The sequence below is a fragment of the Amblyraja radiata genome, chromosome 18 (assembly GCF_010909765.2).
Source record: "Amblyraja radiata isolate CabotCenter1 chromosome 18, sAmbRad1.1.pri, whole genome shotgun sequence".
Taxonomy (NCBI): Eukaryota; Metazoa; Chordata; class Chondrichthyes; order Rajiformes; family Rajidae; genus Amblyraja; species Amblyraja radiata.
The window spans coordinates 35147567-35435924 of record NC_045973.1 but is presented as its reverse complement, the minus strand read 5'-3'; the positions used below and the strand labels follow the sequence as shown (position 1 = coordinate 35435924).

The window sequence follows — 288358 nt, the reverse complement described above, 5'->3', positions numbered from 1 at the left end:
CGTTGAGGCTGTCTGCCACTGATGTTCTGAGAACCATTCAAAATGTGCAGCTCAAATAATATTCATATACTCCTCCTTAACAGTGGCCATTCTTCACAGGCTAGTTGCAATGCTTCCTATTAATTATCGTGGATTGGAATGTATCAGGATCAGGCTGGAGATTAGTTTGGGAAGAATGGGTAACTAAGGAGTTACATTGCACACTTGACAAAAGAGACCTGTGTGGATGAGTCGGAGGACTTGTTGATGAAGATGATCTCAGTGGTGTGTAATGGTGAAGATTGATATGTTAAACTCACAGTCATTTCCTGATTCCACAACCACAACTTGTGAATTCTCTATGATAGGATAAGATCTAGGAGCAGGAGCAGGACGGGTGGCCCCACAAATCTGCTCTGCAGATCAAGGAGCCACAGGGAACTGCAGATGCTGATATATTGTGTAGAACACAAAGTGCTGGAGTAACTCAGAGGGTCAGGCAGCATCTCTGGAGGATATGGATAGACGACATTTCAGGTTGGGTTGAGTTGAGTCTGAAGAAGGGTCCCAATCCAAAATGTTGCCTTTCCATGTCCTATTGAATAAGATCATGGAACATAGCACAAGGAACAGTACACCACAGGAACAAGCCCCTCGACCCACAATGTTTGTGCCAAACATGATGTCCTGATCTCATCTGCCTGTACGATCTAAATCCCTCTATTCCCTGCACTTCCAAGTGCCTATCTAAAAGCCTATTAAACTCCACTGTCGTATATTGCTTCAACCATCACCCCTGGCAGTGCGTTCCAGGCCCCCACCACTCACCGTGTTAAAAAAAACCCAGCACACCTCTATTAAACATTCGCCCTGATATGTTGTTAGTCTCAGCTCCACTCCCAGTCATAAACCTTGACTCCTTTGCAGCCCAAAATCAGTGTCTTAAATGTATTCTGAATCAGTCTCAACAGCACCCGGAGGTTCAAAATCCTAAAGGTTCACAACTCTGGCAAAGGAAGTGCCATCTCCACTGTATGTAGGTGACCTCTTACTCTGACACCATGTTAGATTATACCACGAGGACAAACTACTTCTCGGCATTTCCATTGTCAGAGTTATGTCCATAGGATCCCCATATCTTCCAAATTCTAATGAGTATGAGCACAATCTGCTCAACCTATCATTGTGCAATGATCTCTCCATTTCAGAAAACAACCCGGTGAACTTTTGTGAACTGTCTCCTTAAATAACGAGACCCGGCCTTTCTCATCCCTCTTCTCCCCGCTCGCATCAGGCAGAAGATACGAAAGTTCAGAAGCTTGTACCACCAGAACGAGGAACAGCTTCTTCCCCTCTGTTATCAGACTTTTGCGGCACAGTGGAGCGGCGGTAGAGTCGCTGCCTTACGGCGCCAGAGACCCAGGTTCGATCCTGACCGCGGGTGCTGTTTGTACGGAGATTGTACGTTCTCCCTGTGACCGCATGTATTTTCTCTGAGTGCTCCGGTTTCCTCCCACACTCCAAAGACGTGCAGGTTTGTAGGTTAATTGGCTTCAGTAAAAATGGTAAATTGTTCCTGGTGTGTTGGATTGTGCTAGTGTACGGGGATCACTGGGCAGTGCTGACTCGGTGGGCCGAAGGGCCTGTTTCCGTGCTGTATCTCTAAAACAAACAAAACTAATTTCTAATTGAAATCCAAGTACTCAATGTTTACTAGTTCCCTCTATCCATTTTGCTCGTTGTACTCTCGATCCTCATAAACTTGTAAAATGCAATTTCACTTTCATAAACCACACTGGGCAGCACAGTTGTGTAGCAGTAGAGCTGCTGCTTCACCGCGCCAGAGATCCGGGTTCCATCCTGACTAGATTAGTTTATTATTGTCATGTTGTTGTGTGCTATACAGTCAGCAAAAAGACAATACACAATTACAATCAAGCCGTCCACAGCGTACAGATACAGGAGAAAGGGAATAATGTTCAGTGCAAGATTAAGTCCAGTAAAATTTATGACAGTCCGAAGGTCTGTAAAGAGGTAGATGGCAGGTCAGGACCGCTCTCTAGTTGATGATAGTTCCCTGATACCAGCTTGAAAGAAATTGTACCTGAATTTGGAGGTATGTGTTTTCACACTTCTGTAACTCTTGTCTGATGGGCGGGGAGACCAGGGTGAGACTCGTCCTTGATTAGTGTCCTTGCTGAGGCAGTGTGAAGTGTTGATGGAGTCAATAGAAGGGAGGTCTGTTTGCATGATGGTCTGGGCTATGCCCACACTCGCTGCAATTTCATACGCTCTTGGGTGGAGCTGTCTGTGCGGAGTTTGCACATTCTCCCTGTGTCCGCATGGGTTTACTCCGGGTGCACCGATTTCCTCCCACATTCCAAAGACGTGCAGGTTTGTAGATTAATTGTCCCTAATGTGTATGTATTATGCAAAAAGTGGAATGGCATAGAATTGGTGAACGTGCGATCGATGGTCGGTGTGGACTCGATGGACCTGTTTCCTTGCTGCATCCTGAAACTAAACTAAACACTGACTTTACACAATTGTATTGTGATGTTCCAACTGATGTGATGCTATTTCCTTTTGATTGAACTGCACCATTTCCAATTGATAGATGTCAAGCCATCTGACCTATAGCTTCCTTGCTTGAATCAGGACATTATAGTTGCAGTTTTCCAATCCACTGGGACCTTACCAGAACCTCAAGAATTTTGGATGATCACAACCAACACACCCATCAGCTTTGAAGCTCTTTTTATACACCCTGGGATGCAGGCCATCGGTTTAGGGCAACCCGCCAGTCGTTATTCCCCATTATTTTGACTAGTTTTTCAGAGCGATCATGATTCCTCGCTCGTGTTTTCCCTCAGACTTTCTACTATTATTGGGATGTTTTTAATGTTATCATTGCACACACCGCCACAAAATATTTGTTCAATGTCTTTGCCATTTCCTCGTTTCCCATTATTAATTCCCCAATCTCATCCTCTCAGGCACTAATGTTTACCTTGGCCATTCTCTTCCTAGTAGAAGCTCTTACTTACTACGTGTTTTTATATTTCTTGCTTGCTTCCTCCCATAATCTATTTTTGCTCTTTTTTTTCAGTCACCTTTTGCAAGGTTTCTAAATGTTTCACTTTCTTTCAGCTCACCGCTAATCTTTGAGGCCTTGTGTGATTTTACTGCCAACTTGTCAATGCCCTGAGCTGACTTTCTGGGCCACAGATGGATCGTCCTGGTTTATTACCTAGAAGCATGTATGTAGAGCATTACCGCAAACGCAGAATGATACAGCAAGATTGCAACTGAAAATCCTGATGTAAGTGCATCAAACTGAAATGCTAGCTCTGCTTCTTTGTGCACAGTTGTAGCCTGGTCTGCTGAGTATTTCTGGCCTTTTCTGTTTTTATTTCAGGTTTTCAGCTTCTGCAGGTTTTTATTTGTTAATGTAAACATATCCTGTTGTGATCCCTCTTCCACGGATGATCTTTTAATGTGAGATCATGAATTAATCCTGTCTCGTTGCACATGACTAGATCTAAAATAATGTTCTCCCTATTTACTTTAGTTTAGTATTTAGTTTAGAGATACACTGTGGAAACAGGCCCTTCGGCCCACCGGGTGTAACGCCGACCAGCGATCACCCGTACTAACCTAGCTCTATCCTATACTCAAGGGACAAGTTACAGAACCCAATTCACCTACAAATCTACATGTCTTTGGAATATGGGAGGAAACCGGAGCACCCAGGGAAAACCCACGCAGTGATGGGGAGAACGTATAAACTCAGTACATATTGCAGCCATAGTCAGGATCGAACCTAGGTCTCTGGCACTGTAAGACAGCAACTCTACCTCTGTGCCACAGTGCTGCCCTCTGTTCTAAGAAAGATTCCTGAATACATTCTATGAGCTTGTCTCGAAGGCCATCTTTGCTAATTTGATTTGCCAATTTTGTGAAACTTAAAATTCATGTATGGTCTTTTCTCTGACTGGATAGCGTGCAAACAAAAGATTTACACTGTACTTTGGTGCACATGACAATAAACTAAACTATACGAAACTAAACTAAACAATTATTGCGGTACATTTCCTCTAGGAACCCACTATTTCTTGATATAGATTCTGTCCTTCAATGTAGCGACTAGTTGGGAGACTATAACACTCCCACAACTAATTTCTGCACTTAATTTTCCTTTTTGTCTATCCTTATGAAATGTCTAGTCATCTGCAAAATTTAGTTCCCATCCTTAGTTAGAATTAGAATTAGATCCTTTATTTGTCATTCAGACCTTACGGTCTGAACGAAATGTAGTTGCCTGCAGCCATACATACAATAATAAACAACAGAACAGACAGTAAACACAAATTAACATCCACCACAGTGAGTCCACCAAACACCTCCTCACTGTGATGGAGGCAAAAATCTTAGGGCTGCTGTCTCTTCCCTCCTCTTCTCCCTCTGCACTGAGGCGATACCCCACCGGGCGATGGTAAGTCAATCCCGCGGCTCACCGAGCTCCGCGAACGGGCCGGTTCAAATTCCGCGGCCCGGGGGTGGTCGAAGCTACCTCCCTCCAGTCCAGCGGACGCAGCTGTTGACGATGTCGTCCACTGGCCCGCGACCGAACCCCGGACTCAGGCCGCCGCCGCCAGAACACCGTCTCAGCCACCGGAGCACCATTCCAGCCCCGAGCCGGGTCGCCCTCACGTGAGCGCCGTTCCACCCTCGAGCCAGGCCGCCCTCACGGGAGCGTCTCAGCCCCGCGCCAGGCCGCCCTCACGGGAGCGCCGTTACCCTCGAGCCAGGCCGCCCTCACGGGAGCGTCTCAGCCCCTCACGGGAGCGCCGTTACCCTCGAGCTGGGCCGCCCACACAGGAGCGCCGTTACCCTCGAGCCAGGCCGCCCTCACGGGAGCGCCGTTACCCTCGAGCTGGGCCGCCCTCACGGGAGCGCCGTTACCCTTGAGCCGGGCCGCCCTCACGGGAGCGCTGTTACCCTCGAGCCGGGCCGCCCTCACAGGAGCGTCTCAGCCCCTCACGGGAGCGCCGTTCCAGCCCCGAGCCGGGCCGCCCTCACGGGAGCGAGCCCAGGGCGAGTCCTGACAGGCTCTGCCTCCGGAGCCTCGAGGTCGCCAGCTCCGCCATTAGGCCTCAGCGCAGACGGAGGCAGAGAAGGTGGATACGACAAGAAAGTCGCATTCCCCCGAAGGGAGAGACAGAGAGCCCTGTTTAAACCCCCCCCCCCCCCCCATACATAACACAAACCTAAAAACCAAAAACTTAACTAAACAAGACAAAAAAAACAACACAAAAAAGTAAAAACAAACGGACTGCAGGCGAGCCGCAGCCGTTCACCAGCGCCACCACTTCCGGAAGGATGCAGTAATAGTAATAGTAATACTATTAATACTATACTGCTAGTAATAGTAATTAGACCATATACATTTATTTACAATTGCCTTTATCTTGTGAATGCGTTGTGCATTCAAAACAGCCAATCATTTTCCTCTTGACTTAGAACATACATAGCCCAGTTCACCACAGAAACAGGCCCTTCGGCCCACAATGCCTATGCCAAACATAATGCCAAAATAAACTAATCTCGTCTGCCTGCACATGATCCATATCCCTCCATTCTCTGCATATCCATGTGCCTGCCACTTTAGTATCTGCCTCCACCCCTGGCAGTGTGTTCCAGGCATCTACCACTTTTGAGAAATATAAAAGTGGATAAGTCTCCAGGTCCGGACAGGATATTCCCAAGGACATTGAGGGAAGTTAGTGTAGAAATAGCAGGGGCTATGACAGAAATATTTCAAATGTCATTAGAAACGGGAATAGTGCCGGAGGATTGGCGTACTGCGCATGTTGTTCCATTGTTTAAAAAGGGGTCTAAGAGTAAACCTAGCAATTATAGACCTGTTAGTTTGACGTCAGTGGTGGGCAAATTAATGGAAAGGATACTTAGAGATAATATATATAAGCATCTGGATAAACAGGGTCTGATTAGGAACAGTCAACATGGATTTGTGCCTGGAAGGTCATGTTTGACTAATCTTCTTGAATTTTTTGAAGAGATTACTCGGGAAATTGATGAGGGTAAAGCAGTGGATGTTGTATATATGGACTGCAGTAAGGCCTTTGACAAGGTTCCTCATGGAAGGTTGGTTAAGAAGGTTCAATGGTTGGGTATTAATGGTGGAGTAGCAAGATGGATTCAACGGTGGCTGAATGGGAGATGCCAGAGAGTAATGGTGGATGGTTGTTTGTCAGGTTGGAGGCCAGTGACTAGTGGGGTGCCACAGGGATCTGTGTTGGGTCCACTGTTGTTTGTCATGTATATCAATGATCTGGATGATGGTGTGGTAAATTGGATTAGTAAGTATGCAGATGATACTAAGATAGGTGGGGTTGTGGATAATGAAGTAGATTTTCAAAGTCTACAGAGAGATTTATGCCAGTTGGAAGAGTGGGCTGAAAGATGGCAGATGGAGTTTAATGCTGATAAGTGTGAGGTGCTACATCTTGGCAGGACAAATCAAAATAGGACATACATGGTAAATGGTAGGGAATTGAAGAATGCAGGTGAACAGAGGGATCTGGGAATAACTGTGCACAGTTCCCTGAAAGTGGAATCTCATGTAGATAGGGTGGTAAAGAAAGCTTTTGGTGTGCTGGCCTTTATAAATCAGAGCATTGAGTATAGAAGTTGGGATGTAATGTTAAAATTGTACAAGGCATTGGTGAGGCCAATTCGGGAGTATGAGGTACAATTTTGGTCGCCTAATTATAGGAAGGATGTCAACAAAATAGAGAGTACAGAGGAGATTTACTAGAATGTTGCCTGGGTTTCAGCAACTAAGTTACAGAGAAAGGTTGAACAAGTTAGGGCTTTATTCTTTGGAGCGCAGAAGGTTAAGGGGGGACTTGATAGAGGTCTTTAAAATGATGAGAGGAATAGACAGAGTTGACGTGGATAAGCTTTTCCCACTGAGAGTAGGGAAGATTCAAACAAGGGGACATGACTTGAGAATTAAGGGACAGAAGTTTAGGGGTAACATGAGGGGGAACTTCTTTACTCAGAGAGTGGTGGCTGTGTGGAATGAGCTTCCAGTGAAGGTGGTGGAGGCAGGTTCGTTTTTATCATTTAAAAATAAATTGGATAGTTATATGGACGGGAAAGGAATGGAGGGTTATGGTCTGAATGCAGGTGTATGGGACTAGGGGAGAATACGTGTTCGGCACGGACTAGAAGGGTCGAGATGGCCTGTTTCCGTGCTGTAATTGTTATATGGTTATATGGTTATATGGTTATATCCATGTGCCTGCCACTTTAGTATCTGCCTCCACCCCTGGCAGTGTGTTCCAGGCATCTACTAACCTCTGTGGGGGAAAAAAATTGCCTCACACATCTTTAAACTTTGTCCATCTCACTTCTAGTTATTGACATTTCCACTCTGGGCATAAGGTTCTGACTGCCTTCTCTATCTATGCCACTCATCATTTTATATTCTTCTATCAAGTCTTCCCTCAACCTTTGGTGCTCCAGAGAAAGCAATCCAAGTTTGTCCAACACCCCTGGGTAGCTAATATTCCCTAATAAAGTCAACATTCAGGTAAACCTCTTCTGCACCCTGTCCAGAGTCCCAAGATTCTTCCTGTAATGGGGTGACCAGAACTGCATGCAATATTCCAAATGCAGCCTAACCAGTTTTATAAAGCTGCAAGATGATGTTCTCCCTCTGATAACTCAATGGCCTGACAGATGAAAGCCTTAGGGTCTCGACTTGAAACGTTACCTATTCCTTCACTCCAGAGATGTTGCCTGTCCCGCTGAGTCACTCCAGCATTTTGTATCTATCTTGGCTTTTTTACTACTCCGTCTAATGATTTTTGACTTTCAAGGAGCTATGGACTTGGACTCCAGGGGCGGCACAGTGGTGCAGCGACACAGTTGTTGCCTTACAGCGCCAGAGACCCGGGTTCGATCCTGACTCTGGGTGCTGTCTGTATGGAGCTTGCACATTCTCCCTCTGACCGCGTGGGTTTTCTCCGGGTGCTCCGGTTTCCTCTCGCATCCCAAAGACGTGCCGGTTTGTAGGTTAAATGGCTCCTGGAAATTGTAAATTGTCCCTAGTGTGTAGGATAGCGCCAGTGTACAATGTGATCGCTAGTTCTCGTGGCTCGTTTACACCCTGTATCTCTAAAGTCTAAAAAGATAACCTTCAATACAATTGTTCCAGAATTATGCATGTTCAAATGTAGTAAGTGTTATCCTGTGGTGGACAATGAATGAAGAGCACAAACAGGTAAGTGTTAAAAATGGCCAGCATTCCTCTGCAGTGCAAACTGGTGAAAAGCATGTCTTAATTCTTGATGGAAGCTCTCAGACATCCTCCTACCGGCCACAGGATGAGAGAACTGGAACAGTCTGTGCTGTTTCACACACAGACAAAACAAACAGGAGCAGAGAAAAAGCGGTGCCACAGAAATCCCAACTATTTCTCCCTGCAGAGGTCATCTCACTTTCCAAGAAGTTGTTTTGCAAAGGTATAAATCTCCAAACCTTTCCATTGGTTCCAGTCAGCTGACTTACATAGGGCCGATTCTTCCTACTAAGAGACGATCTGTCAATGGGAATAGCCAAGTCTGTGTTAGGGTGGTGCGTTTGGCCGGGTCCCGTGTGAAGCTTTTTATTCCAGCATACTGCCGTTGCAGTCACTGTGCGTCAGGGAGAGGGGACAGCGGGGAAGATTGCGGGACGCTGTGAATCACACTCCTGAGTCAGATTTCCAAAACACCTTTGTCATTTTGCCCTGCAGCTTGTGAGCTCGGGAAGAAATGTGGCTTCTCGCACTGACGTGAGTTAAAAGGGCGGCTGCCAACCAAGATGATCTCACAGCTGATGTGATGGACAAATCGGGGGAGAATCTCTATGTATTTCCACCAGCAACAGAATATAAAGGGAGCATTCAACAAACATTGTGAAAGAAAAAAGTACCATGCAGGAGTATGTATCAGCAATTGTACAGAGAGAATGTTGGAACAGGTCTAACTCAAAAAATTCAACTTAAATAGTCAAACCCAAGGGATTAATCAAAAGAGTGACTTCTCTTTGATTTATGTTCATAAATGATAGGAGCAGAATTAGACCATTCGGCCCATCGAGTCTACACCGCCATTCAATCATGGCTGATTTAACTTTCCTTCTCATCCCCATTCTCCTGCCTTCTCCCCATAACCCATGACACCCGTACTAATCAACAATCTGTCAATCTCCGCTTTAAAAATACCCAATGACTTGGACTCCACAGCCGTCCGTGGCAATAAATTCCACAGATTCACCACCCTCTGACCGGAGAAATTCCTCCTTGTCTCCTTTCTAAAGGTACACCCTTTTATTCTGAGGCTATGGTCGCTGGTCCTACACTCTCCCACTAGTGGAAACATCCTCTCCACATCCACTATCCAGGCCTTTTCACCATTCAGTAAATTTCAATCTCCCCCTCATCCTTCTAAACTCAGCGAGTACAGGCCCAGAGCCTTCAAACGATCATCAAATGTTAACCCAATCATCCCTGGAATAATTCTCGTAAACCTCCTCTGGACCCTCTCCAATGCCAGCACATCCTCATATACGGGGCACAAAATGCCTTTCACTATTCTGTGAGTTTCTATGAGGTCCTCCCTCATCCTTCTAACCTCCAGCGAGCACAGGTCCAGTGCCAGCATTCATAAAGTGTGTTCATTTGCGTCCCATAGTTGCCTAGTTTAGACATATCTGGTTACTTGGTATTATTTTTATTCACAAAGTATCACGGAGGAGATTTTCACATGCTTTCTTAGTGTTAAATAATGTGCATTGCCCACTATACTAACATGACAAGTAATACAAATACTTGCATTTGTCCAGAAGATAGCAGTAAATGTTAAAAATATATAGTTTTTGCAAAATTGACTATACCATAAAGACAACCTGATTAATGAGAGAAGTATATTCTGCACTCTGTATATTTTCCTTTCCTCTACCTATTTTATTTGAATTGTATTTATGTATAGCATTACCCGACTGATTGAATAGTGTGTAAAACAAAGCTATTCGCTGTACCTCAGTGCATGTGACAATGATAAACCTAAACCTAAGTGTGCCAGAGCTGCTGCCTCACAGCGCTAGAGACCCGGATCCTGTCTTTGGGTTTATCCATATGGAGTTTGTATGTTCTCCCTGTGACCGCATGGGTTTTCTCCGGGTGTTTTGGTTTGTTCCCCTATTCGAAAGATTGCAGATTTGTTGGTTAATTGGTTTCTGTAAATTGCCCCTAGTGTCTAGGTTGTGCAAGTGGGATAACATAGAAACATAGAAAATAGGTGCAGGAGTAGGCCATTCGGCCCTTCGAGCCTGCACCACCATTCAATATGATCATGGCTGATTATCCAACTCAGTATCCTGTACCTGCCTTCTCTCCATACCCACTGATACCTTTAGCCACAAGGGCCACATCTAACTCCCTCTTAAATATAGCCAATGAACTGGCCTCAACTACCTTCTGTGGCAGAGAATTGCAGAGATTCACCACTCTCTGTGTGAAAAATGTTTTCTCATCTCGGTCCTAAAAGATTTCCCCCTTATCCTTAAACTGTGACCCCTTGTTCTGGACTTCCCCAACATCGGGAACAATCTTCCTGCATCTAGCCTGTCCAACCCCTACTAGCATACAGGTGATCGATGGTCGGCATGGACTCAGTGGGCTGAAGGGCCCGTTTCCACATTGCATCTCTAAACTAAGCTAAATAGCTAGTAAATCTGATCAAAACGTATTTTTTTCTCCGTACAAGTACTTTCTTTTATGACTTCAAATGTACTTCACACACGTACACTTTCACTTCCTGTCATCTGACCAGAAACCACCCACAGGTTGAAAAGCAGCTTTGTGTTTGCTGGACAAAAATGGCTGAGGGTATTCATAATGTCCAGGCTGCCGTGACCGCAGAACATACCAGACTTTTCAATGATGTCTCAGTGGAAAGCTATGTTGCATTGCTGAGAGTTCAGGGAATGTGCAGTCATTACAGCTCGGTCATGTTGACTAAGGGGAGCCATCGCTGTCTGCAGTCTGCAACACCAGTACACAACAACTGACGCAATGCTGATGAGGGTGTCCTCTTGACCAGATGTGAAGACAAAGTTCTACCTGCCTTACCACCAGTGAGACAGACAGCAGATTACAGGGGACAAAGTGAGGCCATGAGATTGATGAGAGTGTCTGAAGAAGGGTCCCGACCCAACACGTCACCTATCCATGTTCCCCACAGATGCTGGAGGAACAAAGAACTGTAGATGCTGGTTTATACCAGTGGTGCTCAAAGATCCTACAGCGAGCAAGATAGATCACGCGACGAAAAAGACGTAGTACGGTCATGGGCAGATTCATGGGTCATTTTCGGCCCCATTTCCGTAACCAGCTTCCGTCTCCGCACCAAAGATCCCATAGGATACTAGTGCGGAGACGGAAGCCGGTTACAGAAACATTCTCGTAAAAATAAAAGTTATTTGGTAAAACTGGTCCCCCAGAACGTTGATTACACTGCGGGTCGGGTCGTGTTACGGAAATGGATGAGAAAAAGGCCCACGTTCCGCTCCGTTGCATACTACACGTCAGCCCATTGCATTTAGCAGGAGTGGTCTATCTTGCTCCACTATAGGATCTTTGGTGGTGCTGGTGTAACTCAGCGGGCCAGGCAGCATCTCTGGAGAAAATTTGAGCGTGCCCATCCTGACCCGCTGAGTTACTCCAGCGCTTTGTGTCCCTTTGTGTAAACCAGCATCTGCAGTTCCTAGTTTCTGCTTACCACCAGTGTTAGTTAACATTAAAGATCAACGGTGTGTTTTTATTAATTTAAATTCAGTATTGGGCTTCCATGGTTCTGAGTGATTCATATTTCATTGCTGTGCAATAAGCCATTTGGTCCATCGAGTCTATGTTAGCTTTCACAGCATTCTCATCAATCTCATTCCCCCGCTTGTTTCATTGTACACTGCTCTCTCTCACAAGCCCACTAACTCCTTACTGATTCTCATACCTTTTAAGGTTTAGGTTTATTATTGTCACATGTACCGAGAGACAGTGGAAAGCTTTGTTTTGCTTGCCATCAGAACAGGTCAGTTAATACTATACATAAATACAATCAAGTCCAACTCAGTACAATAGATAGAGCAAGGTGCAAGGTACAGAGTGCAGAATACAGTTCCCAGCCCTGTAGCACTTCAATTGCATAGACAAAGCCCAATGTCTACAATGGGGTAGATGTGAATTGGACAATGGAAGCTTATGGAAGGACCCTTCAGAAGCCTGATAACAGAGTGGAAGAAGCTGTTCCTGAGTCTGGTGGTGCGCGCTTTCAAGCTTCTGTACCTTCTGTCAGATGGGAGCAGGGAGAAGAAGGAATGACCGGGGTGGGACAAGTCTTTGACAATGCTGCCTGCATTTTCAAGGCAGCGTGAAGTGTAGATGGAGTGGGAATTCTGGCCGGTGTGATGGATTGGGCGACAGCTGCAACCCTCAACTGCCAGTTTTGAGGGCAATTTACCAAGTAACCAACCAACCTATCAAGCAGCATGGGATGTGGGAGGAAGCTAGGATGCTGGGGGAAGCCCGTGAGGTCACAGGGAGGATGTGTAAATCCAACACAGACAGTAGTTGGGGGTCAGGATCAAACCTGGGCCATTGGAATGGTACAGCTGCAACATCACAAGTCCATGCATATCACTGCGTCATTCAACTTATTCATATGCTGAGAGAATGGAGCGGCTCGGCTTGTACACTCTGAAGTTTAGAAGGATGAGGGGAGGTCTTATTGAAATATATAAAATTATTAAGGGTTTGTACATACTAGAGGCATGAAACATGTTCCCGATGTTGGGGGAGTCCAGAACCAGGGGCCACTGTTTAAGAATAAAGGGTAAGCCATTTAGAACGGAGATGAGGAAACACTTTTTCACACAGAGCGTTGTGAGTGCGGAATTCTCTGGACACTTTCAAGGGAGAGTTAGATAGGGCTCTTAAAGATAACAGAATCAGGGGATATGGGGAGAAGGCAGGAACGGGGTACTGATTATGGATGATCAGCCATGACCACATTGATTGGCGGTGCTGGCCGATGGGCCGAATGGCCTACTCCTGCACCTATTGTCTATTATTTGATGGGACTGAAGAAATTCTGAAATAGAATTGAAAAGCTTTGAAATGTTTCCACCTGAGAATAAATTGAGAATAAGGGTCCATAGAAATACCGTACTAGAATGCCTGGGAGATTACCGGCCCCATGCAAGATTCCTTCAACTTACTGCTACAATGAATTCAAGATCATGTTATTATACAGCACAGAAACAGGCCCTTCAGCCCACCAACCCTTGCTGAACATCGAGGGCCCATTTACTCTAATTCCATTTGTTTCTCACCATGTTCTCATCAACTCTCCCAGTATCTACTATCCACCTGTACACTCGGGCCAATTTGAAGTGGCCAATTTATGGATCAACCTGCATGTTCTTGAACCAGTCAAAAAGTGGGTTTGGAACTGCAGATGCCTGTTAATACTGAAGATAGACACAAAATGCTCGATGTGTATAACTCGGCGGGTCAGGCAGCATCTCTGGAAAAATGATATAGGTGACATTTCAGGTTGGAACCCTTCTTCAGACTGAAAGATAGAGAAGGCCAGAACAAAACAAGGCTGGTATCAGATGACCTCAGGAAGGGTGGAGTCCATAATGGTTGTTGTCGACTGTGGCATTAGTATTCCTCTTTAATTTCAAGTATCTCCTGCATTCCTTCCTTCACCCCCTCGCCCCTCCGCCCCTAACCTGGTCATCCTGCTAGTTCCACTGCTCGCATCTTGTATCCCTGTCTATAGCACATCTTCCCCAACCAACACAGGGTTATTCTGCATGTCCATGGGGTGTAGGAAGAAAGTGGAGCTCCTGAAGGAAACTCATACGGTCGATAGAGACGATGTTCAAACTCCACCACAGAGAGCACTGGAGACCAGGATCACGCTGAGCTGAGGAAGCAGCTCCACCAGTTGCTCCAACTAGCTGCTCGTCTCATCCATTACATTAATGTAAGAGATTTAAGAGGGCCCTCATGAGCAACTTTTTTCACTCAGAGTGTAGTCCATATGTAGAACAAGCCACCAGAGGAAGCTATCGAAGCAGATAACATTACCACTTTCAAATAGCATTTGGCCAGATATATAGGTAGGAAGGGCTTAGAGAGAAATGGGCCAAATTGCAAACATATGGGACATGGCCAGAATGCCAACTGGACAAGTCGGGCTGAAGGGCCTGTTTCCGCGCTGTATAGCTCTGACTCTGAGAGAGGATTTAGGTTGTTTTAATTTAAAGCCTGTTCTTCCAATCAGTGAAACACTTTATAACCCTGCAGCCTAACGCAATGCCCTCAAAGGTGTCTGGCTGATCTGTACGGCCCGCAATGCTCTGAGCAATAAATGCTGTTGCTTTTACAAAGTTAAGTGTTATTAGAAACAATGTCATCTCGAACTGCAGGATAATGATTTGACCACTAGAGGTCATGCGGGGACCATCTGTGAATGAATGTGGAACGTTACCCAGTCAGGCTGCAGATCGAGAGACTATAGACACAAAGTGCTGGAGTAATTCAGTGGGTCAGGCAGCATCTCTGGTGAAAAGGACAGGTGATGTTTCGGGTGGGGACCTTTCTTCAGACCGAAAGTAAAGGGGAGAGAACTGGAGGTAAGGAAAGGCCAAAACAAGGCAGGGTCGGCAACAGATGACCAAGGAAGGATGGAGCCCAGAATTGCCCAATGTTGGCTTGGGAAGAGGTGATAACGAAGGGATACAAGGATGTGAACTGTGGAATGGGTAGGATGACTAGTGTTGTGGGTGGGGGTGGGGGGGGGGGGGGGGGGGGGGGGGCGTGAGAGGGAATGCAGTGGTTACTTGAAATTAGAGAAATTAACGTTCATAGCGCTGGGTTGAGCCCTGTGGTCACCGCACTGTGATGGCAATGAAGAGGTGCAAACGAGATTCACCAGATATTGCTTGAGATGGGGTGTTTCAGTTATGAGGAGAGACTGTTGTCCTTGGAGTTGGAGTTGAGACTGACAATAACTAGCTCAATACAAAGTTCTGAGGGACATTGGTAGGGTAGGTAGAAACTCTTCCCCATGGCTAAGGGTCTGACATCTGATGGTTCAAGTAGGGTGTACGAGGTTTAGAGAGGATCCACGGAAGAATCTGGAACCTGCTGACTGAGGGGTACTGGAGGCAGAGGCACCCACACATTTAAAACACATCTGGACAAGCAGCTGAATCACTGTGCCAAAGACCAAGTGCTGGAAAAATAGTGTTAATACAGAGAGGTACTTGATGGTTAGCATGGACCTGGTGGGCCAAAGGGCCTGTCTCTGTGCAGCAGCACTGTGCGGTAATACCTCTGTTTTATGCCAGGAATGTCCCTTCTGGACCATTGACCACTGGGGTAAGATTCCTCTCACCTGAGCTCTTGTTTTGATTAAACGATACGGTCAGAAATAGTTTGAATAAGTACTTGTGTAGAAAGGAACCGCAGATGCATATATGCTTGGATAAATATTAATTCATACTTTATATATACACACACACACACACACACACACACACACACACACACACACACATACTATTATATATATAATTAAATTTTATTAAATTATATACCTATTATATTATAAATATACTATTATACTTGGATAACTATAAATACTTGCATAGGTGACGTTTTGGGTCAGGTCCCTTCTTCTGCCTGAGCCGAAATGTCTCCTATCCATGTTCTCCAGAGATGCTGCCTGACCTGCTGAGTTACTCCAGCACTTTTTATTTGTATAAAGCAGCATCTGCAATTCCTTATGTCTGATTAAATGCGTGTGGCCAGTGCGATCTAATGGAAGCTAGTTTTTATTTATTCACACACTAGCCTAACTCCTAACTCCAACTCCTACTACAATCCTGAGATGACGGAAGCGGGTTGCCACCTTGACCCTTGGTGCTCTTCAGCATGAAGGGTCTCCCACAGAGCTGTTGGGAAGGGATTTCCAGGATTCAGACCCAATGATTACAATAACAAAAACAACGTGTTCACCAAAGCATTCTTGGCTACCGATGATCTGACTACATTTTGGCTTTGGAGTTTACTGTTGAATTACCAGTGGTCAAATCCTGGGACCACACACTTGCTTCTGCTGTTCTCCTGAATAGGGACGTGAGTTGCAGCTTTACACCTGCTCATTCCGTTCCTCATTTTACTGTGATGTGAGGACAGGAATAGGAGGAAGCCGTGAAAATAAAAATAAATCCCTGCAGATGCTGGAAATCTAAAAGAACACAAGTCGCTGGAAGCAGTGAGCAGGTCGGACCGAACCACGGGCGGAGAAACAGCTGATCGCCAAAAACTGCTTATTACAACTTGTTAAATGAGGATGTGTCTGCACTATGACCGAACTCCACTTACTCACACTTCCCTGTTATCTCTTATTTCAATAGTTACTATATTGTCACGTACCTAGATACAAGGGTGTTTCGTTGTCATATGTCCCATAATGGAACAATGAAATTCTTACTTGCAGCAGCACAACTGATATGTAAATATAGTGCACTGTGCAACCCATAATCTAAAAGTCCATTTACTGGACTTCATCTTGCACTAAACGTTATACATGTTATTCCCTTTGTCTTGTATCTGTACACTGGATGGCTAGATTACAATCATGTAGCAATGTTACAAAATTTTGAGATAAAAAAAATCAAGTCTTTAATTTATCCCATCAGATAAAGCATAAAAAGAAGTTTAATTTGACACCTAATTCACTTTCATATCTTCAGTATTAAAAAAGCTATGGCCATTTTCATACTCGGAAATTGGCATCTTGTTCCCTATTGCTTTTTCATTGACTTAACACAAAAGCTGTCATCGAGAACATTTAAAAGCCGATAACTTTCTTGTAGCCAATTACAAATTCAATTACTAGATCTAAACATCTATCCATTTCTTAAGAATAGATTAACATTTTTAAATAGCCTAAGTGTCCAAATAACATTCACACAAGAATTCAGAATAAAACATAATTTTTAAATCTCATTGTCATGGGTTTATAGGCCAAATGGAAGGAATTTAATGTTTAATACCTGTAAATTAATGGCCATTTAAATCAGCTTGCGAGTGGGATTTTCTGGAACGGGACCATTTGGAACGTTCAGGTTACGGTGAATTTAGTCCCCCATATCGGCAGCAAATACACTGCCGGTTCTTCGGGGGAAAAAATCACCGTTTCGCAACTTAAAATGTGAATTAAATACATCTTAAGAAACACTTTTATACATAAAAATAAACTACTTTCTTTTACCTGGTCCTCCATAAAATCCGTCCCAGTTGTCGGCATTGACGGCTTCAGAAGCTGATTTTAAAATCATTCCAGCGATTAACTTGTCGGGTGAATTATTTTGTAAAACACACAGAACGGCCGTAGGAACGATTCTTTAGCAACATCTTGCACTCCAACAAATATAATTCAGGACCAGGTCGGGAAAACCCCCCCCCCACCAAACGCGCCAAAATCGCGCACACGGCCAGTGGTAGAATTGCAGCGCCGCTGAAAGTACGTTTTATAACATACCTAAATCATGTACTGTCTTTCCGCTGACAATGTGCACTTTAACCACATGTGATTTTTTCTATTACAAATCTCAAATTGTGGAGTACAGAGGCAAATAAATAAATGATGGGTCTTTGTCCCAAACATTATGGAGGGCACTGTAGTTCTCAGCATTGTAGCGCATCAGTTTCATTGACAAAGTCCTATATCCACAATGGGTTAGAGGTGAACCTGACTGCACCCTAGCTAATGGAAGGACTGTTTAGAAACAGTCAAAGTTAATTAAGATATTTAAAATATATTGGATAAGTATATGGACAGGAAATGTGTGGGAGAGATACGAGTCAGGAACAGGTAAGGGGGATTAGCTTGGATAGGCAACTTGGTCAGTATGGATGCGGTGGGCTGTTTGGGGAGAAGGCAGGAGAATAGGTTTTGAGTGAGAGCACTTGATCAGCCATGATCGAATGGCGGAGCAGACTTGATGGGCCAAATGGCCTAATACAGTTCCTAAGTGTTATGAACTTAGTAGGCCATTTAGAATTGAGACAATGAAACATTTTTTCACACAGAGAGTTGTGAGTGTGGAATTCTCTGCCTCAGAGGGCAGTGGAGACTGGTTCTCTGGATACTTTCACGAGAGAGCTAGATAGGGCTCTTAAAGATAGCGGAGTCAGGGGATATGGGGAGAAGGCAAGAACGGGGTACTGATTGGGGATGATCAGCTATGATCACATTGAATGGCGGTGCTGGCTTGAAGGGCCGAATGGCCTACTCCTGCACCTATTGTCTGTTGTCTAGTGTCTACTCTCAAATATCAACGACTCTACAATTCTACCTGTGTCTACGTCTGTGACAATAAACCCTAACCCTGTAAAGTAACTAGTTCAACTTCTGTCACATTGCGTATCTATATTGAATTAGGTGTGAAAGACTTAAAGAGTGATAAATACTAAATGAAAGTATTGTGAACAACTAAGGGACTTCGGTGTGATTGTGGAATATGTCCATATTCAATTCCTGGCTTGAATCGAGGTTTCTCAAACTGGTAAAAAAAAACATTACATTTCTTAGCCGCAGGTCTTAAGAAGTTAAAAGGGATTTGAAACAATCCTTTTTTGTGTGTAAAATGTGAATTATGACAGACTCAAACATTTTTCATATGAAAGTATATTTTAGACAGAGAAAAAGATGAAGATACAGAGGATTGAGCCAAACCTGTATAAGACTTCCCTCTGGTTACATGTATTATTCATACATTGGAAGCAGTGTTGAGGTGTAGGAGATTGATTTTCTCTACCACTGTTTTGAAACTATATTTTATCAAAGGAAGACTTTTTTTTGCCAGCTCTGCATGTTTTTGTTTGTAAAGACATTGTTTTACCCAGTAGCCTGTTATCTATCACCAAAGCGACCATCTGGTGTCTGATTTTCACACATAAGGTAAAGGATCGAATGTCACTATTAAAACTGGAGAAGACCACCCTCTAGTGGGCAACCTGTTCCTTCTCTTCTCTTAGGTTAGTTTAGTTTAGTTTAGTTTAGAGATACAGCGTGGAAACAGGCCCTTCAGCCCACTGAGTTTGTGCCGACCAGCGATCACCCGTACACTAGTCCGATCCTACTCACTGGGGATAATTTACATAAACCGATTAACCTACAAACCTGAAAATAGACACAAAACGCTGGAGTAACTCAGCGGGACAGGCAGCATCTCTGGAGAGAATGAATGGGTGACATTTCGGGTCGAGACCCTTCTTCAACCTGCATGTCTTTGGAATACGGGGGGAAGCCAGAGCACCTGGAGGAAACCCACGCGGTCTCAGGTACAATCTGGATTAAACCTGCCTCAAATCTCCTGTAAACGTTTCTCCTCTCGCTTTAAAGCTTGGGGCGGCACGGTGGTGCGGCACGGTGGTGCAGCGGTAGAGTTGCTGGCTTACAGCGCCAGAGACCCAGGTTCGATCCTGTCTACGGGTGCCGTCTGTACGGAGTTTTCACATGCTCCCCAGGACCTGTGTGGGTTTGCTCCAGGTGCACCAGTTTCCTCCCACACTCCATAGACGTACAAGTTTATGGGTGAATTGGCTTCGGTAAAATTGTACATTGTCCCTAGTGCATGTTGCATAGTGCTAATGTGCGGTGATCACTGGTCAGCGCGGACTCGGTGGGGCGAAGGGCCTGGTTCCACACTGTATCTCTAGACTGTGTCTCTAAACTAAACTAAAACTAAGATGTGTTGGCATTCATCCATCTGCGAGAGATGATGGTGCGGCTTTGACCACGTCCTGCTTGGAGAGGGGAATGTATCATCTGTGGTTGCATCTCCGGCTGTGGCTGACTAGGCCTATCCTTGACAGGCCGACCCTCCCACAGATGAAGTTGTCTCTGGACGTTGGATTGGGGAGTGTGCTGCTGCCGACATCGACCATTTTGTGGCTGTGGCACTTGGTTTCCAGGGTCATGAACCATATGCTGCCATAGTGCTTCATACCTGCCTGGACGTCCTTTCTCCACCTCCCTGGTTCCTCAGCAACCATTTCCCAGTGATGCTTAGAGACGCAGCATAGAAATAGACACTTCAGTTGCACACCGACCACTGATCGCCCATTCACATGAGTTCTATATTATCCCACTGTCTCATCAACTCCCTCCACACTCAGGAACATTTTACAGCCGCTAATTAACCTACAAACCTTCACATCTTTGGAACGTGTGATGGAACCGGAGCACCCGTGGCAAACCCACACGTTACTCTGCACAGACGGCACTGGAGGTCAAGATCGAACCAGAGTCTCTGGCGCTGTGCAACAGCTCCACCAGCTTTGGGTAAATACTCTGTAATAGGACAGTTTTAAATGAGATTCCTGCAACAAACCTTCATCACAAAGTATATGTTCATTGAAAATTTTTTGAGTTTGTCATAATTCCAGCTTTGCACACAAAAAATGACCACGTTTCATATCCCTTTTACTTCTTATGACCTGCAACTACGAATTTTAATGTTTTTTTTTCCAGTTTGAGAAACCTCTATTCCAGCCAGAAATTGTACAGATATATTTTCATATTTTGCCATATTTTTTAAGAGTAATTCCTCTACATCATGAGTTCAGCATGTTAGTTTTTATGGGACAAGGCGTTTCTTTACATAGAGAAGGTTCATTAAATGTGGGTTTTCTTGAAATGTTTTTGTCTTTTGGCATTGATGGAGAGGTACAAATTTTCCAACACGTGTGACTGTTAAACAAGAGTGCAATAATAGGATTCTGTAGAGGCGGCAAGCAAATATTTTTATGTGTATTGTGACTTTCAAATGCATTTTGCATGATGGCAATTGGTAAAGGGGTCGGCAGCTGAAATTTGCCAATGGTTAAATAACATATGGGAAAGGACATAGAGCATGGAAATAGGCCCTTCGGCCCAACTTGCCCATGGCGACCAAGATGCCCCATCTACGCTAGTCCCTAGCCCTTGTTTGATCCACATCTCTCTAAACCTTTCCTGTGTATGTACTTGTCTTTTAAATGTTGTTATAATGTTATTTAATACAATTGAATGCATTGCACAACAAAGCCACAGGATTAATGTTAACTGAAGGGAAATGTGCCTCTATCACTGAAATGTGGTAAAATGGTGTTCTTGCCGATATGCAGTAAGTCAGTAGTTAATAGCAGCCTTACAGCTTACCCTGCAATGCAGTGCAATGGTGAACAAAGAGCTCTGAAACACCCAGTCAGTGATACTTGTGGCACAGGCAATCTTATTTGTATGTGAGCAATGTTAGTGTAGTTCAGTTTAGATTATTATTGTCACATGTACCCAGGTACTGTGATCAGCTTTTGTGGCGTGCTATCCGGATAAATAAAAGGCTATACATGATTACAATCAAGCCATCCACAGTGTACACATGCAGGATAAAAGGTATAATATTTCGTGCAAGATAAAGTCTGATTAAAGATTATTCAAAAGTTTCCAATGAGATAGATGGGATGTCATAGAAACATAGAAACATAGAAATTAGGTGCTGGAGTAGGCCATTCGGCCCTTCGAGCCTGCACCGCCATTCAATATGATCATGGCTGATCATCCAACTCAGTATCCCGTACCTGCCTTCTCTCCATACCCTCTGATCCCCTTAGCCACAAGGGCCACATCTAACTCCCTCTTAAATATAGCCAATGAACTGGCCTCGACTACCCTCTGTGGCAGAGAGTTCCAGAGATTCACCACTCTCTGTGTGAAAAAAGTTCTTCTCATCTCGGTTTTAAAGGATTTCCCCCTTATCCTTAAGCTGTGATCCCGTGTCCTGGACTTCCCCAACATCGGGAGCAATCTTCCTGCATCTAGCCTGTCCAACCCCTTAAGAATTTTGTAAGTTTCTATAAGATCCCCTCTCAATCTCCTAAATTCTAGAGAGTATAAACCAAGTCTATCCAGTCTTTCTTCATAAGACAGTCCTGACATCCCAGGAATCAGTCTGGTGAACCTTCTCTGCACTCCCTCTATGGCAATAATGTCCTTCCTCAGATTTGGAGACCAAAACTGTACGCAATACTCCAGGTGTGGTCTCACCAAGACCCTGTACAACTGCAGTAGAACCTCCCTGCTCCTATTCTCAAATCCTTTTGCTATGAAAGCTAACATACCATTCGCTTTCTTCACTGCCTGCTGCACCTGCATGCCTACTTTCAATGACTGGTGTACCATGACACCCAGGTCTTGCTGCACCTCCCCTTTTCCTAGTCGGCCACCATTTAGATAATAGTCTGCTTTCCTGTTTTTGCCACCAAAATGGATAACCTCACATTTATCCACATTATACTGCATCTGCCAAACATTTGCCCACTCACCCAGCCTATCCAAGTCACCTTGCAGTCTCCTAGCATCCTCCTCACAGCTAACACTGCCCCCCAGCTTAGTGTCATCCGCAAACTTGGAGATATTGCCTTCAATTCCCTCATCCAGATCATTAATATATATTGTAAATAGCTGGGGTCCCAGCACTGAGCCTTGCAGTACCCCACTAGTCACTGCCTGCCATTGTGAAAAGGACCCGTTTACTCCTACTCTTTGCTTCCTGTTTGCCAGCCAGTTCTCTATCCACATTAATACTGAACCTCCAATGCCGTTTGCTTTAAGTTTGTATACTAATCTCTTATGTCAGGACCGCACTCTAGATGGTGAGAGGACAGTTCAGGGAAGAAACTGATCCTGAATCTGGAGGTGTGAGTTTTCAAACTTCTGTACCACATCCCCGATGGGAGAGGCGAGATGAGGGAGTGACCAGGGTTAGACTGGTCCTTGACTATGCTGGTGGCCTTGCCGAGGCAGCGTGAAATTGTTGATGGAGTCAATGGAAGGGAGGTTAGTTTGCTTGATGGTCTGGGCTACGTCCTCAACTCTGCAATTCCTTGCGGTCTTGGATGGAGCTGTTCTCAAAATATACTGTGATGCATCCTGATAAAATACCTTCTACAACACATCTGTAGAAGTTGGTGAGGGTCGTTGGAGACAAGCCACATTTCCTAAGCTTTCTAAGGAAGTAGAGGTGTTGGTGTATTTTCTTGGTCATGCTTCGATGTGGCTGGTCCACGACGAGTTGCTGGTGATATTTCTTCTTAAGAACTTGAAGCTTTCAACTATCTCTACTTCGGCGCCATCAGTGTAGACTGGGGTGTGTGTATCGCTTCACTTCCTGAAGTTGATCACAATCTCCTTTGTCGTGCTGACATTGTGAGAGGTTGTTGCCTTGGCACCAGGTTAAGAGCTTTTCCATCTCCTTCCTGTACATATGATATCATATGACCTCATATGATATCCAGCCCACTACAGTGGTGTCATCTGCGCATTTGTAAATTGAGTTGAATTGGTACTGTATTTGGCTGCACAGTCATTAGTGTCCAAGGAATATAATAGATGGCACCAGTGTTGAGGATGATATGTCACACTTGCTCACTGATTGTGGCCTGTTGGTCAGGAAGTCTAGGATCCATTTATAGAGGGGAGTGCTGACTTCAAATTCCACGAGTTTGGAGATGAACTTGGATGGGAGAATGGTATTGAGAGCATAGTTGTAGTCGATGAATAGGAGTCTGCCCTCTCTTATTCAGTTGTTCCCAGGATGAGTGTAGGGCCAAGGAGATGCATCAGCCTTGGACCTGTTGGGTCGTTTGTGTTCCATAACCAGCCTCTTGAAGCGCATCAAGTTTGTGGATGCCAAGGCCACTGAATGGTAGCCATTAAGGTATAACATCTTGCTTTTCTTTGGCACCGGGATTATAAGTGGTCTTCTTGAAGCAGGTAGGTACCTCAGAACAGAGTAGATTAATGATGCCCGTTAACACACATCTAGATCAATGTTCAACTCCTCCTGATTATCTCGCTGAAGCTACGACTGTTCCCAATGATGCACTGTTTCTGAATGTTCCATGTATGCACCCTTCTCTCTCCCCCATGGCTCCTTGCTAGGATGGGTCCGCAGGCATCAGTCATCCTTGCCTACGTCACCCAGTCAAACAGTGTTCATTTGTCAGAGGGTGTTGCGATCTCACTGTACTTCAGTGAACATGTCCACCTTTAATCATCAAGAGATCTTCAATCACTAAAGACTGAGCAAAGAACTTGTAGGAACAGAAGAAGCGTTAATTTCACATGCCTTTCAGGAATGGTTCAATGAAAGCTCTGAAATTTTTAGAAGATTTTTCTTTTTCTTAAGAAATATATTAGGAACAAACATTGGGCAGAGATAATGCTCTTCAAGATAGTGTCGTGCGATGGTGCACCCGAGTCAGTTTGTTCAGTTTAGTTTATTGTCATGGTACTGAGGTGCTGTCGGCAGAAAGACAATACATTGACAATACAATACAAAGACAATGCATTGCAATCGAGCCATTTACAGTGTATAGATACATGAGAAGGGAATAATGGGCTCAAGGCTGAATGGGGACGGGTGAGGTGAGGGATGATGGATCACGGGACGATCCGAATGGAGGCGATGGCTGCAAAGGGCCTTTATGGCCAGCTGATGAAAATGGTGCCAAAACCCTGGCGACTCTTGCAAATGGACTCTGTGGGCTGTCTCTGGGCATCATATATATATACTGTAGGATGGAACTGCAGGTTTGAACTGGAGATAGACACAAAACGCTGGAGTAACTCAGCTGGACAGGCAGCATCTCTGGAGAGAAGGAATGGGTGATGACGTTTCAGGTGACAGTGCTGGAAGTTATGGCTACGTGCCGTACAGAGTGCATACTTTGTCATGACTTTAGATGTGTGAAATGGGGTTTGGCACAAGCTTAGACAAAGGTTTCCTGGGCACAAGGCACCAGTTTCCACTCACAGGTATCTGCAGGTGCTGGAATCTGGAGCAAGAAACAATCTGCTGGAGAAACTCAAGATAAAAGATCAACACTTGATGCCGGGCTTCGACCCGAAACGTTGACCATTCTGTGGGAATAATTTACACGTGATATGAGTGACAGTAAACTTCTCCTTTATTCGCAATAACTTGTCAGACAAGGAGAACAATTCAAGTAAGAGACTGTTTCAAGCTCCTCGTATATGTATACAAAGCCCTTAACGGGCTTGCCCCCACCTACATCCAAAATATGCTAACCCACTATTCTACCTCCAGGTGCCTCAGGTCGGCCGACTTGGGGCTACTGACTATCCCGCGGTCCAGGTGTAAGCTCAGGGGCGGCCGCGCTTTTGCAGTTACAGCACCTAGACTGTGGAACAGTATCCCTCTTCTCATCAGAACTGCCCCCTCCATCGACTCCTTTAAGTCTAGACTTAAAACTTAATTCTACTCACAAGCATTTCTTGAGGTCCTCTGTGGGAGCGCTGTATGTATGTATTTATGTATGTATTGTTAGATCTATGTACCATTGTATGTAAAGCACGTCAGTACCTGCACTGATGTAAAGCACTTTGGTCAACAAGAGTTGTTTTTAAATGTGCTATAGAAATAAAATTGACTTGACTTGACGACTTGTTCTGCGCATCTACAGCAGGCAGCATTTGTATATCATTTTTATTTTAATTTTTTTATTTTAATTTTTTTTATTAGAAGTACGGTAAATTACAATACTACACAACACATATGTCTTAATACATTTTTTGTACCGCTTCATTTTTTGAGCTTTAAGAAAAAGATAGAAGTAAAGAAAGTAAAGAAAGTGCGCAAGAGTCGTGAAGGTGCAAGAGAGTGTTGAGAAAAGAAAGCCCCTTAGAAAAGAAGTTAGAGAAGGAAGTAAAGAAAGAAAGAAGACCCTAGAAAAGAAGGAAAAAGAAAGGAGAAACAATCGCTCTATTATAACATTAAACTCCGCAGAAAGGGGATTACCAACCAAGTCTGTTTTTGTTATTTTGTTGTTTTTTTTTGTTTTTTTTTTGTTTTTTTTACACCCCGTTACCAGATCCTGGTACCTTTTATTTATTTATTTATTTATTTTAAATTACTATTGCACCTTATGCTTATAATAGTTCCAAAAACGTAGACCACGTCTTTTGGAAATGGTCTGCTTTGCCTGCTAAGAGGAATCTCATCTTTTTTCCCATTATTAGCCCGTAATTGAGTAAATTCTTCTGAAACACGTTTAGTTCAGGGTTACCTTCCGATATTCCAAAAATAATCCATTCTGGTTTTGGTACCAGTTTTATTTAATTTAATTTTGTAAAGATGTCAAATATTTCATTCCAGAATTTTTGTATTTTTGTACAAAAAACGAAAGAATGCGCTATGGTAGCTTCTTGACACAGACATTTATCACAGATGGGTGAGACATTTTTTATCATTTATCATTATCATTTTTGATAGCATAAATGTAAGGTCGTAACATACATTTATTTACAAGGTTTACTATTGTGATCCAGCGTTCTGTAATTTCCCCCTCAAAAACAAAGGTTGAAGGTGTTCAATTTGTTGACTTTGTGGGCCACTTGAACCAGACATGTTTAGCCTGGAGCAGAAAGGCAACTTCTCTGTTCAATTCACACAGAGTGAAATGCTGCCCACCTTTAAGATACAATGGAAGAACAGCTCAGCTCTCCCACAACTCCCTTTCTGTTTGCTGCAGTTGTAGTTACAGTTTCCTGCAAAATTCAAGGGGTGGCGCCGTGGTAAATTTGCTGCCTTACAGCGCCAGAGATCCGGGTTCGATCCTGACTACGGGTGCTGTCCCTACAGAGTTTGTACGTTCTGCCCGTGATCGTGTGGGTTTTCTCTGGGTGCTCCAGTTTCCTCCCACTCTCCAAAGACGTACAGGCTTATAGGTTAATTGGCTTCTGTAAAAAATTGGTTTTGGTAAAAATTGGGAATTGTCCCTTGTGTGTGGGGTAGTGCGTGTGTATGGGGATCGTTGGTCGGCGTGGACTCACTGGGCGTGGAAAAGGTCTGTTTCTCTAAATTAAAACTAAAAATAAATTCCTTTCCATCATCGATACTGCTCACCCCGCTGAGCTCCTCCAGGAGATTGGTTGCTGCAACAGTTCAGGGGCATCTGGACAGAAACGTGAATGAACGAGGCATCAAGAAATATGGAACTAATGTAAGCATGAGTGATTAGTATAGATATGCATGATGTTCAGCATAGGCATGGTGATCTGAAGGGCCTGTTTCTATGCTGCATCACTCTGTCCTAGAGTTACAGTACTTACATAAAACAGTAAAACCTAAAAACTTAATATAAAATGAAAAGAGGTATTGATAGGGTAGACAATCATGGATATCATTCAACCTTTTCTCCCCAGGGTGGAAATGTCCAACACTAGGGGGCGTAGCTATAATGTGAGCGGGAGAAGGTTTAATGGAGATGTGCAGGGCAAGTTTTTTACACGGAATGGTGGGCACCTGGAATGCATTGCCAGGGGCGGTGGTGGAGGAAAAATTCGATAGTAGTGTTTAAGATGCTTTTAGATAGGCACCTGGAAGTGCAGGGAATAGAGGGATATGGATCATGTACAGGCAGATGAGATCAGTTTAATTTGGCATCATGTGCGACACCAACATGATTCCTGTGCTGTACTGTTCTATGTTCTACGTTCTGTGTTCTGTGTTCTGTGTTCTGTTCTATGTTCTGTGTTCTGTGTATTCTGTTCTCTGTTCTCTGTTCTCTGTTCGAATCATTGCTTGGGATTCTCTCCTGATTCACGCAGCATCTTTCTCTGTTAAATCTCAGAGCAGCTTCTCCCTGTCTGATAACAAGAGATGAGTTACTGAATGAACCTCAGGAAACAGAAGTCACTGCAGATAGTTCTGTGAATGTAATTTTTGGAGTAATGCCGGATGAAAGATTGCAAGACCACAATGCACAACGAGATGCATTGCCGCAACAGCGCAGTGAATGTCGGTCGAGTGGTGCTAAGTGAAGACAAAGTGAAACTTTGGAGGCAAGGTGTTCCTATGATTGTACTTTTTTTTGAGAAAGGAATTAGTTTCATAGAATCATACAAAGTGGAAAAGAGGTCCTTCAGCACAACAAAAAGTATACTCTGATAAAGTATAATTCATTCATTCAACTTGCCAACGTCTATACTAGTCCCACCTGCCTGCTTTTGGTCCATATCCCCCCAAACCTATCCTATTTATGTACCGGTCTAAATGTTTATTAAACGTCGTGATAGTACCTGCCTCAACTTCCTCCTCCGGCAGCTCGTTCCATATACCTACCACCCTTTGTATAAAAAATGTGCCCCTCAGGATCCAATTAGATTTGTCCCCCTCCCTCACCTTAAACCAAGGTCTGCATCACAGGGTACTTAAGGAAATGGCTCTCGAAATTGTGGACGCATTGGTGATCATTTTCCAATGTTCTATATATTCAGGATCAGTTCCTGTGGATTAGAGGGTAGCTAATGTTATCCCACTTTTTAAGAAAGGCGGGAGAGAGGAAACAGGAATTTATAGACCAGTTAGCCTAACATTGGTGGTGGGGAAGATGCTGGAGTCAATTATAAAAGATGAAATAGCGGCACATTTGGATAGCAGTAACCGGATCGGTCCGAGTCAGCATGGATTTATGAAGGGGAAATCATGCTTGACTAATCTTCTGGATTTTTTTGAGGATGTAACTAGGAAAATGGACAAGGGAGAGCCAGTGGATGTGGTGTACCTGGACTTTCAGAAAGCATTTGATAAGGTCTAACATAGGAGATTAGTGGGCAAAATTAGGGCACATGGTATTGCTGGTAGGGTACTGATATGGATAGAAAATTGGTTGGCAGACAGGAAACAAAGAGTAGGGATTAACGGGTCCCTTTCAGAATGGCAGGCAGTGTCTAGTGGGGTACCGCAAGGCCCGGTGCTGAGACTGCAGCTATTTACAATATACATTAATGATTTAGATGAAGGGATTAAAAGTAACGTTAGCAAATTTGCAGATGACACAAAGCTGGGTGGCAGTGTGAACTGTGAGGAGGATGCTATGAGAATGCAGGGTGGCCAGGTTGGGTGAGTGGGCAGATGCATGGCAGATGCAGTTTAATGTAGATAAATGTGAGGTTAGACACTTTGGTAGCAAAAACAGGAGGGAAGGTTATTATCTAAATGGTGTCAAGTTGGGAAAAGGGGAAGTACAACGGGATCTGGGGGTCCTTGTACATCAGTCTATGAAAGTAAACATGCCGGTACAGCAGGCAGTGAAGAAAGCGAATGGCATGTTGGTCTTCATAACAAGAAGAGTCGAGTATAGGAGCAAAGAGGTCCTTCTGCAGTTGTACAGGGCCCTTGTGAGACAACACCTGGAGTATTGTGGGCAGTTTTGGTTGAGGAAGGACATTCTTGCTATTGAGGGAGTGCAGCGTAGGTTCACAAGGTTAATTCCCGGGCAGGCGGGACTGTCATATGCTGAGAGAATGGAGCAGCTGGGCTTGTATACTCTGGAGTTTAGAAGGATGAGAGGGAATCTTATTGAAACAAATGTGATTATTAAGGGTTTGGACACGCTAGAGGCAGGAAACATGTTCCCAATGTTGGGGGAGTCCAGAACCAGGGGCCACAGTTTAAGAATAAGGGGTAAGCAATTTAGAACGGAGACGAGGAAACACTTTTTCACACAGAGAGTTGTGAGTCTGTGGAATTCTCTGCCTCAGAGGGCGATGGAGGCCGGTTCTCTGGATGCTTTCAAGCGAGAACTAGATAGGGCTCTTGAAGATAGCGGAGTCAGGGGATATGGGGAGAAGGCAGGATTGTGGATGATCAGCCATGATAACATTGAATGACGGTGCTGGCTTGAAGGGCCGAATGGCCTACTCCTGCACCTATTGTCTATTGTCTATTGTCCATCCACACGTTGATTCTTGGTTGAAATAAGGTTGTTTGCTTGAGTGCAGGCCTGATTCTATTGACCTGGGATGACATCTGAGATAAAACATTGCATTAAGATCTTTGGTTTATTGAAGTTCGGCAAGAATGCCCATTTCCACACGCCACTATGGCTAGGGCGTGGGTGAAAGCTGGTGTATTGTGTGAGTTTCATGGCTAGAGGAATAGGAATACTTTATTGTCACATGTGAATAGGCTCAGTGCAATTCTTTGCTTGCATACCCAATGTATACAAATATATTAATTATTTATTAATCATTAATCATGTATACAAATTATTAATGTGGTTAGACTTATTTCATGTATTATTAATGGTATTTTGAAAGAACTTCAGATAATGTTTACCATATTTGAAATGCCAGATCTGTTACTTACTGATAATGGACACAGAGTCCATCCACAGAGTTTGCACTGTTTACTAACCCATGCTTTGTATGGCCCATGACACCACTACATTTTCAGTACTAAATCACTTCTCGAAATTGCCACTGGTTTAACTTTGAGTTTCAGTTTAAATTTAGTTGAAGCAATAAAGATACAGGCCCTTCAGCCCACCGAGTCCACGCTGACCATCAATCCCCCATTCACACTAGTTCGATGTTATCCCCACACACTGGGGGCAATTACAGAGGCCAATTAACCCACAAACCTGCACATCTTTGGAGTGTGTGAGGAAACCGGAGCATCTGGAGGAAGCCCACACGATCACAGGGAGAACGTGCAAACTCCACACCGACAGCATCTAAGGTCAGGATCGAATCTCTGCCTCTGGCATTGTGAGATGGCAGCTGCGCCATTGTGCTGCCCAATAATGGCACTGGCGATGGAGTTGAACCTTCCGGCCAGAAAACTTGTAAAACTTGAAAACCAGATGTACGGGGAAGCTCTGAAATGAGGTTAGAGGCTGATCATGGAATAGGCATTAGTTGATTCATCTTGATGCACTGCCCATGAATGAAGTGCCTGAGATTGAACTCTGTTCTGAAAATGACCAGTGATTCTTTGGAAGTCCCCAATCTCCGAAGACGCAACAACTAAAGCAGCTGCAGATGCCATCAATGGTCTGATACTAATCTGAGGTGCTATGCATAATGCCAGTGAGATGAAGGGTAATCCTGTATTCAATCTCAACCTTGGGTGCTGTCTGTGCAGAGTTTGTATATTTTGTACAAAGGTACATATCTGTGACCTTGTGGGTTTCCTCCAGATGCTCTGGTTTCCTCCCACATTCCAAAGACGTGCAGGGGGCAAGGATTTTTTACAGAGAGAGTGTTGGTGCTTTGAATGAGCTGCCAAAGGTGATGGTGGAATTGAGAAGGTAAGTTAATTGGCCTCTGTAATTTGCCCTGAGTATGTAGCGAGTGGATGAGATAGTTAGATAACATAAAACTAGTGTGAACGGGTGCGGACTCGTGGGGCTTAGGGTCGGTTTTCATTCTGTATCTTTCAATCATTTGTTGGGAGATTATATGAGGCTGGGAAGGCTGCTGCCGAAAAAATATTGTCCCGACCACATTTATCAGCAAGAAGACATATGGCTTGGCATGGTGGTTCGATCCTGACTATGGGTGCTGTCTGTATGGAGTTTGCATGTTCTTCCCGTGTCCTTCGTGGGTTTTCTCCGGGAGCTCTGGTTTCCTCCCACACTCCAAAGGCATACCAGTTTGTAGGTTAACTGGCTTGGGAAAATTGTAAACTTGTTCCTAGTGTGTGTAGGATAGTCCTAGCGTGCGGGGATTGCTGGTATTCACAGACTTGGTGGGCCGAAGGGCCTGTTTCTGTGCTGGATCTCTGCGCTGTAGTTTAGTTTAAAATACACTAAAACTGATTGAAATGGTGTTTGTGCTGGAAGTTCATCATAACTGACAATTAAAATACTAGATAATCCAATTGCCATCCCAACTGCTTCTTACCACATGATTTGCTTTTACAATAATGTTATTTTTAATCTTTTTTAAACCTGATTTAGATTTCTTTACAGATAACATTGGTCTCTTCATTTCAATCACCACTGATTGCTCTGGGTAGGAAAGTATTAACAGGGTATCGCAGCAACAAAGAGAGCCATTATTCACACCGAGTGCTGAAGGAACCATTTGTGATTCCTGCACAATTTGAATGCAAGCATGGTGACCATGTGCAACCCTGAGCTGGTGGGATTAATTCACTGTCGCTGGTAATTGCAGTGAATGAAATGATGTGCAAAAATTATGTTCAAAATTGCAATGCCAGTTAAATTAGTGAGGCTTGAAATCAACTGAACTTGAGTTAAATGTTGTGTATCTCAATAAAATCTATAGTCAACAAGTTACTTTCCAAATTCATTGTTTGCTTAATTAGTCTTCAGCACCCTCATTTTATTTATCTTATGGCTTTGAGGTTTTATTTTTTATTTGGTGTACGTTTTATTTGGTTCTTAATTGATCTTTGTTGCTTATCCAAACATGATTATTCTAGGATATATTGATATGGTTTCTTAGACTATTACAGCATGAAGGTTCAACTGCATGGACTTCGTTTCAATCCTCCACCTTTCTTTGGTCTGTTTCTCATAGAGAACAGAGTGCCTGTGACCTGCTGTGTAGAAGCTCGCTGTGTTCAACGTGGAATCATTGTCATACAGCAGAGAAACAGGCCCTTTGGCCCATCATGTCCGTGCTGGCTATGTTTATCCTGTTCCCCATGAAGGAGGATGTGCACCCCCCCATTGTATATATTTATTCATTCAAGGAGTGTGGGCTTCACAGTATTAAGCAGTGTTTAATTGTCCATAAAATGGCACAAAGTGCACGGATGCCTCAACAGATCAGGCTCAGGAGAACAAGGATAGGTAACATTTCCAATCGGATTCTTCTTCAGACCGAGTGTAGTCGGTGGAAGAAAGCTGGAAGAGAGGAGGGGCAGGACAAAGCCTGGCAGGTGATACAGGTGAGGGGGTGGGGGGGGGGGGGGGGGGGGGGGGGGGGGGGTTGTGGCTAAAGTTGGAGAATTCAATGTTTCATATCTTTGGGTTGTAAGCTGCCCAAGCAGAATATGAGATGTTGTTCCTCCAGTTTGCATTTGGCCTCACTCTAGCAAAGGAGGAGGCCCAGGACAGAACGGTCAGTGTGGGAATGGGAGTTAAAATGGTTGGCAACTGGGAGATCCAGTAGGTCTTAGCGGGCCCAGCACTGGTGTTGCACGAAATAGTCGCCGAGTCGAGGCTTGGCCATGCCGATTTATAGCAACTCCTAGGATATTGACCACGGTGGCAGTCCTATTGCATGTCAGGGGGTAATAGTTGGATTTTCACTTCTTGGAGAACGTCATCACCTGGCACTTGTGTGACACAAATGTTGCTTGCCACCTATCAACCCAGGCCTGGATATTGTCCAGGTCTTACTGGATATGTTCTGCTTCTTCAGCTGAGGAGTTGCAAATAGTGCTGAACATTGTTGGCATCCTTCCCAAATTCTGACCTTTGACAGTTACTATGATTGGGCCAAGAACACCACCGTGAGGACCTCCTCCAGAGATGTCCTGTCGCTGAGGCGATTGTCACCCCTCCCCCACCCTAGTCGCCCTCCTAGTACTGCCCCTCCCCCACCCTAGTCGTCCTCCTAGTACTGCCCCTCCCCCACCCTAGTCGTCCTCCTAGTACTGCCCCTCCCCCACCCTAGTCGTCCTCCTAGTACCGCCCCTCCCCCACTCCAGACATCCTCCTAGTACCGCCCCTCCCCCACTCCAGACATCCTCCTAGTACCGCCCCTCCCCCACCTTGCTAGTTTCTGCTGGTTCCGCTTCTTGCATCTCTCTCTCTGCCCCTCACCCACCCTAGTCGTCCTGCTAATTCCACTGTTTGTTATCACCTCTTCCACAGCCAACAATGGGCCATTGTGGGAAACAGGTGTAGACTGGGCGATCGTTTCGCTGAACACATACGCTCAGTCCGCCTTGGTTACGCCATCTCCCGGTTGCCAAACATTTAAACTCTCCTTCCCATTCGCACACTAACCTTTCTGTCCTGGGCCTCCTCCACTGTCACAGTGAGGCCCCAAGCAAATTGGAGGAACAGCACCTCATATTTCTCTTGGGCAGTTTACAACCCAGTGGTATGAATGTTGTTTTCTCAGTCTGAAGAAGGGTCTCGACCTGAAACGTCACCTATTCCTTATTCCCAGCGATGTTGCCTGACCCTCTGAGTTACTCCAGCATTTTCATAGACCATAAGATCATAAGTGATCAGAGTAGAATTTGGCCATTCGGCCCATCAAGTCTACTCTGCCATTCAATCATGGCTAATCTATCTCTCCCTCCTAACCCCATTCTCCTGCCTTCTCCCCATAACCTCTGACACCCGTACTAATCATTTTGTGTCTATCTTCGGTGTAAACCATCAACTGCAGTTCCTTCCTACTCTACTAATTTACCAATACTAATTTCTTTAAGTTTATCATTCTCATTTTAACAGATTATTCTTAGACAACCTTTAGTTCCTAAACTGAAAAAATGCTAATGTTTTCTTTAAATTAAATCTTAATGCTTCAAAAATCTGATCATTTTCCAAGCCAGGCAAATTTGAACAGCCATCTGTGTTAAACAAATTAAATTAACCTTTGGAATCTAATTAGTTTTCATGCTTGATAGAGAGCTTTACTAAGAGTGCATCAGGTTGCAAAAAGAAAACTGCAAACTGACTGGGAGCCAATGAATGTTTCTTTAACGAGGGAAGACCTGTGGTGAATTTTGATACCCGTTGAAGCAGGAGGAAGAAGTAATCACTATATTCAAGCATTGGAATATCACTGTGTTGTCCAAAGACCAATTTTAGTTTGTGGATGAGACAGTTCAGACAGGGAGATAAGGAGAGCAGAATGAATATTGACTTCTCTAACTTCAAGTAACCCTTGCTTTCCCTCTCTCTCCAACCCTCCCCCATCCTAGTTCACCGACCAGTCTGACTGTCCTGTTTAAATGTTATCTTTGTATGCTTCATTGTCATCTTCCCCTAGCTAACAATGATCTATTCCTTGAACCCCGTCCCTTTGATGTCTCGTTCTCGCACCATACCCTTCCATATCTCTGTGTCTCCCTCTCCCCTGACTCTCAGTCTGACGAAGGGTCTCGACCCGAAACGTCACCCATTCCTTCTCTCCAGAGATGCTGCCTGTCCCGCTGAGTTACTCCAGCATTTTGTGTTTATCTTCGGTTTGAACCAGCATCTGCAGTCCCTTCCTTCACAAAGATGGAATGAGCGAACCGATGTTCCTCTTGTCGCTCTGCCACCTTTGTGCTCTGGGGGCTCCTCCCGCAGCCGGCCTTGAGGGCGTGGGAGGTATGTCCTCGGTTCATTTCCTACTGGCCTCGTTCCTCTCGACCTTGGCGCTGACTCCCTCCTCTTCGGTATTCCGGTCTTCAGGCTACGGGCAGAGACCGGGCACCGCAGCTGTAGGAATGATTACCTCGACCCGAAACATCACCCATTCCTTCTCTCCAGAGTTGTTGCCTGTCCTGCTGAGTTACTCCAGCGTTTTGTGTTTATTCCCATCGACACTAGTTCCACCCGCCTGCGTTTGGCCCATATCCCTCTAAACCTATCCTATCCATGTACCTGTCTAAATGTTTCTTAAATGTTGCACTAATACCTGCTTCAACTATCCTCTCAGGGAGCTTGTTCCATACACCCACCACCCTTTGTAAAAAAAAAGTTATCCCTCAGGCTCCCATTAATTTAAAGGGGATCTGAGGGGTGAGTTCTTCTACACAGAGAGTGTTTGATATTTTTACCTTGCTGCCGGTGCTGGTGGTAGAATCAAATACAATAACTACATTAAAGAGATGGCAGTGTGGTGCAGTGGTAGAGTTGCTGCCTTACAGCGCTAGGTACCCTGCTGATCCCGAATACGGGTGCTGTCTGTACGGAGTTTGCATGTTCTCCCTGTGACGGTGGGTTTTCTCCAGGTTTCCTCCCACACTCCAACGACGTGCAGGTTTGTAGGTTAATTGGCTTCTGTAAACTATAAATTAAATTGTCCTGAGTGCGTTGGATAGTGCTAGGTTATGGGACGATCGCTGGTAGGCCGAAGGGCCTGTTGCTATGCTAAAATGTAAAGTCTAAAGCCAATAGGTATGTATGCAGACACTTCAAAGGACAAAGCTTAGAAGAATATGGTCCTATTGCAGGCAAATGGGATTAGTTGGAAAGCTAGGCATGGATGCGATGGGCTGAAGGGCCTGTTTCTGCGCTGTACAGCTCTATGAATCTATGATACCTCCTGCTGGCCCACACCCCAGTGCTGGTGAGTGTTTGGATTCTGCAAACACAGCATGGCAACAGCAGCGGCCTTCATGTTAATTTAAATAAACAGTTACCTGGGGACTGGGTGGATGGCAGAAGGGCCAAACTAAGGTAGATTGCGTTTGAAGGAGAAAAAATTACTTCCAGACAAATTTCCATAACAGGCAATTATATTTGCTTCAATTGAAAGTTACACCTATGCTGAATGTGGCAAAGGGTTTTGGAGCTCCAGTGTAGAGATTCAGTCTGTTGTGTGCAATGTTGTAAGTTATGCATGCCACACTCTTAGCTGGTAGCTCTGGGCCAGGAGCAGGTATAGAAACATTCAATGTGTAAATTTGCTGGTGAATGTGGAATTAAAATGTAACAATTAGCCTTTAGGCTTTACTTTAGACTTTAGAGATACAGCATGGAAACAGACCCTTCGGCCCACTGAGTACGTGCAAACCAATGATCACCCCGTACACTAGCATTATCCTACACAATAGTGACAATTTACAATTTTTAACCAAAGCTAATTAACCTACAAACCTGTACATCTTTGGACTGTGGGAGGAAACTGAAGCACCCGGAGAAAACCCACGCGGTCACAGGGAGAACGTATAAACTCCGTATAGACAGCACCCATGGTCAGGATTGAACCTGGATTGCTGGCGCTGTAATGCCCTTGTCCCACTTAGGAAACCTGAACAGAAACCTCTGGAGACTTTGCGCTCCACCCAAGGTTTCCGTGCGGTTCCCGGAGGTTGCAGGTGGTTGCCGGAGGCTGCAGGTAGTGGAAGCAGGTAGGGAGACTGACAAATACCTCCGGGAACTGCACGGAAACCTTGGGTGGGGCACAAAGCCTCCAGAAGTTTCCGTTCAGGTTTCCTGAGTGGGACAGGGGCATAAGGCAGTAACTCTACCGCTGTACCCCAGCATTTGAAAGCCCGAGAGAGATAGCCGGTGAGAATTGCAGAAGGTAAAAATGAGAATGGCAAACAATTTTCTTGCTTAAATCTGATTTATTTTTCCCCCCATCCTATTTGACCTCATTGGGATACAACGTTAATGGTACAACTTCATGAATTTCCTTTTTAACTCATTTTACTTAGCAGTTTGAGAAGCCCGTGAGTCTCTATTTCGACTGTCAAACGATTAAAGAAATGATCATGATTAATCCCTCAATTAAAATGTTTGAACTCAGTTCAATTTTGTTTAATTGCATATGTAATGTTTGCAATTGCTGCAGCCTTCCCATCCAGCTTATTAATAATGAGATTAATATTGCGGAGAAGTATGTAGGAAGCTCGTAAAATGGCCATAAACCAAATCTCGCCGTAGCAGAGTATTTCACAGCTGATGACTTTGCTTAGGCTTCCACGGAGCATTTAAAGTTTTATGTGGAGGAAGGAACTGCAGATGCTGGTTTAAACTGAAGATAGACACCAAAAGCTGTTGTTAAGAGGCTGTCCCACTGCGGCGACCTAATCCGCGAGTTCTGGTGAGTTTGCCCTCGACTCATACTCGCAGTATGGTCGACACGAGGTCCTAGGAGGTCTTTGTAACTCTCCTTCATGCTCGAGAGTGGTCCCCGCGTACTCGAGGCCTCAGCTAGGTACATGTTGAAAAACACGCAGCGAGTAAAAAAAGGTCGCCATGGAAAAAATCGATACTTTTCTTACTCGTAGGTTTAGTCGAAGTAGGTCATAGTAGGTCAGCATGTTAGTCGTAGGTAATCGAGGGTAGTTGAAAGTAATCAAAGGTAGTCGTAGATAGTCTTCAACATAGTCGAAGGAGGTCTTCAACATGACATTTTTTCAAACTCTCCTAACCTCTTCTAAACTCGCCAATTAGGTTGTCGCAGTGGGACAGCCCCTTAACTCAGCGAGACAGGCAGCATCTCTGGAGAGAAGGAATGAGTGACGTTTCGGGTCGAGACGCTTCTTCAGACATGCATATACAGTGGGTTGTTCATTTAAGAAATTGCTGGAGCTTGGAGCTGTTGACACATGTGAAGGACATTAGGATCTGGGAGAATGAGAAACCAGTGACACTGGCAACATCCCATCACACCATAGGGGACCTGCCCTTAGGGGGGCCAGTACTTCGTATTGAACATACACTGCTCCACTACCTTCAGCGTGTGCACCGACCGGACTTTGGGCTTGGAATAATGGCGGCAAAAATGGCCGTGCCCGCATGTGTAATATTTGTAGCAAGAATTTCAAGGGTCAAGGTTTGTTTATTGTCACATGTACCAATCAAGGTACAGTGAAATTCAGATTGCCAAACATTCAAACCACTAAAGAGCAACAAGACACCCAAACAAATGTTTAACATGAACATCCACCACAGCGACTCCACCACATTCCTCACTGTGATGGAAGGCAAAAAAAGTTTCATCTCTTCCCTTCTTCAAAGTCAAACACAGGCAGGTGGGGCTAGTGTAGATGGGACATGTTGGTCAGTGTGGGCAAGTAGGGCCGAAGGGCCTGTTTCCACACTGTATCACTCTATGACTCTAGATAAGGATCGAGGCATTTCCTCCTTTAACCTATGATGAGCATTTGTCGGCACTGGGCCTGTACGCGCTGGAGCTATGATTTTATTGAACGATTGAACAATTCTAAGGGCGGAGAGTCCTAATCCTGACCCTATTTGCATGGTTGTATGTAAATTTACAATCACCTTTAAAGATGGTCAACATAAATTTTAGCTTTTAAATATATATTGCTAATAACTTCAATTTATTATCTTTTAAATTAAATTAATTGTTTTATGTAAAATAAAATACCGATGAAGAGTCCCGCCCTGAAAAATCACTGTACATTGGCTATTTCATACTAGCCAATTATAATGTTTGTTAGTAGTGACTCTGCCTATTATGTGCTTCATATTATCAAGAGCCTGCTTATGCTAGTTAGAATGAGCAGCAGCTCAGAGATCTGATGTCTGCAGATCCATGCTGAATGTAGATTTAATAAACGTGTTGTATCTTGATTCTGCCTGACCTGCTGAATTATTCCAGCACATTGTATCTATCTTTGATTTAATTACTTCTATGGTTTTGATTCTGTCACCTTTCTACAAGTGTATTCGCAAGAATTCACTAGTTTACAACAATTATCCCAGGAATGAGTAGGTTAACCTATGATGAGCGTTTGTCGGCACTGGGCCTGTACTCGCTGGAGTTTAGAAGAATGAGGGGGGGAAGGCTTGGATAGATTGGATGTGGAAAGGATGTTTCCACTAGTGGGAGCATCTAGGTCACAGCCTCAGATTTAAAGGACGTTCTTTTCGGAGGGAGATTAGGAGAAATTTCTTTAGTCAGAGGGTGGTCTTCTTCTTAAACCCTTTGCTTCTCTAGGAGCGTAGGCCATTGACAAATGTTCTCCACCTCACACGGTTGTTGGCAGTTCAGAGGGAGGTGATTCTGTGGAATTCTTTGCCACAGAAGTCTGTAGAGGGCAAATCTCTGCCTTAAAAATATCTTTATTTTTTAAGCAGAGATAGATAGATTCTTGATTAGTACAGGTGTCAGAGGTTATGGGAATAAGGCAGGAGAATGGGGTTAGCAGGGAGAGATAGATCAGCCATGATTGAATGGTGGAGTAGACTTGATGGGCCGAATGGCCTAATTCTACTCCTACTCCTTATGACCTTTAAGCTCGAGGAGCAAAGGGTTTAAGGAGAAGACCACCCTCTGGCTAAAGAAATTTCTCCTAATCTCCCTCCTAAAAGAACGTCCTTTAAATCTGAGGCTATGACCTCTAGTCCTAGATGCTCCCACTAGTGGAAACATCCTCTCCACATCCACTCTATCCAAGCCTTTCACTATTCTGTATGTTTCAATGAGATCCCCCCCTCATTCTTCTAAACTCCAGCGAGTACAGGCCCAGTGCCGACAAACGCTCATCACAGGATAACCTACTCATTCCTGGGATCATTGTTGTAAACTAGCGAATTCTTGCGAGCTTTTTGGCTTCTGTTAATTCTGGCTCGGAAGGGACAACGTAACTCCTTCTTCAGAAAGTGAAGAACAAACATGAAGATTATGTGGGATATTTGAGAAATAGTGTAACTTTCTTGGCTGAATGAGTACACAATGCCCCTGTGTGAAGAAATAAGTCGGAGAGAGACAGAAACGAGGAGAGATCATTGGAAGAGTAAAATCAACGATACAAATAATCATACACTCTTAGTCTTCTCTTGGTATGAAGTGGTATCTTTATTTTAACATCATTCCAACTACACAGAAGCTAAAAATTGCATCGCTTATATTTAACATTATTTAGTTTAACTAATATACCTAAAAGATGAAAATTCGCTTGAAGTAATGACACAATATTTCTCCTGAAATGATCAAAAACTGTTGCACATTTAGATTTGTTTTTAAACTACAGACTTATTTCCAGATACAGCACAGTAACTGTGGTTAAAAAAAAACTAAAAGATTTACAGCTTTACCCAATATCAAGAGGAAATTGTAATAAACACTTAGTCAAATGACCATTCCGAGGGCCAATGGTTCCTGATGTTGGAGTCACAGATTCCTTGATATTATAAATGTGTGAATGTTCTCACATTAAGAGAATTGATTGGTCCTAATCAATTACTGGTTTGAATATTTACAATCAACTTTATGCTACAAAAAGGGGCCCAAAAGGAAGGCAGAATATAACTGGGCCACTAGAGCAATGAACTGACCCAGTCAGAAAACCGGGTTCTGCCTAGTTGTTGGGACAATGAATGGAAATAAGTTTATGGAACTATCTATTACATTAAAAAAAAGAACTCCTGGATCATATGCTGCCACTCTCTATCACTTGTGATGAAATGTTTCACTTACACAGACTGTCTTGCCTACTTTTGTTTTCCACTTCATTTGAACCTTGCGATTGTACCTTGCAATGGGCTCTGGGCACCAAAGTCCCTACCGCTCCTTCATCAGGATGAGCAAGATGGGTCCAGGCACTGTGACTGAGACTCTTTGAGTTACCAAAGGTTGAATAACCAGGGCAACAAGGCTTCTATTCTCCCTACTTGCTTCTTGAGTTTAGAGGTCCAAGATGAGATGATTAAAAATATTGTTTCCTCTTCTAGTGTAGCTGAGAGATCTAGAGATTAGGCCTGTCAGCCACCATCTAGTTTGAATGCACATGTACACCTGGTAGGTAAAGCTCCTAACAGGAGGGGAAGCCATGGTGGATTACAAGAAGACTTTCCTTACGTCAGGCTCGAGCCTGGAGAACAGGAGGCCCATTCCCTACCACTTAGTCCGAAGAGTCAGAAGAAGAGTCCTGACCTGAAACGTTATCTATCCATGTTCTCCAGAGATGCTGCCTGATCCACTGAGTTACTCCAACACCTTGTGCCCTTTTAAGCCCAGATCAGTCAGCTTCAGTCTTACAATAGGCCAGGAGTTGCCATAGATAGGTCTGTTCATGACTGATGTCTTGACTGCTCCAACTGAGGCTTTCAATTGGCCAATTTAGCTCAGTGAAAGTAACAATTAAAATCTGGAAATGTTGCAATGGTGATGAACACCTCAAATGACACTGAATGCTGAGAGCTTTAGGGTTTACTTTAGACAGTGGACTTATAGCGCAGAAACAGGCCCTTTAGCCCACCGAGCCTGTGACGGCCAGCAATCACCCCTTATACTAGCACCATCCTACACACTAGGGACAATATACAATCTTACCAAAGCCAGTTAATCTAAAATTCTGTCCATCTTTGGAGTGTGGGAGGAAACCTGGAGCACCTGGAGAAACCCCACGCGGTCACGGGGAGACCGTACAAACTCCGTACAGACAGCACCCATAGTCAGGATCGAACCCGGGTTTCAGGAGCTGTAAGGCAGCAACTCTACCACTGCGCCACCCAGCTGTGGGAACCCACCCAACAAAGGGATGAAAGCTAGAATATGTATATAACTGGAATTTTGTGTCTCTGCTGGCCAGATTTCACATACTATTTTCTAGGTGTGATAATAATTATTATTAATGTTCCAAGTTCCAGCTGCAAAATAGTAATTGGAAAAATATATAAATTGACCTCAAAGATGCACAACTAAGGGGTAAAACTTGATTTTACTTTTCAAGTTAAATTGCATTTAACTCTTCAGTCTCTGCATAGTATTGAATGAAGAGTAAAGGGCCTGTCCCACTTTCACCACAATTCTTTCACCCCGACCATTTTTTTACTCGTGGACATTTTTTATCGGGCTGGAAAAAAACGTCCCGACTTACCTGATGCCACGGGTACCTACGGCTAGCATAACGAGCCGCTGCGATATATCTACGAACTCCTACGGACTCGTTACGAACATTCTGCAAGTTTGAATCAGGGGAAAACTCGGGAGAATTTGTGAATTACCTCATGAAAGTGGGACAGGCCCTTAACTTGACTTTCAGGCTTGGCTGGTGTAGATATCCAGATTATGACTTTTAGTATTATGCATGAAATTTAAAAGGATAGATTAATTGTTTTGTGTTATCAGAAGGCAAACCTGTCTGCTCATTGCATCTTTATTACAATTAGTGCTCAGATGTTCAATTGAGATGATTGAATGCACGTTTTCACTTCTGAACCAAGACGTTGATCACTCTGAGGTTGGTAATTAAGACTTTCATAAGACTTTTAGAAGTTGACTGGCGGGCTGACATCGATGGTGCTCAAACTTTTTGGTCCATTTACAAAAAAAGTCAAAACTATCTGTGTATTCTCTGATGATTAAGAAGGATCATGGATATTGCCAAAAAATAGTGCAAACGCAGTCCAAATGCCTCCAATCCAAATGCACGCAGAAAAGGAAATAAACATGAGTTTGGAGGTATATGGGCCAAGTGCAGGTAGTTGGGACTAGTGTAGATGGGGCTTTTGGTCAGCATGGGCAAAGTGGGCCAAATGGACTGTTTCTGTGCTGTATGACTATGATTATTAATGAGTCTATGAATCAAAATGCTCCAAAGCTACAACGTGACATACACTGAGTCTCGATCGATGAAGGCAAGCATACCAAAGTTGCCTTTACCACTCTAAATACATGTGTTGCCACTTTCAGGGACCTATGGAGTTGGAATCCTAGTCCGTCTGTGTATAAATGCTGTTAAGGGTCTTACCATTAATTGGATCTTCCAAAGTACAACATCTTACACTTTGGATTAAACTCCATCTGCCATTTCTCTACCCAATATCCGTAGTTGATCTATAATATTCTGGCGTATTCTTTGATAGCCTTCCTCACGGTCTGCAACTCCACCAATTTTGGTGTAATCTGCAAACTTACTAAGCATCCCATTTATATTTACATCCATGCTGCTTATATATAAAAACAAAAGACGTCTCACCACAGATCTCTGTGGAATTTCACTAGTCACAGATTTCCAGTCGGAGTAAAATCCCTTCCATCACAACCCTCTATCGACTTTGAGAAAGTCAGTTCTGAATCCAAATGACCGAGTTACCAAGGATTTTATGCGTCAATCTTCTTGATCAGCCCACCATGAGGATCTTTATCAAATGCCTTACTAAAATCCACGTGGACATCATCCTCTACCCTACTCTCATTGTTCATCTTTGTCACCTCCTCAAAAACTCAATCAAGTTCGTAGGACATGATCTGCCATGGACAATGCCATGTTGACTTTTCCTAATCACTCAGTTAATTTCTAAACAAGAGTGAATTTTGGTGCTGAGGAATCTCTCCAATGGCTTCCCTACCACTGACCTGAAACTCACCCGTTTATAATTCTCTGGATTATCTCGACTTCCCTTTTTAAACAAAGGGACAACATCAGTCATCCTCTTGTCCTTTGGGATATCGCCTGTGGCTAGAGAAGATACAAAAATCAAGGCCCCTGCAATCTCCTCTCTTGCCTCTCTCAATAACCTGGGATAGATTCCATCATGCCCTTTCCGTTTATCCACCTTAATGCTCTTCAAGAGACCCAACATCACCTCCTTCTTGATCTCAAACTGCTCCACACAGATCTCACTGTGTCTTTCTCCTTGGTGAATGCAGATGCAAAGTACTCATTCAGTACCTCGCCCACACCCCCGACTCCAAGCACAAATTCCCAACATTATGCTTGAGTTGTCCCACCTTCTCACTGGTTAGCCTCTTGTTTTTCAGTAACTCCAGTTCATTTTGTCAGGCAGACTTTATAGACTCAGAATTGTTCAGAACAGGATGGTGAAACACTGGTGTTGTACTGCCCTCTGTCTCTTTGGGTAATAAATGAAACCAGAATACGGAGTCAGTCCATGAAAATACCATGGCTCAGTTAGTATTGTGACGGTGGTGGGAGGTAGTTGGGCTGAGAGGGGATCAGCTTGATGGCTGTGAGAGAGCAACTTAAATTCCAGAGCGAAACTTGTCGGACGAAAATAAGCTAGCGGGTGATCCAGACACGTCTCAGCTTGTGTCATAGGTCTTGAGTACTCAGAGTTCAGAGGTGAGTAGGTTTTAAGTGCTGTTAGTTTCACAAGCTATTCTTCCACTTAACTAAATTCTGCTTCAAAAGAACCTCTTGTCTATAAAAACCTATCCATCCTTTAACGTACATTTAGTGTGTACAATTATGTGGACGACATATGGAGCTGCATATTGTCATTTTTGGAACATAATTCCTATTATGAGACATCTATTGGCGGTAATCTGGCCTCCACATTCAATGCTTTCAATGCCATTTCATTGGGGTAAATAAATGTTTGTCCACTGCCTGTTTCCAACTGTCAGATGTTTATGATATGTCCTTATCCACATTTTACAAAGCATGTTAATTCCTTTTTGGCCATCAGAAACGTGGAACTATATATTTGTCATTTACGGGAATGTCATTGTTAAAATCAAATTCCATTTAAGTTCAAGGCTCACTCTTCTGATAAAGCAGATTCATCTTATGAGATCTCAAGTGCAGCTATGAAATGTTCTTGGTTTGTTCTCTAATGCCGGTATAAATCTTTACCTGAATGGTAAATCCAAATTTATGGCATCTGATGGAATTAATTTCTATTTATGAACGGGAAGCGATTTTAGCTTGGCAACTGTTGGTCACGATATTCAGTTTTTAGAAAACTACCACTGCGATACAGTGAAATGGTCAAAGCAGCCTGAAATTATGGTTTCAGAAGCCTCAAGATACAAAGATAAGGTCTCATGTACAGTAGAGCATTCCATTGTCATATTAGGTAGCAGACTCCTGCCGTCACACTCAGTGAAGAGCCAAAGACTCAATCCTGGCCCAAGTTGCTCTGAAGCAAAGTCCTTGACTTAAAATAATCTTACATGGGTTTTGTAAACAATCGATGTCTACCAAGTCTCACTGCTGGTTAAATATCCCTGTTTTGCTATAGTGAGTTACACTGTGTAGGTGTGCTGGGGTCACAAGTTAATGGGAGAAAAAGCCCACAGTCATCACTGTGCTGACCTTACGTAACTTTAAAAAATACTGTATAATTACCAAATACAAGTTCTTTCTGAACAAGGGTAATAGTTAAAAAAAGTCCTTCACACATGTGAAGATATCACTCATCTCTAACAAGGCAATATGAAGTTTGGCCAGTGTCTGTAAATTAACAGTTTAGAAAGATAAACTGAAGCGTTTGTGATCCATCATTCTATTTAAAACCGTTATACTAACTTGTCATGCATCTTCAGATCCTTGTTTTAATACAGGCAGGCAAAGTGAAAGGAAAATGCTTGGAGGTGTACATCTTGCTGTTATGAAAATATAATTTGTTTCCACTGGCATTTTCCACCATTGTATAAGGATCGTATAAAATAGGGTTGCTTGCTGAATTTTGTTAATAAGTGCATGGATATTATTCTGAGGGGCTATAACACACACTGATTCTATAAGTGAATAGGTGCATGGGTTTGAAATTATGTGTGCTTTCCCTGCACCATTGTACACACTCAAAGATGTGAGCATCGCACAGTGTTAAGACCTAGTAGCTGGCATCTCTTTCATCTGTAAACAAGTGTCATCACAGGGGGCAAAGATACCAAATTTAGAGTTTAGAGATAGCATGGAAACAGACCCTTCAGCCCACTGAGTCCACACCGACCATCAGCAACCCATTCTCACTAGTTCTAGGTTATCCCACTTACGCATCCACTCCCTACACACTCGAGGCAATTTTACACAGGTCAATTAACCTACAATCCCGTATGTTTTGGGATGTGTGAGGAATCCAGAGGAAAACCAACGCGAGCACATGCAAACTCCACACAGATAGCACCCGAGGTCGGGATCGAACCTGAGTCTGTGGCGCTGGGAGGCAGTGCCTCCTTGCCGCTCCTGTGGACTTGTCCCACTCCTCATATCTAGGTAGTCTTGACGTATATACACAGAAACCGTTGTAAAGATATCCTCACTCCCTCAGTTAATAGTCCGCTCTTATACGATCAACATATGAATATTTTGGTAAAATACCAGCTGACACAGTCGCAAACTCACTTCAGGGTTGGAGTGCGATAATCAGCAAAGTTGAAGCCCATTTAGTCGTCATCATTTCTAGGGCAGTTCTGAGAAAGCTGTTTAAAGTAGGGCATGGATTAATTAAAGTTTGCCTTGCCACCTTACTCCCTTTTATGATTTATAGTTAATCACAAGCTACTTTGTGCCAAATATCTTCCTCGCTATGGATGCAAGTGCAGGTGGCAATTATCCAGAATGGCATTGAGACTTCCTGTTGAAGTACAGAAATATCTCTTCTTAATTTGTGATACAATCTGTCAAAAAGACGTCTTAAAATAAATGAATGCTCAATTTCTGGCGATAGGTTTACAGGGAATGATGAAGTTGCACTAGTTGATTGGGCCTGCCCAGCTTGGCGTAGCCTATCTGCATCGCCACTTGGGTTAGAGGACGTCTATAAATGAAGTAAACTGGAGTTACGAGTAAAATAATAGTTATTTCTACAGTTTAGTATTCACCATTTTCACTGTTTACAGAAACACTGGGAGTGTGGGACAGAGTGTCATCTTCAGTTGCTATCATTAAATACAAGAGAGTGGTGAATTACATCTATGGTCACTTCTATGCATTTTCTTCATTGATGACTGAGTTCCACCCTTGGCAGATATACTGTGCCAGCGACTTAATACAAATTTCCTTCCAATCACTTTTGTACTCACTAAATGTAAAACATGATTAATATGTGAAGCCTCCGATTCTTAAATGTTCCAAACTACATTTCAAATACCTGTTCATTTTTTACCTCATCTACTAACGTTATTTACTATTATATCAGAACTGGAACTCAATCAGTTACAATTTTCACTGCGATCACCCTGGTTCAGAAGTTCCTTCTTAACTGGGTGAACAAGATCACTCATGTGCGCTCCACAATGAACTTTCCATGTCTGCCACTGGATGGGCGAGCCATTAGCATCAACAAACGTAAGTAGAAGCTACGAAGCATACATTATTGTTAGTTGTCTTCTCCTTGTTTAAGCAGCAGCCAAAGTATTGTTTCATGCTCATTGCCGGGCACCTCGACAATCTGCTGCAAGGCAAGGTATTTGGCGTGGAAATGGTGGCCATCCGCAAGCTCTGGCCAGGCCCACCTATATTCTCTGCTCAACTGGAACCCTCGAAAGGCATCTCCACGGTACTCAACTCAAGTTTCCTCTCTGCTCACTTTGCTTCCGAGTCTGTGGAATTCACGGGACTCTGACGGCCCACAGATCTGGTTCATGGTGGGCTTGGAGTCAGTTCTTGTAACCTGAAGATATTAAATGAATTCAAGTTCATTTGCCTCCGGCTTGTTATTCAGCGTGAGGAGAACGAAAGGGAGATATAGTCCAGGTCAAATAGGAAGGGTGAGTGAAGAGGGAGCCGCAACGTGCCATCCGACTCTGCACAGTGGATTATTTTTGCCTAAATAAAATCTTTTTTTTTAAACAAAGCAATTACAAACACATTTTAAATCATCGAATGCCAACCCAGTCCCACCACTCTCACATGGCCTGGATCCAAGGACACATTTGACCTTCAGAATCAACCCCCCTCCTTCTGATTGCCAATACTGTGGCACCAAACGCCAGGGCCCAAGTGTGGGCCATTTACCTTTTCACCATCACAGCAGGTGAGCTGACCCATGGTTGTGGGGAACGATGCATCCTCGGTATCAGTACAGAGGGGTCAGCACCAGCGGTTGGCCTTAGGGTCAAAGGCCATGAACTCAGGGTCTCAGTCAGTAATTAAATTTCAGACTTACTAAAATTCATTTTTGGATTTTCAAAATTTGGACCTGGGTCTTAATAGGATGGAGATGGGCATTGCCTGGCAGTACATTCTAATGGAGGAGGGCCTTCAGATGAAGTGGAGGATGGAAAGCTCTCTCTCCTGTTATTCACATGCACACATCTTAGTGACCAGTGTTCCCGGCACAAGGTGCAAATTGAAGCAATTGCACTGGAGAGCAAACACCAAGGATCCCAACCCAGACCAAATCAGCTCTTTTGAGCGCTAGGCCAAACTGGACTAACCTTGCTATGAACAGCAATTTGGACCAGGAGCTGAGGGAGGTTAATAAAGCAGCATATTTTTTTAAACTGAAGAGTTTGCATAATATACCCTCTGTCACCCCCAGTATAACAAATGATCGATGGGAAAGCCTGCCGGCACGTAGCAACATCTTGTGAAAATTCTTTATACATGTGCCACTATATCCTATCTTACCCTGTATTTAGTAGAATTTACACTATATAGTTCATCATTTTTGTTTGTACAGAAAAATATCAAATCAACTTTACAGTCTTGTCGTGAAAGTACAGAACGAAGTACAGAATCAAATACCAACGCTGCTGTACACAAAGGTTGTGTGCACCTGATGTCTGCAAAGTCAATCCTGTTTGGTGAATACATACTGTTTGATCCAGACTCCTTGCAGTGAAGTACTGTGCCTAACTTGTCGTTCTGCAGAGAATACTGCTGGAAGTATATCTCTGGAGCAGCAATTTCCTATAACCTGTGGAGCAGAGGACATGGCAGCCTTTGCAGATGTATTATTATTCTTTTTGTGGTTGCTTTTCCCTTGTGACATTCTTTATTTTTTCCCATTTTTTTCTTCAGTTAAAAAGGTCAGTATCGTTGTGTTGGTGGAGTGATTAAAGGCGTTTTTAATCTCAGTGATGTTGGCAAGTTATGAGGTGGCTGCAGCATTGGACTTCGATCTGCAGGTGGGAGAGAAAAAAAAAGATTTGTTATGAGATTTCATAAACATCCCCACTAACCATCTCTCCAAATTCAATCATTTCATGCCAATGCCTCGTCACATTGCCAGTATTACCAGAGCTTAAATCAAAAGCCGACTCAGTCATGCAAACCTCCTATTGTCGGTGCCAAAGGAAAGCAGGATCTCATGCCTAAGCGACTACTGTCCAGTGGCCTAGACATCCACTACCATGACATGATTTGAGAGGCTACTTATGGAACGCATTTTATCCAGTCTGCCAAGCAGATTTGACCCACTGCAGTTTGCCCACTGCCACAACAGCTCTACGGATGATGCCATCTCCCTGGCCCGATACTCACCCCTGGAATATCTGGATAAGAGAGACACCTATGTTCAGCATGTCCCCAACAACCCTCGTCAACATCTATAGATGCGCTGGAGAAAGCATTTTATCAGGATTCATCACAGCATGTTTTGGGAACAGCTTCATCCAAGACTGCACAAAATGGATAGTATTATGGACACAGCCCAGACCATCACACAAACAAACCTCCCTTCCATTGACTCCATTTACACCTCATGCAGCCTCGGCCAAGCCACCAGCATAATCAAGGATGAGTCTCACCCTGGCCACTCTGTCTTCTCCTCTCTCCCATCGGGCAAAAGGTACAGAAGTGTGAAAACGCACACCTCCAGATTTAGGGACAGTTTCTTCCAAGCTGTTATTAGACAACTGAATCATCTTACTAACAACTAGAGAGCAGTCCTTAACTACCTCATTGGAGACCCTTGGACTCTCTTTCATCAGACGTTACTGGCTTTATCTTGGATTAAACGTTATTCACATTATTCCCTTTATCATGTATCTGTACACTGTGGATGCCTCGATTGTAATCATGTATTGTTTTTCCGATGACTGGTTAGCATGCAACAAAAGCTTTTGGCTGTACCTCGGTACATGTGACAATAAACTAAATTAATTTCCCAATTGCTAAGATTCCTGGAACTCATTTGGTGTTGAGAAGCTATCCAGTTCCTTCTTGAATCTGACAGGAATGTATTCTCCCATTTATGCAGATATTAAGTTTCCGAGCACCATTTAAAATTTGAAACAGTTTCTCCTTCTTCTCTTATTTTATTTAGTTGTCCTTAACTTGGGGTAGGCAAGTCTTTGTTCACTGGCACTGTGGAACACTATAATATAAAAAGACACAAAGTGCTGGAGTAACTCAGCGTGTTCAGGCAGCATCTCTTGAGGCCCAGGACAGAAAGGTCGGATTCGGAATGGGAGTGGGGAGTTGAAGTGCTGAGCCAAAAATCTGCAGCCCCCTTTTGCTCTGGTATTTTATTTAATTCACATGTTTAATCAATAACGTTTTATTATTCATGTTTAATGTTCTATGTGCCATTCCTAACTGTCACTGTATGTCGTTGTCACTTGCGGGCGGAGCACCAAGGCAAATTCCGTGTATGTGAATACTTGGCCAATAAACTTATTCTTATTCTATTTCCTGCGGTTGCAAGGGAAAGTATCAGGGGAGGGGGTGGTTTAGGTGGGAAGGGACCAATTGACCAGGGAGTTACGGTGGGAGCGGTCTCTGCGGAAAGCCGAAAGGGGAGTAGATGGGAAGATGTGGACAGTGGTGGGATCCCGTTGGAGGTGGTGAAAATGTCGAAGGATTGTCTGGTGTTTGTGACGGCTGGTGGGGTGGAAGGTGTGGACAAGGGTGACTCTGTCCTTGTTACGAGTGGGGGGGGGGGGGGTGGTGAGTGAGAGTGGAGCTACGGGATATAGAGGAGACCCTGGTGAGAGCCTCATCTATAGTCGAAGAGGGGAACTCCTATTCCCTAAAGAATGAGGACATTGATGCCCTGGCTTGGAACATCTCATCCTTGGTGCAGATGCAGCGTAGATGGAGGAATTGGGAGTAGGGGATAGAGTTCTTACAGGAAGCAGGGTGGGAAGAAGTGTAGTTCAGATAGCAATGGGAGTCAGTGGGTTTGTAGTAGATGTCGGTCAGTAGTCAGTTACCTGCGATGGAGATAGTGAGGTCTAGAAACATAGGGAGATGTCAGAAATGGTCCAAGTGAATTTGAGTGCCGGATGGAAGTTAGTGGTGAAATGGATGGTCAGTGAGTTCTGCATGGGTAGCACCAATGCAGTCGTCAATGTAGCGGAGGTAGAGTTCGGGGATAGGGCCACGGTACGCCTTGAACAAGGATTGTTTGACGTACCCTACAAAGAGGCAGGTTTAGCTGAGGCCCATGTGCGTGCCCATAGCTACACCTTGGATTTGGAGGAAATGGGAGGAGTCAAAGGAAAAGTTGTTGATGTAAGAACCAGCTCTGTAAGGCAGAGGAGAGTATTTGTAGACAGGGATTGGTTGGTTCTGCGGTCGAGGAAGAAACGGAGGGCTTTAAGACCCTCCTGGTGGAGGATGGAGATGTAGAGTGACTGGAATCATGGTGAAGATGAGGGAGTGGGGGGCTGGAAAACGGAAGTCATGTAGGAGGTGAAGAGCATGTGAGGTGTCTTGGACATAGGTTGGGGTGGGGAGCTGGGGCGGGACAAAGTCTGGCAAGTAAAAGGTGGATGCAGGTGGGGACAATGGTTTGATTATCAGTTGGTTAGACAGAGGCCAGAGTTGAAAAATAAAAAACATGAGATAAGGAGATAAGAAGAAAAGAGGCCAAAATGTGAAGACAGAGGAAGGAATGTAAGTGGAAGGGGATCTGTTTTCCCATCATTCCTTCTCCTCATCATGAAGGCTCACAGATATTTAGTTTTGTTTAAGTCAACGGAGTCAATGAGGTGGCACAGTGGTGCAGCGGTAGAGTTGCTGCCTTACGATGCCAGTGACCCGGGTTTGGTCCTGACAATGGGTGCTGTCTGTACAGAGTTTGTATGTTCTCCCTTTCAACACGTGGGTTTTCTCAAGAGTGTTATGGTTTCCTCCCACACTCCAAAGATGTGCCGGTTTGTAGGTTAATTGGCTTCTGTAAATTGCCCCTAGTGTGTAGGATCTGAGAGGGGGATAACTTAAAACTAGTGTGTGGGTGATCATTGGTCCACATGGACTCGATGGGCCAAAGGGCCCATTTGCACACTGTGTCTCTAAACTAAATATTGAGGGGACAGTAAAATAAATGCTCGATCATTAAGACTGACCAAAGACATACATCTACCCCAATGTGTTTTAATCCTGAAACTGGCAGAAAAGCATGAATTCAATTTTTTTCATTCTCATCATCATCTTTAATAAATAACTTGTCAGGTTTCATTCCTGAATGCAGGAGAGACCTGCGGCATCTAATCTTTTCCTACATGTTATTTCCTCGTGTCTTGGGTTTAACAATGTTGCCCTTCGTTCTCTCTAATAATCTTTTATGAGATGTCTTTTCAACCATTTTCCTTTCCTTCTTTAGGCAAGTTATTCCAAGACTTTATCTCGCAATGCCTCATTGTTACACTTAAAAACTAAGAACAATTTATATTTATACAGGGCCATTGATGTAGAAGGCTTCTTAACATGATATAAATGGAAAACATATCTATCTATTATATTAAAACTCTCATCTTGTTTGTTTCTATGCGTCAAATTACGCCAAAACGGTACAGGATAGCGCTTCAATTTTTGGACTATCTTACTCACAATTGTCATGTGGTGGTTTGTATCAAGTTTCGTTCAGGTTGATGTTATATTTCACAAGTTATTCACGTATTTAAATTTACAAAACCCCAATTTGATAAAAATGTTCTTCCCTCTGCACTGGCACTTACAATTATGATGTCACAATGGAATTGTAGCCCTGCTCGCTACAATGTTGCTATCCCAGGACACTGAGTGCTGCCAGCCCTAGCAAGTGCAATTGCAAGCTACAATGTTGCAGTCCATTTTTTAAAATATTCCTGGCGGCAAGGATTTTTTAAAAGTTTAATGAGGGAGGGTGAATATGGGCAAATGAGCCACCCCTGTGCAGTTGGGGGCTATGGGTGAGTGCTGGAATATTATGTTGGGAACATGGCTTGCGTTGGGGGTACGGGTGGAATATTGGGTTGGGGAACAGGCTGCGTTGGGGGACCTGGCCTCCCGTGGGGGCTTTGGGGCTATGGTTGAGTGGTGGAATATTGCGTCGGGAGACCAGGCCTCCCGTGTGACAGGGACTCAACTGGTCCCATTTGGTCTAGTATATTATGAAAACTCTCATCTTGTTTGTGATTCTGTCTGTGTGTGTGCGTATCTGGTGCATATGTGCTCCTGGAACTACGCCAAAACGGTACACGATAACGCTACAATATTTGGACCACCTTACTCACAAATGTCTTGTGGTGTGTGTTTATCAAGTATCGTTCAGATTGATATCATAATTTACAAGTTATTCACATTTTTAACTTTACAAAATCATTTGAAAAAAATCACTTGAGGTTGCAGTGGCAGTTAGCAACTACGACGTCACAATGGGATCTCATTTACATAAACTGTCCATCAGCAGTGTTCCAATGTTACAATGTTAACAAAGTCAGGACTCCCAGTGCAATGAGAGACTTGTTACATTGTTGTAAGGAGAGGGAGGGAGTGGGGGAGGGGATGAGGAGAGGATTATTGTTTAATGTTATTTAAACAGATAGAGGGAGAGGGGTAGGGAGGGGAGAGGGGTTATGGAGGTAGGGAGGGAGGGAGTGATTGAGGGTAGGGAAAAGGAGAGGTGAGGGAGGGAGTGGAGGAGGGGAGGAGGAGAGGGGAAAGAAGAGGAGGTTGAAGAGGAGGGGGAGGTAGTGCTGGGGGATGAGGGGAAATGAACCGCACCTGCGTAGTTGGGGGCAATGGGTGACTGATAGAATATTGCGTTGGGGGAACGGGTCGCGTTAGTGAACCAGGCTTCCCGTGTGACAGGGACACTTGGTCTGGTAAAACATAAAGATCAACTTGATTTTAAGAAGCTGAATGTGGGAGCTTGCAGAGAAATGATGAGATTAGTTTTAGAGATACAGCACGGAAACAGGCCCTTCGGCCCACCAGGTCCGAGCTGACCAGCGATCCCCGCACATTAACACTATCATACACCCACTAGAGACAATTTCTACTTTTACCAGGCCAATCAGCCTACAAACCTGGACGTGCTCCGGTTTCCTCCCACATCCTAAAGATTATCCCCAGTGTGTAGGATAGTGCTGGTTTACAGGGGACCGCCGGTCAATTGGACTTGGTGGGCCGAAGAGCCAGTTTCCACGCTGATCTCTAAATTAAACTAAACTAATCTGCAGATATGTTAATGCTTTGCTCTAATGCAATGTAACTATTGTACTTGGATGAAAAGTTTTAAACACTGCAGCAGTACTCGACAAATCATTGAGAAGTCAAGGATCCTATACTGGATTTTTAGAAGACTCTTAAACACAAAGAGGTGGAGAGATCTTTGAATACCACACCACCAAATTCACAGCATGGCTCCCTGAACACTTATCACAACGTTGCTGTTTCAATTTTAAAGTCACATTTGGAATTACTGGCACAGACTACAAGAGATAATTTACGTCTAATATATTCAGACTTACCTCACATCAGATCCTCTGAATAGCAGAAAAGAGAGTGAAAAAAAGATTTAATCGGGAAACAGAAGTACATAATGCATTGCAGTATTCACATTGATAAATCAATGACTTTTAGATCACAGAGGTCTTCTGCAATTCAGTAATAGAACGGGAAGGTTAATGCATACTTTAGTGCTTGCAGAGGTTCTGTTTAAGTGTATTTTGATTTATTTTCATCGTCCAGTAAAGTTAGTAATGCTCAGATTCAGTGTTCGCAAAGTCACAGAATATTTGAATCGGTGGAATTATCCTTTCCTCCCTTTATTGATTTGTTGCAGCATCTAAGCTTGCCTTTCCCTTCTCATCAACTGACTAGGTCTGCCCCAACCTCCACCAAGCTAGCTCGGTATGGACTTCCAGAAAAATGGAGCACCTTCCTTTCAATGTTTTTTTTCCTCTCCCTATACCTTACACACATTTAGAATCACGGAGTTAAAGAGCTGCACAGCACAGAAACAGGCCCTTCGGCCCGGTTTGTCCATGCCGACCTATTGGGCTAGTTCCATTTACCTGCATTTGGCCCACAGCCCTCTAAACCATACCTTTCCACACATCTGTCCAAATGCTTTTTAAAACTCATAATTATATCTGCTTCTACAGCTTCCTCTGACAGCTCATTCCAGGTGAAGTCTTCTTTTAATTGGCCACCTCAACATAAAGTTGGTTAACATTGCAAATCTTGCAGGAATTTGTAACCATCAAGGTACGTGAAGCACATTATAAGTCCCTACCAGACCTTTTTTCATTAAAAGAGTGCTCCAGGAAATTGCTTTGTCTTTCACCCACCTGACCCTATTAGTGCTGAAGCCTGTGCTGAACTCCTGCCTTGTCAACCTCAGCTCATTAAAAAACAAACCGTGATTGTGTGAAATCCACAATATTAATTCATACAGACAATGCTCTTGGCTGAGCACATCTAAAAAAACAGTTTGCGCAGTAGGTTGAAACTAGCGAAGTTTAGTTTAGAGACACAGCATGAAAACAGGCCCTTCGGCCCATCGAGTTCACGTTGATCACTCGTTCACACTAGTTCCATGTTATTCCACTTTCGCTTCCATTCCCTACCCAGGGAAAATTTACAGAGGCCAAATAACCTACAAACCCGCATATCTTTGGGATGTGGGCGGACTGTTCCGGTACCTTTTGACTCCTCATGGCACCTCTCATGGTCTGGCAAAACGGATAATCCAGAAAGGCTCTGGAACCTTTTTGGATTCTACATTGAATGCAATGTAGAATTCAATGTAGTTCCTTGTTTCTACATTGCTAAACTCTTAACTATTTTCAGAATGTTTCCAGTGCACAGCAGCGGAACAAAGGGTGGAGAGGGGGAGGGAGGCAGCTGGAGCAGTGGAGCAGGGGTGGTTGAGGAAATGTGGCAATGGGCTCAGCACAATGCTGGGGTGTGTCAGGTGGGCTCCATGGTCAAGAAGTAGATACCTCCAACCATTTGTAGGTTTGAGCACCACTTATAATTATCCCGAGATTTGCATCTGCCACAGAGCTGGGCACCGGTTTCTGGACAGAGAAGTATTGCCCTACTTCCACTCTAACCCGTACTAACCCTGTTGATTGGTGGGGGATTAATCTCTCTCAGTTGGCCTCGATAGAGTGGATGTGGAGAGGATGTTTCCACTAGTGGGAGAGTCTAGGATCTGAGGGCACAGCCCCAGAATCAAAGGACAACACCTTTAGAATGGAGATGAGGAGGAATTTCTTTAGCCAGAGGGTGGTGAATCTATGGAATTTATTGCCACTGGTGGCTGTGGAGGCCAAGTGATTGGGTATTTTTAAAGTGGAATTTGATAGGTTCTTGAGTAGTAAAGGCGTCAAAGGTTTCAGGGAGAAGGCGGGAGAATGGGATTGAAAGGGAAAAAATAGATCAACCATGATTGAATGGTGGAGCAGATTCGATGGGCAAATGGCCTAATTCTGCTTCTAAGTGTTATGGTCTAACTAGCGAATCAGCAATGGGCTGATATGTTTTTGAAAGCCTTGTAAAAGCATTTTAAAAACTCAAAAGATTTTCAGCGTGACTTATTGAAGAAACTTTCTGTGGACAACCTGGAAAAACTGAAATATGAAGCTGGGGTGAAACCTCCCTTTGCATATCTGAACTATTTTCTTCCTTGGAAGTATTTTTGAGGAATGAGGGAAGATCTTATTGAAACATATAAGAAACATATATAAGAAATATATAAACATACACAATGGTGTAATGTAAAGGTTAATCAGACTATGCATATATTTTGTAGCAAATGGTATAGCAAGGTAGATGTCAAAATATTTCTACTGGAACAATCTTAGTTTAGTTTGGTTTAATGGGTCCTTCAATGACCTGTACATCCGCCAAAATTACCGGCACCTCCAACGGGATCCCACCACTAGCCACATTTTCCCATCTCAACCCCTTTCTGCCTTCCGCAGAGACTATTCCCCCCCGCAACTGCCTGGTTAACTCATCCCTTCCCGCCCAAACAACCCCCTCCCCAGGTACCTTCCCCAGCAACCGCAGAAGATGCAATACCTGTAGCTATACCTTCTCCCTCGACTCTGTTCAGGGACCCCGACAGTCCTTTCAGGTTAGGCAGAGGTTCACTTGCACCTCCTCCAATCTCATCTACTGTATCTGTTGTTCAAGATGTGGACTGTTATACATTGATAAGACCAAACGTAGACTGGGTGATCGTTTCGCGGAACATCTTCGCTCAGCCCACCTGAACCAACCTGATCTCCCAGTTGCTGGACACTTTAATTCCCCTTCCCATTCCCACACTGACCTTTCTGTCCTAGGCCTCCTCCATCGTTAAAGTGAGGCTAAACGCAAGTTGGAGGAACAGCATCTCATATCTCACTTGTCAGCTTACAGCCCAGTGGTATGAATATTCATTGCTCTCACTTCCAGTAGCCCCGGCTGAGTTACTTCAGCTTTTTGTGTCTATCTTTGGTTTAAAAAACAGCATCTGCAGTCCCTTCCTCCACGTGTACACTAGTTCTATGTTGGACTACTTTCACATCCTACACTCTAGGGGCAATGTACTGAAGTCAATTAACCTACAAACCCACATGTCTTTAGAACGTGGGAAGAAACTGGAGCACCCAGGAAAAGGCCACATGGTCCTGGGGAGAATGTGCAAACTCTGCACAGAGGAGCACCCTAGGTCTTGATCAAACCCAGGTCCCTGGCGCTGTGAGGTAGCAGCTCTACCAGTGCTCCTCTATGCCGCCAAATCTTGAAACAGGGTAAATATTTACAAGATAAGGGGTGGTCATTTAAACAAAGGAATGTAGGACTTTGGCTTGCAGAGTATTGTGAGTCTCTGGAATTCTCTCCCCCAGAGTTTAGGAAGCTGGATATTTGGAGGTATCTACTGAGGTGGTAGATAGGTGCTTGATGCTTGAGGACTATGGGGAGCTGGCACAGAAGAGGAGCTGAGGCCAGAGTAGATCAGCCATAATCATATTGAATTGTGTGGTAGGCTCCAGGGGCCAAGGGATATGGGGAGAAAGCAGGGACAATGTACTGATTCTGGATGATAAGCCATGATTAATTGAATGGCGGTGCTGGCTCGAATGGCCTACTCCTGCACCTATTGTCTATGTTTCTATTCTCTTCAGCCTTTGAGTGTTTTCCATTCAGTGTTGGTTGCCCATTAAAATGATTACATGAAGAGTAACTTATTTGGTCCTGTATTCCCACACTTTCTTGGCAATAATAGGCAGTCAGTATTTCAAAATCACTTCCTGGAATTAATTTTCAGAGCAACACCTAATAACTCTAATTATAGAACCCTGTTGCCCTTCGTTAGCCACGGTGGTCAATACTAAATTAGATACCAGTGGGCAAGTTGATCTGGAGAGCTGATATCCTGTGATTTTGACAAAGAATATGCATCTAACAAAGACAGTAATAACACTGTTGTAAGATCCTTTCTATCACCCTTATCATCTGATGTTTCCTTATGTTAAAATCAGCAAGAAATTAAATAGCTTTTACCCTGTAGCTATGAATGATTGTATTAAAGATATCACCTGCTAATCTAATGATTTAGATGAAGCTGGGATGTCTTAATCTATTAATTTTATACAACGTGCAAGGCGCAAGTCACAGGTCTTCTACTCGCTGGGATAAATGCAGCACCAAGAAAATCTGACAGGATCAAAGCCTCCAAGATCAAGAAGGGTCTCGACCCGAAACGTCACCCATTCCTTCTCTCCAGAGATGCTGCCTGTCCCGCTGAGTTACTCCAGCATTTTGTGTCTACCTTCAAGGGGTCATTGACAGACATCACGTCAACCAACCTCAACATTTACTTCTTACACACTGGCACATGGTAGATAGCCCACAGTCAAAAAGGCGCAACAGAGGATGGACTTCCTGCGGCAGCTGAGGAAGCACAATCTGCCACAGGCAATGATGGTCCAATTCTATACGGCCATCATAGAGTCTGTCCTCACCTCCTCCATCTTGGTCTGGTTTGGCTCAGCCACCAAGCACGACATCCGGAGGCTGCAGCGAATTGTCCGATCAGCTGAAAAGGTCATTGGCTGCAACCCTCCCTCCATTGACGAACTGTACACTGCAAGGGCCAGGAAGCGAGCAGGTAAGATCATCTCTGACCCCTCTCACCCTGGCCACAAACTCTTTGAATCATTTCCCTCTGGAAGGCAACTCCGGATTGTCAAAGCTGCCACAGCCAGACATAAAAACAGTAGTAGCTCCACTCAATAACAAAAAATCTGTAGCCTCCTTTTGCTCTGGTATTTTATTTAATTCATATGTTTAATCAATAAAGTTTTTTTATTAATGTTTAATGTTTTATGTATCATTCCAACTGTCACTGTATGTCAAATTGTTCCTTGCGGGCGGAGCACCAGCGCAAATTCCTTGTATGTGAATACTTGACCAATAAACGTATTCATTCATTCATTCGTAGCTATTTTTTGTTTGCTCTGCTTCTGCTTGCTACTGCACATCCTTGTGATTGAGGCAGTGCAGTGTAGGTTCACGAGATTGATCCCTGGTATGGCGGGACTGTCATATGAGGAAAGATTGAAAAGACTAGGCTTGTATTCACTGGAGTTTAGAAGGATCAGGGGTTTTCTTATAGAAACATATAGAATTATAAAAGGACTGGACAAGCTAGATGCAGGAAAAATGTTCCCAAAGTTGGGCGAGTCCAGAGCCAGGGGCCACAGTCTTAGAATAAAGGGGAGGTCATTTAAGACTGAGGTGAGAAAAAACTTTTTCACCCAGAGAGTTGTGAATTTATGGAATTCCCTGCCATAGAGGGCAGTGGAGGCCAAATCACTGGATGGATTTAAGAGAGTTAGATAGAGCTCTTGGGGCTAGTGGAGTCAAGGGATATGGGGAGAAGGCAGGCACGGGTTATTGATAGGGGATGATCCGCCATGATCACAATGGATGGCGGTGCTGGCTCAAAGGGCCGAATGGCCTCCTCCTGCACCTATTTTCTGTGTTTCTATGTAACTGTTGGGCTATCTCGTGCAGGTTACGCTCGCATGAGGACTGGTTGCAAAAGGGTTATTTAGATTTTTATGCGGGCATGTTTGGTGAGATGATCCATGTCCAAGTTGTCGAGCTGTGACTTGAAGAGTGACAAGGTTGGTGCACATCTGGTGGTGTCGGGAAGGATGTTCCACTCTGAGATAGTCCATGGATATAGTGACTGCAGTGACTTTAGCTGCAGCGGGCACCAATATGTCTGTATTATGTTGGGGTGGCATGGTGGCGTAGCGGTAGAGTTGCTGCCCTCCAGGCCAGAGTGCCAGGTTCAATCCTGACTACGGGTGCTGGCTGTATGGAGTTTGCACGTTCTCCCCATGACCTGCGTGGGTTTTCTCCTGGAGCTCCGGTTTCCTCCCGCACTCCAAAGACGTACAGGTTTGTAGGATAATTGGCTTTGGTAAAATTGTAAATTGTCCCTAGTGTGTAGGATAGTGCTAGTGTACAGGGATCATTGGACGGCGCAGACTTGGTGGGCCGAAGGGCCTGTTTCTGCACTGTATCTCTAAACTAAAACTTAATCACCAAGAAGGATAAGGACTGTGGTCGCACGGGAACATCAACACATTTACCTTTATCTCCATCCTGACATGGAAATATATTGCTTGTCCTTCATTGTTGCTGGGTCAATATACCTCTGCATTACTTACATCCAGGCAGTGCAGAGACTGAACAAGGAGAATCACCACTGTCTTCTCAAGGACAATTAGTATAGGTATTACATGCCAACCTAGTGACCACATCACAGTGTACGGATTAAGTACAATTACATTATTTTGTTTGCAACAATAGGCGGCACAGTGGCACAGCAGTAGACTAGCTGCCATACAGCGCCAGAGACCCAGGTTCGATCCTCACTATGGGTGCTGTCTGCATGGTTTTTGTTATGTTCTCCATGTGACCGCGTGGGTTTTCTCCGGGTGCTCTGGTTTCCTCCCACACTCCAAAGACATACAGATTTGTAGGTTAATTGGCTTCAGTAAATTTGTAAATTGTTCTTAGTGGGTAGGATAGAGCTAGTGTACGGGGTGATTGGCATGGACTCGGTGGGCCAATTCCATGCTGCATCTCTAAAATCTAATATCAATTGACTTTTCCAATATACTCTGGAGCTCTGAGAACTGGATCTGTACTTGCTGGAGTTTAGAAGGATGAGGGGGCTCTCATTGAAATTTAAAAAGGCCTAGATAAGGTGGATGTGGAAAGGATATTTCCAGTAATGGGATATTCTAGAACAAGAGGGTACAACATCAGAATAAAAGGACATACCGTTAGAATGGAGATGAGGAGAAATTTAGTGAATCTGTGGAATTCATTGCCACAGAAGGCTGCGGAGGCCAAGAAATTGGTTAATTTTAAAGCAGAGATTGATAAGTGTGCTAAAAATAGACACAAAGTGCTGGAATAATTCAGTGTGTCAGACAGCATCAGTGGAGAAAAAGAATGGGTGACGTTTCAGGTCGGGACCCTTCTTCAGACTAATCCTTCAGTATTGACCCTTCTTCATGTCCAAAGATGTGTCTCGACCAAAAATGTCATCCATCCTTTTTCTCCAGAGATGCTGCCTGACCTGCTGAGCACTTTGTGTCTATCTTTGCTATAAACAAGCATCTGCAGATCTTGATTCTACTTGATAAGCTCTTGATTACAAAGGGTGCCAAAGGTGAAGGGGAGAACACAGAAGAATGAGGTTGAGAGGAAAAAACAAATCAGCATGATTGAATGGCGGAGAAGACGTGATGGGCTGAATGGCCTAATTCTGCTGCCATGTCTTATGGTCTTAATTCAAAAGCAATGTACCGCTCATGAAACATGAGGACTAGAAGTTAAACTTAAAGGCTTGCCTGATTTATGTGAAAGCATGCATAATTTCTACTAGGCTGAGATGAACACTTGACTTACATAACCTTCTCAGAGGAAGCCGTAATTGAACATACATTTCACAATCTCTCTGCCAGACAGGGTTTGAGTATTATCTTGCCCACACTTTTGCTCTTGGTGACCCCCGATAGGCATTAGTTTTATGTTACAAATTACATGAAGAGAATAATAAAAAGGAAATGGTTCTGTTGGCTGTGCCTGATTCCATAAAAATATCATGAGTAAATATGCGTAAAGATAATCTCAGTTTACATCTGTGTGCCTTGGGCCGGTAATTGGATTTATGCATCTGTGTGTAAATGTCATGTGTGGGGAGGCCAGCGGTATTTCTCTTCACCTTGATCCAAGACTAAGAATGTTAAGCCATATGTAATGCTGTGTAAGTCCCTGATGCTTTGCTGATGGGGATTAGCACAGCACTAGGATATAACAGGCACAAATATCCCTATTTGTAATATCAGGAAACAGATGGTTCTGAAATAAGTCCGACACAGAGTGTCTTGCAGAACAACGGTTCTTTAAACCAGCCTTGACTTCCACTAAGGAAGTACAGGAAGGAGATTGAGGGCTTAGTAACACGGCGTTAAGGCACCAACTCTCCCCAATGTCAGCAAAACAAAGGAGCTTATTATTGACTTCAGGAAGCAGGATGAAGTACACTCTCCAGTCTGTATCAATGGTACTGAAGTTCAGATGGTTGGCGATTTAAGTTCATGGATGTAAATATCACCAACAATTGCAACCACATTGACACGATGGCCAAAAAAACCATACCAGCCCACCTCTACTTCCTCAGAAGACTAAGGAAATTCAGCCTGTCTCCGTCACTCATTTCACTCCTGCCATCGGGATGAAGATATCGGAGCCTGAAAACTGTAATTTCTAGGTTCAGGAACAGCTTCCCTACAGCCAGCAGGCTACTACAAATAATATACACTACAATAAAATACACTACAAATAAGCTCTGAACTGCATAGAGTGGGGGTTTCGGTTTTGCCTTTTTGCACTATTATTGTTTGTTTTTTTATGTGTATGTGTATATATCTATATATCTATGTATATATATATATATATATATATATATATATATATATATATATATATATATATATAGGTGTAACTATGTTTATGTATCTGTTGTGTTGCTGCAAGTAAGAATTTCATTATTCTGTTTGGGACATATGACAATGAAACACTCTTGACTCTTGACCCTAACCAATTTCTACAGATTCACCATAGAAAGCATCTTATCGGGCTGTATCACAAAAGGGGCAGAACGGTGGCACAGCGGTAGAGTTGCTGCCTTACAGCGCTTGCAGCGCCAGAGATGAGGGTTTGATCCCAACCACGGGTACTACCTGTACGGAGTTTGTATATTCTCCCCGTGACCACGTGGGTTTTCTCCAAGATCTTCGGTTTCTTCCCACACGCCAAAGACGTACAGGTTTGTAGGTTAATTGGCTTGGTTAAAGTGTAAATTGTTCCCAGGATAGTGTTAATGTGCGGGGATCGCTGGTCGGCACCTACTCGGTGGGCTGAAGGGCGTGTTTCCGCACTGTATCTCTAAACTAAACTAAACTAAACTAAACTAAACTAAACTAAACTTGGTGTGGCAACTGCTCTGCTCAGGAATGCACGAAATTTCAGAGAGTTGTGAACATCGATCGGTCCATTACACAAACCAGCCTCCCCCACATGACTCCATCTACACTACACTCTGTCTCAGGAAAGCAGCCAACAAAATCAAGGACAATTCACACCCTAGCCATTCTCTCTTCTCCCCTCTTCCATTAGGCAGAAGATAACAAAAGTTTGATAGTACCTACTACCAATTTCAAGACACTTTCTCCCTGGTATTATCAAACTCTTGACAGACCTCTCATATGCTAGATGTGAATTACCCGATCTTCCAATCTACTTTGTTACAGCACTTGCACTTCTTTTTAATATTCACTTCCATTTCTGCAACATTATATTCCACACTCTGTTTATTTTCTGTCTTGCACTACCTGATGTACTCATGCACAGTATGAATTTCCTGCATAATATTCAAAGCAAATATTTTCATTGTATCTCGGTATAACTGACAATAATAAAACCAATAGCAATACATAACTGGCTATAAAATAGAAATTTCACACAAAGAATGTTCCTCCTTGTTACTCCATCTCAAGAGATGATACATACATTGAGGAGGATTTTCTCACAGCAAATATTGTACAACTGCCTTTTTAACAATGAAGCATCATGTCCAGCTATTTCAGCTAAGAATTAATGATATTGTTTTGAGTCTTGAGTTAGCTACAAGTGAGACTGAGTGAGGACAATGGATCTCCATCTGAAAGATGCACAGGAACACATTTGGTTTTAACAATTTGGACGTTTCATGCTCACAGTTCAAGATCTAAAAGTTAAAAAGGAAATTGTAAGATTCACAAACTATGATGATTGGATTTGAAAGCATCTTTGGGTTAGTAGTCCAGGTCCACTGGATTATTAATCCAATAATTTAACCACTGCACTTCCACTTGCAGGAAGTGTGGACAGATCATGATACAGTGTGGGCTTTTGAAGAAAATAAGTCCAACCCACTTTCCCCAAACAATAAGACCAAGGAAGGGCCCTGGCGGCCGACGAGAACAAAGATCCATCGGCTGCCGAGAATGAAGACCCAACGGCCATGAACAGCTGAAGCTTGGAAGCTCCGAAGACCGCTGAGTCGAGGAGGGGGGCTGCACGTGGTGACGGATGTGAGGGAGTGGACCGGTAAGAGAGGACGCCTCCTCAGCGCCTTTAATGTCAGCTGCAGGAGACGTCCCCGGGACATGGGGGCGGACAGCAGAAGAGAGGGACGTTGGGGCTCTCTTCCTGCAGGATCTGCAGGCTTCCTGGATCGTGGGGCACTCCAGGACCACCAACATGTGGACTGGACTTTGGATTTTGGGCTGTTTGTATTTTCTGTTTTTTTTTAAATCTTAAACCAAAATTCTGTCAAAATTCTTGTGGTTGTGCAAAAGAATTGCACTGTGCTGTGCATACGTGCCAATGAAGAACTGCCGACCTACTCAACAAATATGATCGAGGGTTTGTGAAAGAAGCATGGGTACAAGAGGGAACGAATCAAATCAAGTGTAGAAAGAAATAACAAGTAAAGGAACAATGGATTAAGAGAAAGAGAGAAAAGAAGTGACAAAAGAACACTGAGGAAATAAAAACACAAACCAGAGTAAAATTTGACATTTCTAAAATCTTTGACATTTGATTATATGCAGCAAAGATATTCTGCAAATTAAACAATTTCCTTCATGGGTCAGAGAGGATGATCCGCATTGAGTTAACCACAAGCAAATAGGCATTGCTAATTATGGGCAGAAAATGTCTGCATAATTTGATGGGAAATTAATTTGCAGACTCCAAAGGTTCTAACAGGATGGGTGAGTGCTGACAGAAGATAAGTAACAGATGGCATAAATTGACTGACAGGATTTAGAGAACCCCTCAACACACACTGTCTCTCCTTCCTTGAATCTTCCGACTGGCTCACATGATGTACTACATGGCATCATCGGGATTTTTGAGGAAGATTCAGCTCAATATTTACATCAACCAAGCAGAGTAACAAGCAGCTAGAATCATGCAGCATGGAAACAGGCTCTTCATCCCAACTTGCCCACGCCGACCAACATGTCCCATCTACTCTAGTCCAACCTGCCGGTGTTTGGCCCATATCCCTCCAAACCTAAACTATCCATGTACTAGTCTAGATGTATATTGAACGTTGCGATAGTACTTGCCTCAACTACTTCCTCCGACAGCTCATTCCATGCACCCCCCACCCTTTGCGTACAAAAGTTACCCATCAGGTTGCTATTAAATCTTTCCCCCCTCACCTTAAACCAATGTTCTCTGGTTCTCGATTCCTACTCTGGGCAAGAGATGCTGTGCGTTTACCTGATCTATTCCACTCACGATTATGTACACTTCTATGAGGTCGCCCCTTCATCCTCCTACGCTCCAAGGAATAGAGTCCTAGCCTGCTTAATCATTCCCTATAGCTCATGTCCTTGAGTCCTGGCAACATCCTGGTAAATCTTCTTTGCACCCTTTCCAGTTTGACAACATCTTTCCTATAACATGGTGCCCAAAACAGTTGCTATGAACAGCTGAATAAAAATTGCTACTTAAATGTGGAGATAAAGCCCCAAAGGGTTCCTCAATGGCCAAGCATTAAGGAAACACAATCAGATTGAAAGTGAGAGCTGGAATTTGCTTTAAGATAAAGAGTGATGTGATCCCTTAACAGTGGATTCCTTAAAAGGGTTGGATCTTTGGCCTCTGCTCAGTGCCCTTGTCTTTTATGAGTGTGTATAGGTTGGGGGTGAAGGCAGCAGATGCAGGGTACCAGCCCCCACTTTCTCCTTAGTCATTAAACCTATCTACTTAGACATATGTGTATTGTATGTGTTTGTTTAATGTGCCCCTCCAAAAAGTCATAGTCATAGAGTCATTCAGCACAGAAACAGGCCCTTCGGCCCAACTCATCATGTCAATCAAGATGTCCCATCTGCTTGTGTCAAGCCTCCAATGTCATCCCTCCAAAACCTTCCTCTCCATGGATCTGAACCAATTTATTTTGAATGTCATGGTTGAACCTGCCTCATTTGCTTTCTCTGGCAGGTCTTCTCATATAAGCACCATCCTCTGTGTGATGAAGTTACCCCTCAGGAACCCTTTTAAATCTTTCTCAAATGAAGTCAAATATAGATTCCTCCAATGCCCTTGTTCCTCTAGTGCAGTTCCCCTAGGGAAACGTTTAATACCTCTGTATACATGTTTCATTTCTGAGACCCAAACTGTGTGCTGGCCCTGCCATGTTGAATGTCTTAATCAGCTGTCCTACTCCTATGGCCCATGTGGAGACAAATCTTTTACAATATCTGAAGTTCAGACCGTGGAGAATTCAAGCTAAACACTCAAATGTAACAATCTTGGGTTGGGAAGTTAATTTTTACACATGTTTAAAAAAATAAGCATGTAAATAAAAAATGATGCATACACAGAAGAAAGCAATGTACCTCTGGAATATTTCATGAGTGTCTTTGTAACATAGACTTAGATGTGTGTTCCAAGCAGCTCAGTAATAAAGATCCAAATGCATTTTTTATAAATGTGTTTACAGTTTGGTTCAATATTTCTCCACCGCAGATTTGTCTAATATCAGCAGAATTCCCAGGGTGAAATAGCACACAGGATCTGCAGCTAAGACATTAACATAATGGCAGATAAACAAAGGGGGCCCAGAGACTAAACCTCTTATTAGCAACAATATGGGATCTTGAGAATGATAAGCAATGCTCTGCCAAACATCATTCCTCTTAGGTAAGTAGTAATTTGAATGGTTATATTAAATAAAGAAGAAATATTGTTCAGATCATTTTACACAAAACTAGATGAAAGAAAATGTGGCACAGTGGCACAGTGGTAGAGTTGCTGCCTTACAGCTCCAGAAATCCGGCTTCGATCCTGACCGCGGCTGCTGTCTGTACGTAGTTTGAACCTTCTCCCTGTGACCACAAGGGTTTTCTCCAGGTGCTCTGGTTTCCACCCACACTCCAAAGACATACAGGTTTGTAGGTTAATTGGCTTTCTGTAAAAAGTATAAATTGTCCCTGCTTTGCAGGATGTGTTATAGGTCGCTAGTGAGCACAGACTCGGTTGGCTAAACGGCGTGTTGTCACGCTGTACCTCGAAAGTCTAAAGTAAAGTAAATCAAGAGGATATGGCACAAAACCAAGGGCTTTATGCTACTTCTTTGAACTGAGTTGTGTTGGATTTGATTGCCCACCTTGAATAATAGGATCCTCACCTCTCCACATGTACCCAGGCTGGATGCAGAGGTCAAACTAGCTAACCATCAAATGTGAGCAGCTGAATGACATCCAGAGAGGTGTAGCAGGGTCTTGTATCAGGTGGTATAATGCTGAGGCTCTGACCCTGGAGCACCTTTCTCAACTTTAGCAAGAGGCAGGCCCTCTCATCAGCAATGTGCTCTGCTTAGTATAACTTAGTTTCGAGATACAGCACGGAAACAGGCCCTCCAGACCACCGGGGCTGCGCCGGCCAGCGATCCCCGCACATTAACCCTATCCGATAAACAATAGGGACAATTTACTATTTCACCAAGCCAATTAGCCTATAAACCTCCACATCTTTGGAGTGTGGGAGGAAACCGTAGTACCCGGAGAAAACCCACACAGGTCATGGTAGAATGTACAGACTCCGTACAGACAACACCTGTAGTCAGGATCGAACCCGGGTCTCTGCCGCTGTAAAGCAGCAACTCTACCGCTGCTCCACGGTGCCGCCCTGTTGGCAAAGGCGTGCCACACACCTACTTGACTCGACTGTGCCATACAACCCGAGGGCTTCTCGGTTCACTAGATGAACCCTACACCGTCCACAGGTAAGGTAAGAGGCCGAGGGGTATGTATCTAGGCAACACCTGGTGGTACCTGGGCTTGGTGGTCCTGTCTAGCACTTGGTCCCTACACCTGGAATATCTAATGGTGAAGTGCTGGCCTACTACCTGCTATAGGAATTCACTTTGGCTTTCTTCACAGTAGTTTACATCCTATCCCATGTGGATTGAAGTTTACACTTGATGAACTATACACCACAACCAAGAGCCTTGATGTAGACCACCCTGCGGCTTTGTGTATTATAGTTAAGGACTTCAATCAGACCAACTTCAAGAGTGTGCTATCAAAATAATATCAATACTTCTCTTGTCCCACCAAAGACCCACAAACACCCTTGACTACACAGCCATCACAGAAGCCTGCTGCTCCACTCCTCACCCGCATTTATGGAAACCAGGCCATCAGCCTGAGCTCCTTCACCCTGGTCACAAGCAGAAATGGAAGCAGGAGGATCTGGTGCAGAAAGATGGACAGAGCTGGTGAGGGGTCCGATGTGACTGCTTTGAGCTAGTGGACTGGCCCACATTCAAGGACTCAGCTCAGTGTGTACACCACTGTCGTCACTGACTACCTTCTTCAGTAAGTGTGTAGAGGATTGTTTGCCAAAGAGAGCAATCTGAGCGTTCCCTGCTCAGAGACCATGAATGAACCAGGAGATGGTTCAAAGGTTCAACGGTACTTTATTGTCACATGTACTGAGGTACAGTGAAATTCATTTTTGTATACAGTTCAGTATGTATCACTGTATACAAGCACTTAGATACCTCTTGGATAGGCACCTCAGATACAGTACAAATGTATAGTAGTACTACACAATGACAGTACCGAATCGCCAGATTTGTCATCATTTTCAGGTCCCAGTTTGTAAGTGCAGGGTTCTTGGTATGACCATGAAGGCCCCTTGTTGTGGCGGCGTTGCAGGATCGGCCTGGCCAAGAGTAGCCATGGTGTCCTCCACTATTGCTCCACCACTGTAGGCCGCATCCGGTCCACACGCTTAGCTTCTTGGAGCGGTGCCCGGCCCAATCGAGCCCCAGGCCGTTGCAGGACCTCCAGCGGCCTACTCCACCGTCGAGGCAGTGTATTCCCTCCCACAGCCGATCTGCTTACCGGCCTTCCATCCAACTCCTCCCTCTCGGGGCGGGCGAGCCGGGCCTACTGGGTGGGTTCCTGGTGCGCAGCGCTGGGTCCTCAGTCTGTCGTGTGTGAGCCAAAATCTGAGTCTGAGGTTGAGTTGAGTTTCAATTTGATTGAATTCAATTAAATTGTGTTGAGTGTTCAACTTGAGTGACCCTGACCTGCACAGGCAATCTGGGTGAAGGAATCCACCATTCAGCATGGCTGGGTTTCACAGAGAATTACAGTAAATTTAGCATGTAATCATCTGGGAATGGTTGTTCCACTAATCCAACACAGTTATGTACTATTGGGCTGCCCAACATTAAAAGGTGGCTGCAGATTCATAAATCAATTGGTTGATATTATGAGAGGGATAAGGTAAATAAATGCACAGTCTTTAACCCAGAGTGGGGAAATCAAGAATCAGGGGACATAAGTTTAAGGTCAGAGGGGAAAGATTTAATAGGAACCTGAGGGACACCCCTTTTACACAAAAGGTGGTAGCTATATGGAACGAGCTGCCAGAAGAGATAGTGGAGGCAGGTATTATTACAACGTTTAAGAAACATTTAGACAGGTGCATAGATATATGTTAGATATATGTAATAGTCTATTTTTAGTTGTGGATATTATGTGGGGGGTGGTGGGGGGGAACTTAAAAAAAATCTCTTTCTTCAACTGAGATGCGACTTTTTTCCTGTGTCGTACCGCCGTTTGCAGCCTAACATCGAGGAGCTGGGCGACCTCTAGTTGGGATCAACCTTGAGGGCTCCAGTTGCAGAGCATGTGGACACGCGGAGCTGGCTGATTTTCATAGGCTATGGTGGCGCTGCGATTGCAGCTGCGACTCGACTTTCGGAGGCTTCGGCCGCGGGCCCTGTGGTCTGTAACATCGGATGCTCGCAGGTCCCTGATTGGCGACCGACTTTTCAGGAGCTCCAGCCACAGCAGCTTCGTCCGCCCCGAATCGCAAGGCTTGTTCGCAGCACCTTTCACATATTCACTAGCGATGTTACAAAACTTACCTTCAGCGGCACTGCAGTTCTGCCACTGGCCGTGTGCGCGACTTTGGCGCCTTTAAGGGGGGGCGGGATTAAAATCCAGTTTTCTACCGCCTGTCCAAGGCGGATTTCCTCGAGCTGCTAGCTGATGCAGACAAATCGTTCCATTCCCGATTTTTTTTTCTAATCGCGAGACAATTTCATAATTATATTAAGATATAAAGCGATATGTAAGTCGTTTATTTTACATATAAACTTGCTTCTTGGGATGACTTTAATCAATCCTCTATAAGCGAAAATGTGATTTGGGGTTCAAATTCACCGCAAATTGTTCCAATCGATCGCGTTCCAGAAGCAAGATGATTAAAATGCCCCTTTTTTTTTTTGAAGATAAGCCGTCTAAATTGTCTATATTTTGTCATTTTCTCTCTCTCCATGATCACTATTTTTAAACTAAATATTCACAACAGTTTGAGTCACATGTATTGTGCAAAAAACAATAATTTGATTATATTTTGGGTGGATATTTCTAGATTAATTTATGGAAATTAAACATTAAATTCCTTCCATCTGGGATATAAATTCATGACAGTGAGATTTAAATATCATGTTATATTGTGAATTCTTGTGCGAATGGGATTAGTTTGTTATTTGGATACTTAGGCTATTTAAAAAATATATCCTTTTCTTAAGAAATTGAATCTGCAGGACATTCTTAATGGGAAAGTAGTGGGCAGAAAGGCATGTCATGTGTGGTTTGAAGAGCAAAAACTTGTAGTTTACAATGCCAACATTGAAAAGTTGAGGAAAAACAAGGTGTACAGAGTTGCTTATTGGTTACAATCTGAGGAGTATGATGATGCTACATTATGATATGCCAATGTACCAGCTAGCAACTGATCTTCTCCATAAAGACTTGGTCTATTGCTAGAAATTGTAATTTATTTACCTATCTGTTAAGGATTTACAGCATATAATACAATAATATTAAAGTTCTGATCTTGAGAATATCACATTTTTGAATTTCCAAGGCAGTCTGGGTGTTCATTACTATTTCCGTCACAACGGTCAATTTTGTAATTAACTGCAATTAGGTAATTAACTAATTATATGTTTTAATTTCAGGTCACCCAAGTAAGATGTTTAATATTTGTTTCAGAATGCTTCAATCTATAATAACAGAAAATTTCATTCAGTTCTCTTGATTTTTAAGAAAGTTATGGGCTTTTGACTGTCCTCGATCACAGCTTTTGTGTTAAGTCAATGGAAAAGCAATAGGGAACAAGATGCTAATTTCCGAGTATGAAAATGGCCATAACATTTTTAATACTGAAGATATGAAAGTGAATTTGGTGTCAAATTAAACTTCTTTTTATGCTTTATCTGATGGGATAAATTGCAGACTTGATTTTTAAAGTCTCAAAATTTTGTAACATTGCTATATTCACGTGCTTATTTGAAAGGAGCAGGTGTAATATGATGGAAAAAAGTAGTTAAACCTAATCCTCTGCAGAATTTACATTTGAAAATTAGTCAATAAAAAGAAAACATTCGGCTTTACCCGCCTGGCACCATGGCAGACTTGAGCAATAGGTCCTAGCCAAGCTCCTTACTGAAATGCTCATGCCTCTCAGCAGCTGAAGTGAATGAAGCAGGGATGAAAGCAGGGATGAAAAAAACATCCCTGGGATCGGGTATTCATTATTCTTCATCGTATGGGGCTCCTTGGACAATTCTTGGAGGCGATACAGGTGACGTGAAGGGAAGCAGCAATAAAAACGTATGGCGCGCATTTGACAGCTCTGGGCATGTACTCGCGTGGAGTTTGGAAGGATAAGGGGTGATCTCAGAGAAACATCATATAATAAAAGGCGTAGATAGAGTGGATGTAAGAGGATGTTTCCATTAGTGAGAGAGTCTTGGAGCATTTCCACAGCCTCAGAATCGAAGGACGTACCTTTAGAAAAGAAATGAGGTAGAATTTCTTTAACCAGAGGGTGGTGATTCTGTGGAATTCAATTGCCACAGATGACTGTGGAGGCCAAGTCTTTGGGAATTTTTAATGCAGAGATTAGCAGGTACTTGATTAGTAAGGGTGTCAAAGGTTCAGATGAGAAAATGGGAAAATGGGGTTGAGAGGGATAGATAGAACAGCCACGATTGAATGGCGTAGACTCGAAGGGCCAAATGGACTACTTCTGCTCCTATGACATGAACTAGTGAAAAGGGTAAAATAAGATTTTAAGCTTAAATTGCCTCATAGTTTTACAATATTTAGATTAAAGCGCAGACAGAATATAATTCTCAGGTCAGTATTAGTGAATAAACTACCCACTGGACCACCTTGTTGGGTGATGTTGTGAGCAGATCAGCACAGAACATAAAGATTAGTTTATTTTAAACAAACCATTAAATATTTAAGTCTCAATTCCAATGTTGGCACTTTATTTTCATCAAATATTTAACGGTTGGCAGTTGTTGCGTATTAATAGATAGTCCTTTAGCTAATTATAAGCCCCCGAGTTGTGTAAATGATATAGAAATATTTACATTATATAAGCGGAGAGAGATCAAATATATGACTTCCCCAACATGAAATGTAATACTGCACTTTGCTGTGAGTTCCATCATTTGGCAACTATAATAATAATAATAATAATAATAATAATATCTTTTATTGTCATTGCACATCAGTGCAACGAGATTTAGTATGCAGCTTCCAACCGATGTAAAAAGAATAAAATAAATACATTTTTGTGCTACAGTATTGGGCTAATAATTCTGCCTATTCAACTTTTCTGTTTAGTTATGATACCAAAGCTTGATGTTCACAAAAGTAAGAGATTCTTACCAAAACTAAAATACTTCAAGATGCTGCAAACTGAAAGTCTGAAATTAATGTGGAAATTCCAAACCAACTTTGGATTTTGCTTAATCTGTCCCAAAGTGCACTCTCATCACACTGCATTCTTTCATCAGTAGCTCAGACCACTTGAGGCCCTGCGGCACTGAGCTGACTTAAATACTGGCTGCCTTGGCCATTCTGTGTCCAGTGATGAGAGCTGAAGAGGCCGATCTCACTATGGACCAGCTTCCTCAGATTATGGTGCCCAAAACTGCTCACAATACTCCAAATGCGGTCTGACCAGTGCCTTATAAAACCTCATCGTTACATCCCTGTTTTTATATCCTAGTCTTCTCGAAATAAATGCTAGTGTTTGATTAGTACAGGTGTCAGGGGTTAGGGGGAGAAGGCAGGAGATTGGGGTTGAGAGGGAAAGATAGATCAGCCAAGATTGAATGGCGGAGTAGGCTTGGTGGGCCAAATGGCCTAATTCTGCTCCTATCACTTGTGGACATGAACGTGATGGCGATGAGAGTTGCTGCTCTCTAAGACCTTTGAGCGGATTTCAAATGTCTCCCGTGTTCAGGGACTTTTAAAGACAGTTCAAATAGTTTTGAACTTAAATTTCAAAATTGCTCAAAGTTAACAAATTTACTGAAACACATTTAAACGCTCCAAACCAGTTTAAAAAAAACTAAGAGGAAACCAAACCAGTTATCCACACATAATCTTTTCAGTCCAGGGTAGTGATGGTACTGGCTACGTCCCGTGATCCACAGCACAGCAGCAGGTCAGATATAGACACATAGTGCCGGAGTAACTCAATGGGTCAAGCAGCACTTCTGGAGAACATGGATAGGTGATGTTTTGGGGTCGGGACCCTTCTTCAGTCAGATATGTCGGCATCTGATGTCCAGCTGATCTCTGGCCTCCATGCTGCAATGCGCCAGTGAGTGGACCCATAAAGTGGACCAGAGCAGCATTTCCCTGCAGAACTGTCAGCGAGTGAGAAGCACTATTGATACTGGAAATGTGACACTTTCCCACCTTTGGAACCAGGCATTCACAGTTGTGTTTAAGACGGACAGATGCAGACTAAAAATGGCACACATTTGGATCAGTAGCAACGGTAGGTGCTACAAGCGCCCTCCACAATGGCATCTGAGGCTGCCAGTGTACATTGGTGGGCTGAATGGCATGGTGGTGAGGGTGTCTGTGTGCAGGCAGCCAACACAGTGTAGGTCCGCAGAACCCGTGGTTTACAACATGAGCTGTGGGCTACATTGACAATGCAATCACTTACAGTTTGGAGTTCAACGCTCTGGCTAATACCCTCTTCTACATTTGCACAGCTGAAAGACACACAGCAGCAGTAACAAAAACCCCACCACTCCCTGCCAATGTTATTTAACGGCATCATTAACCAGATACTATTTCACGGTTGTCTGGTTACTTCTGGCTCTTGCCATGACTCTATAAGTGATCAGTGTTTTCTATAGCCGGACACAAAAAGCTGGAGCAACTCGGCAGATCAGGCAGCATCTCTGGAGAAAAGGAATAGGCGACGTTTTGGATCGAGACCCTTCTTCAGACTGCCTTCAGTGTGTTTTCTAAAGTTGCCTCATCAATGTGGGAGATGTTGACAGAGCCCAACACAAACCACCTGTTCCCAGACATTGATGCATCAGCTTGGTAATTCAGCTTGACTGGGAGAATGTGTGGAGGGCATGCACGTCATAACAAACAGCTGGAAGAGAGAAAGCAAGGAGAACTCACCATCCCCACATCTTCCTGAGATGCAAATGTTTTATCCTGAGCTTCACCATTATGTAAGATGATTTAGACCTTAGAGATACTGTGCAGAAATAGGCCCTTTGGCCCATCGAATCCCCGCCGACCAGCAATCACCCCTTACACTAACCTACACACACTCGGGGCAATTTTACAACTTACAATTAACCTACAAACCTGCGCGTCTTTAAAGTGTGGGAGGAAACCGGAGCACCCGGAGAAAAGTCACGTGGTCACAGAGAGAACGTACAAACTCCATCTAGACAGCACCTGTAGTCAGGATCAAACCCTGGTCTCTAGCTCTGAAAGGCAGCAACTCTACCGCTGTGCCATGGTGCTGCCCTGATTGTGCATTAATGAATGTGCATTAATAAGAATACATCCACTGAAACCTGCACTCTCAGAGCAAGGTCGGCATTGCATCGCAAGTAACTATCAAGGTGACAATGGCGATTAATTTCAATGCAACAGACTCATTCTTGGTTACAGCCAATGTGACATGCAACAACACATCCACTGTTGAGTAAGGGAAGTCTCCATTGAAAGACAGCTAACTAACTACGGTTAATTTTCAATTCAATTCAATTCAATTCAACTTTATTGTCATTGCACAAATACAAGTATAGGTACAACGAAATGCAGTTTAGTGTCTGGTCATAGTCATAGTGCAAGATAGTAGAAGTAAAAATAAAAATACAAAATAAGCATACAATAAAAATAAAAAATACTGGTTAACAATGTGTGGATTGTGGATGAATTAAAACTGGTACATAGGCAAATAACTATATACAAATGGGATAAATGGGATAAATGGCTACTAATTCTATTTCAGTAGCATTTGCAGAGAGCATAGTTAAGTGAAATCCCACACTCAAATCCCACAATGAAAGAGTATCATTTAGCAATTACATTTAAATTCAGTGAATTAAATAAAAAATAAACCAGCTTCAGCAATTTCCATCGTAAATTTACTGCATTATCATCTGGTCACTAATGCTTCTTGGGAGATTATTTCTGTTATCCTTACCAAACCCAGCCTACATGTAATTCCAGAGGTACTGAAAGTTGAGTCTTAACTGACCTCTGGAAAGATCTAACTAAGCACCCAGTTGCATCAAAACTGTCTTCTTATAAGAATGAAGTAGTACCAACTATCTAACACTGACCTCGTCTTTCAATATGGGCACATAATATACTCATAGTCACAGAGTCACGCAGCCTGGAACCAGGCCCCTTGGCCATCTACACTAGTCCCACCTTCCTATGTTTGGACCATATCCCTCTAAACTGTCCTATCCATGTACCTATCGAAATGATTTTAAAAATTGCAACAGTGCCGGCCTCAACTACCTCCTCCAGCAGTTCATTCCACACACCCACCACACTTTGCCTGAAAAAAATGACCCCCCAGGTTGCTGATTCCCCTACTTAGGGCAAGAGACTCTGTGTGTCTACCCGATCTATTCGGCTCATTATTTTGTACACCTCTATATGATCGCCCCTCATCATCCTGCGCTCCAAGGAATATAGTCCTAGCCTGCTCAACCTCTCCCTAAAGCTCAGGCCATTGAGTCCTGGTAACATCCACGTAAATATTCTCTGTACCCTTTCCTGTTTGACAATGTCTTTCCTATAACATACTCCTCAAGAACAGGAGACATACAGAATAGAAACAGGTCCTTTGGCCCAATAAGTCTACACCAAGCATCAAGCACCCTTTCACACTAATTTCATCTTTTTATCTCATTCAGCTTCTCCAACTCCATGCACAATTACATGCTGGAGGAAATGTGCAAAGACCAATTAACTTACCCACCATCACATCTCTGGATATGGGAAGAAGCCTTGTGCAGGGAGAATGTGTAATCTCCAGGAAGGCAACAGTGGAGATTGAATGAATTAAAACAGACAACATGGAAAGATGCCCTTCGGCCCACCGAGTCCACGCCGACCATCCATCACCCACTCATACTATTTCTAGTTCCATGTTATCATCCATTCCCTACACACTAGGGGCAACTAACAGAGGCCAATTAACCTCCAGACCTGCACGTCCAGGCCCGTACGAAGCTTTTCAAAAAGGGGGGTGGCATGACAGGTTTACAAAAAACTTAATGTGAAATAACGTGCGCGCAGCGCACATCACGAGGGCGAAGCGTGAAGTCCCTCGATGCCGGGGTCGAGGGCCCGCTGGAAGCTCTGGGGTTTTAGATGCTCTCTGGTCCATTCTGAGCCTTGTTTTGGAGCATTTTTGCACCAAATCTATGACCAATATTTCAGAAATTAACAGAAATCTGAGGTAGCTTTTTCACTCAAAGAGTGCTGGGTGTATGGAACGAGCTGCCAGAGGAGGTAGTTAAGGCTGGGACTATCCTAATGTTTAAGAGACATTTGGACACGTACATGGATAGAAACAGGTCCTTTGGCCCAATAAGTCTACACCAAGCATCAAGCACCCTTTCACACTAATTTCATCTTTTTATCTCATTCAGCTTCTCCAACTCCATGCACAATTACATGCTGGAGGAAATGTGCAAAGACCAATTAACTTACCCACCATCACATCTCTGGATATGGGAAGAAGCCTTGTGCAGGGAGAATGTGTAATCTCCAGGAAGGCAACAGTGGAGATTGAATGAATTAAAACAGACAACATGGAAAGAGGCCCTTCGGCCCACCGAGTCCACGCCGGGGTCCAGGGCCCACTGGAATCTCTGGGGTTTTAGATGCTCTCTGATCCATTCTGAGCCTTGTTTTGGAGCATTTTTGCACCAAATTTATGACCAATATTTCAGAAATTAACAGAAATCTGAGGTAGCTTTTTCACTCAAAGAGTGCTGGGTGTATGGAACGAGCTGCCAGAGGAGGTAGTTAAGGCTGGGACTATCCTAATGTTTAAGTAAACTAGTCCCACTCACACAAACGCGTGTGAGTGGGACTAGTTTAGATGGGACATGTCGGTCGGTGTAGGCAAGTTGGGCTGAAGGGCCTGTTTCCACACTGCATCATTCTATGACTAAAAAGTGAAGAAGAAAAATGCATGTCGATAAGTAGAGCAGATTTGAAAGAGGAGTGAAATGTAAAGGCAGAGAGAGGTTTGTGGGTGGAAAGGAACATAGGAAAGGAGGGGGAGAGTGGGCTTGGGCAGATGGGTGAAGGGAAAATAGTCTCAAAGTGCTGGAGTAACTCAGTGGGTTAGGCAGCATCTGCGAAGAATATGAATAAGCGACGTTTCACAGAATGCTGGAGTAACTCAGTGGGTCAGGCAGTATCTGTGGAGAACATGGATAGGTGACATATCACAGAGTGCTGGAGTAACTCAGTGAGTCAGGCAGCATCTGTGGAGAACATGGATAGATGACATGTCACAGAGTGCTGGAGTAACTCAGTGGGTCAGGCAGCATCTCTGGAGAAAATGTATATATTATATTTCGGGTCAAGACCGTTCTTCAGTAATATTCATGATGTGACATGCATAGACATTCCTGAATGTTCCCAAACCATCGTGAGCTACTTTGTTACGGTGCTTGCCCTCTCCTATAACATCTCTGCTGCCTTGGGTGATGCAGGACAGGACACAAGCTTTGGGACACGGTGTGAAGCTGTTGCTGTCTGTCCCAGCCTGGTAAAAATCTGGATGGAGTGGATTTGGAGAGGATGTTTCCACTAGTGGGAGAGTCTAGGACAAGTGGCCACAGCCTCAGAATTAAAAGACATTCCTTTAGGAAGGAGATGAGCAGGTATTTCTTAAGTCAGAGGGTGGTGAACTGTGGAATTCATTGCCACAGACAGCTGTGGAGGTCAAGTCAATGGACATTTTTCAGGAGGAGATTGATAGATTCTTGATTGATACGGGTGTCAGAGGTAATTGGGAGAAGGCAGGAGAATGGGTTTGAGAGGGAAAGATAGTCAGAGAGTGATACTGTGTGGAAACAGGCCCTTCGGCCCAGCATGTCCCATCTGCACTAGTCCCACCTGCCCACGTTTGATCCATATAGCTCCGAACCTGTCCTATCCATGTACCTCTCTAACTGTTTCTTAAATGTTGTAATAGTCCCTGCCTCAACTACCTCCTCTGGCAGCTTGTTCCATACACCTACCACCCTTTGTGTGAAAAACATACCCCACAGATCCCTATTAAATCTTTTGCCCTTCAACTTAAACTTATGTCCTCTGCTCCTCGATTCACTTACTCTGGGCAAAAGGCTCAACCATATCTATTCAAATCATGATTTTATACACCTCTATTAGATCATCCCTCATCCTCCTGTGCTCCATGAAATAGAGTCCCAGCCTACTCAACCTCTCCCTATAGCTCTGGCCCTCTAGTCCAGGCAACATCCTCATAAATCTTCACTGTACCCAGTTTGATTACATATTTCCTATAACATGGTGCCCAGAACTGAACACAATACTCTGAATGCGGCCTCACCAACTTCTTATGCAACTGCATTATGACCTCCCAACTTCTATACTCAGCCTGACCCGCTGAGTTACTCCAGCACTCTGTGAAACGTCACAGAACAGGGCAAGATTAGCAAGTTTGCTGATGATACAGAAGTGAGTGGTTTTGCAGATAGTGAAGATAGTTGTGAAAGATTACAGCAGGATCTGGATCAATGCCAGGTGGGCAGAGGAATGGTTGATGGTTGCATGGTTCCTTGAAGGTCGTGTCGCAGGTATATCAGGTGGTCAAAAAGTATTTTGGCACTTTGGCCCTCATCAGTCAGAGTATTGAGTATAGAAGTTGGGGGGTCATGTTGCAGTTGTATAAGACGTTGGTGAGACCGCATTTAGAATCTTGTGTTCAGTTCTGAGCACCTTGTCATAGGAAAGATGTCAAACTGAAAAGAGTATAGATATCCCCATCCTGGATCAGTCCAATCAGGGTTGTGTCATCCGCAAACTTGAGAAGCTTGACAGAGGTGTCTGTGGAGGTGCAGTCATTGGGTGTGAAGTGGTGATTGGAATGGGATGGGTGTAGAAGGGCCTAGTCTTTGCAGACTGAGGTCAGGCTGTGAGTGGGTGTGAAGTGTTTGTTGGGGTGGGAAAGGGTCCACTCTTTTCATACTGGAGTAGGGTAAGGGTCCAGCGGGGGTGGCGTGGGCCCAGCAGGGGTGGCGTGGGCCCAGCGGGGGTGGCGTGGGCCCAGTGGGGGTGGCGTAGACCCAGCTGGTGTCAGTCGGGGTGGCGTGTGCCCAGCGGGGGTGACGTGTGCCCAGCGGGGGTCAGCGAGGGTTGCATGGACCCAGCTGGGGTGGTGTGGGCCCAGCAGGGGTGGCGTGGGCCCAGCTGGGGTGGCGTGGGCCCAGCGGGGGTCAGCGAGGGTGGCGTGGACCCAGCGGGGGTGGTGTGGGCCCTGCAGGGGTCAGCGAGGGTGGCATGGACCCAGCGGGGGTCAGCGGGGGTGGCGTGGACCCAGCGGGGGTGGCGTGGGCCCTGCAGGGGTCTGCGAGGGTGGCGTGGACCCAGTAGGGGTCAGCAAGGGTGGTGTGGGCCCAGCGGGGCTGGCATGGGCCCAGCAGGGGTGGCGTGGGCCCAGCGGAGGTGGCGTGGGCCCAGCGGGGGTGGCGTAGGCCCAGCGGGGGTGGCGTGGGCCCAGTGGGGGTGGCGTGGGCCCAGCGGGGGTGGCGTGAGCCCAGCGGAGGTGGCGTGAGCCCAGCGGGGGTGGCGTAGGCCCAGTGGGGGTTGCGTGGGCCCAGCGGGGGTGGCGTGGGCCCAGCAGGGGTGGCGTGTGCTCAGCGGGGGTCAGCGAGGGTGGCGTGGACCCAGCGGGGGTGGTGTGGGCCCAGCAGGGGTGGCGTGGGCCCAGTGGGGGTGGCGTAGACCCCGCTGGTGTCAGTCGGGGTGGCGTGTGCCCAGCGGGGGTGGCGTGTGCCCAGCGGGGGTCAGCGAGGGTTGCGTGGACCCAGCGGGGGTGGTGTGGGCCCTGCAGGGGTCAGCGAGGGTGGCGGGGGTCAGCGGGGGTTGCGTGGACCCAGCGGGGTCAGCGGGGGTGGCGTGGACCCAGCGGGAGTGGTGTGGGCCCTGCAGGGGTCAGCGAGGGTGGCGTGGACCCAGCGGGGTCAGCGGGGGTGGCGTGGACCCAGCGGGGGTGGCGTGGGCCCAGCGGGGGTGGCATGGGCCCAGCGGGGGTTGCGTGGGCCCAGCGGAGGTGGCGTGGGCCCAGCGGGGGTGGCGTAGGCCCAGCGGGGGTGGCGTGGGCCCAGCGAGGGTGGCGTGGGCCCAGCGGGGGTGGCGTGGGCCCAGCGGAGGTGGCGTGGGCCCAATGGGGGTGGCGTAGGCCCAGCGGGGGTTGCGTGGGCCCAGCGGGGGTGGCGTGGGCCCAGCGGGGGTGCCGTGAGCCCAGAGGGGGTGGCGTGAGCCCAGCGGGGGTGGCGTGAGCCCAGCGGAGGTCAGCGGGGGTGGTGTGGGGGGAAGATGGCTTGGGCCCCGGCGGCGGGGGGAGGTGAGGGGAGCGGGCTCCGCCGCAGCGGCGTCTGGTGTTGGGGTTACAGCCGTTGGGTTCAGATTCAGCCACTCCCGCCCGGGGACGGGAGAACAGAGAACTGGCCATTTCCAAAGTGGAAATGTAGCTTTATTTTTTTCCGAAATTTATTTTTTTCCGATTTTTTTTTTTCTTTTTTTTTCGGTGACCTTTTCTTAGGGGGAAAAAAAGGGGGGTGCGGTCGCACCCAACGCACCCCCTCTTTGGACGGCCATGACGTCTTTGAGATGTGGGAGGAAACTGGAGCAGCTGGATGAAACCCACATGGTCGCAGGGAGAAAGTGCAAACTCCACACGGACAGCACCCGAGAACCGCCAGGACTAAACATGGGTTGCAGGAGCTGTGAGCTAGCAGCTCAGAGGCCAAGTCAGTGGATATTTCTTTCTAAATGAGATAGATAGATTCGTGATTAGTACAGGTGTCAGAGGTTATGGGGAGAGGGCAGGAGAATTAGGTTAGGAAGGAGAGATAGATCAGCCATGATTGAATGGCGGAGTAGACTTAATGGGCCGAATAGCCTCATTCTACTCCTATTCCTTATGACCTTATGACCACCTGCTGCTCACAGGTGTCTAAATTCTTGACGCAAATCTTCCCAATTAATTAGATCAAATCTCTTCTCTTTTCCATGTGGATCGATACTCATTATCAGTACTTGCCATTTTTAGGGAGATTATGAGATGCTATTCTTCCTTTGACACAAAGTGCACTGTGGTCCAAGGGGGAAAGTTGAGTTGGAACCAATGCATTTAGATTGACTGTATTATTGAGCAAAGGATACAAATTCATTGTAGAGATTGCTGAGGTTCACATGAACAGAGGGGCAACATAGAGTCGTGTGATTTAGTGCTTGACGTTGGAACTCTGTTCCTTCATTTCCAAAACTCTACCTGTGGCTTTCACAGTTACACCTACCTCGAATATCCTTTATTCACAATGTACCACCAAAACTCTGGTGCAAGTGGTTCATCAGGCAAAATGCAGTTTGCTCGAGGCTTTCAAGATACAATCTTCTTTCTTCTTTCATTTCTCTACTGGAGAACGATTCCAAAGGCTGACAAAATATTGCACTGTTTTAAGGTTTTCCTTTTAAGTTCCAGCAGTGTTTGACCTTGCACAACCTCAGTGCCCCTGAAGATCATCTTGCCATCTGTGAGGAATTTGATTCCCTAAGTGTGAAGATGCGCGGCGTAGCACCGCGTCCCGTCATGGACATTGCCGTGAAAGTCCCTGAATCAATACTCAATTCCTTTCATTTACTTGACTCCTGTTGTAGCAGCATCTTTCGAGGAGGGCGGCCGTGTGCAAGTTTGACTCTCGGTTGGCCGAGATTCTGCTTTGAATCAGTGGCTGAAGACACTAGAGTAAAACATATGGAATAAAGCAGATTGCGGCGTCTGCGTTGCAGAGAGATATCCCACAACTGATGTGCTTGACTGAAGGCAGGGTGGACGTGTCTCATTCTTCCAGCCAGGGAGGTGAATCTTTGCTGTGTACAGTGTGTTATACAAACTGGCAGTATGATGAAGGCGTTCAAATTGATGGGGGGAGGGTGGGTGCTGTGCAAGCAGAGGTCAAGAATGGAGGAGTGTCCGTCCCAAAGGGTGATTGTCTTGGCACCGAGCTTTAGGATGACTTCACCTGAAGAAGTGACAAACTGCCTATGTTTTTTGTGCTGTTCACAGAAACATTATCGATCCGTACAAAACGCTCGCCTATATTTATCTTGAATTATATGGAATAAAGTGACGGTAAAAATATGAAGTCAAAGACCCTCATGAAAGACAAATGCTTTCATGTAATTCATTCACGATAAGTGTGGACAAGTTAAAATTTTTGAGACGTTACAAATAACGGAAGCAAATACAAGGGTGAAATGGCATTTTTTTTGTTTTATTTACATATTGATGAAGTGTGCATGCCTAATGCTTGTACTGTGGTAGTTTCTCCAGTGTGACCTTACAGCATCTTTTCAGTGAGTGGCCACTGGTGGCAGACTGTGATCTTGTCATTGTGATATCAGTCGATGAGAGAGACATATCAATCTGTGGGCTGTGGATAATGGAGAGAGCTGCGGCACTAGCTGATGTATGTGCGTCATGGCATGAGATCTGTTGACACATCTGAATGGAAGGCCCAATGTCCACCTGATAGGTTTCTGTGGTTATTGTACTCGAGCTGGTCACCAACAGAGACAGATTGCTGGCGTGAGTGCCATCCTCCAACTGTTGGTGGCCCAAGGCTTCTTCCAGTGTGTTTTCCATGTGCTCAAGTCGGCCATCCAGCTGGTTAAAACCAGCTTTCATGGATTCCCTAAGCTCTGAGAAACCTTCCCTGATCGCTGTCTGCAGTCCTTCCTTGAGATCTATCAGCCCTTCCTTCAGGACTGACACCAAGTCACTGACTCCATGGGCCACCAGGCAGGTCTGCACGGCGCCCATTCTAGTGTCCAACACCTCATTCAGGTCAAAGAGAGAACCTTGGATTTCTTCCAATCTTTGGTCCATGGATCTGTGGAAGTGCTTCACCGCCTGGTGAATATCCTGTTGATGCACTAACACTTTCGCCTTGAAGGCCTGCCCCTCAATATCCGCGCCCTCGTTATCGTGCTCAGGCGACCCCACATTGGGACTGCCGCTGTCCGCAGCGGGTCTGTCCGATTCGCCCTCCTCCACCGGCACTGCTAATTCCTCCATGCCGTTCTCCTGTTGGGGAGATCGAACCAAAGTTTGTAAGGAAGGGGAAATGGGAGTTACGCTAGTGAGCACGATCTGGGTGGGGGACGAAACGGACGCGCTTGTAGAGTCGGATGTTGTCAGGTGGCCAGCTGCCTCTGATGATGGTGGCGAGGTCTGACTTGTGGCTGAGGCAGAGAGTCCCGATATGTCTGCGAAGAGAATAGAAAGAAATTAGTGTCCCTGTGCCTTCAGAATGTGAAGTCCTTGTCAATGAACATATTTGTAAATCTCTCAAAAAAATATCCAAACTATGAATGTAAATTATCTGTTTATCTCCAGTACTGGATTAATTGCACTTGTTATTATAACTCGTTTATCGTTAAATGTACGGAACACAACAACAATCACTTACCGGAAAGTGTGGAGGCAAATCCTGGCTCAGGGTTCCAATATCATGCAGAGTTTCAGTAGGCAAGAATTGGAGGAGTTTCTCTTTTCATTGTTAATACTTTATGGCTGTAGTCCTCCACTAGTTCCATTGCAAATTAATCTGTTGAAGATCAGATCTTCCCTTTGCTATACTTTTGATTGTGGTGAAACATTTTCAGCTAAGCTGGCCGGGTGTTTTTAATGACACATTTTAATCGACATGTTATTGCATTCCTTCTGAAATTTAGGATTACACTGCCCTTTGTTGGAGGTGCCAAGCGTTGAATGACCATCCACTAACTCTTCCACCATAACATCATATCTGGCTGTAAACTTTGATTTACTTGCTGCTTGTTTGTTTTGGACCCAGTCACGATGTACACATCAATTGGATACAGGAGTCGGCTCCTCAGCACCTCAAGTGTCCTCCGTCATTTAAAATAGGTCATGTTCATAAGCTCCAGGAGCAGAATTAGGACATTCATCCCATCAAGTTTACTCTGCCATTCAATCATGGCTGACCTATCTTTCCCTCCTAACCCCATTCTCCTGCCTTCTCCCCCAAACCCCTGACACCCGTACTAATCAAGAATCTGTCAATCTCTGCCTTAAAATATCCATTCTTGGCCTCTACAGCCATCTGTGGCAATGAATTCAACTGATTCGTCAACCTCTGACTAAATCAATTCCTCCTCATCTCCTTTCTAAAGGTATGTCCTTTTATTCTGAGGCTGTGACCACTGATCCTAGACTCTCACACTGTTAGAATCATCTTCTCCACATTCACTCTATCCAGGCCTTTCACTATTCGGTAAGTTTCAATGAGGTCCCCCCCATCCTAAACTCCAGCGAGTACAGGCCCAGTGCCGTCAAATGTGATAAAATCCGGGCTTATCTGATGTCTACTGATGGCAGTACACCTTTGCTCAGCTTTGTTTAGCAAGTATTTGTCTATCACTGCCTTAAAAATATTCAACTTTACATCCAACACACAATGAGGAGGAGAGTTCCAAAGAACTACATCTCTCAGAGAAAATTTCCCCTAAGAATAGGTGGAATTCTTTAATGAGAGGGTGAAGAATCTGTGGAATTGATTGCCACAGAAGGCTGTGGGTGGGCTGAAATTCTGGGGAGGGGGGGATGAGGTGGATGGGGGGGGGGGGGGGCTGTCCCCCCCATGTGTTGAGAGGTGGGTGACAATCTCCCCCCCCCATGTTTTGTGAAACATGTTGCAGCAAAACCGAAGCCTCCGAAGTCGAGTCGCAGCTGCAATGCCACCACAGCCTCGAAGTCAGCCAGCTCCGTGATGGTAAGTGCACAGGCTCTGCGACCGGAGCCCTCAAGGTCGATTCCAGTTGGAGGCCGCCAGCTCCTAGAATCTCACAGCCCGGGACTAGAATCTCACAGCCTGGGACTGACTGCAGTTCCCAGGTTGCAAAAGTGAATTGAAAAAAAATATGCCTGTGGTTTCGGGTTACGGGCCGGATTCGGCCCGTGGGCCGTAGGTTGCCGACCCCTGTCCTAGATGTTAGGCCTCGTTGTGTCCCCTCCCCCCCCCCCCATGTTTTAAAAGCGATTTCCGTCCCTGGCGCCAAGTCACGGGGTATTCTTATGACGGAGATTGATAGATTATTGGTTAGGACGGGTGTCAGGGATTATGGGGAGATGCCAGGAGAATGGGGTTGAGAGGGAAAGATAGATCAGCCATGATTGAATGGCGGAGTAGACAATGGGCCAAATGGCCTAATTCTGATCCTATAACCTTTGAAATTATAAACTGATATTTGTTTTAGATCGATGACTCTTTGTTTTACAAACAGTGACGTTGCTTCCAGATACAGTACAGTACACCCACTGGTGGAATCATACTTTCCTCATTCTCTCTCTTAAGGCCTTATATGTATCAATCAAATCCTTTCTTGCTCTTCTAAACTTCAGTAGATACAAGGCCAGCCGGACCAATATTTCCTAATAATACAATCAGCACCGCACAGTGGCTCAGCGGCAGAGCTGCTGTCTTGAGTGACCGAGGTTCGATCCCGACCTCAGGTGCTGTCTGCGTGGAGTTTGTATGTTCTCCCTGTGACCATGTGGGTTTTCTCCGGGTGCTCGGGTTTTCTCCCACATCCCAAAGACGTGTGGGATTGTAGGTTAATTAGCTTCTGCAAATTACCCCGAGTGTATAGGATGCGAAAGTGGGATAATATTAAACTATTGTACGGGTAATAAATGGTCAGAGTACACTCAGTTGGCCGAAGGGCCTGTTTCAACACTGTATCTCCAAACTAAACTAAAATCCCTCTGTTCCCGGTTTGGTTGGGCATATCTTCTCTGAACTTCCAAACATGAGCATCCTTCTTTAAGTAAGCAGATCAATACTGCACGTAGTTCATCAGAAGCAACCACACCAATGCCTGACTTAACTTAAATACAACCTTCCTACTTTTCCATTCCATTCACTCACAATAAGCAAAAACATGCTGTTAACTTTTCTACTTATTTATAAAACCCGCTTCATAGCCCTGCGAGGATCTTGTACGAGGGTGAAAGATGTGTATTTCTGAGTCTACAATCTCATTAATTAATTGTTAATTCTTTCTGTCAAAACAGACCATTTTTTCCACATAATATTCCATTGCCAGATCTTTGTCCACTTAATTAATCGTAATATTCTATTGTGGCCTCTTTATGTCCTTTCACAGTTTACTCTCCTCCCTATCTTGGTGTCATCAGCAAATGTAACAACCATACATTTGATGCATTCATTCCATGTTATAGTTTCCATGTTCAAGAGTCCTACAGCATGGAAGCAGGCCCGTCGTCCATGCCGACACACATACCCCATCTAAAGTGGTTCCATTTGCCCACGTTTGGCCTATATCCCTCTAAACAACAATCACCATCTCAGACGGGCAATTTTAAAGCAGTGTTACAAGATCAAGGCTCAGCCAAGTGTCAAAGGAAAAAATCAGAGACATTAACCCTACGCTGAGTGTTCTCTACTAAAGGATGGCACGGTGGTGCAGCGGTAGAGTTACTGCCTTACAGCACCAGAGACCCAGGTTCTATCCCGACTATGGGTGCTGTCCGTACGGAGTTTGTACATTCTCCCAGTGACTGCGTGGGTTTTCTCCAGGTGCTCCGGTTTCCTCCCACTTTCCAAAGAAATACAGGTTTGTAGGTTAATTGGCTTTGGTAAAGATTGTAAATTGTCCCCAGTGTGTAGGATAGTGCTAGTGTACAGGGATCACTGGTCACCGCGGACAAGGTGAGCCGAAGCGCCTCTTTCCACACTGTATTTCTGATCGTAACTGAACTGAACTCATCAAAATCCAGCATATGCATTGAACAACCTTAATAACAGTTCTAAAATGTTCCCTTTAGCAGATGTTAGCTAACTGGCCAGCAGTCTCCCGATTTCTGTTGCCTTCCCTTTTTCAATACAGAAGGTGCATTTACTATTTTCCAATCGATGGTTGTAAATTTTCCTAAGCTCCCCCTTCCTTTCCAGTTCCCAATTACAGCAATTTCTCGGATGTTATTTATATTATTGACAAGCCAAAGGCTTCATGTTCTGCTATTACACTAGTTTGCAGACGCCATGATGTTGGTGACTACTTATCTTCTCTGCTAATGGAAAACGCCAGTGTTGGAAATTGGAACTGGCTGGTTTATTGGAAGTGAGCGATGGCTTATTTTCCTCAATATTTATGAAAAACCACCTTAATGTCCAAATAAGAGTTTTATTCATCAGTAATTCTTGCATTTTTGAGGAAAACTGCAAAGCGATTTTATTTGACCTGCATCCCTGGTGATGTATTTTGCACATTTACTGGTGGGGTTATTCATGGAAGGAGGAAAGACCTTTATTTTCATGGAATTTGGCATTTTCTGCAGATTATTCTGATTTAGAAACTCTCTCTGGTTTGGGGATAGGTTGCCTTACATGATAAGGACAAATGAATGGCATTTCCAGGAACATCATTGAATCCTAACTGATCGTCCGATCAGCAGAGAAGATTATTGGCTGCAACCTTCCCTCCATTGATGAACTGCACACTGCAAGGGCCAAGAAGCGAGCGGGCAAGATCATCTCTGACCCCTCTCACCCTGCCCACAAATTCTTTGAATCACTTCCCTCTGTAAGGCGACTCCGGACTGTCAAAGCTGCCACAGCCAGACATAAAAACAGTTTTTATCCACAAGTAGTTGCTCTACTCAACAGCCAAAAATCTGTAGCCTCCCTTCGATCTGGTATTTTGTTGGTTCACATGCTTGATCAATGGTGTTTTATCATTAATGTTTTATTATTATTAATGTTTAGTGTTTTCTGAGTTATTCGTAACTGTCATTGTATGTCATGTTGTTACTTGTGGGTGGAGCACCAAGGCAAATTCCTTGTATGTGAATACTTGGCCAATAAACGTACTTACTTACTTACTTACTTACTTAACTCGTTGGGGTTAAGATGTTTTGGTTGGGAGCACTGTTCACCTACAGTATTTCATGCCCCTGTCTAAATAATACAAGTGACTGGAAAGTTAGGTGGGGTTGTTGCTGGGAGAAGTCATTCCTTAACGACAGTGTGACACAGTGGGGCAATAGAGCTGCTGCCTCACAGCGCCCGAAATACCAGGTTCGATCCTGACCTCGAATGCTGTCTGTGTAGAGTTTGTACGTTCTCCCTGTGATCACATGGGTTTTCTCCAGTTTCTTCCCACATTCCAAACATGTGCAAGTTTGTAGGTTAATTGGCCTCTGTAAATTGCCCCTAGTGTGTAGGATGTGATGTGGGATTGCATAGAACTAGTGTATGGGTAGACAAAACAGCTGGAGAAACTCAGCGGGTGCAGCAGCATCTAAGGAGTGAAGGAAATAGGCAACGTTTCGGCCCAAGTTTGCAAACAAGTTTTCTTTAGTCTGTAGAAGGGTAGAAAGATATCGAAGGTACACAAAATTGCTGGAGGAACTCAGCGGGTGCAGCAGCATCTATGGAGCGAAGGAAATAGGCGACGTTTCGGGCCGAAACCCTTCTTCAGACTGATGGGGGGTGGGGAAAGAAAGAAGGAAAAAGGGGAAGAGGAGGAGCCCGAGGGCGGGCGGATGGGAGGGTGGGAGGAGACAGCTAGAGGGTGAAGGAAGGGGAGGGGACAGCACAGGCTAGCCAAATTGGGGGAATTCAATGTTGATGCCATAGGGGCGCAAGGACCCCAGACGGAATATGAGGTGCTGTTCCTCCAATTAAAGATATCTCCAACACTTTACTGTTGGATCTCTGTTTAAATCTAACCATGATGAATGGGAAGAGTAGTGTATATTGATCTCTATCGATATAAAGCAAGGTCAGGGCGGCACGGTGGCGCAGCAGTAGAGTTACTGCCTTACAACGAATGCATCGCCGGAGACCCGGGTTCGATCCCGACTACGGGTGCTGTCTGTACGGGGTTTGTAGGTTCTCCCTGTGACCTGTGAGGGTTTTCTCCGAGATCTTCGGTTTCCTCCCACACTCTAAAGACATACAGGTATGTAGGTTAATTGGCTTGGTAAATGTAAAAATTGTCCCTGGTGGGTGTAGGATAGTGTTAATGTGCAGGGATCGCTAGTCGGCGCGGACACGGTGGGCCGAAGGACCTGTTTCCGCGCTGTACCTCTAAACTAAACTCAAACAAGTTTCTAAGAAGCATGAGGTCAACTTAATAAAACTGCAATTTATGCAACAAAAGCACTAAATTAATAATCTATATTATAACAAATGTAACCATGCAAATAGAATAGTCATACATGAAATAAGTGCTAGAGCAACCATAACCTGCAGGGCTGAATGTAAAGTCCATGAACACAATGGGCTGAATGGCCTCATTCTATGCCATGACTTTCCATGATTTTCTGAGTGCTTTTCTGAAACACAAGGGAGTGTGAGTACGCTAAGGTTGGTGCTAGCTAAAACTGCCGGGACTGCACTTTCTCCCAGTGTGGTTGCATGGAGCTAAATTGCACAAAATGTATAATTAACCCAGGGCCCACTACTTGCATGAGTTGTTGTGAATGTCAGGCATGTGCGTCAGAACCACTTGGCAATAATCTCACCATGAGCTGTTTGTCATGCCGATGCAGAGAGCAGAGAAGGGGAATATCTTGGCTCATTGTTTGCTTGCATAAACAGTGCAAATGGGATTTTGCTTCAACAGAGGTTAGAGGAGAGAGTCACAAAATATGAATGCAGTCAATTGGCGAACATTCCCAACCTGCTTTATGGCTTCATGTGTGGAGTTAATGGCCGCATCGTAATTGCTCACCAGTTGAGATTTGATTTAGGTAAATCTCAATTCAAATCAAGTAATAACATTAAAATTCTTCAATCATTAACTACAGCTCGATAAACCTCGACTGATGGCACCACAGGATGTACAGTCCGTGTGTGAATGTCATCATGCATCAGTGAAGTGGAACGTGTAGTGGGTTGATGTTAATGCCGGGAATCACTTCTGATGGACACAAAATGCTGGAGTAAGACTGCAGGACAGGCCGGCATCTCTGGAGAGAAGGAATGGGTGACGTTTCGGGTCGAGACCCTTCTTCAGAGTCAGGGGAGAGGGAGACGTAGAGATATGGAAGCGTAAGGTGTGAAAACAAGAGATCAAAGGGGACAAAGAACAAGGAACATGTAGAATGGGTCATTGTTAACTGTGGGGAAGTTGACAACGAGGCATAAAATTGCTACTGATATCTGTATTGTCATGGAAAGAACTGCAGATGCTGGTTTAAATTGAAGATAGACACAAAATGCTGGAGTAACTCAGCGGGACAGGCAGGATCTCGACCTGAAATGTCATCCATTCCTTCTCTGCAGAGATGCTGCCTGTCCCACTGAGTTACTCCAGCATTTTGTGTCTACCTTCTGTATTGTCATAATATGTTTAGAATTCCCTGGTAACCAAATGTCACTAACAAAGGCATAATAGTGCCGAAGATCGACATAAAAAGTCTCAGCGGGTCAGACGGCATTTCTGGAGAAAAGGAATTAGGTGACGTTCGGGTCGAGACCCTTATTCACACCTCAGCATAATAGAGTCAATTGGTTTGCTTTGCTCATTTGGTATCATTATCAATATACACCAATGATTGGTTCCTTAAATCACATTTTAGCATGTCATGAAGTGCATGCAATTGATTTGCCTCTACGGTTATGAAGGGTGAGAGAGAAACACCCTTAGGGGTTAAATCCTATATTTGTATATTGGGAAGTTGAGAGGATATCTATACAGCTTATGAGAGAATGTGACACAAGGCCAAGAGTCAACAAAAATACAAATGAACAAATAAATTATAATGAAGTGATCTGTGCATAAAAGATGTTTTAGTGTAATAAAAAGGAACAGCAGATGCTGGTTTATACCACAGAGACAAATTGCTGGAGTAATTCAGCGGGTCAAGCAGCATCTCTGGAGAACATGGATAGGTGACGTTTCGGGTCGGGACTGAAGAATGGTGCCGACACAAAAAGTCACCTATCCATTTGTCCAGAGATGCTGCCTGACCCCTGAGTTACTCCAGCATTTTGTATCTATCTAAGATATTTTAAAATGACACCGAGCATGCTTGCACTTGCAATCTGATATGGCAGATTTTTGTGTCGGTTATGGGAGTAAGAGTTATAAAAGTATAATGCCTGTGGTCTGTGGTATAATTTAAGTTTAGATTACTGACATTTTGGGGAGTCCGAGTTTATCCATTATTCTCAGCACTTAGCCACAAAACTACTCAGCTAATAATTTGTTAAAATTAAACTTCGGTACAGGTTTACGTGGTGAGCTGAATCTGTCCTCTTCCAATCGTAGCTCCCTTCCCAACATCACACTGACAGATGGAAAATGGCTTTTAAAGCCAGAATATTAGGTATCCCATGAATAGAGTCAGACACTGCTCTAGTCATGAAACTCATTCTACCTCACTAACTTAGCCACAAAACTACTCAGCTAATAATTTTGTACAAAGGGTTTTAACAATAAATGTTGAAAGAAGCTGCATCAACTGCAGGAAGTTATTTATTTAAAAAAATCATTCCTAGTCAGACTCTTATGACACTGACAAGAGGGGTGTTGATATGTGGGGTTACACTTGAACTGACACAGATTCCAGCACAGTAAGACTGTAAGACATGGGAGCAGAACTAGATCATTTGGTCCATCGAGTCTCTCCACTCTTCAAGAGAAAACAGTTAAATAACCAGTTTATTAACTGAGTAAGATCGTAATTTTAAAGTTAGAAGAAATATAATGATGTAATACGTAAAATGTTCCTACTAAACGGGCTAAATAAACAAGTGGATTCTGTGTTGTGCACCACATACTGTCGCCTTTTTCATTGTATACACATCTCTACACTAAATACATGAACGTCAAGCTATACAAATGTGATACATACAAAACACTGCGTTGCTTATATTTATATACAAGCAACAGCATTCTGTATAGTATATAAAATAGTATATATATATATTCTTAATATGTAGACCAGACTTTGCTGTTACTTTTTATAAGCATGGTATTGTTTTCTTGTCTTTAAACAATATGCTAAAGGTATTGTGTACTTGTGTAAAGGTTCCAAAAGATATTCAAGTTAGAATCCCTGTACATTCAAAATGCTGCATTTTATTCCCTTTGCCGTCAGTGAATTTCCAGCCTTATATATTATCGCCTATTATCTACCCTCTTTTGTTTACGGAGTACCCAGTGTAGTAGGCTTTTTGTGTTGCTGGACAGTGAAAATAGTGCTTGCTGTGGATTCCCACAGCGAGTTCTTGATCTTTTCTGTGCTAAGAGATGGAAAGGCAAGAGAAGGGGAAATGCCTGAAGTAAATAAGCTGGTAGTTCACCCAAATCATCTATCACGCAGAGAGCTACTTTTGGCATGATAGGGAAGGTGTTCACCTGCCTACTGACTCTTTGAGAAACAATACCAAATATGGAGAGACAAAGATTGTTCAAAAGCAAACCAAAAATATACACAATGAATCTTGGGCCTATACTTGCTATAACAAAAAAAAACTTTGTAGCGATCATTCTAAAACTTGGTCCTTTCAAAAGACACTGATTTTTATATTTTAGCAACAGTTGTTCCCATTTTCAAAACCTGCTTGCATTAAACACAAAAGCCAGTTTTGTTCTTAACACGGTCATTTGGTGTTAAGTTGGTAGCCTGTATCTCACTGCTCTGTTCTCCAGACGAAATTACATGAAATAACATGGTTTCCACTTACCGCGGGACCGGTGAAATCTGAAAAACAACAGAAATTAAAAAAAGCAATAAATGTAATGTCCTCATAGAAACACAAAATAGAGCATCCCGACTTAACCCGACTCCCCTCTGCCCATCTCAGTCTTTTCAGTTGTGACTGAAATTGCAACCTTCCAGTTTCACTTCCATCACTGAAATGTATGAGAGGATGGGCCCAGTGTTAAATGGGACTGATGACTGCAGTCAGTCCAGATATCATTCCCTGGGCTGGATTAGACAACGTGATGGGCCAATTCATTTGCATCAGATCATTCAATCGTTCCTTTGGCCGCTCCAGTAGGCTTTAGAATTTAGAGTTCAGAGATACAGGCTCAGATTCAGAGAACAGGCCCTTCGGCCCACCAAGTACGTGCCGACCAGCGATCACCCCGTACTCTAGCACTATCCTACACGTTAGGGACAATTTACAATTTTACCGAAGCCAATTATCCTACAAACCTGTACATCTTTGAAGTGTGGGAGGAAACCGGAACATCACGGAAAGAAAACCCACGCGGTCACGGGAGGAACGTACAAACTCTGTAAAGATAGACCCGTTGACAGGATCGTTCCAATACTACCCCTTAGTGCAATCCCTGGGCCTGACCAGTGCAGTATTTCTGTCAATGAGTCAGTTCAGTTTGTGGTCTGGGAGAGGGGGTGGGAGAGGGAGGGGTGTGGGGGGGAGGGGGGAGGTGGGTGGGGGGGGGAGGGGGGGTGATAGTGGCAGACATAGTTGGCCCAGCAATGAAAAATAATTGGGCATATGTGAAGATTCGGACGGTATTGTAGGTTACAAATTAATTTTACAATCTATAAAAGATGACTTCCGATGTTTTTGCTCACTGGGTAGTAGGAATATGGGCAAACAATTGAAAGCCAGGATTATTTTTAAAAACTAGACTGTCAAAATAAAAATTTGTAACGATTTCTATTAATTGGGTTCAATATGGAAATTCAAAATCTGCAGCAAATTGTTTTCACTCCTGCAATCTGACACATTCGAGCTGTAAGGTGAAATGCTTTGTTTGTTCGGTCACGTCGACACTGTTAACACCATTTGTTATTTACAGCTAGCTCCTGTACCATTGGTCTTCTTTTAGTATTGTATTGCTAAGTTACATGTAATTGAAAAACTCAGTAAGCTGTCTGCCACAACTCGCTTTTGTTTATCTTCTAACAAAACCCCTCCATCTCCATCCATCTCTGGGATAACTCGTCAAAAATCAGTTGTACAAAGAAATAAGCGCACTGCTAGAAATCTGGGGAGAAGTTAGTGAAAGGTCAGCTGCTGGTTAATTCTGGTAAAGATTTCCACCCAACACTGTATTTACTGTATTAGTACAGGTGTCTGAGGTTATGGGGAGAAGGCCGGAGAATGTGGTTAAGTGGGGAAGATAGATCAGCCATGATTGAATGTTGGCGTAGACTTGATGGGCCAAATGACCTAATTCTACTCCTACCACTTATGGCTTATAACTACTTTCAAAAGGTTAATATATTATTCGAAGGTTACTTGTTTCTTGTTTTTTTCTGTCTTCAATGCTGCACAGAACCAGGTAGATTTGGGAAAAATACTACCATGATTAAACATTTGCACAAAATTGGGCGGTAGGAAATCCTGGAGATAATTCTAGAAACGTGAGATTTGTGACAAAACAATTCTCATGGGAAGAAGTTGCTGGAAGTAGTTTAAAATAAAGAGATTTGGCAATATGTTTCTCTTCACATCATTCAGTAATAAATGGATCATTCATACTTAGTTTATTACCTTTATTGACATCATGGTGAATCATATTGCAATAATATCACTGTAAAATAAGTGTGGGGGGCTGCAACTTGCTGGCAATTGTGATTACTATGTTCATTTGAAGTGCAGGTATTTGACAGGGGCAATAGTTCGATAAAATATGCGTCAATGGCAGAAAATGACAATTAAAATGTATTCAAGGAAAATCAGGGAATATGAAAAACGGGATATTCTAAAGATAGGAGGGAACAAAAAAGAGTCTATAATGAGAACTTTTTGAGGCAGCTCTCCTCTTCAAGTGGCTGTATTCAAGTAGAAATTAAATCCATTGATAGGATAATGATTCCATTGCCCAGATCAGGCTCTGTTCACTAGAAGGAACCGAGGAAAGACAAAAGAAACTTACTAAAAGCCCTGTACCGCTGTACATGATCAGCCATGATCATATTGAATGGCAGTGCAGGCTCGAAGAGCAGAATGGCCTACTCCTGCACCTATTTTCTATGTTTCTATGTACGAGTTCATTCAAGAGTTCTCCCGAGTTTGCCCTGATTCGAACTCAGAGATTTACGGTAATGGCCGCTCGCAGGTACTCTGGGCTCACGTGGACATTTTTCAACATGTTGAAAAATCTTCACGAGTCTTCCCGAGCTTACCGCGATTCCCGAGTACCTGCCATTAGCGTTACGAGCCGCTATGCGAAGTCCCCAAGCTCTGACATACCCGCTACGTTAATTCTACGTGCTTACCATGAGTTTGATTTATTTTAAAATTCGGGAGAGCTCTTGAATGAACTCGTACAGTGGGACAGGGCTCTAAAGTAAGTTGACTGCCCTTTGTTACTGCCAGACATCGCATTGGCAACCTCACCCGGCCTAGGCGCCACATTTTCGGGGGGAACTTCAGGGGGAATTTCAAGTGCGCTCTCGTAATTTTGTCCGGACCAAAGGATGGTGCCGGACTACCCGTTGCTGGAAAGTCAGTCGTGGACTTTGGGTTTTATTAGTGAAAGAGATATTAATATTCAGAGAAAGAAGGAAATGATCAGAACAAATTTACCAATGGCTCACGCATCCTTTGCAGCAAGATGGACAGAAAATCATGGATAAAATGTCTAAATGTTCCTTTAGAAACACAGCAGTTTTATTGTGAGATATCAGCAAAATTGCCAACATTTTGTGCCTTGTAAAGTTCTTTTTTGTGGCTTTCCATTTTATGTGACAAAGCTATGTCCAGGAGATTTGTAAAAGAACAACCAATATTCTTATCTAAGGAGGCCTATTGATTAATCACTGGCTTTATTTAGTCTTTGGAATGGAACTAGATAATGCTGGAATAAATATTGCAGCAGAAGAGGTGGTGGCACATTGGAAGAATATGTCCATGTGATATAAGAAAATGAACATGCAAAATCACCAATACAGAAAGCTGAAGACGCCTTTTCATATTATCCAACGACACCAGTCACCTGAAGGATAGACACAAAATGCTGGAGTAAATCAACGGGCCAGGCAGCATCTTTGGAGAAAAGAAATAGGTAATGTTTTGGGTCGAGGCCCTTCTTCAGACCGAGTCAGGGGAAAGGAAATTGAGAGATATAGGTGGTGATATAGAGAGATATACCTGTTGAACAAATGAATGATCTGCAAAAAGGTAACGATGATCAAGAAACGTCTATATCTCTCGTTTCCTTTTCTCCTGACTCTCAGTCTGAAGAAGGGTCTTGACTCAAAACATCACCTATTCCTTTTCTCCAGTGATTCTGCCTGACCCGCTGAGTTACTCCAGGTTTTTGTGTCTAGCTTCAGTTTAAACCAGCATCTGCAGTTTCTTCCTACGCATTTTGTCAGCTACCTGAAAGAGATCACTTGAGATCATCACCTCTTCTAGCTGCTCCCAATGTCCATCCTACACGTTGCAAAGAAGATCCCAATATCTAGTCCTTGCCTTTGCTTCATTAACTGCTCCTCCTGCACTTTAGTGCCCACGCTTTATTTAGAGTGGTGCTTTCCTTTCCTACAAAACCTCCTCTCAGCTAATTCCTGCCAAGGCTGAAAACCATTAAACAAATCATGGATCCCAGATGAATGTGTGACTCAGAAGCAAGCCCATTCAGCCCATCCTATCCATACTATCTGAAATAGAGCCATCTAATCTAATCCAACTTCCCAGTACTCCGTCGATAGCGATACAGGTCACAGTTCCACAAGTACACAATGAGTACTTGTAAAACTAGGCATCAACTTGGAAAGATGCTCTTTGGTCGGCCCAAAGCTTGTTGGCCTTCCAGCAGAGCGAGATATCTGTCTGGGAATGTCCCAACTGGCCCGTTCAAGACTGCAGGAGCATGTTTTGAGGGATTCGTTGAAGCTTGGTGCAGCCAATGCCAAGACTCTGTGAGGGAGGACCACAGTCTAGGGTCCTTCCGCTGCTGGACATTGAGGCGCAGAGTCCAGTGGGGGACACCCCTCAAATAAGGTAAAGGATATCACACCAGGGGCCACAAGGATACCAAGGATGTTTTGCTTAAATATACGTGAACAATACTGACTTTAGACCTTACTTTAGAGATACAGTGCGGAAACAGGCCTGTCGGCCCAAGTCCGCTCCGACCAGCGATCGCCACATACTCTACGTCTACCCTACACACTAGGGACAATTTACAGATGCCAATTAACCTACAAAACTGTACGTCCGTGGAATGTGGGAGGAAATTATAGCACCCGGAGAAAACCCACGTTGTCACAGGGAAAACATACATATTCCATACAGACAGCGCCCGGAGTCAGGATCGAACCTGGGTCTGCGACCCTGTAAGGCAGCAACTCTACCACTGTGCTGCCCTGTGTATGACTGAGTCTGACACTAATTAATGTATCGACACTGAGAATGTTTGAAGAGTTTTTGCACCGTTTTTGTTTTGTATATTTTTTAAAATCTAAATAAAGTTTATTTTTGGAAATAAAACAAATTGTTAATTTAGGCATGGGTTTCAGACTCTACTGATTTTTCAGGCAGTGAGCTCCAGACCCTAAACATTGTCTAGATGATAAAATATTTCCTTGTCTCCCCTCTGATCTTATACCGATTACTTTAAACCAAATGCCACTTTGTTTTTAAACCTTCTGCTAAGTCCTTCACTCAGCCCTCGCTCCCACACCACGACCAGTCCACTACTCCATAGTAAACTGCCACAATCTATCCAATGTTTCCCAGTGCTAACATTTTCCCCATCTGTCAACAAGTTTCTCCATACTTTCCCCATACTTCAGTTTTCGAGTCAGAGTCATCGAGTCAAACAGCATGGAAACAGGCCCTTCACCCCAACTTGCCCAAACCGACCAACATGTCCCATCTGCACTAGTCCCACCTACCTGTGTTTGGCCCATATCCCTCTAAACCTACCCTATCCATGTACCTGTCTAAATTTTTCATAAACGTTGCGATGGTCCCTACCTCAACTACCTCCTTCGTCAGCTTGTTCCATACACCCACCAACATTTGTGTAAAAAAGTTACCCCTTAGGTTCCCATTAAATCTTCCCCCCCCCCCCTCGCCATAAACCTATGTAGCCTGGGACATTTGTGGTTTGGTCATTGGACATCAACCTCATTCATCTCAAAAGCTGAGAGTCAAGAGACAGTGTCATATGTACCAAGATTGGAACAAAATTCTTACTGCGTATAAATGTTATCTCATGCATCCCCAATGCTGCATACATCATCTCCACATAAAGCAACTTATAACCATATATAACCATATAACAATTACAGCACAGAAACAGGCCATCTCGGCCCTTCTAGTCCGTGCCGAACACTTACTCTCACCTAGTCCCATCTACCTGCACTCAGACCATAACCCTCCATTCCTTTCCCATCCATATACCTATCCAATTTATTTTTAAATGATAAAATCGAACCTGCCTCCACCACTTCCACTGGAAGCTCATTCCACACAGCTACCACTCTCTGAGTAAAGAAGTTCCCCCTCATGTTACCCCTAAACTTCTCCTTAGTTTAAACCCCTTAATTCTCAAGTCATGTCCTCTTTTTTGAATCTTCCCTACTCTCAATGGGAAAAGCTTATCCACGTCAACTCTGTCTATCCCTCTCATCATTTTAAAGACCTCTATCAAGTCCCCCCTTAACCTTCTGCGCTCCAAAGAATAAAGCCCTAACTTGTTCAACCTTTCCCTGTAACTTAGTTGCTGAAACCCAGGCAACATTCTAGTAAATCTCCCCTGTACTCTCTCTATTTTGTTGACATCCTTCCTATAATTAGGCGACCAAAATTGTACACCATACTCCAAAATTGGCCTCACCCATGCCTTGTACAATTTTAACATTACATCCCAACTTCTACACTCAATGCTCTGATTTATAAAGGCCAGCACACCAAAAGCTTTCTTTACCACCCTATCTACATGAGATTCCACCTTCAGGGAACTGTGCACAGTTATTCCTAGATCCCTCTGTTCAACTGCATTCCTCAATTCCCTACCATTTACCATGGACGTCCTATTTTGATTTGTCCTGCCAAGATGTAGCACCTCACACTTATCAGCATTAAACTCCATCTGCCATCTTTCAGCCCACTCTTCAAATGGCCTAATTCTCTCTGTAGACTTTGAAAATCTACTTCATTATCCACAACACCACCTATCTTAGTATCATCTGCATACTTACTAATCCAATTTACCACACCATCATCCAGATCATTGATGTACATGACAAACAACAGTGGACCCAACACAGATTCCTGTGGCACCCCACTAGTCACCGGCCTCCAACCTGACAAACAGCCATCCACCATTACTCTCTGGCGTCTCCCATTCAGCCACTGTTGAATCCATCTTGCTACTCCATCATTAATACCCAACAATTGAACCTTCTTAACCAACCTTCCATGAGGAACCTTGTCAAAGGCCTTACTGAAGTCCATATAGACAACATCCACTGCTTTACCCTCATCAATTTCCCGAGTAACCTCTTAAAAAAATTCAAGAAGGTTAGTCAAACATGACCTTCCAGGCACAAATCCATGTTGACTGTTCCTAATCAGACCCTGTTTATCCAGATGCTTATATATATTATCTCTAAGTATCCTTTCCATTAATTTGCCCACCACTGACGTCAAACTAACAGGTCTATAATTGCTAGGTTTACTCTTAGAACCCTTTTTAAACAATGAAACAACATGCACTTTGTGGATTGCAATTGAGATGGGTTGTGAATAAAGTTAATGCTTCGGAGGGAGTTCCTTTATTTTGACACTGAAAATCTTTTGTTTAGTTTAGTTTAGTTTAGAGATACAGCGTGGAAACAGGCCCTTTGGCCCACCAAGTCCGCACCGACCAGCAATCACCCATATACTAGCACTATCCTACACACACTAAGGACAAATTACAATTTTATCAAACCAATTAACCTACAAACCAATATGTGTGTGGAGTGTGGGTGGAAACCAGAGCTCCCGGAGAAAACCCATGCAGTCAGAGGGAGAACATGATGCATTGAAATTAAAGTTGGGACCTGGTGATGGCACAGCACAGGAACAGGTCCTTCAGCTCAAAATATCCATGCCGAACATGATGCCAAGTTAAACTAATCTCATCTGCTTGCACATAATCCATATGCCTCCATTCCCTATGTGTCTATCTAAAAGCCTCATAAATGCCTTGATTGTAGCTGCCTCCACCACCATCCCTGGCAGTGCGTTCCAGGTACCCACCACTCTCAGTATAAAAAACTTGCCATGCACATCTCCTTTAAACCTTGCCCCTTCCACCTTAACGCTATGCCCGCCGAGTCTTTGACATTTCTATCCTGGAGAAAAACTGACTGTCTACCCTATCTACATCTCATAATTTTATATACATATATATACTTCAGTAGGGTCTGATGTCATAAGATCTGACATGTTTGCAACAGAAAGACTTGGGAGGATAATCTAGTCATCTATCTGTGTGAGGATAAATAATTGATCCTTCCATTCCCAGCTGCTCCAACATATAAGTAATTTGTGAAATGTAAAGTGCAAATGTTCGATTGATCAAATTAAAATGCCCCCCCTCCCCTCCCCGTTTTAAAGCTAAGCAGTGTGTTTTGTAATGTTACGTAGCTGAAGGATACAGCAGCCTAATCTCTCCTCCCATTATATTCACACGATTCAACACAAAGCCAATGTCACGTGTAATTTATCTAACGATTTTAATGTTACACTGACATTGAGCCCTTCAATGCACTTGAAATGATCATTAACATATCAGCAGATTTGAAGCATTTGTGTTGAAGCAGTTTGCGTAATCTAATAGCACTGATGTTTCCACTGAGTTCCCTCAGATAAGGGAATGAAAGTATAGTTGGAATAATTCTGGGGAATGCAATTTCTCTTGAATTCTCACTGGATTTATTAGTGTTGATCTTACATGATGTGCTTGGAAATGTTTCTATATTTAGTTGATTAGACATTTGATTTATTTTTCTTTTCTCCAACCAACTGCATGCAGCCTTTAATCATTGGCCGGATGAGTAATTTAGTTGGGATTAAACCGGAGATCTTCGCTGGCCCGTACGACTTGTTTTCTCACTGAATGAAAAACACCAGGTTTCTGAGGAAGTCCTAATGAACGTTTCCATGACAACACTCACACCTTCCTGTTTGTTCAGCTAACATTTTTTAAAATGTGTAACACATTACAATGTGCTGAGTTCACCTCTGATGCCCAGATTAATGACGCATGTAATTTTTACAAATATTAAACTATCAATATTGTCCCAGTCTTTTAAAAATTAAAATCAATGAAATTAAAATAGATATAAATATGAAGATAGATATAAAAAGCTGGAGTTACTCAGCGGGTCAGGCAGCATCTCTGGAGAGAAGGAATGGGTGAAGTTTCGGGTGGAGACCCTTCTTCAGACTGGTTAGGGATATGGGAAACGAGAGATATAGATGGAAACCTATGTAAGGCAAGATGACAATCAACGATTTTTCACGTTTTGGAGAGGACAGCAGTTTCATTCAAATTCACAGGCTAAGGTGAAAGGAGTCTCTATTTTTTATTGACTCCTCAATTCCGTTTGTTCATTATGAAACAATTTCTCAAGTCAAGTCAAGTTTATTTGTCACATACACATACGAGATGTGCAGTGAAATGAAAGTGGCAATGCTCGCGGACTTTTGTGCAAAAGACAAACAACCAAACAAACTATAAACACAATCATAACACACATATTCTTTTACATAATAAATAATGGAAGGAAAAACGTTCAGTAGAGTTAGTCCCTGGTGAGATAGGCGTTTACAGTCCGAATGGCCTCTGGGAAGAAACTCCTTCTCAACCTCTCCGTTCTCACCGCATGGCAACGGAAGCGTTTGCCTGACCGTAGCAGCTGGAACAGTCCATTGCAGGGGTGGAAGGGGTCTCTCATGATATTGTTGGCTCTGGAGTTGCACCTCCTGATGTATAGTTCCTGCAGGGGGGCAAGTGAAGTTCCCATAGTGCGTTCGGCCAAACGCACTACTCTCTGCAGAGCCTTCTTGTCCTTGGCAGAGCAATTCCCAAACCAGATGGTAATGTTCCCGGACAAGATGCTTTCCACCGCCGCCACGTAGAAGCACTGGAGGATCCTCGGAGACACTCTGAATTTCCTCAATTGCCTGAGGTGGTAAAGGCGCTGCCTTGCCTTACTCACGAGTGCTGAGGCGTGTGATGCCCATGTCATATCCTCGGAGATGTGGACTCCCAGATATTTAAAACAGTTCACCCTATCCACAGGATCCCCATTTATCCTCAATGGAGTGTACGTCCTCGGATGATGTGCCCTCCTAAAGTCCATGATCAGCTCCTTCATTTTTTTGATGTTCAAGAGGAGGCTGTTATCCTGGCACCAGAGTGCTAGACCAGCCACCTCCTCCCGGTAGGCCTTCTCGTCGTTGTCTGAGATCAGGCCCACCACCACAGTGTCATCAGCAAACTTAATTATTGAGTTGGAGCTGAACCTAGCCACACAGTCATGTGTGTACAGGGAGTACAATAGGGGGCTGAGGACGCAACCCTGAGGCGATCCTGTGCTCAGGGTGAGGGACTTCGATGTATTCCCTCCCATCTTGACTACCTGGGGCCTGGCGGTGAGAAAGTCCAGGACCCAGGCACACAGGGAGGTGTTGAGCCCCAATTCCATTAGCTTCCCGGCCAGTCTGGTGGGGACTATCGTGTTGAAGGCTGAACTGTAGTCTATGAACAGCATCCTCACGTAGCCCCCCCTTCTGGCTGTCCAGATGGGAGAGAGCGGTGTGCAAGACCTGGGAGACCGCATCGTCCGTGGATCTGTTCGGACGGTATGCGAACTGCAACGGGTCCATGTTCCGAGGGAGGAAGGCGCAGATGTGTTTCTTCACCAGCCTCTCAAAGCATTTCATGACTACCGAGGTAAGGGCCACCGGACGGTAGTCATTCAGACAGGCTGGGGAGGCATTTTTTGGTACCGGTACAATGATGGATTTTTTGAAGCAGGCAGGGTTGCTATGCTGAATGTTTATGCACCTAATATCGATCACCCTGAGTTTTTTAAACAGTTAATCGCATCCTTTCCTAATTTAAATGAACATTTTTAAATAATGGGTGGAGATTTTAACTGCTGTTTGAACCCCTCGATGGACAGATCTGCATCTGATCATGTGCTTCCAAATAAATCAGCTAGTTTTATCAATTCTTTTTTACTTGACTCTGGAATGTTAGAAGTCTGGAGATTCTTACACCCAAATGACAAATATTTTCTTTTTTCCTCTCATGAATATCATAGATACTCTAGGATTGACTACTTTATAATAGATTTTCAGCTAGTTTCATCAGTCACTGCGTGTGAGTATGATGCAATTGCTATTTCTGATCACGCACCATTGAAACTATCAACCAAACTATCTGATTCCAAGTTTAGTGCTAAACAATGGCGATATAATGCTACTTTGCTTCAAGATCTAAATTTTGTTAATTTTATTAAAGATCAGATTGCTTTTTTCTTCTTAACAAATTCTACTGAAGAAATATCCAATGGTGTAGTCTGGGATGCTTTTAAGGCATATATTTGTGGACAAATTATTTCATACTCCGCGGGATTAATAAAACAAACTCAAAATGAAATACTCAAAATTGGCTGATGATATTAAAGAAATTGATAAAAAATATTTAAAAGCTCCTAGTTTAGAGCTTTATAAGAATAGAGTTGAACTTCAATTGAGACATGATTTGTTATTAGTATCACCAATTGAGAATTAGCTACTTAAAACCAAAAGTAAATTTTATATACATGGCGAGAATTCTGGTAAATTACTCACTAATCAGTTGAAAGCGGTGTCGGCCAAATGTCAGATTACTAAAGTGAATAAAGGGGATGGTACACTAACTGTAGACCATGATGAAATTAATAAATCCTTTCAGGAATTCTATACCTCCCTATACCAATCAGAATTTCCTACTGATTCCAATATAATGCATGAGTTCTTAAAGAAACTGAACTTGCCAAATTTACCACATAATGAGTCTCTGTTGTTAGATGAACCCATCACGGAGGAAGAAATACAGAAAGCAATCCTTTTGATGAATTCTGGTAAAGTTCCTGGTTTAGATGGGTTTACAGTGGAATTTTTAAAGTATTTCTCAAGTTTATTGTCTCCCTGGCTATGCAAGGTTTTTAAAGAAGCCTTTTTAATGAATAGATTACCACAAACTTTTTATGAACCATCTATTTCTTTAATTCTTAAAAAATACAAAGATCCTATAGAAGTGACATCATATAGACCTATATCATTGTTAAATGTAGATTACAAAATTCTTTCCAAAATATTAGCTATGAGATTGGAAAATATTTTACCGCAAATTATTTCTGAAGATCAGAAAGGTTTTATTAAAAATCGTTACTCATACTTTAACGTTAGGAGATTAATGAATATTGTATATGCAGTGTCAAATAAAACTTCAGGATGTGTCATTTCACTTGATGCTGAGAAGGCGTTTGATAGAGTAGCATGGGAATACTTATTCAATGCACTTGAAAATTTTTAGATTGGTCCAAAATGTATTTCTTGGATCAAGCTGATATATCATATACCTCAGGCTTCTGTACTTACCAATAATCAGAGATCCCCTTTTTTCAGGCTCTTTCGAGGTACTCAACAGGGCTGTCCTTTAAGTCCTTTACTATTTGATATCGCTTTGGAACCTCTGGCCAGCGCTATTAGGGAATCCCCTAATATTTCTGGTATTGTCCGTGGGAATAAGACACATAAGCTATCTCTTTATGCAGATGATCTGTTATTATTAATTTCTAACCCTGAGAAATCTATTCCGGCAATAGTAGCTTTACTTAATCAATTTAATAGTATTTCTGGTTATAAACTAAATCTTAGTAAGAGTGAGCTCTTTCCATTAAACAATCTAGTTTCGAATTATGGACAGTTTCCATTTAGATTGGCTACCAAATGTTTTAATTATTTAGGCATTAAGATTACCAAGAAACACAAGGAGTTTTTTTAAGTCAATTTTACGCCTCTAATTGACCACATTAAACAACAGTTCACTAAACGGTCACCAATGTCCTTTTCTCTAATAGGCCGAATCAATGATATTAAAATGTTTATCTTACCTACATTTTTATATTTCAGACGATACCAATTTTTATTTCTAAATCTTTCTTTGATATTATTGACTCCAAAATGTCCTTATATATTATATATATATATATATGGCAGAATAAAAATTCCAGACTAAGTAAAAAATACTTACAGAAATCAAAAAAAGATGGTGGTTTGTCACTGCCGAACCTTAGATTTTACTATTGGGCAGAATGCTCGCTATTTAACGTTTTGGACAAAAGATTTAGAAGATACCCAATGCCCAGGATGGATAAATCTTGAACGTGATTCTATGCAAGGGCTATCATTGGTTTCTATTCTAGGGGCCTCGCTACCTTTTACAATTACGAGATTGAATAAATATGCAACTAACCCAATATTAAGACATACACTTCGAATATGGTTTCAATTTCGTAAGTTTTTTGGATTGAATTATTTTATTTTATCGAGTCGTATCATATCTAATTTTTTCTTCCAACCTTCTAGCACTGATCAAGCCTTTCTGTTATGGAAGAGGAAGGGATTAGTAGCTTTTTGTGATTTGTTTTTGGATGGTCTTTTGAACAACTCTCCAATAAATATAATCTACCTAACTCACATTTTTTTAGATATTTACAAATTAGACTACTCTAAGGCTACTCTACCCTTTTTCCCGTTACCACATCAAACCGATATCTTGGAATTTTTTAAATATTTGAACCCTTATCAGAAGGGTTTAATAACGACTATTTATGAGTTGATTTTGAAATTAAAAAAAGATACATTTGATAAAATTAAGAATGAGGAAATGGGAGAGGATTCTTCAATTAGTTAATACTTCCTCAATGTGTGCAAGACACGCTTTGATACAATTAAAGGTGGTTCACAGAGCTCATATGTCAAAAGATAAGTTAGCTCGTTTTTATCGTCAAATATATCCTACCTGTGACAGATGTAATTCTGAAGTGGCCTCATTGACTCATATGTTTAGGTCCTGCCCACTTTTGGAAAAATATTGGAAATAATTTTTTAATACTATCTATGTAGTTACAACCTCATCCTATTACTGCAATTTTTGGGCTACCAATGTTAGATTCTAACCATCTGTCCCATTCCACCCATCGGCTGATTGCTTTTACCACATTACTTGCCAGAAGATTTATTTTATTTAAATGGTAAGATTCCAATCCTCCGACCACACTCCATTGGTACCCTGAAACGATATCATGTTTAAATTCAGAAAAGATTAGGAGTGACATTGTCGAACCCTTGGTTAAATTTGATAGGACTTGGGGAAGATTTATTCAACATTTTCATACAATATGAACTGTCCCCTCTCCAACTGTTATAATAAAATTTTTTACTGGTATACGATGGAACAGACTTGACGACAAACAAGGACTTAAATTGTTGAAACTCTTTGCAGCCCAGATTCTGTATTGCTTTTTTTTTCTTTGTCTTCTTTAGCTTAGGGGTTTTTTTGGGTTTTTCTTTTGTTTTTTCTCTTTTTTTTTCTCTTTTAATCTTTTTGTTTTCTACATATAAGTTCTCTTTTAAATACTTAATTATATTTACATTGAGACTGGGAGGTCTATATTCAATGTGTATGTTGACACTGGACTCATATTTAGGTTATACCTGCCATTAATGTAACCATGATCCCTATGTATCAATATCACTGTTATGTTTATTATTACTTTTTTGTTCTTTTGTTTTTGCTTTAAAAAAAAAACCGAATAAAAAGATTTAAAAAAAGAAAAGAAAAGAAAAGACGATGATGTGGGGAGATAAAGAACAATGAATGAAAGATATGCAAAAAACGATGATAAAGGAAACAGGCCATTGTAAGCTGTTTGTAGGGAGTAAATGAGAAGCTAGTGCGACTTGGGTGGGGGAGGGATAGAGAGAGAGGGAATGCCGGGGCTACCTGAAGTGAGAGAAATGAATATTCATACCACTGGGCTGTAAGTTGCCCAAGCGAAATATGGGATGCTGTTCCTCCAATTTGTGTTTAGCCTCACTCTGACAATGGAAGAGACCGAGGACAGAAAGGTCTGTGTAGGAATGGGAAGGAGAATTAAAGTGTTTGGCTACCGGGTGATCAGCTAGGTCCACACGGGCTGAGCGAAGATGTTCTGCAAAACGATCGCCCAGTCTGCGTTACGTCTCGCTGATGTCCACATCTTGAACAACGGATACAGTAGATGAGGTTGGAGAACGTGCAAGATAGCCTCTGCCTAATCTGTTAAGGACTGTCGGGGTCCCAGGACAGAGTTGAGGGAAGAGGTATAGCGACAGGTATTGCATCTTCTGCAGTTGCAGAGCAAGGTACCTGGGGAGGGGGTGGTTTGGGTAGGAAGGGATGAGTTAACCAGGGAGTTGCAGAGGGAATGGTCTCTGCGGAAGGCGGAAAGGGGTGGAGATGGGAAAATGTGGCTAGTGGTGGGATCCCGTTGGAGCTGGTGGAAATTTTGGAGGATTATGTGTTGTATGCGATGACTGATGGGGTGGAAGGTACGGACTAGGGGAACTTTGTTGCGACTAGGGGGAGAGGGAGCAAGAACGGAGCTGCAGGGTACCATGGAGACACGAGTGAGGGCCTCATCTATGATGGGAGAGGGGAACCCCTGTTCCCGAATGAATTAGGACAACTCGGATGTCCTGGTATGGAATACCTCATCTTGGGCACAGATGCGGCATTGACGGAGGAATGGGAGTAGGGGATAGAGTCTTTGTAGGAAGCAGGGCGGGAAGAAGTGTAGTTGAGATAGTTGTGGGAATCAGTGGGTTTGTAATGGACATCAGTCAATAGTCTATTTCTTGTGATAGAAACTGTGGGATCAAGAAAGGGGAGGAAGGTGTCAGAGATGGTCCAAGTAAATTTGAGTGCAGGATGAAAATTGGTGATGAAGTTGATGAAGTGCATGATTTCTGCATGGGTGCAGGAGGTAGCACCGATGCAGTCATCAATGTAGCGGAGACAGAGTTCAGGGATTGGGCCAGTGTACGCCTGGACCAGGGATTGTTCAACGTACCCTACAAAGAGGCAGGCATAGCTGGGGCCCATGCGGGTGCCCATAGCTATGCCTTGGACTTGAAGGAAGTGGGAGGAGACAAAGGAGAAGTTGTTGAGTGTGAGGTCCAGCTCCGCTAGGCGGCGTAGAGTGTTAGTAGAGGGAAATTGGATGGTTCTGCGGTCAAGGAAGAAACGGAGGGCTTTAAGGCCTTCGTGGTGGGGGATGGATGCGTAGAGTGACTGAATGTCCATAGTAAAGATGAGGGAGTGGGGGGGTCAGCAAGCGGAAGTCATTAAAGAGACGGAGGGCATGTGAGGTATCTTGGACATAGGTCGGGAGAGATTGGACCAGGGGGGCGGGATACGGTGGAGTCGAGGTACGTGGAAATCATTTCCGTGGGACAGGAGCAGGCAGAAACAATGGGTCTGTCAGGGCAGTTGTATTTGTGGATTTTGGGGAGAAGGGGCTGGGAAACGATAAGGTTGGAGGCTGTGGAAGGCAGACAGACAGAAGTGATGAAATCAGTAATGGTGTTTGAGATTAAGGCCTGATGCTGATCTGTGGGATCATGGTCTAAGGATAAGTAGGAGGAGGTGTCTGAGAGTTGTTGCCTGGCCCCAGTCCGGTAGAGGTCAGCACGCCAGTCTACCACGTCACCTCCCTTGTCAGCGGGTGTGATTATAATGTCAGGGTTGCTGCAGAGTGGAGCGGAGAGCTGTACGTTCAGAGGGGGTGAGGTTGGAGTAGGTGAGGGGAGTGGAAAAGTTGAGGTGGTTGATGTCACGCTGGCGGTTAGAAATAAAAAGGTCTAGAGAGGGTAGAAGGCAGTTCAGGGGAGACCAAGAGGAGGGGGATCGGTGGAGATGGGAGAAGGGGTCATCACAGGGTGCTGAGGACTTCCCATAGAAAAAGGCACGTAAGCGGAGTCGAAAAGCTCTATGTCGTGGCGGACCCGGAACTCGTTGAGGTGGGGACGGAGGGGAACGAAGGTGAAGGCTCTGGTGAGCACAGATGTTTCCGTATCAGAAAGGGGGAGGTCAGGGGTGATGGTGAAGATGTGACAAGGGTAGGGGTTGGGGTCAGAGGAGGGAAGGTGAGTGAACAAAGGCCGAGGCGAGATCTGGTAAGGGGGTGGTGGGTGTTCAGAGAGGAGGGGGGTCGTGAGGACTATTGTATGGGTGGGATGTGGTCGGGGTAACCTGGTTAAAAGAGGGGGAGGGGAAGACCCATCACAACTGAGGCTCCCTATAGGGTGATTTCACGAAAGGTCACTGGAGCGTAAATTCCCACTCACGTGACCGAAAATTTTAACTGGGGGACAAGCGTCACTTCCGGTACATGTTAGTGGATGGGAAAACACGCACTTTCACACCCGTTAAAAACATCGAAAACGGCCAGGTTTTGAGCTGCAATTTACGGGGCCAGTCGGGGTGACCGTGAGGCACAGCTACCTAAATTTACAGTCCAAAAAAAAGATAGAAACTAAGGTAAATACAAGAGGGAGCTGAAGGTGTAAAAAAGGCGGAAGTTGATAGCGGACATTTTTCTTGGAGATTTAAAGATCCAAAATATCGGGAATTATCGCGTTTGCTTGCTGCATTTCATCAAAAGTGGCATTATTGACTTTGTTATCTTTATTCATTTGTTAGATGAAAAGTATTAAAAGTTAGAAACCCGTCAGTAAAATTGCAAAATCGCCCATGGTTCTCGGGTGGGTTTTAACATGCAAAATGAAAACGCTTCTGATGCTCCATTTACCATTTAAATAATCGTAAGCTTGCATCTCAGTAAAATTGATTTCCAAACGCATTGAGAGTTTACGATTATTTAAATGGTAAATGGAGCTTCAGAAGCGTTTTCATTTTGCATGTTAAAACCACCCGAGAACCATGGGCGATTTTGCAATTTTACTGACGGGTTTCTAACTTTTAATACTTTTCATCTAACAAATGAATAAAGATAACAAAGCCAATAATGCCACTTTTGATGAAATGCAGCGAGCAAACGCGATAATTCCCGATATTTTGGATCTTTAAATCTCCAAGAAAAATCAACTTCCGCCTTTTTTACACCTTCAGCTCCCTCTTGCATTTACCTTAGTTTCTATCTTTTTTTTGGACTGTAAATTTAGGTAGCTGTGCCTCACGGTCACCCCGACTGGCTCCGTAAATTGCAGCTCAAAAACGGGCCGTTTTCGATGTTTTTAACGGGTGTGAAAGTGCGTGTTTTCCCATTCACTAACATGTACCGGAAGTGACGCTTGTCCCCCAGTTAAAATTTTCGGTCACGTGAGTGGGGATTTACGCTCCAGTGACCTTTCGTGAAATCACCCTATAGGATGGGAGGGGGTGGAGGGGGGGGGGGGCAGTAGGACCCAGCAGAGTCAGGCCACGTGGTGCGAGAGTCTGCATCGTGGAGGTTATGGGCCTGGTGCTGAGCCTGGAACTCAGGTGAGGTGACCGCTCCGGCCTGCTGGTGGGCGGTGGAAAGGCGAGGGTCGGCGGAGTCGCTGGTGGAGGCCTGTGGGGGGCAGGAGTAGAGATATGGGTCAGCGGCAGCAGCATCAGTGGCCCCGGGGAGACAGTGAAGATATAAATACGGTTGTTACTGGACTATTGTTGCTGGGGAATGCTGGAGTAACTCAGCGGGGCAGGCAGCATTTCTAGAGAGAAGGAATAGGTGACATTCAGGGTCGAGACCTACAACCTACAAATTCTGTGGCAACCACCCCCTGGCTCAAGAAATTCCTCCGCATCTCCATTCTAACGGTACGTCCTTTTCTGAGGCTGCGCTCTCTGGTCATAGACTCTCCCACTACTGGAACCATCTTCTCCACATCCACTCAATCTAGGCTCTTTCATTAACACACACATCCTCTAACCGCTTTGTCTCCAAGGTATTGATGTGACTGGTCCAGATTTCTGGTCGATGAAGACGTGCAGGTTTGTTGGTTAATTGGCTTTAGTAAAATTGTCCCTAGTGTGCAGGATGTGAATCAGGGATAATGCAGAACTAGTGTAAGTGTGATCAATGATCGGTGTGGACTCAGTGGGCTGAATGGCTTGTCTCCACTCTGTACACCCAGAGAGCAGTGCTGAACTACTATCTACCTCTTTGGTGACCCTCTGACTATCCTTGCTTGGACTTTGCTGGCTTTACCTTGCACAAAACGTTCTTCCCTTACCACTATACATGGCTGAATTATAATCATGTATCGTCTTTCTGCTGACTGGATAGCACACCACAAAAGCTTTTCACTGTACCTTGGTACATTTGACAATAAACTAAACTAATCTGTGAACTAAATTAAAACTAATTCAGCTCCTTGATTCATGTTTGGACTGAGGCTGCGATGAGATCTGAAGACAAATCCAAATTGGACTCTGCTGCGTCGGCTATTGGTTGCTTCTTCTTTCTCCTAATGAAAAGTTATCAACTGGAAACGTTAACACTGCTTCTCTCACCTCAGATGCTGCCCAACCAGATGCAACTAAATTTAAAGTAGCTCTTTCTTCCCAATAACCCTTTCTGCCTTAAGCCCTCCCTTCACCACCTCCAGTTTAAATTCCATTTGGAATATTTTGGAAGACCAAGAACCAAGAACCTGCAGGCAAGTTCCAGCCTGGAGCTCTCTTCTTCCATCTTAAACTTACTCCAGTGTACGTATGTGCTGGGGCAGAGACCGAGCTGTTTCAGTGCAGAATCTAATCCAGGAAAATGCATTCATCATGGGGAAAATCTTACTGTTATTGCTCCCCACTGAGTATAGTGACTGCAAGGAGGGTATGGTAGTAAAGTAGTTTAGTGCAGTTTAGTTTAGTTTGGTCAATTTTTGCCACATACACAGAGGTGCAGTGAAAAGTTTTTTGTTGCATGCTAGCCAGTCTGTGATAAAGACTATGTGAGGCTTCAAAATCATGCCGCCCACAGATGCAGGATAAAGGGTATAACATTCAGTGCAAGATTCCAATAAAGTCCGATTAAAGATAGTTTGAAGGCCTCCTATGAGGTCGATGGGAGTTGAGGACCACTCTCTAGCTGGTGAGGAGGTTGGTTCAGTCGCCTGGTAACAGCTGGAAATAAACCGTCCTTGAATGTGAAGGTATGTGTTTCCAAACTTCTGTTCCTCTTGCCTGATAGGAGCGGGGAGCAGAGCAACTGACTGGAGTGAAACTCGTCCTTGATTGTGCTGGCGGCCTTGCCGAGGCAGTGTAAAGTATAGAAGGAGTCAGAGGAAGAGAGGTTGGTTTATGCACTGGCCTGGGCGGAGTCCACAGCTCTCTTGGATGGAGCTGTTCCCAAACCATGCTGTGATGCGTGTCGATAAAATGCTTTCTACAGGGCATTTGTAGAAGAGTAAGTTACTGGAATAATATCCAGAGGCCTGCATTACTGATTTGCAGTCATGAGTTCAGAGGCCTCTAAACCAGCTGGGGCATTTAATTTTACATATATAAGTTCATAAGTGATAGGAGTAGAATCAGGCCATTCGGCCCATCAAGTATACTCTGCAATTCAATTATGGCTGATCTATCTCTCCCTCTTAACCCCATTTTCCTGCCTTCTCCCCATAACCTCTGACACCAGTACTAGTCAGTACCCGTATCAGCCATATAACAGCCTGTATCAACACTGGTTGGTAGATGTAAATGTCCATTGGGCTCAGTAATGCCCGTCAGGCAAGGACATGTGTTATTCTTCTGTTCTCTTGTCTACACTTAACGCCACCCCGACCAATGTGATCTAATCCTGGTGTTAACTGAAGAGGGTAACTTGGGATGAATAAAAATCACGGACACTGTCAGAGACACTCACAGCCTGTGAATTAATCATCAAAAACATATCAATCCTGTTTCTCCTCAATGTGTAATTTTAAACCTCTATTCATTCTGCTGTTTATCATCAAATTCCAAAATTGCCTTATTGAATATCATCTTTGAAGATCAATAGACAATAGACAAAAGGTGCAGTAGGCCATTCGGCCCTTCGAGCCAGCATCGCCATTCAATGTGATCATGGCTGATCATCCACAATCAGTACCACGTTCCTGCCTTCTCTCCATATACTCTTAACTCCGCTATCCCTATGAGCTATTGCCTTAATGAATGTGGCACAGCGGCCATGCATCGCCAGAGATCCATGTTTAATCCTGACTACAAGTGCTGTCAGTGCGGAGTTTGTACGTTCACTCTGTGACCACGTAGGTTTTCTCCGGGTACTCCGGTTTCCTTCCACATTCCAAAGGTGCGCAGGTTTGTAGATTAATTGGCTTCTGTAAATTGCCCTGAGTGTGTAGGATGCGAAAGTGAGATATCATAGTGAGATAGTGAACGGGTGATCGATGGTCGGCATGGACTTGGTGGGCCGAAGGGCCTGTTTCATGAAGTATCTTTCAACCAAGATAAAAATTAAACTCTGCTCCATCTGTTCACTACAGGAAAGACACAAAAAGCTGGAGTAATTCAGCAGATCAGGTAGTATCCCTGGAGGAAGTGGATAGGTGGCATTTTGGGCCAAGACCTTTCTTCAGACTTCTTTACGACAGGGACTTGGTGTAGTAGGTTAAGATATTTGCAGCAGCCCCAATGAAGATGTAAGGCCCTACAGGGAACTGAGTATTCCCACTGAGCTGTGCACACACAGTGGTCTAATTATAAAATACAATTATAGGGACAGCAAACACTGGGGTCAAGTTGTGGCTGTAACACAGCACAGAGCCTTGCCTGCTGGGAATGCAAATCAAATATTGCCCCATGTGCTGTCCACAATCCTCCAAACACACAGAGATGAACCCAAATGCAGGCAGAATGTTTGAAAATTACTTCCACTATTTTTCCTTAGCATTTGTTGATGCATAGAACATATGTAAAATGGATTGCAGTTAATTCTGACTGCTTGTGATGATGTAATATTCAAAAACAAATTTGCGGTCTATTTTATATCATTCCAAAATAGAGTCAATAAAACTATTAGTTCACCACCCAGGTTTTAATGATTTTCACACTCTGTAATTAACATCTGGGTAAAACGATTTTTCATCATTCCAGAATAGCTTATTTTGAGCTGAATTGCTGTGGAGGTTCCCTGGTTGCCATGGTAACTTTGGGGGAATGATACACAGAAGATCATTGCTGGAACTCCGAGTAAAAGCTATTGGGAGAAACTGGATGGAAATTCAACCCCACTTCTACCTAACTTCACCATAAATGACATCAGAAGGATTGGTACCCATGCTTTCTGAGTGGGTAGGGTAGTGGTACAGCAGTATGTTACCAAACAAACCCACCATACCAGCTATGGTGTTAATGATCTGGACTCAAAGAGTCTTATTATGCCCCTGTCCCACTTAGGAAACCTGAACGGAAACCTCTGGAGACTTTGCGCCCCACCCAAGGTTTCCGTGCGGTTCCCGGAGGTTGCAGGTGGTTGCCGGAGGTTGCAGGTAGTGGAAGCAGGTCGGGAGACTGACAAAAACCTCCGGGAACCTCCGGGAACCGCACGGAAACCTTGGGTGGGGCGCAAAGTCTCCAGAGGTTTCCGTTCAGGTTTCCTAAGCGGGACAGGGGCATTACAGCATGGAAGCAGGCCCTTCGGCTCATCTTGCCCACACCGACCAACATGTCCCATCTACACTGGTCCCATCTGCCTGTGTTTAGCCCATATTCCTCAAAACCTGTCCTATCCATGATCCTGTCTAAATGTTTCTTAAATGTTGTGATAGTCCCTGCCTCAACTACCTCTGGCACTTGTTCCATGCACTCACCACCCTTTGTGTGAAAATGTTACCCCTCAGGTAACTATTAAATCTTTTCCCCTTCACCTTAAGCCTATGTCCTCTGATTCTCGATTCCCCTACTCTGGGCAAGAGGCTCTGTGCGTTTACCCAATCTATTCCTCTCATGAATTTGTACACCCCTATAAGATCACCCCTCATACTCCTGCGCTCCAAGAAATCGAGTCCCAGCCTGCTCAAACTCTCCCTATAGCTCAGGCCCTCGAGTCCTGACAATATCCTCGTTAATCTTCTCTGCACCCTGGAGTTTGGAAAAAAAACCTAGTTTTAGCAACAATTTCTGTAAAACTCATTTGTATTGATGTCTTTTGGGGGAAGAAATCTGCCAACCTTACCTGGTCTGGTCCCTGTGCCTCTCTAGACTATCCTTCCCAAGTGGGTGATTCGGAAATGCCATCGGAAATGGCCTGGCAAGTCATTCAGCTACAGGTGACAAACTGCCACCTTCCAAGGGCAGATATGGATAGGCAATAAATGCTGGCCTTGATTAGATCGTGAAAAACGTACATAAGATAACTAACAAACTGGGTATATCATGCCTTACTCAGATAGAACCCATAAAATCACCTTAATGAAACATGACATTACATTTCACTACTTTGGGACATTTCAAGGTACTTTACACACTATTATGTACTTTTGTAATATCGTTACTGTTGGACAGCATAAGGAAGTTTCAGTGTTGCAGGATCCCACAAGGGCCAATGATTTGCATGTGTGATGTTGAACTTATCAAAGATTAGAGCGCTCTTAGATCTTTGGTACTGATCCAGTTCTACAGCGGCAATTTCTAGGGCTGAATCACTCCACTCTGGAAATTGTTTGGCATTTCTGGTCACAAATCACACTTGTGTCAATAGAACATCATCCGCATCAGACTCGATGGAATAACGTAACTGCCCAAGTAACGCTCCTTCAGTGCATTGCCAAGGAAACCAGGTCACTTAGAAACATAGAAATATAGAACATAGGTGCAGGAGGAGGCCATTCGGCCCCTCGAGCTAGCACCGCCATTTATTGTGATCATGGCTGATCGTCCCCAATCAATAACCCGTGCCTGCCTTCTCCCCATATCCCTTGATTCCACTAGCCCCTAGAGCTCTATCTAACTCTCTCTTAAATCCATCCAGTGATTTGGCCCCCACTGCCCTCTGTGGCAGGGAATTCCACAAATTCACAACTCTCTGGGTGAAAAAGTTTTTTTTCACCTCAGTCTTAAATGGCCTCCCCTTTATTCTAGGACTGTGGCCCCTGGTTCTGGAATCACCCAACATAGAAACATAGAAAATAGGTGCAGGAGTAGGCCATTCGGCCCTTCGAGCCTGCACCGCCATTCAATATGATCATGGCTGATCATCCAACTCAGTATCCTTTACCTGCCTTCTCTCCATACCCCCTGATCCCTTTAGCTACAAGGGCCACATCTAACTCCCTCTTGAATATAGCCAATGAACTGGCCTCAACTACATTCTGTGGCAGAGAATTCCAGAACATTGGGAACATTTTTCCTGCATCTAGCTTGTCCAGTCCTTTTATAATTTTATAATATGTATTATCAGAACAGACTTTAGACTTTAGAGATACAGGCAGTAACAGGCCCTTTTGGCCCACCGGGTCCGCGCCAACCAACGATCACCCCGTACACTAGCACTATCCTACACACTAGAGACAATTTACAATTTTACTGAAGCCAATTAACCCACAAACCTGGATGTCTTTGGAGTGTGGGAGGAAACCAGGCACCCGGAGAAAACCCACGTGGCCACAGGGAGAACACACAAATTCCGTACAGACGGCACCCGTGGTCAGGATTGAACCCAGGTCACTGGCGCTGTAAGGCAGCAAATCTACCACTGTGCCACTGTAGAACTCTAGAACTTCCTGAGCAGGTCCAAACACAGGACTGGGAACCACATTCAGAAGAGTTCCTTCATTTACCTCCTCTCCTTTAAGATTGGACTGCCTACCGACCCCTCTAACATCCACCCCACCCTCTAGAGTTCATTAACCTCTGCTACAATTATTCAAATGTCCTCCCCCCTCCCATCCAACTCTGTCTCCCCAACTCCTCCCTGCCTCCTACTGAGGCTCCGATCTGACTCCTGACTCTTGAAGGCGCTGGTGAGGACACATTTGGAACATTGTGAGCAGTTGTGGGCCCCACACCTGAGGAGGGATGTGCTGGCATTGGAGGGTGTCCAGTGGAGATTTACGAGAATTATCCCAGGGACGATGGGATCAATGTATGAGGAGTGTTTGAAGGCTCAGGGCCTGTACTCACTGCCATTTAGAGGAATAGGGGGCATCTCATTGAAACGTACTGGATCATGAAAGGCTTGGATAGAGTGCATGTGGAGAGTCTGGAATCAGAGGGTACAGCCTATGAATAAAAGGACATACCTTTAGAATGGAGCTAAGGAGGATCTTCTTTAGTCAGAGGGTGGTGAATTTGTGGAATTCATTGCCACAGCCCCCAGACACTGTGGAGTCCAAGACATTGAGTATTTTTAAAGTGGAGGTTGATGACATCTTCATTAGAAAGGTCATCCAAGATTACGGGGAGAAGGCAGGAGAAAGGGGTTGAGAGAGAAAAATAGATCAGCCATGATTGAATGGCGGAGTAGACACGGTGGGTTGAATGGTCTAATTTAGCTCCTATTTAGAGTCATCGATTGCAGAAACAGGCCCTTCAACCCAACTTGCCCATGGCGACCAAAATGCCCCATCTACACTTGTGCCGCCTGCCTGCGTTTGGCCCATATCTCTCTAAAATCTACCCTATCCATGTACCTGTCTAAATGTTTCTCAAGTGTTGCAATAGTATCTTTCTCAATGACCTCCTCCGGCAGCTCATTCCATACACCCACCCACCTTTGTGTAAAAACATTACCCCTCAGGGTCCTATTAATTTTTTTCCACCTCACCTTAAACCTATGTCCTATGGTTCCTCGATTCCTCTACTCTGGGCAAAAGACTGTGCATTTACCAAATCTATTCCTCTCATGATTTTGTACACATTTCTTTTGGTCCTGTGATCGCGTGACCCTGATTGACCGGTACCTTAATCATATTCCTAACCCTAGTTTGAAGAAGGGTCTTGACTCGAAACGCCGCCAATTCATTCTCTCCAAAGATGTTGCTTGTCCAGCAGTTACTCCAGCATTTTGTGTCTTCGATACCTCAAGCATATTCATAACCATGGCCATGATAGTGTGGCATTGGAATGCAGAAAAGAAATGCTACATTTCCTTTAAACTCCTCTCTCCATTATTTCAGTGCAGACATTAATCTGTTCATTTTAAAGGCATCATTGGCCGACTAAAATAGCAGAAGGAAAATCCCCAGACAGACACATGCCAAATGTTGAAGCCCATGCATTGCATTGTGTTCTATCAGGACCAGTGAGTGCACTTTAGATACGTGGTAATCATTATCCATCAGTTGTAATCACAAGCATCATCGGCTGCTCATTGTGTCCCCATCTTGTTACCACTGTCCACTCCCACATTTAACAGAGCTGAAAACAATTTGTTCTGGGGGGGGAGTGAAAGGATGTTAATCACTCTCCACCAGAGCAACAACTCGTGCCCGGGACATCAATGGATAATGGAATCAATGGAGTCAACTACCAGTCGTGGATTCAACTTTTTCCTCACGTGAAAGAAAAACACCCAATGAATCCGGTTCGTATTCCTCCACCTTTACACAAGGGAATAATGGATAACCTGGGAGTATAGCTCATGTCTGTAATCTAAGCAAGGAATTACGATGATTTATATGAAAGTATAATGGATACCTGAGATGAAAGTTCATGTCTGTAATCTAAAGGAAGGAGTTGCAATGATTTATATGAAAGAATAATGGATAACCTGGGAGGAAAGTCCATGTCTGTAATCTAAAGCAAGGAGTTGTGATGATTCATATACTGTAAATGTAAATGAAGAGAGCTGTGGCTGCAGTTTACTGAGGAGGCTCGCATTGTTTATCAGCAGATTGATGTTCAGGCTGTATTAGAATGGATGGGTTCAGAATCTCACCTACTTATGGGCATTACATAGTGTGAGTATCTGATATACCATCTAATACATGGCATCAGATTGTCTCACAGATCATAGGTGCAGCGTGAACTGTTGACGTTGAGATGAGACGACAGTCTGGAACTTACTCCCTGTCACATTTAACTGTACGATACGTACTGGTGCCCTTTCGAGAGGGCATTTTGTTTCTGGGCCCGCTGTGCGGATGGTTGTTGTGTCAAATTACCCAGCTCGGCCTCACGTCAAAGTGGACACCCTCATTCCTGTATAAATGCTCGCAATTTGATTTTGAGAGTAACTCATACGCTGACATCGTTACTTTGCTCAATGATATGATTTGGATCAGATTGTATGAGCAGGGGGATCAGTGACCGGGTGGAGAATGAGGCAGCACCTTGCATCTTCTGCAAGCTTTCACCCTCTTGCTGTCTGTCTTGGGTCTGCCGCTGTTGAAATGCCTGCCACACGATGATATTCACACTGGATAATGAACCACGGTGACGCTGTCAGTGTAGGTTTAGCAGGAAAAGAACGCAGTACCAAGTTACAGATAATTCTATAGCATTGCAGCATACTTTGAATAGTTGGGGGTTGGGTGATATGTCGAAAAAGTGGCTACGTTTGCTAATCCTGGACTCTGAACTGATGTGTGCGGCCTTGTCAGTTTTGTGTATGTAAAACACCAGTTCTAACTCAGAATGCAGAAAATGTGACCCACCTTTGTTCTCGACCTTGAGATCTTCCTGAAGGAGCTCGTTCTGCCGGTTGCCAAGTACAAATGCCAGGAAGGAGAGGATTAATGCATCCAGGATTCCGATAATGGCCAGGATGTACGCCCAGCGCACGGAACAGTTTCCCAGTATGTACTTCCCCGTTTTATCCCCGCACATGTGTCTCACGGCTTCTGAGTCCCATCCGTCGGGGAATACCATACATCCCAGCACAAGGCAAACAGCTGGGGAGAGAATGGAGGGGGGAGAGGGAAATATGGGGAAAAAAAACAAGATATCAGGGAAATACTGAAGAAATCAGCTCTTAACTAATTGCATGCATCTGTATCAAAAGAGATTCTTGCAGCAGAAAACATTTTGTCCATTATTACCAAAATCAACTTTATGGGAGGATCACGGGCATTTGAACAGATATGTATTTCATGACGAGAATTGTTTTAGGTTAGTAAAGATCAGATAACACAAAAAGTTCCCACATTAGTTTAGTTTAGTTTAGAGATACAGCATTGAAACAGGCCTTTCAGTCCATCGAAACCACAGAGAGAGGAGGAGATCTTCTTCAAAGTGCCTGACCCCTGAGTTACCCCATCTTTTTGTGTCTATCTTTGGTTTAGATCAGCATCTGCAGCGCCTTCCTACAAATTTTGTCTGCTCCACTGCGAAATCTCAAGGTATGTCTACTTTGAAGACATTTTCCTCCTCTCTCTTATGAAAGTTCTGCAACACCATCTCTCACTGCCTTTCTGCCTATGTACCTTTTATATCTCGTTTCCCTTTCCCCTGACTCTCAGTCTGAAGAAGAGTCTCGACCCAAAACATCACCCATTCTTTCTCTCCAGAGATGCTGCCTGTCCCCCTGAGTTACTCCAGCATTTTGTGTCTATTATCGAGTATAGTAGTTGGTGGGCCATGTTGCAATTATATAAGACGTTGGCGAGGCCACATTTAGAGCATTGTGTTAAGTTCTAGGCAGCATGTTAAAGGAAAGATGTTGTCAAGCTGGAAAGGATGCTGGGAAGATTTACAAGAATGTTTCCAGGGTTCAAGGGCCTGAGCTATAGGGAGTGGGTGAACTAAGTCTCTATTCCTTGGAGCGCAGGAGGATGAGGGGCGATCTTATAGAATCGTGAAAGGAATAGATCGGGTAAATGCAAAGCGTCTCTTGCCCAGAGTAGGGGAATCGAGAACCAATAGACATAGGTTTAAGGTGATGGGGGAATGATTTAATAGGAACCTTCGGGGTAACATTTTTACACAAATGGAGGTAGGTATATGGAACGAGCTGCCGGGGGAGGCAGTTGAAGCAAGTACTATCGTAACGTTCAAGAAACATTTAGACAGGTACACGGATAGGATAACTTTAGGGAAATATGGGCCAAATGCAGGCAGGTGGGAATAGTGTAGATGGGACATGTTGGTCGGTGTGGGCAAGTTGGGCTGATGGGCCTGTTTCCATGCTGTATAACTCTATGACTCTATGGCAGGCCTCTTGGGGCACAGGGAGGTGAGGGGAGGGGGAACGTGGTGGGGGAGATTGGAGGAAAATTCATTGTTCATACCATTGGCTTGTAAGTTACCCAAGTGGAACATGAACTCTATTAAGACAGTGTGCAGGATATAAACACCTTTCAGGCTATGTTGGTGATAGGAGACTTGTTAAGACATTCCTGCACCATGGTTCAACAATACAACCTGCACCTGGTGTGCCTACTTTAGCTGTCAGTTCCCAAGCAACAGAAGTAACACAGGCAAGCAGCACACAGCAGGCACAGCCAGCAGACAGCACAGATTATGTTGGGGAAACTCCTACCAACTCCAATCTGTTCTCACTAAAGCATGGAAATCCTCCATGCTGTCATTTTCTCAGATGTTGATTCACACGTTTTCGAAGATGCAAGCTGTCTGCCACAACTTCCTTTGGCACAGCCTGGATATGCAAACACACTGCCAGTCTTAGTCCTGGTTTCTCCCTGCTGTGTCCCTGCTTGCAGTTCCAGCAAAAAAAAATAATTCCTTCTATCGGCTGGTGGCAATCTCTCCCCTGAGTCAGAAGGGTTGAGGGTTCAAATCCCACTCCAGGGACAAACATCCAATGTAGTTGTGAGGGAAAACTACACAGTCCATTATATCCGTCTCGTTAGCACATCTTCCACAGCAAACAATGGGCCATTATGGACTCCACACTTCCTGAGGTCATTAGTTACCAGCTCTGTTTTATTCAGGCCTTCTCTATCTTTCAGTCTGAAGAAGGGTTCCAACCCAAAACGTCATCTATTCCTTTTCTCCAGAGATGCTGCCTGTCCCACAGAGTTACTCCAGCATTTTGTGTCTATCTTTGGTTTAAACCAGCATCTGCAGTTCCTTCTTGCATATTTCTCAAATAAATGTTTAGGATTCCCGAAGCATCGTTGTAAAGGGTAGGACTGTTATCCCTGATGTTTTAGTTCATAAGTTCATGTCATAGATTCATAGAATCATAGAGTGATACAGTGTGGAAACTGGCCCTTCGACACAACCTGCCAACATGTCCCAGCTACAGTAGTCCTGCCTGCCTGCATTTGGTCCATATCCCTCCAAATCTGTCCTATCCATCAAGTCATAGGGGCAGAATTAGGCCATTCGGCCCATTGGGTCAACTCCACCATTCAATCAGGGATGATCTATCTTTCCCTCTCAACCCCATTCTCCTGCCTTCTTCCCATAACCCCTAACACCCTTATCTGTGACAGATCAAGAATCTGTCAATCTCCTCTTTAAAAATAGCCAATGACGGCCTCTGTTATAATGAATTCCACAGATTCCTCACCCTCTGGCTAAATAAATTCCTTGTTATCCCCTTTCTAAAGGTACATCCTTTAATTCAGAGGCTGTGCCCTCTGGTCCTCGACTCGCCTACTAGTGGAAACATCCTCTCTCCATCCACTTTATTCAGGCCTTTCACTGTTCAACAAATTCAAATGAAATTCCCCTTATCCTTCTAAACTCCAGTGAGTACAGGAGCAGTGCTGTCAAATGCTCATCATACGTTAACCCAGTCCTGCCCAGGATCGTTCTCGTAAACCTCCTTTGGACCCTCTCCAATGCCAGCACATTGATCTTCAAATATGGGGCCCAAAACTGCTCACAATAGTCAATTGTTCTTCCTCAAGCATTTTGATTAATAATTGGTTAACCTGCCATTGCTGTGCAGAAATTGGCAGCGGTATCATTTACATTACATTAACGACTGCACTTGAAAAATCACCTCACTGGCTGCAAATTACTTAGGGGCAAGCTGAGAGGCATTCTGTATACATGCAAGTATTCACTAATTGTTACCTCAACACTAGTTGATAGCTTTTCCCTCTGCTCTTATCTCAAGGAATAAATTAACTCTACTGCACAAAGTAGGTCATTCAGCCCATTAGTCTGTGTCAGTTCAGCAATGCTGGATACACAACTGACCGTATAGCTATAAGATCTTTGCTCATTAGTTCATATATTTTAGGAGCAGAATTAGGCCGTTTGGCCAATTAAGTCTACTCCGCCATTTAATCATGGCTGATCTATCTTTCCCTCTCAACCCCATTCTCCTGCTTTCTCCCCATAACCCCTGACACCCGTACTAATCACAAATCTGTCAATCTGCACCTTAAAAATATCCAATTACCTGGCTTCCACAGCCACCTGTGGCAATGATTTCAATAGACAATAGACAATAGACAATAGGTGCAGGAGTAGGCCATTCGGCCCTTCGAGCCAGCACTGCCATTCAATGTGATCATGGCTGATCATCCCCAATCAGTACCCAGTTTCTGCCTTCTCCCCATATCGTCTGACTCCGCTATTTTTGAGAGCCCTATCTATCTCTCTCTCTCTTGAAAGCATCCAGAGAACCTGCCTCCACTGCCCTCTGAGGCATAGTATTCCACAGACTCGCCACTTAGTGAAAAGTGTTTCCACAGATTCACTAACCTTTGACTAAATTATTCCCTCCTCATCTTTAAAGGAATGTCCTTTTATTTTGAGGCTATAACCTCTGGTCCTAGACTCTCCCTCTAGTGGAAACATCTTATCCGCATCCACTCTTCCCCAGGCCTTTCACTATTCGGTATGTTTCAATGAGGCCCCCTATCATCCTTCTAAACTCCAGCGAGTACTGGCCCAGAGCCTTCAAACACTCATCATTCCTTGGATCATCCTTGTAAGAATTAGAAATCATATCTATTTTGGGGCAACTATTAGTGTTCATATTGTATATTGTACTGGGTCTAACATAGCAGGATGCAAAATATAGAAGTTATCAAGTATTAATATCTCACAATGAAAGCACCTTCAACATAGCAAAATGTTCAGAGCTGTTTCGCAAGAACAGTTGTCAAACATAAGTGATGCAGAGCAACAGAAGGAGATACTAAAACATGTAGGCGGCACTGTGGTAGAGCTGCTGCCTCACAGTGCCAGAGACCCAGGTTTGATCCTGGCCTCCGGTGCTGTCCGTGTGGAGTTTGTGCGCTCTCCCTGTGACTGTGTGAGGAAACCAGAGCACCCGGAGAAAACCCACGCGGTTGAAGGGAGAACGTACAAACTCCCCGTACTGACGGCACCCGAGGTCAGGATCAAACCCATGTCTCTGGAGCTGTGAGGCAGCAACTCTACCGCTGCACTACGGTGCCATATCAAAAGTGGACAGTGAATGGGGAAGATTAGAGGTGCCCAAATGGTCAAAAATACAAACGTGATCATAAGTGATCAGAGTAGAATTAGGCCATTCGGCCCATCAAGTCTACTCCTCCATCCAATCACGGCTGACTATCTCTCCCTCCCTCCATCAGTGGTCAAAGGTCAAGGTCAAAAACTTTATTTGCCATTTGTGCTTACACACATAGGAACTCTTGTGCGGTTGTTCAGAGAGTCAAGTCAAGTCAAATTAAAAAGACACACAGAAAGACACATAATCTATATAAACACATACTGGTTGATGAGTTGGGGTATTACAATGGATTTCCACTCATACCTTATATTCTCCTATTATGTAGAAAGAACTCATTCGGTCCATCGATTCTACATTGTCCTTCTGACTAATTCCATCAATCCCACTCTATTCACTGTGACATATTCCCTTCCACATGCCCCACCCTGATTCCCCTACCAAGGGGAATTTACTGCAGCCAACCAACCAACACGCCTTTGGGATGTGGGTGTAAATGAGAGCACTTGGGGGAAACCTAGTATGGTCACAGGGAGAACTTGCAAACTCCACAAGGAAGGCAGTGTAAGTCAGGATCAAACATGCATCTCTGGAGCTGTGAGGCTGCCAACTCTAGTGTCACTGAAGATCCTATATCGGAGCAAGATGGACCACTCCTGCTAAATGCAATGGGCTGACGTGTAGTACGGAACGTAACGTGGGCCTTTTTTTCATCCATTTCAGTAACCGGACCCGACCCGACCCGACTCGCAATGTAATCAACGTTGCGGGGGAACAGTTTGTGTTAATAAATTTAAATTCTGAAAATGAGGAGAAGGTTTTTACCAAATAACTTTTATTTTTACGAGGATGGTTCCGTAACCGGCTTCCGTCTCCGCACCAGTATCTTTGGGATCTTTGGGATCTTTGGTGCTGAGACGGAAGCCGGTTACGGAAATGGGGCCTTAAATTACCCATGAATCTGCCCATGACCGTACTACGTCTTTTTCGTCGAGTGGACTATCTTGCTCGCTATAGGATCTTTGGGTGCCACTGCCACCATTTCACCTCTTGAACTATCTTTACCTCGTTTTTCCTCTCCCAGTACTCATCTTTGTCTCCTTCTCTGTCTAACCCAGACATCACTATCCCAATTACTCTCCACAAATAATCTAAATGTTGATTCTTATGCATAAGCCACCAAGAGAAAGAATATTCAGCAGCCGATAACAATCACCATCTACTAAAATCCTGAAAGGGATGAACACAGAATATATGTAGGAAGGAACTGCAGATGCTGGTTTAAACCGAAGATAGACACAAAAAGCTGGAGTAACTTAACGAGATTGGCAGCATCTCTGGAGAATGGGAATGGATGACGTTTCAGGTCAAGACCCTTATTCAGACTAGTCAGGGGATAAGGGAAACTAGAGATATAGACGGTGATGTGGAGAGATAAGAACAGCGAATGAAAGATATACAAAAAAGATACGATGATAAAGGAAACAGGCTATTGTAAGCTGTTTGTCGGGTGAAAATGAGAAGTTAATGCGACTTGGGTGGGGGAGAGATAGAGAGAGAGGGAATGCCGGGGCTACCTGAAGTGAGAGAAATGAATATTCATACCACTGGGCTGTAAGCTTCCCAAGCCTCAGTACGACAATGAGACCGAGGACAGAAAGGTCTGTGTGGGAATGGGAAGGAGAATTAAAGTGTTTAGCAACCGGGAGATCAGGTTGGTTCACGCGGGCAGAACAAAGATGTTCCGCGAGATGATCACCCAGTCTGCGTTTGGTCTCGCCGATGTATAGGAGTCTACATCTTGATCAACGGATACAGTAGATGAGGTTGGAGGAGGTGCAAGTGAACCACTGCCTAACCTGAAAGGACTGTCGGGGTCCCTGGACAGAGTCGAGGGAGGAGGTATAGGGACAGGTGTTGCATCTTCTGCAGTTGCTGGGGAAGGTACCTGGGGAGGGGGTGGTTTGGGTGGGAAGGGATGAGTTAACCAGGGAGTTGCGGAGGGAACGGTCTGCGGAAGGCGGAAAGGGGTGGAGATGGGAAAATGTGGCGAGTGGTGGCATCCCGTTGGAGGTGGCGGAAATTTTGAAGGATCATGTGTTGTATGCGATGGGTGGGGGTGGAAGGTTTCTGTACTCTCTCTCTCACGCTGACAAACATTCTCTCGGGATAGTTACTTGTTGCATATCTTTCATTCATTGTTCTTTATCTCTGCACATCACCGTCTATATCTCTCATTTCCCTTATCCCTAACCAGTCTGAAGAAGGGTCTCGACCCAAAACATCACCCAATCCTTCTCCCCAGAGCTGCTGCCTGTCCCGCTGAGTTACTCCAGCATTTTGTGTCTAACGCAGAATATATTAATGTCACATTGCCTGTGCATGGGGGTATTTCTCATATTTCCCTAAGACACTGAAACAGACCATTTGGCCCATTGAATCTTTGCTAACAGCTTTAGAAGACTTTGGTTAGGCCGCGTTTGTATGTAGTTTTGGTCACCCCATCATAGGAAGGATGAGGGTGCAGAGGAGATTTACAAGTGTGATGCTTGGATTAGGGGGCATTATCCTAGGGAGAGGTTGGTACAAGTAGAGTGATAAAGAAGGCATAACATATGCTTGCTTCCATCGGTCGGGCCATTGAGTGTAAGAGTCACGAAGTTACAGTCTTTAATCAGGTCACAGTTGGAGGATTGCATGCAATTCTGGTTGCCCATTTACAGGAAGGATGCGGAGGCTTTGGAATGGTTCATCGGAATGATGCCTGGATTAGTGGGTATTAGCTACAGGGAGCAGTTGGACAGACTTGGATTGTTTTCTCTGGAACGCTGGAGGCTGCAGGGGGGGCCTGATAGAAGTATATAGCGTTATGAGATGCATAGATCGGGTAGACAGCCAGAATATTTTTCCAAGAATGGAGACATCTAATACCAGAGGGCATGGCTTTAAGGCGAGAGGGGCAAGATTTAAAGAAGATGGGTGAAGGATTGTGCAACTTTTTTTTACACCGAGTGTGGTGAGGGTCTGGAACTCGTTGCCAGGGGTGCTGGTTGAAGATTTTTGGATATGGATATGCGGGAATGGAGGGATATGAGTTCTGTGCAGGTAGATAAGTGATGGTCTTGGCATTATGTGTGGCACAGACATTGTGGGCTGAAGGGCCTGTTCTCGTGCTGTACTGTTCCATGTTCCATGTTCTAAGTCTCAAAGCAAGCCTATCAACCACAATCCCACTTGTTTCTCTGTACTCTCTCCCTCACGCTGACAAACATTCTCTCGGGATAGTTAACAGTGGCCATTTATCCTACCAACCAGCATGCCTTTGGGATGTGGGTGGAAACTGGAGCACCCAGGGAATGTCTCAGAAGTCACAGGGAGAATATATAAACTGCATTCTTGTGTTGTAAGGAAATATGATTAATGCCAGCATTTACTTATCCCTAATTGTCTCCATGTGCAGGCCAGTAGGTTTAAACCACATTGGGTGGTCGGGAGTCATATTTATGACAGACTGGCGGATTTACTTCCCTTAACAACACGTGAATCCAAAAGGTCTATAAACAGCAATCTGTTTTAAGACTTTATTTTAGACTTTGGAGAGACAGTGCAGAACAAGATACGTCAGACCACCAAGTCCGTGCTGACCAGCGATCATGCCGTACATTAACATACACACTAGGGACATTTTACGATTTTACTGTAGATAATTAACCTACACACCTGCATGTTTTTGGAGTGTGGGAGGAAACCAGAGCACCCGGAGAAAATCCACGTAGTCACAGGGAGAATGTACAAAATCTGTACAGACAGCACCCGTAGTCAGGATTGAACCTAGGTCTCTGGCGCTGTAAGGCAGCAGCTCTACCGCTGTGCCACTGTGTCACATTGGCAGTCATTGCAGAGAGTGGGTTATTTTTTATTTAAATTGCAGATTTATAGAATTACTCGTATTGAAATTCCCTGGCTAGCACCTTAGGATTTAAAATTCATTGTTCCGGTTCACACCCGGTGCATATAACAAAGTCTTGACTCGATATCACCAGATCAGTGATTCAGAACCTTGGTTGCTAGCTCAGTAACTTAACCACCGCACTGTCAATCAATCTGTTGAAGGGCTAAGCAACAATCTGCCTGCCCTCGATTATGAATCCCAAGCATCATGGCATGGCTTGAAGAGCAGTGTAGACATCAGTGAGGCAGCAGCCCCACCTGCTCTACCCTAGGGCCACCCACCCATATTCATATTCCTTGAATAAATAGATAAACAATGACCACCACAATGCTGCACTTTCACTACAATGCAGCACTCTCACTACAATGCAGCACTCTCACTATAATGCATTGCTCATGACAGTGCAGCAGTCTCTCACTTCATTGTAACTATAGAAACATAAACATAGAAAATAGGGGCAGGAGTAGGCCATTCGGCCCTTTGAGCCAGCACCACCATTCAATATGATCATGGCTGATCTAAAATCAGTACCTCGTTCCTGCTTTCTCCCCATATTCCTTGATTCCGTTAGCCCGAAGAGCTAAATGTAAATGTAAATCTATATCTCTCTGCAATGCACCACTCTCACTACAGTGCATCACTCGCTTCAATGTAGCACTTTCACTGTGGTGCAGCACTCTGTTCCTACAGTGCTGCACTCTCTCACTACAATGCACTACGCATGACAGTGCAGCTCTCTCTCACTACAATGCAGCACTTTTACTACAATGAAGCACTCCCTGGCTTCTCTCGGTACAATGCAGCACTCCATCACTGCGATGCAACATTCTTCACTACAGCGTAGCATTCTCTCACCACAATGCATTACTCTCATGACAGTGCATCACTCACTCACTGCAACTCAGCTCTCTCTTACTATAATACATCATTCTCTCAACACAATGCATAGCTCTCACTCCAATGCAGCACCCTCTCAATACACCGCAGTATTATTTTACTACAATGCTTTATGCCCCTGTCCCACTTAAGGAAACCTGAACGGAAACCTCTGGAGACTTTGCGCCCCGCCCAAGGTTTCCATGCGGTTCCCGGAGGTTGCAGGTGGTTGCCGGAGGTTGCAGGTAGTGAAAGCAGGTAGTGAAACTGACAAAAACCTCCGGGAACCACACGGAAACCTTGGGTGGGGCGCAAAGTCTCCAGAGGTTTCCGTTCAGGTTTCCTAAGTGGGACAGGGGCATAATAACTCTCACTACGGAGCATCACTCTCTCACTACAGTACATCACTCTCACTAAAATGCATCATGCTCTCAATTCAATGCATTCCTCTCTTATTACAATACACTAGTCACTAAAATGCATCTCTCTCACTACTGCACAAGTGTCAGGCTAGGTTATGTGGTCAACGGTGAACCAGCAAGCACTTGACCCAGAGGGCATCATTATCTAAGGCTAAGCAGGCTGGCCCTCTTTGCCCTGAAGTGACTGCAATACACTGATTACAATAATGGCTGATAATAATGAGCCCTGCTCCTTGTGATCTTTGGATGAACGAAATGTCACGCTGGCATCCTTCTAAAGGTGACCAAGCTGATGGTCTTTGGCACTCGCATGCCGTTTCGTGACAAGTCTGGCGGGTTGAGACAGAAACCCTAACGGAGGCAGCAGAATGCCAACAAACAAAAACACATGGCTTTGTTGAGCAGGGAGCAAGGACTCCTGCCAGACCTCATCTGTAAAGCGCATTCTGGCGGACTACAGGCATCCATCACGGATTTAAAGAGCCGTCTGACGGGCCTTGAGTGAGCTTTGACTGACTTGACGTGCTTTGCCTTTACAGATGCCGGATGCCACTCGCTGAAGATAGAACAGAAATAACCCGACTTCACAACAAAGCTATAAATTAAAAGCTGCTAATTAGTTTCAGGCCTTCACACGAGTGGTCCTGTGATTGACGTGAATTTTCCATTAGCTCATTCACTTCACTTGAACTGGAATGCAGCAAATGGAATGTGCAATGGACCATACATCTTATTTAAATGCTTTCAATTGATAACATGCTGACAACTCCACCGGAGAAGAATTGCCCCAGTTGCAGCAATGCAGCAGGAGAGTAAACACCATTAGTTTTTAATGCATTTATAATGTTTCCACAAACAGACATCAGGACAACACTGACCCGCCCCCCTACCTCTTCCTCCTACCTACCCTCAAATAGAGTCCTGGAGTCACATAGCATGGAAAATGGCCCTTCAGCCCAACTCGTCCGTGCCGACCAAAATGCTCCATTAAGCCAGCCCCATTTGCCCGCATTGGGCTACACCTCTCTAAACCTGTCATATATCCATTTACCTGTCCAAGTGTCTTTTCAATGCTGTTATCATACTTGCCTCACATACCTCCTCTGGCAGCTCACTCCATATACACCACCCTCTGAGGTAGAAAGTTGCCCCTCAGCTCCCTATTAAATCTTTCCCCTCTCACCCTAAACCTAGGTCCTCTGGTTCTTGATTTCCCCTACCCTGGGAAATCGATTGTGCATTCATTCTATCTATAAATTTGGATGAAACCAAGCTACTGAGGCATATTGCAATCAGAAAATTATAAAGGATTAATTGATTCCTCTCCAAAGAATTGTGCTTACTTTCACCATGGTAAAAACAAAACAGATTATTTATGTCCCAGCCTTATTCCATTGTCCCAAAGTGCTTCCCCTACAATGACTTTCTTTTAATTGAAATGAAGGGTGTCAGGGAAAGCAACAGACATTAACAATACATCTCACCATTCCCTTATTTATGAGCTTCATAGATAGGTGTAACAGTGAGCGAAATGATACGTGGGTGGGAGTGAGAATGAGTTGGAAGACGGAGATACATGCTAAGGGACAAACTTAGCAACAGGAGAGAAGGGAAACTGCTTGCAAAATATATTGCTGGCAGGAATGAACCCCACCAGTATTATGCGGCATTATTTTTCTGGTCCTATCAATAATATACTAGGCCGTGTGAACAATGGGCTTGGCGCTGAAGGATGGCATGAATGCAGTTATCACCGTCATCTGGGATCACACTCCTCAACTGTTGTGGACCCACTCAAATGGAATTCTACCCGCTAACTAATTTATCATTCTGCTTTAAGCAGAAAGATGCTGGACTGTTTCAGGCTTCCTTTCAACTTACAATGCTGCACAAAAAGCCCATGAAAAGTCTTCGGGCTGATGTAAGTTTAATGAATGGCAAAGGCTGTTCAATTGTCGGTGTTACAAGAAGCAGGAGCAACAATATGTCGTGCAGTCCTTTCAATCTGATCCCGAGTGAAAGCAATGTGGGTTTCTTACACGCACAGTTGAACTGCCAACATTTTAACTCATTTTTTCTGCCTTACCAGCAAAATTAGGATAACATGGGACTAGTGTGAATGGGTTATCGATGTTCGGAGTGCACGCGGTGTGCTGAAGGGCCTATTGCCATCCTATTTCTTCCAATTAACTGTAACATCCAGGTTCAGGAGTAGCTGCTTCCCTACATCATCAGCCATCAGGCTATGAAATACTACAACCTCCAAATAAACTGAATTACATAGATTTGGGTGCATTAATTTTGTCTTTGCACATTTATTGTTTGTCTTTATATATATATTTCTCTCTCTCTCTCTCTCTCTCTCTCTCTCCCTCTCTCTCTCTCTCTCTCTCTCTCTCTCTCTCTCCCCCTCACTCTCTCTTGTTTTCTCTCTCTTTTTCTCGCTCTCTTTCTACTTATATATACATAGAGAGAAATATACATACACATACACACACACACACATACATACATTTACATGTTTTTAAATATGTATATACACACACACACACACACTCACACACACAGACTCACACACACACACAGACTCACACACACACACACACACACACACACACACACACACACACACATATATTTCTGGGGTAATTCACTGCTCAATCAGATTATGGCCGATGTATTGCAGAGAGTTGTGAACACAGCCCAGTCCATTACACAAAGCAGCCTCTCCCTCGTGGACTCCATCTATACTTCACGCTGTCTCGTCAAATCAGCCAACATAATCAAGGACATCTCACACTCTGCTCATTCTTTCTTCTCCCCTTACAATTGGGCAGAAGATACATAAACCTGAAAGCACCCACCACCAGATTCAAGTACAGCTTTCTCTCCACCATCACCAATCTCTTGAGTGGATCTCTCATAAGCTAAGGATGTATTCCTAATCTTTCAATGTACCTCGTTGTGGCATTTGCAATTTTTTTATCTGCACTTTCTCTGCAGCTGAAACATTTCAGTATATTCAGTATATTTAATTCCTCTTTTGTGCACTCTATGGTACTCATGATTATATGATTGTACTCATATGTGGTATGATTTGCCGTGATAATACACAAAATATAGTTTTTCACCGTATCCCAGTAGTCATGAGAATTATAAACCAATACCAATGCTCAAAAGGACGTGAAATTGGCTACATATGCTGTTTGAAGGACTCCAATCAGAGCACCCATTGGAGATGGCAAGATAGTGTCAGCTACGGACACCATCCCTAAGCTATGGAGCATGGCCGGAAGAAACGTCATCACCTTACTGTCAATCAATTCAATCAATCACTTTTTGTTTATATAGCACATTTAAATCAACTCGCGTTGAACCAAAGTGCTGTACATAGAAGAATTTGGGTTGCCATACATCCATAGGGATAAAATGAAAAAAAGCGCAGCACACTATAGAATTTAACATGAATGTCCCCCCACAGCGGAAGCAATGTTTTCTATTGAGAGGTAAGGCCGTAAAAGTTCAGTCTAGATGTGTCAAGGTAAACTGTGGATGAACATAACCACTGCTGTTTCAAACTGTCTCACTTTCTCCCCCTCTCTCTCCCCTTCTCTCTCCCCCTCTCTCTCTCCCCCTCTCTCTCCCTCTCTCTCTCTCTCCCTCGCTCTCCCTCGCTCTCCCTCTCTCTCCCCCTCTCCCCCCCCCCCTCTCTCTCTCTCTCTCTCTCTCTCTCTCTCTCTCTCTCTCTCTCATACAAACATGCAGACAAACACATAAATATGTGCACACACACACACAAATGCATGCGTACATACCTGCATGCACACATACATACACTTTCACACAACTCGTGCATGCAGGCATATCCAAACTTATTACAAATACACAAAACACACATGGTTAAACATGTATGTGTAGGAAAGAACTGCAGATGCTGGCTTAAATCAAAGGTAGACACAAAATGCCGGAGTAACTCAGCGGGACAGGCAGCATCTCTGGAGAGAAGGAATGGGTGACGTTTCGGGTTGAGACCCTTCTGAAGAAGAAGAAACCGAGACAGTCTGAAGAAGGGTCTCGACCCGAAACATCACCCATTCCTTCCCTCCAGAGATGGTGCCTGCCTGAGTTACTCCAGCATTTTGTGTCAATCTTCATCATTAGTAATGTACAGTACAGTATCTGAAACCGGAAAGACAGCAACTATATACCAGGAAGTGGCCAGTCCAACTTTGAGATTGGCATGGTAGCACAGGGAAGTCTTGGCCTTATTGCCATTTGGAGACATTTGTTAGCATGAATTACTCCAGATTTAAGTTAAATCAATTTTTATGCTGTTCATGCATCAATAAAGGTTAACTAATCCAATATTCAGGCCAGCTTTTGGGAAAGGTTGGAACTGGACTTGCTGTCCATCAGGTTCAGGTCCGAGACCCTAACACACACCAGAGACATAGGTTGTGAGCAATTAAAGTCCATGCATCAGAGAACACCAAAAAAGGGACCTTTTGGGCAATAATTCCTGTGTTCTTCTAAGCCCCCACGCTTCAGATCAATATATTGCTTGACAGTTTCCTCCAATAATCAGTTTCAGCAATGCAGTTCAACGTCCTCCAGCATATAGAGTCATAGATTCATACAGCGGGGAACACAGGGCCTTCACAGTTCAACTTTCCCACACCGACCAACATGCCCCATCTACACTGGTCCCACCTGCCTGCATTTGGACCATATCCCTCTAAACCTATCTTATCCATGTACCTGTCGAAATGTTTTTTAAACATTATGATATTATCTGTCTCAACTACCTCCTCTTGCAGCTCGTTCCAAACACCAACCACCCTTTGTGTAAAACAGTTGCCCCTCGGGTTCCTATGAAATCTTTCCCCCCCTCACCTTAAACTTATGTCCTCTGGTTCTTGATTCCCTGCTCTGGGTAAAAGACTGTGTGTTTACTGTATATATTCCTCTCATTATTTGTTGCGTACTGCACAGTACAGGTAGAGCATGTCAAATATAACAAGATTCCCAGTTTTCCCTCTGTGCTGACAATGTTTTCCTTTGCTGTGTGTAGCACATTACAATTATCAGCAGCAAAGTTAAACCTTCCATTTTGCTGCCTGGTCACTCAGCTCTTGCACAGTTTCTGAGCCACAGGTCCATCAACTGTTCTGACCCGAAACGTCACCCAAACAGATTGTCCCAACCCAGCAACACAGTGGCACAGCGGTAGAGTTGCTGCCTTATTGCCCCTTGTCCCACTTAGGAAACCTGAACGGAAACCTCTGGAGACTTTGCGCCCCACCCAAGGTTTCCGTGCGGTTCCCGAAGGTTTTTGTCAGTCTCCCTACCTGCTTCCACTACCTGCAACCTCCGGCAACCACTTGCAACCTCCAGGAACTGCACGGAAGCCTTGGGTGGGGCGCAAAGTCTCTAGAGGTTTCCGTTCAGGTTTCCTAAGTGGGACAGGGGCATTACAGTGCCAGAGACCCAGATTCAATCCTGACTCTGGGTGTTGTCTGTACGGAGTTTGTATGTTCTCTCTGCGACGCATGTGTTTTCTCTGGGTCCTCCGGTTTCCTCCCACATCCCTAAGTCGTACAGGTTTGTAGGTTAATTGGCTTAGGTAAAATTGTCCTCAGAGCGTAGGATAGTGCTAGTGTGCAGGGTGATCGCTGGTCGGCACGGACCCGGTGGGCCGAAGGGCCTCTTCCACGCTGTATCTCTAAAGTCTAAAGTCACTAAGCCATGTTCTCCAGAGAGGCTGCCTGACCCTCTGAGTTATTTTTTGCTCTCCTCATGTTTCCAGCAACGGCAGTTCCCTGCGTATCTAGCTATCACCGATGGTTCCCATCAATTTGCGTTCAGTTTCTATCTGCAGATCTCATTGTGTATTAATAGTCCCAGAAAAAAGCCCTGACATCACAATTAATATCTCTCCCCCATTCTGTCAGAGCTCCTGTAATGAGGGACTGCTTTATCAGTGAATGTACTGGCCTAAATGTGACGGACCTCAGGAGGCTAAGGCAGCCATGGGATGGAACCAAACCGCTATCAAAATATCTACTGTAACTGCAAACCTATTGCAGCTAAAATGTGTAGGAAGGAACTGCAGATGGTTGTTTACATCGAAGATAGACATAAAAAAGCTGGAGTAACTTAGTGGGTCAGGTAGCATCTCTGGAGAAACGGAATAGGTGACGTTTCGGGTCAAGACCCTTCTTCAGACTGAGAGTCAGGGGAAGGGAAACATGAGGCATGAAAAGATACATAGAACTTTCTCTCCGACGAGAGTCCTGCAGCACCCCCTCTGCGATTCCTCCACCTCTCCGGCTCTACCACCACTTTTAACCCTGACTCGCTATTTATTTGTTCTATGAACCTTTTCGTATCTCTCGATTTCCCTCTGGGTCAGGTTTGGCTGTCAGACCCAGCTGAAACTGGGATCCCAAGAGGCCCCTTTAAAAGATTGTTCTTACCCAAACAAACATGACATACCTTCTCCGAGGGCGAACGCATGGCACTAGTCTATGATACATTGAATTCTGACAGCCTGTGGCATCGTTTCCACAGACAATTGTTTATACTCTCTGTGGGTTAATTATGAGATAAATAGCCTCACTGTTTTCTTTGTTCTGTTCAGAGTCAAGGGGTTCACTACTCAGTTCGCCTTCAGTTTAATTCATATTACCTGCTGTAAGGATTTCTCTCCATTAAACTGCTAATCCAGGAAACACTGTAATAAATATTTATCAGCCTGCTGCAGAATTACAACGTACGCAGTGGGAACATTGTTGCCCAAATCTTTTGTGGTTTGCTGTTCTTACTCTGTTCCTGATCTTCAAAATAAAATGCAGCACAATTTTTCAAGGAGAAACATGGCCCTTTTGTCGAATGTGTGGCTGTAATACAATGTGGTGCATTAGAGAGGGAGATCACGTATTACTGGAAGAACACACACACAGGGACAGAAGCAATTTGCAGCTTTCTTTCCCTCATCCACTGAGTAATTTCAGCCCTATTAAATGCTCTTATGTAGTGGTGCTCTTAGATGAAAACGCTGGTATTTTATATGGAAATAGAAATGGTATCACACACCCCACCATCGCTGATCTTCGTTACAGTGCCGTAGCCTTGTCACAGTACATCTGGCAGCAATGTACACAGGGCAACACAGTCGCACAGCGGTAGAGTTGCTGCCTTTTTATTAAGCCCCTGTCCCACTTAGGAGACCTAAACAGCATCCTCTGGTGACCTTGCCCGCCACCCCAAAAAAAAAATCAAGGTCAAGGTGACCTGCAACCTCCTACCACCTCCCACGCATATGTTGAAAACCTTCCTCGACCATGAAGAAAACCGACTTCGGCTAGATCTGCGACTAAAAAATTATCGATTTTTAAAACGGCAACCTATTTTCAGTCGAGGCCGGTTTTAAACATGATGAAAAAATAGCAGCAACCTAGTTGAAGCCTCGACCACGCGGAAACCACTTTCGACCACTAGGGAGAGTGACCAAAACCTCCGGTGACCTCATGGAAACCTTGGGTGGCGGGCAAGGTCACCAGAGGTTGCTGTTTAGGTCTCCTAAGTGGGACATGGGCTTTACAGCGCCAGGGACCCGGGTTCGATCCTGACTGTGGGTTTGTACACAAAGAGTTCTCCTTGTGACCCGTGTGGGTTTTCTCCCGATTTCTTCCCACACTCCAAAGCTGTACGTGTTTGTAGGTTCATTGGTTTGATATAATAGTAAATTGTCCCCAGTGTGTGTAGGATAGTGCGAGTGTGTGGGGATCGCTAGGCGGCACTGACTTGGTGTCCCGAAGGGCCTGTTTCCGTGCTGTATCTCTAAAGTATATCTTGAGAAAGAGGCCCAATATTTCCATTCACATAATGAGTGATTAGTCAGGAAATGCAACTGTTGACCATGCTGAAAGCTCAGATCCACTGGCCTTTCATTGTACATTCTTGATCTGCCTTTAATGGGATACATTTCCTCAGAGTCTGGTCTGCTGAATAATTTATTGAAGCAAAGTGAGATACTACAACAACACGGCTGTCATGACATTGCCTCCAGTGTCACAACAGAGTCAGTTTACAACGGTCAGATTGAACAGTTAGCCAACTGGGGAAGGAAGAAAGACCTAAACTAGCGGGAGCTTGTTGCCTCCTACGTCTTCATGTCGACTGCAGGAGGCGCCCCCTGGACACAGTAGCGGTCGGGCGAGGAGAGGGACGTCGGCTGGTGGGTGACGTAGGAGGCCCTGCGAAGGCCTGGGGCTTACCTGGGGGCACTCCAGTACATCCAGCGTGCGGACCAGAATTTGGATTTTGACATTTTTCTTTATCTTTAGTAAATGGTGCTTAAAATATGGAGGGAGACGTGTGCAAGAATTTCACTGTGTAGTGCAGATGTGACAATAATGAACCATTGAACCATTAATGCTTCACAAAGCAAAAGATCAATGTATGTTCCACAATTTTTCAGTCAGTAGCACCATCACTGTTCCACCCTGCCACCCTCGTTTCTATGGGCAGTTAAGAGTTGATCTTGCCATCATGTTGGTCACAGACCTTGTGGGCCTGTTTCTGTGCAGTTCTTTTTGATGTTCTATGCTAGATTTGCCTTCACTTTCTTTGGAGAAGCTTTAGAAATTCTTGTACGCATCACTTTTTGATCAATTTATATTTCTGCCTATTTCATTCCTTGTAACTGCAATATGATGTCCCAGACCCAGAGGGGAACTAGAGAACACAAAGGCAATGGCAAGAGGTGGAGATGGCAGTGGTAACTGATGCAGTCTCATTCTTAGTATCAGATACCTTTTTTAGTTTAGTTTAGAGATACAGCGCGGAAACTGGCCCTTCAGCCCTGACCAGCGACCTCGCACACTAACGCTGACCTACACACACTAGGGACAGTATACAATTATACCAAGCCAATTAACCTACAAACCTGAATGGCTTTGGAGTGTGGGAGTGTGCGTTGTATCTCTAAACTAAAATAAACTCACATTCACCATTCTCTGGATTTCCTCTGAACCCTTTTCCATGTTTGTCCCTGCGATTCATGTTCTGATCCCTGCATCCTATTTCTACTACAATGAGTATATAACTTCCCCTCCACGATAGCTGGCATTGTTAATGCCCCTGCCCCCTTTGACGATTTTTTAGGCGACTACAGGCAACTAGGCTGTCGCCACATAGTCGCCTGGGTGTCGCCTGTATGGTCGTGAGTAGTCTCCTCAGTTGCCCAAAGCAGTTTTGTCATTTGTCAGCAGGGACCAAATAGTGCTTTAAGTGGTCTTACCACTTGGTGGGGTCTTACATGGCTAAACCAGTCGCCTGCCATAGCTGTTCACAGCTCAGCTTCTTGGATATGGCAGATGACTGGTTTAGCCGTGCACTGCCATTTCTGGCAGGAGCACATAAAGCACAACCGGCAAGACTGCTTTTACCCCAGGACCACCCTGGTATAACCTTGATACTGTATATTGTCCTCTCAAGTCTCCAAACCTCTATGGACGTATCTGACCCTAATGATGAGGCCATCCATCATTTGCTTCTACCATTTCTGCTTCTTTAGGTTGAGGTTTAGGTTCATTATTGTCATGCTTTGTTTTGCATGCTATCCAAACATATCAGATAAGCCATGCATACATACTATCAAGTCAAACTCAAGAACAATATTTAGAGTAAAGGGGCAGATACAGAGCGCAGTGTATAGTTCTCAGCATTGAGGCGCATCAGTTCCATAGACAAAGTCCAATGTCTTCAATGGGGTAGATGTGAATTGGACAGTCTCCTGGCTAATGGAAGGACCATTCAGAAGCCTGGTAACAGAGGGGAAGAAGCTGAGTCTGGTGGTGCGCACTTTCAAGCTTCACTACCTTCTGCCAGACGGGAGCAGAAGGAAGACGGAATGACCGGGGTGGGACAAGTCTCTGATTATGTTGGCTGATTTTCAGAGGCAGCATGAAGTACAGATGGAGTCAATGGTGGGAAGTCTGGTGTGTGTGATGGACTAGGCTACATCTCCAGCTCTGCAATTTTGTGTGGTCTTGGGCAGAACTGTTGCCAAACCAAACTGCGACACGACCTGACAGTGTGCTTTCCGTGATGCATCTGTAAATGTTTGTAAGAGTCGTCGGTGAGCTGCTGCAAGTAAGAATTTCATTGTTCCGTTTTGATCCAAATAACAATAAAACACTCTTGACTCTGCATGGTTTAGTTTATTGTCACGTGTACCGAGCTGACTACTTGTTGCGTGCTAACAATCAGCAATTATTATGATTATACAGATGATTACATGATTACATGATTATGTATGATTACAATGGACCAATCCACAATGTACTGAAAGTTTAAAAGAGTGGAGTGATTGTATTATGTGAATGCAGATTCATTTCAGGGAGCAGCACACAAAGATTCGCCTGGCTTGAGCGCCATCTTAGATCAGGTCTTGACTCTCGACCAAATTTCCTCAGTCTTCCCATTGCCTTTGGCTTCACAACTTTGTGGTCACGGTGGCGCAGCGGTAGAGTTGCTGCCTTACAGCGAATGCAGCGCCGGAGACCTGGGTTCGATCTCAACTACGGGTGCTGTCTGTACAGAGTTTGTACGTTCTCCCCGTGACCTGCGTGGGTTTTCTCCGAGATCTTCGGTTTCCTCCCACACTCCAAAGACGTACAGGTTTCAGGGCTCTCGCTTAACTTTTTTTCCCTGTTGCCAGCTGGGCAACCTTGGCAGCTTTTTAGGTTGCCAAATGACAGTTTAGGAGGTCATTTAAGACGGCTTGCAGGACGCGTGCGATAATGTGTCAGACGAAGTGCGTAGTTACCAGTCGGAATTATACTCAATGAAGCATTCACATATTATTTCTGCTTCAAATAAAGTCACAAACTAAACATATTCACCAATCAAGACGTGATATATCCCACCATGACATGCAGCAAAATTATAAGACAGTATCTCAACTCTTTCTACACATTGCAATTAATGCAATTTCTATTAGTTCTTTCCATTCCAAACTAAAATGTGGTTGGATTATTCAGCGTATGATCAACCTGTGTCAATAAATCCTGGACCATGGTAACATATATGCGTAGTATAGTTGTGAATGTTGCTCATTAAATAACTACAGTACTGATACTCCATATTAAGAGCATTGATTTGCCGTTAAAATGAATTCTGTAATAATGTGTCAATGGCAGCAGTGACAATCGAACACTGCGGTTTTAATGTTTCACGTGTTCACAATTTAATTTATTCATCTTTATGGATTAAAACAAATAATAACATTGGGAATTAAAACACATTTGATTGCATTCCATTATCAAACAGTCAATGTTCGCTCTGAAGAAATTTCCAGCACAATTGGGTCAGGGAGGGGTGTGTGTGTGAATCAGGGAGGGGTGGATAGATGGCGGGGGGGGGGGGGGGGGGGGGGGGTTAGAAGGCAGTCGGTGCAGAATGGATGGATTGAGGCAGGTGAATTAGTACGTGTTGGTTGGAGTAGATAAAATTGTGAGGGGAGAGCACGGGGGATGTCAATGGTGTTGAATGAGGGGGTTCAGTACGGGATGGATGGGGGTAGACAAAAGTGCTGGAGAAACTCAGTGGGTGAGGCAGCATCTCTGGAGCGAAGGAAATAGGCAACATTTCGGGTCGAGACCCTTCTTCACACTGTTCCCCCCATTCTTCTTGAATGGGAGGATCAGTACAGGATGGATGGGGGGGGGGTAGATCAGCGCAAGATGAATGGGGGGAACGGCTGCAATAGCGGCTCCATCTCCCCCTCCCTCCCTCCCGGCCTCGGCGTGAGGGAGGGTTTGTTTTGAAAGCGCCGTTAGCTGGTTTGCAAGCAGCAGCCGCTGTCATGGCGGGCGGGGTGCGGGAGGAGGAGGAGATGGAGCCGCTATCGCGGCCGCTGCTGCCGCTGTTCGGAGCCCGTCATTCGCTCCGACCCTTCCTCGCCCCGCACCTAGTATCTTTCCCACGCAATACAGCCATCACCGCCGACACTAAATGTTGCGTTCCTTTTCTCCAGAGATGCTGCCTGACCCGCGGAGTTACTACAGTTTTTCGTGTCTATCTTCGGTACAAACCAGTATCTGGTTGCCAAGCCGGGCAAAATGACTCGGTGTTTCGGTTGCCCGGCGGCGCTTTGAGTGGTCAGTGGCACCCGGGCAACCGCTAATTTCGAGCCCTGGGTTTGTAGGTTAATTGGCTTGGTAAATGTAAAAATTGTCCCTAGTGGGTGTAGGATTGTGTTAATGTGCGGGTATCGCTGGTTGACGCGGACTCAGTGGGCCGAAGGGCTTGTATCTACACTGTACCTCTAAACTAAAATAAACTCACATTCACCATTCTCTGGATTTTCTCTGAACCCTTTTCCATGTTTGTCCCTGCGATTCATGTTCTGATCCCTGCATCCTATTTCCACTACAATGAGTATATAACTTCCCCTCCACGATAGCTGACATTGTTAATGCCCCTGCCCCCTTTGACGATTATTTAGGCGACTACAGGCAACTAGGCTGTCACCACATAGTCGCCTGGGTGTCGCCTGTATGGTCGTGAGTAGTCTCCTCAGTTGCTCAAAGAATTGCAGCGTTTTTCTGGTCGCCGCTGGATTTTGATAGGTTCAAAACTTTTCGGCGACAGTTGGCAACAGTTGGCTTATCGTAGGTCATCGCCAGGATGACGTGGGTTGTCGCCGGTGCTGACTATGGTGAATTCCACTGGCGACTACCTACGTCAACCTATGTCAACCGGCGACTGAATTGTCTTCAGTGTCTTCAGTTATCCCGACAGGGTCGTGCCTTGTTGTAGCTTGTTGCGGGTGGACGTAGGTTGTCGTAGGTGTGGTCGTAGGTGGACGTCCTAATGGGTCTCCGGTTGTCGGTAGCTTGCCGTAGCTTGACTAGGTGGTAGGTTGTTGTAGACATTGTCGTAGACATTGTCGTGGGGTAGTCCAGTCGCCGTTTATTCGGCGACTTGCTATGACCATGGCAGTTGCCGGTAGTCGCTGAAACAATCGCCTAAGTGGGACAGACCCATATTGCTTCTCTCTCATCAGGTAAAGCCTCCACCTCCTTCAAATCTGTTTTCTTCAGCGACTTTTTCCTCAAAAAATAATCTTGAGCTCTCAGTCTTGCTAAACTGTGGTATGTGTTTTACCCTCATTTCCCTTATAATCTTTGAACATTATGCTACTCCTCGCGATTGCCCCATTTCTACCTCTGTAATATTACCAAACTCTCTATTCCTGCTTGTTTTACCAAAACCTTGAACTGTCAAGGAGTCGTTTATCTGATTGTGGATTTGTGCATGAGTGTCTTTTGCTTGCACAGTCTATTTGTTTTATCGTCATGTAGAATTCACGTGGAGCTTGTGAATAATTTGTGTTTTTACTGTTGTGCGAGTCTCTGTGCTTGTGATGCTGCTGCAAGCAAGGCATTCTTTGCATCTGTACCTCACTGTACTCAGGCCTATGACAATAAATGCGACTGGACTTGACTTGGCTTGACTTGAGTGGGCTGTTACATTGGGTTGAAACATGTACTCTGATTGTGCTGACAAGAAATTAAAATCTTTGCAAGCTTCCTTTAACCTGCTTCAATTATTCATAAAAGAACAAAAGAAAGAACAACTTGTTTTGATGGGAATTTATGCATATGTGACTATGTGGGTGTGTGTGTGTTGAAGACAATTCTTTGTAATCTCATTTTAGAAGGCATGGTAATTTTAATCCTTTGTAACCCTATATGTGTTGATATCTCACGCAGCGTGTGTTCACCTGATGTGTGATCCCCCCCCACCCCCCGTCTATTTAAATTAACTAAACCTCTGCACAATTCACAGCCTTGTGTTATCATAGTACTTCATGCTCAAGTCAGGATATACCCTTAATCACGACTGCATGGCATGAATATACAAACTGATTTGATTGAAGCACAGGTTAAGGTCATAAGGAATAGGAGTAGAATGAGGCCATTTGGCCCATCAAGTCTACTCTGCCATTCAATCATGGCTGATCTATCTCTCCCTCCTCCCCCCATTTTCCTGCCTTCTCTCCATAACCTTTGACACCCGTACTAATCAAGAATCTTTCAATCTCTGCATCTACAGCCTTCTGTGGCAAAGATTCACCACCCTCTGACGAAATAAATTTCTCCTCATCTCCTTCCTAAAAGAACTTCCTTTATTTCTGAGGCTATGATCTCTAATTCTAGACTCTCCCACTAATGGGAACATCCTCTCCACATCCACTCTATCCAAGCCTTTCACTATTCTGTATGTTTCATTTTCCTTAAGGACTCAAGGTTAGGCATACGCCACATATTTTTGTGACATGTTAGTATAGTTTATTAGTACCTCTAAAAAGTTTAAACGTAAATTTTCAATTAAAACATTTTTTTTTAACATGTGTTGCTTTTACAGGATTGTTTGCAAAACAAAGAATTTCATAGGTATATGTGGCAATAAAGTATCATTGGGTCATTGAATTATAGTTTTAGTTATTAGTTTAGACTGGTCACAAAATCGAAACAGAAGAAGGGGGTATATTGATGGGAAAAAAAATAATGTCCATATGTGATAGGAGCAGAATTAGGCCATTCAGCCCATCAATATGCCATTCAATTAGGGCTGATCTATCTTTCCCTCTCAACCCCATTCTCCTGCCTTCTCCCCACAACCCCTGACACCTGTACTAATCAATAATCTATCCCTCTATCTCTGTCTTAAAAATATCCACTGACTTGGCCTCCACAGCCTTCTGTAGCAATGAATTCCCAAGATTCACCACCCTCTGACTAAAAAAAATCCTCCTCATCTCCTTCCTAAAGGAACGTCCTTTTATTCTGAGGCTATGACCTCTAGTTCTAGACTCTCCCACTAGTGGAAACATCCTCCCCACATCCACTCTATCCAGGTCTTTTTGTTGATAATTATAGCTTAAGGTTAAATTGATATACATACCGGGACCGTTTTCTCTAAGAAAAGCACTCGGTTAAGACCCAGCCGGTTTTAACCTATTCTGCAAAAGGTACACGGTAACATTGTCCACGGCTTCAAAATAATGTATCGAGATGTACAGAGATCTATATGTTTCTCATTGTGATATTGGACACACAGGGATTACATCACAAAGCATTTGGTTTTATGTTGCAGAGTCCAGCATGTCATGCTGTTATGGGCTTAGGTGAAAAGGCATAGCACCAAAGAGATTGCTTTAAATCTGATTGCATTACTGTTGTTCACCTTGTTCTACACTAACGTTTCTGCATTTAATAAGAAAATGCAAGATCAGGGCACATTTCTCTGAATTGTATTGTAGGACACATTTCTACTTTGATCTCAGTTCAAATCCTTGTGAGAATCTCTAAATGACACCTTCGATTAATTATTTACTAGTAAAAAATATATGGCACGTATTAATCCACAGCGTTAGAAAACATAAAAACACAAAATGCTGGAGTAACACAGACGGTCAGGCAGCATCTGAGGAGAAAATGAACCAGCAGTGTTTCGGGTCAAGTGGGGTCAGGACAAAGTCTGGCAAGTGATGGGTGGATAAAGGTGCGGGGGGGGGTTTAATTGGCAGATGGGTGGTGGACAGAGGCAAGAGATGGAAAGGAGGCAAAAGGGTGTCATATCAGGAGAGGAGTTAAATGTAAAAGCTGAGAGAGAGATGTAGCCGGAGGGAGATGGGGGTAAGAAGGAGGGGAAAGTGGGACAGGGTAGTGGGAGAAAGGGGTGCGCAATGGTTGAGGGGGAAAGGCACAGAAAAGAGACCTCTTAAGTTTTATTTAAAATTGGGATAATTCAATGTTCATATCGTTAGGTTGTAAGCTACCCGAGGGGAATAGGAGGTGCCGTTCATTCAGTTTGCGTGCGGCGTCATTCTGGCAATGGAGGATGGCCAGGGCAGAAAGGTTGCATGGGAACGCAAAGCTGAAGTAAAATGATTAGGGATATGGATATGAGGTGCCGTTCCTCCAGTTTGCATGAGGTCTCCCTCCATTACCAGAGTGAATGGACTGGGATGTGTCCTCCAAAGCCTGGAACAATATGAGGAGATCTCATGAAGACGTACAGAATTCTGGAAGTGTATGACATGGTGGATGTGGAGACAATGTTTTCCCTGACTGACGAGCCTGGCTCCAACGAGCAGAGTTTGGCAATAAGAGTTAGCCAGCACCTTTTGTATTTATTTTCAGCTTTCTAGCATCTGCAATACTTTTGACTTTCATTCAATCAATCCAACACTAGTGATTCGGCCTTCCCCTGTCAAAGTTCCAGACTCTGCAATTCCCTCCCAGCCTCTCCACACTACCATTTCTCAAGGGGAATGGGGTTGAGAGGGAAAATTAGATCAGCCATGATCAGATGGCGGAGTAGACTCGATGGGCCAAATGCCCTAGGTCTGCTCCTATGTATAATCGTCTTAAAGTCTCATCTCACCTACAGTTTTCTTTAAAATCTAACATTTCATCAGGCAATTTGGCCCCGTGTCCTGATACATCATGTTTTGGTGTTACATTTGATAACGATCCTGTCACTGGGGTGGTATAGTGGTAGAGTTGCTGTCTTACAGCGCCAGAGACCCCGGTTTGATCCTAACTATAGCTGTTGTTTGTACGGAGTTTATACATTCTCCCTGTGACTGCGTGGGCTCTCTCCGATGTCCCGATTTTCCTCCCACATTCCAAAGACGGAAGATTTATAGGTTAATTGGCATTTTTAGTGTGTCAGATAGAACTCGTGTATGCGTGATTGTTGGTGGGCATGGACTCGAGTGCCCGCAGTGCCTGTTTCCACACTGTATCTCTAGTATCAAGTTTAAAGTCCAAAGCCTGTTGGCCCAAACAATTAATAATAGAGTTTTACATGCTCGGTTCAATGGTTCAAGGTTCAACGGTCATTTATTGTCACGAGTACCGAGGTACAGTAACATTTGATTTACCATGCAGTCATACCAAAAAAGCAACAATACAAAACTACATAAAGATGAAACATAAACAGCCACCACAGTGGCGTGTGAGAATCACCAGGGCACACAGCATAAAGCAGAGACCCACAGCCATCAGTTCAATGTCCGGGCCACACGCACGCTCCTTCACCGTGATGTGACCAGAGTTGTACCGACCGCTGTTGCTCTCTCTGCAGTCCCTGTCCGCCCCAACAGTAAGAAAACTGTCCACACTCGTACTAGACTCCGGGATGTCCTCATGGAGCCATGTCCCTGCAACACACCGACATCACTGCACTCATGGCACTCCCTCCGAGTCCCCACCAGTGCAGGCAGTACGTCCATCTTGTTTTATGGTGACCTCGCATCCCCCACTGTGATGGAAGGCAAATTACTTTTACTTCTCTTCTTCCTCCTTTTGGGGTACTTAGGGTTTCCACCAACACCACCAACACCTCAAAGTTGTGCAGGTTTGTAGTTTAACTGGCTATTGTAAATCACCCTTAGAGCGTAGGTGAGTGGTGGAATGTGAGGGTAGTTGATGGGAACATGAGTGGAATACAAAAATGGGATTAGTGCAGATGGTTTTGTTGGGGCAAAGGAACTGTTTCCATGATGAATGACTCTGCTACTCTTTAGTTTGGTTACTTTAGTTTAGTTTAGTTTAGAGATACAGCACGTAAAATGACCCTTTGGCCCACCGAGTCCGCACCGACCAGCGATCGACAGAGTAACGCTATCTACTCTCACAGAGAAGTGGGAAAAACAACGAGGAAAAAGTGCTGCTGGAAATGTCTTATTCCCATTATTTTTGAGTGAGGTAGGTGCGATGCCATCCTTTTTCCAGCTTTGAATGTTCATTATTACCTTGGTACTTCCATGCATTATTTAGGAAACGATTACTGATGATTGATAACTGCATAACTGTCCCATCATCCGTGATTTGGCTGCATCAGTGCGAATATGAGAATAACGAGCAAAGAAGAATAGAGAGGATTTATAACTAAACTATTAAAGGTTTATGGGAAGGACTCCATGTAATTGTACAGTGAGAAGGCAAGAAGCTTTATATTTTGTTAATAGCACCTTCCCTCTGGTTAAATGGGCAATACTCTTCTGGTCATTTGTTAATCTTATTACTTAGATTACCACGTGCGAAAACAGTGAGGCAAAAATGCAGACACTTAATTAATGGACTGCACAACTCAGCCGGAAGCTTCGTCTCCCATGTACATTCATCAAACTGACTCAACAACCCACGTTTCCATTTGCAAGGAACTCTCTGTCCAACTCATTGTCTCCCCTGTGGAAAGCTCTGATGTCACCGACCGCTCATGTTCAGCTCCTGGGATATCACTGGCAGTGGCAAATGCAAGCGTATTCAGCTCACGGCAGTGTGCAGCCAGGATCTCTCAGTGATCCTGCTCTTTGCAGCTTATAGCCTGATCCTCCTTGGCCTTCTAAATGCATTGAGCTTGTTCACCTTGGCTGCCTCATGAATCTCGAATAATGACTTATGATCCGAGCCGGCATGAAATCACAGGACTAGCTCAGCATTTGTTCACAGGGATGATCTGTTCCCTCAAAAATAATAAATTATTTGTGCCATTTTGCACCTCGGACTTCCAGCAAGTTGGCTTGAGGCCAGATCTAGAGGCAGAGAGCTGTACAAATGGGTTAATGGTGAGAGAGAGCCCATTGTACTGGAAATACATTCACATTGAGTCATCGAGAGTCAAACAGCATGAAAACAGGCCCTTTGGCCCAACTTGCCCACGCCGACCAACATACCCCATTTACATTAGTCCCAAATGCCTGTGTTTGAACCATACCCATCTAAACCTATCCCATCCATTTTTCCTGTCCAAATGTCTTTTAACTGTTATGATAATTCCTGCTCTTAAATGTTATAATAGTATCTGGATTGTTCTGTTAAAATCCAGTTATAGTATCAAAAGTGTCTCCAAATTGGCTTCTATTGAGGATTCACAATACGCCCTTGTTTCGTAAGTTCCTAAGTGATGGGAGCAGAATTAGGCCATTCGGCCCATCAAGTCTACTCCGCCATTCAATCATGGCTGATCTATCTTTCCCTCTCAATCCCGTTCTCCTGCCTTCTCCTCATAACTCTTGACATCCTAACTAATCAGTACACCTGTACTGTTTCCTTATCCCTGCGTAAAATCTCACATTGATTCACCAACTTTAGATTGACATTTCCAAACATTACTGTGGTACTTCTCCATGTTCAAGCTAAAGGGATGGTTCACTTGCCCTCCACACAGAATGCTATAAAGGATCCAAATATACGATGTGAAAGGCAACAAGGTAGGTGCACTGTCAACCTTTTACCCTTCAATTAATATCAGCAAGTTAGACTATCTCACCACTTATCTCAATGTCATCTGTGGGATCTTAATATCAGCTCTGTTTCTCATCAATACAAAAGTGGGCTGCAATTTGAGAAGCATTTGAATCCTAATGGACTTCATGCCAGCATTAAAGTTTAAAATTTGTCACTAATGAAATTGCTTATGTATTGCTTTCAATTTTCCAAAATTTCTTGAATGCATAAAAGATAGCAAAATAGCAAATAAATTCCTTTATTACATCCTTTATTCAAAAAAGGGTGGCACAGTGGCGCAGCTGGTAAGGTTGCTCTCTCACAGCATCAGAAACCCCACTTTGATCCTAACCTCAGATGCTGTTTGTGTGGCGTTCGTCCGTTCTCACTGTGACCCTGTTGAGTTTCCTCTGGGTTCTCCGGTTTCCTCTTACATCCCAAAGACATGTGAGTTTGTAGATTAATAGCCCACTGTAAATTGTCCCTGTGTGTAGGAAGTGGATGCGAAAGTGGGACAACATAAAACTATCGTGAGTGGCCGATCGATGGTCAGCATGGACTTAGTGGGCCGAAGGACCTGTTTTCATGCTGTATCTTTCAACAATTCAATCAAAGAGGGAAGGAAACAGAAAACAGGGCGATGGGCCAATGAGCTTAATATTTATCATTGGAAAATATTAGAAGTTATTATAAAGAATGTCGCAGCAGATAAAGTTTAAGATAATCAGGTGAAGCCAACCTGATTTGGTGAAAATCATGTTTGACCAATTCCTGATGAATGTATAATACGTTGATGTATGCCTTTTCAAATACACGTAGAATATCTAAGGTTATTGTGTAAAATAAAAGTGTATGGTGTAGAATATAATAAAATGGTATGGATAAAGATTGGTTGACTAACGAGAAACAGAAAGTAGGGTTGTTTTCCTGGTTGATAGGATGTGATGCAGATGTGATGTGGTTCTGGGATAGAGAAGGATTACAAATCTGTGCCGCATGATTCGCAGAAGGACGGCTTGCAAGTGAAGCAAGTGATCAGGAAAGCAAACAAAGCTTTTCATTTATTGAGAGGGGAATTGAATACCAAAGTAGGGAGGTTATGCTTCAGTTATACAGAGCACTAGTGAGACCACATACAGAGTATTGGTCTCTTAATTACAGAAAGCATGCTAGTGTGTTGGAAACAGTTTAGTCACTGGACTGATAGGTGGAATGGGCAAGTTTAGTTTAGTTTAGTTTAGTTTAGAGGTACAGCGCAGAAATAGGCCCTTCGGTCCGCAACGACCAGCAATCCCCGCACATTAACACCATCCTACACACACGAGGGGACAATTTACATTGATACCAAGCCAATAAACCTACAAACCTATAGGAAGGAACTGCAGACGCTGGTTTAAATCGAAGATAGACACAAAATGCTGGAGTAACTCACCAGGACAGGCCGCATCTCTGGAGAGAAAAAACAGGTGACGTTTCAGGTCAAGACTGAAGTCTGAAGAAGCTCTCGACCCAAAACGTCACCCATTCCTGCCCTCCAGAGATGCTGCCTGTCCTGCTGAGTTACTCCAGCTTTTTGTGTCTATCTTCAACCTACAAACCTGTACGTCTTTGGAATGTGGGAGGAAACTGAAGATCTCGGAGAAAACCCACGGGGTCACGGGGAGAACGTACAGACTCCGTACAGACAGCACCCATAGTTGGGATCGGACCCAGGTCTCTGGCGCTGTAAACTATGTAAGGCAGCAACTCTACAAGTGCACCACCGTGCCTTACGTTGGCTTATGATTTCTTATGTTGTCTTATGTCTTATGTTGCTTTATTTGTCTTATAAGAAAAGGTTGGGCAGTGTAAGGTAGCGTTGGCTGAGGTTTAGAAGAGATAGACATAATTTTCTTGAAACATGTAAGATCTTAAGGATTTAATCTTGGAGAGGATGTTTCATCTTGTAGGACAATCCAGAGCTAAGTGTCACTGCTTAAATATAACGGGTCACCCATTTACACCAGATGATAGACACAAAATGCTGGAGTAACTGGGCGGGTCAGGCAGCATCTCTAGAGAAAAGGTGATGTTTCGGGTCTAGACCCTACTTCAGACAGAGGCAGGGGAAAGGGGAACGAGAGATGTAAGATTGATAGATGTAAGATTGACAGATTTTTGATTAATACGGGTATCAGGGGTTAGGGGGAGAAGGAGAAGGCAGGAGCATGGGGTTGAGAGGGAAATATAGATCAGCCATAATTGAATGGCAGAATAGTCTTGATGGGACATATGGCCCAATTCTGCTCCTATGCCTTATGAACATATCAACCTATGAACTTAATTAGACTCTCTAAATGAAGGGAGTGGATGCGGAAGTGGGATAACATAGAACTAATGTGAACTGGTGATCGATGGTTAGTGCGGACTCATTAGGCCAAACAGCCGGTTTCCACGTTGTATCTCTAAACTAAACTAAACTAAGCTAAACTAAGCTAAACTAAGCTAAACTAAACTACATTATACGTTCAACCCAAACACAATCACATTCATCTCAGGTTTTATATATTTGCTGAGTTAATCCATTTACTGACTCTTTTTAAAGTACCCCCTCTGTTTCTCATTCACTCCCTTCATCATTCGTCTTCAACCTCTGCAAGTTATTTTATGGTACTTTTCCCCATTGAAAAATAACTGCTGCACAGTTGGAGAACCACAATGACATTTGTAAACCAGCAGGTTGCCAATCTCCATTCCACTCTCTGCAATTTTCAGTGTGTAATTACAGTTTCAATCTACCTACATAATGGCACAGAATAATTTTACGCAGAAACTTAAGCATTAGTTGTTTCAGTTCCAATTTCTTGTTCACTTTCCATTTTATGTCTCAATGCATCAAATATGATTGTGGCATCTCCCATTTGATTCCCTTCATTGACTCACTCACTGCATCCTGTCCATGAGACTCAACTCTAACTCATTCCCTATTTTTGCCATCAAACACCTGACATCAAGATCTCTTTTAGAGTTATAGTCATTCAATGTGGAAACATGCTCTTCGGCCCAACATGCTCATACCGACTAACATGTCCCATCTACACTAGTTCCACGTGCTTGCTTTTGGCACACATAGCTCTAAACATGGCCTACCCATGTACCTGTCCAAATGTTTCATAAACATTGCAATACTACCTGCCTAAACTACCTCCTCCAGCAGCTCGTTCCATACACCCACCACCCTCTGTATGAAAAGGTTACCCCTCAGGTTCCGATTAAATCTCCCCCCCCCCCCTCCCCCCGCCCCCCCCCCCCCCCCCTCCCCCTCGCCCCCCCTTAAACCTACATCCTCTGGTTCTCGATTCCCCTACTCTCGGCAGGAGACTCTGTGCATCTACCCGATCTATTCCTCTCATGATTTTGTGCGCCTCTATAAGATCACCCGTCACAGGGTGAACATTTGTTAGTTAATATTGTTTATTATTTCCTCTATCCCTCTCATCTTTAAGTTGCCATCATCATTGCCATCCTCAATAAAACCATCCTTCTGGTCTTTGCCAGCCATCGGTCTTCATATTCTCTTCAAAAGTCCATGATTATGATATCTATCGCTGTCTGAAGAAGGGTCTCAACCCAAAACATCACCTATAACTTTTCTCCAGAGATGCTGTCTGACCCGCTGAGTTACTCCAGCATTTTGCGTCTATCTTCAGCGGGATTCTGTTCAGGTGGTCCTCATCCTTGTCGTGGCATGCAGTGGGACTTGCCATGGGCATTTATTTGTATAATAGTGTGCAGTGGGACTGGTGTTTCTGAACTGAAAGCTGTTTATGAAAGGAGCAAGCTCCAGATACCAGAAAGTTTAAATAAAAACAGAGCCCGTCTCCCTTCCTCCTGACGTCTCATCAAACTCATCAAAGACCTGCTAATTTCCACAGATGCTACCTGAACTACTGGTTACATTCTCTGTTTTTAACATTAGGGTGACCATCTGACCTTCAAGCCTGTTCCAATATCATAGCATCATAGAAACATAGAAAATAGGTGCAGGAGTAGACCATTCGGCCCTTCGAGCCAGCACCGCCATTCAATATGATCATGGCTGATCATCCAAAATCAGTACCCTGTTCCTGCTTTCTCCCCATATCCCTTGATTCCATTAGCCCTAAGAGCTATATCTAACTCTCTCTTGAATACATCAAGATCAAAGCCGATCTTCTATCTCAGGGTCACTTCCCTTCACAATCTCCATGTCACTTGACTCTCTTGATATCGAGAACGATGCCGACCTCTGTTTCAAATTAACTCAATGACCTCAACTTCAAAGCCTCATGGTCATCTGAGTGAAGACATTTCTCTTCATCTCCAGCTTAAATAGCCGACCACTTATTCTTATATGGTGGCCCCTGGTTCTAAACTCCCCATCCAGGGGAAATAACTTTCATGCAATTATTTTGTTAAGCCTTATAAGAATTAATGTTGGGGGTGGAAGATTGCAACCTTCACGTGGTCCGCCCTGTTTCGACGAATGCAATCAAATCAAATAAGATCAAATAGAACAAGTTGCCATACGCAAGACGAAGAAGAATTATTGTTCAATGTCTCAACCCCTCATTCTTCTAGACTTTAGACTTTGGAAATACAGCGTGGAAACAGGCCCTTCAGCCCATTGAGTCTGGCCCGACCAGCGATCACCCCTCACACTAGCACCATCCTACACAGTAGGGACTATTTACAATTTACAGAAGCCAATTAACCTACAAAACTGTACGTCTTCGGAGTATGGGAGGAAACCGGAGTATCCAGAATTCCACAGATTCATCATCCTCTGACTAAAGAAATTCCTTCTCATCTCTTTCCTAAAGGGACGTCCTTTAATTCTGAGGCAATGACCTCTAGTCCTAGACACTCCCACTAGTGGAAACATCCTCTCCACGTCCACTCTATCCAAGCCTTTCACTATTCTGTATGTCTCAATGAGGTCCCCCTTAAGGGCCTGTCCCACTTACACAACCATTACAGGCGACTGCCGGCAGCAGTGATAGGTCACCGAAATTTTCAACATGTTGAAAAATCAGCGGCGACCAGAAAGACGCTATGCCTCTTTGGAGACCTCTCACGACAATAGGTGACCTCTCACAACCATACAGGCTGTATGGTCGTGAGAGGCCTCCTACGGTCATGAGAGGTCTCCAGAGTCTTTCTGGTCGCCGCTGAATTTTCTACATGTTGAAAATTTCGGCAACCTATCACGAGTGCCAGCAGTCGCCTGTAAAGCTCGCAAAAGTGGGACAGGCCCTTTATTCTTCTAAACTTGTGCTCAAATTCTTTCATGATAGAAGTCGACACACCATTTGCCTTCCTTAAATGCTTGCTGCACCTTCCTGCTAGCTTTCAGTACAAGGTCATCTAGGTAAGGTCATCTGGGTCCCCCTGAATAACAGCTTTCACCAATCTGTCACCGTTTAAAATATATTTGCGGTTCAATTCTGTGCATTAAAATGATGATCTTACATTTTCCACAGCTTTCCATCTGCCATATTCACACCCTCCAAAGACGCACAGGTTAGCTTCGTTTAGCTTGTCTATCTCCGCCCGAGATAACTGGCACTTCGTCACATCTTCCACCCAACTTGCAGGTCCCGCCTGTTGGCAACAAATCTGCAAATATGATATTTGTGCCTCTCAGCCAAATCGTTAGCATGGTCTGTGCATGTTTGAGGCACATGCAATGATCCCTATGTTACCCCACCAGCCACAGACTGCCGCATTGAGAATAAACCCATCTATTCCTATTTTTCGTTGTCTCTCCATTATCCAATTCTCAAGACATATCTGTACATTCCCTCCAATTCCATGTCCTCTAAGCTTGTTGAGTAAACTCCTTAACTAAAGCAAGCGGAACATCTAAGCACACAACACCCACTGGTTTTCCTCTAAGTACGTTACTACTCACATCTTCAAAGAACGCCCGTAAATAAGTCAAACATGATCTTCCTGCTCTAAACCCACGTGGACTCTGCTCAGTTCTATTGTTCAATCCTAGCTATTCCATTGGTACCTACTTCATGATAGATTCTATCATCTTCCCTACCACTGGTGTTAGTCTAACAGCTCGTTAGTTATCTGTTTTCCTTCTCCTTTTTTAAAATAATAGTCACATTTGTTATCCTCCAGAGACTGTTCCAAAATCTGTAGCATGTTGAAAATGATGATAAATGTATCCACCAATACTATTGCATCCCCTACAAAATTGTGTGTGGCAAGATCATCAGGTCTTCTGGGTGCATTGGCTTTCTTGAGGGAAGAAATGCAGGAGTTACTTGAAATGAGAGAAATCAATGCTCATACTGCAGAGTTGTAAGCCGATACAATATAGCAATATATGAGGTGCTGCTCCTCCAATTTGCGAGTGGCCTCATTCTGACAGTGGAGGAGGCCGAGGACAGGAAGGTCAGTGTGGGAATGGGAAGAGGAGTTGAAATGTTTAGCAACCGGGAGATCGCATAGACGTACTCCTGTTGCGGTGTTCACTAGAACTTGCATATTGGTTGTGTTCAATTGGGCCTTGATTTTGATTAGCAATTGACACCTAGCTGCTGTTCATTGGGAGTGAAACTTAAGTGTGAAGTTGAGATTCAGGGCTGGGATTTTGGTGCGATAGTTTGATGAGGCAAAATAGGTTTCTGGTTTGTTTCTTGCATGGTCGTTGCATGGAGGTTAGATGTCAGTTACAATCCAATTGCAGAATGCCTCTATATCAGAAGTGATTAAGAACCCTGGTTGGACACAAACCGCTGGAGTAACTCAGCGGGTCTGACAGCATCTTCGGAGAACATGGTTTAGTTTAGTTTAGTTTAGTTTAGAGATACAGTGTGGAAACAGACCCTTCAGCCCACCATGTCCGCACCAACCAATGATCACCCATATGCTAGTTCAATCCTACACACTATGGACAATTTACAGGCCATTTAACCTACAAACCTGCACTTCTTTGGTATGTAGGAGGAAACTGGAGCACCCGGAGAAAACCCACGCAGTCATAGGGCGAATGTGTCCGAGTTGGCCAGTGATCCCCGTACACTAACACTATCCTGCACACATTAGAGACAATTTACAATTTTTACCGATCCCAATAAACCTACAAACCTGTACTTCTTTGGAGTGTGGGAGGAAACCGGAGCATCCGGAGAAAATCCACGCAGGTAACGGGGAGAACGTACCGACTCCGTACAGAGAGCACCCTTGGTGGGGATCAATCCCGAGTCTCTGGCACTGTAAGGCAGCAACTCTACCGCTGTGCCAGCTCCAATGTGGTTAGTACTGTTGCTGTAGCAGCAACTCTACCGCTGCGCCACCTAGATGGTAGATTTCTAAGTTCCTTTGAGAGAATCCTCGAAACTCACACATGTAAAGCCTAGCATTTGGTTCCTGGATATTGCGATGTTTTGAATATATATGGTGTCGCAACAGTTATTTTTTTCCTCTAATTTCTTCATCTACAGTCAATGTCCTGGATTCTCAGTGGAAATGATTAATGCAGCAGAGCCGGTGGTTAAAAGTTAAGAACTTCACAGTCTTCAGCGGAAGGCATTTCAGACCAGTTGATTGATGGTTCGCTAATGTTAGGTGAGTGCTACATAGCATTACCCTGGCATCATCATCTATTCCATTAGCAATGCAGTTTTTAATACATAAATAATAGATGCTATTAAATCAGCGCAATGAAGTTAATGAGTGATCAGAATTGTGAAACTTGAGGACAATTTGAATGTCAAATTCATCCTGTTACCAGTGCATTTTTACACATCACCGCTTGACTCTGCAAACGTTGTTTTATTTGTAAGATATTACGGCAGTGACATGCAGATAGAATCAAAGCACAAGTTTTCAATCAAGCTATTTGTCAGTGTGGGTCTTCTTTATTTTATGAAAGTACACTGCGCATACTCGCACATATTCACTGATAAGATCATTAATAAATCACGTGACACATATACCATTCTGGTACTCAGTTCTTAAAGTTACAGTTACCATTATATACACTACACTATTTATTCATTTATTTGGGATCTGGGCTGTGCCTGCAAGGACAGCATTCATCGGCCATCTTTAAATGCCATTGAAAAAATGATGGCGAGTCTTCACCTTGAATCACTGCAGTCCTTCCAATGAGGTACTGCCAGTGGTACTTGGGAGGACATTTTACAATTTAGACTTAGCAACCTAAGATGGGACCACATTATATATTCAAAGCAAGATAGTTGCTGACTTGTGGAGGATCCTGCAGGTGGTACCTTGCTGAAGCCCTGTCCTTTTTGGTCCCAGAGGTTGGAGTACTGGGCCATTTGGATAGGTACACGGATAGGAAAGGAGGGATATAGAGGGACACAAAATGCTGGAGTAACTCAGTGGGACAGGCAGCATCTCTGGAGATGAGGAATGCGTGGTGTTTCGGGTCGAGACCCTTCTTCAGACTCGAGGAATATGGGCCTAACACGGGCAGGTGGGACTAGTGTAGTTGGATGTTGGTTGGCATGGGCAAGTTGTGTCGAAAGACCTGTTTCCACTCTATGACTATAGATAGACTCAAAATGCTGGAGTAATAGCCCTGTCCCATGGTACGAGTTCATTCCAAGAGCTCTCCCGAGTTTAAAAAAAATCAAGCTCGTGGTAAGCACGGAGAGTGAACATAGTGGGTACGTCGGAGCTCGGGGACGTCTCTTAGCGGCTCGTAACGCTAACGGCAGGTACTCGGGAAGATTCGCTAACAGCATGTGGCTGTGGTAGTGAGTCCTGGTTAAAACATGGTCGTACAGTCAGAGAGCAGTAGGAATCACAGAGTGGGAGCTCACTCTGAGAGTGTTTTATATATAAAAGGGGCATAGGTGGATGGTCGCAGTCTGTTCCCCAGGATAGACTATCTAAAATGAGAGAGCATGGATTTAAAGGGACCTGAGGGGCAACCTTTTCACATAGGCAGGTGGGACTAGTGGGTGTATGGAACGAGCTGCCAGAAGAAGCTGTCAAGGCGGGAACAATTACCATGTTTAAAAGACATTTGGACAGGTACGTGGATAGAAATGGGTTAAAGGGATATGAGCCAAAAGCATCAAATGGGACTAGCTCGGATAGAGATCTTGGTTGGCAAGGGCGGTTGGGTCAAAGGGCCTATTTCCAGGCTGCATGGCTCCATAACTCTACATGTCATTTTATAAGCATGGCTCCTCACTGCAAAGTTAACGTTGCTTCAGATACCAGACTAACTGGTTTAAACGCCTCTTAGTGCTGCATTTAATATTATAGATGCGTAGGGAGTTAGGCAATGTATAAGTGTATAGGGAGTTGCTTATTATTTTTTAGCAACTATAGAGGTTGCTACCTCTACAGGGCCTGTTTATAAAGCTGTAAGACTAACTGAAGGTACACAAAATTGCTGGAGGAACTCAGCGGGTGCAGCAGCATCTATGGAGCGAAGGAAATAGGCGACGTTTCGGGCCGAAACACTTCTTCAGACATTAGGTCTCTATGCCTACTTTGTAAGACTAACTGATTGCTTTGTCAGATTTTTTTTAAATGTCAGGGTCTTTAATTAAGGTGCATTCACATGCACCCAGATTCAAGTCCAAACATTACATGTTTTCCCTACTGAAAAATAATAGCTATTTTAAATGCAGCGATTCCTTAATATAAGAAAAAGGTGTGTTCCTAAAACGTGTTGTTAAGGGTAATTCCGTATATTGAAAAGGCAGGGCAAAATGTATAATGTAAGTTTTAGTAGAATGCAATGAGACTGAAAGTTAGTGGTGCAAAAATCGTTAGAGCAAAATATAGTTTCATGGATTGAATGCAGGAACGTCATAGAGTCAATGGTGACCAACCAAAACTATATAAATTGAACATTGGTAAATCAAAGAAATAATTTAACAATAATCTAACACTGTGACTATGTTGGGCCATTGTCATTGAGTCATTAGGCCAGGTCATTGGGTATTTTTAAATTGATAGATTCTTGATTAATAAAGGTGTCAAAGGTTACAAGGAGAAGGCCGGAGAATGGGGTTGACGGGGAATCGTCAGTGAATATTTTTAAGGCAGAGATAGACAAGTTCTTAATTAGGACGGGTGTCAAGAGTTATGGGGAGAGGACAGGAAAATGGGGTTGAGAGGGAAATATAGATCAGCCATGATGGAATGGCGGAACAGACTCGATGGGCCAAATGGCCTAATTCTACTCCGATTTCTTGAGGTCTTTTGGTCTAACATTTGGCACTTTTCAGCTCTCTGATGAGGAAATTACACATTAGGTTGTTTAATACAACATATTTTCTGCTGTATTAATTAACGCCTGTGAAACATTTGACATTATACTGGGGAGGTGGGAAGATGTCCCATAAATAACTTGTATCCAAGTGAATGAGTTGTTGGCATCTAACTGGGACCAAGGCCCAGCCACGAGTAGCACCTGCGTTTCGTTCTGATGCTTGCAAGAGTGCCCCAGACATTGAGCTCCATCAGAACAGCAGCTCGCTTGGGACGTCTATTGACTGGTAAACACCAGCCGACTGACTGAGTCCAGATCAGAGAACATATGCTGGCAGCAGGGGGGTGGCAGGATGTGCCAGTGAATGTGATCGTTCTGTCTGACCCAGCATCAACACACTGGGTCAGTCTGAGTGGAAGAAAGACGAGGTGCAAGGAGACTGTACCCGAGACCACAATGGAGCACGGAGAAAGGGAATAAAGTGATTACAAAGAAAGAGGCATCCACAAAATCGAATTCATACAGTAGCAAATCGGGATAAACTTAGAAAGCAGTAAGATATCGTGGAAGAGATAATGACAAGCTAGATCCACATTTAAAAAGATGCTTTACAGTGTTCCAGTAAAATGGGATTCCCTGTAGCACAGTAATGATGAAAAGACTGATAACTTTTTGATATGTTAATGCAGAGAATAGCATTTCTGGCAAAATCATGGGATATTATTTCCCTCATTATATACTCATTTCAATTTGAATTGAATTGAATTAGACAATAGACAATTGACAATAGACAATAGGTGCAGGAGTAGGCCATTCGGCCCTTCCAGCCAGCACCACCATTCACTGTGATCATGGCTGATCATCCATAATCAGTACCCCGTTCCTGCCTTCTCCCCATATCCCCTGACTCCGCTATCTTTAAGAGCTCTATCTAACTCTCTCTTAAAAGCATCCAGAGAATTGGCCTCCACTGCCTTCTGAGACAGAGAATTCCACAGATTCACAACCCTCTGTGTGAAAAAGTTTTTCCTCATCTCCGTTCTAAATGGCTTACCCCTTATTCTTAAACTGTGGCCCCTGGTTCAGGACCCCCAACATCGGGAACATGTTTCCTGCCTCTAGCGTGTCCAAACCCTTAATAATCTTATATGTTTCAATAAGATCCCCTCTCATCACTCTAAATTCCAGAGTATACAAGCCCAGCTGCTCCATTCTATCAACATATGACAGTTCCGTCATCCCGGGAATTGACCTCGTGAACCTACGCTGCACTCCCTCAATAGCAAGAATGTCCTTCCTCAAATTTGGAGACCAAAACAGCACACAATACTCCAGGTATTGTCTCACTAGGTCCCTGTACAGATGCAGAAGGACATCTTTGCTCCTATATTCAACTCCTCTTGTTATGAAGGCCAACATGCCATTTGCTTTCTTCACTGCCTGCTGTACCTGCATGCTTACTTTCAGTGACTGATGCACAAGGACCCCAGATCTCGTTGTACTTCCCCTTTTCCCAACTTGCCACCATTCAGATAATAATCTGCCTTCCTGTTTTTGCCACCAAAGTAGATAACCTCAGATTTATCCACATTAAACTGCATCTGCCTTGCATCTACCCACTCACCCAACCTGTCCAAGTCACTCTTAGTTACATCCTCAAAAACTTCCAGAAGATTAGTCAAGCATTGAATTGAATAAATGTTATTAGCCAAATATGTATACATACAAGGAATTTGCTTTGATGCTTTGCTCGCAAGTGTCAACATGATATATAGTAGACAATTAAAAATAAAACATTATAATTTAAACATGTGAAGAATGAAACAAAATACCAGAGCACAAGGAGGCTACAGACTTTTGACTGTTGAGTAGAACTACTGCTCGTGGAAAAAAGTTGTTTTTATGTCTGGCTGTGGCGGCTTTGACAGTCCGGAGTCGCCTTCCAGAGGGAAGTGTTTCAAAGAGGGATGGGATAGTGGGAGGAATTTGTGTGCATCAAGGTGGGGTTGGGAGGTGGTGGGGGGGGGGGGGGGGGGGGGGAGGGACACAGAAAATAGAGAGGGGAAGGAAGAGAATACCTTAACAATGGAGAATCTATCATTTATAATTGACCACCATAAGGTGCTCCTTCAATTTATGCGTGTCCTCACCCTGGTAATGGAAGAGGCTTAGGACAGAAGGATGGGAATGGAAATGGAAGGGGAGTTAAAATAGTCACCAACCAGGAGATGCAGCAAGCTTTATTTGGTGAAATGGTCGCCTAGTCTACGCTTGGCCTTGCCGATGTAAAGGAGGCAACATTGTGAGCACCGGGTGCAGTAGATGTGGTTTGAAGAGGTGGAGGTGAACCTGCAGCTCACCTGGAAGGGCTGCTGGGATCCCTGGATGGAGGTGAGGGTGGAGGTGTAGGGACAGGTGTTATATCTCTTACGAAAGTATCTGGGGAGAGGGAGGTTTAGGTGGGAATGGAAGAGTGAACCAAGGAATTGTGGAGGGGGCAGTCTCTGCAGAAAGCGGAAAGGTGTGTGGATGGGAAAATGTGACTATTCTGCTTGGGTAGCTTACAACCTGAACGTTGAATACTCTAATTTAAGTAACCCCCCAGATACCTCTTCTCTTTCCTTCACCTTGGTGCATGCCCATTTCTTCCACTATCCTATCCCACTTCTCCAAACACCCCCTCTCCCCGAACCCTTTCATCTATATCTTTCCATCTGGTTTTATATTTCACTCTTCATTTCTCCTTATCTGACACCATTTTGACTCTTTTTTATCTCTACTCTTTGTCATTTGCTCCGGCCATTTGCTAATCAAACCCCACTCACCAATCCACGTATCACTTGCCAGGCAGTGTCTTGCCACCGCCTCCTGTCCAGCTTTCCTCACCTATTACAATCGTTATGAAGAAGGGTCCGTACCCAAAATGTCGCCTGTCCATTCCCTCCACAAGATGCTGCCTGACCCGCTGAGTTACTCCAGCACTCTGTGTTATGGAAAGCTACATTATGGCTGCTGGAGGCACCCCCAGGGAACAAAGGTGAACGGGCAAGGAGAGGGCATCAGTTGCTGGTCGACCGAGGGAAGGCGATGGCTGGAGGCCCACAACAGCCTGGGTCTTGCCTGAATTGGGCACCACCCATAACAACTGGAACATGGACTAGACATGGAGAATGGTGCCAAAACATGGCACCTCTTGCTTGAGAGATTAGTAGACTATTTCTGTCCCATTGTTAATCAGTGATATGGTGATACTCTACTGGACTGTTTGTAAGAAAATAATTTTGTACGGCACGGTGGTGCAGCGGTAGAGTTGCTGCCTTAGAGTGCTTACAGCGCCAGAGACCCGGGTTAGATCCTGACTACGGGTGCTGTCTGTACGGAGTTTGTACATTCGCCCCGTGACTGCCAGAGATCTTCGGTTTCTTCCCATAATACAAAGATGTACAGGTTTGTAGGTTAATTGGCTTGGTATAAGTGTAAATTGCCCCTAGTGTGTGTAGGTGTAAGCCACTGTGTTAATGTGCAGGGATCACTGGTCAGCGCGGACCGAAGGGCCTGTTTCTGCACTGTATCTGTAAACTAAACTTCACTGTGCATTTGCACTTTGCACATGTGACAATAAAGCACCATTTAAAAAATGGAAGTTGATGAGAGTGAATCTGGCTATTTATCATACACAGTACAAAATGGGTTTTCAGCCTTTTATGCTGAATATTTCTGTACCTCTGCCATTTAATGGCAAGAGCATTTCTGACAAGACATTAATTGATTTCCTATCACAGGTTCCAGATAAATGAGGATATTTGCTACCTTTGTGAACCTACAGTAAGAAAGAGAATGAATCACTGGCCTGGGGCAATAATGCCGTTAGTCCATTTTGTTCTTTGTGAAGATTTTCTTTCAAAAACTCACTTTGATGGGAACATTAAGAAATACCAAGTTTGATCCCATTTTTTTGTTCGAATTAGCAGAACACAAACCAGCATGCTGGAATTAGTCTGACAACTCCAGTATCAACAGGCACAAGAATCAGGTATTGTTTCTCAGCTTGCTCAGAATGAACCGACCCCTGCTGAGGGACTGTTTCTGTGGACACTGGGTGTAAACAATCATGTCACTTCCACCCGTGACATCTTGGCCACTTTGACAGATCCCTGATCCCAAATGGCTGATCTTTACTGTGATATACAAATCTTCTGCACCCCCATCCCACACCAAGATGGCCAGAGGACCCTTAGCTTCCTCCTTGTCCCAATCAATTATTTTGCAGTGACATCAAACTCAGCCTCATTCTATTAGAGATAGTTCATTTTTGATCTCATTCATAACTCCTGCAACCTTTTTAGTTTAATTTAGTTTAGAGATACAGCGTGGAAACAGAGCCCTACGACTCACATAGTCCGCGCCAACCAGCGACCCCCGCACATCAACACTATCCTACACACACTAGGGACAATTTACAACTTTACCAAAGCCAATTAACCTACAAACCCGTACGTCTCTCTTTAAGAGAAATTTGTTTTTATTTCTCAAACAGTTTGAACGAAAGGGCTTAAACTGAGTTTCTCTTTCCACCGGTGCTGCCTGATCTGTTCAATGTTTCCAGCATAATTTGTTTTGAAATCGGATTTCTACCACCTTGCAATTACTTTCATTTCCATGTTCATCTGTCTCTCCCATCTCAAATTAATGGCTACTTGGAGGAGGTGAGTAACTGGAATGTTTACACACTCAGCTAAGACAATGCTATAAATATTCCACATTAATTCTGCCAGCTAGCTAAAAGGCATGAGTTCTCTGAAGAAACTAGCCCAAGAAAGAGGGCATTATAGAAAAGCCAACTTTAGATTGATTATTTTGGTCACACGTACTAAGCTACCGTGAACAAACTTTGTTTGGCCTTCCATCCAGGCAGATCATACCACACATAAATACATACCGTACATACATCAAGGCTGCACAAAAAACACGATGTAATGTGTGATATATACACAGTGGCACAGCTGGTAGAGCTGCTGGAGACCTGCACTTGATCCTGATCCCGGGTCCTGTCTGTATGGAGTTTGAATGCTCTCCCCTTGACTGTGTAGGTTTTCCCCGGGTGTTCCAGTTCCTCCCACATCTTAAAGATGTGTGAGTTTGTAGGTTAATTGGCCTCTGTAAATTGTCTCTAGTGTGTAGGGAGTTGATGTGAGAATGGGAGTTGATAGAACTAGTGTATGGATGATTGCTGGTTGGCGTGGACTTAGTGACTTTACTTTAGACTCTGGACGTTAGACATACAGCGTGGAAACGGGCCGTTCGGCCCACCGAGTCCGTGCCGACCTGTGATATCCTACACATTAGGGACAATTTACAGAAGCCAATTAACCTACAAATCTGTACGTCTTTGGAGTGTGGGAGAACGTACAAACTCCGTGCAGACAGCATCCGTAGTCAGGATCGCACCCGGGTCTCTGGCGCTGTGAGGCAACCACTCTACCACTGTGCCCGTTTCCACACTGCGTCTCCAAACTAAACCTCAAAGAAGTACAAAATCTTAAGGTGAGACCACTTTGTACGGATGTTAGCAAGCCTATTCACCAGCAGTAAGATATACCTTACGCACACTTATACTTTCCAAGTAGGGAATCCCAGGATAATGGTCCAAAATAGAAACCCTGCTTTATCTCAAGGGAATGAAAGCTGGAGTTAGTTTAAACAGCAAAGACCAGTGATTACGTCTATATTGAGCTTTGGAATCAATTTAGTTCAGTCAATCCAATCTAGTGTATCTAAATTGGATTTAACTTGCCGAAACCAAATTAAATTCTGGCTGAATGACCTATGGACCCTATGGCCAAAGTAGCTTAACTCAAACGTCAACATTGCAACTGGATGTTCTCTGCTGATTCATCATCTTTAAGCCTCTCTTTAAAATATCATAATGTTCCGTTAAATTGATTCATGCTCACTATCTGCCATTAAGCAATATTTATTTTAAGATAGATACAAAATGCTGGAATAACTCAACGGTTCAGGCAGCATGTCTGGAGAAAAGGAATAGATTCTTCAGATTGAAGAAGGATCTCGACACAAAACATCACCTGTTCCTTTTCTCCAGAGATGCTGCCTGACTCGCTGAGTTACTCCAGAATTTTGTGTCCATCTTCAGTGCAAACCCGCATCTGCAGTTCCTCCCTGCATAACATTTATTTTACCTGTTTTCCCAGTTAGATCCTCCATTTGCTTACATACTTAAGATATCATATCACCATCAGCTGGTCACTACTTCGTTCATACGTCACTTCTATTTAATTACGAGGGAAATGAAAAACGAAGTGGTTTAAAATGAAGCTGCCCGATTCACTGAAGTAAATAGGTTTCATTAAGATGAATGGAATGCCAGTTTTCATTCTGCAACACACAAGCTACTGACACCAGGATTATCAAGCAGCAGAAGATTGAAATTCAAAGGGGGAATAGTTGAACTTTGGCCATTTCCCCCTGGAACCACTTGTATGGAGGTGAAAAGAATCCGTGGCTGATACTCTTGCTTGTCTTGAGCGCCAGCGCCAAAATTAAATTTCTCGCCAAAATATTTTAATTTGAAACAATCATTGATTCTGAGAGGCAGATTAGGGGCAGTAGTGGGTGATACGTCCTGTGCAAATACGGTTCTTTCACCTCTGCAAACTTAATTTTCCGGAGGATGTAAAGATCTTGTTCCAAAGAAAACTTCCCGAGAATTGGGAACAGTTTGATATCTGAGATTCGACACCTGTCAATTGGCAAGCATTGCTTGATGTCAGCTTTGGGGTTTAACACAAGGCCCACTTCATATTCCACTTGGGAACCTTATAACCCAATGTTATGAACATTACGTTCTAAGATTTTAGGTAAATAACCAGTAAACCCTCCTCTTTTGTTTCTCCTCCCTCTCTTGAGTTAAGTTTAGCTTAATTTATTGTCACAGTGTAAAGCTTTTTGCTGCGTGCTAACCAGTCGGTGCAAAGACAATACATGCTTACAATCGAGCCATCCACTGTGTACAGATGCAGTATAATGGCTATAATGTTTAGTGCAATGGGAGAAAGGAGAAGAGGGAGTGACTGAGGTGAGACTCATCCTTGATTATGCTGGTGGCCTTGCCGAGGCAGTGTGAAGTGTAGATGGAGTCAATGGAAGGGAGGTTGGTTTGTGTGATGGTCAGGGCTGTGTCCATAATTCTCTGCAACTTCGTGGGGTCTTGGATGGAACTGTTCCAAACCACGCTCTGATGCATCCCGATAAAATGCTTCCGACCCAGTTCCCCGCCTGAATGCGCACCCATTTCTCCCACTTTTCTGCCCCGCTTTCCCCTTCCCATGTCTTCCACCCACATCCCTTCCAGAGGCCTCAAAATTCATTATCTCTTTATCTCACAGCATTTTGATTCCGTTTCATCTCTGGAATTTATCCACCTATCTGCCAAATAACATGTCTCATCTGTATCCACCTATCACTTGCCTCTCTTTGTCACCCATCCCCCACTCCCCCCCACCACAATCAGTGTGAAGAAGGGTCCCGATCCGAAAAGTTGCCTCTCCACGTTCTCTAGAGTTGCTGCCTGACCAGCTGAGTTGCTCCAGCACTTTGTGATTGTTTTGCCAAAGTGTTAAGCTCTTGGATGCTTCTGGGGCTGAAGAATATCAACAATGTGCCAGAAATTTCTCGAGAGGACCATGTCTCCAGCCCTACACTCTTGCAATCTAAATGTCTGAATAAATTACTTGTGGCACTTAAGAACTGTCTTTAGGGATGTGACTGCAAGTCTAATTTCCTCTTTTCTCAACACTTTATATTGCAGAGCTGAATATCATTTTCATCAATATTCATCAGGCTGTTCCATCACATTATTTCTTTGAAAAGATTAAAGTTATAGTTCTTACTTTCCAAATGTTGGCAAGTGAGATGGAAAATAGCAAATAAGGTATATGGGGATTGCCTCTATACATAGCAGGGTTGGCTGCAATGCTAAGTGCATTTACTAGAAATGGCTCAACAATATTATTACAACAGCAGAAACTTATTCCAATTTGCATTTTGTCTCTGACTCTGGCTGGCGATAATGGGCAGATTTAAATAGCGTGTGTAATTGGAACATACATCAAGTCTGCCATTTGCCGGCAGTCGCCTAAGTGGGACAGGCCCTTTAGTAAATTGGACCAGAAATCAACCCAGGGTCAGTGATGTGATTGGAACTCTTCTGAATTTCACAGTCTTTCCCTCGGAGAGTTCCCAGAACTTTGTACCAACTGACTGTACATTAACTATAAGCTTTAATTACATTTGTGACTTTGGAACAAAATACTGTACATGTGTATTATTGATTAGACAAACCAAAACAAAAGATTGACAACATGGAATTAAAAGCAGAAAATGGTGGATAGAGCATCTACATTCTTTGTTTGTTTCCATTTACAAAGAAAATGGTATCAGTTTGCCAAAGAGTGACAATAAACTAAACTAAACTAAACTAGATTAGTCGGTGGCACAGCGGCTCAGCTGTAGATTTGTTACCTAACAGCGCCAGAGACCCGGGTTCCATCCAGACGGCGGGGTTTGTACATTCTCCCTGTGACCGTGTGGGTTTTCGCCGGGTGCTCCAGTTTCCACCCACATTCCAAAGACGTGCAGGTTTGTAGGTTAGCTGGCTTCTGTAAATTGTCCCGGGTTTGTAGAATCACACTAGCATACTGGGGGGGGGGGGGGGGGGGGGGGGGGGGGGGGGGGGGGGGGTCGCTGGTCAGCATGGACTCAGTGGGCCAAAGGGCCTGTTTCCGCTCTGTATCCCTTCAAACTAAAACTAAATGGGTCCAATGAGATGGTGCAAATAATTCAGAAATCTATTGTATTTAATATTAAAATCTGTGTTTTTTTCATGCATGTTTCAGGACTACCTTTCTGAATGCATCACAAACACAGCCATTCTTTATCAAGCAGCAAATGTGTTGAATTTGATGTTAACTGAGAGGATAATTTATATCCTGAGCAGTTGTGTGGAGATCAGTCAGCCTCAGTAAGCAGGCCTCAGCTGCCTGGCTTCGGCCCAGATATTTATTTTCAGTGGGGCTGCTTGCAAGCTTCAGAAGCAAAAGGCTGTCCATACATACTCCTTATTTTTGCATTTTATAATTTATTAGCATAAATTACTTCATTAAAAAAAACTTACTTCAATATTCTGATAAATATTCCCCACCAGAAAGGCAAACCTAAGGAGAATGAAAGCTATTGGAAATAATCACTCCTTACAGGCTTGGGGGGCAGAATGGAGCAGCGGTAGAGTTACTGCCTTACAGCGCCAGAGACCAGGGTTCGATCCTGACTATGGTTGCTGTCCGTGCGGAGTTTGTACCTTCCCCCTGTGACCGCCTGAGTGCTCCGGTTCCTCCCATGCTCCAAAGACGTACAGGTTTGTAGGTTAATTGGCTTAGGTAAAAATTTGTAAATTGGCCAGTGTGTAGAATAGTGCAAGTGTATGGGATATTCGCGTAATGAACAAAATTATTCACTATATCTCTACGCATGATCATAATAATAACTCAATACCAATACCAATAGTTTGGCGATTTTTAGGCGAGTGCAGGAGACTCTGCGCTCGCCACATGTTCACTGGTGGTCTCTGGTGAGTCTCCTTCATGGTCGCGAGGAGTTCCCGCATTCTGGGAACTAGTCGCGACCTCAGTATGGTCGCCGCAAATTTTTCAATGTGTTGAAAATTGGTCGCAATGGAGAAAATTGATAATCCTGTAGTCGTAGATGCAGTTGTAGTGGGGTTGCCATGTAATTATGGGTAGTCGAGGTAGTTGTAGGTAGTTTTAGTTAATCGCCTTTGCTGACTGGCCATTTTCATTGGCTCATTGGGGAAAAAAATGTAAGCACGAGTTTTCACAACCAAGGATAACCGACTAGTAATGTTAAATGCCTGCCGAACTTCACAGCTGTGTATCTCTGGCTTATTAAAAGTTTTCTGGCTTCTTAAAATTGTCTCCATTCCTTCTCTCCCACCCTTCTTCCCTCTTCTCCCTCCTTCTCCCCTCTTCTCCCCCCTTCTTCCCTCCCCCCCACCCCCCTCTTTTAAAGGACTTACTGTACACTGTGCTAGCCGTCTTAACCTTCCTGCTCATCGCGGTGTGTGCCTGTATCACCTTGGCTTTGCACCGTGTGAATTTCAGACAGCGTTCCCCCACTTTCCCTGGCCCCCGCCTTTGCTGTGTGTGTGTGTGTGTGTGTGTGTGTGTGTGTGTGTGTGTGTGTGTGTGTGTGTGTGTGTGTGTGTGTGTGTGTGTGTGTGCGTGTGTGTGTGCGCGTGTGTGCGCGTCGGCGTGTGCGTGTGTGTGTGTGTATGTGCGTGTGTGTGTGTGCGTGTGTGCGCGTGTGCGTGTGTGTGTGCGTGTGCGTGTGTGTGTGTGTTTCACTCTGACACTCCCCGTTCCAGTTTCCAATTTTTCAGGTGAGTGCCGCGAACTTGACAGTCGCCGGCAGTCTGCTGAAAAATCACCTAAGTGGGACAGGCTCTTTAATGTATTAGGAAAATGTTTTCCAAAAATACTATTGATCAAAATCAACTCATATTCAGTTGGTCCAACAATTCACATTCGTTTCAGTCACATTGGGATGAAGGGTCACAGACTTGATTCTTGTTTTTTTTAAATTATTTTCTGCCTATGTTTCAGATTTACAGCATCGGCATTATTTTTACTTTATAATAAAGATAACCAGTTATGTTGTGTGGAGTTGGCTGTGGTTTTATTGAATGGTAGACTGGACTTTTGGGTCTGGGTGGCCATCTCCTGCTTCTAACCCTATCTCCTCTCACAGCCATGACAAGCTGTGTTTGAATGTATAATGCAACTTTATAACCTGTGAATGATTGAATGATGGGCATCCCAGATCAGGATTTGAATATGCGATCATTTGAAAAGCAACCCATTTTTGCATCAGCTTTTACTGCAATAAATTGCCAAAAGTGCCAAAAGGAAGGAGCATTTGTAGACCTCATGAAATGGAGCAGTTCAAGACGATGGCGCAGATAGTCCATGGTGACCCCAGGATATTGATGGTTCAAGAATTCAATGGTTTAGTTTAGTTTAGAGATACAGCGCGGAATCAGGCCCTTTGGCCCACCGAGTCCGCACCGACCAGCGATCCCCGCACCTTAACACTATCCTACACACACTAGGGACAATTTACATTTATACCAAGCCAATTAACCTACAAACCTGTAAATCTTTGGAGTGTGGGAGGAAACCGAAGGTCTCGGAGAAAAGCTATGCGATCGCGAGGAGAATGTACAAACTCCGTACAGACAGCACCCGTAGTCGGGATTGAACCCGGGTCTCCGGCGCTGCAAGCGCTGTAAGGCAGCAACTCTACCGCTGCACCATGGTGCCGCCATCTATTCAATGGTGCTTTATTGTCACGTGTGCATTGCACAGTGAAATTCTTTTTGCGTAGATCACAATGCACAAGTCGCCATATTTTGGTGCCATTTTCAAGGTATCCAAAGTCCGGTCCATGCACTCGATGTACTGGAGCAGCTCCTGATCCGGTTAAGCCCCAGGCTGCTGCAGGGCCTCCTCTGTCACCCTCAACCGGCTCGACCCACGAACCAACACCTTTGTGTCCTGGGGGTGCCTCCCGCAGCTGACCTTGAAGGCGCTGGAGGCAACACCTCGATCCCTGTCCTACCGGCCCACTCCTTGAGTCCGTTGTCATCAGCGACTCCCTCCTCCTCGACTCTTGGGGGCTGAGCTCGGCGGCTTCCGTGACTCCCCCCTGTAGATGGGGGCTCGGAAAATGATAACGCCATTAAATTGGGTGAAAGATTGAAAGATACAACTCAAAAACAGGCCATTGGCCCACCGACACCACACTGACCACGCCTGTTCACTCTCTCAAATGCAATTAAGAATGGACGTTAAACTCCGACCTTATATCAGTTCTCACATCACACAAGAATATAAGAAAAATACACCAAAATTTCTCTGACGGCATCAACTAAAAAAATAAAAAATTGTGGCGGTCTCAGTCCCAGTAATGGAATTAATCAAGAGTTCCTTTAGTGACGGGAATTTTCTCTAAATTATTCAAGACATGCACTTACCGTAATAGTGAATAATAACTAACGTTATTACATTCTTCAAGGAGCTATTAGAGTTCTATTCATAGCTTTGTGTCTCCTTCAGAAAATACTACAGTAATGGAAAATTACGCTTGAAAGATGCCTCTAGTATATATTACAAAAAGTAATTTTCTGAGTTTGGTATTTATATTTGACACATTATTTTATGATATTGTATGTTGACCTTTAGGTTGAACGGAATCTGGAGCTGTCACTCACTGCAGGATATCTACCGTCTGAGCTGCTGTTGTAACTGCAATATTTAAGTGATGGGAAAAGTTAGTTAATGGTGACCCCAGGATATTGATGTTGAGGGCTCGGCCAATGATAATGGCATCAAATTGATTTAAAGATTGTAAGATACAACTTGGAACCAGGCCCTTCGGCCCATCAAGTCCAAATCCACCATAGATCACCCGTTCACACTAGTTCACACCAGTTCTGCATTATCCCACTTTCTCATCCACTCCTTACACATATGGGGCAGCTTACAGAGGCCAATTAACCTGCCAACCCGCACGTCTTTGAGATGCGGGAGGAAACTGGAGCACCTGGTGGAAACCCATGCGGTCATAGGGGGAATGTGGAAAACTTCACACAGATAGTACCAGAGGTCAGGATTGAAGCATGGTCTCTGGCACTGTGAGACAGCAGCTCTACCAGCTGTGCCTTTGTGCCGCCCCAATGTCAAGGGTATGTGGCTGCAGGATTGGTCATTACCTGGCACTTGTTGGCATTAATGTTACTTGCTAATTATCAGCCGAGGCCAGAATGCCATCGAGGTCATGCTGCAGGTAGCAATGGGCAGCTTCACTTGACAAGGAGTTGGAAATGCAATTAAATATCCACACATCCAAAAGTCATTGATGAAGTATTTGAAGGTGGGAATTTGGTCATCAGGCCTCAGTTATTGAGGGCTGGGACTGGTCATCTGAAAAGGTGCATTTGGCTCCAACCTTTTAGAGCCATCAAAACATGTCCTACTATGTGCAGAAAACAATATTCAGCAGAATTCCTATAAATTGTCCTTGTGGCCATCAATTTTCTACTTGCCACTTGAAAGAAATATTCCTACACATTTACCACAGAGGTGATTGGGGATGATTCAGGGTTAGGATTCTTTTTAGAATCAGAGAGAGATAGTTAGTCCACATAGTGAACAAAGTTGAATGCAATGGTTTGTCAAGCTGACGATGTTGAGGCCATTGTAAATGGGATAATCGTACAGAGAAAGGTGATGCTCGCTGTTTATTTCTATAAAGCTCTGATCCACGTTTAAATTTAAAAAGGGGCCCACTTTTGTCTAAGTCAGGCCAGCATAGATATGGACATTTTCCACACAAAATGAAAACATGTGACACAAGAGATTTATTAGCCACAAATTTATCAAATTTCACTCTGCCTTTTCTCGGTCAGTTTTCTGGATAGTAATATTCATGGCAAAACATTCTCATCAGAGTTAAATGAGATCTACGTATAGAGCAATGTTCTGAATAGTGCACAATTTGTACAACCCATGAATGTTTTGGATTGACATTTGAACTAAGTTCATATCATTTCTCAGAGTAGTGAATTAGTTTTGCCTTTATTATCTTATACTATAGTACATGGTATTATCCACTGCAATCTACAAAGTAGGAAGAATAGATTCATTTAAATGAAGTGAAATTGGGATGTTTTCCTTGAAGTCATGCTTTTTTAATATATGAAAGGAAGTGATTTTCATAAGTTCATAAATTTTAAGAACAGAATTAGGCCATTCAGCCCATCAAGACTACTCCGCCATTCAATCATGGCTGATCTATTTTTCAATATCTATCTGTATCAACCCCAATGTCCCCATAACCCCTGACACATGCATTAATCAAGAATTTGTCAATCTCCGCTTTAAAAATATCAATTGACTTGGTTTCCACATCCTTCTGTGGCAATGAATTCCACGATTCACCACCCTCTGACTACAGAAAGTCCTCCTCCATTTTGATGTAATACAAAGCTCGTTCAAATACATTTAAAATGCAACCCAACAATTAGTATTCTCAGAAATGCACATATATAAATAATTTAGATACAGATTCTGAGCTATACTGAGCCCAGAATAGTAGGATTAGATTTGATGAGGGGACAACTTCACCAATTATCAAAGCAGATCAAAATGAAGAAGCAATTAATCTTGATTGCCATTATTATAATTCTCATGTGCAGGAAGGAAGTGCAGATGCTGATTTAAACCGAAGATAGATACAAAAAGCTGGAATAACTCAGTGGGTCAGATAGCATCCCTGGTGAAAAGGAATAGGTGATGTTTCAGGTCTCAACCTGAAGAAACTACCTGGAAGGCAAGGCAAGGCAAGGCAACTTTATTTATATAGCACATTTCATACACGAGGCAGACTCAAAGTGCTTCACATAAAAACATGTCATACAATAAAATGAAATAATAAAATGATAAAATGAAATAAAATTAAAAGAAAAGAAAAGCAAAATTAAAAATGCATTATAAAAAGTGCAAAAGTTAAAAGTGCAATGTAGTTAAGATTTAGCTGAAAGCTAAAGTAAACATAAAAGTTTTCAGTCTTGTTTTAAAAGTGGTCAAAGTTGAGGCAAGTCTTAAATCTTCAGGAAGTTTATTCCAGCTATTTGTTGCATAGTAACTAAATCCTGCTTTCCCATGTTTTGTATTTACTCTGGGAATCACTAACAGATTGGTTTCAGAAGATCTTAGCGGTCTAGAAGGCTTATATAGTGGAAGCATGTCAGTGATATACTTTGGTCCTAAACCATATAGTGATTCATAGGTGAGCAGCAGGATTTTGAAATCAATTCTCTGACATACAGGGAGCCAATGTAAGGATTTAAGAATTGGTGTAATGTGTTCAAATTTTTTGGTCTTTGTTAGAACTCTAGCAACAGCGTTCTGAACAAGCTGTAGCTGCCTGACAGTTTTTTTCGGAAGACCTGCAAGGAGACCGTTGGAAGATCACAGAGCAGCAGCAGCAGCAGCCAGACCAGCGAGTGAGTGGATTGGCTGAGACATCTTAATTAGTTGAGTGGATAGTTGACTTGATTAGATAAAATCAGGTAGAAACATAGAGAAACATAGAAAATAGGTACAGGAGTTGGCCATTCGGCCCTTCGAGCCTGCACCGCAATTCAATATGATCATGGCTGATCATCCAACTCAGTATCCTGTACCTACCTACTGTACCTACCTGTACCTACCTACCTACCTGCCTTCTCTCCATACCCCCTGATACCTTTAAACCCCTTAAGAATTTTGTAAGTTTCTATAAGATCCCCCCTCAATCTTCTAAATTCTAGCGAGTTCAAGCCTAGTCTATCCAGTCTTTCTTCATATGAAAGTCCTGACATCCCAGGAATCAGTCTGGTGAACCTTCTCTGTACTCCCTCTATGGTCTAGGGGAGCAGCCTTGTTGAGGGGAAGTGCCTTGGTGGGGTAAAGTGCGAGTCTTTGGCTCAAGAGTCTTCGGCAAGGAGGCTTCACTTGCATCAGCTGTGTGTTTAATTTAAATAGTTAAACTTGTGATGGCAGGAATGTTATTGCAGTGCATTTATTGCAGGACGCGGGAGGTCAGGGGCACTGCTGGTGCCACTGACCACTACTCCTGTGGGAACTGTGTCCAGATGCAGCTCTTCAAGGATTGAGTTAGGGAACTGGAGCAGCAGCTGGATGACCTGCGGTCCATCCGGGACGACAAAAGCATCCTGGATATGACCTACAGTCAGGTCGTCACTCCAAGAGTGCAGGAGGTGCGACGGGTAGAGACGGAAAGGAAGGGGATGAAGCGAGTGCTGGAGACCTCGATGGAAGTACCTCTTGAAAACAGGTACGCCCACTTGGGAGCTGTCGGGGCAGACGACGCTTCCAGTCCGAGCGACGGACAGGTCTGTGACTCGAATCCTAGCACTGAGACTCGACCGGCAAGACCGACGTCAGGCAGAGCCATAGTGGTGGGTGACTCCATTGTCTGAGGCATGGCAACAGGCGAGATTCGAGGAAGGTGTGTTGCCTCCCTGGTGCCAGGGTCCAAGATGTCTCAGACCGACTTAAGAGGGAAGGTGAACAGCAGGAAGTAGTTGTGCATGTAGGCTGCAACGTGAGTATAAAGAACTAGGTAGGAGGCTGAAAAGCAAGACTTCTAGGTTGGTTATCTCTGGGTTGCTTCCAGTACCTTGTGCTAATGAGGGTAGGAACAGAGAGATAGGGGATCTGAATGTGTGGCTGAGGAGCTTGTGAAGAGGGCAGGGATTTAGATTTCTAGATCACTGGAATCTCTTCTGGGGTAGGGGTGACCTGTACAAAAGGGACGGGTTGCACCTTAATTGGAAGGGAACCGACATTCTGGCAGGCAGATCTGTTAGTGCTACACGGGCGGGTTTAAACTAAACACTGGGGGGGTGGAGTCAACAACGTGGAAGCGTTGCGTGCAGTTAACGGGAAAGAGAGTGTAGGAAAGGTCACGTTTAAACTAACAGGGCAGGGGGATGGGAACCAATGCAAGGAGATAGAGGGACACAAAAGGAGGACAGAAGCAAAAAGTAAAAGGGAGATAAGAAAAACTAACCTGAAAGCTTTGTGCCTTAATGCGAGGAGCATTTGAAATAAAGTGGATGAATTGAATGCACAGTTAGTAGTTAAGGGATATGATATAGTTGGAATTATGGAGACATGGCTCCAGGGTGACTAAGGATGGGAGCTAAACATGCAGGGGTATTTGGTATTCATAAAGGATAGACAGAAAGGAAGAGGAGGTGGGGTGGCATTGCTGGTTAAAGAGGAGTTTAATGCAATAGCAAGGAGAGACAATAGCTTGGATGCTGTAGAATCTGTATGAGTAGAGCTGCGAAATAGCCAAGGGCAGAAACCACTTGTTGGAGTTGTATACAGACCACCAAACAGCAGCAGGAAGGTTGGGGATAGCATCAAGCTGTAAATTAGGGATGTATGTAGCAAAGGTACAGTGGTTATCATGGGTGACTTTAATCTAGATATATATTGGGCCAACTAAACAGGATTTCCTGGAATGTATAGGGAATGGGTTTTTAAACCAATATATAGAGGAACCGACTAGAGGGCAGGCCATCCTAGACTGGGTATTGTATAATGAGGAAGGATTAGTTAGCGATCTTGTTGTGCAAAGCCCCTTGGGCAGCAGTGACCATAATATGGTGGAATTCTGCATTAGGATGGAGAGTGACACGTTTAATTCATAGACTAGGGTCCTGAACTGGGATAAAGGAGACTTTGAAGGTATGAGACGGGAATTGGCTAGGATAGACTAGCAAATTATACTTAAAGGGTTGACAGTGGAGATGCAATGGCGAAGATTTAAAGACCTCATGGATGAACCTAGATGTGGCCCTAGAAATTGGCCCTAGAAATTGTGAATGTATTGGTGATCATTTCCCAATGTTCGCTCGACTCTGGATCAGTTCCTGGAGACTGGAGGGTAGCCATTGTAACTCTACTTTTTAAGAAAGGAGGCAGAGAGAAAACGGGGAATTATAGACCAGTTAGCCTTAAATCGGTAGTGGGGAAGCTGCTTGCGTCAATTGTTAAAGATGTAATAGCAATGCATTTGGAAAGCAGTGATGGGATCGGTCAAAGTCAGCATGGATTTATGAAGGGGAAATCATGCTTGACTAATCTTTTGGAATTTTTTGAGGATGTAGCAAGTAGTATGGATAAGGGAGAGCCAGTGGATGTGATGTATCGGGACTTTCAAAAAGCCTTCGACAAGGTCTCACACGAGATTAGTGTGCAAAATTAGAGTATGGTATTGGGGATAGGGTTTTGATATGGATAGAGAATTGGATGGCAGACAGGAAGCAAAGCATAGGAATTACTAAGTTCTTTTCAGAATGGCAGGCAATGACTAGTGGGGTGCCCCAAGGCTCAGTTCTGGGACCCCAGTTGTTTACAATATATATTTTATATATAAAAACTTTTTCACCCAGAGAATTGTGAATCTGTGGAATTCTCTGCCACAGAAGGCAGTGGAGGCCAAATTACTGGATGTTTTCAAGAGAGAATTAGATTTAGCTCTTAGTGCTAAGGGAATCGGGTATTGGGGGAAAAAGGCAGAATGAGGTACTGATTTTGGATGGTCAGCCATGATCATATATTGAATGGCGGCGCTGGCTCGAAGGGCCGAATGGCCTTCTCCTGCACCTATTTTCTATGTTTTTAAAGGGTCTCGACCTGGAACGTCACCTATTCCTTTTCTCCAGAGCTGTCGTCTGGCCCACTGAGTTACTCCAGCTTTCTGAGTTTATCTTCATCATAAATCTCATATCTGAAATTCAGTCTTTCATTGTGTATAGGCATCATTATGCTAAGCAAGGCACCGCCTCTTTGCAAGGAGGTGTTGCGCATTCCGAAGCCATTCAAGATTTCATTAAACAGTGCATTTGCAGGATTGGCAATGGGTTTACAACTTTATGCTGAGTCACCTTTGACAATAGTGGGGGGTGTTTCCTGTCTGAGAATCAGAACCTTAGAAAGTGAACCAACTCCAGTGACCCTTATGGGTGGCACAGTGGCGCAGCGGTAGAGCTGCTGCCTTACAGCGCCAGAGACCCAGGTTCGATCTTGACCATGGGTGCTGTCTGTATGGAGTTTGTATGTTCTCTCTGTGACTGCTTGGGTTTTCTCCGGGTGCTCCAGGTTCCTCCCACACTCCAAAGACGTCCAGGTCCGTAGGTTAATTGGTTTCAGTAAAAAATTGTAAATCATCCCTAGTGTGTAGGATAGAGTCAGTGAAGGGGATGATCGCTGGTCGGCGCGGACTCGATGGGCAGAAGGGCCTGTTTCCACGCAGTATCTCTAAAGTCTAACTCACCCTGCAGCCAGCATCTACTTTAAGAATCACACAACACACAACTGACGCTACCCCTGTTGTTATATAACCTGCATTGAATATACATGCTGCTGCATGTGGAAGAACGCCAACCTCTAACACAGGGCATTCTCTCAAAATGTCCTTCCTGAGCAGTTAGCATTAGGTAATTAACACTTTGCAGATGGATCTTCAACAAACAATGGCATGGCTCACATACTAATTTTTATTTCATTGGTTACTATGGCAACGACCAAACGGAGGGGCTGGAATTCATTCCTTTCTCACTTGCCTCAGGAGGCTGCCTTCCTTCAGCTGTGCTCCTTCCATCTGGGAGCTGCTTTGTGTGCGTGTTTACAGCGACTGTGGCTTATTGTACATGAACTGCAACAGAGTGCATGTGCGTCACTATGCTTGCGCAGAATTCGAATCAGCTACTCCTTGCCCACCTCATCAATAAGACATAGTCTGCCAACCAGGCAAAGTAACAGCTGCAGCTCCAGGGCAGGTAAGATTCCACTCCGGTTGGCAAAAACGACAAGCGCAGGAAAATCCTTGCTCAGAACAAATATTGTTGACCATGTTGCAAAAAGATACAAAGGAGTAACTCAATGGGTCAGACCGGTTCACCGGAGAACATGGATAGGTGATGTTTTGGGTCAGGGCTCTGGAGAACATGGATAGTTGACCTTTTGTGCTGAGACCCTTCTTCAGACTGATTGTAAGGTGGCATGGGTGGAGGCAGCACCTTCTCCAGAGAAGACCGTGTTAACTGATTGCTAACCATTTCAACTCCCCTTCCCATTCCCAGACGGGCTTGCTCCATTGCCAGAGTGAGGCCACACCCAAACTGAACTGGAGGAATAGCACCTCGCATTCAGCTTGGGTAGTTTATAACCCAATGGTATGAAAATTGGCTTTGTACATTTTGGATTATCTCACAACCCCTCCCCTCCCCCACCAACTTTCGTCTTCTCTGCCCTGTGCCCCACCTGGGTCCCCCCCCCCACCCCCCCTCCAGCCACTATCCACCCTCTGGCTTTACAATCCACAGCTTCTCAATCCTGTTTCACACCTTTCTTTCTTACTTCCTTATCTTCGGCCTTTATTCCAACCAGCTGCCTCTCGACCCCCCCCCCTTCTCTCACCTGTGCCAACCTATTACCTGCATCTACCTATTTCCACCTTACAATCAGTCTGAAGAAGGGTCTCAGCACACAACATCACCTATCAATGTTCTCCAGAGATGCTGCCTGATCTGAGTTACTCCAGTACTTTCCATCCTTTTGTGTATTAACCAGCATCTGCAGTTCTTCATTGCTACAGCTCAGCACTTTTACTCCAGCACCTTCTGTCTTTTTTTTTATAAACCAGCATCTGCAATCCCTTCTTTCGACATGTTCTCCAGAGATGCTGCCTCTGAAATTCGGGACCTGAAATGTCACCCATCCTTTTTCTCCAGAGATGCTGCCTGACCTGCTGAGTATTTTCCAGAGATCCTGCCTGACTCACTGAGTTACTTCAGCCCATTGTGTTCTTTGCAAGATTCCAGCATCTGCAGTTCCTTATGTCCTCACAGGATCTGAGCTATAGGGAGAAGTTGAGTAGGGTGGGACTCTATTCCTTGGAGCGCAGGAGGATGAGGGGTGATCTTATAGAGGTGTATAAGATCAAGAGAGGAATAGATTGGTTAGATGCACAGAGTCTCTTGCCCAGAGTAGGTGAATCAAGGTCTAGAGGACATAGGGGAAAAGATTTAATAGGAATCTGAGGAGTAACTTTTTCACACAAAGGGTGGTGGGGGTATGGAACAAGCTGCCAGAGGAGGTAGTTGAGGCTGGGACCATCCCAACATTTAAGAAACTATTGGACAGATACATGGATAGGACAGGTTTGGAGGGATATGGACCAAATGCGGGCAGGTGGGACTAGTGTAGCTGGGACATGTTGGCTGGTGTGGGCAAGTTGGGAATATTTCTACACTGTACAACTCCATGACTCTATGACACTCCTAAACTTGTATTTCGTTGGTGTGTTTGTAGATTCTATTAGTTATAGACTAAGTGGGACCCGTTGGGTCCCAGCATCACACGGGAGAGCTGGTCACCAACGCAATATTCCACCTCTCCACCAATTCCAATACTGCTCGCCAGTGGGGGGGGCTGTCTGTTGCGCTAGTATGGGTGTTGTGGGCCGAAGGTACTGGTTTCCAGAGGGCTAGTATAGACATTGTGGGCCGTATGGATGCTTGGGCAGGCATCCAACTGTTGCAACAATTTTAAAAGCCAAGCCAAGGCAAACAATTGGGATGCAGACGCTCGACAACCAAAATTCATTTTGTGAACACAAACTTGTTAAAAAGGGCTGCAGCCACTTTACAGCCGCATCGAGGGGACTCACCGTGGAGTAGACGTGTATTCAGTGTTATTTGCAGCTCAGAGAGCCGTGACCTTCTCGCTTCCTGGTCTGGCAGAGATTGAGAGAGGCACTACACTTCCTGGTTTTATAGTCCCTCCCCCTGCCGCCAGCGGGGGCAGCAGAGAGAATGGGGAATTTTGTAAAAACATTAATATCTCTCTCATTTTTCATCGACGGAACAAATCCTCTGCACTCATACGGCGGAGGGGGGCTCTGAGCGAGGTGGCCAAAAATGACGGCCGTAGGTGGCGGCGTTCTCTCGGAAATCGCAGCACAGTCGGCCAAAAGCGGTCAAGATCAGAGATTTAGTAATATAAGGTTTATTCAATGCCATTTTCTCTCTCCCTGCTGCCATTTCCCCCTTTTAGGTTGCACTTTTTGAAATAGTGGCTCAATGGTTGGAGCCAGACAGGTCATGTGCTGTCACGTGTAAGTGGTGCTGAAAGTAGTGATATCCTCCGACCACAATATACAGGTAGAATGTGCACATGCTTTCATTTGTTCAGGGAAGGATAATCTGCAGGAAGGAACTGCAGATGCTGGTTTACACTGCGTTCTCAGCCCCCTTCTCTACTCCTTGTACACCCACGACTGTGCAGCTATGTACAAATCTAATTCAATTTTCAAATTCGCAGACGACACCACCATTGTAGGCCAGATATCAAATAATGATGAGACAGAGTACAGGAAGGAGATTGAGAACCTCGCATTCAGGTGTTGAGACAACATCCTTTCTATCAACATCAGCAAGATGGACTTCAGGAAGCGAAGCGGTACACATACCCCAGTTTGCATTGATGGTGCCGAAGTAGAGATGGTTGAAAACTTCAAATTCATAGGAGTCAGTGTCACCAACTACTGTTCCTGGACCACCCACATTGAAGCAATGACCAAGAAGGCACACCAACACCTCTACTTCCTTAGAAGGCTTAGGAAGTTTGACATGTCCCCTACAACTGTCACCAACTTCTACAGATGCACCATAAAAAGCATTTTATCAGGATGCATCACAGCTTGGTTTGGGAACAGCTCCATCCAAGACCGCAAGAAATTGCAGCGAATTGTGGACGTAGCCCAGGCCATCACACAAACTAACCTTCTTTCTATTGACTCCATTTATACCTCACACTGCCTCAGCAAGGCCAGCAGCATAATCAAGGATGAGTCACTCCCTGGCCACTCCCTCTTTTCCCCTCTCCCATCAGGCAGATGGTGTAGAAGTGTGAAAACGCATACCTCCAGATTCAGGAGCAGTTTCTTCCCAGCTGTTATCAGGCAACTGAACCATTCTACCACAACCAGAGAGCAGTGCTGAACCACTATCTACCTTTCTGGTGGCCCTTGGAGTAACCTTGATCGGACTCTGATGGCTTAACCTTGCACTAAATTCCCTTATGTATTTGCACACTGTAAAAGGCTCGATTGTAATCATGTATAGTCTCTCTGCTGACGGGATAGCATGCAATAAAAGCTTTACACTGTACCTACAGTACCACTGTACTCAACGGGTCAGGATAATCTGCATGTCTTCTGCTTCACCAGGGAAACATGCCAAAACCGCATTATAGGCTGCAAGCAAACCTGTATCAATCCTACCTAACCATGACAGACTTATGCCTAGAAATCCATCCTCTATTGATAAGAACAAGCATGCTTTATTGCAGTGATGCGCATTCTGCTTTGCCAACCAAGTCTCACTTTCTTGAAATCAGTTTTTTTTAAAGATTTTTTTATTGAACTGATTGAAAGGTACAGCATGAAAACAGGGCCCTCGGTCCACTGAGTCCACGCCAACCAGCTAACCTGTTCACATTAGCTCTATGTTATCCCACTTTGGCATCCACTCTTTACACACCAGGGGCAATTTACAGAAGCCAATTAACCAACAAACCCACATATCTTTGGGATGTGGGAGGAAACCGGAGCACCCGGAGGAAATCCACACGGTCAGACGGAGAACATGCAAACTTCAAATAGACAGCACCCGAGGTCAGGATTGAACCTGGGTCTGTGACGCTGTGAGGCAGCTGCTCCACTGGTGAAAGTGTGCAATTTCAGAGGCAGTGTGTAAAGCATTGGCCTTGCCATTTAGAACGCCTAATACTAATGATGGGGGAAGGATTTTAAGGCATTGATATTGACTGTAAGAATCCTTTCAACTTGCCATTTTTGACATTTCTAACATAACTATTAACATTTCATCTTCCTATCATCTTGACACTATGAAACAAATGTGAGTGCAGTCACTTCTATTATGTTGACATATCATGCTTGAGAAAAACCTATATGTTAACTCCTTCACTGTGAGATTTTGTTTTTGGAAGTAACCTTTGATTTGGCAACTTATCAATGTCTTCTGCAAATCTGTACACGTCATCCACCCATTGCGCTTTATCCACAGCACATGTTACTTCTTTAAAGAGGTCCATGACATTAATCCTGTCCTTTAACTACAATTATACCTTCTTATATTCACATAATCACACATCACAAATCCGCTGTTTATGCAACTTTATGAAATACTCTAAAATCATGAAGACACTGCAAAATCAGACTGAGCTGAAACCTGGTTTAATCTCCAAATACTGCACTTATGTCGAAATCTCTGTACTGACATGCTTATTTTTTTTAATGCAAACACCAACACTATATGCTTCTATCTCATTGGCAAAAGAATACAAACCGATTGATTCTTGTGAACGAGAGATGTTCTAGATTCTTGCTTTGATGCAGTTGACGCAATGCTCACATTTATTTCAAGAGGACAGGAATACAAAAACAGGGATGTAATGCTGAGGCTCTATAAAGCGCGGGTCAGGCCGCATTTGGATAATTGTGAGCAATTTTGGGCACCACTTCTGACGAAGGTTTACAAGAATGATCCCAGGAATGAGTGGTTAACATAGGATGAGCGTTTGACGGCACTGGGCTTGTACTCGCTGGAGTTTAGATGGATGAGGGGAATGGGGGGGGACCTCATTGGATCTTACTGAACAGTGAAAGGCTTGGATAGTGTGAATGTGGAGAGGATGTTCCTACTAGCGGGAGAGTGTAGGACCAGAGGTCATAGCCTCATAATTAAAGGACGTTCCTTTAGGAAGGAGATGAGAAGGAATTTCTTTAGTCCGAGGTTGATGAATCTGAGGCCAAGTCAATGGAATATTTTTTAGGCAGAGATAGATTCTTGATTAGTACGGTGTCAGGGGTTATGGGGAGATGCAGGAGAATGGGGTTAGGAGGGAGAGATAGATTAGCCATGATTGAATGGTGGAGTAGACTTGATCGGCCGAATGACCTAATTCTGCTCCTATCACATATGTTCTGAGGAAGACTTGCTGTAGGCTGTAAAACATCTGCTTCTGCAGAAGAAGTCTGTAAATGTTATCATCCTTAAAGTGGCGCAGCAGTAGAGTTGTTGCCTTAGAACGCTAGATACCCGGGTTCAATCTTGTCTATGGGCGCTATCTGTACGGAATTTGTACGTTCTCCCTGTGACCTCGTGGGTTTTCTCCGGGTGCTCTGGTTTCCTCCCACATTCCAAAGACATACAGGTTTGATGGTGAATTTGCCTTGGTAATTCGCAAATCAAAATTGTCCCTGTGTGTAGAACTGTGTTAATGTGTTGGGATTGTGTTAGTGTGTCGGCACGGACTCGGTGGCCCGAAGGGCCTGTTTCCGTGCTGTATCTCTGAAGTCTGAGACCACCAACATCCAGTTTTGTTGTAGGTGTGCCAAGTTGTTGCACACTGTTTTATCAGACCTATAGCCAATGTGATAACAGAGGGCTTATAGACCTCCCACATTCCTCATCCCTCTCCTATAGACGATCCCCCGTTTTATTGAGAGTTCGAGTGGCAGCGAAGGAAAGGGAGGATTAGATATTCTACCCTTCATCGTGGTGCAGAGGGATTGGAACTAAGCCAGATTCTCCTCCGCCAGTCTCTACTTCTTGCTGGTTTTGATACAGGTCCACCGCCGATTTTCTGGCAACTGGTGGTTTGGCACCTCCTTTAATCCAGACAAAATTACGAGAGTACACTTGAAATAGCCCCCTGGAAGCCCCCCCCCCCCGAAAATGTGGCACCTAGACCGGGTGAGGCGGCCAATCTTGATCTCTTCAGGACATCTGCGGCTGATCGGTGGGTCAAATTTGCCTCCTGCGGCCAGGGCTCTGGAACAGTGGCCCGGCCAGAGCTGGCAGATCCGTTCCCATAGCTGACTTTGCGGGCCGGTGTCCGGTTCCCAACTCCAAAAACGGGTAATCCAGAAACAAACGTGCCGGAAAATTGGTGGTAGACCTGTATTGGTTGATTATTGTCACATGTGCCGAGCAAAAGCTTTGTTTCTGTGCTATCCAGTCAAATCATGAGTACAATCACGGCAATACACAGGTACAACAGGTAGAGCAAAGACAATAATAGCAAAGTGCAGTGGTACAGCATTATCGCATTACAGTTACAGAGAAAGTGCAGATAAAATAAAAGTGTAAGGTTCGCAATGAGATAGGTTGGGAGATCAGGACTGCACCTCAGTTTATGAGAGGACCGTTCAGTAGTCTGATAACAGCAGGCAAGCAGCTGTTCCTGAATCTGGTGGTTCATGCTTCCAAGCTATTCTATCTTCTGCATGATGCTAGAGGGAAGAAGAGGGTGAAAATGGTCCTTGATCATGTTGAAACATAGAATGGTGGGAAAAAAAAGAAACTGCAGATGCTGGTTACAGCAGGAATCACAGAGGGGGAGAAATTAGAGAGGGTCTTGCAGAACTCCAAAATTATGAGAGTGCATTTGAAATCCCCCCTGGAAGACCCCCCCCCCCCCCCCCCCCCCCCGAAAATGTAGCACCTAGGCCGGGTGAGGTGGCCGAAATCAACCTCATCTGAACTTTCGCTGCCAATCAGCAGGTTGAATTTGTCACCCTGGGGCGCGACTCTGGAACTCTGGGATGATGAGGAAAACTTTTGGAAGGTAGGCATACATTGGGGAGATTCCTTATGGAAATGTAGAAACAAGGAACTGCCTATGCTGGTTTCCTCTATGTTCTCCAGAGATGCTGCCAGACCCGTTGAGATGCACCAGAATAGGCAGTTGTGTCTTTCTGTGTCTTTCCTGTGATTATGTTGGCCAACCTCCCAAGGCAGCATGGAGAAAGGCCTGCGACAGAACTGATTCCAGAGAGCGGGGGACCTGACATTTCACCTTGTGGTCTCTCAGAGTTGGAGATAGAGGTGGAGGACCGGCCCAGAACAGACAGATCTGGTGGCCAACTGTGTGCTTGCTACAGCGCTAACCACAGCGCTAACCACACTGGGGGCTGTATGGTGGCACAGCGGTAGAGTTGCTGACTTACAGCGTCAGAGACCCAGGTTCGATCCTGGCTATGACTGCTGTCATTTTCTGAGTCTGTACCTTCTCCCTGTGACCGTGTGGGTTTTCCCCGGGTGCTCCGGTTTCCTCCCACACTCCAAAGATATACAGGTTTGTCGGTTAAGTTGGCTTGTGTGTAGGATAGTGCTAGTGTACGGGGGTGATCGCTGGTCAGCATGGGCTCAGGGGCCGAAGGGCCTGTTTCTGCCCTGTATCATTAAAACACATGTGCAGAACGGTACAACCGAGATACAGATAATGCAAAGGTTTTATTATTTTCCTGGTGTCCTTTTCCACAAAGCAAATTGTTATTGCATCCACTACATCACAAAGGAATTACATTTGAAAGACCACATCAAACAATGTTTTAGTAGAATCGTTTTCACATGCAACATCCATATAGTTTAGTTTAGAGATTCACCGTGGAAACAGGCCCTTCGGCCCACCAATTCCGGCCCGATAAACGATCCCCCGTACTCTAGTTCTATGTCATCCCAGTTTCATATCCTACACACTAGGAGTGATTTACAGAAATTTTAAGGCAGAGATTGGCAGATTCTTGATCAGTAAATGCCCCTGTCCCACTTAGGAAACCTGAACGGAAACCTCTGGAGACTTTGCGCCCCACCCAAGGTTTCCGTGCGGTTCCCGGAGGTTCCGGGGGGTTTTTGTCAGTCCCCCTACCTGCTTCCACTACCTGCAACCTCCGGTAACCATCTGCAACCTCCAGGAACCGCACGGAAACCTGGGGTGGGGCGCAAAGTCTCCAGAGGTTTCCGTTCAGGTTTCCTAAGTGGGACAGGGGCATTAAGAGTGTCAGGGGTTATGGTGAGAAGGCAGGACAATGGGATTGAGAGGGAAAAATGGATCCCCGTGATTGAATGCTAGAGTAGACTTGATGGGCTGAAAGGCCTAATTCTGCTTCTATCACATATGAACATGAACTAATTCACCAATAGCAGTATGAAGAAGGGTCTCGACCCAATATGTCACCTATCCATGATGTCCAATGATGCCACCTGACCTGCTGAGTTACTTCAGCATTTTGTTCTATGACCACTTCCAACATGGACAGGTACATGGTTAGGAAAGTTTAAGAAGATGTCGGCCAAATGTAAGCAAATGGGCTTATATGTTGGGGCATTATATGTTGACAGAATGTTAACACTTTGACAATGCAGATTATTTGTTAGAGAAACTGATAACTACATGATGGGGCAGGTTGTACTGCCTCTTGTGGTGTTTTTCTTATACTTCCAGCTCAGGGAATGTTTTATTTCATTTATTCCGTCACAGACATTTATTGTCTGTTCCAGTGGTCCTCAAGACGGTGATGATGCATTGGATTAGTCGGCATTGACGAGTTGGGCCAAAGGGCCTGCTATGTGCTGTATGACTCTATGCGTCTCCAAGTTTACAATAGTGTTCTATGAAAGATTCCAGACTGGACCAGTAAATGGATAGGGAAGGTTTGGGGGATAATTGGGATTGGCTTAGATGGGGCATCATGGCTGGCATGGATGAGTTGGTCCGAAGGGCCTGTTTATGTGCTGTAATGCCTCTAGGACTCTGTGTAGGAAGGAACTGCAGATGCTGGTTTAAACCAAAGATAGACATAAAAAGCTGGAGTAACTCAGCGGGACAGGCAGCATCTCTGACGAGAAGAAATGGGTGACGTGTCGGGTCGGAACCCTTCTCGATCCGAAACGGCGCCTATTCTCCAGAGATGCTGTCTGACCCGCTGAGTTACTCCAGCTTTTTGTGTCTATCTATGAACCCTATGTACAGTTGTCGGCTGCAGTGGTACTCTGTCATGCAGCTAACACGTCTTGTACAGTTGTTAGCTGCAGTGGTACTCTGTCATGCTGGCCAATAGCTCAGGTATAGCAATGTGCAACAGCATGACGTACCTTCAATATACCTGACTAGGCTTGAAGAACATAATAGATGCCAATACCTACCCTATTAAATATCCTGCTCAAAAAAATGAACTGATTTTTATTGTATATCAATCTCATGCCAACCAAAAAGTCATGGTTGTCAGAGAATTGTGCCTCTTGTGTTGTTTTTCTTATCCTTCCAGCACTAGGGATGGGTTTTTACCCCCATTTATTTTGACACAGACATTTATTATCGGTCCCAAATGCCCCTCAAGAAGGTCATGAAGCATTGCCTTTCTGAACTGCTGGGTTTTGAGTGTGGAACATAGGACTTTGATTCAGCAATTGTGAAGGAGTAATCAGGAATATAATTTCCAAGTTAGCGTGATGAGAGGTTTGGAGGACACTCGAGAGGGTGGTGTTATTCCCAGCTTACTTTTATGAATGTCCACCTCCTCCCTTGGAATGTTGTATTGGAGCAATACCTTTTATAACAAACAAGAGACTCTTAGTTACAAACAATGTTCAGATTCAGAGACAAGATGCTCTGCTTACCACTGAAACCGCAAAGCATGATGAGTTTAGTTTATTGTCACGTGTACCGAGGTACAGAAAAAGCTTTTGTTGCGTTCTAACCAGTCAGTGGAAAGACAATGCATGATTACAATCACGCCATCCACAGTGTACATGGGGATAAATGGAATAACGAGAATAATGTTTTGTGCAAGGTAAAGCCCTGTAAAGTCCGATCAAAGATAGTCCAAGGGTCTCAAATGAGGTAGATGGTAGCTCCGGTCTGCTCTCTAGTTGTTGGTGGGATGGTTCAGATGCCTGATAACAGCAACTGAACACCTATCATCATCTCATTAATCCTTTGATAGATACAAAATGCTGGAGTAACTCAGCAGGTCAGGCAGCATCTCGGGAGAGATGGAATGGGTGACGTTTTGGATCGAGACCCTCCTTCAAACCCCTCATTTTTAATCACTACTTTAATCTATAATCCACCACCTCACCTTTATAATATTTATAACACGGCCTACAACCTTATGTTCTCCCAACCCTTCACTGCACGGTTTTACCTTCCCCCCCCAACATCCATAAACACAACTGTCCATTGTTTCATCCTGCTCCTCACCCACTGAAATTATTTCCACGTACCTCGACTCCATCTTATCCCTCCTGGTCCAATCCCTCACGACCTATGTCCAAGACCCCTCACACGCCCTTCGTCTCTTCAATGACGTCCATTTCCCAGGTCCCCACTCCCTCATCTTTACTATATTTATAAGCTCCTCCTCTCATTAATCGTTTGACAATATCAAAGACATTTCATACGTGGACAAAATGTTAACATTTTGACAATGGTGATTATTTGTTGGTGAATCTGATAATGACATGATTTGCATGAAATGTTGGTTTGCTTCACATTTTCATATACCTACTCCGAAATCTTGCCCTCAGCAACAGCCTCGGGTGGTAGGTGATGGGAATGTTACACACATTGCTTTCCTAGCACAAATCCAAACCCCTACAGCGACTCTCTGCAGATCCCTAACAATTCAGGCAGACCTTTAGATTAACAATCATGCTTCAAATTCCTACACATTAATTCAGTTACATATTTGCAAGATGAAATGCAGTATCACAGCGTTATACATTGCAATAGTGTCTGATATTTATATGAATAGATATCACCAATAACTTGAAATTCTTTGTATCCTGCCATGACCGTGGTTACCTCGATGCAAAAACAATAAGCTTGTAGTCACATATTACAAAATTGTAGAAGTAATCAGAGGGGAAAAACATCAGAGAACAAATTGCCTTGTCACCTCATTTGTCACCTTCCCCTCAGCTAACTATAATCCATTCTAGGTTTCTCTTGAACATTGTCCCCTTTGATCTCGTGTTTTCACACCTTTCCCTTCCATATCTCTAAACCAGCATCTGCAGTTCCTTCCCACTGAATAAATTTCAGTTTGGATTGCCTGTGCATGGTGTAAATAAAAAAAACCACACAATCAAGTTTTGAATGCATAATTCACCGTAACGTTCCTGACAAAAAAATTTATGAATTACTTCTACACTGAACTACTTGGCAACCTTTTATCCATCTGTACTTCTCATGTGTCTTTCATCAAATTTTCTAAATGTATTGCAGTTTCTCGCCCGACCCTGTAATCCATCAACAAGCTCTTCACAGCCCTGGTATCAGTATTCTGTCCACTTCACCTAGATGTGTCCAGTGAACGGATGCAGAATACATATCAGCCATAAACTCACTGAATGATGCAGCAGGGTTTGAAAGTCGACATATAGTCTTGTAAAATAAAAGCATTTCCTTAAAAAATATCTTTAAATTTGCAAAGATTAACAGGTGCATGGGCAGTGTAGATAATAGGATTTTTTTCCCCCCGGAGCAGAGGAATCTTAAGGGCCTGTCACACTTAGGCGACTTCTTTGGCGAATGCAGGCGACTGTCATAGTTTTGTTAAATCGCTGAAAAGTGAATGTATCAAACGCATCCTACGACTATGTAGAAAACAAGCTCCGACTATCTACGACTTAATCGCCGATACACTCGTGACAATATCCTGATTTTAAATTGTCTGACAACAATCTTAGTGTCTGTAATAAGATAACATATCTAGGGCATATTATTACAGAACAAATGACAGATGATGAGGATATTTATAGGCAACGACGCATGCTGTATGTACAGGCGAATATCCTCTTGCGTAAATTTGGTGCGTGTGCAGATGTGGTGAAGATGTCGCTATTTAGAGCATACTGCACACCACTCTACACTGCGCACCTGTGATCGAACTATTTGAAGACAAGTTTGCAGAGACTAAAGGTGGCATATAACGATGCCATGAGAACACTGCTCAGGCAACCTAGATGGTGTAGTACCAGTAATATGTTTGTGGCTGCAGGAGTCAGTACTTTAGAAGCTACCCTAAGACACCACATGTATAAATTCATTTGCAGGGTAAATGACTCTAAAAATGTGCTTATTGTGGCCTTGACAAACATAAGGGTTAGCACTACACGCTACGAATCCCAGCTGTGGAGACACTGGTATCGTTGTCTCGTTGTAGGACATTGATCATATTTTAATCTGGATTTTTAACTTAAGTATTGTGTTTAAAAAATATATAAATTATGATGTTTTTATAAGTGATATACCAAGATTTTATATGTATTTATGATATTTAATATGCAATGCATTTTTAATGTAATGTTGCCCCTTGTCTGGACCTTGAGTCCGTAATAAAGGTTATTATTATTATTATTATTATTATTAATAGGTGACCCAATAGTGGGGACTGAAGACGACCATATTCGACTTACAGACGACTACACCCGCGATCACAGAAAGCAAGCTGCGACTGGCTACGACACTATAGTCATAAGATCACCTAATTTGACAATGTTATTTCACTATAAAATGGCTTGGAGGTTGTGGTTTAAATTCAGTGTATTGCTTGTTTTAGTTAGATTTATCGAAATGTATAAAAATGTTCTTTTAAATTCAGTGTACCTGTATTGCTTGTTTTAGATTTATCGAGATGTATAAAAATAAAATCCTTTTAAATGCAGTGCATTTGAAGTGCTTGTGTCTGTTTTCTTCATCAAAATAAATGTGAAGTCAAACTTTAAATACAGTGCATTCCTTCCTTGCATTGTGTGCGTTTCAATAATCTAAATATATGAGATTGAATATGAGATATAAGTGCTGACATGACGACAATGAAAAAGAATGATATTCATACATAAATTTGAGGTTAAAAAGTCAGGGATTTATTTTATGGTAATGAAACATACAAAAGTCTTATAAACAAACAAATGTTGATAACATACCATGGTGTATAATAAAATCTTATGACCAGATAAAATGTTAAATTTTCAATAAGAAATCTTTAAAGAATTGTCACATAAATGAAATAAAAGTTGGATTCATCTTTAGATTATAAAGAACATACAACGTCCTTAGAAAAGTCCTTAAAACAAAGTTTTCTTTTTGCATTAAATGTGAGATTGTCTATGATGGATCTATAAAGAAACATCACTCTAACAACAATAAAAGCAGGAAATACTTTTATCACAAAGACTAAAAACAATGCATAGCACACTAAAACTTGTGGTGTTGAGGGTTGTGCCCTGCCTCTGTGCTGAAGCCTTCTCCTCAGAACCATGTCTCACACCGTCTGATCCACAGAAAGAAAAATTGCACAATGACCGCTCACTGGAATGACAGCGCATCACGTGCTGCTGTTTACATTCCTTTTTTTCCCGCAATGAGCCAACAAAAATGCACGGCCAGCAAAGGCGATTAACTAAGACTACCCACGACTACCTACGACTACCTACGATAACATGGCGACCCCACAATGACTAGACCTACGTCTACAAGATTATCGATTTTCTCCATGGCGACCAATTTTACACCTTGTTGAACATTTTTCGGCCACCATACTGAGGCCGCGACTATTTCCCAGAATGCGGGAACTTCTCGCAACCATGAAGGAGACTCATCAGAGACCACCAGTGAACATGTGGCGATCTTGTGGCGAGCGCAGAGTCGCCTGCACTTGCCAAAAAAGTCGCCTAAGTGGGACAGGCCCTTAATGTGTAGCAAGAAACTGCAGATGATGCTGGTTTATACAGAAGATAGACACAAAATGCTGGAGTAGCTCTGCGGGCCAGGTGGCATCTCTGGAGAGAAGGAATGAGTGACGTTTTGGGTCGGAACCCTTCTTCAGACTCTTGTCTGAGGAACAAGTTATCATGCCTGTACTGAATAGATTTCAGTTTGGATTGCCTGTGTATGATGTTAGAATACAACTCACTATCAATTTTTGGACGCATAATTCTTCAGCCTCTTGTCTGAAGAAGGGTTCCGACCTGAAGAGTCACCTCTTCCTTTTCACCAGAGATGCTGCCTGACCCGATGAGTTATTCCAGCATTTTGTGTCTATGTGCAGAGGAATCTAACATTGGCGGGTAATGGGGATGAGGTTTGGTGGGGATCTGAGGAAGAACATTTTCACACAAATGGTGGCTGGTAGAGTGGCTGGTTCACAACCGGGTTCAATCCCAACCTCAGGTGCTGCCTGAGCACAGTTTGTACATACGCCTTGTGATCACGTGGTTTTTCTCTGGGTGCTCCGGTTTCCTCCCGCATCGCAAAGACGTACAGGTTTGTAGGTTAATTGCCCTCTGTAAATTGCCCTGAATGTGTAGGGAGTGGATGCGAAAATGGCATTTAATAGAACTAATGTGAATGGGTGATCGATGGATGGCATGGACTTGATGGGCCAAAGGGCCTGTTTCCATGCTGTAGTATAGTTTTAGAGATACAGCGCGGAGCAGGCCCTTCGGCTCACCGAGTCTGCACCGACCAGTGACCCCCGCATACTTACATTATCCTATACATAGTGACAATTTACAATTATACCAAGCCAATTAACCTACAAACCTGTACGTCTTTGGAGTGTAGGAGGAAACTGAAGATCTCAGAGAAATCCCACGCAGGTCACGTGGAGAACGTACAAACTCCGTACAGACTGTACTTCTAAACTAGACTACTTCTAAAAAATTACCTCAGGATCACCTGAAGTGTCCATCTATTGTCAATCCTGCGGCCTCACAGCTTCAGGTACCTGGTTGATCCTATCCTCAGGATGTCTATCCGTATGTACATTTTCCTTGTGACCATGTAGATTTATCCTTCATGCTTCTGCTTCCTCCCACAACCTGAAGATGTGCGAGAGGTGCATTGAAATGCACTACTAGAATGATTACCAGACAAATGATAAGTTGTCCACTATTTCTATCACCATCATGACATGTTAACAACCTTTGTGATGAGGATGTCACGGATAGCTGGATGTAGCGGGATAAGCAAGTACAATTCAAGGTAGAAAAATATGTAAATAACACTTTTCTTGAAGCAAAGGTTTAGTTTAGAGAACGTTTAGCGATACCGCTTGGAAACAGGCCTTCGGCGCAACGAGTCCACGGCGACCATCGACCGCCTGTTCACACCAGTTCTTTGTTATCCCACTTTCTCATCCACTCCCTGCACGTTAGGGGCAATTTACAGAGGCCAATTAACCTGCCAACCCACATGTCATTGAGATGCAGGAGGAAACCGGAGCACCCGGAGGAAACCCACGCTGTTACCGGGAGAACCTGCAAACTCCACACAGACAGCACCAGATGGTCAGGATCGAACCCGGGTCTCTGGCGCTGAGATGCAGCGGCTCTACCAGCTGCGCCACTGTGCTGTCCCAAAAGTTAAATATACCATTTTACATCTGATCTAAGCTTCTCAGTTAGAAATTCACCCTGGAGTGATTACTGGAACCAGGCAGCAGTGTAAATGCAATTCCTGCATGGACATCTGTGTTGCTACCGGAAAGAATTGAAGAGCCAGGTAGTAGTGATTGTTGTCTCTCTGTGGCCCTCCAAGGCCAATAGCTGGGATACAGACAAAAACCATCAGTTGATCATCAGTTCCCATTTCCCCCAGGTATATGGGCATGGGGGAGCAGCGATCAACACAAGAAGCATGAAAGAAATGTGTTTCACTATTTCTGTCTATCGAGATGCTTGCCCTCCTGAGACCCTTACACCTGTATGTTATTATAGAAAGATGGATAGGTTGGTTTACATGCAGCAACAAAACCAGCTTTACCACTCAAACCCCCTCACACGCCTGTGTTCACCTGTTACCTGCCATGCTTGTCTGCCCCTTCTCCATTCCAGCTTTCTTTCCTCCCCTTACAATCCATCTGAAGAAGGGTCATTTATAAAAGTATTATAAAAGTATTTTGTAAAGACTTATGAAAGCACGATAGGTGATCTTACTGAAGCGGGTAGGATTCTGAGAGGAATTGGACAGGGTGGAGCTAATAGCCCCTGTCCCACGTACGAGTTCATTCCAAGAGCTCTCCCAAGTATAAAAAAAATGGAACTCGTGGTAAACACGGAGAATTAATGTAGCGAGTACGCCTGAGCTCGGGGACATCTCTTAACGCCAAGGAAGGTACTCGGGAAGACTCGCTAATGGCCTGTAAGCACCGGAAGCCTCGTGAAGATTTTTCGACATGATGAAAAATGTCCATGAGAGCCCCCGAGTACCGACGAGTGGTCATTACCATGAATCTCCGATGTCGAATCAGGGCAAACTCGGGAGAGCTCTTGTAATGAACTCGACCGTGGGACAGGGGTTTAAGGATTTTTACTCTAGGTGTGATTCGGGGGCACAGTTTTTAAAATAAGGGATTGCCCATTTAAGACAGAGAGAAGGAGAGAATTTAGTTTAGAGATAGAGATACAACATGGGAAAAGGCCCTTCGGCCCACCGAGTCCGCACCAACCAACAGTCTCACGTACACTAGTTCTATCCTACACACTAGGAACAATTTACAGAAACCAACTAATCTACATACCCGCATATCTTTGATATGTCGAAGAAAACCCATGCGGTCATGGGAGGACATATAAACTCCATACAGACAGCACCCATAGCCAGGATTGAACCGGGATATCTGACGCTATAATGGGGCCTTTTCACGGGGCGATGTTGACGCAAGATGTCACCAGAGTGAAGAGGTCGTGGTCCAGCACGAGTCTCGCACGATATACCGGGGGTAGATAAAGAGTTCCCACGGTACTCGGCATTTCTGTATTTGTGCGAGTGACTGTCCGTTTCCCGAGCTTTCGCGTTAAATCTTGAATGAACATCGTGAACTACACGTGACACAAATGATGTAACTTTTTTTTTCACACACTATATATATCCTCCCTTGGTTGAATGGCTCATTTGGAGACATATTTTACTGTGTATGTGGGAGACACAGATGGACTGAGCACAGTACCTCGGTCTTACTGTGTGTGGGAGGAGGGGGAGAAAGAGACGTACACTCACAGAGGCAGAGTCTCTCAGCCCTGTGTAAGAGGGAGGGAGAGAGAGAGAGAGGCACACACAAGGTGGATGTGAAATCTCACCTGCCTGTTTCAGTGACAGACACCCGCCGCCAGTAAATGAAGCACCCCCATCTGTCTCCCCCTCCTCTCCCTCGACTCCCCCACCTTTCCCTCCCAACTCCAGTCCCGTCCCGACACCCCTGGGAAACTGAATAGAGCAACAATATAGATATAGAAACTGAAACAATATAGAAACTGAATAGCGCAACATGGCAAAAACATCTCTGACACGCTTTAAAAATACCCCCTTTCTTTGAGATTTTCTGGGAGCCATCTCTGCAAGTGTTCCTGTTAAAAAGATTATCCAACAATGACAATTAGGTGGGACGTCCTCGAAGGACACATGTTCCCTTGTCGATATTTTTACTCACCTTCTGTCCCCTCTGTCCAGCTTCCGGGTTTACCGTTCGCAGGAGTTCCCACGCGCTATATCTCTAAAATCTGAAGTTAGGTAATGTCTAAAGGAACTGCAGACGCTGGTTAATGCTGGTTAATACCACAGAGAGGACACAAATGTTGGTGTAACTCAGCAGGTAAGTCAGATCTGGGAAGAAAAACATAAAAAGCTGGAGTAAGTCAGCGGGTCAGGCAGCATCTCTGGAGAAAAAGAATAGGTGGCGATTCGAATCGGAGCCCTTCTTCAGACAGCCTAATCGGAATTGAGTCTGAAGATGTGTCTCGTCCCGAAACATCAGCTTTCTTTCTCCAGAGATGCTGCTTGACTCGCTGAGTTACTCCAGCTTTTTGTGTCTGTCTTTCGGTTTAAACCAGCATGTGCAGTTTCATTCCTTACACGGGTCCTCTGTACACATTGATTGGTAGCGTTTCCGGACCCCTGGACCCGAGGACTCCGACCTGTATCTCTCAAAGAAGTACATGTGAAAACTTTCTTACGGACCATAAAAATGCGTAACCTTTCAGTAAAGTCCCTTTAAAGTCCCTTTTAAGATTATAGTTATTTTCTTGATCTCATTAACATACTCATGAATAAGTTATGTCCATATGCGGATGCAAATCTTTATTTTTATTTATTTTTAAAATTCATCCCACAGAAGATAATTTTACTCACCTTCTGTCCCCCTCTGGCCAGCTTCCGGGTTCACCGTCGCAGGAGTTCCACGGTAACCCGCAAGAGTTATACGGATATCGCACTGGCCACTACGTTTCATATAATGTGCAATACTCAACCACAAGTGTACAAGTCAATCTTGGAGAATTCAAACTTTCTTGAATTTTCTCCCGGAGTGACCAAGTTACACGACTACCTGCCGTTAGCGCTACGGTGGTCCACGGTGGTCCACGAATGCCGTACTGTTATCGCACGAGGTTCCCACGATGTTAAACTCCGGTTAACTCTTGCGTCAAGTCGCCCCGTGAAAGGCCGCTTAAGGCAGCAACTCTACCGCTGCCCACTGTGCCGCCCAGTAACTAACAAAAAAAATAAAGTAGGGATTTATTCTCAGAGGGTTGTGACTGAAACTTCCACCTCAGAGAACCGTGGAAATGGAATGCATTCAAAATGGAGATTTCATGTACTTGGAATACAAAGACTTTGGTGGGAGGAAGCAGCAAGTGAGGAACGCAAGGGCCTCTGCTAAATAATGCCATGGATGGGGAGCAGTGTGTGTAGAATCAAGAGTCAAGAATGAAATTCGTACTTGCAGCAGGACGACAGAATATGTAAACATAGTACACTGTAAAGAATATAATAAACGAGAAAGAAAGTTCAGTGTGTGTAGAGTATACACATACACGCTATATACTACATATACATACAAATATATGTATATCCAAACATACACACACATGCATATTATATATGTGTGCGTATATATTATATATATAAAACAATGTATATAATATTACACAACATACACATAAAAAACGACCAATAATAGTGCAAAAAGATAAAATCAATGCCCCATGTCTATGTTGTCAGAGCTTATTTGTACGTTGTAGTGTTCAATAGTCTGATGGCTGTAAGGAAAGAAGCTATTCCTGAACCTGGACATTATAGTTTTCAGGCTCGTGGAAGTGGGGGGGGGGAGGCAAGGTGAAAGACAGAGGGTAACCATTGTTTCTGTTGTCCTTCAGAAAGAACTCTGTTGATTAAAACTTGACTATAATTAGGATGAAAACACAAATATGTTCCTTATGCAATAGAGGTTTCCCAGCTCAAAGCTGGAAATCCCATTGGGGATTCTTCTCCCACGTCAGGACATTCCAAAATCTATTTCTCAGCAGGACTGGGAACTACGCTTTATACAGGAAGCACTGCATCAAAAAAGCAACCTGCATCATCGAGACCCACACCAACCTGGCCACGTCTCATTTCACTCCTGCCGTCAGGAAGAAGATTTACAAGCTTGGAAATTATAATGTTCAGGTTCAGGAGCAGTTTCTTCCCTCCAACCATCAGGCTATAAAGCACTACAACTTCCAAATAGGCTCCGAACTATATCGGCTTTTGGGAGCATTGTCATGAGTTTGTACCACTATATTTATTTTTTGTTTGTTTTAACACATCCACAGTGAGGCCACCAAAGACAGAGACGTCGTGACCTCTCCCACCCCATCTTCCAGAGACTGAGCCACGCCCACACTTCCGGGTTTATCGTCCCCTCCCCCTCCCACCGGAAGGGGTGTGGCCTTCATGGCGTGATTGACAGGAGAGAGACTCTCAACATTTTTTAAAACATTAAAAAGTCTTTTATTTTTAATCGATGGAAAAAAATCCTCTGTCCTGCGCAGCGGAGGGGACTCTGAGTAACATGGCCAAAAATCATAGCCATAAGTGTAGTGTTTGTTCTAAAATCAATATGCAATTGCAAACAGGAAGTGGCCCAAGATTTGAGGTTTAATTATATAGCTAAGGCACAGCACTTTTCAATAAGGCAACACCACTTTCAATAAGGCACACCACTTTTCAATAAGGTCCACCACTTTTCAATAAGGCACAGTTAAAAGGCATAGTTAAAACCACCTTTTCATTTTCAAACCACCACCTTTTTCATTTTCAAACCAACCACCTTTTTCATTTTCAAACCAATCACATTTTCATTTCAACTTCATTTTCAAACCACATTAAGGCACTGACCAAACGTAAAACCAACCTCGCAGTTTAGTAGACACGTGTTCAGTGTTATTCACAGCTCAGACTGAGAGTCGTGACCTCTCGCTCTCCCATCTTGCAGAGACTGAGGCAGGTCCACACTTCTGGGTTTTATAGTTCCTCCCCCCTCGCACCGGAAGGGGCATGGCCTCATGCCGTGATTGACAGGAGAGAGAATCTCAACATTTTTAAAACATTAATAAGTCTTTTATTTTTCATCAATGGGAAAAATCCTCTTGTCCACCGCAGCGGAGGGGGACTCTGAGTAAGATGGCCAAAAATCACAGCTGTAAGCGGTAGCGGTTTTTCTAAAATCAATATGCAGTTCAAACAGGAAGTGGTCAAGATTTGAGATTTAATTATGTAAGAAACAAGAAGTATAAGAAACAAAAGTTCAGTGTGTATATATACACATATATACACATACCCACACATACACATACACACACACACACACACACACACACACACACACACACACACACACACACACACACACACACACACACACACACACACACACACACACACACAAATATACATGTATATATATACACACATACATACACTTACACATATACTCAAAAAACAAACAATAATAATGTAGTGCAATAATAATAATAATAATAATAATAATAATAATAATAATAATAATAATAATAATAATAATAATAATAATAATAATAATAATAATAATAGTCTATTGTAGTTCAGAGCTTATTTGAGGTTGTAGTGTTTAATAGCTGTTTAATGGCTGCAGGGAAGATGCTGTTCCTGAACCTGGATGTTACAGTTTTCAGGCTCCTGTACCTTCTTCTCGATGGCAATGGTGAGATGAGTGTGTGGCCAGGGTGGTGTGGCCAGGGAGGTAAGGGCTGCAATGAGCCTTTATGATCAGCTGAAGCTTGGACTGTGTAAAATGGCGCCAAAATCTGATGACTATTGCACATGGACTCAGTGGACTGTGTCCATGCATGGGGTACTTAATCGGAGATTGTCCTTATGTATGGCAATAATCTGGCTGACCTATATGCAAAAAATGTATTTCAATAGACAATAGGTGCAGGAGTAGGCCATTCGGCCCTTCGAGCCAGCACCGCCATTCACTGTGATCATGGCTGATCATCCCCATTCAACACTTGGTAAACACAACCCTTCACTGTACCTTTGCTGCACGCGACAATAAAAGAAATATTGAACCCATTGAATCAGTGTGAAGATTCATGCAGCCGGCTTTTATTCCTATATAAATACTCGGCACTACTAAATGAGTGACATTGTTGTGTCACTATTCCTCTGTCTCTTTTTACATTGAATGACCTTCAGAAGAAACCATGAAGCTATTGTAGAAACTGTATATTCACTGGGTTAAAGGATTGTAGAATCATAGTGATTTATGGGAGGCACAGAGGCACAGCTGGTGGAGCCTCTGCCTCACAGCGTCAGGGACCAGGGTTCAGTCCTGACCTCAGCTGCTGTCTGTATGGACTTTGCACGTTATCTATGTAACCGCTTGGGTTTCATCCGGATCCTCCAGTTTTCTTCCACATCCCAAAGGTGTGCCGGTTTGTAGGCTAATTGGCCTCGATAGAGAAAAAAACTTTCCCCTTGTGTGTTGAGAGTGGATGAGAAAGTGTGATGTAACATAGAACGTGTGTGAACGTGTGATTGATGTTCGGCGTGGACTTGGTAGTCCAATGGGCTTGTTTCCGTGCTGTATCGCTAAACATACAAGTTGAGAGATTAACTGGTCCCTGAAAAGTGCCCCTAGTATGTGGTTGAATGGGGGAGGTGGATGACAATATGGTGAGAATAAAATTGGAAATTAGTGTAGGATAAGTGTAAATGGGTGGTTGATGGTCAGCATGGACTAGGTGGGCTGAAGGGCCTGTTTCCTTGCTGTCTCTCTAGCTATCTTATGGCACAGAAGGTTGACATTCAACCCAACATGTGCAGGTCTACTAAAAAAAATGACCCACAAAGGCAATTCCCAGTTTCCAGTTCTTGGGCTGTAGCCTTCTAGGTTATGATGTGTGATATCTAGAACAACAAACCCAATGCAGAGATTGAACAGTATTCAATTTATCTATTGACTGTTATTGCTCTGTAAGAGTTCCCACAGATCCATCCATGCCTTCTCTCGAACATAGCTTGCAAGGTCAAAAGATGTTCTACATCTCATTAGTCCGAATGAAACCTCATTAGGAAAGAAGGGTTAATATGCCATACGGACGCAAGGTCCCCAGAACGGAATATGAGGTGCTGTTCCTCCAATTCCGCTGTTGCTCACTCTGGCAATGGAGGAGACCAGGACAGAGAGGTCGGATTGGGAATGGGAGGGGGGAGTTGAAGTGCTGAGCCACCGGGAGTTCAGGTAGGTTATTGCGGACTGAGCGGAGGTGTTCGGCGAAACGATCGCCCAACCTACGCTTGGTCTCCCCGATGTAAATCAGCTGACATCTAGAGCAGCGGATGCAGTAGATGAGGTTGGAGGAGATACAGGTGAACCTTTGTCGCACCTGGAACGACTGCTTGAGTCCTTGAATGGAGTCGAGGGGGGATGTGAAGGGACGGTGTTGCATTTCTTGCGGTTGCAACGGAATAGTGCCACGGGGAGGGGGGTGGTGCGGGAGGGAGGGAAGAATTACGAGGGAGTTGCGGAGGGAGCGGTCTTTGCGGAAGGCAGACATGTGGGGGAGATGGGAAGATGTGGCGAGTGGTGGTGTCACGTTGGAGGTGGCGGAAATGGCGGAGGATTATGTGTTGTATTTGCCGGCTGGTGGGGTGAAAGGTGAGGACCAGAGGGACTCTGCCCTTGTTGCGAGTGCGGGGATGGGGAGAGAGAGCAGTGTTACGGGGTATGGATGAGACCCTGGTGTGAGCCTCATCTATGGTGGCGGAGGGGAATCCCCCGTTCCCTGAAGAACGAGGACATTTCGATGCCCTGGTATGGAATTCTCATCCTGGGAACAGATGCGGGCGTAGGCGGGGAATTGGGAGTAGGGGATGGAGTCTTTACAGGGGGCAGGGTGGGAAGACGTGTAGTCCAGATAGCCATGTGAGTCAGTGGGTTTGTAATGTATGTCGGCAGGAGTCTGTCCCTGCGATGGAATGGGGAGGTCAAGAGTAGGGAATTGTCGCAAAATCGTCCAGTGTAGTGGTTGCCGTGGAAGTTGGTGGTGATGGATGAAGTACAGTCAGTTTGTGTGTAGTGCAGGAATGTGGCCCCAAAGCATCGTCAATGTACGGAGGTAGAGGTCGGGGATGGGGCCCTGGTAAATCTCGAACAAGGATTTTCACGTACCGTACAAGAGCAGCGTAGCTGGGGCCAATGCGTGTGCCCATATCTACGCCTTGTTTTTGGAGGAAATGGGAGATTTCAATGAAGTTGTTTATGTGAGGAGCAACTCCGCTAAGTGGGGATAAGGTCAGTGGACTGGTATAGGTTGCTCCTCGGTCGAGGAAGAACCGAGGCTCCGAGGCCATCCTGGTGGGGATGGATGTGTAGAGTGACCGGCACCATGGTGAATATGAGAGGGGTGAGGGCCAGACATGGAATGGTGCGAATAACTGTAATCCTGTATCAAGCCCCAAGGCCAGAATTAATCACAACCATCACTAGTTGTTTAGCAGTTCACTCTAGCTTGTTGGAGAAATGTGAGGAAGAACTGCAGATGCTGGTTTTACAAAACACCGCGAGATATCACAATGCGGAGAGTATCAGCAGGACATCTGAAGTCTGAAGAAGGGTCTGATAGAACCTAGACATAGAAAATAGAAAATAGGTGCAGGATGTAGGACTATCGCCTGCAAGCCTGCAGCTTCATATGATCATACCAACTCAATAACTAAACTGCCTTCTCCTCCATACCCCCTGATCCTTGGCCACAAGGGACACATCTAACTCCCTCTTAAAGATAGCCAATGAACTTGGTCTCAACTACTTCTGTGGCATAGAATTTTTTTTCTACAGATTCCCACTCTCTGTGTAAAAATTATTTTCTCATCTCGGCCTAAAAGACTTCCATTCCCCTTATCCTTTAAAACCTGGTACCCCTTTTTTCTCTGGACTTCCCCAACATCGGGAATGGTCCTCCTGCATCTAGCCTGTCCAACCCCTTAAGAATTTTGTAAGTTTCTATAAGATCCCCCCTCAATCTTCTAAATTCCAGCGAGTACAAGCCGAGTCTATCCAGTCTTTCTTCATATCCGAAATGTCATGCACTCCTTTTCTCCAGAGATGCTGCCTGTCTCGCTGAGTTACTCCAGCATTTTACGTCTATCACCTGCAAAGAAATGTTGAGCCTTATTTAGTGACAGAGGTCCACTATTCTGTGGATGCTGTGGAGGAAGATAGAAAATATCCTGTCTGTATCTGAGTGCAAGATGACAGGGATATAGTGGTATAATGTCAGATCTCAATCTCGTCTCCATATCGCCCTCTTTCCAGATATTTTAGTTTAGTTTAGTTTTTTTAGTTTAGAGATTCAGCCAGAAAACAGGCCCTTCGGCCCACCTAGACCATGCCAACCAACAATCACCCATACACGAATCCTACACACCATGGACCAATCAACCTACAGACCCGCACGTCTTTGGAGTGTGGGAGGAAACCAGAGCACCCAGAAGAAAGCAAGGCAGTCACAGGGAGAACGTGCAAACTCCGCACAGACAGCATCCGCAGCCAGGATTGAACTCGGGTCCCTGTCGAGGTAAGGCAGCAACTCTACAGCTGTGCCACTGTGACGTCCAATATAGAATGATTTATGTCAACTTAATCCAGGGTAATGTAGTGGAAAATGATGAATCTAACTTTGCTCAGAGTTTTTGCTGCCTGGCCTCTTTGTGTAGAGCAACCAGCCGTATCACTTTCCATGACTGTGACAGACACTTCCATTCCACAACCTGTAACTTGTTCAATTCCACTGTTTTTTGTCAGATGGAGCCAGCTCAGTGAGCAAGTGCTGCCGAGAAGAGAACGGGACTGACAGAGACTAAGTGCAATGAACAGCAATCACCATCTCAGACGGGCAATTTTAAAAGCAGTGTGTTATAAGATCATGGCTCAGCCAAGTGTCAAAGGAGAAAATCGGAGGGACTGAGGGTTCTCTACTAAAGTGCGGCACGGTGGCACAGCGGTAGAGTTGTTGCCTTACAACGACAGAGACCCGGGTTCAATTCTGACTACGGGTGCTCTCCGTGTGTTCTCCCCGTGACCTGCGTGGGTTTTCTCCGGGTGCTCCGGTTTCCTCCCACACTCCAAAGACGTGCAGGTTTCGAGGCTAATTGGTTTGGTATATTTGTAAATTGTTCCTAGTGTGTGTAGGATAGTGTTAGTGTGCGGAGATCGCTGGTCAGTGGGCCGAAGGATTGAATCCGTGCTGTATCTCTAAACTAAACTCAACTAAATGTGTCAGTGAGTAGAATATTCAAATACTGTGTGCAGAGGATTTTGGTCTGGTTGTCCCATCATCTATCCTTTTTCTGTAAAGATGCTACCTGACCCACTGAGTTACTCCGGTACTTTGTGTCTATCTTCGGTACAAACTAGCAACTGCAGTTCCTTCCTACACATAAAATCTGGGGAAGATGGTGTTTCTTACCTCTTTAAAAGGTTAGCTTCAGCTGATTTTTTAATAGAATGATTCATATTTGATTTTCATCAGATCACGATTCAATGTTATGTTGGTATAATTTAGAGTTGTAAGACAGTTTGATCTGTGCAAAATCATAACTGGTTTGTCTAATAAACAAAGAGAAGCTGTTCTCATCTGCTGGTTGTTCGTGGAACCAGAACGCACGGAATTACAACCGTGAGCAAGTGTGTACTTACTGCATGTATATTATTGCTGAAGTTTGCAACTGACATTTTACTGAGCTGAACACCACACTTTAATATCCTGTGATTGAGGCAGTGCAGCGTAGGTTCACGAGATTGATCCCTGGGATGGCGGGACTGTCATATGAGGAAAGATTGAAAAGACTAGGCTTGTATTTACTGGAGTTTAGAAGGATGAGGGGGATCCTAAAGAAACATATAAAATTATAAAAGGACTGGACAAGCTAGATGCAGGAAAAATTTTCCCAATGTTGGGCGAGTCCAGAACCAGGGGCCACAGTCTTAGAATAAAGGGGATGCCATTTAAGACTGAGGTGAGAAAAAAACGTTTTCACCCAGGAGTTTGTGAATTTGTGGAATTCCCTGCCACAGAGAGCAGTGGAGGCCAAGTCACTGGATGGATTTAGAGAGAGGTTAGATAGAGCTCTTGGGGCTGGTGGAATCAAGGGATATGGGGAGAAGGCAGGCACGGGTTTATTGGTTGGGGTCGACCAGCCATGGATCACAATGAATGACGGTGCTGGCTCGATGGGCTGAATGGCCCTCCTCCTGCACCTATTTTCTATGTTTCTAACTCAATGAACATTATTATGATCTGTCCAAAGCAAGCGTTTCTGCGGAGGGGCGCTCAGCATCGCCAAGGACTGCTCGTCACCACCAACCATGGACTGTTTACCCTCCTACCATCCGGGAGGGCGCTACAGTGTCTCTCCGTTGCCGAACCAGCAGGTCCAGGAACAGCTTTCTTCCCGGGCGGCTGTCACTCTACTCAACACGTACCTCGTTGACTGCCAATCACGCCCCACCACCCCCCCGGACACTTATTATCACTATATTATTATTTATTTAAAATCATTTGCTATGTCGCTCTTCCAGGGAGATGCTAAATGCATTTCGTTGTCTCTGTACTGTACACTGACAATGACAATTAAAATTGAATCTGAATCTGAATCTGTAATCTGAATCTGATTAGCGCAAAGATGATGTGTATCAAAATTGTGGATCTACAGCTCTAGGAGCATGCAATTCGGCCCACGAACTCGAGTACTGACCATGATGCTGATTGAAATTAATCCTATCTGCCTGCTCACCGGTCCTACGTTCCACCATCTCCAAAAGATGCACAGTACGAAAGTTGTCTTAGAAAGTAGCAACAGTCATGAATTGAATGCAGAAGTTGTAATGCAGATGGAAGCAGAAACATTTGGCCATAAAATAACTGGAAAGGCCTTTGAAGAAAGATATTTTTTAGAGATACTGCATGGAAACGGCCCCTAGGAAACCACGGAGTTGACACCAGACCATCAATCACCCCAATCTGACCCTTGTTCTGTGTTATCCCACTATTGCTCCAAGCACAAACCCGGGGCAATTCACAGGCCAATTACACCCTACAAACCTGCATCTCTTTTGGAATATGGGAGGAAATAGAGAGCACCAGAGAAAACCCACGATGGCCACAGGGAGAATGTCTGCACAAAGTCTGCACAGACAGCACCCCAGATCGGTTGGAACCCAGGTCTCTGCCACTGTGAGGCATCAGCTCTACTGCTGCGTCACCATTCCGCCCACTTTACAGGTTATGGGGAAGGAGCCAGTGAATGATTCTGGCACAGACTCCTCGTCGGAATGGTCACCTAGTACACTACAACAATTGTCTGCTGCCTGCCTGATCATTGGATCCAAAGCTGCTACAAACCTGGTGCAATTTACACATGCTGAGGCATTAGTCACAAGTGGAGGCTTTGGAGAGGGAACAAAGGAGGTTTTAAATGCTGTTTTAGTTCCTGTCTCTGAATGGAAAAGTTGCCCCTTGGGTTCCTATTCAATCTTTCCCATCTCATCTTAAATCTATGTCTTCTGCTTCTTGATTCCCCAACACTGGGTAAAAGTCTCTGCCTTCACCCCAACTATTCCCTTCTTGATTTTATACACCAATAAAATCACCTCTCAGTCTCCTGCGCTCCAAGTCCCAGTCTGCCCAACCTCTCCCTGTAGCCCAGGCGCTCGAGTCCTGGCAACATCCTCGTAAATCTTCTCTGGACAGGTGCACAGTAGAGAGCATGCTGACCGGTTGCATCGTGGCTTGGTATGGCAACCTGAGCATCCCGAAGCAGAAAAGGCTGAAAAAAGTCGTAACCACTGCCCAGTCCATCATCGGTTCTGACCTCCCTACCATCGAGAGGATCTATCGCAGTCGCTGTCCTCAAAAAGGCTGCCAGCATCATCAAAGGACCCACACCATCCTGGCCATACACTCATCTCTCTGCTGCCATCGGGTAGAAGGTACAGGAGCCTGAAATCTGCAACATCCAGATTCAGGAATAGCTACTTCCCCACAGCATCAGACTATTAAACACAACTTCAAACAAACTATGAACTATAACAACCGATTGCACTTTATCTGTTTACTGATGTTTGTATATATATATTCTATGGACACAGTGATCTGATCTGTGTTTCTGACTACAATATCCTGTTGTGCTGCCTGCAGCATTGCAAGAATTTCATTGTTCTATCTGGGACACATGACAATAAACTCTCTTGACTCTTGACTTGACTTGGACTCTTTCCAACTTAATAATGTCCTCCCTGTGGCAGGGCAACCAAACTCCAGGTACGTAAACTCACCAACGTAACATAACGTCCCAACTTCTAATTCTCAACACCCTGACTAATGAAGTAGCCTGCCCGACCTCTCCCTATAGCTCAGGCTCCCGAGTCCTGGCAACATCATCGCAAATCTTCTCTTCATTCTTAATGATGTCCTTCCTGTAACAGGGTGACCAAAACTCTGAATGCAGCTTCACCAATGTCTTGCACAAATGTATCATAACGTCCCCACTTCTATACTCAATACTCGAGGCCAATTTGCTCGAAAGTGAAGGCTTTCTATGGGAGAAATTCCACAAATGCCAAGGCCTTGTTTTATTGCAGAAATCCGTGAGTTGTTGAAGCAGAATTGTAGGTAAACACGACTCTATAAAAAATTGCTGGTTGTCTCATATCAATGAAGGAATTACAGCAGTGCCACCATTAAATAAGGAGGTTGCTGAATAATGGATGAGACCTGTTAGTTCTGGGCACCTCTTCCTCTCTGGTGCCACTGGGAGATATGGTTCAAGAGCAGGAATGCTGACACAAGTCTCCACATGTGCGCGGTGCTCCATCCTGTTGTCAGCATTGTGCATAAATGAATTTCTCCAGGAGCTCACGCTGCCTGTGATGAACTGAGTAATCCTTGCCTAATTGTGCAGAGGAGCCAACCTGATAGATTCACAAAAGCAAACAAACTGTACAAAGAATAACAAATCACTTGGGCTAGAATAAGTATTAGTATAGGGGTGCCACGGTGATGCAGTGGTAGAGTTGCTGCCTTACAGCGCCAGAGACTCACGTTGGATCCTGACTACGGGTGCTGGCTGTACGGAGTTTGTACGTTCTCCCTGTGACAGCGTGGGTTTTTCCCGGGTGCTTTGGTTTCCTCCCCCACTCCAAAGATGTACAGGATTTGTAGGTTAATTGGCTTCTGTAAATTGTGCCCAGTGTGTAGGATAGTGCTAGTGTATGGGGTGATCGCGGGCCGGCACAGACTCGGTGGGCTGAAGGGCCTATTTTCACGCTGTATCTCTAAAGTCTAAAGTATCTCATATGAGGAATTGGTGCTTGGCTGGTGCCATGAATTAATTTTGATGCGAAGAATTTTCCAAGTTATTTTGCTCGCCAGAGTATGGATTTTGATTGATTGAAAGATACAGCTTGAAAATGACCTTTCGGCCCACTAGGTCCATGCTGGCCATCGATCATTCGTTCATACTACTAGGTTATCCCATTTCTCATCCACTTCATACACATTAGGGGTGATTTTCAGAGGCCAATTAACTGCAGAGCCATGTTGTCTTTGGGATGAGGGAAGAAACCGTAGCACACAGAGGAAACCCACACAATCATTGGGAGAACATGCAAACTCCACGCAGACAGTTCCCAAGATAAGGTTCGAACGCGGGTCTCTAGCACTGTGAGGCAGCAGCTCTACCAGCTGCACCACTGTGTTGCCTCAGTCTTTTCTCTTTTTCCTTGGTTACCTTGACTCATAGAGTCATAGAGTCCTAGAGTCTTATGCCCCTGTCCTACTTAGGAAACCTGAACGGAAACCTCTGGAGACTTTGCGCCCCACCCAAGGTTTCCGTGCGGTTCCCGGAGGTTTTTGTCAGTCTCCCTACCTGCTTCCACTACCTGCAACCTCCGGCAACCACCTGCAACCTCCGGGAACCGCACGGAAACCTTGGGTGGGGCGCAAAGTCTCCAGAGGTTTCCGTTCAGGTTTCCTAAGTGGGACAGGGGCATAACAGTGTGGAAACAGGCCCAACTTGCCCATGCCGGCCAACAAGTCCCATCTGCACTAGTCCCACCTGCCTGCATTTGGCCCTTATTTCTCAAAACCTGTCCTATCCCCGTACCTGACTAAATGTTTCTTAAATGTTGTGATAGTCTCTGCCTCAACTACCTCCTCTGACAACTCGTTCCATATATCCACCATCCTTTGCGTGAAAAAGTTACCCCTCAGAATCCTATTACATTTTCCCCCCCTCATCTTAAACCCATGTCCTCTGGTTCTTGTTTCCTCTACTCTGAGCAAGAGACTCTGTTCATCTACCCAGTCTATTCTTCTCATGATTTTATATATCTCTATAAGATCACTCCCTCATCCTCCTGAGCTCCTCATTGTCCCAGGAAATTTGCGGGTCTGGTGGACAGCTACAAAATATGATGCACAAGATGTCACAATTAAATGGGTCCTGCTAGATTAATTATAAGGGCTTTTACCATTTGCTTGAGGGGTTGAGTAACCCACTCCTGCTTCTGTTTTCTTTATGCCTTACAAAATAACGTTATCCTAAACCAAGCAAAATGCACTGTTGGTTGATAAAGTTCGGCTTCAAATGATTGGCAGTGGATTAAGCTTTATGTCACTGTCAGAGGACATTGAGTGATTGTGTCTTGAGGTCTCCAGGATACAGAGCACCGCTTGTTGCCTGCCTCCACCAGGAGCATCTCTGTCAACTGTGATCTGCCACAAGTTGCTCCCAATCCCAAGGTAGGCTATAGACAATAGATAATAGACAATAGGTGCAGAAGTAGGCCATTTGGCCCTTCACGCCAGCACCGCCATTCAATGTGATCATGGCTGATCATCCCCAATCAGTACCCCATTCCTGCCTTCTCCCCATATCCCCTGACTCTGCTATTTTTAAGAGCCCTATCTAGCTCTCTCTTGAAAGCATCCAGAGAACCTGCCTCCACCGCCCTCTGAGGCTACTTATGAAAATGTACTGCTCTCCTCTGTTTGTGTGGTCAACATATCCAAAGATGTACTTCTCTTTTCCATCGCTTAATTCTCCTCCACCAAATACTTGGAGTGTGCTTTCAGTTAAAATAGATTACTTGGAGCCAACACTAAACTAAATTGGACATCAGTTTAGTTTAGTTTAGTTGAATAAGATTGGTTATGGGCCAGGCGCTGGCAGGTGAGACTAGTATAGGTGGGACATGTTGGTCGATGTGGGGCAAGTTGGGCCACAGGGCCTGTTTCCACACTGTCTGACTATGGCTCTATGACTCATAACTCCTACCTGCTACATGATATTGAGTCAGAGAATAATACAGCCCTTTGGCCCAATTTGTCCCTGCTGCCCAAGATGCCCCATCTAATCTAATCCTATTTACCCACATTTGGCCAATAACCCTCTAAACCTTTCAAATCCATGTACCTGTCCAAGTGTCTTTTAAATGCCATTATAGTACCTGTTTCGACTACCTCCTCTAGTAGCTTGTTCCATATACCCATCACCATCTGAGTGAAAAGGTTGTCCCTCGGGTTCCTGTTAAATCTTTCCCCTTCACCTTAATAGATGATACTGATATGCAATGCTAGCATTACCACGTCTCGAGCAGCACATTACTCAGCGGGGGCAGCACAGTGGCGCAATGGTAGAGTTGCTGCCTTACAGTGCCAGGGACCTGACTACGGGTGCTGTCTGTACGGAGTTTGCACCTTCTCCCTGTGGCTGGGTGGACTTTCTCCAGGTGCTCTGGTTTCCTCCCACACTCCAAAGATGTGCAGGCTTGTCGGATAATTGGCTTCTGTAAAATTGCCCTGAGTCTAGTGTATGGGAATCGTTGGTCGGCGCGGACACAGTGGGCCGAAGGGCCTGTTTCCACACAGTATCTCGAAACTAAACGAAACTCGCAGACACTACTGAACTGCAATATTTCTATGTGACATTTTCTGGGGATGTACTGGGCTCTATGTGGTCTGGATGTTCACATCTATCCAAGCTCACAAAACTGTTTTATCACATTGATGGATTTGATCTATTGATGGATTTGCATGTTAAGTTGAATTACATTTATTCTTTCTAAACAGAATATTAATGGACAGATAGGGTATGGGGGTATTATTATGGTAATTATGTAACCATACGTTCTGGGACAAGAGCCTCTCTACAACCTGTTATCATAGGTTAGAATTAACAGGGCCTCAGGAATATTAAAGCACCCTATCTCTGCACTGTGCCAGCCAGCTGCAGAAATTAATGCTAATAAAGAGGCTGCAACATAATTGCAGCAGTTCAGTCAACCTTACAAGTCTCCCTAAATTAGATATTCAATACCCAGGCTCTGAAATATATGCTCCTCTTGGTATGATAAGGCTAGACTGAATGTTGAATTGAGCAATGAGGTGTGACTACATTGAATAATCAGTAATTAAAGATATTAGGGTTTAATGAGAAAGTGTTTCGACTGTTACTGAAACCACTGGCTACAATAGCTTTATTAACAGATCAGAGAGAGTGGTGTGTTGTATCGGGAATTGCACGACACTTCACTTATGGTGAGTGCTGACATGATGCCATGTCTATGAAAGGCGTGATATAAAGTATATAACATATGCCCTTTTTCTTTTAATGTTAGAGGGATGAATTGCACAGTTGTATTATTGTCAGGTGTATCGGAGGAACAGTGAACAGCTTTTAATTGTTTGCTAACCAGTCAGCGGAAAGACAATACACGATTTACAATCGAACCATCCACAAGTTGTACAGATACACGGATAAAGGGAATACAGTTTAGTGCAAAGATAAAGTCCAGTAAAGTCCCCATTAAAGATAGTCAGATGGTCCTTCAATGAGATAGATTAGTAGTTCATGACTGGCTCTCTATTGTGGTAGGATTGGTTCAGTTGCCTGTTAACACTGTGAAGAAACTGTCTCTGAATCTGGAGGTGTGCATTTTCACATTTCTATACTCAATTTCAATCATTTCAATTTAAAACTTTATTAGCATGATAAAAAAAAACATTGTTATATTGCCAAAGTATAAAACATGACATACATATTTGAAATGCATAAGTATAAATACAAGTATACAGTGCATGGATAGATATGTCCCTGTACATAAACTTGCAATAGGCCGATAGCCCTTTATTGATTGCTACACGTTCTTGTAGCTGTAAGCAGTACAACACAATAGCAAGTTTAGCAATTCAATATTAATTTCTTAGTGTTAGTTAATGTCGATTAGTGTGTGCGTACATATGTGCATGTTGGTCATTCACCGTCTCTCAGGCTTATGGCATGCTGTTACGTATTGTGCACCAAGATGTGCCGTATTTCCTTCGCCATGGATATTCTTAGTTTTGATGTATCATCTAGTTCTTTAAAATCAGGGGTTGCCACACTGAGTTTGTCAAAGTATGCTTTCCTTGTTTTGTCAAATTTATTGCATTTTAGGAGGAAGTGCACCTCTGTTTCAACCTCATCTGTTCAAACAGTGGCCGCATATTCTGTTTTCTCTTGGTTGCCAGAATCTCTTCTGTCTTCCTTTTTCAACTGCCAAATAGTGGTCACTTAGCCTTTATTTGGTGAGGGTCTGTCTCTGTTTGATGTCCTCTAACAGTTGAGAGATAGTCTGCCAATTATAGTCTCTTTTTAGGGAACGGTAACATTCTAATCTGCTTTGGACTTTTGGTTCTTAATCCCAATGTTCCAAGTACGTTTTCTTAATGTTTTGCTAATTTGGTTCACTCTAATTTGTGATTGGGGGCAAGTATGATCTGGGGCAGGTCAGGGTTTAACTGGATAGGGTTTTAACTGCATAGGGGTAGTAGTCTAAGTACCAACTGACACAGGGAACTCTTTTCTGGGTTCCCCCTTGGTTTGAAGGGCTTTAAACTGGAGGGTATCTGGGGGCTAGATTTAAGGTGATTCCAAAAATTTAGTGCTCTTTTCTGGATATTTATTATCAGGGGTATCTGCCTAGTTCGCCCTACATGCGTTTGTTGGTGTTTTCCTTTGGATACAGAGGGTGTTCCGACCAAAATTCCGCATGCAGGGCCTCCGTTGTATGTTTTTCCATTTACTATAACTATAGTGACTGAGCGGACCCCATACTTCACTACCATAAAGCACAATAGGCTGCATTAACACTGTCAAATATTTTAGTCAGATTTTAATTTGGATTTGGATGCTTGTAGAATCTTCTTTTTATTGCATACCAGAGCTCTTCGAGCTTTCTCTTTTTAGTGCAATTCACTGCCCATATGAAGTTCCCTGATGCTGAGATAGTTTAGACCAGGTAAGTATAGCCTCATAGTGTGTTCGACTACAGTACCATTGAGAGTAAATTTGTATTTATCTTCCTGGCATCTGGGCTCTTTTCTGAAAAATTCTGATGTGGTTTTCTTTAGATTTACTGCCAGGGCCCAATTTTGGCAGTACTCATCAAGTAGGTCAAACTGTTGCTACAGTCCCTGTTCTGTGGGGGACAGCAGAACCAAGTCATCCGCATAAAACAGGGATTTTATCTCTCCGTCCAGAAGACAGAGGCCTGGTGTTGTGCTCTGGTCCAACTTTACTGCCAAATCGTTGATATATGCATTAAACAGTGTCGGGCTCAGATTGCAGCCTTGCCGGACGCCTCTTCTCTGGGCGAAGACATCTGTGTGTTTGTCCCCACTTTTAACGCCAGATTTATTATTCAGATACATTGATTTGATCAGTTCATATGCCTTTCCTCCTATACCACAGCCGAGGAGTTTGTAATAGAGCCCTTCATGCCAAATAGAGTCAAATGCTTTCTCAAAGTCAATAAAACAGGCGAATATTTTCCCATTTTTCGTTTGGTGCACATGTTTTTCAATGAGGGTGTGGAGGGTATAAATGTGGTCAATGGTACGGTGTTTTGGGAGGAAGCCGGTTTGGTTTTTACTGAGAATGTTGTGTTTGTTAAGGAAATCCTGCATTCTGTTGTTTATGATACTGCAGAATAACTTCCCTAGGCAGCTACTGACACAGATGCCACGATAATTATTTGGGTCTAATTTGTTTCCACTCTTATAAATGGGTGAAATAAGCCCTCGACACCAAATATCAGGGAAATAACCTGATCGTAGTATGATGTTGACTCCCTGTCTGATGGGAGAGGGGAGAAGAGGGATTATGCTGGTGGCCTTGCCGAGGCTGCGTGAAGTGCAGATGGAGTTATTGGAAGGGAGGTTGGTTTGTGTGATGGTTTGGGCTGTGTCCACAATTCTCTGCAACTCCTTGTGCTGAGTGCTGCATGCTTCTGGGTATTGTTGATTAGAGTTCTCCAGGATTTTGTTCCCATGGTATTGAAAGGATATTTCCAAGTCAAAGTGGTGTGTGACTTGGAGGGGAGGTTACTTCCCCCAAATGATGGAGGATTAGAGAACCACAACTCTTCACCGGTACGCCCCGAACATGTGTGACAGTTTAACAATGGAGCCTCGCTTCACCTGCAAGTAACTATGAACATTTTTAGACTTTAGAGATATAACTTGGAAACAGGCCAGCGGTTTACCAAGTCCAGCCAACCAACAATCACCCCGGACACTAACACGTACTATCCTACACACTTAGGACAATTTATAATTTTACCGAAGCCAATTCACCTACAAACCAGTATGTCTTTGGAGTGTGGGAGTATCCAGAGAAAACCCACGCCGTCTCAGGGAGAACCTACAAACTCTGCACAGACACTACCTGTAGTCAGGATCGAACCCGGGTCTCTGACGCTGTAAGGCAGCAACTCTACTGCTGCGCCATTGTGCTGCCCCCTGTGCCACTTCCAACTGTAACCTTGTGATTCCTGATGATAGACGCAAACAGCTGGAGCAACTCAGTGGATCAGGCAGCATGTCAGGAGAAAAGGAACAGGTGATGTTTCAGGTTGAGACTCTTGAATATACACCAAACCCTCTGGAGCCTGTCAGCTTACAAGATGAATGAGACACAGCGCAAATCTTGCTTGCAAGCCAGATTTTATAACTGAGAGATCACAGTATAGATTTTATATCTGGTACTTATAAATAGATACCAGAGCACAATCTACTTTAAGAATTGATATTTTAAAATCTGATTAGAGTGTGACAGTATTTAAGCTATCTTGCTGTAACTAAGGAGTGAATGCACCTGAAGTAAAATTGTTGACATCCCTATCTAAATGTCTTAGTATCAATGACGTTTACCAGGACCTAAAAAGAAAGATCTAGACAAATAGTGAAAGGCTTCAATAGAGTGGATATGGAAAGGATGTTTCCACTAGTGGGAGAATCTATGACTAGAGGTCATAGCCTCTGAATTAAAGGATGGTCCTTTAGAAAGGAGATGAGGAGGAATTTCTTTAGTCAGACGGTGGTGAATCTATGGAATTCTTTGCCACCAAAGGCTGTGGAGGCCATCAATGGATATTGATGGCAGAGATAGATATATTCCTGATTAGTACGAGTGTCAAGGGTTATGTGGAGAAGGCAGGGTTAAGGGCCTGTCCCACTAACGCGACCTTTCAGCGACTGTCTTCGACCTTCAAGCTCGAGGGCACTCGCCTGAAAAACCTCATGAAGGATTGTTCCAGTGACCTCATAGGACCTCCTAGGACCACGTGTTGACCATGCTGCGAGTTTGAGTTGAGGGCAAAATCTTCTAAACTCGCAGATTAGGTCGCCACAGTGGGACAGCCCCTTTAGGAGGCAGAGATAGATCAGCCATGATTGAATGGCGGAGTAAACGGAGTAGATGGGCTGAATGGCCCAATTCTGTTCCTATCATTTGTGACCTTATGCCATCCTTTCCATTGGAAGCACAACCTACTGGGTCCTGTTCCATTGAAATCTTGGGATCATTTCCGTAGCAAGGGTGAACTGCTGCGTCAGTAAGAGTGGTGTGTGCATGGTTTGCAAATCTAGAGGATTTCATAGCTTAATCATTCATCATGTTGTCTGGTCTGGCTTCTGAAATGCTAATTTGGTGGTTGATCCTTGTTCATTTGGAAATTTGTTTTTTCCTCAAGTACAGACACTCCCCGACTTACGTAATAGGCAACCTTACGTAAACTCTCCACTGACGTAGGTAATTCTTAAACCCACTGCTTTATTTCCGAGTTGCGCATTTCGGTATATTCGTAGCAGTGCGCTACTGCTGTTGCATGCAGTCGTTTCCGCAAGACAGCCAGCTGTTCTCGTGGGTGCTTCCACCGTGGTCTCCACAATGGAGCTCCCCCCGTGGTCTCCACAATGGAGCTCCCCCGTGGTCTCCACAACTGGAGCTCCCCGTGGTCTCCACCCCAGAGCACGTTCCAGGCATCTACCAGCCTCTGTGTAAAAGACTTGGCCCGGGGTAATACAAATGGTCTTCATTGCCACACCTAATAGCCCTGTCAATGGACAATAAGTAGGGGTCTTGCCAGCAATGGCCAGATCTCAAAGACTCAGATGGAGCAGCCATTGTCTCACAGCGCCAACAACCCTGGTTCAGTGCTGACCTGCAGTGCTATCTGTGTGGAGTTTGCATGTTCTGTTTGTGAACACGAGAGGTAGGAGTGAGAGACGATGGCGATAGAATCAGAGATGATGAACACAGAGGGAGAATAAATGAAAAAGAGCAGGAAACAGGCAGATGGTTGGAAGATGAATACGAGAAGAAAGAAAAATGATAGGATGATTTAACAGAAGGGAATAGTGAGGAAATAAGTAGTGTATGAATAAATATCCCTGGATGGAGCAGCTTGTTTGGAGGGGGGTTAAGCCTTAGCTTTCTCATGAAGGTGGCATAAATCAGCCCACTACTCTGCGACACAGTAGCACAGTGGTAGAGCTGCTGCCTTACAGCGCCAGAGACCTGGGTTCAATCCTGACTACGGGTGGCTCTCTATACGGAGTTTGTACATCCTCCCGGTAACCACGTGGGTTTTCTCCAAGTGCTTGCAGTTTCCTCCCACACTCCAAAGACGTACAGCTTTGTAGGTTAATTGGCCTTGGTTAAACATTGTAAATTGTCCCTAGTGTGTAGGATAGTGCTAGTGTACGGGGATCGCTGGTCGGCGCAGACATGGTGGGCCGAAGGGCCTGTTCCATGCTGAATCTCTAAACTAACTAATTTGAATCTTTACCACTATTCATGACACCAGCCCCTTCCACCCACCTACCCACACTCTGCCCAAACAAGCATCTGCACTTACTCACCATGGGCTGAGCAAACCCAAGGCTGGCCAGTAGGCTACATCATTAACGAGCTGATTATTGAATAATTAACAGTAGGTGTCTGAGTAATGAGCTGTTTGAGGAGATTCTACCTGTTTTGACAGACCATTCATAACACCACACACTAATTACCGAGCCCTGTAATTAAGAGCTGCTCTCTGATTGTATCGCTGCACGAATTTCAAAAGGAAAGCCAGATGCATCGCCGTGCAATATACACCCTTCCCACCGTATCTTTGTCATTCACTCTGGCAGCTGCAGAATCCCACAAAAAGCCACCAGTGCATATACATTTACATTTTATTGATTTTCCATCACATATAATACAGCTCAAATGCGTCAGTATAAACAAACAAAACTGCGGATACATTGGTTTCAAGAAAAAAACCTGCCTTGGAAATCCTGCCTTCACACGATGCCAAGTGTTGTAAGGAAGGTTATCCAAATATTCCCACCCTTTAAATGTCTACACTTTGGAGCAGCACAGTGGCGAAGCGCTAGAGACCCGGGTTCGATCCTGACTATGGGTGCAGTCTTTACAGAGTTTGTACGTTCTCCCTGTGACCGCATGCGGTTTTCTCAGGGTGCTCCGGTTTCCTCCCACACTCGAAGAAGGAAACCGCTGCAGAATATTTATGATTTATTTTTAATTTTACTGAACCTTTGGGATCAGCCAAATTCCCAAAATATGAAGATTAACAAATAACCAATGAGCCAAGTGGCATCAGATTCTGCCCACCACTCGTGATCCCTGCCCACCCACTCACACCTATCTGAGCTGGATGCAAAGGGCTTCATGAGTTGATGCCCCAATCCCTGAAGAATTCAGCAGTGACTGGGCCTCAAGGGGTATTGCACTGAAATCTCACCCTATCGGCCTTTGATAGGAACAAGACCAAGGCCAGCCACACCTTTTGTCAAAGCCATCAAGCTTTGTAATAGTTTTTAAATGTCACTGATATGAGTGGCACTGTGGTAGAGTCACTCCCACACAGCATCAGAGACCCCAGTTCGATCCTGACCTCAGGTGCTATCTGTGTGGAATTTACACGTCCATCCAGTGATCACATATATTTCCTCCGGGTGCTCTGGTTGCCTCCCACATCCCAATCTTGTGTAGGTTTGTATGTTCATTGGCCTGAGTGTGCATGTAGTGGATCTGACAGTGGGATAACACAGAGCTAGTGGGCTAACTCGTTGGCTGGCGTGGAATCGATGGGCCGAAGGGCCGAAGGGCCGGCTTCCTGTTGTAAATTTAAATCAATTAGGATATTTATTGATACTCCAAAATGATGGAACTTGCTTCAATAATGTTAATATTATGCATTAATTTTAATATTATGCATTAATTTTAATATTATGTGTTAATAAAGTGATAATTAAAACAATATTAAATATGTAAACATTGAAAATGTTTAAATTACTGAAGAAAAATGCCTTATTTATTATTTCTCAACTAATAAACAGAGCCATGATTTCATACGTTCGTAAGTACCTGGGTTCTAGGAGCAGAATTAGGCCATTTGGCCCATCAAGTTCATTCAGTCATGGATGATCAATCTTTCCCTCTCAATCCCATTCTCCTGCCTTCGCACCATAACCCCTGACACCCGTATTAATCACAAATCTATCTATCTCTGCCTTAAAAATATCCACCGACGGCCTCCACAGCATTCTGTGGCAATGAATTCCATAGATTCGCCGCCCTATAACTAAAGAAATTCCCCCTCGTCTCCTTTCTAAGGGTACGTCCTTTTATTCTGAGGCTGTGCCCTCCGGTCCTAGACTCTCCCACTAGTGGAAACATTCTATTTTCAAAACGTGCTAGATCTGATTGCCTTGGGAAGGGAGAGGTGTAACACTGGAGAATTAGAACATGATTAAGCTCCACCACCGGAGTCCATGGCATCAATCACTCAGCTTTCCCCAGCCTTGTCAAGGAGTAAGTCGAAGCTTTCCCATGGAATGGCTGAATGCCGGCATTTTCATTCAGCTGCAATTAACTCCACTTAACTAAATGCGTGGCAATGAGTTGCGACGTTGGACTCAATGCATGCCACCTCAAACGTTCACAACGACAATCAGATTTCACTCACAAGAAATAATGGGCACTTGGAACCATACATGAATCTGAGAGAGGACAAGGCAGGAAGTCCATTGTTCTGAGAAAAGAACAAATATTCATAGTCACAGAGTCATAGAGTCTTACGCATGGAAACAACGCATAGACCAACTTGCCCATGCCGACCATGAAGCTCCATCTATACCTGCCCCACCTGCCCACGTTTAGCCCATAGGCCTCCAAGCCTTTCTTTACTCTAGACTCCAGACTTTAATAATACAAAGCAGAAACTGGCCCTTCGGCCCACCGAGTCCATGCCGATCAAAGATCACCCCATACACTAGCACCATCCTATACACTAGGGATGATTTATAATTTATAGAAATCAATTAACCTACAAACCTGCACGTCTTTGGAAACGGTGAAAACCCACGTGGCCACAGGGAGAATGTAACAAACTCCATGTAGACAGCACTCGTGGTCAGGATCGAACCCGGGTCTCTGGCGCTGCCAGGCAGCAACTCTACTGCAGCGCCACTGTGCCACCACTTTCACATCCAAAGCACTATTTATGGTGTTAATGAAGAATACATACTCTGCAACAACTTAAGCAGAACTTAGGAAGCTTCCTGAAAGCTGTGCATGGGTATGCAATGTGACCAAGAAGAATGGTTTGTGACAACCTCATGGCCTTTGTGGGTTCACTGTGTTTTTGTGCAAAGTTCAGCTCTGAATTTAATGTCCTCCACCATTACAGAATTTGAGTCAAAAATACCACTGAATTATGTTGCATTGGTTTTCTTTTGGAGAAAAAAATATGTTTTGAAGCTCACATGGTACAAAAGCTTTCCCCACACAAAGCAATTTTTTCCCTTTTCTATGTATTGTTCGAATTATTTCTCATATCTAGCGATGCATTATAGCTGTTCGAATAGAGGTTAAGATTCCAGAAGATTTAAGAGAGAAAGGTTCTCTTTCATGCAGACAGCACAGGCATCACATGGCCAGATCTTTCTGTTGATGATTGCTAAAATGTAGGCATCATGCCAGGCGCACAGCGTGCAAGAAGAACTAAAGAGAATGTGGGTGATTATCATGAGTAGAAGTCCTCCAGAAGGAATACTAGTGAGAGGTAAAACTGAATATGCAAGAGCTGCTGTGGGCAAAAATACAACAGGAGCCTCCGAGACCATTAACTCTCCAAGTGCTGCAGAAGAGCTTGCTTCAGAGCCAAGAGGAAACTGCAGGGAAATTGGCAAGAGCAATACATCTGCTTCTCAAGCACAATACCAACACTCAGTGAGCAGACTGCTTTGCAGGTGGGCGCTTATTAATCTGGCTTTGGGGGTTCTTCCAGTGGAACTCAACAAGCCCAGCGATTTATTAAGTAGAGTTACAACCCTTCGTGCCAGGCGGTATTGTTGTGAAGGAAACCATATTGTGTGGTGGGTATCCTGCATCTCTATTTCGAGTTTCAAGTTTTAAACTGCAGTTCCTGGGCCTGAGGCCATTGAATTCATCAAGTTTCTATCTGTTTTGTTTCTGTATTCATTATATCGGAACACATGAAAAGGAGCAGGATCTTCAGCCTCCCAAGCCAGCCCTGCCATCTGTAAGATCATGACTCATTTGTGACCTAACTCCATTGACCATTGTCCTCAGTGTGTAAAGGCCAGCACTCCATTAGCTTCTACATCGGTCTTTGACCTACTGTATGTAGATGGATTCCAAGGTCTCCACCACCATTAGCATTTTCTAGCAAACTTACCGAATAGTGAAAGGCCGGGATAGAGTGGATGTAGAGAGGATGTTTCCACTAGTTGAAGAGTTTGTGAACAGAGGCCATAACCTCAGAATAAACAGACGTACCTTTAGAAAGGAGATGAACAGGAATTTCTTTAGTCAGAGGGTGGTGAATCTGTGGCTGTGTAGGCCAAGTATATGGATATTTTTTAAGGTGGAGATTGACAGATTCTTGATTAGTACAGGTGTCAGGGGTTATGGGTCGAAGGCAGGAGAATGGGGTTGAGAGGGAGACATAGATTAGCCATGAATGAATGGCAGAGTAGACTTGATGTGCCGAATGGCCTAATTCTGCTCCTAGAACCTATGACTCAGACCCTCAGTTATGCTCATTTTTAATTCCATTATTCAACAACAACCCCACTCATCTACTCCTCACCATTTAAACGATGAATATTTCCCAGTAATTTTATGTTTCCATGTGGTCTACTTGTGATGCTCCTTATCTTACAGTTAACAAAGAAAAGTAGCTTTCTGGTCCATTCTTTAGGTCGTTAATAAAAATATAATGAGTTGGCAAAGCTTTATATTTCCAGATGAAAATATCTCGCCACAATCCACCAGTAGGGATATAGTGCAGGATCATTAATAGGTGGAGTGTGACCGTATTTATTAACGTTTGGTCAGTTTCTGAAGCAGGATGATAATTAAGCTACAAATCCGTGAGCTTTACCTTTTGCAAACCATCTCTGCCTTGTACGTCATCAAAAATCTTCAGAAAGACACAATAAATAAACCCATAAAATATCCCATCGAAAAAAAAACTAATGTGTAGGAATGAACTGCAGATGCTGGTTTAAACCAAAGATAGACACAAAAAGCTGGAGTAACTCAGCGGTTCAGGCAGCATCTCTGGAGAAAATTAATAGGTGACGTTTCAGATCGAGACCCATCTTCAGACTAAGAATCAGGGGAAAGGGAAACGAGAGATATAGACGGTGATGTAGAGATATAGAACAAATGAATGAAAGATATGCAAAAACGTAATGATGATAAAGGAAACTGGTGTGTGCTAGGTGAAAACAAGTTACAGACAGTGAGGCTGAACAAGACAACTTTGAAGCTGGTACGACTTGGGTGGGGGAGGGATGGAGAGAGAAGGGATGCAAGGGTCATTTGAAGTCAGAGAAATCAACCTTCATACTGCTGGTTGTAAGCTGCCCAAGCGAAATATGAGATGCTGTTCCTCCAATTTGCATTTAGCCTCACTTTGACAATGAAGGAGGCCAAGGACAGAAAGGTCAGTGTGGGAGTGGGAGGGGGGAATTAAAATGTTTGGCAACCGCGAGATCTTGTCAGTCCAGGCGGGCTGAGCGAAGGTGTTCAGCGAAACGATCGCCCAGCTGAGTTTGGTCTCGCCGATGCACAAGTGTCCACATCTTGAACAACGGATACAATAGATGAGGTTGGAGGAGGCACAAGCGAACCTCTGCCTAACCTGAAAGGACTGTCAGGGTCCCTGGACAGAGTTGAGGGAGGAGGTATAGGGACAGATGTTGCATCTCCAGCGGTTGCAGGGGAATGTACCTGGGGAGAGGATGGTTTGGATGGGATGGGATGAGTTAACCAGGAAGTTGCAGAGGGAACGGTCTCTGCGGAAGGCGGAAAAAGGTGTAGATGGGAAGATGTGACTAGTAGTGGGATCCTATTGGAGGTGGCGAAAATGTCGGAGGATTACGTGTTATAAGCGACGGCCGATGGGGTGAAAGGTAAGGATCAGGGGGATTCTGTCCCTGTTGCGACTAGGGGGAGGGGGAGCAAGGGCAGAGCTGCAGTCGAGGAGACCCTAGTGAGAGCCTCATCTATGATGGACGAGGGGAACTGCCGTTCCCTAAAGAATGAGGACATCTCGGATGTCCTGGTATGGAACACCTCATCTTGGGCACAGATGCGGCGTAGACAGAGGAATTGGGAGTAGGGGATAGAGTCTTTGCAAGATGCAGGGTGGGAAGAAATGTAGTCTAGATAGTTGTGGGTGTCAGTAGGTTTATAATAGAATATCTTATGTGATGAAGACGATGAGACCCAGGAAGGGGAGGGAGTGCGTCCGAGTGAATTTGAGTGCAGGATGGAAATTGGTGGTGAAGTTAATGAAGTCCATGAGTTCGGGGATAGGGCCAGTGTAGGCCTGGAACAGGGATTGTTCAACATACCCTACAAAGAAGCAGGCGTAGGAGTGTGTGTGTGTTTGTGTGCGTGTGTGCGCATGCGCATGTACGTGTGATTAACTTCCATTTATTATATTGTTTACAGAGTACTATGTTTAAACTTTTGTTGCGCTGCTGCAAGTAAGAATTTCATTATCCTTTTTTGGACATATGACAATAAAACGCATTGACTCTTGATTCATTATTCCATATATTGAGATGTCTACTATTCTATCCTCTCAACTTATTTGAAATATCGATGCGAGATGTCCAGTTCCAATATGGCCACTATTTAAGAATGTAAGACACAGGAGCAGCAGAAGGTTAGTTGCCTCCTCATACCCTCTCCGCCTCAATCTTTGAAAGAGGTAGAGGCATTGAGGGGCTTTCTCAATGATTGCATCAACGTGCTGGGTCCGGGACAGACCATCAGAGATATGCACGCCGAGAAATGTGAAGTTTTTAACTCTCTTCACCACCGTCCTGTCAATGAAGACGGGTTTGTGGAACCTCTTCTAATGTCAACAACCAGTTCCTTGGTTTTACTGATGTTGAGAGCAAGTTTGTTGTTCTGGAACCATTAAGGCAGTCGATCGATATCCTTCCTATACTCGGACTCTTCGTCCATAATTCATCCAACAGTGGCAGTGCCATTGGCAAATTTAAAGCTTTAGTTTAGTTTAGTTTAGAGATACATCATGGAAACAGGCCCTTCGGCCCACTGAGTCCGCTCCGACCGGCGATCCCCATATACTAGCACTATCCTACACACTAAGGACAATTACAATCTTTACCAAAGCCAATTAACCTACAAACCTGCACGTCTTTGGAGCATGGGAGGAAACGGAAGCACCCAGAGAAAACCAACGTGGTCAAAAAATCTGTACAGACAGCACCCGTAGTCAGGATTGAACCCGGGTCTCTGGTGCTGCAAGTCAGCAACTCTACCACTGTGCCACCGTGTAAAGACAGAGTTGGAACTGTGTCCAGCTACTGTGTATAGAGGGAGTAGAGCAGGGGACACAGCCTTTAGGTACACTTCCAGCTCTTTGTGTTCTGCTCAAGAGTTCATTTGGAGTTCCTTGTGTCTACATTGAAATCTTGGCTGATCCAATCTTTGGTTTAATACCAGCTTACCAATTTCTCCCCAAACCCTTGAAGTTTAAATGTCTCTCAATCCCTGCCTTGAATATACTCAATGCCTTTGCCTTCACAGCGCTGTATATTCAAGGCAGAGACTGGCAAAGGTTTAAACTACAAGGGAATCAAGGGATATGGGGAAAAAATGGGATGGACAACCGCTAAAGTTTATGATCTCCGAGAGTACCATCTTTTATTGTTTCTTATATTTGTTTTCCGTTCGATATGCACCAGTTATGCAACTTTATATTCCTTACACTCGAGTTTTATATCCCACCTCGCAGCTTCAGACATCCAAGGCCATTGTTTTTTTGCAAGTACAGCTTTTCCCTCCAGGAGTGTAAAGTGATTCTCCACATTGATAACGAGAGTGCCTGGCTGATTCCACCATCCATCCAGTGTGTTGTGGTCAGCAGTCGGATGAAAGGATAATGGCCCGTAATTGAGAGTGGGAGTTGAGTTTGTAAAGATCTTCCTTCCATCCTCTTGATTCTCAGGCCAACTCTGTCCATCCCATTCATTAGAGAAGGTTTATGTGAGAACAAGATAAAGGGTGGCATCAGGCCAGAATCTTCATTTCCTCCAGCCATTATCAGGAACACATTAGGGTTAAACATTCTTCCAATTTATTCAGCTGATGAGAGGTATTTTCGGAAGCCATGCAGAATTATTTTCCACTTTGATGCTTTCTCACAAGTGCTTTCCTTGCAATTTACTTTCTTCTGGATCTTCCTCTGCCATACATTATCTCGCAGGCAGGTGGGACTGATGTAGATGGGGCCTCTTGGTCGGCATGGGCAAGTTGGGCCGAAGGACCCGTCTCCATGCAGTACGACTCTATGACCATGTCATGGGAAATGACACTGGGCAGCAGACTACCATCAGACACATACGAGTCACCAAAAGTGCGTTGGTGAAACTAAAGTAAACAATACTGAAGGTGTGATGATGTTGTCGCCATCTTATGGACGTTCTTCAGCTTCCTTGTCATAAAGATTATAGAGTCTGGAGATAAGAACTGGCTTTACGTTTAAAAATTAAAACCACTGTTTCATTTTAGTTTAGTTTAGAAATACTGCGTGGAAACAGACCCTTCATCCCATCGTATCCTCACTGACCAGCAATCACCCCGCACACTAGCACTATCTTACACACCCGGGACAATTTACAATCTTTACTTAAGCCAATTAACCTACAAACCTGTACGTCTTTGGAGTGTGGGAAGAAACAAGAGCTCCCGGAGGAAACCCAAGCAGGTCACGGGGAGAATGTACAAACTTCCTACAGACAGCACCCGTAGTCAGGATCGAACCTGGATCTCAGGGGCTGAGTGGCTGCAACTCTACCACTGCGCCACCTTGCCGCCCCTGCTTTCAGTGCATGCCTGTTTCAATTTGAACAGCACTGGGCACGACAACAGGTCACACAAGATTACACAAGAACACAACGGCATCATTCTTATCAGATACCTGCTAGACAGGCGGTGAAATTGGTTGCAACAAATGATTGCCTTCATTTACGCTGAGTTCCCATCAGCTGTCACCTTACATCAGATACGGCGAGGATCATTTAGAAGAAAGGAATCTGCACACAGTTTTAACCGGGCTTCAAGGAAAGGGTCTGGTTTCCATGCGCCTTCCTGTCAGGCCAACTGGGGAGCATGCGATCCAATAATACTATGGTGGTGGCCCGTCGGTAACGACGACGGCGGGTTGTGCAGTCTCAATTCTGGTGAGTTCTGACATTCAATTCGTGAACCACACACTCGAGGACAGTAGGGGCAGATGAAGGTCATTGCTGGCGGGTTCTGGGCGGCAGCCTTCCTCATCTCCCTGGCTTTGGTAAGTTGCTCTATGCGGCGCTCCTCGTAGCTGCTGGCTGCTGCTCGCACTGCTGCACGCCAGCATGTTCTGTCGCTGGTGCAGGCTTCCAGTTGCTTGGGCGGAAGACCCCAATAGTGGAGATGGTCCTTGGCGCAACCTTTGTACCGCTTCCTGGGAAGCCCACGGTTCCTTTGTCCCTGGAAGAGCACGCCGTAGAAGACCTGTCGAGGTATTCAGGTTTCATCCATCCTGATGACGTTCCCAGTCCATCGGAGCTGTGCTTTGATAATCATTGCCTCGATGTTTGTGAAGCTGGATCTGTCCAATACTTCTAGGTTGGGCACTTTGTTCTGCCAGTGAATGCCCATGATGGACCATAACGAGCGCACATGGAACTTCTCAAGTTGACGGATGTGATTCCTATGCTGCACTCTCGTGATTCATCTGCAAAAAGGGCTCCTCAAAATGAGCCGTTCGTGCATCTTGGTTTTGCCGTTCAGTCGTCGAAAGGTCAAAGAGAGATCGGTCCAGACGATACTTCAGGTACACTCCACGGTCAAGGTCCTGGAGTGCCTGACTCAGGACACAGCCGAAGAAGAGGTTGAAGAGTACAGGGGGCCAGAACGCAAACCTTACTTCACTCCATTGGAGATGTCGAAAGGTGCAGAAGCTTCACCGTTGACCAGAACTATTCTTGTCATGCCATCATGGAAGAAGCGGGTGGCGGGAGATTACAACCTTCACGTGGTCCACCCTGTTTCAACGAATTCAATCAACCCGGCGTGCACAATCAAATAAGATCAAATAGAACAAGTTGTCCTACAATATTAGGCTGTGCACGCCATACGCACAAAGAAGAAGTAGGAAGAAGCATTTGATCTGGATGAACTTTCTTGTGCAGCCTAGCTTGTGAAGTGTCAACTACAGAGCTTCCTGGTTGACCGTGTCAAAGGCCTTTGTCAAGTCGATGAAGACTGCGTAGAGGTCCATCTTCTCCTCGATGCATATTATCCTGTATCTGTCTCACCATGAAGATCATATCAGCAGCGCTGCGACCATGTCTGAAACCACACTGAAACTCCGGCAAGCTTGCTTCCACGACCTTATTGATTAGGCGGTTGAGGATGACACGGGTCAGTATCTTTCCAGCGACGGACAACAAGGAGATGCCTCGGTAGCTGCCACAGTCAGCTTTGCTTCCTTTGTTACCTTATATATAAATACAATCAAGCCAAACTCAAGTACAATAGGTAGAGCAAAGGAAAATAATATAGTTCTCGGTGTCGCAGTGCACCAGTTCCATAGACAAAGTCGAATATCCACAATGAGGTAGGGGTAAATTGGACAGTATCATAACTTAAGGTCCGGGATCCGGCAGCACTGTGGCACAGCACTAGAGTTGCTGCCTTACAGCGCCAGAGTCCCGGGTTCAATCCTAACTATGGGTGCTGCCTGTATGGAGTTTATACGTTCTCCCTGTGACCGCATGGGTTTCCTCCAAGAACTTCGGTTTCCTCCCACACTCCAGAGACGTACAGGTTTGTAGGGTAATTGGCTTGGAATAAATGTAGAAATTGTCCCTAGTGTAGTATAATCTAAATGTGTGGGGATCGCTGGTTGGTCTGGACTCGGTGGGCCGAAGGGCCTGTTTCCACACCGTATCACTAAACTAAACTAAACTCCCTCAACATTGCGTACCCTATTGCCACTCTCGTTAGCTCATTGACGGAGATGGTGGTCTCAACCTCTAGGATGCTGCCTGTGTCTACTTGGCCAACCTGGATTGTAGACTGTACATTGATCAAGCTTCTGAATGAGAGTCCTGCGAGCAGGGCCGGCCTTAAGCAGATTGGACCGATTGCTCCCAATTGAGCCCCGCGAGTAAGGGGGCCCCGCGCCAGAGTAATCTACTCTCGGCTCGGGTAGATCTACCCCGGGTGGGGGGGAGAGAGGGGTGGAGAGAGAGTATAGGGGTGGAGGGGGAAGAAAGGGGTAGACGGGGAGGGGGGTGTGAGGGGAATGGAGAAGGGGGAGGTGGGAGGTGGGTCATTCCCTCACGGTCCCGGGACAGTGCTCCCGCCCCTCCAGTCACGGTGCTTCACGCACACAGCCCCGGCTCCACCACTCTCTCTCCTCCGGGGAGACGCGATGAACAATACATGGAGAGCCGGGCCGGGCCGGGGGTTGGAGCAACATTCACAAACATCGGCCTCAACTCTCACCCGTCCACCCGGACCCCGGTATCTGCTCCCGCCGCCGGCCCTCTCTCTCCCTTCTCTCCTTCCCTTCTTCCCTCCCTCCCTTCTCTCCTTCTCTCCCTCCTTCCTCTCTCTTTTCCCTTCTCTCATTCGCTCCATCCCTTCTTTCTCTCCTTCCCTTCCTTCTTTCTCTACTTCCCTCCCTCCCTTCTGTGCTTCCTCCCTTCTCTCCCTCCCTCCCTCCCTCCCTTCCTCCCTCCTTCCCTCCCTTCTTTCCTTCCCTCCCACACACACATCACGCACAGACACCTAACACACACACACAACTAACACACACACACAACTAACACACACACACAACTAACACACACACACACAACTAACACACACACACACAATTAACACACACACACACAACTAATACACACACACACAACTAACACACACACACACACAACTAACACACAACTAACACACACACACACAACTAACACACACACACACACACACACACACACACACACACAACTAAGTTAGGATGGGGTAGAAGCCCAAAGGGTAGGATGGGGTTGAAGCCCAAAATGTAATGCCTGGACTGGTTTTTCACCAATGGTTATTGGTTTTCCAGTATCTATTTAATTAAATTACATTTTTTTTTCATTTCACAGTCACTAAAACAAGTGGTATTGTAACTATGTACTTTTCAGAGGTGATCTACACATTTTGTTTGTTACTTGTAGGTTTACATGTATGCAATTTTATATTAAAACTAGACCAAGTGCAGACCCGTTGGGTCTGTATCCCCAATGGCGTTTGCGGGGGTGGGGGGGGGGGGGGAGGGGGGGGCTGCGGCATCACACTCACATTAACCACCCCCCAAACACACAGGTGGGGGGAGGGGGATGAGAAGAGGGGAGGGAGGGGAGACGAGGAGGAGAAAACGGGACAGATTTGGGAGGGAAAGGAGAGCGGAGTAGGGGGTGAGAGAGGGGGATGGGGAGAGAGATGTGGGGGAGGGGGGATGGGGAGGGAGGGGAGGAGGGAGGGAGGGGGAGAGGGGTGGGGGAGAGAGGGGAAAGAGTGGGGAGGGAGAGTGGAGGGGGAAGGGGGAGAGGTGGAAGAGTGGGGAGGGAGGAGGAGAGGGGTAGGGGGAGTGATGGAAGAGGGACAGAGGGGTAGGAGAAAGGGGGTGGGTGGAGAGAGGGAAGGGGGTGGGGTAGAGAGGGAAGGGGGGTGGGGGAGAGAGGGATGGGTGGGAGTGGGAGAGGGGTGAGGAGAGGGAAACATAGAAATTAAGTGCAGGAGTAGGCCATTCGGCCCTTCGAGCCTGCACCACCATTCAATATGATCATGGCTGATCATCCAACTCAGTATCCTGTACCTGCCTTCTCTCCATACCCCCTGATCCCTTTAGCCAGAAGGGCCACATCTAATTCCCTCTTAAATATAGCCAATGAACTGGCCTCAACTACCTTCTGTGGCAGAGAATTCCAGAGTCACCACTCTCTGTGTGAAAAATGTTTTTCTCATCTCTGTCCTAAAGGATTTCCCCCTTATCTTTAAACTGTGATCCCTTGTTCTGGACTTCCCCAACATCTGGAACAATATTCCTGCATCTAGCCTGTCCAACCCCTTAAGAATTTTGTAAGTTTCTATAAGATACCCCCACAATTTTCTAAAATCTAGCGAGTATAAGCCAAGTCTATCCAGTCTTTATTCATATGAAAGTCCTGACATCCCAGGAATCAGTCTGGTGAACCTTCTCTGTACTCCCTCTATGGCAAGAATGTCTTCGAGCATTGGGCATTGTGACATCACACGATGGAACGTTCAACAGGGGCTGGGGCTCCTGCAAAGGCATATGTAAATGGATCCATTTCGATTGGACATCTGTGAGCATCGGGCATTGTGACATCACACGATGGAACGTTCACCAGGGGCTGGGTCTGGGGCTGCTTCTATGGGTGAGAAGCCAGTTTTTTTTTTAATATTGGGGGGGGGGGGGGGGGGGAGAGAAGGATTTGATTAAAAATGTGTACATAAACACGACGAAATGTAATGAGGAGTGGATACTTAGAAAGAAAAGTGAAGTCTCTACCGAAATGGAAAAGATCTCGGCGATTCTGTGTCTGGTTTCGGCGTAGCAAGGAATCAAAGGAAGAAAGGCAGCCAGCAGCCGGACGGACGGACGTCAGCAGGCACACAGTTTTATATAATAACTAGACCAAGTGCAGACCCGTTAGGTCTGTTTCCCCAACGTCGTCTGTGGGGGGGGGGGGGGGGGGCTGCAGCATCACACTCACATTAACCACCCCCCAAACACACAGGTGGGGGGATGGGGGGGGGGGGGGGGGGGGGTGAGAAGATGGGAGGGATGGGAGAGGAGGAGGAGGAAACGGGACAGATTTGGGAGGGAAAGGAGAGCGGGGTAGGGGGTGAGAGAGGGGGATGGGGAGAGAGATGTGGGGGAGGGGGGATGGGGAGGGAGGGGAGGATGGAGGGAGGGAGGGGGAGAGGGGTGGGGGAGAGAGGGGAAAGAGGGGGGGGGGAGAGTGGAGGGGAAGGGGGGAGAGGTGGAAGAGTGGGGAGGGAGGAGGAGAGGGGTAGGGGGAGTGATGGAAGAGGGACAGAGGGGTAGGAGGAAGGGGGTGGGTGGAGAGAGGGAAGGGGGTGGGGTAGAGAGGGAAGGGGGGTGGGGGAGAGAGGGATGGGTGGGAGAGGGAGAGGGGTGAGGAGAGGGAAACATAGAAATTAAGTGCAGGAGTAGGCCATTCGGCCCTTCGAGCCTGCACCACCATTCAATATGATCATGGCTGATCATCCAACTCAGTATCCTGTACCTGCCTTCTCTCCATACCCCCTGATCCCTTTAGCCACAAGGGCCACATCTAACTCCCTCTTAAATATAGCCAATGAACTGTCCTCAACTACCTTCTGTGGCAGAGAATTCCAGAGATTCACCACTCTCTGTGTGAAAAATGTTTTTCTCATCTCTGTCCTAAAGGATTTCCCCCTTATCTTTAAACTGTGATCCCTTGTTCTGGACTTCCCCAACATCTGGAACAATCTTCCTACATCTAGCCTGTACAACCCCTTAAGAATTTTGTAAGTTTCTATAAGATACCCCCTCAATTTTCTAAAATCTAGCGAGTACAAGCCGAGTCTATCCAGTCTTTATTCATATGAAAGTCCTGACATCCCAGGAATCAGTCTGGTGAACCTTCTCTGTACTCCCTCTATGGCAAGAATGTCTTTGAGCATTGGGCATTGTGACATCACACGATGGAACGTTCACCAGGGGCTGGGGCTCCTGCAAAGGCATATGTAAATGGTTCCATTCCGATTGGACATCTGTGAGCATCGGGCATTGTGACATCACACAATGGAACGTTCACCAGGGGCTGGGGCTGGGGCTGCTTCTATGGGTGAGAAGCCAGTATTTTTTGAAATATTGGGGGGGGGGAGAAGGATTTGATTAAAAATGTGTACATAAACACGACGAAATGTAATCAGGAGCGGATACTTTGAAAGAAAAGTGAAATCTCTACCGAAATGGAAAAGATCTCGGCGATTCTGCGTCTGGCTTCGGAGTAGCAAGGAATCAAAGGAAGAAAGTTGGCCGGCAGCCGGACGCCGGACGCCAGACGCCGGACGGTGGCAGGCACACAGTTTTAATATATAACTAGACCAAGTGCAGACCCGTTGGGTCTGTTTCCCCAACGGCGTTTGCGGGGGGGGGGGGGGGGGGGCTGCGGCATCACACTCATATTAACCACCCCCCAAACACACAGGTGGGTGAGTGGGGTTGAGAAGAGGGGAGGGAGGGGAGGGGAGGAGGAGGAAACGGGACAGATTTGGGAGGGAAAGGAGAGCGGGGTAGGGGGTGAGAGAGGGAAATGGGGAGAGAGATGTGGGGGAGGGGAGGGAGGGGAGGAGGGAGGGAGAGGGGTGGTGGGAGAGAGGGGAAAGAGTGGGGAGAGAGAGTGGAGGGGGAAGGGGAGAGGTGGAAGAGTGGGGAGGGAGGAGGAGAGGGGTAGGGGGAGTGATGGAAGAGGGACAGAGGGGTAGGAGGAAGGGGGCGGGTGGAGACAGGGAAGGGGGTGAGGTAGAGAGGGAAGGGGGGTGGGGGAGAGAGGGATGGGTGGGAGAGGGAGAGGGGTGAGAAGAGGGAAACATAGAAACATAGAAATTAAGTGCAGGAGTAGGCCATTCGGCCCTTCGAGCCTGCACCACCATTCAATATGATCATGGCTGATCATCCAACTCAGTATCCTGTACCTGCCTTCTCTCCATACCCCCTGATCCCTTTAGCCACAAGGGCCACATCTAACTCCCTCTTAAATATAGCCGATGAACTGGCCTCAACTACCTTCTGTGGCAGAGAATTCCAGAGATTCACCACTCTCTGTGTGAAAAATGTTTTTCTCATCTCTGTCCTAAAGGATTTCCCCCTTATCTTTAAACTGTGACCCCTTGTTCTGGACTTCCCCAACATCTGGAACAATCTTCCTGCATCTAGCCTGTCCAACCTCTTAAGAAATTTGTACGTTTCTATAAGATCCGCCCTCAATCTTCTAAAATCTAGCGTGTACAAGCTGAGTCTATCCAGTCTTTCTTCATATGAAAGTCTTGACATCCCAGGAATCAGTCTGGTGAACCTTCTCTGTACTCCCTCTATGGCAAGAATGTCTTTGAGCATTGGGCAATGTGACATCACATGATGGAACGTTCACCAGGTGCTGGGGCTCCTGCAAAGGCATATGTAAATGAATCCATTCCGATTGGAGATATGTGAACATTGGGCATTGTGACATAACACAATGGAACGTCCACCAGGGGCTGGGGCTGCTTCTATGGGTGAGAAGCCAGTTTATTTTTGAAATATTGGGGCGGGGGGTGGGGGGGTGAGAAGGATTTGATTAAAAATGTGTACTTGAACACGACGAAATTTAATGAGGAGCGGATACTTAGAAAGAAAAGTGAAATCTCTACCGAAATGGAAAAGATGTCGGCGATTCTGCGTCTGGTTTCAGAGTTGCAGGGAATCAAAGGAAGAAAGGCGGCCGGCAGCCGGCCATGTAAATGGATCCATTCCGATTGGACATCTGCGAGTATTGGGCATTGTGACATCACACGATGGAACGAATCAAAAGGCAGAAAGGCAGCCGGACGGCAGGCAGGCAGGCAGGCAGGCAGGCAGGCGGGCAGACAGACAGACAGACAGACAGACAGACAGACAGACAGACAGACAGACAGACAGACAGACAGACAGACAGACAGACAGACAGATAGATAGATAGATAGATAGATAGATAGATAGATAGATAGATAGATAGATAGATAGATAGATAGATAGATAGATAGATAGATCTTAAATCTGTTTGGTCCATTAAGTCGCAGGCACTTTTTAAGCGCACATTTTGATTACTTTCCATTCTACCATAGAGATATAAAGTCTATAATAGACTTTAATTATATTTCTCTGAATCTACAGACCTTGGCTGGGAACCTGGGGCTCAGCAAAATTGTTCCCAACTGGCCTCCACAACTCCTAAGGCCGGCCCTGCCTGCGAGAGATTTCCAGAGATCAGAGAGTATGTTGTCAGCTTGTTCAAAGGATGAGTAGCTTTTGATGCAAGTGTAACTGGCAATTTTTACAAAGTTCCCTTTAACTGCAGCTTGAGATGATGTTACAGATGAGATGCCACGTCAAGCTTAAACATTCTCATTGAAATCTAACCTTTTCAATAATAAATCCTGTCAGCTATCCCAAGGCCTGATATCCAAGCCCCACTCAACCCAAGCATTTCCTGCCATTCCACAGGTGACGCACCACTTCAGCAGTGTCTTTCCGCTGACTGGAGCACACGCAACAAAAGCTTTTCACTGTACCTTGGTACACGTGACAATAAACTAAACTAAACCTTCCAAATCATTGTTATACGTTCTATTGACGGAAACAGTCCATTCAACCCAACCAGTCCAAAAGAGTACTTGTGCCCCATTCAACTCACCTTTCATTCTTTAGCAAAATGCATAATGCCCCTCAAGCTCCTATTATATCTTTCCCCTCTGATTCTTGATTCCCTTACTCTGGGTAGAAGACTGTGCATTTATCCTATCTGTTCCTCTCGTGATCTAAAGGGCCTGTCCCACTTAGGCGATTTTTTTGGCGACTGCCGGCGACTGTCACAGTCGTAGCAGGTCGCCGAAAAGCAGCGACTGGACCCCTCACCTACGACAATGTCCACCACAAGCCACGACAACCTACCACCTAGTCGACGTCAAGCTACCGACAACCAGCGACCTATTAGGACGTCCACCTACGACAACCCACGACCACACATGCGACAACCTATGACAACCTACGACAACCAACGTCAGCCTACGTCCACCCGCGACAAGCTATGACAAGCAACGACAACTGAAGACAACTGAAGACAATTCAGTCGCCAGTACCTGTCGCCAGTTGACGTAGGTAGTCGCCAATGGAATTCACCAAAGTCAGCACCCGGTGACAACAAACGTCACCTGGCTACAACTTGCGTCATCCTGGCGTCAAACTACGACAGCACCTACTTCAGGAGAAGACAAGCTACGTCAAGCCCACAGTCGCCAAAATGTTTTGAACATTTCAAAATCCAGCGGCGACCAGAAAAACGTTACGACTCTTTAGGCGACTTGAGGAGACTACTCACAACCATACAGGCGTCACCTCGCGACCATGTGGCGACAGCCTAGTTGTCTGTAGTGGCCGATAAAATCACCTAAGTGGGACAGAGGCTTTACACTATAAAATCACCCCTCATCCTCCAACACTCCAAGGAATAAAGTCCTAGCCTGTTCAACCCTATAGCTCAGACCCTCGTGTCCTGGCAACATCCTTGTGTATCTTCACTGCTCCCTTCATAACTTAACAACATCAAGCTTCACTTTCACTTTGCCTGTTTTATGTAGTGAAATAAATTTACATTCTGGATGTTGATTCTGAAGGTTGTTATGTGGAAAAAAAGTCGATGACTCTGCATAATCCAACACAGTACTCAGTTAAGAATACTTCCCACAGGTGCAGGGTCTGGAACGGTGTATGCAGGGTCATGCACTGCCTGTTTACACTACCGTGAATGATCACCTAGGGTCAGTACCTCAGCTCGTTTAAATTGTAATGGACAATCAGCTCTGAATCTCGGCCCAACCTCTGGAAGAAGGCACTGAAGCCATCAGTCATAGCACCCTCTATCTATGGTTTAGCCCTGTCAGAACTGATGAATCGTTGAGAATTAATACATAGCAAACAGACTATTCTCAGTGGCATACTGTGAAATTCCTGCAATCTGGCATTATTCCAAAATTTATTTTTGCTAACATTTTCGTTGAGGTACTTCTGAGAAATTGCTATTGATCATTCGATGCGAGTACCGACTGCCTTCTATTGCAGATGGTTCCATCTGCTGATCCCTCCCATGCTTGTCCCTTCAGCAATGCAGAAGCAGGTCAGTAATGAGAGCTGAAGACCATTTGTCACGTCTGGGAAGAAAGTGAAGCGGGGTAACATTCCTTCTGCAATGCCCCCATCAACTGTTCTCAGGTCATGTGCAATAAAGGTTAGAATCAAAATGAAGCTACTTCCATCAGCCACAGCTGGTCAGATGCAGATTACAGAACCTTGTACATTCTCCCATTAACCACTTATAAACAATCGCTGATAAAATTAATTTATTTTTTATTTTTGCATACACATCTTGCATTCTGCATTCCTTTCACACTGGGAATTTCCGCCGCTCAACTAGAATTGATCAAAGATAATATTACTGAAGCAAAGCCAAATGCTCAAACACGCAAAAGGAAACACACTGAGTGTAAAAACTCTATATGCAATATCGAGATGCACGACAGCTTGGTTTGCCATCATCTCTGCCCCAGACCACAAGAAATTGCAGAGAGCTGTAGATACGCCCAATCCATCATAAAAACAAGCATCCCCTCAAATTCCTTTCTGTGGACTTTTCATTGAACTGTTTTAGGAAAATATGAGTGTGACAATTTGCCAGAACACCCTGATGACAGGAAATATATACGAGTTATTTTGTAATCTACATGGAACGTTGATGCATCGCTTATTTTAAATTGCTTAGCGCAATGCTTTATAAAGATGACAGCATATCATTTAATGCTGATGCACTACTCCACAACCAGTGTACAGCTGCGCTCATTTTATTGAACTCAGTCAAAGACAATTTTCTAGTCAGGTATTTGTGGGAAGGTCAGTACAGAAGTTGCGGACACCATGTGTATATAATCTGTAATGAAGATTGATACTTGAAATGCCTTTTGTAATATATCAAGTAGCAATTTAAATGAATGCATGACTTCAACAAAAGTGCCTTATATTTCCTTCGCCCCATAGATGCTGCCTCACCCACTGAGTTTCTCCAGCATTTTTGTCTACCTTATATTTTTCTACTATTCATTTTCATACCTATGTATGAACACGAGACAGCACAGTGAGGCAGCGGTAAACTTGCTGCCTTACAGCGCCAGCGACCCGGGTTCAATAAATGTATTTTCCATGCCTTTTTTGTCATTTTTTATGCCTGTTTGCCTGCCTAGTTTTTTAGTGCCTAGACATCCTGGCTCTACTTATAACAGATAACCGAGTCAATTTTGGCTGCTTTATTTGCAACTCTCTGTTAGCTGAGCTCTTTGCAGTTCTCTAATGTGACCAAGCAAGATACTCAGTGATACAAAAGCACTGCAAGTGACTTAGTTTAGTAGGATAATGATCACTTACCAATTTACTCATGATGCCCGCAATGAGTGAGTGTGATTGTATGAGGCTGGAGAGAGGTTCTAGATCTGAGGGTCTTATGTCAACAAGGTGCATTTGAAAACAAGGAACTTTGAATTTGAGAGACTCAAATGTCTGAAGAAGAGTTACGACCCAAAACATTGCCAGTTCATTTCCCTCCACAGATGCTGCCTGACCAGTTGTGTTCCTCCAGCAGTTTGTTTTTTGTCCAAGATTCCAGCATCTGCAGTCTCTTGAGTCTCTGTCTTAAATTTGAGGTCTTTGGTTCATTGCCCTCCGGTGTCGACCTTACCTTTTTAGAAACAAAACCTCAATAACTAACCCGCCATTATTGCCCTTTGAGCCCTGATCATACTTACATTTAGTTTAGTTGAATTTAGAGATACAGCGTGGAAACAGGCCCATCGGCCCACCGGGACCACGCCGGCCAGCGATCCCCATACACTAGCACTACCCTACATACTAGGGACAATTTACAAATGTTACCAAAGCCATTTAACCTAATTTGGAGTGTGGGAGAAAACCGGAGTACCCGGAGAAAACCCATGTGTTCAGGGGAAGAACGTACAAACTCTGTAGAGACAGCACCCGTAGCCAGGATCAAACCCGGGTCTCTGGCACTGTAAGGCAGCAACTCCACCACTGTGCCACCGTGCTGCCCCTTCATTTGTCCTGTCCTTGTTTGTAGTTTTAAAGGCCATGATTTTAAGATTTCTATTTCATTATCCTGCATCCTTAAAGTTCGTCTCCACGTTGTAACCCCATCGTTTCAAAGTCCTCAATCGATAACCATTAAAATTTGCACATAGCAAAATAGTCAAACCCAAGGGAACTGTTGTGTTCAAAAGGCTTTCCCAATGGCTCCTGGTCCTCTCATTACCAGCCTAGAAACTGAGGCATTAACATAACTTTCCGCTCCAGTTGCTTGAAGAATTTCTCAGAATATTACATTAGTTTCCAATAAATAAAATATAACATTAAATGTGAGACGAGCAAGCTTCTGTGGTTTACTGTCTTATGAAAATATGTCAGGCGACATACACATTGTCTAGTGTTACAGCACCAAGGGAATTATGATTCCCTGCTATAAATGAACAAAGCTTAAAACAGCAACCTCTAATTCGACTTACAGATCTGTTACAGATGGATGGTCATAGCACACACTTAGATGACTCTTTAGGCGACTGCCAGGGATTAGTTTAAATGGAATTCACCTACGACATCTGGCGACAACCTACAACAGCACCTTCACCAACCTACGACAGCAGAAATTGTCGCCACTGTCGCCAGAAATGTTTCAACATGTTGAAAATGTTGCGGCAGTCCCCTGTAGTCGCCCATAATAACGCCTAAGTTGAACAGGCCATTTAGGAAATGACAATCAGGGGTATACAAATACACAACATGCATACTTAATGCCCTTGTATTGGACTTCATCCATTTTGGACAATTGTTACATAATGCTAAATATAGACACAAAATGCTGAGGTAACTCCAAAGAGGAAGAAAGATTCCAAGGGGAGTAAGGGGCGACCGTGGCTGACAAGGGACGTCAGGGACAGTATAAAAATAAAAGAGAAGTAGTACAACATAGCAAAGATGAGTGGGAAGCAAGAGGATTGGGTAATGTTTAAAGAGCAACAGAAGAGAACTAAAAAGGCAATACGGGGAGAAAAGATGAGGTGCGAAAGTAAGCTAGCCAAGAATATAAAGGAGGATAGTAAAAGCTTGTTTAGGTATGTGAAGAGGAAAAAATTAGTTAGGACCAAAGTTGGACCCTTGAAGACTTAAAAAGGTGAATTTATTATGGGGAACAAGGAAATGACAGATGAGTTGAACAGGTACTTTGGATCCATCTTCACTAAGGAGGACACAAACAATCTTCCTGATATACTAGTGGCCAGAGGATCTGGGGTAACGGAGGAACTGAAGGAAATCCACATTAGGCAGGAAATGGTGTTGGGTAGACTGATGGGACTGAAGGCTGATAAATCCCCAGGGCCTGATGGTCTACATCCCAGCGTATTAAGGAAGTGGCTCTAGAAATTGTGGATGCATTGGTGATAATTTTCCAATGTTTTATAGATTCAGGATCAGTTCCTGTGGATTGGAGGGTAGCTAATGTTATCCCACTTTTTAAGAAAGGCGTTAGAGTGAAAACAGGGAATTATAGACCAGTTAGCCTGACATCAGTGGTGGGGAAGATGCTGTAGTCAATTATAAAAGATGAAATAGCGGCATATTTGGATAGCAGTAACAGGAACGGTCTGAGTCAGCATGGATTTACGAAGGGGAATTTTTTGAGAATCTAACTTGAAAAATGGACAAGGGAAAGCCAGTGGATGTAGTGTACCTGGACTTTCAGAAAACATTTGATATGGTCCCACATAGGAGATTACTGGGCAAAATTAGGGCACATGGTATTGGACATTCTTGCCATAGAGGGAGTACAGAGAAGGTTCACCAGACTGATTCCTGGGATGTCAGGACTTTCATATGAAGAAAGACTGGATAGACTTGGCTTGTACTCGCTAGAATTTAGAAGATTGAGGGGGGATCTTATAGAAGCTTACAAAATTCTTAAGGGGTTGGACAGGCTAGATGCAGGAAGATTGTTCCAGATGTTGGGGAAGTCCAGGACAAGGGGTCACAGTTTAAGGATAAAGGGGAAATCCTTTAGGACCGAGATGAGAAAAACATTTTTTCCACAGAGAGTGGTGAATTTCTGGAACTGTCTGCCACAGAAGGTAGTTGAGGCCAGTTCATTGGCTATATTTAAGAGGGAGTTAGATGTGGCCCTTGTGGCTAAAGGGATCAGGGGGTATGGAGAGAAGGCAGGTACAGGATACTGAGTTGGATGATCAGCCATGATCATATTGAATGGCGGTGCAGGCTCGAAGGGCCGAATGGCCTACTCCTACACCTATTTTCTATGTTTCTATGTTTCTATGGAGGTAGAGTGCTGACATGGATAGAAAATTGGTTGGCAGACAGGAAACAAAGAGTAGGGGTTAACGGGTCCCTTTCAGAATGGCAGGGATGCCACAAGGCTTGGTGCTGGGACCACAGCTATTTACAATATACATCAATGATTTAGATGAAGGGATTCAAAGTAACAAATTTGCAGATGACACAAAGCTGGGTGGCTGTGTGAACTGTGAGAAGGATGCTATGAGAATACAGGGTGACTTGGACAGGTTGGGTGAGTGGGCAGATGCATGGCAGATGCAGTTTAATGTGGATAAATGTGAGGTTATCCACTTTGGTAGCAAAAACAGGAAGTTAGATTACCATCTAAATGGTGTCGTTGGGAAAAGGATGTACAACGGGATCTGGGGGGTCCTTGTACATCAGTCAATGAAAGTAAGCATGCAGGTACAGCAGGCAGTGAAGAAAGCGAATGGCATGTTGGCCTTTATAACACGAGGAGAGGAGTATAGGAGCAAAGAGGTCCTTCTGCAGTTGTATTGGGCCCTAGTGAGACCACACCTGGTGTATTGTGTGCAGTTTTGGTCCCCTAATTTGAAGAAGGACATTCTTGCTATTGAGGGAGTGCAACATAGGTTTACAAGATTAATTCCCGGGATGGAGGGACTGTCATATGCTGAGAGAATGGAGCGGCTGGGCTTATATACTCTGGGGTTTAGAAGGATGAGAGGGATCTTATTGAAACATATAAGATTATTAAGGGTTTGGACACGCTAGAGGCAAGAAATATGTTCCCGATGTTGGGGGAGTCCAGAACCAGGGGCCACAGTTTCAGAATAATGGGTAAGCCATTTAGAACGGAGATGAGGAAACACTTTTTTTCACAGAGAATTATGAGTCTGTGGAATTCTCTGCCTCAGAGGGCGGTGGGGGCCGGTTCTCTGGATACTTTCAAGAGAGAGCTAGATAGGGCTCTTAAAGATAGCGGAGTCAGTGGCTATGGGGAGAAGGCAGGAACGGGGTACTGATTGGGGAAGATCAGCCATGATCACATTAAATGGCGGTGCTGGCTCGAAGGGCCGAATGGCGTACTCCTGCACCTATTATCTATTGTCTATTGTCTATTGTAACTCAGTGGGACAGGCAGTATATCTGGATAGAAGGAATGGGTGATGTTTCGGCTGAGAGTATTTGGAACAGTCTCGCCCGAAAGGTCACCCATTCCTTCTATCCAGAAATGTTGCCTGTCCCACTGAGTTACTCCAGCATTTTGTGTCTATCTTCAGCTTAAACCAGCATCTGCTGTTCCTCCTGACACATAATGCTAATTAACACACTGTACTCAAATTGTAAGGTATTTAGTAACAATATTCATATACTGAAAACAGATACTAAGAACATTAATATTATGTTTGAAAGCTGAGGGATAGAAGACACTTTAGCTCACTGTCTTCAGAATGATCCAAGTCTGTATATTTCATTATGTTATCCTTTCGTCAAAAGGAACAATTACTTTGCTATGGAAGAAACATGAAGCTTTGCAACAGTCATGCAGTCATTGAACAACAGTCTGTTCCATTCTGCACTGCCATTAGTCACACTTGATTATTGACTACTCATGCCAACGAGTCATCATAATTGGGAATTCCTTTATAAACATGGTGCCTCTTCAGTCAATTGCAATGATTATTCAGCTTCAAATACACGATAGGGACACTGTGGAACTTGCAACAACCATATATGCCATGGCATTGTATGCAATTTGCTCAAGACTACAAGCAGGCTCATTGACCAAGAACTGATTTTTTTTAGCATGCAGCAATCTATTTAATTTAGAGATGGGGCAGCACAGTGGCACAGCAGTAGAGCTGCTGCCGTACAGCTCCACAGACCCAGGTTAGATCCTGACCATGGCTGCTGTCTGCACGGGTTTGTATGTTCTCCCCGTGACCATGTGCGTTTTCTCTGGTTTCCTCCCACATGCCAAAGACTTATAGATGTGTAGGTTAATTGGCTTTGGTAAAAATAGTAAATTGCCCCTAGTGTGTAGGATAGTGCTGGTGTGTGGGGATTGCTGGTCGGCGCCGACTCGGTGGGCTGAAGGGCCTGCTTCCGTGCTTTATATCTCTAAACTGATGTTAGGGAAACTACAACTACAAGAGAGTAGTTGCTCTTTCATTTATGTAATCTCAGTGTAACCCGCTGAGCATTTGCAGCATTTTTTATTTTATTTCGGAGCACGGCAGACCAGATCCAAGAAGCCCATTGACCTATGCTCCGCAGACCCGCAGTAAGAGTCTGGATACTGTTTTCACTGATTGTAATAAATGTTTTGCCACAGGCTAGTATGCAGGTTCAGCATGTAATTAGGAGAAAACGAAGAATATTATTGTTTATTCCCGGTGACTTCAATAGAAAAGCAAGAAGTCCACGTTCCAATTCCATGTGCTTTGGTGAGAATATCCAGAGATGGGGAAATATCCAGAGGACATAGGTTGAAGGTGAAAGGAGAAAGATTTAATAGGAATCTGGGGGGCAACCTTTTCACACAGAGGGTGGGTAGGCATATGGAACAAACTTTCAGAGGGGTAGTTGAAGCAGGAACTAACAACATTTAAAGGACATTTGCAACTCACTTCCTCAAAGAACATAACAAAAGGCAGAAGAGGTCTCTTCCTCTCAAGGGCATAACTTTCAGGTACGAGGAGCAGTGTTTAAAGGAGTACCTGGGCTGGAGGTCAAGGCAGGTACGGTAATGGCATTTAAAATGTTCCTCGATAAACACATTGATATGCAGGGAATGGAGGAATATATTAAGTTTAGTTTAGTTTAATGTCACGTGTACCGAGGTACAGTGAAAAGCTTGTTGTTACATGCTATCTAGTCAGCAAAAAGACTATACATGATTACAATCGAGCTGTCCACAATGTACGGATACAGGATAAAGGGAATAACATATAGTACAAGATAAAGTCCAGTATAATCCGATTAAAGTCAAAAGAGGGAGTGACCAGGGTGAGACTAGTCCTTGATTATGCTGGTGATCTTGCCGAGGCAGCGTGAAGTATTGAGGAAGGATGGAAGGAAGGTTGGTGTGTGAGAGGGTCTGGGCTGCGCCCTCAATTCTCTGCAATTTTCTTGCGGTCTTGGTGGAGTTGTTCCCAAACCATGCCGTGATGCATCCCGACAGGAAGCCTTCTACTGCATAACTATAGAAGTTGGTGAGAGTTGTTGGGGACATGCCGAACTTCCTATGACTTCTCAAGAAGTAGAGGCATGGAATATGGATCAGGTTTGTTTAATTGGAAATCATATTCATTGGCCATTGTGGATCGAAGGGCCAGTTCCGTGCTGTAATGTTCTGTGTTCCATGTTCAATACAAAGGCTGATTGAGGCAGAGTTTGAATATTTGTACAACAGGGATCAATAGAATCTTGATAAGCAAGGATGTAAAATGTTATTGTGGATAGACACGAACATGGAACTGGGATTAAAATCCATTCAGCTGTGATTTTATTGAATGATTGAACAATTCAAAGGGCTGAGAGTCCTAATCCTGATCCTATTTGCATGTTTGTATGTAAATTTACAATCACCTTTAAAGATGGTCCACATAAATTTTAACTTTTAAATGTATATTACTAATAACTTAAATTTATTATCTTTAAAACTGAATTAAATGTTTTATGTAAAAAAAAACAATGTAATCACTTAAGAAGGGTCCCGACCCATCCTTTGTCTACGAAGATGCTGCCTGACCTGCTGAGTTATTCCAGCACTTTGTATCCATCTTTGATGTAATTAATTCTATGCTTTTGATTCTGTCACCATTCTACAAGGGTATTGGCAAGAATTCACTAGTTTACAGGAATGAGTTGGTTAACCTATGATGAGCATTTTTCGGCATAGGGCCTGTACTCGCTGGAGTTTAGAAGAATGAGGGGGGACCTCATTGAAACATGCAGAATAATAAAAGGCTTGGATAGAGTGGATGTGGAGAGGATGTTTCCCCTAGTGGGAGAGTGTCGGACTGGAGGTCATAGCCTTAGAATTAAAGGATGTCCTTTTAGGTAGATGAGGAGAAATGTCTTTAGTCAGAGGGTGGTGAATCTGTAGAATTCTTTGCCACCAAAGGCTGTGGAGGCCAAGTCAGTGGATATTTTTAAGGCAGAGATATAGATTCTTGATTAGTACATGTACCAGAGGTTATGGGGAGAAGGCAGGAGAATAGGGTTAGGAGGGGGAGATAGATCAGCCATGATTGAATGGCAGAGTAGTCTTGATGGGCCAAATGGCCTAATTCTACTCCTATTCCTTATGAGTTTACAGAATGGCAATGACATGTAAATGCCAGATGGAAAAGGATCTTCCTAAGAGAGAACAATATTATGAGGTGGAAAATTGATAAGACATTTGGACAGACATATAGATAGGAAAGGTTTAGAAACATAGAAAATAGGCGCAGGAGGAGGCCATTAGGCCCTTCGAGCCAACACCGCCATTCATTGTGATCATGACTGATCGTCCCCAATCAATAACCCATGCCTGCCTTCTCCCCATATCCCTTGACTCCACTAGCTCCTAGAGCTCTATCTAACTCTCTCTTAAATCCATCCAATGATTTGGCCTCCACCCTCTGTGGCAGGGAATTCCACAAATTCACAACTCTCTGAGTGAAAACATTTTTTCTCACCTCAGTCTTAAATGGCATCCCCTTTATTCTAAGACTGTGGCTCCTGGTTCTGGACTCGCCCAGTGGGATATGGGCCAACCACGGGCAGATAGGACTACCAATGATGGGCATATGGGTCAGCTTGACCAGGTTGGGATGAAGGGCCTGCTTCCATGCTGTATGACTCTAGGACTATGACTCTAAATGGTCAAGACTTAGACAATTGCTTTTCATGGGTTCACCTGCATGCATTATGGTATTCATTCTTGTCCCATGAGGAAAGACCCAAATTCAGTCTGCCAATGTAACATTCCTCTGTTACGATTTATGAAATTCTGCCAATATTTTAAAAAAGAGGCTCAGCTAGCAGAACTGCTGTGTGCTGCAGTTGTGAAGTTTGCACGTTCTCCCTATGACTGTGTGAGTTATTTACCCCATTCTCTGGTCTCCTCCCACATCTCAAAGATGTCTGAGTTGCTAGATGGATTTTTCACTGTAAATTCCTCTTTGTTTATCGGTGGGAAGTAGGATCAGGAATGGGTTGACGGAAATGTGGGGAAAAATAGATTACAGGAAAGAAAAATTGGGGAATTGATTGCTCTGTGAGTCAGCATAAACTTGATGGGAAAATAGCCTTCTATATGATAAGGAAAATGGAAATATGGTAAATTCAGTATAGTTTTCTGAACTGTATTATGGAATTTTGAGCTGACAGGTACGGGTTAATCTTCAAGCAAGTGTTGTATCCTTGGAAACAGACGTTCCACCACAGGACGGCATGGTGGCACAGCAGTAGAGTAGCTGCTTTACAGCACCAGAGACCCGGGTTGATCCTCACTGTGGATGCTGTCTGTAAGGAATTTGTAAATTCTCCCCATTCTGCGTGGGTTTTCCCCGGGCGCTCCGGTTTCCTCCCACACTCCAAAGACGTACAGGGTTGTAGGTAAAGTGGCTTTGGTAACATTTTTAATTGTCCCTAGTGCGTGGGATAGTGCTAGTGTATGGGGATGGCTGGACGGTGCAGACTCAGTGGGCCAAAGGTATCTTTATTCCGCGCTGTATCTCTAAAGTGAACAAAACACTTGAGTAAATGGAAGCAGAATATTGAAGCCAGTCTTTCCACTATATTTGCAACCTTTCTTCAGAATTGGAAGATGTTACAAGTGCAGCTGGGAAACACAGGCAGGGGAATGGAAGAAAGGAAACAGAGATGGAAACAGAGATGAAAGCAAGAGTATTTTTTATTTATTTATTCAACGGAGTCAAGTCAAGACTGTTTAATTGTCATAAGCACCGAAAACAAACGTTGAAATTCCTACTTGCAGCAGCATAACAGAACTGTGTACACATTACTCATAGATAACATCATAAATAAAATAGTTCAACACATTTTTAAAAAGTGCAAAAAAACCCTGAAGTCCCAAGTGCAAACAAGACAGTTCATAGTTTGTAGCTTAATTGATGTTTGTAGCGTCCAACAACCTAATGATTGTTGGGAAGAAGCTGTTCCTGAACTTGGAGTTCACGGATTTCAGACTCCTGTATCTTCTTCCCGATGAAAGAAGTGATAAAGTGATGCGGACAAGGATCAGCATTTATTATCCATGATGAATTATCTTAAATTCAAGTAGCTTCCTGCAATATTTCAGCGGGCAGGTCAATAGCAACCGTGTTGCAAATGCTCTGGAATCAGGAATAGGATGGGCCGGGTAAGAAAAGCAAATTAGCTTCCTAAGCAGGGTTTTATGATGATCTAATAGTTACATCATCTTTATTACTGACACCAACATTTGATTCCAGATTTATTTCATTAATTTAAATTAGCCCTGGTGGATTTGAGCACTTGTCACTTGGCCATTAGTCGAGACCTGTGGATTACTAATTCTGCAACATAGGCACTGTGTTTCCATACCCTTAAAAGTGACAAAAGGAATGATAATGCAAGGAAAAGGGACATGGAAAGAGCTAAACGATGTCTCTGGAGATTCTGTAAATGGCAACTCCAGCATCATTACCCATTCTTGCTGTCTGATAAACTAGCGGCCCTTTAGAGTGCCTAATCGAGATGTTGTTTCACAGAATAACCTAGAGTTTAGTTTAGTTTAGATATACAGTGGAGAAACAGGGCCTTCAGCCCACCGAGTCCACGCCGACCAGCAATATCCTACGCACTATATGCTATCGACACTAGCACTATCCTATACACACACTTGGGACAATTTACAATTTTACCAAAGCCAATTAACCTACAAACCTTTGAAGTCTTTGCAGTGCGGGAGAAAACCAGAGTTCCTGGAAAAACCCAAGCAGGTTACAGGGAGAACGTACAAACTCCATACAGACAGCACCTGTGGTCAGGATCAATCTCGTGTCTCTGTAAGGTAGCAACTCTACTGTTGCACCACCATGCCACACACAGTCAGAGACTGATGGCAAAGTGGTCAGAGGGGCATTTTGGGGCAGATAATTAGATAAAGGGATCCTTCAACATAAAAAGGAGGGATTTATTTAGTCAGAGGCTGATGAATCTGTGAAATTCATTGCCATAGACGGCTGTGGCAGAGGCCAAGTCAATGGATATTTTTAAGGTGCAGATTGACAGGTTCTTGATTAGTAAGGGGGTCAGGGGTAATGGGGAGAAGGCAGAGAATGGGGTTGAGAGGGAAAGATAGATCAGCCATGATTGAATGGCAGAGTAGACTTGATGGGCTAAATGGCCTAATTCTGTTCCCAGAATTTATGAGTTTAATGACTCCACGCCAACCATCCATCACCCACACACTAGTTCCACGTTACCCCACTTTCGCATTCTACACACAAGGGACATTTACCAAAGCCAATTAATTTCCTTACCTGTAAATTTTTGGAATGTGAGAGGAAACCAGAGATCCCGGAGAAAACCCACGCAGTCACAGGGAGAACGTGCAAACTCCTCACAGACAGCCCCTGTAGTCATGATTGAACCCGTTGCACTCCTACTGCAGGTCTACCGCTACGCCACTGCGCCGTCTCATTCAGCTATTTCAGATCATAAGCAGCACTCCCATTTCTACCAGACAGCAAAAAAATAGTCTTTTGTACAAATACACAAATAAAAAATATAGTCTTTTGTACAAATATCTTTTGTACAAATTCGACGCCATCTTCTACATCTTATTCATTTCATTCCAACCTCTTTCTGGCAACCTCGTCCATTTTGTCTTTTTAAACACTTCCTCGCTCTGTTCTGTTCTTTCCTTTCCTCTCCCATTTTTGTCTGCTTCTGCGCTTGTTTAAAAATTATGACGTCTACAAAATTTTCAATTTCTAACAATTTCCAAGAAAAGCTGGCTCTGTTCCCATCTCCACGGCACTGCCTAACCTGCTTCTTAACTATCATTTTCTGTTATGATTTCAGATTACCAGCATTTATGAGGTTTTGTCTTCTCCGCTACATCTGTGATATTCATTTAAATAACACAACCACTTAACCTGCTGACCCAACCATCTGTTCATCAGGACTGTATATTATATCATACTTCATACAAACATTCTGAGACTATTGATTCCAGATTCCACCAAACCCTGTAAAAGAAACAATGGAATGGTTAAGGATGCTACATTGTCCCTTTGTAAACCAGAATTAATTTAAAAAAAGCTGATGATCCATCTCCATGAAGTTGGAATCCAAATATGACAGTCAGAAATAGACATAAAATGCTGGAGTAACTCAGCGGGCCAGGCAGCATCTCTGGAGAAAAAGGATGGGTGACATTTTGGGTTTGGGATCCATTTTCAGTCCGAAGATTATCTTTGGTATAAACCTGCATCTGCTGTTCTTTGTTTCTACCATTATGACAGTCAGAATCTTTTATCCAGGTTGGTGATGCTGAAGACTAGCGAGCGTCGGAATGGTACCATTTGGCGCCGCTGTTACGGCGCCGCCGTTTTGGAGGCGCCGATCTTTTGCCATTTAAATATATTTACTCCAAAAAGAACAGTATCTTGCTCGAAACATGAAGCAAGGTAAACAGGTATCGCTTTTATACACAGCGTGTGTGTGTGTATAAAAGCGATAGGAAGCTCTCACCCCCATTCTACAAACAAGCCTCCCTGCTCCAGCACTGGGAAAACAGCAGAGACCGACCGACCGATAACTTTTACCAAACTGCAGGCTTCCCTCAAAACTCTTCGAAACTGACTGACCTTAACGCACCAAGCAAATGTCAGAAATGCAACAGTCGTTTCGGCACCGCTGTTTCGGTGACAAGCATTAACTATGTGCAGCGCCAAAACGGCAGCGCCGAAAAGTACCCGACCCAGAGAGCGTAGCTTTAAGGTTGGAACAGCAAAGTTTAAGCAGATGTGCAGGCCAGGTTTAAAACATGTTTTTACACAGATGGTGGTAGGTGCGTCGAACATAGTGCCAGGCAGGGGGTGGTGAAGGAGGCAGATATGATAGTGGAAATTAGGAGTTTTTTTAGGTAGGCACATGGATAGGGAGGGATATGGATCACATGATGTAGGCCATTTTCTGTGCTGCACTGTTCTATTTATAGCTTGAGAATACATATCTTTAATCAGATCCAGCTGGAGTACTGCTATAAAAAATGGACATAATACCTCAGAAAAATGTCATTAATAGGAGTATAAAACAAAATCATCAGAATGACGTCTGGATGTAAAGGGCTAATTTATAGAAACAATATGATGCACATTCAAGGAGTATATAGAATACTAGACCAAGTGCAGACCCGTTGGGTCTGTTCCCCCAATGTGCAGTTGAGGGGGGGGGGGGGGGGGGGCATTGGGCATCACACACATTAACCACCCCCACACACACACTAACTATCCCCCCGCACACTATGAATTGTACACACATGATTGTGTATACAATTGCTCGTGTGATCAGATAAAGGTGTTCCTGTAGAACACCTTTATCACCTATTCCTTTTCTCCAGAAGTGCTGCCTGACCTACAGAGTTACTGCAGCTTTTTGTGCCTGTCTTCGGTTCAAATTAGAATCTGCAGTTCCTCCCTACAAAAAGGTGTTTATGCTGATAGAGTCAATAAGGTAGATGTGGAGAAACAAAGCTTCTCGCCAACTTCCAGTACACCATGCGGAAACCTACATCACACTGCAAATTCTAATGATCAGCTGTTATGGTGGATACATCTTCAATAATCTCTTTCAAAAGCGATCTGGATGTATAAAAGGAGAAGTAATTAGCCTTCAAGTAACCCCTGCATTCTCTCTCTCCATTCCTGCCCCACCCAAGTCGCACCAGATTCTCGTTCTCACCTAGCAAACAGCTACCAATGGCCTGTTTCCTTTATCATCATTACTTTTTGCATATCTTTCATTAATTTGTTCTATATCTCTCCACATCACCGTCTGTATCTCTCATTTCCCTTTCCCCGACTCAGTCTGAACAAGGGTCTTGACCCGAAACGTCACCCTTTCCTTCTCTCCAGAGATGCTGCCTGTCCCACTGAGTTACTCCAGCATTTTGTGTCCATCTTCAAGTAATTAGCCTGTTGCATAGAAGATCTCAATGCCAAATAGAGGACAAATTCTCCAGTACTTTAATTCAGTTTTGTTTATTGTCACGTGGTACAGTGAAAAGCTTTTTTGTTGAGTGCTTTCCAGTCAACGGAAAGGCTATACATGATTACAATTGAGCCATCCACAGTGTACAGATACAGGATAAAGGGGAATAACATTTAGTGCAAGATAAAGTCCAGTAAAGTCTGAAGAAGGATCTCGACCCGAAACGTCACCCATTCCTTCTCTCCAGAGTTACTGCCTGTCCCGCTGAGTTACTCCAGCTTTTCGTGTCTATTTTCAGTTTAAACTGCATCTGCAGTTCCTTCTTACATAAAGTCTGATTAAAGATAGTCTGAGGGTCTCCAATGGGGTAGACGGTAACTCGGGACTGCTCTCTATTTGGTGGCAGGCCAGTTCAGTTGCCTGATGACAAGCTGGGAAGAAACTGTCCCTGAATCTGGAGGTGGTGGGGGTAGGCAAATGGTTGGACAAGGCCAGTGATGCAAAAAAATGTGTGAGTAAAAAGGATGAAGATTTGCGGATTGTGAAGCCAGAAGAAGGAATGTAGGTGGAGAGGGAGGGGTGAAATAGGTGTAAGTCTAGATGGGGCATGTGGGGGGTGGGGGGGGGGGGGGGGGGGGGGGAGGAGAAAGGGGGGGGGGGGGGGGGGGGGGGGGGGGGGGGGGAGAGGAGAGGTTTTCTAGAGTTTATCCAAAATTGGAGAATTCAAAGTTCATATCATTGGGATCTAAGCTACCCAAGTGGAATATGAGGTGCTGTTCCTCCAGTTTGCATGTGGCCTTACTCTGGCAATGGAGGAGGCCCAGAAAGGTCAGTGTCGGAATGGGGAGGGGAGGTAAAATGGTCAGCAACCGGGAGACCCAGTAGGCCTTGGTAGACTGAGCGCAAGTGTTCAGCAAAACGATCGCTTGGTCTATGCTTGGTCACAGGTAGACAAAAGTGCTGGAGAAACTCAGCAGGTGCAGCAGCATCTATGGAGCGAAGGAAGTAGGCAACGTTTCAGGCCAAAACCATTCTTCAGACCTTTCTTCACACCGGATGCAGTAGGTGAGGTTTGAAGAGGTGCACGTGAACCTCTGTCTCACCTGGAAGGATTGCTGGGTTCCCTGAATGGAGGTGCAGTGAAATCTTGCGATTGCAAGTTCAGCAAAGGCACCGCCACTTGAAGATTCATCCCATTCAACAAACTGCCTCTGTACTGGGAATAAATCTCAGTTTCTTCAATGTTTGTTTTAAAACCTGTTTCCCCGTCTATCCCCACCCACCAATTCACCATCCCCATCTCTACCCACAGAAGCCTTTTAGTCTTTTACCCATAATAGGGGCGTCAAAAACTAGAGGACATGGTTTTAACATGAGCGGGGAAAGAATGAATAAGAACCTGAGGGGCAACTTTTTCATAGAGGGTGGTGGATATATATGGAATGAATAGCCCGAGGAGCTAGTTGTGGAAGGTACTATAACAACAAATAGAAGGCATTTGGACAGGGCGGATAGGAAAGACTTAGAGGGACATGGGCCAAATGCGGGCAGATGGGACGAGCGTAGACGGGGCATCGTGGTTGGCATGGGCAGGTTAAACTAAACGGCTCTATGACTCCATGACTCTAAATCTGATCTTCAATTCCTACGCCATTAATATTTAAAAATGCCACTAACGTGCCTCAGGCATCGTTTGCCTCTATAATAAGGAATAGTGTGACTGAAAAGTATAAATGTTATCAGTTAGTGTAATGCAGGTCCATGGAAGTTCTGAGAGAAAATTCAGTACATTTGAATCAATGCAGGGCAGAAATATTCACCCTTACAAGTTATGGGAAGTCAGAAATATGTCGGATTGTGACATAATGTAACTGACGGGTCAAAGTCTATTTAATTTTATGGTGTTATGTTGCAATGTTAATACATTTCCTCATTCATGTGTTAGAGCATCCCAGCAGAATAGAGAGCTCCGGGCTCTGTCGGATATCAGTCAGTTTTCAGACTTTCAATATCTTCTCAGCTTTATGCATTTGTGTCAAGAGCTGACCAACTCATATCTGTGACATTTTGTCCAGCACTAGCAGTCCAGCAACTCCTGTCTATCTTCGGTATGAAATGGAATGGAATACTTTATTGTCACATGTGACAAGCCACAGTGGAATTCTTTGCTTGAATACCCAAGGTATGCAAATAGACGCCATATAGGGCGCTGACAAAGTTAAAAAGTACCCCCACTGACTCCTCCATTGTTCATCCCCCGCCCCCTGGTGGTTTCCCCATGCAAGGTCGTCCCCTGTTCATTATTCTTCCCCCTCCCCCATGCCGGGCCCCCCTTTGTTTCCCCCCCCCCCCCCACCCCTTACGGTGGTTCCCCCGTGCCCTCATCGACCGAAGACCGCGGGTCGACTCGCGAGGCTTCATCGCCGCCACTGAGGCTCCGCCACTGCCGAAGCTGGTATAAACCAGCATCTACTATACCTTCCTACACATCAAATCTGTGACATATTTATCAGTCCCTGGCATATTGTTGCGCCTAATTGGAGCTGGTTTCTAACCGATGGCCAGATTTTTGGATGCTGTTAAAGAACAGTTTGTGGATGAGAAAGTGGGTTAACATACAACTAGTGTGAATAGGTTATCAATTCAATGGTCAGGGTGGACTTGAACATGTGGACAGGGCGTCAAAGAACGAGAAGCCGAAGCCAAGAAGTGGAAGCCAAGGTACCGAACGGAAACGACGCCGAAAAGCCAAATAACCAAATGGGCGCGACGCCGATGCCTCAAAACCAAATAGCCGAACGGGCGCAACGACGAAAAGCCCAATAACGGACATGACGTCTCCGGGGATGGGATTTGTCCGAGACCTTGACAGCGATTGGTCCGGACCCTGTGTCCATCACATCACTGGCTGGGGGAGACGGGAGGGTGGGGGGGATTTTTAATTTTCCTTCGCCGCTTCTCGACTGCCAAGGATCATAGAGCGGATTAGTTTTGTATGCGTTGATCTACCACGGTGCTTGGGGTTAAGAGGCTGGAATCTCTCTATCTCTCTCTCTCATTCTTTCTCGCTCTCTCTCTCTCCCCCTCCCTGTCTCCCTCTCTCCCCCTCCCTCTCTCCACCTCCCTCTTTCCCTCTCTCCCCCTCCCTCTCTCCGTCTGTCTGTCTGTCTGTCTGTCTGTCTGTCTGTCTGTCTGTCTGTCTGTCTGTCTGTCTGTCTGTCTGTCTGTCTGTCTGTCTGTCTGGATATCTATCTATCTATCTATCTATCTATCTATCTATCTATCTATCTATCTATCTATCTATCTATCTATCTATCTATCTATCTATCTATCTATTTATCTATCTAAGGTACACAAAATTGCTGGAGGAACTCAGCGGGTGCAGCAGCATCTATGGAGCGAAGGAAATAGGCGACGTTTCGGGCCGAAACCCTTCTTCAGACTGATGGGGGGTGGGGAAAGAAAGAAGGAAAAAGGGGAAGAGGAGGAGCCCGAGGGCGGGCGGATGGGAGGGTGGGAGGAGACAGCTAGAGGGTGAAGGAAGGGGAGGGGACAGCACAGGCTAGCCAAATTGGGGGAATTCAATGTTGATGCCATAGGGGCGCAAGGACCCCAGACGGAATATGAGGTGCTGTTCCTCCAATTTCCGCTGTTGCTCACTCTGGCAATGGAGGAGACCCAGGACAGAGAGGTCGGATTGGGAATGGGAGGGGGAGTTGAAGTGCTGAGCCACCGGGAGGTCATGTAGGTTAAGGCGGACCGAGCGGAGGTGTTCGGCGAAACGGTCGCCCAACCTACGCTTGGTCTCACCGATGTAAATTAGCTGACATCTAGAGCAGCGGATGCAGTAGATGAGGTTGGAGGAGATACAGGTGAACCTTTGTCGCACCTGGAACGACTGCTTGGGACCTTGAATGGAGTCGAGGGGGGAGGTGAAGGGACAGGTGTTGCATTTCTTGCGGTTGCAACGGAAAGTGCCCGGGGAGGGGGTGGTGCGGGAGGGAAGGGAAGAATTGACGAGGGAGTTGCGGAGGGAGCGGTCTTTGCTTTAACAAATTAAATGTAGTCAAATATCTATCTATCTATCTATCTATCTATCTATCTATCTCTCTCTCTCTCTCTCTCTCTCTCTCTCTCTCTCTCTCTCCCTCGGCATTCCCAGAATCATTTGACGTTTCTGTTCGGTATCTTGGCTTCCACTACTTGGCTTCGGCTTCTCGTCCTTCGACACCCTGTCTGGGTACCGGACTTGAATGGCCAAGGTGCCTGTTACCATGCTGTACCTCAGGGAAAAAAATGGTATTTAAGTATTTCAATTAAAACTATTGAAATACTGAGGAACATCAGCATGAAAAGACCGACCTCCCCCAACCATGTGCCCGTCTCCCTCTTCTTAGGTTTCCTCCCATCTTGGTGAATAACTAACATTTGCTAAGCCACTCTCCTTTAAACTGTGCTCCTCTCATCTTAATGCTATGGCCTCGATTCTTTAACATTACCGCCCTGGATAAAGGGCTCTGACCATCTTTCCTATCCATGGCTCTTAAAAATGTATAGACTTCTTTCTGGTCTCCTCTCAGCCTCTGATGCTACAAGTTTGTACAACCTCTTCTGACAATTTATACCCTCTAATCCAGGCAACAGTCTGGTAAGTCTCTTCAAAGCCTCCTTCAACATCTTTCCTTAATGGGGGTGACCAGATACAATTAAAATTAAAGCATAAGAATGAAAAATGGGGAAGAAGATAGATATAGAATGAGCAGGTGTTTTTCCAAAGAATATTCAAATGTAGTTATATTTTATGCATTTATTTTTTTATAGAGTAATTATTGTGACAATGCTATCAAGGCCACAAAAGTAAAACTTTGCCAGCTGTTCATTTGAGAATTCCATCATTATATTTTGCATTCATCAGTTCAAAGATGTTTTTCTGGGAACTAATTTTATTCCCTCTTCTCAATAATGTAATCAAATTTCAAAATAATTACGTTTTCTCACTGACTAATTTAAACCACAGTTTTGACCAACTTTGGCTCACAAAGGTAATGACAAATGCTGGAAACACTTGGCCTGTCAGGCAGTCTCTGCAGAGATGTTAGTGCTTCAAGTTGATGACCCATCATAAGAACTGGGGAAATTAGGAAAAACTGTTTCCAGAACCTGCAGTTTTTTGTTTTCCATGTGGTTTTATTATTATTATTGTTTAGTGTTTTTTGAGTCATTCGTAACTGTCACAGTATGTCATGTTGTTACTTGTGGGCGGAGCACCAAGGCAAATTCCTTGTATGTGAATACTTGGTCAATAAACTTAAACTTACTTACTTACTAATGGATACTGAATTCAGCCATGCATTTGGCACTGTGCAGAGTTTACAGAAACCCCATTGCATCCAACATTACCACAGTGGTCCATTGCAAAGCTTCCACCTCCATCGTACTGACATCAATGAATGGCACTCAAGCAGCAATGATAAAACTTCCGTTCACAGTATCACCATTCTTTCTTAAGTAAAAATATTTGTTAAAGCTTTTGGTGTGGCTGCTGTGAGACACAACGATAACAAAAGTGATACTACAATTATGTACAACCAGACAACGTGGTTATGTAGACAAATACAAAACCACTTTTCATAAAAATAATGGTTTTGAAATTATGTGGCAAGCACTTAATGCCTTTAGCTGACATTACTCTCTTCTGTTGCAATGCAGGCTCTATAAATGGGTGAACTGATCTGCTAACATGATGGAAAAGAGTTTTAAACAATAGTGTTTATCATTCATACACAATTACCTGACTTCAAATTAAACAGCTTCAATGTAAACTCTGTTACGAATTGGGCCAAATGACTGACACAAACAGTTGCTTTTGGTCAAACATTTTTTGAGTGCGAGGACCACAATGATTCAAAAGAATCGAGGCTTCAATTTGTGTATCTCAGATGCGTGGAAGCTGTTTTTCCATAAAGGTATTTTAATTTAACACCCTTTGTCCAAAGTTGCATAAATGAAGTGGGAAAATGATCGGAATTTTAAGGCATAGAAGGTAAAGTAGGTATATTTTTGTTCTCAAGGGCTAGACATATTAGACCATATGCATAATACAGTGTTTATTGCATAGATACAAGTTAATCATTTCAACAAGTGTTGATTTGTGTTTATGTTTCACTGGAGCCTTCTTCCATTCTAATTCATCTTAGCTCAAGAACTTATTTTTCTATTCCTTTGTGTCTCAAGTATCTAGCTTCCCTTAACATGTATCTACCTTACTCAATTCAACTATTCCTCATGGTACAACATTCCATATTCCAAACCTCCCTGGATAAAGATGTTACTTCTGAATTCCTAATTCAACTTATTCATGGCCATCATATATTTATACCTCCCAATTCTGATCTTCATCGTAATATGAAACCATTTCATTTTCTCAAAGGCTTCTGCCACACCACCCTTCAGTTTCTTTTCTTTGTAGCAAGAGTCCCAGCCTGTTCATTTTTTTCTGATCAAACAAGCCTTTTTTCAACATAGTAACTTTTTTATACTTTCTCCAATGCTCCTATGATCTATTTTTCTACAATGTGGAGGTTGTATTCATCTATGCAATGCCGTGTTCCCTTGTTGTTGGGGCAAAAGATAGGTTCAGATCTTATTTTAATACCCAAAGGAGGTCAGAGTGAAATGGACCCAGAATTTTTCCACCAAATTACACATTCACCGTTTAGAGTCATAGAGTGATACAGCGAGGTAACAGGCCCTTGGGCCCAACTTGCCCACACCGGTCAACATGTCCCAGCTACACTAGTCCCACCTGCCTGTGTTTGGCCCACATCCCTCCAAACCTGTCCTATCCATGTACCTGTCTAAATGTGGGGATAGTCCCTGCCTCAACTACCTCCTCTAGGAGCTTGTTCCATACACCTACTACCCTTTGTGTGAAAAACATACCCCTCAGATTCCTTTTAAATCTTTTCCCCTTCACCTTAAACCTTTCTCCACTGGTTCTCGATTACCCTACTCTGGGCAAGGGACTCCGTGCATATGCCCGATCTATTCCTCTCATAATTTTGAAGATTGAGAAGCTGTTTGTGGTAACTTTGCAGACAGCGATCAGGAAGGAGCAGAAGTTCATTTCCTGATAGTTATTCCTGATAATTTTGGTAGCAGGAAAGGTTAACAGACCTGCACTCCCAGGCCCATAGGTTTCCATTGTCTGCTTTCCACAACAATGTGCAGGGATAATGCCATGAAGGAAAGGTGGAGGATGGTTTGAATTCCAGACTGACTTCATTTCATCTGTTCTGACAATTTCTTTGCGTGAAATGTAAACTCATCAAATGATTACCTGCAGCAAAACTTCTCGAATATTTTCCCTGCCCCGAATAGGGGACGCAAGCCCCCAAACCGCAATATTTCCAGGGGATATGTGATTTAATGCTCAAAACGAACCCGAGGGCCAGTACTCTGGCCTCAGTAAGCCTCTTATTCCGTGAGCTAAAATTAACGCTCTGCAATATGAAAAGAGGATTTAGTAGTCATGTAACAGCATTAGGGTTTAACTGGCTACACTGATTCAATAATGGAGACACTCTTTCGTTTCCTAAAAGATATAAAGACCTGCTATTTGCAAGCAGCGGCTCAAAATAATACAATAAACTCGGCATCATTTGGAACCCTTCGTCCCCCTCGACCAATAGGCTCAAACCATCGTGCTGTAATAATAACTATCCCGGGTAATAGACAAACTCAGATCACTGCGAGGAGAGAGGAGGGGGTGGAAGAAATAAATATGCCACCCGACTGTGGTGTATCCGACAGTCGATCTTCCTAAAAGCACCGAGACCTAACTATTGGCATTCAAGCTTCATAATATTGCCTATCGCTCGTTCCACATCCTGCCAAGACCGCTCGCTTCAATCACTCCCTTCAATAACATATTTGAACAAGAAGAGAGCCAGCTACAAAAACAAATATACGTCTTCCTTGTCTGCTTTGGCGGCCGTTTTATTAGTAGTCTGTTTCCATCTTGCTGGTCAATTAACTCTTCCCAGACCGCGGCCAGTTCAACCCTAGCACTTGATCGGATCAACTAATTCAAGGGATGACATGGAATCGGGGATATCAGCCCAATATTCCGTTGGAAACCCCCTGCTACCGGTAACCTAGACCTTGCGATCAATCGCCTCGATTATTCCTAGCCATCAGAGAACCACATTGAGGAATACTACAGCACTGATTAGCATTCAATGCCGTGTAGTCGGTGGCTTTGATGTGTTGCAAGGTACAAGGTACAACCAGCGACGTTCAGGGCCCGGCTGCCTGAATATTATTCCACCCAGATCACCAAAGAAGGTTCAGAACCTTTGGATCCATCACATTAACTTCGAATTGCATTCAAGTCACTCGCGACTGGAGCTCAGGAATTAGTCAGTGTTAACATCCTGTATTCTATCGCCACCTTTAATCATTGCACTACATGTTATATAACGTACCACATGCCCCCAGAAGATCACCTCGATTAATAACAGTGAGTGTGGTAAGACATGGTGTTAGGTGGGTGTTAGTGGGACGTGTAATCCGCTGGCATTAAGGTGGCACTGGGCTTTGGCAGTAGGTACCTGATGCTGGCAAGCGATCAGAGGGATGCCAAGGCGTTGGAGTTATGCTTTCCCCCTGTCTCTCGCCAACGCGGCTGCCGTGGGATATACATCCCCCCACACACACGCAGGATTAACACAGCATAGACACACATACATATATAGATATTGTAAAGCGCGCGTAAACACACACACACACTGGCATCGGCCGGCCAGCCAGCCAACCCTACCTGCTAGAAGCTGCATCCAGGCGCAGATCTTGTAGACAGTGGCCGTGTTACAGAAGAAGAACAGAGTGAAACAAGTGATGCAGCCGAGAGTCAGCACCATGGATAGCAGCACGAAGAACGCCGCCGCCTTGAACCCACCCGACGGGATGCTGGAGAAGTCGGAGAAGGTTCCCTGGCAGATTAAATCCCGGCTGTTTAAACCCGTCCCGACGCAGTAATGGAAAAGGCCGAAGTAGCCGGCATAGGGCGTGTTGACACTGTCTCCGATCCAGTAAGGCTGGATGAAAACCACCACGTTAATAATCGCGAAGCAAATGGTGAAGATGGCCCACAGCACGCCGATGGCTCTGGAGTTACGCATGTAATTGTCATGGTAGATTTTGGAGGCTTCCTGTGAAGGCAACATCTTCCCTTCTCTCTCCTCGACACCAATGCACGACCCGCTCTTTGCATAAAGCCCTGTGATCCCAGGGAGTTATAGAACCAGCGTGTGAGGGCAGCTCGCCATCCTCCCAGGTGCTCTTTGTCGCTCTCTCTCTTTCTCTTCTCCTTTCCTTTCCTGCTGGCTCCCTCTCTCTCTCTCTCTCTCCCTCTCTCTCTCCTCTCTCCTCTCTCTATCTCCCTCTCCCCGGCTCTGGCTGCGCGCTCCCGACACGCTGGCTGCTTGGCGAGTGCGCGTCACCGAGGCAATGCAATGCAGCCTTATTGGGAATATTTCCCAGCAGTCAGCACGACCAGGATCCTACATGAGATTGAAGTGAACCAGTTCTTGATAAAGCTGAAACCTTCTGCAATGAACCACTGTCATGATTTGCCAATTGTGATTTAACTATATCTCACGGTCTTTGCCCAAAGACCAAGGCATGTACGCACAGAATTCATTGCAGCTACGTTTAAAAGGTGTGTTGATCTTTGCAAACCTCTGAGTCATGCAACATATGTCCTTGGAATATATTATCTATTATATATATATATCGATATATATAGATATAGATATATATAGATTATATATATAGAGATACTATATATATAGTATATATATAGCATATATAATAGATATATATATATAGTCTCTATAGATATATATGATATATATAATATATATATATACGCTCATACGATTATTGATTGATATATATAGCTCTATCTATCGTCTCTCGCGCTCTCTCTCCCGTCTCGCTCTCTACGCTCTCTCATCTCTCTCGCTCTGGCTCTCTTCTCTCTCTTCTTCTCTCTCTCCCATCTCGCTTCTCTCGCTCTCTCTCTCTCATCTCTCGCTCTCTCTCGCTCTCTCTCTCTTCTTACTATAGATAGATAGACATCTATATCTATATATATATTATTATATATTCATATAGATCTCTCGCTAGCTAGCTTCTATATATATATATATCTCTATATACTCTATATATCTCTATGATTATAGATATCTATATAGATCTAGTATCTGCTCTATGGGTGTGTTGTGTGTGGTGTGTGTGTGTGATTGTATGTATCTATCTATTAATACATATCTATCTATCTATCTCTTATCTCTCTATCTCTATATATATATCTATTCTATATCTATATATAATATCTATTATCCTGTTAATATTATATAGATGTCTATATGTGTGTGTGTTGTATATATATTTATATTATTCTTATCTCCTAATATATATATCTATATATATATGTCTGTGTGTGTGTTTGTGTGTGTATATATATATATGTGTGTGTGTGTGTGACTTTACTACATATAATGAGTGGGTGTATATATATATATATAATAATAATACATTTTATTTTCGGGCGCCTTTCAAAGTCTCAAGGACACCTTACAGAAATTAACAGAAGAGAAAAAAACACATAGTTGGAGTAAAAATAATAATAAGGACAAATTAAATTAATACACAAATTAAAGACAGAAATCGCCCCAAAGACAAAAAATCAAAAAACACAATGTGAAGAGAGAGCAGCGGCAGCTAAAGCGCGCCAGCGTCCACTCTCCCTTCCGACAGCCATCTTGGACACAGACTAACATGTTTACTTACACACAAAAAAAATCATCAATGGATACCACTGTGGGGGAAGGCACAATGTCCAGTCCCCATCCCCAGTTCACCCAAAGTCAGGCCTATTGAGGCCACCGCTATTGCCTCTACGGAGGCCCGATGTTCCTGGCCGTTCTGGCCGGGTGGTGTTGCCCCGACGTTGGGAGATTCCTCACAGCGGCTGGGCCACCTGGAACGGCCGCTTCCTAGCTGGGGACCGCGGCTTCCGAAGCCGACAAGGCCGCGCCGGGTTGGAGCTCCCAGGCTCCCGATGTTTGAGTCAGCGCCGCCCGCTCCGCTCCGCAGACCCGCAGCCTGGAGGTGTTGATCTCGGCGGTCACAGCTCACCGGAGCTCCAGCGCGTCGATCCAGCGTGGCGACCCAGGCAAGGCATCGCCCGCTCCGCTCCACGATAGCGCTCCAGCGCTGTGATGCCAACGAAGCCGAGGTGCTGGGCGGTCCTCGCCAGGAAACGGCGCTCCACGCCCGCTGGTAGGCCACGAGTACGGGTCGACTGGGCAGCCCGGAGAAAAAGCTGCCAGGTAGGGACCTAGAAGTATAATTACCCCCTTCCCCCCACATTAAGAAGTCCATTTCTCCAACAGACGAAGAACAAGACTTACTAAAAACTTCCAAAAAAAAAAGAATTAAACGGACGGCTGCTGGTTAGCAGCCGTTCCCCAAGATGGCCCCTCCACAATATATACACACACACACAATATATATTTATATATATATATACTCACTCTATGGTATTTCTAAAGTAAAATAAAATGATGTCACACACACACATATATATATGACTTTACTTTAGAGCCGGGGTTCCCAACCTTTTTCGTCCCGTTTACCCCTGGCAGCTTTAATAGCACATAACAATGTTATTTCACTTATTTATGAACAACTAATGATGAACAGATATACCAGAAGCAAACACAGTCAGTCAACAAGAAAAAATATGTTCAAATCCAGAATCAATAAATTTACCCCCTGGGTAGGTGAAATTTACCCCCTGGGGGTACATTTACCCCAGGCTGGGAACCCTTGCTTTAGAGATACAATGTGGAAACAGGCCCTTCAGCCCATCGAGTCCTCACCGAACATTGATCACCCCGTAGACTAGCACTATCACGAGGGACAATTTTACTGAAGACGATTAACCTACAAACCTGCACTTCGTTAGGGTGTGGGAGGAAACCGGAGCACCGGGAGTATGTACAAACTCGATACAGACAGCACCCACAGTCAGGATCGAACCCGTGTCACTGGCACTGTAAAGTAATAACTCCCCCGCTACGCCACTGTGCCATCGCGTATGTTTATTATTAGCTGCTCAGTGGATAGTTATGATAGAGTTATGATAAGTCCAGTTATATTTGCCTTCTTAAAATTTTCCCAGTTCAGTGCTGCAGCTGGTAGAGCTGCTGCCCACAGCACCAGAAACCCTTAGGTTCAATCCTGACCTCAGGTGCTGATTCCGTGGAGTTTGCATGTTCTCCCTGTGACCACATAGGTTTTCTCTGGGTGTCCCAAAGACGTGCAGGTTGTTGGATAGGCCCCTTCTGTGTAGGGAGTGTATGCAAAAGTGGGATAACATAGAACCAGTGTGAATGGGTGATCGATGGTCGGCATGGACTCAGTGGGCCAAAGAGCCTGTTTCCATGCAGTACCTTTCAATCGATCATTTGATCAATTGAACAAGCAATCGATTAATCAATCGATCAGTTGATCAATCGAGCGATCAGTTGATCAATCAATCAATCAATCAAATCAATCAATTGGGAAAGAAAAGATATAAGGAATTGCATTACTACCAATCCAAGAAATGTACATTGGGAGGATGAATATGAGAGGATTTAAAAATGCTAAATGGAGAGACAGAGAGATTTATGTTCATGTTATTTTTTTGATTTAGTGTGATCATTGCAGAATCCATCACTAACCTTACAGCCGTCATTGAGAAGAAACTCATCTGGAACGGGGATATTCATGCCATATTTAGCGGAGAAGGTCAAACACTGTGCATACCGCAGTGAACGGCTTAATTGCTGACTGATCCAATGCTGGAATACTCACTAATATCCCTGGACACATGCACCATCATACTCTGGTGTCACCCATACCATGGTGATGAATGAAACACAGTGAAAGGTGGTCCGGGGGATGTATTAGGAGCAAAATAGATGGAACATTGGAATATTTTTACAGAATTAAATACCACAGTGAGAAAAATTGAAAGAAAATAATTTGAGGTGAAGGAGATTGCAGATAAGGGAAGGATTATCATTGGTATTAGTATCGGTATAGATATTGGTATTGGTTTATTGTCATGTGTACCAAGATACAGTGAGAAACTTTGTATTGCGGGCTATCCAGGTTCATTTTCCATACATGATTACAAACAAGCCATACATGAATATGAACATAACTGGTAGTGCAAAAAGAGAAAGGAAGAGAGTGTAAAATATTGTGCCACGTCAAGAGAAAAAAATTGCAATTTTGTACCAAAGCCAAATTAACCTACAAACTTGCCCATCTTTGGTATGTAGGAGGAAACCGGGGCACCTGGGGGAAACCCACGCAGGTCATGGGGAGAATGTACAAACTATGTACAGACAGCACCTGTAGCCAGGATCGAATCCGGGTCTCTAGCGCTATAAGGCAACAACTCTACCACTGCACCACTGTGCCGCCCTCAAATGATCAACCTCTCCCTTCTGTTTGTTTATTTTCACAGTCTTGTATAATTTATGTATAATTCATATTTTGGGCGTTGTGTGAATCTATGTGCCTGTGATGCTGTTTCAAGCAGGGTTTTCATTGTACCTGTACCTCACCGAACATGTGCATATGAAAATAAACTCAACTACTTAACTTGAAGTGTCTTCAATTGCAGAGAGCTGGAGGTTTAGTTTAATTTAGAGGTACAGCATGGAAACATTATGTTTTGGCCCACTGAGTCAACACCGATTATTGATCACCCATGAACACTAGTCCTATGTTGTCTAACTTTCTCATCCAATCCCTTATACGCCAAGGGCAATTAACAGAGAGCAATTAACCTACAAACCCGTACATCTTTGGGATTTGGGAGGAAACTGGAGCACCCAAAGGAAACCCACATGGTGACAGGAAAAACATGCAAACTCCACAGAGACAGCATCCAAGGTCAGGATCGAACCAGGGTCTCTGGAACTGTGAGGCAGTAGCTCTACCAGCTGCGCCATTGTGCCGCCCCATTGTGGAGAATGCCTTTGATAGGGGAAGACCAAGGCTGTCTAGGTGACACAATTACTCCTGGCACTGTTTAAGAGAGAGAAAGAGATGAATGCTGGTGAATCAGATGATCTGTCTCGAAGAGCATAAAGAGAGGAGCATGAATAAAGACTGCATAAGCACAGATAGATTCAGACATTTGTAATCAGTTATGATGGTGTGATTTTAGTGAACAAAATGTCAGGTCACCATCAAAGGCCAATGGAAATTAGTGTTGAATATTAGAGGGATATAGGCCAAATGTGGGCATATGGCACTGGCTTAGATGCGGTATCTTGGTCCTATATCACAGGGTTCTATATCACAGTTGCACAAAAATATGAAATTAAAAACACTGCAAGAAATGCTCAGTTGATACAGTAGGATCTGTGGAAAGAGAGAAACGGAGTGAACATTACGGGTGGATGACTCTACGGCAGAGTTGGCCACTTCTGGCACAAAGAGGATCAGCTGAAGTTCTGCAACACCCTCTCTCACTGCTCCTCCTCAGTGATTCCTACTGCTCTCCAACTCCCCATGAGTAAAGACCCAACCATTCTCCCTCTACTAACACTCCCCTCCACCTAGCATGCCTTTCCTAGTGGACAATGGACCTACTGAGGTCATTTTTGGCTGACACTGATTGGTCCTGGTCTTTTCTCGCCTCCAGCTCTTCAACCCCCGGCAGGGATGCTGTCTGACCTGCTGAGTTATTCCAGCACTTTGTGTCTCTCTTTGTTGAACTCAATGTCGAGTCCTAAGAGCTCAAACTTGCCGAGACTGGGGTTGAGCTGCTGTTTTTAAAGCTTATTCTGGGTTTCACAGAGAGAGACAGTGCAGGTCAGTGCAAGAGACAAGGAGACTGAAAAGATGATGTTGAAACACTTGCTAATCTGGGTAGGAACATTCAATGAGTTTAAATCTGTAATATTTTAATACCACTCACGTGCACTGCACATCTCCAGTGAAGTTGGCTTTGATATCTCTGCTGAAAGTTTAATAAATCCAATACACTTAGATCATCCTGGATTTGTTCAGTCCTTAAGGGAAATTCTTTTGTTTTTTCTGAAGAAAAAAAAAACATAAAACTTCAAGTGATCCGGTTCTGGAACTAACTGTTAATGTTTCTGCAACTCAGTTTTAGTTTGTTTCGAGATACAGCACGGAAACAGGCTCTTTGGCCCATCGAGTTCATGCTGACCAGCGATCCCCATATGTCAGTACTATCCTACACTATAGGAACAATTTACAAATTTTCTGAAGCCAATTAACCAACAAGCTTGTATGTCTTTGGAGTGTGGGAGGAAACCGGAGCTCCTGGAGAAAACCCACATGGTCACAGGGAGAAAGTGCAGACCATGTTCAGACAAACAATGTACAGACCCGTAGTCAGGACCTGGGTCTCCGGCTCCATCTGACAAAAACGTTACCGCTGCGCCACCGTGCGCCCCTAAAGTGAAATGAAGAGATATGAAGAGACCTAGAAGAGATAATCACATAATATTGCCAGGGGAAGAGCAAAGTATTATTTATTTTAGTTTAATTTAGAGAAGCAGCATGGATTTGACCCACCAAATCCCCACTGACTAGCGATTATCCGTTCACGTTAATTCTACATTATCCCACTTTCTCGTCCACTCCTTACAGATTAGAGGCCCATTAACCTACAAAACGCATCTTTAGGATGTGGAAGGAAACCTGATCACCCGGAGGAACATGCCAATCTCACATAGACAGTTCCTGTAGTCAAGCTCAAACCCCATTCTCTTGAACTGTGAGGCAGCAGCTCTACCATCTGCACCGCCATGCCACCCTAGAAAGAATCTAATTGAATCATGCATCTGAGAATAGAAATGCTTTAATAGTTCTGGTGTATATTTTAAATATTTACAGAGATCATTTTGAGCTGAAGATAATAAAGTGACAATGGATGATAGAATATTGTACATCTGGAATGTGCTGCACAAACGATATCTATCCCTTTCATCTGATAATTTGTGAACTTATAGAATTTATGAAACCATTTTGATGCGCACAAACCAACATTATAAATTGGAGCTCATTATTTTGGATGGAGTTTCCTTCAGTATTATCGGAGAACTAAAAGCATTCTTTAGAGAAAAAAAAACTATTTTCTTGCATGTCTTTGAACAGGGTCATAGCTTTAGTGCATAAAATGACAGGGTTTCTTTAAAAGTGCAACATCAAACAATTGAGTCCTCTTTATATTACAAATGCTAAGCCAGTTACTGAAGCAAGCATGAACTCTTCACTTTGAAATGAGCCATATTATTAAAAGGTTAAAGCTTGTGATTTGAAATTATGTTAAAGAATACATTTTCATGTCTGAATTTTACGCCTTGTACCTTGTATTGTGGTAAAATACACTGTACTAATGCCATGATAAAAGCATTCTAAATGTCAGTGGATGTAGAAAATTCCAAATTGTCTTGCTGGTAATGGGCTAATGCTATGCAGTAATCACTTACAATGCAATCTTAATATGCAGAGATGATCAGATAATGGTGCATCGCCCCAATTCAACCTTATTAGAGAAGTATATACATTGTATAGTATATATTGTAAACATTTAATGGAGAGACCTGATTTTAATGTGTAGGAAGGAACTGCCGATGCTGCTATAAATCAAAGATAGACACAAAATGCTGGAGTAACTCAGAAGGTCAGACAGCATCTTCAGTCTGAAGAAGGGTCTCGACCCATAACGTCACCTATTCCTTTTCTCCAGAGATGCTGCCTGACCCGCTGAGTTGCTCCAGCATTTTGTGTCTATCTGTGACCTGATTTTAATACTTTAAAGGTGTTCCTGGTATTTGCTACACACTGCATATATTGTATACTAAAATAAGTTGAGACTTGGAGAGTTAAAAGTTACGTTTCTGAGGAATAGGGATAGGTTGGGACCCTTTTTCAGACTGATCGTGGTGGGAGTGGGGGGGGGGGGGGGGGGGGGGGGGGAGCTAAGAACGCTGGCAGCTCCTTTCTTCCACCTATCTTTCCACCAGCTCCCCCTGCCACAATCAAATTGAAGAAGGATCCTGACCCAAAACATCACCTATCCAAATTCTCCAGAGATTGCTGCCTGATCTGCTGAGTTACTCCAGCTCTTTGGGTCTTTCTTTATAAACCAGCATCTATAGTTCCTCGTTTTTAAGAGATTTCTAACAGGGTTTTTTTCTACTATTTTATCTATTTTGCTTCTGTACAGTTGCTAACCTACTAAAGCGGAGGCAAATAAATGATGTAGGGGTGGCACAGTATTGCAGTTACTTCCTTACAGCGCCAAAGACCCGTTCGATCCTGACTACGGGTACTGTCCGTATGGAGTTTGTATGTTCTCCCTGTGACCGCGTGGGTTTTCCCCGGGTGCTCTGGTTTCCTCCCACATACCAAAAAACGTGCAAGTTTGTGGGTGAATTGGCTTCTGTAAATTGTCCCTGCTGTGTAAGATAGAACTAGTATACAGGGATCGCAGGTCGACGCAGTCACTGAAGGCCGAAGAGCCTGTTTCTACGCTGTATCTCTAAAACTAAAAAACTAAACATCTTGGCAAATATCAAAGAACCACTGTGAAAATATAATTATGGAAATAAAGAGAAAGGTTTTGCAGTTCATAGTTTACATGACTTACAGTAAAACAAATTATAAACGTGGACTGCTGAGGAGAAGGCCATGGGTTCGCTGGTAGATCCACATGTCCAAGGAGGGCGATGGCTGGAGGCCCGCAGCAGTCTGGGGCTTGCCTGGATCGGGCACCGCTTATTATAACTAGAGTGCAGACTGGACCTTGAAAATGGCCCCAAAGCCTGGTGCCTCTTGCATGCGGGCTCAGTGGACTATTTTTGTACACGTTGCTAATCAGGAATGTGCTCAAGTATGGCAATAATCTCCTGGACTGTATGTAAGGAAACAATTTATCTGTGCATTTGCACATGTGACAATAAAGAACCATTGAACCCCATTGAACAGGTGCTTTATGCTACTTGGCTTGGTATTAAGAGAACATTTGAGATTTTGGAAATCTTGTTCAGATGAGCAAATCACTTTGACTGTGCACTACAGTGCAAAGCTCTTACTATCTGCCAGCTTCTCCCCAGTAGTTTGTGTTCGCTTTTACACTGCAATGCCTTGTGGAACTGCTCTGGGCTTCCGAAGAGAGTGAGGATAAAGAGGGAGGAACAGCTGATACTGGTGCAGATGCAAATTTAAGAATTAATATAAAACAGTTCTCCCTGAAAGCCAGAATTTGAAGTTGGCATAATTTACAGTCCTTTTATTTTAAATACAAAATTGTTTACATTCTTCTCTTTTTCTCTGGAAGATTGCCAGGTAAAATTCCAAATGTGCCAAGTAATTCAAACCTGCAATGTTTTCATATACAGTAAACAAAATAAAATTCACTTGCTCAAAACAGTCAGCAAAAAAAAGTCAGGAGTTTGCACATATATTATCCCTGTGGTTTCCTCCAGGTACTCCGGTTTCCTCCCACATTCCAAAGACAGCAGATTTGGACGTTAATTGGCTTGTGTAAATTGTCTCTGCTGTGTAGGATAGAACTAGTGTACCGGTGATCATTGGTCTACATGGTGGTCCGAAGAGCCTGTTTCCACATAGTATCTCTCAACTAAACTAAACTAAACTAAGCTAAACTAAACTAAACACAGAATAAAAACATCCCTCATTGAAAATGATGTTGAATTCATCAAGATATCAGCATTATTGAAGTTTTTGGGGATTGCTCTCCAGGTCTCTTCCTCCAATCCCCTGGATATCATGACCTTGTTCTCCAAAGGCTGTCTATATACAAGGTTGTTTATATGTAAGAATCAGAGCGACACCCAAGGGGAAGGGTGTTTTCTTGTTATTTTATGTATGTAACTTGGTAGTGCTTCAAGGTGGATAATAAAAACATCTAAGACAATTTTGAAAGTTTTCTCCGGAATTCCTATTTTAGGTTTACATGCTAACATTTCTGCTCCGTCACTAAAACTGGCTCTGAACAGCTGACTGACTGTGATGATTATATGTTGAATCATTGTGGATTCAACAGCGACTCTGCACCAAGAGTGAAGCATGACTGTACCATCTCTTCCAGCGATGAGGAATCTAAAATGAAGCTTTAATCCTGCATTGTTCTGATTCTGTGCTTGTTACAGTTTGGAAAAGTTAATTGTAGGATTTTACAAATGAGTCATCCACTAACAGTAGAGAGTGGTTTCATAGTTTTGTGCCCTCTCAATTGATCCCTGGGCATTTTTAACTGAGATCTTATTGGAAAGATCACTTTGACTGTCACACCGGGAAGACGCTGCTCTGCAAACAGGAGAAGGCCTTCATATAAATCCACAGGTTTTCCTTGTGGGGTCTGGAGTAGTTTGAATGTTCTTCAAAATCTGCTAAGAAATTCTCAACTTCCTCTCCACTTTACACATCCACCCAACTCCTGAAGTCAGACCACACATATTGTGCCAACTGGTTGTAGTACCAAAGCAAATAAAATCTCTAAACGTAGATATAAGGCCAGAGGAATTCAAGAGGCAAGAGTGTTTTATTGTCATGTGTCCCGGACAGAACAATGAAATTCTTACTTGCTGCAGCGCTAAGGAATATGTAAACATAGTACCCTGTAAACAATATGACAAATGAGAGAGAAAAAAAAGTTATATATATCCACATACAAACATATATATATATATATATATATATATAAATATACTAGACTAAGTGGGCTGCACACGGGAGGGCTGGTCCCCCAACGCAATATTCTACCTCTCCACCAATTCCAATATACACACACACACTCACACACTCAGACTCACAGACTCACACACGCACACACACACTCACACACACACACACTCACACACACACACACACACACACACACACACACACACACACACACACACTCAAACACACACATACACACATCCTCCACCTCACAAACACACACACATACACTCACACACTCACACAGACTCACACACACTCACACGTACACACACATACTCACACGTACACTCACACACTCACACATACACTCACACACACACTCACACTCACTCTCACACAGACTCACACACACACATACACTCACACACACATACACACACACACATACACTCACACACATACACTCACACACACACATATGCACTCACACACACTACACTCACACTCACACACTCACACAATACACTCACACATACACTCACACACACATACACTCACCCACACACACAGGCTCACAACGCACACAGCCTCACACACACACATACACTCACACACACATACATACACTCACATACACACACATACACACACACACACACTCACACACACACACTCACATACACACACATACATACTCACACACACACACACACACACACACACACACACACACACACACACACACACACACACACACACACACACACACACACACACACACACACACACACACACACTGACTCATACACCATATATATGACAGTAAACCTTCTTGAATCTATTCACACGGATGAGCGTGGCCTCTCCATTGTGGGGCTTCCGCAGTCAGCGGCACTTCCCACAATCAGCATGACCTCTGCACTCACTGAAAATTACGCAATCAGCGCGAGCTCTGCACTCACCGAAAATTACGCAATCAACGCCACCTGCCCATTAAGCGGAAGTCACAAAATGAGCGGGACTTTTGGACTAAACACAGTCAGACCTAATAAAGCATTTATTCCTTCCAAACACAGTCAGACCTAATAAAGCATTTATTCCTTCCAAACACAGTCAAACTTGATAAAGATTTGCAGTGTCAAGCACAGGCAGGGCAGCATGCCAAACAACTCATGGCATTGTCATTTCATTTAATTTCATTTCCAATTAAGCATTGCACTTTCAAGCACAGGCAGAGCAGCAGGCCAAACAACTCATGGCATTGTCATTTCATTTCATTTCATTTCCAATTAAGCACTTTCAAGCACAGGCAGGGCAGCAGGCCAAACAACTCATGGCATTATCATTAAGGGCTAACAAATAATTTATTGCAAGTACATTGCAGACTCACAGTTCAGTTGGTTCACAGCTTAGAATGACAGTCGTGGCCTCTCCCTCATGATCTTGCAGAGTGACTGACTCACGTCCAGACATCCGGGGTTTTATAGTCCTGCACCCCCCCCCCCCCCATGCGAGAGGACCAATCAGCTGATCTCAAGGTTTTTTAAACACTCATAACACACACACACACACACACACACACACACACACACACACACACACACACACACACACACACACACACACACACACACACACACACACACACACACACACACACATTCAAAAAACAAACAATCATTAGCAATGGCATAATTCCTTCCAAACAGGTGATATCGTGGATACTTGAGCAATATTATACAGCTAAAGAAGAAAACAATGATTATGTGACTGTAAATTAAAGGATAACTTATCACCAGTAATAAGGAAGTATTGAGAGAGGAAAGAAGCTTATCAAATGTGCAAGATCAAAACTTGTGCTTATTCACACTACAGCGGCCAAATAGCAGCCATGTCTAAAGGGCATTGACATAGTGCAAAATGTATATCATTCCCATTGAGAAATTCCATCCATCTGAAAAGAATACAGAGAACCTTCCACAAAAAATAAAGCATAGGCAAGTTTAATCTAAAAATCTATCCAGAGTATATCCCAAAAAGGTAATCCAAAGGAGAATCATTCCTCTGATAAATGTAGCAACACAAATATTAAAGCAAGTAAACAGCAATAGATCCTGATTCATAACAGTTACAGTACACTTCAAATGTTAATAAGACGATAGCCAGCATCATTAGTGGACTGTGGTCAACATGGAACAACATTCAATATAGAACTGTATATATCACAGGAACATGCCCTTCGGCCCACAATGTCTGTGCTAATGAAGGTTAAATTAACTCTGCATGTACGTAATTCCCTGCATATCCAAGTGTCTATTGAAAATGCCTCTTAAATGTCACTTCACCACCAATAATAATACACTTCATTGTCACTGTAAATACATACAACGAAATGCACCCTTGGCACTACATTCCATTTACTCACCATTCTTTGCAATAAAAATTTGCCCGCACATCTCCAGTGCCTTCCAGTTTTTTAATTTCCACCCTGGGAAAAAGGTTCTGACTGTCCTCCGTATCTATGCCTTGTAAGACACACTCTGCAGGAAAAGAACAGTGCCCAGGTTTTCAATCAGTTCACAGATAATCACAGAGCCGACAAACCCCAGAGAAATTGTAAGAAAAAAATCTGATCACTGTATTCATGCAATGAATCTTTGAATGTTTTATTTCTATATTGCACTATTACTACGAACAAACGCTAAACTGCATTTCGTTGTACCCATACTTGTATCTGTGCAATGACAATAAAGTTGAATTGAATTGAATTGAGTTGAGTTAGGTTATGCATCAATTAATGTTCCATCAACAACAGCAATAATGTTAAATAGGGGCCATTTAAACCTTTGATCACATTTTGGCTGAATGCAGAAAGAAACTTAATAAAATAGAAGTTTACTTTAGCTTAGAACTACAGTGTAGAAACAGGCCCTTTGTCCCACTGAGTCCACACTGACCAGTGATCACCCCGTACACCAGTTCTATGCTACACACTAGGGACAATTTACAGAAGCCAGTGAACCTACAAACCTTCATGTGTTTGGAGTTCGGACGGAAACCCGAGCACCTGGAGAAAACCCATGCAGTCACAGAGAGAACATACAAACACCGTACAAACAGTACCCGTAGTCAGGATCGAACCCTTAACTCTGGCGCTGTAAGGCAGCAACTCTACTGCTGCGCCGCTGTGCCACATAAAATGAGCAGAGGTTTTCATCTGACTTTTGTTGCAACTAAACTATAAACATTGTGGCGATATTTCAAGCAAAATAATGTATCATTCTAAATGGGATTGTTTACAATTTGTGGTTGTGAAAGGAAACTTCACTGCTCCATTTGAAATACTGCCAACATATCAAATGGAAATTTTACACCAGAATGTATGAAACTCCTGGTGCAAGCAAACATTCTGTTTACCTTGGCAATTATTGATAGCCACTTTGACAACACTCTTAGCATTTGGGTAAACTGGTAATTGCAAATTATTCCTTACAACATTTGAATAAGTAATACTGATTTTAACTTTCTCTCCAAGAATAGGAAAGTGTGAGGAGTGCTGTTCCTAGTTATTCCGACTTTGCACCAAAGATCCGCGGAGCATTTTGTATTTTATTCATGGGATGCAGAGATTGCTGTCAAGACACATCTTTAATTGTCCTTGCACCAGAGGAGCTTGCTAGACCCCTGCAAAGCGCAATTTGATGCTACCTGATTGCAGTGGCTCTGGAGTCACAGATGGACCTGACCCATCAGAATAACAAATTCATTGAAGGATACTAGTGAAGCTGACATTTTAATTTATAACAATCCAGCAATTCGATGGCTACTAATCTCGTTTTGCAAACTTTCTACTGTGCAACATTTTTACATAGAAACATAGAACCATAGAAAATAGTTGCAGGAGTAAGCCATTCGGCCCTTCGAGCCAGCACCGCCATTCAATATGATCATGGCTGATCATCTAAAATCAGTTCCTAATTGCTCCCCATATCCCTTGATTCCATTAGCACTAAGAGCTATATCTATCTCTCTCTTGAAATCCAGTGAATTGGCCTCCACTGCCTTCTATGGCAGAGAATTCCACAGATTCACAATTCTCGGGGTGAAAAAGGTTTTCCTCATCTCAGTCCTAAATGGCCTACCCCTTATTCTTAAACTGCGACCCCTGTTTCTGGACTCCACTTAACATTGGGAACATTTTTCCTGCATCTAGCCTGTCCAATCCCTTGAGATCCCTATTCAATCCCTTATAGGCTCATTTACTCAGTGCATAAATTCTTTGCCACAGTTGCCTAGTGCCATCGTTATCAAGAAAGCCAGAAAATGGCAAGGAAAATAAGGAGTGCTCTTCTAGGTCCAGGAGGGAAAACCAAGACCTCAGTTGGCCTGTGCCTTCCTTTTCCAAATCGTTTAATCAATTGGCACCACTTACTCAGGTACTTCTGCTCAGTCTTCTGACGGTTCATCATGTTCTTGCCTATTGAACAGGCTGGGCCAAGTGATGGGCCTTGGTTTATTTAAATAATCGACAGTAGCCACAAATCCCTAGATCTTGGCTATAGGCTGACCTCTATTAAAATTGGGCTATGGAATTCAAGAAAGACACGTGTGTAGGAAGTAACTGGAGATGCTGGTTTATACCAAAGATAGACACAAAGTGGTGGAGCAACTCAGCGGGCCAGGTAGCATCTCTGGAGAAAAGGAACAGGTGGCGTTTCAGGTTGGAACCCTTCTTCAGTGCCTGATTATGATTAAGGCAGCATAATATTTCAAGTCTGGACTACAATTCAGCAAGATCAGAGCTAAGATTCTTCTTCAACTCCATTCTTACTCGATTCTTATTTCCTTAATTTTCCTGGATTTCAAAATCTATCTACATCAGCCTTGATTACATTCAGCGACTGATCTTCCAGTTTCTGTGGTATAAAATTCCTGAGCTTCAGAGCCCTCCTTATGAAAAATTTCTCCTGACTATATTACTAAAGGTTTGCTGCCTTATCCTGAGACTTTGCCCTGTTAGTCAAGACTCCACAGTCTAGAGAAACAACATGCATATTTATTATTCATTTTACAGCAATAAACAACCGTTTGAATTGACTTACCCAGTTGCCAATCTGAAAATCTTCTTGAACAAGACATCAAACCACCTCATGACTAAAACAATATTGTGGTGTCAGCCATATCACTAATTCCATTTACCTCTTCTAATGAGATTGCTAACTATTCTAAACAGAAATAAATATTGCCGGCCTGCTATTTACATTTTGGATTTTGCAAGCTTATCTTGTATTCTGTAAAGAACGGTGTCAAATGGAATAGTATCACAGAATCTTACAGCATGGGAGGCAGCTATTCAGCCTAATATGTCTGGGTCAGCTCTTTTCAAGACCAATCGATTTTCTCTCACTACCCTACAGTTCCCACCTAATCTAGCAACTTTATTTCCATTACAATTCAATTTGTCTTATCACAGTTTTTAGTGAATCTGTTTCCATCGCAATCTCACAATGGGCTTGTTCCAGATCAGAAAAAAACTCACAGTGCAAAAAAATAATTCTCATCCCTCCCCTACATCTTCAGTATCTGTTTCCTGCCGCTTATAGTGTTGTTGGCTTTTCACAGTATTCAAAGGACACTAGTGGTTTTATGAGACCCAGCTGGGACCTCACAAACACTGCCTGGTAAACTAATTACCTCCACTGTGGTGAGACACACATGAATTGCTTCCTTTATTGCATGCGTACAAGGATTTTTGCAGGGGAATGTTATTAAAATAACAGGCCTATAATTCCAAGGTTCATGTGACTGATCCTTTGCAAAGGTAAGAATCATTTCAGCTGACTTTTCAACCCCTGGGCATAACCCTGTAACTTGTCAAATTGCTAATAAACTTATTTAATACTCTTGTATGCCTTCTACCCAGGTATTTGAATTGTGTGTGTATAAATATATAATATATAATATATATCGCTTTCTATATGTGCATGTATGTGTGAGTGTATAAATATATAATTTATAATATATATCGAATTCTGTGTGTGAGTGTGTGTTTATATATTTTTTTCTGGACATAAGACAGTAAAACACTCTTGACATTTGATACTGCAAGTAATACACTTTCATATTTACTACTTAAATGCTGGTAACTCTTTCCACAAAGAGCAAAGACTCTGCATGTTCTTTAGTTACAGATCCGAGCTGCTTTGCCAACCTTGCAAGAGGAAAATAATTTAACATTCCATTGTTTTCCCAAAGGGTGCAGAGGGCTTGCCAATTTTAACCACATGCCCACAGAAGCACTTTTTGATTCTTATTTTTTGGCCAGCAGCCAGCTAAATGGATACATTGAGAGATGGCAAAGAGGGCATTTCTAAGGTAGGAAACATTGCTGAAGGAATCTGGAATCAGGAGGAATCTGCCATTGTGATTTGGGCTTGAGGATCCATGATCTTGAATTGAACTGTAGATGTGGACTCAGTTGGCTGTTGGCTGCAAATCGGACCCCTGCTCGTCCCCCGGGGCTGAACACAGGACCTGGCAGACCAGGGCCTAGAGGGGGTAGGCCGCCGAGCCAGCCCCTGCTTGTCCACCGAAGACCAGGAGGATGGAGCCAGTGTCGACGACGGACGCAACAGACAAGGAGCAAGGCCAGTAGGAGAGGTCGGCTGTGGGAGGTGCCCCGGGGCACTAAGGTGGACGGGAAAGAAGAAAGATGTCGCATCTATGGAAGGCGATGGCTGGAGGCCCACACAGCCTGGGGCTTGCCTGGATCGGACACCTCTCATAAGAACTAGAGTGTGTACTGGACATGGACAATGGCGCCAAAACATACCTAGCGCCTCTTGCATGCAGGCTCACTGGACTATTTCTGTACACTTGCTAATCGAGGATGTGTTTAGGAATGAGAATATATCAGATCCTCACTCTAACAATGGAGGAGACCCAAGTCAGAAAGCCTGAAGAATGGTCTGACCCAAAATGTCACCCATTCCGTCTCTCCGGAGATGCTGCCTGTCCCGCAGAGTTACTCCAGATTTTTTGTCTATCTTCCAGCATCTGCTTTTTTGTCTAGAACCAGCATCTGCAGTTCCTTCATGGGAATACTGTACTGGACTGTATGTAATAAAATAATTTCTCTGTGTGTTTGCACGTTACAATAAAAGCACCATTGAAACTGAGGTAGGCTTGGAAGTGAGAGGGAAAGACTAATGATTGGGTTTGGCATTTGGCAAAGATGATGGGACCAGGAGGAAATTCAAAAGATTGACATATCGTCTCCTCAGTTTACAATACTGATGCCCTTTATGAAAGTACATCCTATCTTCATTTCCAATCCTCTGCCCCAGGATCTACTGCACTACAGATCTGCCAATCGCAACTATATCCCTCTTGCACCCACCTGAATACCTACAGCATTAACTTTCCCTTCCAGAGCTGCCCTGCGGTCCTTTTCGAGTTTCACTCCATCACTGTATCCTATCTTCACTTTTACCTCATTGCACCATCAGCTTTGATCCAACCAGCAAAGACTGGTATGATTTTCCTTTAAACTGCTCTTTCAATGATTTCCAAACTATCCATCAGCAATTCTGCATAATGTCCTTGTTCCTTATTAATAAATGAATGAATAGCCATCAATACCGGCGGATTTGAGTATAGGAGCAGGGAGGTTCTACTGCAGTTGTACAGGGTCTTGGTGAGACCACACCTGGAGTATTGCGTACAGTTTTGGTCTCCAAATCTGAGGAAGGACATTATTGCCATAGAGGGAGTGCAGAGAAGGTTCACCAGACTGCTTCCTGGGATGTCAGGACTGTCTTATGAAGAAAGACTGGATAGACTTGGTTTATACTCTCTAGAATTTAGGAGATTGAGAGGGGATCTTATAGAAACTTACAAAATTCTTAAGGGGTTGGACAGGCTAGATGCAGGAAGATTGTTCCCGATGTTGGGGAAGTCCAGGACAAGGGGTCACAGCTTAAGGATAAGGGGGAAATCCTTTAAAACCGAGATGAGAAGAACTTTTTTCACACAGAGAGTGGTGAATCTCTGGAACTCTCTGCCACAGAGGGTAGTCGAGGCCAGTTCATTGGCTATATTTAAGAGGGAGTAAGATGTGGCCCTTGTGGCTAAGGGGATCAGAGGGTATGGAGAGAAGGCAGGTACGGGATACTGAGTTGGATGATCAGCCATGATCATATTGAATGGCGATGCAGGCTCGAAGGGCCGAATGGCCTACTCCTGCACCTAATTTCTATGTTTCTAATACCTATTAATGCATTAAGGTTAATTTTATTTCTGCACCTACTGTAACAGTGCAAAATACCAGATTTAGTTTTCTTGTGGTTTCCATTGAATCAATTAGTTTAGCTTGTTGAGAGGTTAAAATATCGAATTGTAATGGTGAATGTTATATATAAATCCATGGATGAGAGGTGTGAGGAGTTTGCATTTTCTTATATCATTAGCCCGACAGTGGACCAAGGATCATACTGCCCCATTGATAGACATTAAGAGTGGAATAACTCAGAGGATCCGGCAGCATCTCAGGAGGAAAAAGGATGGGTGATGCTTTGGATTGGACATCACTGAAAGTAGGGGGTGGGGAGTTTGGGTGATGAGTTGGAGGTGAGAAAAGACCAGGGCCAATCAGGGTCGGCCAGAAGTTACCGTGAGATCACACCTTCCGAAGCCAACAATGGGCCCACCAGGGCACCAACCTGCCTGAGGTCATTTGTGGCCGACCTTAACTGGCCCTGGTCTTTTCTCACCTCCAGCTCTTCACCCATCCCTCTCTCCGCACCCCTTACTTTCAGACTGAAAAAGGGTCCCGACCCAAAATATCACCCATACCTTTTCTCCAGAGACTCGGTCTGACCTGCTGAGTTACTCCAGCACCTTGTGTCGATCTTTGGTATCAGCCAGCATCTGCAGTTCTTTGTTTCTTCATACTGGCGGCGCGGCTCTGGCTGCAGCGGCTCTCCGGCAGTCCTGTTTGTTTTGTGTTTTTTGGGTTGTTTATTTTCGTTTTGGTTAGTCTAGTTTTGGTTTTTAGTTTCTGTTTGGGGGGGGGTTGAAACGGGGCTTGCTGTCTCTCCCTGCGGGGGAATGCGACTTTTATGTCGTATTCCCCTTCTCTGCCTCCGTCTGCGCTGAGGCCTAATGGCGGAGCTGACGACCTCGAGGCTCAGGAGGCAGAGCCCGCCAGGACTCGCACTGAGCTCGCTCCCGTGAGGACGGCCCGGCTCGGGGCTGGAACAGGGCTTCCGTGAGGGACTGTGACGCTCCCGTGAGGACGGCCGGCCCGAGGAAGGAACGGTGCTCCCGTCGGAGTGGCCGAGCTCGGGGAGGTACGGCGTTCCCAGCCCGAGGGAGGAGCGGCGCTCAGTCGGGGCGGCCCAGCCCGAGGGAGGAGCGGTGCCCGGTCGGGGCGGCCCAGCCCGAGGGAGGAGCGGCGCCCGATCGGGGCGGCCCAGCCCGAGGGAGGAGCGGGGCCCGGTCGGGGCGGCCCAGCCCGAGGGGGGAGCGGCGCCCAGTCGGGGCGGCCCAGCCCGAGGCTGAGACGGTAACGGCACTCACGTGAGGGCGATCCGGCTCGGGGCTGGAACGATGCTCCGGTGGCTTGCACGGTGTTCTGGCGGCGGTGGCCTGAGTCCGGGGTTCGGCCGCGGGCCAGCGGCTGCGTCAGCAGGACTGGTGAGCGGCAGCTTCGACCACCCCGGGCCGCAGTGTTTGAGCCGCGGGACTGTTTGCTACATCGCCCGGGGGTATCGCCTCAGCGCAGAAGGAGAAGAGGAGGGAAGAGACTGGAGACCTAAGACTTTTGCCTCCATCACAGTGAGGAGATGTTGGGTGGACTCACTGTGGTGGATGTTAATATGTGTTTATTGTTGTTTTTTATTGTATTGTATTGTATGTATGACTGCTTCAATTTCGTTCAGACTTCGGTCTGAATGACAATAAAGGCTATCTAATCTAATCTAATCTAATCTGCCTCATCTGTTACTGGTTCACTGACAAACCCAAGCATCTGCTTCTGGTCTTTACCTGGCCTCGCAGCCCAGAACCCCTAGGGCTGATTCTGAATGCAGTAGATTCTATTCATTCGAACCCTAATTTAGAAGGACAACCTCCAAGTTTTGCTTTTCTCCATGTTGTATTCAAGGGCTAAATAATTCACAAACTACACTTGGTGTCCAGAACCCGAAGTGTATTTATTACAAGCCAAATATGGCTGCCCTCCAGCCCTGCAGATCCCCCAGGGACCCTTCCTGAGGAAACATTCATTTCAAGACAGAGCCCTCCAGTGATGACTCCAGGACGCAACACTTTTCCCTCCTTGTAAATGAAGGTGATCATATAAGTCCAGTTATCCACCCAAATATGTCCATATGCAATCAGTCCAAAATAACAGCTCGGTGAACATAACGTTTATGGCTTCACAGCTGATAATCGTGCAGATACTGAGGTCTCCTCTTCTGTCGCTGAGAGCGTCGAGCGGGAATAGACTGCTCTGCTGTATGCTCTGCTGTATGCCGACCACAATCACTGTCTTGACTGGATATTGGGAAAGGAAAAATGTCCAATTCGTCTTCTTCCTGCCCCTGTCTACTTGCAATTAGACGCCTCGCGTTCCATCTGGTGTTATCTTGGAGGAGGTACGTGTTCTCGCCGAATCTCCGTTTAATCTGTATCGGCTTGGAGAGTGCGCTTGCGAGCTTATGCTGTCTGTTTGGGCGGCTGATTCGTACCCTGTTGCCGACCTTGAACCGCAGCGCCCGTACTCTGCATTTGGCATCATAGTACGCTTTCCCTTTCGCTTGTCTGTGTGCTATCATTTCCGCCCTCGCTTTTGTGTCTGAATTTGGGTGCGATGATGGTTGAAGAGCATTCAGTTTTGTTTGCAGGTTTCGCCCTATCATCAGCTCTGCTGGCGTTTTCCCAGTCAACGTGTGTGGTGTGGATCTGTAGGATCGGAGGAGGATATGGATTGACTGTTCGAACGTTTTCCCCTCCGACATGCTCGCTTTTATGCTTTCCTTGATCATGCGATTGAATCGTTCATCCCCGCCGTTCGATTGGGGGTTGTATCTCGACGTCCGCTGATGTTGAATGTCATAACTCACGAGGAAAGTGGAGAACTGTTCAGATATGAACTGAGGGCCATTGTCAGTCGTTATGACCTCCGGCAGTCCCCACTTAGTGAACAGCTTTTTGAGATTTGCGATGATCGAGCTTGTCGTGACTGAGAAAGTAGTTGCGATCTCAGGCCACTTGCTGTGGAGATCGTGTATTACAAGTAGAAACCACTGGTTTCTTGGCGCAGCTTGCATCTCTCCGAAGATGTCGAGTTGCAAGTGCCTCCATGGTTTGTCCGGCCATAGGATTGGCTGAAGAGGGGCAGAACATGGTTTTGTTGCTTTCTCACTAATTGTGCATGCTTCACAATTTTTAAAGAAATCTTCTACGCGACGACCTATTGCGGGCCACCACACTGCCTCGCGACACCGTTGTTTCATCTTAACAATGCCTGGGTGTCCTTCGTGTGCCAGTTGTAACACACGGTGTTGCAGTGATTTGGGTATAACCACTCGAGTTCCGCGCGTGAAACATGTATCGTCAACCACAGCCAATTCGTGGCGTATCCGGTGGTACGGAAACAAGTCATCTGCTATCTCCTTGGGCCAGTCTGTCCTGAGATACTTTAGATTAGATCCTTTATTTGTCATTCAGACCTTTTGGTCTGAACGAAATGTCGTTGCCTGCAGCCATACATGTAATAATAAACAACAAAACACACAATAAACACAAATTAACATCCACCACAGTGAGTTCACCAGGCACTCCTCACTGTGATGGAGGCAAAAATCTTAGGGTTACTGTCTCTTCCCTCCTCTTCTACCTCTGCTCTGAGGTGATACCCCACCGGGCGATAGTAATCAGTCCCGCGGCTCACCGAGCTCCGCGAACGGGCCGGTTCAACCACCGCGGCCCGGGGTGGTCGTAGCTGCCGCCCTCCAATCCAGCGGACGCAGCTATTGCCGCGGGAGCTCCGGAAAACAGGCACCAGCCTGTGACCTGCGAGCTCCCGACGATGTCGTCCACTGGCCCGCGGCCGAGCCCCGGATTCAGGTCACCGCCCCAGCCACCGGAGCACCGTCTCAGCCCCGTGCCGGGCCGCCTCAGCCACCGGAGCGCCATCCCAGTCCCGCGCTGGGCCGCCCTCACGGGAGCGCCGTCCCAACCCCGCGCCGGGCTGCCTCAGCCACCGGAGCGTCCCAGCCCCGCGCCGGGCCGCCCTCACGGGAGCGCCGTCCCAGCCCCGAGTCGTGCTGTCGCCACCGGTGCGTCCGAGCCCCACGCCAGGCCGCCCTCACGGGAGCGCCGTCCCAGCCTCGAGTCGTGCCGCTGCCACCGGAGCGTCTCAGCCAGCACCGTCCCAGCCTCGCACCGGGCCGCCCTCACCGGAGCGCCGAGTCGTGCAGCTGCCACTGGAGCGCCCGAACGCCGCCACAGCTCGAAGACAGCCAGGTGGCTGGCTCTGCCTCCGGAGCCACGAGGTCGGTCGCAGGTTGGAGGCCGCCAGCTCCGCCATTAGGCCTCAGCGCAGACGGAGGCAGAGAAGGGGGATACGACAAGAAAAAGTCGCATTCCCCCGAAGGGAGAGACAGAAAGCCCTGTTTCAGCCCCCCCCCCCCACACACACAACACAACCTAATAACCAAAAATTTAACTAAACAAGACAAAAAAAACAAAAACAAAGTAAAAACAGACGGACTGCAGGCGAGCCGCAGCCGTTCAACAACGCCGCCACTTCCCTGGCAGACCATTTGCAGTGTGCTGTCAGCTGTCGACTGCTTTCAGCTCTCCCCACATCACTAGATTTGCCATCGCGTGCGAAATTACCGCGAGAACGGATTTGTCGATGTCGCTTGAAGCATCGCTAGCGCTGTAAGAATGCAACTCCACCGTTGCACCACTGTGCTGCCCATATGATAGGTAGAGCCTGATTCGGAAGGGATGATAGTTGGGAGAAGGGATAGCAAAGCAGAACAAAGGGAGAAGAAACCCTGGTAGATCGACATGTACATGATGGGCAGATGGAAGCAGGTGAGGGAAGGAATGTGTAGGTAACATGGTTGGGGGTGGTGTTGGGGAGAAGGATAGAAAAGGTGAACAAAGGAAGAGAGACACAGAATGGAAATGGTAAAGGAATTCTGGACATGTTGGTTACCTAAAATTGGAAAATTCAATGTTTGTATCATCGGGTACCCAAGCAAAATACGAAACACTGTACATCTAGTTTGCATTTTGCCTCACTGTGGCAGTGTTAGGCAGAGGGCAAACATGTCGGTGTGACCCTCTCTCCGTTCCTCTCCCCCTCCTAGTCCTCTTGCTAATTTCACCATTTGCATCACTTCATTATCACCTCGTCCCCAGCCAACAATGGACCATTGTGGGCACCACCTTTCCTGAATCATCGACGTAGGCTCTGCTTTGTTCTGTACCTTCTCTCACCTTTAGTTTCCCTCTCAGTCTGATGAAGGGTCTCGACCCGAAACATTACCTGTTCCTTTTCTCCAGAGATTCTGCCTGGCCCGCTTACAGCATTTTGTGCCTATCTCCGCTGAGTTACTCCAGCATTTTGTGTCTATGTCTGTGTGAGAATGGGAGAGGGAGCTGAAATGACATACAATCAGAAGGTCAAGATGGCTGCTGTAGATACAGCATAGTTGCTCTGCAAATGGCCGTCTAGTCTACGCTTGAAGTCGCCAATGTAGAGGAGACCACATCATGAGTCTGAATGCAGTAGACAAGGTGGAAGGAGGTACATGTGAACCTCTGGCCAACCTGGAATGCCACTGGATGGTGGCAAGGGCAGAGGAGTAATAACATGTGCTGCACCTCCTCTTATTGCAAGGGGAAAGTTCCATAATATGGGAAGGGATGAGCAAACCAAGGCGTAATGGAGTGAGTGATCCCTGCAGAAAGCAAAGGGGGGAGGAATGGGGAAGAGAAAATGTGTCTTGTGGTGGGATCTCAATGGAGCTGCTGGAAGTGGCAAGGGATGATATACTGGATGAGGGGGGCAGTGGGATAAAAGGTGAAGACCTGGGGAACTACCGCTGTCGTGTCTGGAGAAAGAGGAGGAAGATGGAGAAAATGTAGGCAAAGACTCCATCAACTGCAGCAGAAGGGAAGCCATGCTTCTTAACGGAGGAGGAGATTTCTGAAATCCTAGCGCAGTACGCCTCATCTTGATAACAGATGTGTGAAGATGGAGGAACTGAGAGAAGGGGATGGCATCTTCATGGAAGAAAAGGTGAGAAAAGAAGTAGTCAAGGTAGCTGTGAGAGTCCATTGGGTTATAGTAGATATTGGTGGATAGTTTGCCTCCAGAGATGGACATAGAGAGTTCCAGAAAAGGAAGCGAAGTGTCAGAGATAGTCCAGGTGAACATGACAGCAGGTTGGATGTTGATGAAAATGGGCACAAGCACGCATTTCTGATGCTCTTGTGAAAAACACCTCACATCAGTTGCATGGGAGACCAAAGTGCCATCCTGTGACATTCTGTTCATTAAACTGATAGTGTTGCGTTAGAGAGCGATAGAAATTAAACACTGGGGAGTGACAGGAATTAAATATTTATTTTATGGAAAGATGCCCAAAGACAGAAACAAATGTAAAAACATATCATTGTGGCATCTGAGAGAGCACATAAGAACATTTCCTCAACAATGTAGAGATTATAGACTGGGGTACATGTCTTTGATTTTAAATCTATTTTTCGCCACAACGTACCATTCACCCTGAGGAATACATGGTACTGAATGACTCATAATGTATTTTGCCCAGCCTTTTCAATTCATGATTTCTTGCTTAATGGAAACATTTTCCTGAAACTTACATCTTGAGGAATGGGGCTTTAGTAGCAGTAAATCTTGAATAAAAGGCAGGTGTTAGTAATGTCATAAAAAAAATCTGATTCACTAATGTCCTCTATAAAAGGAAATCTACTATATTTATCTCTGCTGTGAATCTGTGACTCCGGAATCACACCAAAGCGATTGACTCCTAACTTCCTAAAGTCTAAAGGGCCTGTCCCACCGTACGAGCTAATTCAAGAGCTCTCCCGAGTTTAAAAAAAAATCAAACTCGTGGTAAGCACATAGAATGTACGTAGCGGGTACATCGGAGCTCGGGACGTCTCTTAGCAGCTCGTAACGCTAACGGCAGGTACTCGGGAAACGCGGTAAGCTCGGGAAGACTCGTGAAGATTTTTCAACATGTTGAAAAATGTCCACGAGAGCCCCGAGTACCTACGAGCGGCCATTACCGTAATTCTCCGAGTTCGAATCAGGGGAAACTCGGGAGAACTCTTGAATTAGCTCGTACAGTGGAACAGCCCCATTAGTTTAATTTAGTTTGGAAATACAGCGCAGAAACAGCCCTTTCTGTCCACCGAGTCCGCACTGACCAGTGATCACCCCGTATACTAGTACTATCCTACGCACTATTGCAGAGAGTTGTGGATGTATTTATCGCTATATTTAAGAGGGAGTTAGATGTGGCCCTTGTGGCTGAAGGGATCAGGGGGTATGGAGAGAAGGCAGGGATGGGATACTGAGTTGGATGATCAGCCATGATCATATCGAATGGCGGTGCAGGCTCGAAGGGCCGAACGACCTACTCCTGCACCTATTTTCTATGTTTCTATGTAGCCCAGACCATCACACAAACCGGCCTCCCTTCCATTGACACCTCTACACTTCACACTGCCTCAGCAAAGCCACCAGCATAATCAAGAGTGAGTCTCACCCAGTCACTCCCTCTTCTCCTCTCTCCCATCAGGCAAGAGGTACAGAAATTCGAGAATGCATACCTTCAGTTTCAGAGACAGTTTCTTCCCAGATGTTATCAGACAACCGAATGGTCCTCTCATCGCCAGAGTGCAGTTCTGACCTTCCATCTATCTCAATGGAGACTTTTGAACAATATTTAATTGGACTTCAATGTTATATCTTGCACCAAATGTTGTACCTGTTATCCTTTACCTGTGCACTGCGGATGACTTGATTGTATCTTTGACTGGATGGTACACAAACAAACAATATTCACTGAACTTTGTTATACGTGACGGTAATAAACTAAACCAAACTACTTATGTTGAGCAGTGTTGGTGATCGTGGGGAGTGTCTGTGGTCATGCTGGACTTTAATGATTACAGGGGTGCGCTCACGATATGGACTATCTGCGATGATTGGGAGAGGGGTGGTGGGAATTGT

The 288358-nt window shown here is 44.4% G+C and overlaps 1 protein-coding gene across 4 annotated transcripts; it reads right to left on the bottom strand.

Moving 5' to 3' along the window:
- Window positions 1-46397: 46397 nt before the first annotated feature.
- lhfpl4 (LHFPL tetraspan subfamily member 4) lies at window positions 46398-261752 on the bottom strand. Of its 4 annotated transcripts, XM_033037114.1 has the most exons (5): window positions 261089-261705; window positions 121466-121702; window positions 94520-94536; window positions 54987-55001; window positions 46398-49427 (listed from the first exon to the last, which is right to left on the bottom strand). In XM_033037114.1, the coding sequence occupies exons 1-4, from the start codon at window positions 261492-261494 to the stop codon at window positions 54993-54995; spliced, it is 669 nt and encodes a 222-aa protein (XP_032893005.1). In that variant the 5' UTR covers window positions 261495-261705; the 3' UTR covers window positions 46398-49427; window positions 54987-54992. The 4 variants fall into 4 exon arrangements, with proteins under 4 accessions (XP_032893005.1, XP_032893004.1, XP_032893002.1 ...); XM_033037113.1 differs by lacking the exon at window positions 54987-55001 and having other exon boundaries at window positions 261089-261704; XM_033037112.1 differs by lacking the exons at window positions 46398-49427; window positions 54987-55001 and adding an exon at window positions 84915-85040 and having other exon boundaries at window positions 261089-261712.
- Window positions 261753-288358: the final 26606 nt, after the last annotated feature.

Bases quoted from the DNA above. Each gene is read 5' to 3' on its own strand.
- lhfpl4 (XM_033037111.1), bottom strand. From the start codon at position 261,494: ATGTTGCCTTCACAGGAAGCCTCCAAAATCTACCATGACAATTACATG. The intron at 121,703-261,088 runs GTAGGGTTGGCT...TTCTCTCCCCAG, and splicing joins CTGGATGCAGCTTCTAGCAG to CTGTTTGCCTTGTGCTGGGA. The intron at 85,041-121,465 runs GTGGGTCACATT...TTCTCTTCGCAG, and splicing joins TCTCAAGGTCGAGAACAAAG to ACATATCGGGACTCTCTGCC.